The following is a 288,358-nucleotide window of genomic DNA, read 5'->3' as shown; positions in this document are numbered from 1 at the left end:
GGCTCTTTTCACTCCTTTCCCTACTTTCACTGTGCACAGTTCCTAAACACTGTGCAATTTTATTAGCTTTTATTGCCAGGTATCCTAGAAGATCTTGAAGAAAGAGTTGGCAGACTTTCTTTTGCCTTGGACTATAAAGGTGGGATGCAGGGGAGAGACCAGGGACCAAGCCAAAAGGATGGAGGGCGGGTTGCAGTACCTCTTTGCACCAGGTTCATCCTCAGCGATTGCAGCTCCCTCATGCAGTTACAGAGGTCTGCCATCCCTTCCCTTTCGGCCATGGCCAACATGATGTCAATGATGATGAAGTAGCCGTCCTTCCTGTGCCAGCACTTCATGAAAAGAGGGGTCCATCAATGGAGGTCAAAGGACCACTGCGCTGCTGATACTTTTAAATGTTTTTGTTAAGGTCAAATTCACATTTAAAAATTAACCATTAAACACATGCAGTTCAGGCATTTAGCACATTCACAATGTTGTCCAACTGTCACCTCTATCCAGCTCCAAAATATACCCACCATCTCCCAACCACAACCCAAGGTATACTTGTTTAAGAGGCTCTGGGAGCTCTGCTTACCTGCAGTGCACCACCAATGGGCCTGCATTGGGCAGGCTCTTGGATTTGACCTGACAAATCTCAGCAGCCCTTTGGCATGGTGGGGGACCCCATATTCCGGGCCAGCCAGTGAAGTGAAACTGTCTGATCTCTAGGATTTCATGGGTCAGCCACAATATAGAAGAGAACAAAAGGAAAATAATTGATAAACTTCAAGAGCAACCAAAGAACAAACTTCAGGAGCACAACCCACTCCTAAGTAGCCAGTCTAAAGGCAGATAACAATGAGTTGCTGGGGAAGAAGGTCATTCTTACATTTAACACAGGTTAATCACAGTTTTAAAGATGTCTGTGGGTGAGAAAGAGAGATGGTGTTTGGGGACATGCTAATTTACATGTGCAATTCCAGTAAATGAATGGGTCTCTGGTTCTTTGAAATTCCTTACTAAAATGTAGACTCTGTTAAAAGCTGTTCAATACTAGCTACAGAAATGCAAGACCTTTGTTCTGGATTTTCTGTATCCTGGTACTTCTTTGTACCAGGCGCTCAAGCTGTGCACACACACTGTGAATACTCAGAAAATGTTTTTTTCTGGCACAATGAATCTACTTTCCAACCAGAGGAGCTGGGGAACTCATTTTCATTTGCAACTCTGTTTTTCTCTTTTTAATTCAAGTCAACATTTAACTCAGTCCTCAAATCACTGACAATTTTGTGACTTCAGTGCTCTAAGTATTACTCAAGGTGTTAGGCTGCAGAGATATGAAGACATTGTCTCCTGTCTTCAGGTGATGGTCCCAGTCTGCAAGAAGCAGGCATGTCAGCAAATGTACCCATGGGAATCAAGAGGTGCTTTTGTATCAGTAAATTGGAGGGGGCACTGCCTGCTACTGAACTGAAGGGAACTGAAGGAAAGATACTTATTTTGCTTTTAAATTTGCTCTTGAGAGTAATTAAGTTGAATATCAGTTTTGTTTTCTAACTATGAGTCTACATTTTAAGCCTATATTTTTAAGAAAAAGGCTTATTTTGAAAATGAAAATTACTCCTGATACCAAGACTGCATATAAATCTGGTATCAAATTTAACTTTCTCTGTCTTCTCACTGGATAACCACTAAGAACCATCTCTGCATTAAGCCATGATTTTGGTTTGACTACATCTTAAAGGTAAACATATGCTGACCTTATCACAGTCTCCATCAAGCACTGTTTAGGAAACAAAGAATAAGTTCAAAATTTTATGTTCTTGGAAGACATGGAGAGGCAAACAAATACAGATTTTAAGATAAGACTTGTTTACTACCAAGATGTTAATATGTCTAACAATCCACAAATGCTGAAGCTTTATTTTTCTGTAAAGATATTCTTTAGTAAGAGTTTAAGCAGTAAGAAGTTAAACAGTCAGGGATTCACAATGCAAATCAACATTGTCATCTGCTAAATAGGTGCAGTAATCCCAGAGGAATATTACTAGGTGGTTAGGAGCCCATATTTCTTATCCTAGAAAAAGTGACATCATGTGACCAGCCCCAAAGTCTCCATCAGAGACATGCAGTTGAGCCTCTGTCACCTTCCAAGGTTCGTTAGCTTTATGACTTGGGTAGAGGTACTCCGAAATACAGAGTGAGCATCCCATAAACTGTGAAAGCTTACTAGCAATAAATATTTATTTATTCCAAAGGGGGAAAGGAGGCATTTCTAGATTTCGGCCTATGCATCACCAAGCTCTGAGCCCCATCAATCATGAGAAAAGCTCCCAACTGATCTAAGACTCATTCTATGAGCAAGGTAAATGTCAGTTTCTGAAATGCAGAAAAACTGCTCCCAGAATAAATCTCCACCTTCTAATATGTTCATTACTGCCAACATTAGCAAAGGAAATTGCTTCTGATCCAACTTTCATTCTTGTTCACGGACATAAGTTTCTCCTTTTGCTGTTTTGTAATACAATTGAGGAAGAGAATCATAGATGCAACCAGTGATCACAATCTAAATACTTCCAAGCTGGATGCTAATTACATTCTTCCTTTAGTCTTCATTATAAAAGCATGACTGCTATATAAAAAGTCATTTAAATTTTCCATGTAATATAATGGGAAGGGAGAACCCCTGACATACAACAGCACCTAGACCAAGGTGGGTGCTTAATAAACATTTGAAGAATGAGTCAATCACTGATTGCATGTTCTCTCTTTGAGATGGGGGATCATTATTCCCACTGCCTTCTGATTCCCTTTATATGAGAAAGAAAAAGCAGCCATCAGATGCAAAACAGGAAATCTTCAATTTCAAATTATAACTATCTGCTTGTTTTGCAGAGTGGAGTCCAAATCCATTTTACACCTTTAGGTCCCTTGTTGTAAACACTCTCAAAATAGAATGAGAAATGCAGGAAGCTCAAAGTACATCCCTAACCACTCTTTTTCTTTCCCTTTCAATGACAAAGTTTCAAACCTACAAGAAATGTTCTACAGAAGTCCAGTGATTTTTTTCCTCAAAGATTCCAATTGCCCAGTTAGAAAATCACTAACATGTCCTTTTGATTTTCCCAAATGCATTCACAAGCCCTGCTTCTGTACATCATGTTTTCTCTAGCTTTCTAATGACTAAATAACTGAGTTTTCAGAAAGATTTCTATGTGGCTGTGAATGCAGCAGAGTACAAGAAGAGGTTTAAAAAAAAGAGCAAAGAAACAAACAAACCCTTCCTTTGGCAACAGAAATCTATTTTCAGCTTATCAGAAAGCTGTCTATTGTTCAAAGAATTCCATGTTTAAGCAATGGCTTAAGAAAAAAAATATTGAGGGTCTTTTATCGCTATTTTAATGCAGTTATTCATGAGTGCTCTTGCCAAGAGCCATAAAAAAATCCTCCACTTCTTTTTTTTCCCCCCAATCCTGCCTAAGAAGGAAAAATTCGACATCAAAGTGTGAGGTTAAGAACCTGAAGAACTGAGTCAACCAGAGCTTCACATTCTTTGAAGTCTCCAAGCTCTTGCCTGCTTATTTAAAAAGACAGGCTAAGAAAGGAGCTGGGGCTGGGACTCAGCAGTAGAGCGCTTGCCTTGCACATGTGAGGCACTGAGTTGGATCCTCAGCACCACATAAAAATAAATAAACAAAATAAAGGTATTGTGTCCATTTACAACTAAACAAAATACTTTTCTTTTTAGAAAAAGACTAAGAAAAACATGCTAAATAGTATAAGAAACAGATTAAAATGAACTAGTCTTCTCAACATTGTGATTGTCTGGCAAATTTGGATTAGCAAATCAGGAATGATATTTCAAATTATCAGTGTAGATTATCCAATAAGCAGGTGCTGCTATTTCCTTGAACTTTCTAGAACTTGTCTTGTTAATCCAAAAATACAATGAAAATACAAAAATGCAATGAAAATACAGAGCAGAAAGGAAGGTCAAGAGCCAACTGCCCAGCAGTCTGCTTATAACCCTGTCCTTCAAGGGGACCTGCTACTATTAAATGAGTGTAAGCAGAACAAATTCACCACAAAGTTGCTGCATCTGGTGCAGCTGTGCATGGCTCGGTGATGGAGAAGGAGCTCTTGATCGAAGTCTGTGGGCCTCTGGAAGGCAGAGTGTTTCTCAGTCACATCACCTCCACCTTCCCCACAGCCTACCTGAGACACTTCTCTGGATGGACTGCAGTTTGCTTCACCTCCGGCCCCTCCCTATGTCAGCAAAAAGAGGGGGAATAAGGAAATTCCCTGTTACACCCTACAGTGCTTCCCAGAGAAGAAGCCCCATCCATGCACATGGGATGAGGCAGGGTAGAACCAAAGCACAACATTCACCAACACCAGCAACTACGAAAGGCTAGACTCAGTATGACAGTGAGCATGAATGAATGCACTGGTTCATGCAAGAGTGTCCTGGGTCCAAAGGGCATTGGTCACTTAGTTTTCCAGGTAGGTTGATTCTGCCTGAAAAATCATCAGCTCATGTGTGCTAGGAGCCACAGCCAAGTAATATGATGCATGGCACTTTTGGTTGTAAGGCGACGCCAGCTAGCCATTGAGATGATATGATTATGTTAAGATTTACATTCATATGGATATTGGACTCCTGCTGTTCACCTTGGCCTGCTACGGGACTCCTGGAGAGTTCCCATTGGTTGGGGAAGAACAGTAGGAGGGAATTCCGGGGGAGGTCCTAGTCCCCGGTTCCGGTAGAACCGACCGCGTGTGTGGACCGGCTTGCTTCCCGGACGCGTATGGGGTATTGGTGGCATTTTCAAAAATAAAGTTTTGTTCCTGCTTGAGTGGCTCGTGATTCTGTGCCCAGCCAGACTGCGGCACATGTGTAACCACGGGCCTGAAAGAGCCATATGGAATCCTGAGGGATTCCAGGAGGAGTTAGGACCTGTGTCTTAACACTGATACTAACTCACTACTGGGAAACTCAAGGGGACACTCAACATGCAGGAAATTCAATAAACCTGAAGGACATTCATCAAAATTTCACAAACTGCTCTGTTAACAAAGAGAGATGGGCAGAATAATATCAACCAGGCTAAAAAGAAAATAGACAAATATATGTTATCTTCTGGTTTAGATGCAATATATATTGTTATGAAATGAGAATAATTTAAGTTAAAGATGGAATTGAGCTATTACAGAATCAGAGGGGAAGATGCAACCTTGAGAAAAATGCCAGACAGAGCTTATCTTCGGTTAGGTGTGATCTTGTGTAAAAAAAAAAAAAAAAAAAATATATATATATATATATATATATATATATATATATATATATATATATATTAATGAGGCTAGTATAGCACCACCAGAGCTTTTGAACTTACCTTCTCAACAGCAAATGTTCTTATTTATTTATTTAATTCGTTTAAATACATGACAGCGGAATTTTTTACAATCCTTATTACACATATAGAGCACAATTTTTCATATAAAATAGGTTGATACCCAATTCGTGTCTTCATACATGTACTTTGATAATGATGTCCATCACATTCCGCCATCCTTGTTAAACCCCTGCCTCCTCCCTTTCCCTCCACCCCTCTTCCCTATCTAGAGTTCATCTATTCCTCCCATGCTCCCCCTCCCTACCCCACTATGAGTCAGCCTCCTTATATCAGAGAAAACATTCAACATTTGTTTTTTTGGGATTGGCTAACTTCACTTAGCATTATCTTCTCCAAAGCCATCCATTTACCTGAAAATGCCATGATTTTATTCTCTTTTAATGCTCAGTAAAATTCCATTGTGTATATATGCCACTTTTTTTTTTATCCATTCATCCACTGAAGGGCATCTAGGTTGGTTGGCTCCATAGTTTAGCTATTGTGAATTGTTCAACAGCAAATGTTTTCATCATATATTCTGCTGATAGTTCTGTTTCTATTAAGGTAATTTTAATGTCTTTATATATCTTTGTGTCATTTAGCCAGTATTTGCAGCATTTGATCTTCAGAAAACACAGAGGAAATTATGAGAATAATGGATTAGGCTGAATCACCAATAACATTATACAAAAGAGTAGGCTAAACGTAGGTATGTTTCTGTTCTACCAAATAGAACTGTAGTGAACTTCATTCAATTATAATGAATCTATTATGTGTACAGTTAAATACATTAAGTGTAAGTCTGTTTATCCCAGAAAGAAGAAATCAAGGGAAAGGGAGTAGCAAATGGAAATTTCCCTTTTATGAAATAAGTTGTATTAAACCAGCTCAACATGTTCCCTTGTGTTAAGGTCTATAAACAAGTCAAAATAACACTTGGTATTTTGCCAGGGGAATGTTAGAGTTCGTAAACAAGTCTGGATGGTGCCTGGCAAAATGCCAGAGGGAGTGGTTTGAGAAGTAACAAAAGCAAGCCATTAAGTGTGGAGATTCCTTATTGGTTGACTGATGTATCTAGTTTATGCTAATTAATATAAGCTGTGCAAAATGTATAAATAGCTCTGTTGTCCTACAATAAACCGCTCCTATTCCTGCTGTATCAACGTACACAAATTGTTTGTCACTCCTTGGCTATTCTGCCCAGTAGGACCCCGGCACCCTTGTAATTGTTTTTCCACTCCTTTTCAAGTACTCACTGAGTGTTTTTGATGTGTCCAGCCTTTTGGAATTCATGAAGGAACTCACCTGTCCCCTGCTCACAGAAGCCTGTGGACAGGCATGAGGGGGGGGGGCAAAGGTGTCTTGCTCCTTCCCAGATAAAACTGGTCCATAATCAGATTGTAAATGTCTTGAAAGTTCCTCTCTTCTATTTTCTGACCTAAAGCAGTTGACAGGTCACATAACAGAGCCATATGTTGCTTATGGGGATATATTCTGAGAAATGCATTAGAAGATTTCATCATTACGTGAACATCCTGGAGTGCACCAGCACACACTGGGATAGCAGAGGCTGCTGCATGCCTAGGCTCTATCATGGAGCCTATGCTCCTAGGCTACAAGTCTGTGACTGCTTTAGACAATAGTACCAAAATGATAACTACTTGTGTCTTTAAACACATCTGAATATAGAAAATAGATAGCAAAAATACTCTGGGATAGGAATTTTCCAGATCTATTATAATCTTATGGGAGGAATGTGGTTTCCTAGGTCTGAAATATTGTTGTTGAGGTACACAACTGCACCAGCATGTTAACTAGCTGCATGCATGCCAAGGAGAAGACCCAGAAGGAGAGATGAACAAAGACCCCATGGAGTTTGCGTTTCTAGCAAGGACAGCAGCAGAGGCTCAGGAGGTATGAGGAAAAGATATGAGACCAATCCTGTCTTCCCCACTGGAAATTTAATTCACTGTGACCACTCATACAGAATTCAGAAAGACAAATAGGAGTTGGTACTTGGAGCAGACAGCAGTTTGCTGTTCCCAAGGTGAAGAGCATTTATGAAGCTAAAGTAAGACTGTGTGAGGACAGGAGTGTGTGTGTGTGTGTGTGTGTGTGTGTGTGCTCTCACACACACAAGAACACACACATACATGCATTTGTGTGTATGTAGGTGTGTCTTATGCACACCTACATACAATAAAAAGAATCTTTTATTGGTACCTGGAAATGTGAAAGTTGCAAAAGAGATCTGTTCTGGTTTCCCCATAAACAAATGTGAGTGAGGGGAAGAGCCAGCTTCAAACAAAAATGTAAATGTGTAACTATATTTATGGATACATTTATTTGCAAGAATACCATCAGAAAAAAAGTTGACAGAAGTTGGCATAAACATTACAGTATGAAGTTTTAGACAGGAAACCTCATTACTCATTACTTTAAGTTGTAAAATGTAGTACTTAGTTTTAAAATACCTAAGCTTTCAAGGTTTTCTCCTTACTTTATTCTGGGATTACCTATTTCCCTTTAGTCTCACATTTTTCAAAACTACCACTCAATTTATTAGTCAAAGGAAAATTTCCCAGTTAGACAATTTGTTTTGCAATTGTATGGGTTTCTGAATTTCCTTTATAATATGGTTTGCCTATCAAAAGTAAGCAGATTTTCCCCTGAGAACTGTTCAACTGCATCTCCCAGATTTTGACATTTTGTGTTTTAATTCTCATTCATTTACAAATATATTTGAATTTTCTTTGTGATTTCTTCCTTCACTCATGAGTTATTTAAGAAAGCTTGTTGCTTCATTCTACGTATCTGAGGGTTTCCCAGACTTCTTTTTGTTATTGAATTTTGGTTCTATTTGATTGGTTCCAGAGAAACTTCTACTTATAGTTTCAATAATTTATTTGAGACTTATTTTATAACCCAACAAGAGTCTCTCATGGGGTCTGTGCTATGAACATTTGAAACAAACATATGTTTTTCTGGTTTGGAGTTGAGATTCATAAATGGCTATTAGGTTAAGCTGATTCATAGTGTCGTTTAAGTCTTCTGTATATTTATTGAAGATAAGAAAAATCAATAAATATACAGAGGGAGGAGTATTGTGCAGTCAATTTATTTGTCTGTGTCTTTTCAATTATTTTTCATATATTTTAACACTCTGTTATTTGATAATATACATTAGGATTCTTATGTTTTTCACCTTTATGGTGTTTGTCATTGTTTATCCTTGGTATATGGCTTGTTCTGGAGTTAGCTTTGTCTCATGTTAATATACCACACTAATTTCTGTAATGAGTGTTTGCATCGTATATATTTTTTTATTCTTTTACTTTGAAGTTATCCATAATTTTATATTTAAAGTGGACTTCTTGTATGTAGCAATAAAATCGAGTATTGATTTTCTTAAAAAAAAGTAAACATATGATAAACAAGTTGGATCAATGGACATGAAGTGAAAACTCTCTAAGGATTAAACCTTTTGGGAACAGGAACTATTTCTGGAAACAGAGAGATCTTCTCCTGGATGCAAAGCTCTCACTTGCTGATCCACAGAACACAACAAGATGCACACAGATATCTTTATTAAATGATTGCAAGAGTTCTCCAGAGGAGCCATGTTCTCTCCCAGGACTCCTTTCCTACACAAAGGAGTGGCAGGAAATCCACATGGTACTGCTGATTCTTAGGTAAAAGAATGGAAATGTGGTTGGGAGGTAAGGTTAATTTATTGTGTCAGTTGATAAATCAGTGGCTTGATATAAACAATATGGAGAACTACTGAAAAGAATGTATTCTCTCAAAATCAGAGTCTACTGTTGTCAGATTAGATTGTTTTCAAAAGAAGGTCTATAAATTCTTAAAGAAGGGATAAAACATCTTTTATGGTCTGAATAAATTAAAATATAGATCAATCACTGACAGAACTTGTCTCAATGGTACCTAATCTTACTGCAACATTCTTGTCCAGGTTTTCTACAAAATTCACTTTTAGCAGAAGCAGAAATGGATGGCCCTTCCCAGAGACAGTAACATTGCTTACATCTTCATACTGAATCATTCTCTTTAAAAAATACAGACTTCCAGGACTGCAGCTGTGGCTCAGTGGTAGAGCACTTGCCTACCACGTGTGAGGCACTGGGTTCAATCCTCAGCACCACATACAAATAGATAAATGAAATAAAGATATAAAAAATACAACAACATAATAATAATTTAAAAATCCAGACTCCCTATTTGTCTTCTATTGCTGGTGCTCAGACCAACACCTTGATTCCTGTAGCAGTCTGGAATCCATGTGGATTAATGCACATGTCAAGAGTCCTTTCTTGTCTTCCAAGAATGCTGTGCTTCTGTCAAGGTGGCTCTGGCTCTCACTGGGCTCTATAATCTTTCTTGGTCTGTTTCTTAGAATTATGCCTCAGTTATTTCATCTTGATATCCAGCCCCATCTTGTGCAAAGCCTAGCACAGAGCAGAAACTTGAACATAAAGGGGAATCTCCAGGTTCACAGTTTATTTTTATGCCTTCAGCTCACATTTCTCTCCTGAGCTTTCTGGAAAGCCCACATTTGTTCCTTACTCAGCACATGGCCACAATGAATCATGGCACCTTTTCCTTAAACCTGCTGTTCTTGGGCTGGGGTGGTAGCTCAGTGGTGGAGCTCTTGCCTTTTACGTGCAAGGCACTGGATTTGATCCTTAGCACTACATAAAAGATAAATAATCAAAATAAAGGTATTGTGTCCCTCTACGACTAAAACAAAAAAATACTAAAACAAACAAACAAACAAACAAAAAAACGCCTGCTGTTCTTTTCTGGGGGATGGGAAGAATCAGGAAATGTTTCTTCCTTAGAAAGAGCAGTATTTAAAATTAGGATTAAAGAAGGGTTACATTTAAATAGGCAGAGGAAAGAAGGCCAGATCTCTGCACTGACCAAGACAAAGCCACTAGTCACATGTGGCTATGGAAATCTAAATTAATATGCACTATATGAACCTAAGAATTGAATTTTGCAGTCACAGTAGCCACATTTCAAGTGCCCACTAGTCCCCTATGGCTGGGGGCTCTAGATAGGACAGCACCAACACACAGCATTCCCATTATTGTGGTAGGTTCTCTTGGTTAGCTCTGCTGTACACAAGCAGACTGCACTAAAGGCAGGAGAAACACAGTGTGGGGCACACAGTATGCCCCACCTCTTAAAGTTTCCATTACCTCCCAACATTGCCAATCTGGTGTTTAAGACTTAACACATGAACTTTTGGTGGACATTCTGCATTTAAACCACAGCACTTGGTCTGCATGACATCACTAATATGTGTAAAAGAATGGTAGGTAATAAGCTTTGGGTGTGTGAGACTGGCAAAGTACTGTGAAGGGCATAGACTAACCGGATTCTGACACATGGATTGTATTCTGAATTCAACAAGAATAACTGAGGGATTATGAAAAGATGCATGGCAAGTCAAAAGCCAATATTTATGAAAATGAATGTACTAATGATGTATAGAATGGACAGTAGATAGTAAGAAGCTTGGGTAACCATTAAGTATGTTGCTGCTGATGTAAAAAACTGAGTAAAATTGAGCTACCAAGGAGGAGCCTTGAAAGCAGGAGGTAGATGCACATTCAAATGGTATTTACAAGGCTTGACAGTGTATTGTGTTGAGTACAAATAAAATTCATTTTCCATCATAAATGATAATAAGAGGTAGTGGAGAGTAGGAGTCTAGGAAGGAACTACAAGTTCCATTTCTGAAGTACTTTATTTGTGCCATTCATGAAACGCAACTAGAGGTGGCCACTGAGCAGGGAAAAATTCAAGTGTGAAGCACAGGAGAGAGGAAAGGCTGAAACCAGCTTCATTCTTATGGTAGTTGAAATGGGTACAGTAGATAGACACAAAGAAGAGGGCTGCATGAGCATAAATGAATCAAGTCTTACTATAATTACTCAAGTTACAAAGTATCAATCTTAAATATCCAGCACATTTAAAAACTTCTATGAAAGGGACTAGTGGGAGTTCAAGAAAGGAAAATTTCAACAATGTCTACAGAAACAATTAGGCCCTTCCCTCTCATAGATAAGTGTGATGTCTTGGAATAAATGGAGATATTTTGTAGTAAAAAAAGTATTCATGCATTTTGTACTGGTAGGCATGACCTAAGTAATTATCATGGTTAAGTAATATTTCCACATTTTATAAGAGGGCAACCTTGCTCTCTCTTGCATCTCTCATTGGTTCTAGATTTGGAGGCTATTGCAGAAATCAGATGTTCTTTGTTGCATGTAATAGGGGCACCTGGAATCTTAGTATACCTTCCCTGTGTGTGATTTAGAAAGATGACTTTCATGTCTAGTGTTATGTCTAGCTTGTTTCTTTTGTTATTCTTTTAGTGAGAAATATTGTTAAAGCAATTTTAGGTTAGCTTCCTTGGGCAGATAATATTCTTTGAAGCAATTTTAGGTTAGATTCCTTGGGCAGATAGTATTCTTTAAAGCATCCACTCCCTCCTCAACTGTGACAGAGGTTAACATTTCTGGTCCCTGATTCTCTTAGCCACAAAATATTTTTATCATCTTTTATCGGAACTCTTCATGGTGACTCAACAATAATTTTCCTAAATGACTGTGAGATCTCATTTGCATTTTTAATAAACAGTTACATTTTAATGAGGTCTTCATAAAACTGACTAAAGATGTTTAGAAACCATTAGCTTAAATTACCAGTGCAAAAATCTCCTTTGGGAGTCCTGCAGATTTGGTTATGAGACGTCTGGCAATGTGATGGCAGAGTTTTTGAATCTTCATAAAAGCAGAGTAAATGGGGATGCCTGGGAACCAGGCTACTGGAGAAAAAGCGAAATGCCCCTCAGGTGGATTCATTAAAGAGGGAAAACAATCACAGCACATTCCAGTGCCATTTACATGCCAGGTGTACAGCTGTTGGCAGGTGCCAGGAAAACTGACAAGGGTCCTTTCCCAGAACACAGAGGCTGAAAGGGGATACACGGTGGTGACAAGGATATTTTAGATAATGATAAGTCCTGGCAGATGTATCGGGGACCCCGATGAAGGAAAGTGTAGCATCTTTGTCTCTTGTACCAGGTGCTGTGACAGAGAAGGCCTCCCAGTGGCTTGAACACTAGCAATTAAAGCCACCTAATGCAGAGTGCTTCAGGGCAAGAGTGGGGGGAAGCAGGTCCCCAGCTCTGACTTAATGAATCAGCAGCAAGTCTGTGTAAACAAACACACATCTGCCTGGCTCATGCTTAATTCATGAAGGACGCACCATGTGCAGAACACATGTTAAGTAGGTAGCAGTTGCCCTTAAAAACCATGTCATTTTGATTTCTTGGATGATTTGTTGTTGTTTTTATGCACAGAAAATAGGGACAATATTCCTAAACAAAAGTGCAATGGGAAACAGCATGGAATAAGGTGAGCCTCTTTTCCTGAAAGGAGTATGACCTCTTGTCAAAACCCCCAAATCATGCCAGACATTTCAAGAAGAGACACCATTAATGTCATTACTAATTGAAGACAAATCCATCCAAGGAGCTGAAGGCATTGAGGTGACGCCTCTTCAGAGCTTACCTACATCCTCACCAACCTGGTAAGAATCTGGAAGATTTTTTTTTTCTTTCTTTTCTCAATAAGCTTACCAGACCTATAATTATTGAGTAATATAAGGATATGGACATAGATTCATCAGTAAACCAGAAAACCTAGTTACCACCTTCCCTCTTTCAGCTACACCTTGTTGGCTGGAGTTTCCATGGTGATTTGCCAGAAGGAGTAGCTACCACCACCATAAATATCAACCATGACTGCCCTGGGTGGGGCGGTCCATGTACCTGAGTGAAGGAATGGTGCCTCCACTGCATAGTCTTTTTAGTTTTGATTTTTTCAAAGCCAGTTTATTTGAAATGAAACCTGGCTTCTTGTAAAATGTGTCCTGTCCAAAGACAGTGTGCTTCAGTATTGTTATTATTACTTTTTACTATAGTCATTTTATAGTGCAATCTTCTTTTGACTATTCAACCAAACACTACACTATCGCTTCCCTTAAAGTAAAAGGATTTATCCTATGAAAATAACTTAACCTCTTAAGCTACTGAGTCTGGATATAGAATCCAACAGAATTTTAATTAAGAAAAAAAAACACCTATGTGCTTTTAATTTTTAAAATTCAGTACTAGTTGTCATATTAATAATTATCTACTTTTCAAAATAATTTACCTTACGATTTTCTTGAAAGTGAGCTATGATGCAAATACTCAGAATTTGAGGTGGTGAATTACTTTGGGGAATTCAGTTACTGTGAAGTACAAGAAACACTGGGAGAGTCATCTCCAGCTACCTCCTCTCCCATCAGATGTGGGCAGCCAACAGATATGAAATGAATATAGGATTCAGAATTGAATGCACATTTTTGAAGAAAGAATATAAGCATGAAAAGACGGAGAAAATATTTTGCTTGGCTATATTAATAGCTAAACTAGCACATGGTAATTACAATGTCATAAGTATTCTCATGGATTCACTTTGTGGCCATTTGCTGAATGTCAGGATCACTGCTGGGAAAGAGAGGTCTTTGAGTAAGGCTGTCTCTTCCTTCAAAGGAGCTTGCCTTTGGGTGGCATCGATATGTTTTGATCCCAATAACCACTTATTGCTTTCATAGCAAAAGAAGGTAGATTTTTGTGCTGGGGAGGGGGGTAATTACTGCAGGTCTTAGGTTTGTTGGTAGAAATGTAAAGATTAAGCTAATTTACTAAGTCCTGATAATGTGCAGGAATTTTTACAACCACCTGACATGTACAAGTTCATTTAATATTTACAAGAACCACATGAAGCAGGTTGTTAGGAACTGAAGATTTGAATACTCCCAAATTCAATGTTGAAACCTTAATTCCCAGTGGGGCTTTATCTGGAGAAGGGGCCATTACGGAAGAAACTCAAATTAAATGAGGTCATAAAGGTGGTACCCTGATCCAATAGGACCAGTGTCATCATAAGAAAAGGCCCCAAAGAGCTGCTCTTTCCCTCAGGCCACATATAAAGTCACAGAGAGAAGGCAGCTACATGAGTCATAGCCAGGAAGGTAGCCTTTCCCAGACACCCACTCATGCCTGACCTTATCTGGACTTCCAGTCTCCATAAATGCAAGGAAAATAAACTCCTGGGGTTAAGCCTTCCAGCCTGTGGTACTTTGTTATGGCAACCTGAGCTGGCAGATTCTCAGGTACCATCATACCCCACTTCCTAGAAGTGGTAGGAGAGACCTCTTCTAGGCTGGTCACACAGCGAGCACCTGCTGCACTAGGCTGCAAGCCAGCTCACCTGCCCTCCCAACCAGGCTCCTAGCAGAAACAAAATCAAAAGAAAAGAAACAGTTTTATACTTTTGTAACTTAAAATATTGCTTAGTATCTTTTTATGATCTACATAATGGTATCTTCCCTCTTGTCTCTTTACTTAATTTAGCTTTTCTTGTACAGAAAATATTACCTGTTAATAATTGAGTCAAAATTTCCAATTCTTTTCTTAATGTATTGTGCTTTTGGTTTCTATGAAATATACTTGGAAAAAAAGGGGAAAGAAAGAGAGAAACCAAAGACCTTAAACAATTTCTTTTGAATTTTTCCCTACAAGTTTTAAAGCTTTATTTCCTATATTTTGGTCTTTATTTGCTATTCATTTGGGGACATTTTATGAAAGAGGGGCTTATTTTTTGTCTACATGGGTAACCAAAAGTCTCAGCTCACTTGATTGAAAAGTTTAGATTTCCCTATTAATTATATATCTTTCTACTTAGGCCTGCAGTTGACATCTAGGTTCTCTGTTTTGACACATTGGTCCATTTAGCTCTTCCTGTCAATTTATGATACCTATAATTTTCCCTAATCCTGTAGTCCTTGTCTGGTATTGATTTCAAAGTTGTCTGAGTCTCATAAAATAAAGCAGTGGAGCAATCTTTCTTCTTCCATTCCCATAGAATAATTTTTATAACATTTATAAGATGTACTTATATTTTATATATTTACATAATTTATGTAATTTCACATATCATATGATTTATAAAATTCAAGTGCACTATTTCTTGAATATTTAGGACCTATAAATACATTTGGGTATGGTACATTTCTCTTGGTTACTTTTAAATTGTACTGCAATTTTAAAATAATTATTGTTTAGTTACAACTTGGAAAATCATATTTTTTTTAGAAAAATACTTATTAAATTTGTTATTCATATTATCCTGATAGAAAGCACTAGTCTACTTCTTGAATTCGCTATATGTGGGTGTCTTCCTTTTATTTCTGATCTATTAGCAGAGGTTTGTATATTTCATTAGCTTTTTCACAAACCACGGTTATATTTTGTTGATACAGATTATTGCTTCTTTGCTTTTTTTCCCCTTAGTTTATGCTCTTAAATTCATTATCTTCTTTTTTCTCTTTTTATTCTGTTTTTCTATCTTCTTGAATTAAATGTTTGATATTTCTTCTTTTCTAATAACAGCATTTAAGGACTTTTAGGTACTGTTTAAAGATTAATACACTCATCTCTCAGTATCTGTGGGATATTTGTTTCAAGGCTCCCTGAAGATATGAAAATCCACAGATGTTCAAGTCCCTTATATAAAAAGTCACAGTATTTGCATATAACTTAGGCCCAACCCTCCTCCCATATACTTCAATTCATCTCTAGATGACTTATAATAACTCATACAATGTAAATATCTTAAGTGTACCTGTTGTAAATGCTGTATGAATAGCCGTTATACTATTTAGGGAATAAAGTCAAGAAAAAAATCTGCACCTGTTCAGAACAGATGCAATTTTCTCCAAGTATTTTCAATCTACAGTGGGTTGAATCCATGGTTTTGGAACAGTACGTGAGGCTGACTGTACATGATAGTTCATGGTCTGCAGCTCTAAGTATTTTCTGATTTGTATCAGTTGTTTTATTTTGATCCAAGAGTTAGAGGCAGCACTTATTCATCAGGATCCTAAATGAAATCTCAGGATTCACTTCCCTGTCATTTCCTGAGATGGCTGGTGTTCTCCTCCTTCCCCATCCTACCTTCCCATTGGCCTAGTCTTCCCTTTATCTGAGTTTCCACCTTTTGTGGGTTTTAGTGTTAAATTAGCATTAAACAGGTCCAAGATGATATTTTCTACTCTTGGGGGGTTTTAAAACTCAAGATCCAAAATCAGGCACACTGTAGCTACCCACCTCTCACCAGGGTGAACACTGCATCACTACCAGTCTCCCAAGGGCAGCTGCAATGTCCATTCTCCCTCTGATCACTAGTCCTCACTGTACTTCTGGGACCTGGTAGTTTTCTTTATTCTCTTGAATGTTAAGCCACACATTTTCAATATATCTGCTGATGAGTTTAGTCAAGTGAATGAATTTTTATCTAGAACTTCTAAATGTTTCTAGTAGAGTTCAGGCTATTTAGTCTGATTTTCCACTTACTGATTATCTTGTTATAGGAAAATTTCAATGTCTCTCTTCTTCCTGGTTTCTGCTTCCCAATGCCTTCTGAGAATCTTAAAAGGCAATACCTCTCTGTGTTTTGCTTAGTATTTCAACTCAGTAGTAGAACACTTTCCTAGCATGTAAGAGACCCTGGGTTCAATCCTCAGCACTGAAAAAAAAATCAACTCTAGGCTAACTTGTAGGCTGCATTTGTAAAGTGTAAATTATGCTATACTGCCTACTCTAAGAAGGCGGTAGGTAATAATTTGTATTTTAAAATTTCACTTTGCAAATAATCCAGTTGCAAATCACTGCTGAGATTACAGCCACTTAAGAGTTTCCTGGCTAAACAAAAATAGCACTCAGAAAGTGTTTCTAAAGAGAAATTAAAACAAGACCATTGGGGTGGATTACAATTTCCATTTTACATAGGAATGGAATAGGAAACTCAGGCATAGGAAAGTCAAATCTATGTAAGAGAAGATGCTAATCTAAAGAGCAAATTTGGATTCCATGCTGTTTTTAGAGACAATTTTCCTGAGTTAAGGAATGCAGTCATGTCTGATGCAACACCCATGGAGTTTTGACACCCAACAACCAGCATGCATGCGTAGAGGTATTTTTGTGTGCTCAATATAGCCAGATAACAATGGCTTTTAAATCTTGAGTGCTTTTCCTGTCTGTTGCTATCACAACAAATGAAAGCAATTTGAGCTGTTTACTGATAATTTATAAGCAAGTGCAGCAAGCAATAGGAGGAGGTGGAGTCGTTAATGTTTTTTGGAGTATACATAATACTTCAAGAGCTTGGCTCATACCTTACTTTCTATTACCAACTAAGCAAGGAACAAAAGGGCCATGTGTAGTGGACATTAGCTTACCCTTCCCACTCCCAACAAGGTTGGTCACCATGATTATGCTCGCTGTGTTTTCATGCCACACCATCCTCCAGAAGTCATAAATGGTCTCCTGCATTGGCCCTGAAGCAAAATGGAAGAGAGCTTTTTATTTTTCTTTGTTAGGTATTCAACTACAGAATTTCTGGACTTGCAAATAAATCTATCAATACCCAAACAGATCTCTCATTTTTATAGATGGACAGAACTCTCTAGTGTAGCTGAAAAAAGGTGATCTTTCTCAAACTGCACCCAAAGAAATATCAACTCCTTCATTCATGATACAAGTTTCTCATGTCATCAAATGTTATCTGCACTGAAGCTCTTTCTACCCCTGTTAAACTACTACTATGAAAGTTATTTCTCCATCATTCAGCTATTTATCTCCATAATATTCAAGAGTGAAATTTTTAAAAAAATGGATAACATTACTCTTTCTGCTAACAATTGGCAGATACTCCAGGGAAGTGGTAAAGAGAAAGAAATGAGCCTGTATAGGAAAAATGGCTTTTTCTTCTTTCTAATATTTTTCTTACTTGGTGTTATCTGTCAAATTAATCCATTATTTTCTGCCTGACTTTCTAAAGTGAGAGAGAAGTTAAGAGTTTTAAGCAGTTGTACTTCTCAGTGAACACAAAGATTCCTGGCAGAACACGGCCAGGCTTCAAATTTCTTAACTCTTGGCAGAGCATTGAAAACTCTTCCCTATGGCTTAAGGAAAAAAAGAGGTAGTATTTATGGGGGAGTTTGTGGGTTACAAAATTCCAGGAATAATGATGCCATCTGGTGCACAAAGCTGTAGTTTAAAATTTCTTTTAATCCAGATTTTTTTTAAAGCCCAAATTCTATTTGATGCCCATGCATACTTGAGGCTATAAATGTAACAGTATAAATCTTGAGACAACAAGTAGAAATGTGAGAAAATTCAAATTCAAAGGCTCAGAGAGTCACATGATGTATGAAGATTTTTGCAAATAATCAGGCACATTCAGATCCAAGACCCCCTTGTACTGCAGGATCTTGACATTACAGATTACTGGATCTGGAACTCAAATATTTGAATTTGAGATTGCTTCTGCCTTTTACCTTGCTATGTGATTTGGGGAAGGTTACTAAGCCACTGTGGGCCTCAGTGTCTTCTCAAGGCTATGTGAAGCAACTGCAGAATTAATACACATGTGAGCATTTTATGAATGGCAAAGCAACAGAAGGACAACAGGTACATTTAAGGTGTTTATTAATGATCATTTCTGTGCTGAGGTCTGAACACTGAGCAATAATGGCACACCCCAAGGCCCCTTCAATCACCCTCGCATTCCTCTGGAGCAACTAGCAATTGGTTCTTGTTCAATTCTTCTTCCCTCTCACCCCTGCCCAGGCCTCCTTCCCCATCCTCCAGAACATGCACTCTGAGTATTCCTTTCTGCTGCTTCTGAGTACACTCCTATCCTCCCTCAATGACTTGCTGAGTTTCCTGATGTCTCTGTATCTAATCCCTTTGGGGATGGGACCATGCACGCCACCTCCTGTGAAGCCACATCATCCATCTCAGCCCATTCCCTTGGTATGTGCGTGCCATTCTCCTGAAGTCTAGGCTGAAGATTTCAGTGACTTTAATCTAAGGTTACAGAGGGGACAAGTAAATATCGGATTCCATCAATCACCACATTTTTAGTTTGCACAGAGCTACGTTCACTGTATACTTAATAGGTTGTTACTTATTCATGAGAAAAAAAAAATGCACTGAGTCCATCTTTGTGCAGACACAGTCTTCCCAATGGGACCCCTGAAGCAAAGAGGTGGACTTCATTAGGTACACAGACCTGTGCCACCTTTATCAGAAATGGCTCTGATGGCTGTGGCTATAGTGAAAGAGTTAGATGGTCTTTTGTCATGGACAGCATGTAAATGCAGGGAAAAAAGCCACCTTTCTTCTCTTTTTCCAATGGGAAACATCCTTTTGTACCAAAGACCTTCTATGCTAGGAGCCCTGTTCTGTGATTCCAAAGTGCTGCTTTGCTTATCCTTTCTTGGTAGGCAACACCCTGTGATTACTGAGTTCAAGTCCCCCCTGGAGGGAAACAGGGCACCCTTGGCTTCCTTCTACTCCCTTGGTGTCCTTCTGGAAAACCTGGCACAAAGCAGAAGCTCCACAAATAGATGAATGAATGAATGAGTCTGCATGCATACGTACAAATCATCTGTATTTAAATGTTATATTCATCATATGCTAAGTATTGAATAACATTAAGATTATCTGCAGATGCTTGAAAATGCAGCCCCTTTATTCCTTTTCAGTTCATGGAAAGGAGGGCATCTTTTTTTTTTACTCTTTATTTATTTATTTTTGCATTACAATTCTTAATACACCATCATACCATAATTTATCATATCTCTGATTATATATAAGGTGTGTTGACATCAAATTCACATCTTCATACACGTGGAGGGCATCTTTTGCAATGGTTTCTTCAGAATGAGTGTGACTATCACTCTCTCCTCAGAGCATTGTCGGGGCGCAATGACATTGAACAACTGCAGGCAATCACTAAACAGATCTCTCTTCTAAGTCTCCCTGCCCAAGGCTTTGCTTGGAAACTTAGCTCAGTTGATTGCTTGGGTGGCCAGAGTTCAATCCTAGCTGCCCAGTCTCTGTTCACTATTGGAAGCACTGGTTCTTATCCATGAACCACAGATGAAAATTAATGGAACTTTAAAAAGATGCTGCTGTTCTATGAGCCTCAGATTTAATTGTCCTGGGTGTGTTTTCAAATCTCTCCTGCTCTACAGCATCAAGGGCATCTGCCTTCTAACCAGTGTCACCTGGTGTGCTATGGAGTTGTCATTGTGAAACACAATAAACACAATTTATTGTTTTGAATCTTTTGACTAGTCCAAACCTACCTATTCTGTGAATCAAAACAAATCCCATTTCTCTCTGATTGAGAAGGAAATACACTTGTAAAAATGTCATCCAATACGTGGCCAGGCCACCTCACCACTGAGCTGATGGTCATTTAATGCTGCTTGGGTTTTATATGAGTAACTTTGCATTTTGTTTGAAATAAAGTGTGCTTACAAGCATTAATGGCTCAGATGGCTGATAACATATATTTTAGTCTTCATGATTTTCTTACCCATTGACCTGGACTAGAAAAGAAGATTAAGATAGGAAAAAAAATAAATGAGATCAGGTTTTTTCCAAGGCTAAATTTAGGGTTCAGAATCCAGAAGAACTAAAATAATCTGGTGCAAAATTTAAAAACAAAACTGAACACAAAAACTATTCTAAGTTGATCCCAGAAAGAAAGAAAAAAGTGTAAGTAGAGGGTACCACCTTTCCTCTTGGTTCAGTTCTGCCTTCTCTTCTTTGTCTCTGCCTTCCTTTACTTCTGTGACAACAAATCAATCAACATTTTATGTGTAACCTTCTCTCTTGTCACATGGCAGCTCAACAGGTAAATTGCAGGAAGCGGAGCAGACGGACCCTGGGCAAGGCACAGAGGATGATACTGACTGAGCTGTGGCCCTCTTCATCTACCAATGCATGGCTCTCCCAGCTAGATTCCATCTAGAGACAATATCCAGGACCAGGAAGACCATCACCAAGGTCCACCCAGGCCTGTTTACACCATAAGTGAGGTATTAGTAACCTGCAGGATTATACAAGATTATAGAGTACAAACCTTAATACCTCAGATCCACACTGCCAGAGAGAAAGACACATGAACAACATGAAACAAACAGGGCAAGAAAATGCTCCAAACAAACCAAGATGCTACAATAATAGAATCTTTTGACAGCACAGTAGATAAAATGTCTGAGAAGGAGTCGAGAGTGTACAGAATCAAAATGATCTGAGAAGCACAAATAATATAAGCCAGAAATTATAGGCAATAATTAATTACTCCAACAAAGATATAAAATACAGGCAGTAAAAGATTACTTCAGGAAAGAACAACTCCAATACAACTTATCAAAATCTCTGGGACACTGTGAAGGCTGTGTTAAGAGTAAAGTTCATTACATTGAGCTCATTCATTAAAAGATAAAAAGTCAACAAATAAATGACCTGACATTACATTTCAAAGCCCTAGAAAAAGAACAAATCATCACCAAAAGTAGTAGAAAACAGGAAATAATTAAAATCAGGACTGAAATCAATGAAATTGAAACAAAAGAAACAATTGAAAAAAACATGACAAAACAAAAAACTAGTTATCTGAAAAAAATAAATGAAATTGATAAACCCTTAGCCACCCTAACGAAAAGGAGAGGGAAAACTCAAAATTCATGATGAAAAAGGAAATATCATGACAGACATTAGTGAAATACAGAAGATTGAAAAGTGTCTTGAAAATTTATACTCCAGTAAAACAGAAAATCCCAAAGACATGGACAAATTTCTAGGGGCATATGATCTGCCCAAACTCAATCAGGAGGACATACACAATTAAAACAGATCAATTGCAAGCAAGGAAATAGAAGATACCATCAAATGCTTACCAACCAGGCTGGGATTGTGGCTGGGTGGTAGAGTCCTTGTGTAGCTTGCGCAAGGTACTGGGTTCCATCCCCAGAACCACATAAAAAAACTAAATACACAAAATAAAACTATTGGGTTCATCTACAACTAAAAATATATTTTTTTAAAAACTTACCAACCAAGTAAAGCCTGGGACCAGACAGATTCTCAGCGGAGTTCTACAAGACCTTCAAAAAAGAATTAATACCAATACTCCTCAAATTATTCATGAAATAGAAAAGGAGGGACCCTCCCAAACTCATTCTATGAGGCTAGTATCATCTTGATTCCAAAACCAGACAAAAACACATCAAAGAAAGAAAACTTTAGCCCAATAGCCCTGATGAACTTAGATGCAAAAATTCTCAATAAAGTTCTGGCAAATCGCATAAAAAAACCATAGCAAAAAGATAGTGCACAATGATTAAGTGGGTTTCATCCCAGGGATGCAAGGTTCACTCAACATATGAAAATCAATAAACGTAATTCATCACACCAAAAGACTTAAAGACAAGAATCATATGATTATCTCAATAGATGCTGAGAAAGCATCTGACAAAATATAGTACCTCTTCATGTTCAAAGCACTTGAAAAACCAGGGATAGTGGCACATACCTCAACATTGTAAAAGGTATCTATGCTAAGCCCAAGGCCAACATCATTCTAAATGGAGAAAAATGGAAAGCATTCCCTCTAAAAAGTGGAACAAGAAGGGATGTCCTCTTTCACCATTTCTATTCAACATAGTTCCTGAAACTCTAGCTAGTGCAATCAGACAGATGAAAGAAATTAAAGGAATATTAATAGGAAGAGAAGAACTCAAACTATCACTATTTGCTGATGACATGACTCTATATTTAAAAGAGCCAAAAAATTCCACCAGAAAACTTCTAGAACCAATACACGAATTCAGCAAAGTAGCAGGATATAAAATCAATATCTATAAATAAAATGTATTTCTATACATAAGTGATGAATCCATTGAAAGAGAAATTAGAATAACCATCCCATTCACAACAGCCTAAAAAATACTTGGGAATCAATCTAAAAAATGAGGTAAAAGACCTCTGCAATGAAGACTACAGAACATTAAAGAAAGAAATCGAAGAAGACCTCAGAAGATGGAAAGATCTACCTTGCTCTTGGATAGACAGAATTAATATAGTCAAAATGGCCATACTACCAAAACTGTTATACAGATTTAATGCAATTCCTATTAAAAATCCCAATGAAATTTTTCATAGAACTAGAAAAAAGTGATCATGAAATTCATTTGGAAGAATAAGAAACTCAGAATAGCCAAGGCAGTCCTTAGCAAGAAGAATGAAACAGGAGGCATCACAATACCAGGCCTTAAAATATATTACACAGCAATAGTAATAAAAATGGCATGGTATTGGTATCAAAATACACATGTAAATCAATGGTACAAAATAGAAGTCAGTAAGACAAACCCACATAAATATGTTTATCTCATACTAGACAGAATGCCAAAAACCATATTAGAGAAAAGATAGCCTATTCAACAAATGGTGCTGGGAAAAAATGCAAATCCATAGGTAGCAAAATGAAATTGAACCTCTATCTCTCACCCTGCACAAAAATCAAGTCAAAGTGGATCAAAGGCTTAGACACTAGAACAGAGACCCTGTGCTTAATAGAAGAAAAAGTAGGCCCAAATCTTCATCATGTTGGTTAGGACCTGACTTCCTGAAAAAGACTTCTAAAGCACAAGAAGTAAATCAAGAATCAATAAATAGGATGGATTCAAACTAAAGAGCTTATTCTCAGCAAAGGAAACAATCAATAATGTGATGAGAGAGCCTAAGAATGGGAAAAAATCTTTACCACACCTCTGTTGGAGGTGTCTCCAACAGAGCACTAATATCCAGAATATATAAAGAACTCAAAGAACTTAACACCAAAAACCCCAAATAACCTAATTAATAAATGGGCTAAGGAACGAACAGACACTTTACAGAAGAAGAAAGCAAATGAAAAAATGTTCAACATCTCTAGCAATTAGAGAAATGCAAATCAAAACTACTCTTAGATTTCCTCTCACTTCAGTCAGAATGGCAATTATCAAGAATACAAGCAATAATAAGTGTTGACGAGGATGTGGGGAAAAAGGTACATCATACATTGTTGATGGGACTACAAGGTGGTACAAGATCTATAGAAAGCAGTATGGAGATTCCTTAGAAAAGTTGGAATGGATCCACCATTTGACCCAGCTATCCCACCATATATCCTACCCAGAATTTAAAATTAGTATATTACAGTGACACAGCCACATCAATGTTTATAGCTGCTCAATTCACAATAGCTAAACTATGGAACCAACTTAGATGCCCTTCAAAAGATGAATGGATAAAGAAAATGTGGTACACATACACAATGGGATATTACTCATCCTTAAATAAGCATGAAATTATGGCATTTTCAGGTAAACGGATGGAGTGAGAGAATATCATGCTAAGTGAAATAAACAATCCCAGAAAACCAAAAGCCAAATGTTTCCTCTGATAAGCCAATGCTGATCCCTAGTGGGATGAGGTAGGGAAGAATAAAGGAACTTTGGTTTGTGTAGAGGGGAGTGAGTGGAGGAGTGGGGTTGGGGGGATGGAAAGGATGGCAGAAAGAGGCAGACATTATTACTCCGTATTCATGGATGATTACACTACTGGAGTGACCCTGAACCATGTACAGTCAGAAGAATGAGAAGCTGTGCTCTATTTGTGTACTATATGTCAAAATATATTCAACTGTAAAATAAATAAGTTAATTAATTAAGAAAAAAGTAACAAGGGCACAGGGCCTCATCATCAGCGTGACCCATGCCAGTTCCCTTCTCAAGGCATTTCCCACTGTACCTTAAGTGTGAAATTACCTGAAAAAGATAAGATTTTTCCCAACTGGACTGCGATTATGAATGACTTCTCACACTTTACACAGTGATATAATAGGTTGCACTTTATGGTATGATTCACTATATTGGTTTTTAAGCAAATTGGAGTCTGAATGATGCAGAATATAAAATAACATTGAGAGGTGAACACAGTGAATATCAAAACATAATATTTCTAGTTAATTAAAATTGTTATAACGAAGATTCATCTGTCAAGGTTCAAGTTGGGTAACTTATGTTGCTCAGGTATTAAATATATTCACAAAATGTCATTTTAAATGTGTCTATTTTTGTATGACTATTAAATTATATTTCCCAGTGACAAAAAAATTGCTCAGAGGTGGGTATGAGAGATTCTTGTCTGAGGATTCAAGATATTTTCTTAAATTTTCATTCAAATTTTGTTTGTTTTAAAAATGTAGGGGGCGGGGGCTCGAGTTATAGCTCAGCAGTAGAGCAAGTGCCTTGTGTTTGATCCTCAGCACCACATAAAATATAAATAAGTAAAATAAATAATAATATTAGAAAAATCAAGGGGCCCTGGAATGGAAGAAGAAAGGCACCCAAGTTTAAAGTTTATAAACAAAACTCACCAATTTCATTTTTCTTTTCTTTTAGACATATTTAAAATTATTTCCTGAGATCTGAATAAATTATTACTCAAAGACACATGTCTCTTGACAAAAATCAAAAAGGGTACCAGTGGCCAGGGAGAGGCCAAACTGACTACCTCCAAAGCTCTTCCATGTGACTTTAGCAGCTCCTAGTGGAGTCTGAGGGAGGGCAAGCATCCTGCACCAATATTCTGTGTCTCTGGTGTGTATTGGGTACCCAGGTGCCCAAGCCCTCATGGAACTGAAATGCAGGGAGGAACAATAGGGGAAATCAGCATTCTCTGCCATGACCTTCATCTCTTAAGGTCACCTGGGGATTGCCCCCAGAGTAAGCAAAGAACTAAATTCCCAAGACAAGGAATCCAAAACAGCAGGTGAAGAACTAAAAATCCTCCTTTCTCGAGGTATGAGAAAGTGAAATTGATAGCCTTGCATTTGATTTCCATGGTTTGTGGCTGGGTGGGAACCACCTGTGGAGGTACATTTATAGATGTTTGTACAAGAGGCAAGGAGGTTATTCTCAGCAGTTGTCCCCACAAGGGACTCGACCATTTGAAAGCTCAGGTCTAGAAAATTCAACATCATCAGGCCAATACTACATTCCATTTCCTCCACTGTAATTGGCACAGGCAGTTCTCTGCCGAGGAGGAAATGTGTATAGGGGACATTCACCTCCACCAAGCACCAGAACAACAAAAGAAAAGCACAGAAAGAACTAGAAAATAAGAACAAAGATGAAACACAATCAAAGCAGAAGTAAAAGACATTCAAGCATGCGCTCTCTTGTACAGAGAGGTCCTCTAGTTCATGGGAAGAGAGAGAAATTAGACATTACAGTTTCAAACCTTGATAGATGACTTGTACCCCTTCTTTTCATTTTCAAATTTCTATAGAGTATTGTGTGTGTGTGTGTGTGTGTGTGTGTGTGTGTGCATGTGTTAACAAAAGCTGCAGAGAAGTCAAGGTCTTTAAAAGCTCACAGTGGCATATTAAAAAATATATTTTTTAAAGCAAAGCACAAATACCAACTGTTTTTTCATCAAAAACACAAAAATCTAACATCTTTTGAGTTAATTTCTACTGCCCAGGTGCTGTTTGAAATATTATCTATTAGCTATAAAAATCACCATCATGGGGCTAGGGCTGTAACTCAGTGGCAGAGTGCTTGCCTAGCATGCATGAGGCACTGGGTTCAATCCTCAGTTCCACATAAAAATAAACAAATAAAACAAAGGCATTCTGTCCATCTACAACTAGATTATTTTTAAAAAATCATCATTCTATGTAATGGGATCCAATTGTCTCGATTTTATCAAAGGACGTTAAGGCATAGAAAAGTCAAAGTTGCCCAAGGTCACACAGCTTGTGAGCTGTGAAGCTGTTTTAAATCCAGTGGTCTGCCTCTATTTTATACCAGGGCCTTCTTCTGAATGTCAAAAACAATTTAGAAGGGCTCAACAAGACAGGAGTGTACCCTGCAGTCATCACAATCCCCACAAGAGAAAGCCAGAAGATAAACCATGTCAACCACACAGAAACAACCTCTTTAAAAGTGGTTTTACATCAGGTCACTTCCCTCCTTTAACATCCTCAATGGCCTCCTGCTGCTACAGAATAAAATCCAACTTCATGAGCACAGCCAGCTCCCAAGCTTCTCTGCCTGCCCCAACCTCTCTGCAGGGAAAGGATTTCTAGAACATGGCCCTTCTGGCCTTACTCCTCTCCAATCCTGTTCCCCACTCTAGCTCTAGGGGTTTGTATTCAAAGACAGAAGCAGTATGGCTCAAGGTGATGTTTCAAAGTGGACAGCACCTGTACCTATGTTTCAAAATAGGTACAGGAAGATCAGCATAGGACAGGAAGGTATAGTCCTGGGGTCCAGTGAGACCCCAAGCAGGCGTTGCTCAGTTGGCATAGTCAGGGTGGGTCCTAGGGCTCCTTACAGCAGAGACAAAGTTCAGGCCCAGGCCACGCTGCCCTGGAAACTGGCAGGGCTTCCATCTGAATCAGAGTAGAGAAGACTGGAGCTTCTCTTGGGGGATAGTTTTGAAGTCCAGGTGGACTTCTGTTGTCCCTATTATTTTTTATGCAAATAAATAAACCAAGGGCCTTAGGACAGAATGAGGACACAGGGCCAGGATAGTGAAGACTGAGCAACCAAGAACAGGGCATTTTTTGGATATGTCAGTCCTGAAATGCTCTAATGGAGAGGTTGGGAGCAGAAGGAGAGAGTGGTGGGGTCACAGCAAGTAGAAAAAGTACAGAGGGAAGAGGAATGATCCCAAGAGGGCACAGCTACAGAGAGGCCAGGCACTAGGCTACACTGTCATGCTCTTTGGTTTCCAGTTCACTCCATCAGAACTGGAGACACTGGAGGTGCAACGTGAATGTGGAAAAAGACGAACCTCAGATTTATGCATTAATTTGAAAGCTCTTGCTACACACATAAAAGCGGCCCTAAATTTTTGATCCATTATTACTACTGTTGCTGCTGGCGATAATCTATAATAAGCATTATAACATCAGTTATTCAACAGTCAGAGAATTGGACATGTTACTGAGTAAGTTTTTATTACAAAACTTCATGTGATTTTTCAATATGATACTGCCATAACACTTATGTCCATAATTTCACAATTGGTATCTTTTCATTTTTGCAGAAGTGAAATGTAAAAGGTAAGATCTGCCACTACATTACGGACTGAAGCTATAATGGTGACACTGAAGACAGTTGGCTTCTGCATTAATAATCCTTAACATCACTTATGTGATAGATGCATTTGCTCTCTCCTGAGGCTACTTATGTTAGGATTGTAGAATTTTTATGAATAATTTTTGGTTTCAGCTGCAGAGAAAGAAAAATGCAATTGAAATGGCCAGGTACATGGGATGTGATCTGTTCATTTTTCTCAACTGGTAAGAATATCCCAAGAAAGTTACCATTTAAAAGAAACAATCAGAATCAACTAATGAATGAGAAGTAAATACAATAAGAATTGTTCTATAGTGGTGAAAACTTGGGAATATTTTATTTACCTTAAATTCAATAGTAGAACCAGCAGCCTGTTAAAACAGCATTTTCTAAAGATAGCTCTCAGGTGGAGCACTATGGCAGAATTACAGGGTTAGGAAATTTCCCCAGTCCACTGGAATTTTAATTGGTGACAGTAAAAAAAAAGAACATTGGCACCGGAGCTACAATAAAAGACAACTTTTTAGAATGAATGTCAAAAATGATGACCTAAATGATGACATTAAGTAGTGTTTTCCATTAATAAATTTCAGGGGCTCCCATATGATTACAAATCCCTTCTTAGGCTGGAATAGGTTTTCCTGTTGCACAGATCAGTGTCCTTTACCTGGATCACTCTGGTTGGTAGGTACTTGCCATTTGCCCTGTATCTTCTAGATTGACTTCACTCCTTCATAGTTTTTATTCCTCATTTTATACTAAAATTAGGCATAGCCTTCCTGCTGTCCCCCGGAGCCGCTTTTCCTCTAGACCACATGGTGATGTTCACATTTCATCTACACTCTCCCACAAAATCCTCCTTTTAGACAGAAATAAAGGGGATGTCAACATTTACTGTGCAAATGTTCCTGGCTTTCTCTCCATAATTAGTTTTATAGACTGTTTCTTTCTAGATGTATTCCTAAAATAATGAAACCCTTTTGGTCACCTAAAGGTTATGTTGGTATAAATTGGTATAAACCAAATATTAGTGGACAGGCTGCACATAAACACTAAACTAGCCTGGAAAAATCCCTGTCTGTAATTTCATTTAGAATCCTTCAATCATTCTCTCTTTTTTGGCTAATAATCTGACTTTCACTTTATTCACTTATTCAACTAAAAATAATTATGTTTAAAAATTAAAAAGGATAAGCAATTACATGGTATACATTATTTTGTCTTAAAGATAAATTTAGTCAATAGCCTTGTTTTCAATTTCAATCTTTAACTTCCCTTTTTTCAAATTATTTTTGTCTAGTATCTTAGTTCCAAAATGGGCTTATTCCACCTGGATTCATCATTATTTTAATTTCTTATTTTCTTCTTACTTTTGTTTTTTTGGTACCAGGAACTGAACTCAGGATACTCTATCACTAAGCCACATCCCCAGTCCTTTTTGTATTTTATTTAGAGACAAGATCTCATTGAGTTGCTTAGCACCTCACATTTGCAGAGGCTAGCTTTGAATTTGCAATCCTCCTGCCTCAGTCTCCGGAGCCAATGAGATTACAGGCATTTTATAAGCCTTCCTATTTTTTATTTTGGTTTCCCTGAATTTGAGTTTACTAGAATAAAGTTCATGCATTTCCACATTATGTGTCTCACATTGTAGCAAAATCAAATAAAGAAAAACTTTTTAAGAAATGAAATTGAAAATAAAATAACTCAAGCATTCTGAGTTCTTTCTTCCTTTCCTCTACCAAGAACTCCAACATCTTTAAACAAGAAAATAAATGAAAATAAAAATTTATAGGGTCACTCTTAAAGCATGAAAAGAAATTATTTGTTTTGTTTTGTTTTCGTAGGGGGGATGGAACTCAGGGGCACTTAACCACTGAGCGACACCCCCAGCCCTTTTTGTGTGTATTATTTAAAGATAAGGTCTCACTGAGTTGCATAGCACCTTGCTAAATTGCTGAGGCTAGCTTTGAACTTACTGTTCTTCTGTGTCAGCCTCCTGAACCGATGGGATTAAAGGCATGTGACATCACTCCTGGTTGACAAGAAATTACTTATGATACATGCACATATATCCTTCTAACCATTTAGACAGATATATGTGGTAATAAAATCCCAGATAAAGATTTTTAAAAAATAAAAGTCATTTGAAAAATAACTTTTATTGCTCTCATACCGCCCATAGCACATGATGATTTAAATCACAATCATGGTCTTATTAAAAAAATTTTATGTATAAAAATGACAGAGTGCAAATTCACAAAAGTTTAAAGTGATACAAGTATCAAAGAATGTTAGGAAAAAAATCTTTTCCATTTGTAAAATAGAAGCAGAATACAAGTGCTCTGATTGTGTTACTAGGATACTTGCTTTGGAAACTTATTAATAAATGGTTACTTAAAATGTTCAATGTCCATTTTGCTTTGTTACTCTGTAAATAATGAGACTCTGGGTATGAGTCAGGGTGGAGAGGCACCTGTAAGTACTCAAATCCATGATCATAATTATTTACCAGGGTACATCTACATTTCATTCCTGCCTGAATCAATCAATCAATCTATCTATCTATCTATCTATCTATCTATCTATCTATCTATCTATCTATCTATCTGTTTTTAAGAACACAACCATGATTCCATTATATCACTTTAGAAAAAGAATGGTAATTCCTTAGAAATCATCAAATACCAATCACTATGGACTGTGAAGCCCTTCCATAAACTGCAGATGTGTCTCCCATATGAAGTGCTCCTCAAAAGTGGCTTGGAGGAACACCTGCAGCTCAGTGCCCCATCCATCTCCTACCTCCTTGACACATATCAAGACTGGCCACTTCCAGACATCTGGTCAACCTCTAGCCAAGCAGAAGGTGGTGTCTGGTTATTCACCCACTCAACACACACAGGCTGCAGAACAGCCTAGGGGACACACCTTTTTTATATTTCACTCTTATTTCTCCCTCTGTTCCTCGTCCAGTATTTTATTCTCTTTCCCAAGAAAACATACCTTAGCCTTTTGGTGTTCTCCAGTGCTCTCTCAGGCTCCTCTCTAAAACATTCCCATGTAATTGCTATCCCAGAAATTGCTTTCAATAAAGCCTAGATAAAACCAGAATAAACTGTGCTGGTGCTTGAAACTATGCTCTCTTCACTTACATGTAGTCCACCTATCGTTTAGGATACCCAAGCATGAAGCAATATCCTTTGCTGCTATTAGAACTGGTCAATTTCTGACAGTCATCAAAAACTACAGAAAAATGTGCTTCTCTCAGCTTATGATAGAGCTTATTGTCTTTCCAACCCATATGTACCTTTTGTTTGGAAGTTTATGATGATAATAATCTGTACTTTGGAGGAGAACACAGGATGCTGGTAAAAACCCAAGTTTCCCCTTTGGTACATTAGCAGGTATAGAATGTATTGGCTTTTATGAAACCATATGAATATACACTACACTTGGGCTGCAGTTTGAACTCTCTCTCTGCTACCAAGCTTTGTGTCTTTTGGAATCTTTAGAATTTTAATGTGAACAATAAGAATTATAGGTAATATTGATTTATAAGCTACTTGCAGATTTGGTATCTGAGCCTGAGCAGCCCAACTCTAGAGTTGATAACCTAAATAACTATTCTTCTCTATTGTCTCTTGGGACAATCTTGGTCCAGGTATTGATATAGAACATATTTATTGATAGAAGGAATTTTAGGGCCAAAATTCAAAGATCTGACTGTGACTATGCTATACAAGCAGAGAATATTTGTGAGTAAAACCAATAGTGGGGTAACTCCTAATGTGAGTTGCATTTGGAACTGAAATATTCCAAAGCATTTCTGGAAACTCCATCTACCTAAATGAATCACTATATGGATTTTTTTCTTTTTGGACTACATTTAGCCCTATTGCAGAACCCCTACCCCCAGCAGTTACACAAACATTTTCACTTGTATTGGTACACTGTGACTGGGAATTCAAAGGCTTCTATTGTTCTTGACATAGAAGAAGGTACACAAACATATTTGAGTGGTGGGGGTAAAGATTAGGCCTCCAATAATAAACATGCACACAGGAAAGAATAAAAGAGGTGGGGGTAGTGAATGTTGACAATAATTTTTACAATAGAGACTCACTATTTCTACAGGAAACTTTGGTCCCTGATTCCTGGGACAGGCTGTATGGCAATGTGCAGGGGGAGCTGGGGGGAGGCACAGGAGCCTAGGAAGGGGGAATGGGACAGATGTCCACAGTACAAGAGCCTCCTTCTGGCTGAGGCAGAGTGTTCATCAGTGTTTGTCTCCAAAGAGAACTCTCAGAAGCTGAGCCTAGGTACTTGTGCATGCTGTAGCAGAGAAAGCAATCCAGAAATAAAAAAAAAAGGAATGGCAATTTTCAGAATGGAGGGGTTTGGTGACCCAAAGGACCTGGCTGCCTTCTGTCAAAGAGAAGTAAAATGGAGGGGAAAAACCTATATTCACATGCTTCCAGGGGGCTACTGCCAGAGAAATAAAGGCTTTCTTTAATCTCCACCTTCTTTAATTAGGCATTTTTCAGTATGCAAGTAGGATCCTCTTTTATTTAAGAAGGGAGACAATAAATCTAATAAATGAATAAAATAGAAATAAATTGGCTCCCTAGACATAGCTCAGTGCAGGTGATCTCAAATCTTCAATGGTAGTGCAGGGCAGAGCATCAGGAAACTTCTAGCAGCAAACTTCTGAGAGAGAAGGGAGAAAACAGAAGTAACCTGCCAGGGCCAGGCTACTAAACTGTTTCCTGCCTTGACAAGCTTTCCAAAACTGTGTCCATGGTAGAAAGAGAACAGAGTCAGAAAAAGTGGCTCAAGATCTGCATTGTGACTCATTTTTTTTATTTGCCAAATTGGGAAAAAAAATAGTCTAAAGTAGTCCCTGAATATGCTCCTACAACAAAATCAGAAACTAGTGATAGTGTGCTGACACTTTAGATATCTCTGCACTGTATAATTCTAAGGCCCTGGTGCATACCTGACCTTGTGCTGACCCTGCATGTGGTAGGAGCACAGAAATGGTTGTTTGGTTTTGGAGGAAAAAGGCTGTACAGGAATGGATTTACTTCGTGAGGGTTCAAGGCACTGAAGGCAACAGGAAGCTGGTGCTGTTAATACGCCATCATTTTGAAGGGCTGAATTTGGAAAATAGATGTGAAAGAAAAAAAAAATATATATATTTATATTTATATTTTATACACACATACATATATATTTAATTTGTAGATGCTTTTACATACAGGACTCACTTCAACTTATATGAATGAAGGACACTTAAATCAATTTCTGCTTCAGTTCTATTTGAACTACAAAACAAGGAATTGGGACTGTGAAATCGTTAGTTTCTACCAGCTGTAAAAGATTCTATAATTTTCTACTTTAAATGCGGTATATACCTAAACCTCTCTTAAAGATTTAAAAAGCACTTGTTCCACTTTTTTAGAAAATACTTATATAGTAAAAGCATATGATATTTGTCTGTGTCTGGCTTACTTCACTTAACATAATGTCCTCTAAGTATATAATGTCCTCCAAGTTCATCCATGCTGTTGTTAATTTTTGAAGGCTGAATAATATTCATTGGGTACAAATGCCACATTTTGAGAATCCTTTCGTCCATTAATGGACACTTGGCTATTGTGAAACATGCTATAATATACCTGTATTGTATATTCAAAATAACTAAAACATAGGATTTTAAATGTTTTAACCACAAAGACTTGATAAGCATTTGAGGTGACAGATCTTTTCACAATTCAATGTACATTGAATCACCTGAATCCCACAAACATAAAATGTAATATTTAATAAAATTTAAAAAGTTTTTTAAAAAAGCATTTGTTTTGAGACTAGCTAGAATAGGGCAACTGCTTAACAATAGGACATCATTTATCTTTAAATTATTCTTGGTCGATTTAGGTTTTATTATCAAAGGGATCTATTTCTGTTCATGGCATCCATAACAAGCTAGTGATTTAACAAGATTGATTTTTGGCTTCATCTTTTCATTTGCATCTTTTCATTACATTCTTTAAATGTTCTCACTGCTAAAGAGAAAGTTTATTAAGAGCACAGGGCTCAGACATCTATGAAACTGACCATTTGGTTAATTAGCCAGTATCTTTGGAAATTAATCTGATGAAGACAAACTAAAGGAAGTTTTAAGATAAGCTGTTGATTGCAATTGTTCATCTCTCTGGGAAAACCACAGATGGGTGTAAGATGCATGTGGGGTCCACACAAATGTGTCCCTGAGTGTTTGGAATCCTTATCCTCAATGGGGAAGAGTCACTATTTGCCTGTGTATAAATTACATTTTTTTCAAAGCCTCCTTATTTAATATTGGAAACCAGAGAATGCCACTTTTCACTAGATACTACTTTTAAATCAATCTCCAAAACACATAACAAATGAATTCAAAACATAATCTATAACCCACTGACAATGTAGGAACAACTTAGCCAATGTCAGCTCTCATAGAATTTGTGCTTCAAGTACACCCTGGTGCTTGAAAGAATAAAACAAAAGATTTTTACTGAAGGCTAAGCTCTGAATTTAAAAAATAAAGTTCTTTTGATTGCACTTATTTCAAGTGTTCATCTCTATTTGGAGGCCAGAATGTCAGAGATAAAGTCTTCTTTATAGAGCCCACAGAACTTGCATGGAAGCCCTGAGAACATTCTGTTTCAAGAATGACTTGCCCAGGAAAGCAAAGTGAACCAATAAGAACTGCTCCAAAAACCTGGAGGGGGATTTTGAGTTGGGAAAATATGAACCATATTTGTGTTTCTGAAAATCCTTATTAAAATTACATCCCAAGGAAGAAATGCATGAGAAACAGATGAAAAACAAACAGAAAGAAAGCACTAGAGCACCTTCCACTGTTGTGCAGGGGTTGAGGATCTGTAAATATGTCTACATAAACCTTTACTCTGCCTTTCTATTATTTTTCCCAGTAAAGCTTGATTTTAGCTCCAAGTGTCTAGAGGAATTTTTTTTCTTTTTTTCAAATTATGGACAAAGTAGAATCATGGACAAAACTGACTCTATAAGGTGTATGGGGGGTGTACCAACAAGATTAGTGCAAAGATAAGCAAAGTGAGTCTCACAGGATGGACTATCTCCAAAGAAAGTGCCTGGATTTACTCACACATGTGAAGAGAAAGTGTTTCTAAAAACAGAAGGTGACCAGCTCTTAACTGAAGAAACAAAGATGATGATGTCATCAGCCAGAGATGTCAGAGATAATGACATCAAGGTATTGCCTGGAAGCATTTGCTTGGTCAGACCAACATGAGACATGCTTCCTGCCTGGCTGAAATATTCCATCATCTGATTGGTGTATGCTAACTCCTTTATGCACTCATGCACCCATTCTCATAGTCTTACTGAGTATCTGTGTCAAGCTGGCTATCTTCCAGGTGGTTGTTACCACCCAATGAATGAATGAATGAAACCCCTTTTCTGATGTCCTGGTCCTGAAGCATCTTCCTCTTTAGCTGCAGACACAGAATGCCCCCACCAAGTTGTGAACAGTTCTGTCTGATAGACAGTTACATTTTTCACTGTAAACAAAGACATTTTATCTGTTTTTCTTTTCTTTTTTTTTTTGGTGCTAATAATTTAATTATTGTCTATAGATTTTCCATGTGATCCTTCATGAATTTTGAGCAGAAGCACTGTCTTTGCTTTACACTATCTTTTTTTTAATGCCTTTACACATGTACTTTATTTTTTGCATTACAATTCTTAATACATATATATATATATATACCACAATTTTCCATATCTCTGTTTGCTGGTATCTGTTTTTCTATCTTCATTCCTGTGGTGTCTGCCAGTCTGACTTGGCATCATGAAATATGACACTGAGCATCCGAGTCTCTGAGCATAAAAGGCAGATGGTGACAAGGCCAAGGTACATGACACAGGACCTGTCTGGATGGTTAATTCTGCACAGGTTACAGTATCTAGGAACAGTCCTAAAAACGTACAGCCCAGGGTTACTTGCGTGGGATAAATCAATATTATGTACTAGCTATTTAGGGATTTTATACAAGACTACTTACACTTGGAGATGTGAACATGTGTAATTAGTAAGACCTACTCTTTGTGGTTTTGGTACATTTTTAAGGCCATGAAGGAGAATGTTATTTTATCAATATTTGTGTAGCATCTAATGAGTATTGACACTGCTTTCAGTGCTTTAGAAATATTAATTCACTTCATCTGTATGACAAACCTGCAAGATCAACTATTATCATCTTCATTCACAGTGAGAATAGTGATGTTAAGTAACTGTCCAAGGTCATACAAGTTATAAAGGGGGAGTCAGGGTCTGAAGCTGGGCACCACGGCTCCAGAGGCCTTGTTCCTAATCATGAAGTTATACTGTCTCTCATTAACAAGAGCTTACATCTTCATGGCATTTATTCTGCATCAGGTACCTCTATGTAGTTGTATATGTGAGTACATTTAATCTCCACAGTGGCCTCTAGGAGGCAGGACAGTGAGGTAAGTATTAATGTTGATGCTAGCGTTCAATAGTCTGCATATGAACATGGGTCTTCTACTTCCTATGTCTGTGACTAAGCAAATTCAAATATCTCTGCTTTAGTTTACTCATCTATAAGTTGGGGACAACAATATTTCCTATCCTCAATATTCAGGGTGAAGATGAAATGAGTTACTTAACATATAAATGTGTAGAACATTGTCTGGCACATAAGAAATACTATCCTGGTCATTGTGAGTTTTCTAAGCACTCGGACTCTGCATTAAATAAATTTAGAAGGTTCAGTAACTTCTCTGTAGAACAAGAATCTGGGTCCAGGCCTTCTGACTGTGGTACTCCAAGTACATCTTGCTTTTAAGAAATAAAAGTAGGCCATGGGATCTGTCAGTTTCCTGTCACTAAGAGAGAGCGATTTCTAACAAAAATACTAAAATTGCATTTTTAATATTAATGCTGAACTTCTGGGGAAACAAATGTAAAAGAATGACACATAGGCAAAAAAGAAAAGAACAGCATCCTGAGACAAATATGTATAAAATATACATACAGACCTTGACTGATTATGGTTCAAAATACTAAAGATTATAACTCTATTCCATGGTCTTTCAATAAGGAATCAGGTTATTAAATATTTTAGTAACAACTTTTTAAATTTAGTAAAAATTTTGAAGCTCTTAGAAATGCATTTCACAGCTGTAGAGTTGTAAGAAACCTATGATCTTTTTATTTTTTGACCCCTGAGATGTATGCCATTTTTTTTAAGTTAATTAAGTTTGGGTTTCCTGTCCTACTCCAAAAACAGATTTAAGCTTTTGAATGAAGTGAAGTGATACCTGAGATAATTAATGAATAGGACTGTGGGGGTAGTGTCCATGAAGCATCTCAAATTAATTTGTCATGAACATGTATATGTATGAAATTTTCTTTCTGAGGAGAGGATATTAAATCACACCAGCTATTCAAAGAAGTTCTGTGTCTCCTAAAGGTGAGGAACCACTGGGCCAGAGCACTCAACACTGGCCAGTCCCATAGAAAGCATGAGGCTTGAGTATAGGGATTTCCGTGTTCTCAATGGGCATCATCTGAACACCTGTTTCCAGGGCTGCCTAAGGGTCCTGCACAGAGCAAACCCCTTGATGGAGACAAGAGACTCCACATAGCAAGAGCCAGGCTAAGATCCCTAACTGACTGACTAATGCTGTCAAATTGGCACAATTCAGAAAAAAAAAAAAGAAGTGATGAAGTGGGCATCATACTTGTACTCAGGAAGAGTCAAAGGTGGGGATATTAATGGTCTGTAGTTACAGTTAGGACTTGTAAAATGACTTTAATTAAAAGAGGCATTTTACCCTGGGTGTGGTGGCACACACCTGTAATCCCAGAAGCTGGAAAGGCTGAGGCAAGAGGATCACAAATTCAAAGCCAACCTCAGCAACTTAGTGAGGCCTGAAGCAACTTAGTAAGATCCTGTCCCAATGTAAAATATTTAAAAAGGGTTGGGCCAACAAACCTAAAACTGTCTCATATTGGACAAGAGCACTAAAATTCTATCTTGGAGAAAAGACAACCTTTTAAACAAATGGGGCTGGGAAAAGTGGAGAGCTATGAGTAGAAAAGTGAAATTAGAACCCTATCTTTCATCCTGAACAAAACTCAAGTCAAAATGGATCAAAGTCTTAGGTATTAGACCAGAAACTTTATAACTACTGGAAAAAAAACCATAGGATCAGTACTCTATCAAAAAGGTGCTGGCACAGACTTCCTTAACAAGACCTCAAAGCACAAGAAATAAAACCAACAATCAATAAGTGGGATGCCATCAAACTAAAACGATTCTGCAGAGCTAAGGAATTGATTAAGGGGGCAAAGAGAGAGCCTACAGAAGGGGAGAAATTCTTGGACAGCTATTCCTCCAGTAAGGGATGAATATCCATAATGTACAAAGAGCTCAAAAACTTGACACCAAAAATCCAAATAACCCAATCAATAAATGGAAAATTTGGAGCCAAAGGTGGGGATATTAATGATCTGTAGTTGCAGTTAGGACTTGTAAAATGATTTTAATTAAAGAAAACTAAAGAGAAACTTTGCAATAGAAAAAAACACAAAAGGCTAATAAATTAAAAAAAAATGTTCAACATCTCTAGCAATTAGGGACATGTAAATTAAAACTACACTAAGATTGCATCTCACTCTAGTTAGAATGGCAATGATCAAGAATATAAAGAACAATAAATGCTGGTGAGATTGTGGGGAGAAAGGAACACTTGTAGATTGTTGGTGGGATGAGAGACTAGTACAACCACTCTGGAAAGCAGTTTGGAGATTCCTCAAAAAACCAAGGATGGAATCACCATAAAATTGGTATACTATGGAGACACGGCCATATCAATATTTGCAGCAGTACAATTCATTAGCCAAATTATGGAATCAACCCAAATGTTTGTCAATAGATGAATGGATTAAGAAACTGTAGTACATGTGTACACACACACACACACACACACACACACACACACACACAAAAAGAATGAAATTATGGCATTTGCCAGTAAATAGATGGAAATAGAGAATATCCACCTAAATGAAACTAACCAAAGTCAGAAACACAAAGGTTGAATGTTTTTTTCTCATAGGCAGAAGCTAGAGTAAAATAAAGGAAAGGTGGAGTGAAGGATAAGGTTACATAAGGATCCAATCAAATAAAGTTAATAGACCAGTGAAAGGAAATCTAGTAGTGTAGAAGAAGAAGCAGGAGGGAGGAGATGGGAAGAAAAAGGGGGTTCATGAACTGAAATAGACTTCTAAGCCTGTATGAGTTTGTTGGGATGAACCCAACTACTATGTATAACCATAACACTCTAAAAATAAAGGGTGCTGCAGGGGAGGTGGCTTAGTGGCTAAAACACATTTTATAATAGGGCTATATGAAAGAAAATTTTCTACTTTAGTGTTGCAGTAAAAGGTATTATATCTGGGAAGGGGATGATCCTAGATCCATTTTATTAGAAACTAACCATGTGGTTTTGAGGGGTCAGCTTGTAGTAGACAGGACTGGGAGTGTTAGGCATGATACTCTTTTTAAGGGGATTTTTAGTGCATAAATGACTCTGGAAAAGCCTTGCTGACAAGGAAGAAGTATGGGGTGTGGCTGGATTAGAATAACCTTGGTTTTTTGTTGTTGTTTTTGTTTCTGTGGTGGTTGTGCTGGGGTGGAACCCAGGGTCTCATGCAAAAAGCATTCTAATACTGAGCTGTCCCAGTCCCAGAGGGATAACTTCTAATGTCCCATATCACAGTAGGATAACTATGGTTGACAACAATTGAGTATTTCAAAATAGCTAGTGGAAGGATTTTAAATGTTCCCAACATAAAGAAATGATACATGTCTGAGGTGACACATGTGCTATTTTACCCTGAACTGATCATTACACACTGTTTGCATATATTAAAGGGTCATACTGTACCTCCCATAAATGTTTACAATTATTTTGTGTCAATTAAAAATGATAACATTTAAAAAATTGAAGAGTAAAATAAATAAAAAATACTGATGCCAGGGAAAACATGTAAGTAGACATGAAGAAGGACTCCACATGTGTAACCCACACAGTCACATGTGCCAGAGACCTGCAACATCTTCTTTCACAACTGCCTTTCTGAGTTATCTAAAGCAAAACTCTATTAAGCTAGTTTAATAAATGAAATGAGACACTAAAAAGAACACTTCTCCAGGCCCACTTGGCTGCCCACCACGAGGCCAGCAGGTGCTCTCTGCAATCAGTGTGGAGAAGTGCTTCTTAATGTTCTTCATCCAGCTTGCATCCAACACAGTCTCTGTGGGTTGCATTTTGATTGTGAACTATGATCAGTTCTGGGCTAGAATACATACCTGCATACTCTTCTGGCCCTCGCTGTGAGCCCTGGTTTTGAAATTCTAACTCTGTCCTGGCTTTAAGAATATGGCAATAGATACTAATGCCTCTACTTTGATAACTTGTTTTGCTAATCCTAAATCTTGAATATTACAATTGCATTAATGTCCAGTCAATCATACGTGATGAAGTTCATATTAGACCATCAATATATTAGCTGCCACATGAAAATAATTAAACAGAAGACAGATAGGAAGAAAATACTGAAAAAGCACCATATCTTGCTTAAATAGGATCCCTGTAATTTGCAGGAACACTACCTTTATCATCAAAGGTCCAAATCAGGTACTGGTAGAAAAGTCAATGAATGTGAGGGAGCTGGGCAGAAGAGACTCAATACATAAATTTATAATGTGGCCTCTGTATGAAAGGGAAATCTGTGTATTACTATCTCTTGGGAATAAAACTGGTTGTGAGTAAATTGGACCATTCATGTAGTTTCACAGGTTCTGGCTGTGAATAGATTTTAAAGAACTATCTCAGAACAAAACAGAGGGATAAAAGAGTGAGGATAGTGTTTAAAATATCATCTTCCTTATGTGGATGCTAACACTCAAGGGGCAGGGAGAATAGAAGTTCAGTGGATTAGACAAAGGGAAATGGAGGGAAAGGAAGGGGACAGGTATGACAGTGGGAAGATTCTACCATAACTTTCCTTGTGTACATATGTGATCTCAACAACACAGTGATCTCAACATCATGTACAACCACAAGGTTGCGATCCTATTGGAATCAGACGTACTCCATGTATATATGTCAAAATACACTCTATTATCATGTATAACTAAAAAGAACACATAAAATAAAAATGGCATTTCCTATTAATCCTTATCATCTATTTAGTTGACTTCTTAGAATGAGATGTTTGTGGTTTTTTTTTTAAATGAAGGTGACTCATGAACAAATTTTACCTCTCCACACCAATCACTGTAGGTTATCGGCTATCCTTCTGGCTGGCCATCTGAGGCCATTGGTAGCATTATGCCTGCAGCATATACTAGACAAGAGAGGCTAGCTTTCTGATCTGAGCATGGTGGTCTGAATATGCAGCATACAGCTTTGAATGAATGTTAGGATAAAAATATTCATTTTTTGCCTTTCCTGAACCAACAACAGTGATGTTTGACAATTCTGATCTGTAGCCCAGTCTGCACAAAAGGGAGGCCATCATGGTCTGGTAAACAGGGCATTAGGCATGACCTACAAATGGATTGCATTTGCTGTTCCATAGTTGCCTAAAATGTGTTTGCTCATTAACACCTGACAGGTTGATACCACTGAAGAGGGCCACTGACCATTAAGTATCATTCAAATTAATTCTGCAGAAAGTGACTTCTCTAATGGTACTTTTTTTTCAAAGAATAATCTCCCTTATGGAGACACTCAACTAAGGGAAGCCTAGTGAGAGGCTATACATAGATTTGGGGGTTTCAAATCTAGCTGACTGTTTAGTTATATTAATCTACAAGTCCTTGGTTTTGAAAATTCAAAAGGAGTTTAATTTTTATTTTCATGCTACCTGTGAAAACATGAATTTTTAACCAAGACAAGCAGCTCAGAATTTTTTTGTGTATTTTACAATTGAATTTTCATTTGTATTTATAAAAACACTAATTTCAAATTATCATCCAATTTATTAAGTCAAGTGTTATGATGCCTATTTTAGAACACTCTGAAAGCCATGAGAATGAATTTCAAAGAACTAACAATGGGTTCCTCTAAAGGCACTCATTAATTTAGTTCAGGTCCAGAAAGCATCTAGGACTGAACTCAGAGGTCCTTGTTTAATCCCAGATTCAAGCACTTGAGCCTGAGCCAGGTGTGCACTTTCTAAGATCCTGGCAACTCCTATGTGGGGCCTGCCATGTGCTGGGGCACACTGGGCAGCCTACAGGAGAGCTTGCACTTGGCCAGCAAAGTCCCTTTGGCAGGAGCCATTATTGACTTCATGGCACAGGGAAAGAAAGACATTTGGAGGCTAAACAGATCATCTAGCACAGAAGTCACATGCTAAGTCTTCGGAAATGATTTGCATATACAAACACCAACAGCTGTTTCACTTGAAAGTTAAATTAGCCAGGCCAAGGACCACTGAGTTTCTCTTAATAAGTGAAGGTGCAGAAATATAACTGTTCTGATGCTTGCACAGGAGGTATGAGTGACTTAATTATATATTATCTATGAGATGATGAATGAGCAATAAACACTAACAATTAATGGATCCCTGGGGGGAAAAAATGACCACCACTCTTATTCAGATGCAAACAGACTGGGAGTGTGCAATAGAATTTCATTTGTGTTTGGGATGTTACTGGCAATGTGCCAAGGGCTTAACACATAGTCCATTATGGTAGAATAGACAGTTCCATCAATACTAATATTCAAAACCATTCTTAAACACTGTTAGTACCAGGACATGATGCTGTACAAAGGACCAGGAATTTCAAGAAACAGAAATTCTGCAAGACCTCTTCCTTTTATCGAGACCATGTAAGAAACAAGTAAGATGAAAGCTGGGGCCAAAGAAAGCAGGTAGCAAAGAAATTGTAGGATAGGTATCTGGGAAAGACAAAGCCAAGTCAGAGAACATTATACCCAGGAACATATTATATCATCATGGACTTAATGCTTTCCATTTCAGACCCCAAGTACTATGCCCAAAGTTAGCTGGAACACAGAAAAAAGAAACTTGGAGAGTATACGGATTTCTCAGACAACTTAAAGTTGTACCTGTAAAATTAGTGTTGTAAAAACAAAAAACACAACAATGAAAAACAAAAGCAAACATTTCTTTTATACATCTCACTGGCTGTATATTTCAAATTACAGAATCGTTACCTATATAGACACTCATTTCCCAGTAGCTGACAAAGTCCCACAAGGCAATTACTCCATCTGACTTATTCACTCTCTAGGTCCAATGCCTAGCAAGGTGTCTAGCAGATAGGAAAAACACATCTGATAAACTGTGGGCATGCACCATCCAGGAATGGACTATGTTCCTAAACATCATGGTCATTTCCCAATCCTCATTTACTTGAACCATCAGTTGCATAAATACTAAGGATCCACCTTAAAATACTTCCTTCACTTGCTTCCAGAACAGGACTCTGCTGGTTTTCCTCCATCCTTCCTCCTTGGCTACTTGTATTCTATTTTGCTGGAAGGTTCTTCCTTTCCCCTTGATGTTGGAATGTCTAGTTCTTGGATTTTCCTTTGTCTATCCTCACTCTCCTGGTCATCTGATCCTGTCTCATGGCCTTCAATACCATCCGCATCCTGATGAATTCTATATTCTTATTTCTAAACCAGAACTTTTCCTTGAAATCTGGATGTGGATCAGTTACCTGATGAACACTCCATGTCAATGTCTAATGTATATTACACCTTAACATGTGTAAAATTGAACTCATTTCTTCTCTAAGACCTACCCAAACCTGCTCCACCCAGAGACTTCTGAGAAAACAGCAATCCCATCTCTTATAGGAATTCCTGACCCCTTTCTACCTCCCACACCCTTGGCCAATCTGCCAGCAAATCCCATGGGCTCAGCCCTCAGTATAGACCCAGGATCCCATTTCTCCCTGTCCACTCCCTTTGGATTACTTCCACAGTCATCCAGCAGGTCTCCTTGCTCCGGCTCCTACCCACCTACAGTTTGTTCTCCTCTCTGCAGTCAGACCTCTGCTCAGATCCATCAAATCACTCCCATCTTGCACACTGAAAGCCAAAGGTCTTGCCATCATTTCTATTACTTGGCTCCATGGCCTCTCGCTTCATTTCCTCCTTATTCCCCAGTCGCCCCACACACCACTCCACCAACACCTGCTGCTCATTTTTCTTCAGATGAGTTAGGTAAGCTCTATAACAAGCCTTTTGCTCAGACTGATTTTCCCTGATATCTACATGGATCCACCCCTCATATGCTTTTGTCCAATGTCACCTTCACACTGACTGCAGTTCACCTCCAAGCCTAACACTCCTACGTCTCCTAATGGCTTTAGTTTCCCCCATAGTACACACTACCTTCTAACATACCACACAGAATTAACTTGTTTTACTTATTGTCATTTCTTCTAATTAGAACTTCAGCCCCATTAGATCAGAATGTTATTACTATTAGTGTTCTTGTTATTATTATTTTGGGGTGCTTTACCACTGAGCCACATTCCCAGCCCTTCTTGTTTTTTATTCTTTTATATTTAGACACAGGGTCTAAGTTTCTTAGGTCCTTGCTAAGTGGCTGAGGCTGGCTTTAATTTTTTGATCAGCCTCCTGAGCCACTATGATTACAAGTGTGCACCACTATGTCCAGCAGATTATATTTGTTGTTGTTTTTGCTTTTGTGGTACTGGGGATTGGACCCAGGAGCACTCTACCACTGAGTTACACACCCAGTCCTTTTTATTTTTTTATTTTGAGACAGGGTCTTGCAAAGTTGATGAAGCTGGCCTTGAACTTGTGATCCTCCAGACATAGCTTCCTGAATAACTGGGATTATAGATATGCACTATAGTGGTGTGAGCTGATAAATATAATCAATAAGAGTGTAAGTTATAGGTTATAGATTACTAGAAATATAGATTACAGATAGAAGACTTTGATAAGTGAGATAAGACAATTATAAAGCAAGAACTGTCATAGAAAGGCCTGAGAATCCATTTTGCTGCCTTCTATAGAAAAAAATATTACAAGAGCTGTTTCTGAGAAACTGAAATGAAAGCTGTTGTCTTATAAAAAAATTGTCTTTCTGTACTTTGTACCCCACCAATTGTACCCTACTTAGGATGCAACGATGGTCATTGGGTTTGAATGCCCTTGTGTATCTACATGACTTTGAAGTAGATTTTCACCCTGATGACCCCTGCCCAAATTCAGGATGCAACTGTCTATCACCTGCTTGAACCCAGGACTGTGGTCAACTGAACTGCAAAGCTAATGCTTAAAAAAGCTTCTGTTTATCGCTTGCTTGCTGACTGGAAAATTCCAGTCCTGCCTACAGCCCACAAGTCCCACTTATTATTGTTTTAATTTCTGTGATTGGCTAGCTTACATTACGATAAGCTTGAGTATCAGCAGTGGATGATAGTCCCTGACCAGGTAAATAAAACTCTCTTTTGAAATTTGACCTTGGAGTGCTTTCTAGAGGGACTCGGCATAACAGCACCACCTCTTTCAGCTGGTTTAAATGAGGTCATACACACACACCACCTCATTGAGCTAGTTGTTTTAAATCTGAATTGTTCACAGCTATAGCTCTAGTGCCCATTAAGTAACCAACACATCACAGGTGCTCAATGAGATTTGCATGACCAAGTGAATAAAGAGGTCCTTGAGTAATTACTCTCCTCTCTGTCAAAATAAAATTAACACTCATTCATCAGGTATTTTAATTATTTATATAGTCTTGCTCATATTATTTCCTTGAGCTAGAAGGTTTTCTCTTCTGTATCTCTACCCACCCACTGTTTCAAGCTCAATTCAAGTGACCTCTTCTAGATGCCTACTCTGATCCTATAGACTCCTTCAGTCAATGACTCATCAAACACTTAAGTGTTCAATATATTTCAGGCATATTTCAGGCATATTCCAGGCGACTAGGACAATGTGCTCTATGCTCGAGGACCCAACAGAGACCACAGTAGCTGGGACTAGAAGGTGAACAGTGTTCACTGGAAGCCCCAGGGGAAGGTATATTATAGTTAGTTGACCTGGTGGTGAGGGGAACTGGAGAAGACATTTCATTTTTCAGCTTCTACATTATGAGGCCGTGGGGAGAAGAGTGACAGGTTTTGGACATGAACAGAGTAATAAGTACAATTACGCTTATGAAGAAATTCTGATTTTAAAATAATCAAAACTGGAGTGAGTATTATTTTGGCCACTATCAAAATGGTGTAAGGTTGTTTGATGAATAAGATATGAATTACTCTTTCAATAATGACCCTCCAGCTCCACCCACAAATCTATACCTGAATTTGTCAAGCTATAACTAAAATGTCAACCTTTTCCAATTAGTGCTAAAAATAACATTCATATATTATTTTTAGATAACAACTAGAGGTTATGGTGCTAGTTACTTTTAGTAGCACCCAAGTCTTATTCATTCCCAGAATATAAAAGAATCCATATGAAGGTTAAGCATCCCTTACCAGGAATGTTGGGACCACAAGTGCTTCCAATTTTGGCATATTTATGTATACATAATAAGATATCTGGGGACAATAAAAGTCTAAACATGAAATTCATTTGATTCCTATATACATAATACATATAGCCTGAAGTATTTTATTCAGTATTTCAAACACTTTTGTTTTTGTTTTGTTTTGTTTTGTTTTTTTACATGAAGCGAAGTTCATGCATCACAGTTGAAGGGGACAGGAGAGTCTTTTTTTTTTTCCCCTTGGGGATACTGAACAAATTGGGTTCTGAGTGCTGATTTTTGGGTATTACCTGTCATATGAAGTCAAATATGAAATTTTCAACCTGTGGAGTTGTATAAGGGCTCAAAAGACAGCAGATTTTGGAATGTTTTGGATTTGAGGATTAGGGTTGCTGAGCCTGCATATGATGGGTAAAACCTGTTCCTGATGGACTTAAAAATAAGGTGATGGCTATGCACAGAGTACATCTTTGGAACCACAAAGAAGCTGAAATCTGTTTAATGTAGACTTGGGAATCCCAACCTTCCCTTGATTTTTTCAGGCTACTTTTGATTTCACTCATTTCAACTGAAAACAGGCTGTCTCCTAAAGAATTTATCCTACTGTAAAACATTGAGTTAACATAATGCAAAATTAACAAAGAAGCCATCTTCAATAATTAAACAGCCTACATATTTAATGACACGTCTTGCTTGCGCTGGAAGTCCTGGTGAACAGCTGCAGACTACTTTGAGGCAACTTTAAAAGTGCACAGATGATAAGAGATCGCAAATTACTGCATTAGGAATTAGAGAGATTTGTTCCATTAATATGCAAACAATTTTTTTTAAAAAATGTCAAATAATTACAAGTTGTTCACAAAAAAAATGAAAGAAAAAAAATTCTTAGTCTATGTAAGCATGGGACAGTATACAGAATGCCAGAGAAATTGACCAAGGAACAGGCTGATTTGAGAAAAGGAGTGACTGTGTAGTTACTGTGAAGTTGTATGGGGCATGGGGCAACATTAATACATTTGTTTTTAGTTTGTATCTGAGGTTTGTCTGCCCATGTCATAGCAAACACACAATCTGTATGTGTTAGGATGGCTGAGTTCACTGAGAGTTTCAAAATACATACTTTGATATAATTTCCATTGATATAGTCTGAGTTGAAGTCTTCTTCTATTGTCTCTAGCCCGGGAATGATCATCTGCCAAGGAAAAAGAAAACAACTATTAACTAAAGCAAATGGTTAGGATTCTCCAAGACTTGGAATATACCCCTATGACATCAAGATCATCCATGTATATGAATTTCCACAGTTTGTGTGTGATCTCTATTTTGCAGTACTGGGGGATCAAACCTAGTGCCTCATATATATTAGGTAAGTGATCTACCACTGAGCCACTTCCTAGTCACCAAAGTTCAGCAGTTTGTTCTACTGTATACCTTCCTCAATTATATGCTCATTTATGGACTAAAACCTCTTAAACTGGGCCAATATAAACTTTTCCTCTTCTTAAATAGATTTCTTTATTTTTTAGGTTTTAAAAAATATTTAATTGATTTTATTTTTTAAATACACGACAGTGGAATGCATTACAATTCTTATTACACTTATAGAACACAACTTTTCATATCTCTGTTTGTATATAAAGTATGTTCACACCAATTCATATCTTCATACATGTACTTTGGATAATGATGTCTATCACATTCCACCATCATTGCTAATGCCCTGCCCCCTCCCTTCCCCTCCTACCCCTCTGCCCTATCTAGCTTTCCTCTATTCCTCCCATGCTCTCCCTCCCATTATGGGTCAGCCTCCTTATATCAGAGAAAACATTTGGCATTTGCTTTTTGGGGATTGGCTAACTTCACTTAGCAATGCCATCCATTTATCTGCAAATGCCATGATTTTATTCTCTTTTATTGCTGAGTAATGTTCCATTGTGTATATATGCTATGTTTTTTTAATCCATTTATCTTCTGAGGGGCATCTAGGTTGGTTCCACAGCTTAGCTATTGTGAATTGTGATATTATTAACTTTGATGTGGCTATGTTCCTGTAGTATGCTGTTTTTAAGTCCTTTGAGTATAGACCGAGGACCCAGAAAACTACACCTTAAAACTTCTAGAACTAGTAAATGAATTCAGCAAAGTAGCAGGATATAAAATCAACACCCACAAGTCAAAGACATTCCTGTACATCAGTGACAAGTCTTCAGAAAGGGAACTGAGGAAAACTACCCTATTTACAATAGCCTCAAAAAAAAAATACTTGGGAATCAACTTAATGAAAGAGGTGAAAGATCTATATAATGAAAACTAAAGAACCCTAAAGAAAGAAGTCAAAGAAGACCTTAGAAGATGGAAAGATCTACCTTGCTCTTGGATAGGCAGAATTAATATTATCAAAATGACCATACTACCAAAAGCACTTTGCAGATTTAATGCAATTCTGATTAAAATCCCAATGGCATCCTCATAGAAATAGAAAAGGCAATTATGAAATTCATCTGGAAAAATAAGAGACCCAGAATAGCTAAAGCAATCCTTAGCAGGAAGAGTGAAGTAGGTGACATCACTATACCAGACCTTAAACTATACCACAGAGCAATAGTAACAAAAACAGCATGGTATTGGCACCAAAACAGACTGGTAGAACAATGGTACAGAATAGAGGACACAGAGCTAACCCACAAAATTACAATTATCTTGTATTAGACAAAGGCACCAAAAACATGCATTGGAGAAAAGATAGACTCCTCTACAAATGGTGTTGGGAAAACAGCAACAAAATGAAATTAAACCCCTATCTCTCACCATGCACAAAACTCAATTCAAAGTGAATCAAGGACTTAGGATTTAAACCAGAGACTCTGCATCTAATAGAAGAGAAAGTAGGCCCTAATCTTCATCATGTGGGAGTAGCCCCAACTTCCATAATAAGACTCCTATAGCGCAAGAATTAAAACCAAGAATCAATAAATGGGATGGAATCAAACTAAAAAGTTTCTTCTCAGCAAAAGAAACAATCTTTGAGTTGAATAGAGAGCCTATATTTTGGGAGCAAATTTTTACTCCTTACGCATCAGATAGAGCACTAATCTCTGGGGTATATAAAGAACACAAAAAGCTAAGCATTGAAAAAACAAATAACACAATTAATAAATGGGCCAGGGACATGAACAGACACTTCTCAGAAGAGGATATACAATCAATTAACAAATATATGAAAAAATGTTCATCATCTCTAGCAATTAGAGAAATGCAAATCAAAACTACTTTAAGATTTCATCTCACTCTAGTCAGAAAGGCAGTTATTATGAAGACAAACAACAATAAGTGTTGGTGAAGATGTGGGGATAAAGGTACACTCCATTGCTGGTTGGACTGCAAATTGTTGCAGCGAATATGTAAAGCAGTAGGGAGATTCCTTGGAAAACTGGGAATAGAACCACCATTTGACTCAGTTAAGTAGATTTATTTCAGGCATTTTGTTACAGGAATGAAAAAATGACTAGCAGAAAGACAAAGAAATATCACACACCTTCTAAATTTCCTCTTTTGCTATTGGTCACCTTATTTAGAGAAAGGATAGCAGAATTTACCTGAAATTTAGCTTTTTCAAGGATTAATGAAAACACAAATTGCCAAGAAAAATATCTGACACACAGATAGTACTGTATAAGTGCTGTAATTGTACAAATACTATCCAGGACAGTTATTTCATTGAAAGGGAAAGTATTAAAGCCTGTAAAGACATATATTTTCCTTTTCTGATCACTATATTAGGGCCTAGAACATAGTAGGTTCTCTCTTAAATATTTTTTGAATAAGTGAATAGTGATTTTTTTGAAAAACCAATCTTTTAAGAAGTATTATTGAATTATCATGTGTACCCCACAAATATGTACAATTATTATGTATCAATGACAAAGAAAAATGTTTCAGAAAACTCTTGGGTAATTAGGAAAATAAAAATTCTCTGTCCTAAGTCTCTGAAACATGGTATGCTAAGACTGGAGGATTGCTGGTTACAAAGCCAGCCTTGACAATAGCAAGGTGCTAAGCAACTCGGTGAGACCCTGTCTCTAAATAAAATACAAAACAAAACTGGGGATGTGGCTCAGTGGTTGAGTACTCCTGAGTTCAATCCTCAGTACTCCCCCCCCAAAAAAAATCCATAAAAATAAAAATAAAACATGGTACTTACACACTTTTTAATGTTACTTTTTTATAAGTAACATTATATTAAAAATATCCCTCAGCAGCTTCAAATATTTTCATACTTCCATATTAAACATAATAATATTGGTAATGGTCTTGCAATTTTAACTTTCGTGTAATTAGGTATACCCCCAGGGACAGAAATGGAGTACATCACTGATAATCTTTCGTCTCCAACCAATTCTCTCTTTCTGCTAAATACTGATGACATAGTTAAGGTAAAATGGAGTCACAGTGATCTAAGTAACATTGGCCTCTGAGAGAAGACTCAAAATTAGTCTTCACTGATGCTGCCAAGAATGGCTTTGCTCCTTTTGTAGTTACATATCGCCAAGGATGCTACTGCACTTGTTTCAAGGTACAAGATGCAGAAGAGCTAGGTGACCATGACCAGTAGGAAGTGCTTGGCATCCTACCCTTTGGCATTGAACCCTATTAGTTCCCAAATGAGCCTCAAGTCCAGCCACACAGATGTAGTGGCACCCCCTTTCTCCACAGAAAAGTCTTAACTGGGCTTCTCCAGAAATCTTCCTCCTGGCTGATTTTAGGACTATCAGCAAACGAGTCTCTACAAAAGAGTTCAATGTAGGTGAACTTCCTATTTTTGTGTTGACCTATCTTACTTGGCCACTGGCTGGGAAGAAATCAGCACTCCAGGCACTGGACACCCCCTTACTAGTTTTTTATAAATATGTATCCGGTATAGTACTTTATAGAAATGTGTAAACAAGGCCTCTGGCCTTGAGCTTCACAGGGATGTCTACATTTTTAAGATAAGAGAAATTACCAATTGGGCTCCATGGTAACAGCTGGCAGGGGGAGGAAAGAAAAGAGAGAAGAAGCTCTCCCCTTCTCAGGTGTTGTCCTTGAAGGGTTAACTTGCCCAGAACAGTGAAAGAAAAACCTGCCTTTATGTGAACTTCTGCAGACTGTGAACTTCTTTGCCCCTCCCCTTACATGCTAGGTATAAAATTCTGAAACTACCTGAACTTGGGGTTCAAAGGATTAACTGATTACAGCAAAAGCTGTGCCCTTTGAACCTGGCTGCAGTCAAATAAAACTGTTTCCTGCTATCTTTGGTATCTTTCCTCATTTGTCGCTACAACACAGGCTCTGAGCAAGGAGCAAAAATGGGACCCATGTTTAATGGTAGGGGGCTCTGCAGAAGAATCAGGGTCTGCTGGTTTTCTTGCTTTGTTTCTGGCTCCTTGTTTACCTAGTCTCTCTGTTAAGGGACTCTTACTCTTCACTGTTCAGAATCCTGGCAGTGATCCTTGACTCTTATTGCTCCTGATTTTTCTAGACTCTACTCTACATTCCTGAACGAATTGTGTCAAGCTATTTCTTCCTTGCCTTGTCTACCAGAATTTAATGCCAAAGCTCTCCCTGCCAATTCAATCTCGTCCAACTAAATTCTTGTTTCCTCCTTTCCCATAGCTCTGGTTTTTACAGCTAAGCCAGATCAGGACAATTGTAGATTCCAGAGGAGGGGTTTGGGGAAGAGAAGAGAGAAAGGAAGAGGGAGGGGGAGGAGAAGAGGAAGGAAAAGAAAGAAGAGGGCACTGTAGGAGTCACTTAATTAACAAAGAGAACTTTGATACAAAACAAAATCCAATACAAAAAACGTGAAGTCTTCAATGCAAGCCACCAAGATTGGTCTATTGATTAAAAGAAGCTGGAGGGACAGATTAGGTGGAAAGTTTTCAGAGCCCTCTTAGTTTCTCATTATTAGAAAATTACATGGGGATGCCTGGAGTTTCCCAGTGAAGATGACATCCAAACTCAGAAGGGGCCCTCTCCTCCCCTTCCTAGCTAATGCCACACTTGGTTCTGTCCTTGCCACTACCCCAGTCTCCACAATACTAGATATACCAACAGGACATCATTAACACCCCCATTTCTGCACAACACAATGTTCATGTTTACAGGCTGAGCAGTTTCATCTCCATATGTCTATTATTACAGCTCCTCTGGATTGGTCCTGGGCCCTCTATGCCTTTTATATTTTTCTTTGCAGACAATCTCATCATGCCAAAGTCTTCCCCAGCCACCTATCTGCCCCATGATTCACTTATATATCCAGGACAAGACCCTTCTCTTATAAATCCCAGGGCATTTTATGTAACCATCTATTGGCAATTCATTCAAAGGCTTCAAAATGTCCCCAACTTAAACCCCTAAGCTTTCCATACTACTGCTAACTGAAAGCTCACCCCTGAGATCCTCTTCAAATCTGGTTCCTTCCAGTGTTGCCCATCTAAGTAAATGGCCCATCCCTCCATCTGCTATCTGTCCAAATGTCCGTCCATCATCTTTCTGCAAATTGGAAGTCTGAGTCATCTCTGTCTCCTCTGTTTTACTCCATATCCTATCCATCTTTCAGTTTGGTCAATTACTTCTCTTGACTCTATAACATACCTTTTCTCTAGACACAGCACTATTGTTTCTCACCTGGATCCTGCTACCCAGGATCTCCTAACTAGTGTTCTTTTCTGATCCATTTTCTATTCCTTCGACCAAAAAATTTCAATGCAAATTTAATTAACAACCCACTCTCCTCCTCCCAAAAAATCCCTTAATGTGGTCTCCTTGTAATTATAATAAAGACTAAAATCCTTAATGTGTCTTAAACAGCTCTGTGGTCTGGATTCTCCTTTTCTCTTTCCTTCCTTTGCCTAACTTGTACCTCCAATCCCTCCAAGCTCTAGCTACCCGGGTTTCTGTCTAGTTCCTCAGATGTAAGAGGCTCCCTTATGTGACAGGTTCTTATCCTTTTTTCTTTTTTTTTTAACGTACCAGTGATTGAACCCTGAGGTGGTCAATCACTGAGCCACATCCCCAGGCCTTTTTTTTTTTTTTTTTGAGACAGGGTCTGGCTAAGTGGCTTAGGGCCTCACTAAGTTGCTAGGTATAAGGCTGGCTTTGAACTTGTGATCCTCCTGTGACCAAACTGCTGGGATTACTTTATCCTCTTAATTCAATTGTCTTCCATGTCACATCTTCAGGGTCACCTTTCCATACTGCCTGAATAAATCAGCCCCTACAATTTAAGTTCTCAAAATCCCATGTGCCTCTTTTGTGCCCTGAACCTCAGTTTCATTTAATTGTACAATCGTATGGGATCATTTACTTCATCTTACTAATTCTCCTAATCCCTGCACCGTGACTATCAAATTCATGAGGCTAGGGATTCTCTCAGCTGTTTGTAGTGTGCTCACCCCAGTGTCCACAAACCCTACAACTTTCCTGTTCATTCCCTCTGCTTTCCTAACACTGGCCTCCTTGCCATCCTGACCACACTTCTTCTGCCTCAAAGCCCATGTCTGGAATGGCCACTTGTTCCCCTGCTTCTAGTCCTGGCTGGCATTGTGTCCCCTTCCTCAGGGAGGTCCTCCTGACCACAACATGAGAAATGCAACTCACGCCCCAGACCACCTCCGTCCCCTGCTTTACTTTTGCTGTTGCGTGAGTCACTTTGTGATACACATATTTTACCATGCACTAAGTGATTACTTTTCTGTCCCCTCTGGAAGAACGTTAAGCACTATACCCACAAAGTAGTCTGTTCTTTTGTTCCCTGCTCTGTCTCTGACACGTAGGATTGTGTCTGGTCTGAAATAGGCACTCAATAAATATTAGTGTAAAGAATGATTTCATTTTGGCACAGCGCCTGACACATGGCAGATCAATATGTATCTGTTGAATGAATGACAGTAAAGAGGAGGCTGGAATCTGCCTGGAATGCTCCTGCAGATTCTGGCTCATTCTTTTCAGCAGTCAGCCCTCCAGAACTCAGAGCCAGCTGCAAGAAGGCTGCCTCGTTAGCTGGAGATTTGGTGTATGCCTTCAACTTGGAGTTAATTATAGCTAGGAACTGTGGAGAGTAATAGGGGCTGTGTCTGTGTGTGTGGTGGTAACAGCAGACAGAGTGTTAGTTTCTACTGGGAAAGGGCTAGCTCAGCAAAAATACAGTGTAAATAATGGAAAAGTTTAACTTACTTAGGAGCAAAAGCCAATAAACTGATTTTAAGTGCTATTAACACCATTTTATATGCAAACACTGCTGGAATGTGTTCAAACAATGAAGGAGATCATTACAAGCATGCTTTAATGTTCTTTGAAAAGCACTAACAAGCATCTTGAAGATAGGTTGATGGAATCCCCAATTCCTCACAGGAGGTAGTGGTGTGTCCCCAGGGCCTTGACTCTGTGAGGCAGACTTCCCAGTGAGTGACCCTGACCTTTAAGCAACTACATACATGTTTAGGGACAGGGAGATGATAATACTAATCTCTAAACCTATAAAGAAACAGCCATTAAGCATCTATGGGCATATACATAAGCATGGTTAGGGAAGTATCCTTGTTTTCTTTCATTCCTTAAATACTCCTTGCACAATACATATATATATGTATATGTATGTACATACACACACACACACACATATATAAAAGCATATATTTTTGTAAATAAGCAACTATTCATTGGGAACCTGAGACTTCAAAATTCTGATTTTCATTTTAAATGACCAGTTACTTAGTCTGCTTAGCAGAAGGAGGAATAGTGAAGACATGATTTTTTTTTTCAGGTGACAACAATCAATGCCATCTTCATTTGACATTTCAGTTCATTTCTATAAAAGGTGATGGTTCTTAGGAAATTATGATATTATTAAGGATAATGACTTACCCAAGGCCAACAGGCTAGCAGGTGATAGGACAAGGACTCCAAACTATACCTTTCAACTCCATATTATACTCTTTTCTTTTGCCCAATAGTTCTTTCCTGACTGCCTCCTCCTCGCTCATTCACCCTTGTCCTACTCAGTCCCCAACAGTGTCACCACAATAGTTTCCAGTTAATGGAGGACCTCAGATGGATTATTCCATGCATGTCTTGGCCTGGCTTGGGCTATAAATTCATGGGCGCAGCAGGTAGATTTAAATGTGTTCTATCCCTGCCTATATTGGCCTGTGGACCAAAGCTCACTGCCTGACTTTGTAATGAAGGTTTATAGGTCACAGGTCCAATGGGTTCAGTGATGTCTGGCTGCTTTTGCACCAAGACTAGCTGCTCTGTTGCAATGTTCCAAAATTAAGGTTGAAACTTAATCTCCAACAGAACAGTATTAAGGGGTGGGACCTGTAGAGAGTAATTAGACTATGAAGGTTCTATCTCCATCAATAGGATTAATGCTCTTATACAAGGCTGGAGGAACTAGTTAGCCCCTTTTATGCTTCTACTCTTCCATCATGGAATGACACAGAATTTATCTCCTGTGCTGGAGGACATCACAACAAGGTGACAACTATGAAGCAGAAAGCAGCCCTCACCAGGTACCTATCTTGCTAGCACCTCGATCTTGAGTTTGGAATTTCCAGTTTTTAAAACCATGAGAAGTATGTTTTTATTATTTACAAAATTACCCAGTGTGTGGTATTTTGTTATATCAGAGGATTGAACTAAGTTACCTGTAAAGGCTAAAATATTCACTATTAGACCATTTACAAGAAAACATCTGCCAAACCCTGCAACAGATTATAATTGCCAGGAGGGCAGTACTCATTTATTTTTCATCATCTTTTTATAGTGATGTCTATCAAATAGAAAATGATCAATAACACTTATTGAAAGAAGAAATGTATTCACATACTCTTTGTCCATCTGTGAGAACTAAGCAGAGGAGTGAGTAGGATATTTCTGTGACAATTGGGTGCACATCAGATATACAGAGGGTCAAGTCAAGACAAGGTGGGAGAACTTCCAGGTGGTGGGGAGAGAGGATGCTGAATAAGAACGACATAGGAGGACCGTACTTAGAATGGAGCCTGAAGCTTGGAAACTTTTTACAGGATACAGTACAGGGCCATCATCAGGCTGGTCTGGAGGGGCCATGCCTCTTCCCAAGTCTATAAAAATAAATTTTCCTAATAAATTTAACTAGACCTTCATTGTTTTATATCACAAAAGAACAACCACCTATGTGCTAGATCACAGACAAGTGACTTCCCTTCTCCCTACATCAACTTGAAAGTAAGGACTTCACTGAGTTACATGAAACTATTTTATATTTGTGCAGCATTTGTGGTTTTTAAATATCTTCATGAAAAAGTCAGTACATTTGTGTAATAATAAGCTGGGAAGTAGGTGGGGCCATGTATGATTTATCTTTGATATCCTGCCATCCTGGGATCAGGATGCTGCCCAGTGCCCTCCAGCTGGGCATCCTGCTTTCCCAGGCAGGACACAGGCAGGGCAGCCCTGCTGGCTACTGTTCTTCCTTACATCTGGCCCATTCCTAAAAAGTACTCTGACAGCCTGTCCTCTCTGTGCCCATTCAGAGCTAGGTGACAATGAGTAAAAATAGGTTATAATGAATAAATTGTGCCCACTGTCTTCCTTAGATGTCAGACATGAAGGAATCATACAGAACTTGTGCAGAAGGCAAAGGCAACTCTGGAGTTTCTTGACAGAGGGCCTCAAGGGTCAGCCTCAAGGACAGAGAACTTACCTTGAAACCTCTTTTAAGTATAGCTTTTAGTTCTTTTAATTTATTAGGGTTGGGGTGGCATGGAGAGTTGAGGATGGGAAAGGAGGGCCATGGTCTCCTTCAGCTGCCTTGTCACTGAGACTGGCCTGTGAAGAATGTGATGCTAAAGGCTAAACTATGCCAATGGGACCAACCCTCAAAGTGCACATCAGATAGGAGGGACAGCAGCTCCTAGGTTGAAGTCCTGCCTCCACATCTTATTAACTGTGTCATCCTTAATTTTGTCATTTATAAAATAGACAAAAGAATATTGCCTATTTCATAGTGTTGCACAGAAGAGTAAATTAGTTAATGCATGCAAAGGACACAGACCCGTCACTAGAAGTAAATGATCCATGAACACTAAATTTCTATGGTTGAAATCCTTCATCTGAAATGCATGGTACCAGAATTGATTTAGATTTGTTTTTGAATTTTGGAATATTGCATACATATAATGAAATATCTTGAGGATTGGACCCAAGTCTAAATCTAAACATGTCATATTTTTGTTTTATATACACCTTATAGGCACAGACCAAAGGGAATTTTGTATAACTTTTTTCAGTGATTTTGTATATGAAACAAAGTTTCATGGTATAGAATTTTTCACTTATAGAATCTGATCAGTGTTCAAAAAATATTAGATCATGGAGCATTTTAGATCTCAGATTTTCAGATTAGGGATGCTTAATCTCTATCATTTTTCCCATTAATCATTCAGAAATATTTCTCAAGAGTCTCCCAAGTGCAGGTATAAAATTATGTAACAGGAAGAAGTAGACTCCAAGTTACACTGCACAAAGATCAGATGACTCTCTCAGCATACCTAAAGTGACACCCCTTGACATGGCCTTCTGTATGCTTTATGCTCAGATGAGGCTCAGATGGGCAATATTATAGCAACTAAAGGACAATGACTCATCAATGTCCCCTTCCACATTGCATGTGAAGGGATGTGTCCATGTAGCTCTATTGCCGCAGTCTGGCTGGGCACAAAATCACGAGCCACTCAAGCAGGAACAAACTTCATTTCCCAAACTCCCGCGAATGCTAAGCACAAGGTCTTCTCCCGGGACACACTACACCAACAGGAAATCCTTCCTCCAGAATTCCCTCCGCACTTCCCCAACCAATGGGAACTCTCCAGGAGTCCTGCAAGAGCTCCAAGGTAGCAGGCCTAGGCAGACAGCAGGGCTCTAATCTCCAATTGAATGCACATCTTAACATAATCATTATCATCTCAATGGCTTGCTGGGGTCACCTTTCAACCAAAAATGCCATGCATCATTCCTACTTGGCTATGGCTCTCAGCACTCTATGAATCCCCTCAGAGTTTAGTGCAGAGGTGAAGCATCCTGTAAGCCACTGAAGAAATCTGGATTTTTCTGCTAGTGTAAGACCTCCCTGAGCTCCCAGAGCACATGAAAGAACTTGGAAGAGTCTGGATGGGCTAAGAAGTAATGTTTTCCTTCTCTGAATCAATATGGCACTGTGTACATAGCCATCAACTGCAAGACTACAGCCACGGGGATCTGTCCTCTGCCTGGTCTGCTCTGTCCCATGGGCAGTGACAATATCTCATCTTGATGACCTTCATGTCCCCAGTCTCTAACAAAGTCTCCCACAGGTGAATGAATTCACTGAGGGGCAATCAAACCCTGGACCTTGGGGCAGCATCTCCCATCTACAAAGGATCTTGACAAGGCCACTAAAGCACCAAATAAATATGGCATACTTTCACAAAACCCACAAAACAAAAGAAGCTAGCATCTGTAAACTGCAAAACTGGTGGTTTGGCTCTATTCATGGCCAAAAGGAAAGCAAAAAATGCTTGGTTCAAAAGTTTCATATTATATGGAAGCCCCAACACTTTGGATCTGCACTGATCAAGAGTCTGTGTACTGTTTAAATTCAAACAATAAAAATAAAATAAAAAGCTAAAAGTCAGTTTCTCAGTCATCCCAGTCACATGTCATGTGCTCAGCACCCTCCTGTGGCTTGAATAGAAATTTCTTTGGGGCAGCACTGCCAAAGACTCTGTGGCATCAACTCAAAAAATGTTAACTCAGGCAATTCAACTGCACTTTCACAATCAATAAAACTAACTGCTCCCCTGGAATATCCAAACCTTCCAAATTTGTTCTCTCACATGTAATAAGGCATGATGAGCTAGATGTTCTCTCTGCCTTCTTGCTTAGTTTACATGTCTTTATAAATACTGCTAGTTCTGTTAAGTTACTACAGTGAGTCTGTCACCACCATGATGCAGTTATGTGTGACTCAGAGCAGTTTAATGCAGGAGATGGGTTGTGTGAGCCTGGGGAGAAGGAGGTTCATCAATCTACCTTGAGTCTCACCATCTTTATGGAACTTTAATGATGTTGGGCTCAATTTAAAACCCGTCTGAGGTATTACAGATTGGCAACATTCAGTTTCACTAGCACTGGGAATTTCTGAGATATAATCCTAGATCTTTTGCTAATGAATATTGTGATATGGGGACTATCATTTAACTTCTGAGTTTCACTTTTCTGCCCTCAGAATGGGGCTATTTCTGACCTACCTAACCCAGAGTCCAGAGGATTCATGAGTTAATATTCGCAGGGAACGCCAAGCTCCTTGCATGAAGGCAGGCTGTGCATCATGATTTCTATTCATTCTCATGAAACAGCTGGGAAACATTAGGACAGGGGTGTTACTCCTAAAAATGCATATTCCTTTTACACATTTTAACATTACCTATGTTCCTAGAACCTTAAATCTAAAAGTAAAACTGGGCCCACAGGGAGAGCACACTGATGTAGTGGCAGTATTCAGATCATTTTTCCTTCCCTTAGTATGAACATAACACCAGCCCCTTGCAGCAGGATGAAAGCAGTAATTACACTGTAAATTCTCACTGCATGAGCCTGGTGGTCAATCTTATCAGATGTGGAAAGAAAGTTCTACAACAGCACAATTACACTGTCAGCACTCACATGCAATGATATTCCCATATCTGTTCTTCATTCTGTTCTCATCTTTCTTAGCAGAATCCCATGGTGCAGACTGCCCTTCAAAGAAACTCTGGAAGAAAGAGGAAGTGACACTAAGCATTACAATTTGGTGCAGTAAACAGAGGGGTCTTAAGCAGGGAGGGGTCCTTAGAAATGTGGATCAAGGGCCAAGCAGGAAAGAATGCCCATGGGGATGAGGTAAGGAATTGATTATTAAGCTGTATTATATTTGAAACACTTCATTTGTCTTTTCCTAAACATTTTTCCCTATAGTTAATATCTAACAAACACAGGGATGGAGGTTGAAGAGTGAGCCCACAATTTATTTGTATAATCCAGTAAAAATGGTCATGTGGTCATACCTATCCTACCTGAATGATACAGAAAACATTAATTTTTTTCTCAATTTCTTCATATTACCAGTTCTCAATACTCTTGTAGGAGACAGGAAAACATCTCTCTTTTTTTTCCCTCAATATTTGCTAACTGAAAGGAGGTTATTTTTGATTAAATAGTAAAAGTAGGTAAGCTAAGACTTTATGACTTTAAGACTAAAATCCAGTAATATACTCTGCTGGAGTTTTCACTTTTAATGGAGCTTAGATGTCCATTTATTTAAGGATTTGGCATTATTATGCCCTGGGTCTTTAATCTTCATGTTATTAGATTTTCTTTCAGTTCCAGTTATGATAAAAATGTCTTCTGCCATCAGCAGACAAAGGAAAAATAATGGGACTTTTATTTCCACTTTAGTCCATGTGACATCTTTTTTCGAAATCAGCTATACTGGAAATTACAGGAAGAATAGTAGCAAGAAAGATTTAGCAGAACTGGTTTCTTTGCCACAGTCACCCTTACACTTCTTCATCCATTTGGGAAACCAGAAGATTGGGAAGGAAGAAAAAATAAGTGCAGAGCAGGTGCATTATTCTGAAATGTTTGAGGGCCATAGAACATGACACCAGGATCATGTGCCCCCAGATGGCTTTCAACAAGTTCTGCAAAATGGAAACTCTTCCTTACTTGCTAATCTCCATTCCATCATCTTGGCTACTTCCCCCCCCTTGCCAATAGTTGATAATTAGTCTGTGGTTCAAGTAAGCAATATTTATTCCTTTTTCTTGGCTCCATTCTTTCTTACTAGATAATTTGCTCTCCAGTACTTGACAAGGCCACTAGAGCACCAAATAGGACACAACTACCCACAGACCCCAGGGATTCTCTGCTCCTACCACCTGCATGTCACATGGCACCCTGACCATGTATATAGGGGAGGGACAGTGTTTGGCATGTTCTGCAGTTTCTTTGTCTATTTTGGACACCAAGCTGTGGAGGCCCTGAGAGCAGGGACTACATACTTATCATTTTTATTTTCCCAGAACCCATGTCTAACCAACTTTAAAAGATGTTATTAGTGTTCACAACAAAGCAGTGACTTTAGAAAAATGATATTTGTTTAATAAGCTTATCTTAATCCTGCTGTGATATCTGAACACTTTCTTCCTTCTGATAATGCATATCTCATCCCGCCCCACTCAAAGCCCCCAGGGTCAGAACATCTACTGGAGGAACTTGGGAATGAATGCTACTACACACAAAGAAATCACAAATCTTCGCCTATCCAATGATTTTGCAAATGCCATTTATATGTGGATTACATTGTTTTGGGTGCCAAAGATTACTCCATGCCCCTCACTTATGAAAGAACAAAAATGAAGCCTTTTTCTCCTTACAATTGGTGTTAAAATGTGTATGTGGGGGAAAGGGGGTTGTGGGCATTATTAGCTCTCAAATGATACAAAACTAAAAAATTCTGTTTTATTCTAAAATATACCTTACTTCACTTTTTTCCTCCAGGCAACAAATTTTATTAAGCCCTGAGAACACCATAAGGAAAATAAAATTTCCCTCTATCCAGGAATCATAAAAACTAAGAAGAAAGGGAAACACAGGAGGAAATTATGTTGCAAAGATATAAAGAGAATTAGGAAGAGGGTTGCACAACTGAGGATGGAACTCTTTGTACAATAAATTGTCATATACCAGGAAGATATCTTTGTTGTGTTCCTGTTTGGTAAGGTTAGTAGTAAGGTAGTGTCATCCCCTCCTCCATGAAAAATCTTAACTAAGCTTCTCCAGAAATCTTCACCATAATTTATTTTAAGACTATAAGCAAAAGAGTTTCTACCAAAAAAAAAAAGTTTTCTATTTTCCTGTTGCTTTATTTTACTTGGCCACTGGCCAGAAAAAAATCAGCACTCTAGGTGCTGAACATCCCTTTACTTGTTTTCCACAAACATGTATCCAGTATAGTAGTTTATAGAAGTGTGTTTGCAAATGCAAAATGTGACAAAAAAGACAAATCCTGTAACAAGGCCTCTGGCCTTGAGCTGGGCTTCACAGAGACGTCTACATTTCTAAGATAAGATAGAAGTTACCAGTTGGGCTCCATGGTAACAGCTGGCAGGAGGAGGAAAGAAAGGGGAGAAGAAGCTCTCCCCTTCTCAGGTGTTGTCCTTGAAGGGTTAACTTGCTCAAAACAGTGAAAGAAAAAAAGCTGCTTTATGTGAACTTCTGCAGACTGTGAACTTCTGAGCCCCTCCCCTTATATGCTGGGTATAAAGTTCTAAAACTCAGTCAGGGTCAGGGGATTAATTGATTACAGCAAAAGTTGTGCCCTTTGAACCTGGCTGCAGTCAAATTAAACTGTTTCCTGCTATCATCAGTGCCTTACCTGTCTGTCCCTACAACAGTAGAAAGAGAACACAGTGGGGACACATTTGGATTATTTATGCATCTCAAAGGCAATAGCAGTCCTTGGATGTTTGTTTATCACAGCCAGGGAATGCCATTTCTCCTCACCCTTCTTACACTGTACAAACAGGACTTTTTTTCTGTAGCTCTCTGCTGGGAATATTTCATGTTTTAAATCCATTCTGCCCCACTGGGCTAATATTTGAGTTCATTTTTAGTGACATCTGATACATAATAAACCAGATGATTATAAAGTGACATCTTGTTATTTCCAAGTTCAGAACATTAGCTCCTTTGAAATTCCACTGTGCAACAACAGACACTTTGGGAAACTGGGGATGCCCTGGGAAGATGGGTAGGGGGCCACACTCTACTGTGATCATTGTTCTGCATACCACTGGGCATAATTAGAAAAATGCTATTTTTTGTAATTGACATTTTTAGTGCTGAGTGATAACTGAAAATAATGAGGAGCTATTTTCACTTTTATGATGACTATTGCATTGGACAGGATTCAGTTCTTGGAAGTACACAGCTGAGTGATGACACGTTGTTTTTTCCCCTGGGATCACAACTAAAGTTAAATTCTGAACACAGAAAGGGAACTGGGACTGTTCATTTAAACCTTTTGAAATCATCCCCAACACACATGCAGCAAACCCTCCTCATCAATGCAGACTGATTAGATCAAGTCTTTTTATCATCTAACCCACCCCCACCCCATCCTATATCCTTCTTCTAATCACTGCACCAAACAGAATTAAAACTTCAGTCTCCTCCAGAGTAGCCACTAACTTTCTCAATTACTCCTGCAATATACTGTGGTAAAGGGAAATATTCTCACCTAAAATTGCAGTTGGCACAAATGGGTCTGTCATACATCGTAAGCAGGTCAATGCAGAGAAAATAAAAAGAAAAAGAACAGTATATGATTGATGAAAAGTCCCCCATCTTCCCCCATGAAAGCCACAGAAAGCCTTGGGTACAGCACATCCAACAGAATGAGCTCCTACAGCACCGCATGGCCCATGGCACTGTGGGAGGCTGATGGGTTCTGGCTGCCAAGGGGCCATGAAGAGATGAGAGGATGGAAGGATCTGTTACCTGGGTAATAGGAAGTAGGCACCGATGTGCTCAGTGTGTTTGTTTTCATTGTAAAGGATGATGGTGATGACACAGCTGTTGATAAAGGAAAAACCAAAAAGCAAACAAAAAAAGGCTGGTCAAAAGCTGTAGAGTCCTGAGACTTCAAGCACCATGCTCTGAAATCACCTTGATTACTCCAAGCAGATGACAGAAAGAAACCTCCCAAATTCACTCAGGGACACATGGCAAATGGCATCATCCCCAGGTGTCTCTGGGTTGTTACTTGTCCTCTAAGAGAACAAACTTAAAGACTTTTCTTCCCTTCAGTGGATAAATGGATAAAGAAAATGTGGTATATATACACAATGGAATATTACTTAGCATTAAAAGAGAATAAAATTATAGCATTTGCAGGTAAAGGGATGGAGCTGGCAAATATAATGCTAAGTGAAATTAGGCAATCCCCAAAACTCAAATGCCGAATGACTTCTCCGATTTAAGGATGCTGATCCATAATATGCTGCTGGTGGTGGGGGGGATTAAATGAACTCTAGATAGGGCAAAGGGAAAAGGGGAGGGACAGAAAGAGAGGGGGCATAGGGGTAGGAAAGATGGTGGAATGCGATGGTCATCATTACCCTAAGTACACATATGAAGACACGAAGTATGTGACTCTACTTGTGCACAACCAGAGATATGAAAAATTGTGCTCTATAATGTGTATTATGGATTGTAATGCATTCTGTTCTCATATATAACATATCAAAATTTAAAGACAAAAAAAGGAAAAAGAAAGTTCAAAGCCAGGTTCAGCAAATCAGCAAGGCACTAAGCAACTCAGTGAGACCCTATCTCTAAATAAAATATTTAAAAAGCGCTGGAGAAGTGGCTCAGGGGTTAAGTGTATTGGGTTCAATCTTTGGTACAAAAAATAAAATAAAATAAAAAAATGAAAAAAAAGACTTACCCACAGCCCAGTAGATAAATGCAACATACTTCTAACTTTTAGCTTTTCTTGTAGTAAGTCTGCCATTGTATCATGCTGACATTCAAGGCTTCTGAAGAATACTGGGGATGCCAGTGTTTTGCAGATTACTAATTCCTGTCTTTCCTCACATTTTGGAAATGAGAGAACTTTCCATAATGACTTTATTGGATTTATAAAAACTAATAGCTGATATTTAAGGTGAAAGCTGCATGTCCCCACATTGTCTTATTAAATCCTTATAAAAATGCTTGCATCCCTTCAAAATATTACTCTAAAACATTCAATGCTATCACACCTCCTCCTTCTGTTTTTAAAAAGAAAGTCAATTCAATCCAATCTATCCAATTCCAGTAAAAATGGCCAGCTCCTAATTTTAAGGTAGTATGTCAACCGTCTTCAATATCTTCACTGATTTATAACAGCACATAAATTTCATAAACATATAACAACTTAAAAATGAGTAAGGTGGTTAAACATAACTAATATATATATATATATATATATATATGTATATATATGTATATATTCCTCTGACATACTTACATGATTTATTTGATGCCAAGTGCTGGACCAGGACACTAATACCCAATTACACCATTATATTTGTGGGAAGTATACCTGTGAACATTGTATGTTATAATTATTCTGATGACATGTTAACATATTTCAGCTCTCAGGGGCAGTTCCAGTATGACAGTGCCTTTACCTGTGTTTGTATTTTTAAGGGGATGAATGAGTAAGTGATGGGACAAAAACCAGAACCCAGGCTGTCTAAAGTACAGAAGAATAACATATATAAAGTATATTTCACCCAGAAAAAATAACTGATGAAAACAACAAAAATAACTAAGTACTTGTAAACTATATCAGAGTTAGTGAGAGTAATGCCTCTTTAATATCAGCAGACAACTTTACATGGTTGGCAAAAATGGACAAAACAGATATGAAATAACTGTTTATTTTTGCCTCATAATTGTTTATTTTTGCCTTTTAGTTAAAACAAGAGAACACAAATACATTTGTCTTTTGTTACACAAGTTAAACCTGTTCCCAAATATGTTCTCCTTTTGTAGTATATATTATGCTGTATTATATAAGCACACCTCAGACTTGCTTTGGGGGACAGATTATTCCATACTTTTTGTAAATGTGTTCATGCTTACTTTGAAATTTTCCAGTCACATTTTTCTCACTGATTCATTTCTAAAAGCAACTCAACTTAGCTTCTAGACTTTTTCCCAGCCTTAAAAGATATTGCACTTTGCAGATTTGTAATAGGGATAAGGTTGGCAGACAATGGTCTAATGAATGCCCTTCCTGAAAGTTCTTGCTCTGGTACTTTAGATCTAATTTTAAGGATGTTAATAGAATATGATGAAAAAGTTTACCATCAGGGACGAGACCCACTGACTGCTAAGAGTGAGAAACAAACAGGAAGACTCCTGTGGCATTTCTTGGCTGGCTTTGAGGCATCAAACAATGCCAAATGGATCACCAGAGGCAGAGGGATGCCAGCTTCTGGCTGCCTTCTTTCCCTGATTTTTGGATTTCCACAGATCCACTGCCTTCTTAAAAAGAAACTTCCAGATTACACTGCCTGTCCAGAGGCAAATCTCTCTGTGGTTCCAACCTCAAATAAAGGCCTTGAAGCTACTAATGTAGGTTCCTACTCTTGGGGCAGGTCATTTTTTTCTTTAAAGAGAGAGGGAGAGAGGGAGAGAGAGAAAGAGAGAATTTTTTAATATTTATTTTTTTTTAGTTATTGGTGGACACAACATCTTTGTTTGTATGTGGTGCTGAGAATCGAACTCGGGCCGCATGCCGCTGGAGCCACATCCCCAGCCCCAAGGGCAGGTCATTTTAAGCAAATGTATTCATGAGGAATTTTACTATGAAATAAAAACTTTGGAACTTTAATGGGTTGAAAGTGAAACCGTATATTACATCCACACAGTCCTTTTCTTCTCTCTCACTCTTTCTCTTTTGCGTGTGTGGTGCTAAGGATGGAACCAGGGCCTCACATATGTTAGGCAAATGTTCTACCACTGAGCAACACTCCTAGCTCCTGTGTTCCTTACCTTCTGATGCTCAAGAAATAACTGCTGCTACAAAAATACCAACCTTGTATGTAGCTCAAAGATCTTCTTCACCCCCAGCCCCCAACAAATACAACATAGGCCATATATGTTATAGCCATTAAATATATTACATATGTGCTTTTGAAAGAAAAATGTAACATCTGCTACAAGAAGCAGAGAGAATCCAATGACAAAATGGGATGCACTTTATGGTATAGTGAGAAACTACAGCTTCTATATCTATCAGTAAAATGACACTGAGGGTAAAGAAAGGCCACCAAAAATGAAAACCAAGCAGCACCTGCTCGATGTAAGGCCAGGTGCATGTGTAGAGCACATAAATGTAGCAGGAAAATGTGGGATGACTACAGTCACTATGTACAGAAAAAGTAAGAGACTAAATTCTATGAAGTCTCAAGGAGCAATGTGATGCTGGGAGCAGGCACAGGCATTGACCATGCTATGACCTGAGAGAGGAGTGGATGGAAAGCCACAGAACCTGAACAGGCTGCCCAGTGTGCACTCAGGACACCAGGACACCAGCTCGCACTGTCCATACTCTCCCAGACACTCTCTCTGCTCCTCTGCTCCACCAGCCTTTATGTGCATTACTTAGGCAACAGCAATGCTGCACTCTCCATCTCCATGCTCATCAATGACCTGATTATGCAGCCGGGGTCAGTAGCAGTCTGCAGGGATGGATTTCACACAAAAGGATAAAGAAACCTCTGACCTTGAACTTGATGAACTTGTGCTGTGGCCTACAATCCATGGCCATGTGATTTACCTCTGTTATCTGAGATCACAAGAGACAAAACAACTGTTCCTTTTTTATATCATATAATCAATCTAATTGTTAGTTTCCTGAAATAATGCCGTGTACCTGGATCACAGGTGGAAGCAAGGGAAGGTATTAGCCTAGCTCAGTTTACCCACCTGGTGTGAGGTTTAAGACTTGTGCAGTTGAAATGCGGTTTAATTTATTAATTACCACTCATAGCCCTATAATGAAGGCAGAACCTGTCAGCTAAACAAATAAACAATTAACTTGTTACTGCCACTTAGCAAACTGTTTTACAACAGGCTTCCCTTGTGCAGTTCCACACCTGGCTTGCTTACAAATGGGACCTAAACAAAGAAAAGCATGATGAGAAACAGGTGCCTCCTCCTCAACTGGAAGAAGCCTTCCTGTCACTGCTCTGGAACAATTTACAGACTGTGGTTTCCTATGGTCTCTGACCTGGTCCTATCACCTTTGGAACATCTTTGCTAAGCAAACCATGAGATATAGTATTTCCAGACCAGGTAAAGTGAGTGGAGAGAGCAATATGGCATAACAATTCTTAGAGGAAAAATAAAGTCTTGTTTCGGTTTGTTTTTTAATCCCTCAATGCTACCTGGAATCCCAGAAAGCCATCGGGTGCACTTACATCTCCTGTTTAGATTGTGTGTGTCCATGAAGAAGAAGACTTCATCGCAGCTTGTGCCTTGCTCTATGTAACTCTTGTCCATCGAGTTCACCATCACAGTCATCTCCTGCCGGGTGCTGCTCATAGGCTCCTTTCATTTCTTGGCTAGTTTCCTTAAGGACAAAGAATTGAATTATGTAGACATGCATGTGAATGGAAACTGGAGATCTGGAATAACCTCTACTGAAACAATTTTACACATTCATGATTCATTGACTTATGTGCCTTTAGTGAGTGTCACGCTGCACACATAGATATGAAAAATATCCACTGCCTGTCCAAAAAAAAAAAAAAAACCCAGCCTAAAACAAAATGACCAATGATACTTGTGCAATGCAATCATCATCTGCTTACTGACATTCACTCAAAGACATTGACTTATTGCTGAATTATTATCTATACTGCCATATACAGTTTTGAAGAGAAGATTCTAATAAATATTTGACAGACAAAGTTGAAATACAGGTATTTCTTGTCTTATGATGGGGTCACAACCCAGTAAATTAAAAAGGCTGTATGTTGAAAATGCACTGAATACACTCAACTAATGAACATCACAGCAGGAACATTTAGCATGGTAAGTCCTATTTCTCCCTCTGTCAGTGGAAGATCATGCAAAAAGGCCCAGGACAGTATTCCTTGCATCCTGCTCACTGACCACCTGAATCTCATAATCTAAAATTACAGCTACCTATACAAAAGCCACAAAAAACTAAGGGAAACTAACATAAATAAACAGATAAAGCCATTTTTTACAGGCCTTACCACCAGAGGTTGTTTTATGTTCCTAAGTCAGACAAGAATAGAATTTGAGATTGCTTAAGAAGGAGGGATTAACTGAGAAGGTTTTTTTTTTTTCTTTTCCTGATACCAGGGATTGAACTCAGGGGTACACGACATCTGAGCCACATGCCCAGCCCTATTTTGTATTTTATTTAGAGAAAGAGTCAAACTGAATTGCTTAGTGCCTCGCTTTTTGCTGAGGCTGGCTTTGAACTTGTGATTCTCCAGCCTCAGCCTCCCACGCAGCTGGGATACAGGCAAACCTCACCACACCTGGCAAGTGAGAAGGTTTATAGAAACACCATACCAAAACCCCTGGGAAAAATATATAAATTCTGCCCAAGCACCTAGCAGCATTTACAAAGAAAAAATGGAAGCTATTTCTTATTAGAAATAGTGTGATATCACTGGAATTAGTTCACACACATGCAAGACTAGAAAGGAGGAAAGAAACATCTTGACACTGGTTGGACCAGAACATAGCAGAATTTAAAATGGGCCATGTAATCAAAATTGTACTCACATTAGCTGATTGTGAATGGATTGGAAGAAGTCACAACATTAGACAATATAGATAACTTTATTATATTGACAAATGATACACAATCCAAATGCTTCCTTTCCTGTAGTTATAATCATCTTTTAATTTCATAATTTGAAGTCAAAGTGTTTTTTAAAATTTTATTTATTTATTATTTTAAGTTATAGATGGACACAGTACCTTTATTCATTTTTATGTGGTGCTGAGGATCAAACCCAGTGCCTCACACACTTAGTGGTAAGCAAGTGCTCTACCACTAAGCCACAACCCCAGCCCCAAGGCAAAAGTTTTTGATTAATAACTTGCCCTTTTAATTGCAAAGAGGTGATGGGAAAAGAGATACATTTTTAAGCACATAAAGGGAAATCACCTATAATGTCTCTGACAGTAAATTGAAACATCATATGTTCAAGGGTGAAGTTATAAAGATTTTGAAAGGTCAGATAGAACGACCCTCTAGGCACTGGTACACTTCTCTTGACACTGCAGATCACCTTCCCCATCGAAGATCATCTTCTCTTCCAGCCATGCTGGTGTGGAGCCAGAGTCTGCACCTGCTATTCTCATCAGGTGTTCTGGGCAGCACACTCCATCTCCACAGCTCTGCTCACAATACATTTTCTCTCCACTTCTGCATCTGCTAGCTTTTGGAAAAACATTCTTAGACCAGGTCTCCCAGGAATGCTGCAGTGAAGGACTGAAATAATAAACTCTATGATTCAGGCAAAAGGCTCACTTTTTGCTTGAACTTTTTTGATTTGCTTTGGACTGATTTACGTGGATAATTGCTTCAATTTTTTTGTTGTTGTTGCTGTTGTTATTCTGCCTGGAAAAAGCAGCACAGTCAACCAGACTCTACCGGCCTTGTCTTGCTTGAATTTGTCTAATTCTAAAGGTGAAAAAATGACAACAAATGTGCTTCTTGTATTGTTGGGGGGGGAGTTGGTAGACGGGGGTGGCATCATAAAAGGCCCTCATAAAAGCTAAGCTTGTAATGGAAAAGTTCTTTCTCCTTTCTAGTCTTGCATGTGTGTGAACTAATTTCAGTGATATCACACTAAACACTTCTTACTGATTTTTCTGTGAGTGCATAAGAATCCCATTAAGGACTCATGGGTTCATGTTCAAATCAGAGGTCAAGTCAGAGACCTGGACCTTTAAGTTAATATCCATTGAACACATACTTTCTGTCTGTAAACCTTCAGTTTCCAACTCAATGTTCTCAGCAGTCTTCTTGCATTCACTCTGTCCTTCAAACACAGTTTTGTTCCCCTCAGACGTCCCAAATACAAATGATGCACAAGGCAATAAGGAGTGGTGGAGAGGGGCTGGGGTTGCGGCTCAGTGGCAGAATGCTTGCCTTGCATGTGTGAGGCACTGGGTTAGAGCCTCAGCACCACATAAAAAAAGAAATAAATAAAATAAAGCTAATATGTTCATCTACAACAAAAAATAAAAAAAGAAATGGTGGAGACTGGAGAAATGGAGGGGAAACAGTGTCTCAACTCCTCTGGGAGGATGCTCTGTGGAAATCCTAGTCATTGAAAGTTTCTGGAGAAACCAGAAATCCAGATCTTATGTCAACTCAATTTTTAATTGTTGTTAAATAAATCAAATTTAAAAATAAAACATACTGGCTGGCCCTTCTGCATTCCACAAATAATAGCACTAAGCAGCTGAATACTTTTGAAATGGAAAGGAGTAGAAAGTAACATAGAACACACAACTACCATATGTCAATACTCTGCTTGCAACATCTTGTTAATTCCTCATGCACATGCACAAATTATTACTCCCTATTTTACCTTCTTATTCCCTATTTTACTTTCTTATTCCCTATTTTATAGATGAGGCAATTGAGTTTCAAGGACATTAAGCAACTTTCCTTAATGGAGCTGATATTGGAACCATGAACTCTGATCCCAAAATCTCTAATTTAGAAACAATATGATTTATCATGTAAAGTATTTCATCAATTTACATTTCCTTATAAGCAATACTGTAACTAAGTTAATTTTAAGTGTGGACACTCCATCATCCCAAACTATAATGCTTTGAAAAAGTTGGGTTATTAGCACCTAGCCAATGCTTTACATTCACAAGCTGGTGGCATCCAAAATGCTTGTGAACTGAATTAGTTATCATCACACCAAAGCATAAGTGAAGTGAGTTCACTAATAACGCATCTGTTAAAAGTAGCTTGCTTAGTCATGGAAGTCTTAAGTCATTGTTTGGGAATTTTATATGATCTTATCTGCAGTTCAAAGTTTTCATTCATAATTATAGATAGTTAAGGAAGTTAGATTTAGAACTGAGGCTCTGTTATAACTATGGATAAACTGGTGGTCCCCAACCCTCACTCCCAGCTTCTCGTTGAACCTTGTATTATTCTTTTAAGTTGAAAACCCTAAAACCTACTAGAAAAACTTTGAGAACTTAATGAAATATCTTATGGATGGAAATTCCTAAAGTTGAAGTTATTTTCTTTGTAATCATATCTAAACACTCAGTAAATTTATTTGTTTATATTTTTCAAAACATGGTTTATCTGAAATATTTTAATCTGCAATCTCCAAACTTGAACTCCATGAATCAGAAAGGGTATTAGTAATTAAAAAGAGAAGACGAAAACAAAAGAAAAAGAAAAGGTTCATATCAACATCTATAAATAGATCATAAAACCTCTTGAGAAAGGACTTGCAGCTTCCAGTCTGGCACAAAGAGAGCTAGAAGTCATCACCCCATTCTAACAAGTAAAAGCTGGATAAATTGAAAATCAGCAACTCTTCTTACATCTGTCAGAGACTTGAGGTCACAGAGCAAACAACTGCCTCCCAAATTGGAAAGATCCAAAGTAAATCCGATGACAACTGATGGGAGTCGAAGTCCATGAAGAAAAGCAAGAACCACTACAGGGTCATAACGTAAACCATCATCAACCAAGTGCTGGAGGTGCTCTGTGGCCCTGGCTTAGAGTGAGAAACGCCAGGGACTGGAGGGGAGGGTGGGGGGAGGGTGACTAAACTTAAGGGGTCTCCACACTTTTGAGAGTTAAACCTCCATGATCTTTTACCACGTACTCACAGTGATGATCAGAGGCAAATCCCCTCATGCTATCAGCAGGATGAAGTGAAAAGTGGCCATTTTGAAATATGCCAGAAAGTTCTGTTCTTTTATATATATAGTTGTAGATGGACACAATATCTTTATTTTTATGTATTTATGTTTATGTGGTGCTGAGGATCAAACCCAGTGCCTCACATGTGCCAGGCAAGTGCTCTACCACTGAGCTCCAACCCCAGCCCAGAACATTCCGGTCTTAACAAGATGCTATATGGTTTGGATCTGAGCTGTCCTCCCAAAGATCCTGTTAATTCAAGAGGTAAAAATGATTCAGATTATGAGACCTGTAACCTAATCAGCCAATCCTAATTTGAATGGACTAACTGGGTGGTAACTATAGGTAGGTGGGGCAAGTGGGGCAGGTGGGAGGAGATAAGTCATTGGATGTGCTCTGGAAGGGCTCACCTTTCCTGTGGCACCTGACTTCCCTATTTTGCTTCCAGGTTACCAAGAGGTAAGCAGTGCTTCTCCACCACACCCTTCCACCATGATGTTCTGCCTCACCTTGAGCCCAAAGCAATGGAGTCAGCTGATCATTAACTAAATCTCTGAAACCATGAGCCGAAAATAAATTTTTGCTCTCATAAGTTGTTCTTGTCAGGTATTTTGGTCATGAAGACAAAAAGTTGACTAACACATAAGACTTTCCCTCAAGAAACACTATTTTACTAGAGCTAACCTGCTGGAATTTTATTAGTATCTAACTAATATGGGGGAAAGGAAATATGGAACTTCACCTCACATTAACAATTGTGTCCCACCTAAGGGTGGAGGTTGGGAGAGCTGAGGAAACATCTGTGAGTTCATAGTCCAACTGCATGCTCACTAAAAGTTTGAGAAAAAATCATAGCATTACAGAACACCTCCCCTGTTCCCTTGTTACCACATTTAAAAGTCTATTTACTGAGGTCCTTTTTATCCAATATATCATGTTTAATTATCAAGGAAGAACTATAAGGTATACTAAAAGACAAAAACAGAGTTTGGAGACTCACAGAAAACATCACAATCAGACTATAATATGGAAGAGATTTTTGAGAATTTGAAACAACCATGATTAATATGTTAAGGGCTCTAATAGGTTAAGTAGACACCATGCAAGAACAGATTGGGCAACATGAGCAAAGAGATGAAAATTTTAAGAAAGAACAGAGAAGAAATGCTAATGATAAAAAAAACACTGTAATGGCAATGAAAAATGCCTCAGATATGCTTATTGGTTGATTTGGTACTGCCAGGAATGAATTTCTGAGCTTAAGGATATAACAATAGGAACTTGCAAAACTGAAAAGCAAGGAAAAATGACTGAAAAAACCAACCAAGCAAAACAACCACCAAATTAAAAAACAAGAACAAAAAACAAGCACAAAATATTATAAAACTTTGGGACAACTACAAAGGTGTAACATGTATGTATATTTGATGCCAGAAGAAGAAAGAAAAGAAGTGAACAAACATGTGAAGCAATGATGACTATTTCATAAAATTCATGTCAAATGCTCAGAGAACACCAAATAAAAGCCCAAAACATCTACACCTTGGTGTATCACATCAAAATGCAGAAAGTCAAAGAAAAAAAATTAAAAACCCTGACAGAAGCCAGATGGACAAAACACCTTACTTATAAGAAAAAAAGCTTTTATTACATTGAACTTTTCAGAAATCACACAAGCAAGAGAGTGAGCGAAATACTCAGTGTTGATGAAAAAAGCCACAAACCCAGAATGTTGTTTTGTTGTTGTTGTTGTTTTTGTTTGTTTTTTTGGGTACCAGTGATTGAACCCAAGGGTGCTTGACCACCAAGCCACATCACCAGTCCTTTTTATTTTGAGATAGGGTCTCATTAGGTTGCTCACCATCCTGCTAAATGCTGAGGCTGACTGAATCTGTGGTACTCCTGCTTCAGCTTCCTGGGCTGCTGGGATTACAGGTATGTGCCACTACACCTGGCCAGAATATTGCATTCTATGAAATTATCCTTCAAAAGTGAAGAAGAAACAAAGACTCTTTCAGACAAACAAAAATTAAGGGAGTTTATTGGTAGTTGAGAGCCAATCACCTATCATGCCTGGAACAAGAGAAATCATCACAAAATGCACACCTATGAAAAAAAAATGAGAGCCAGTGGGTGAAAGTTTAAGATCTCAAGGACCATAATGGACATATCACTCATAAGAGCAACTGCATAGTCACTTACAGGGCAGACCACACTGTCAGTAGCCAAAATGATGTTGTCTAAAGCTGACCATGGTGATCCTGAAGATTAAGGTGAAACTGGTTGAGCCTCCACATCCAACATTATAAACTGGCATCTCTGCCATTTCATGATGTTGGGGGCCAGTCCCAAGAAAACACTGCAAACCACAACATGCAAATACTATGTATTTTGTTTTAATGTAATTTATGACAGTGTTGGGTTTTTTAATATTTATTTTTTAGTTGTAGTTGAATACAATATTTCTACTTAATATTTTTATGTGGTGTTGGGGATGGAACTCAGGGCCTCACCTGTGCTAGGTGAGCGCTCTACCACTGAGGCACAACCCCAGCCCAGTGTTGGTTTTATAATAGCATTTCTTTTTATAATTCACTCTAGTCTTGACCAAAGCATCTCTTTGAATAGTTTATTATGGAGAACTGCCACACTAAATTACCCGGAATTGGTGAGGGATATATGTACTTTGTTCACTATAAAATTAAATAAAAATCTGAATATGAAAAAAGTTCTTTAGAAAGAAGAAAAATGATATAGACCAGAAACCTGGATATACATTAAAAAAGGAAGAGTTTTATAAAAGAAATAAGGAAGATATATATTTTTGTTCTTAATTGATCTATCAGATAAACATTTACTCAAAATAATAACAGCAACAAAGCGTTTGATGACTACAGATTATTAATAAGTAAAGTAAATACAGTAATGATATAAGGGAGGAAAAAAGAATACTTTGCTATTATAAGAACATGGACCACCTGTCAAGTAGTAGACTGTTATTTGAAGTTAGGCTTGCATTAATCATAAGTGACAACTGCAAACTCTAGGGCAACCAATGAAAAGTGAAAAGAATAAAGAAGCTAAGAATGTACAGAAAATGGATTAGTATTCAATGTTCAATTAAACTAAGGCAGAAAAGGTGGGGGAGACTAAAATAGGAACAAAGAATAGGGCAACAAACAGAAAACAAACAATATCTCCCCCCTAAAAACATGATAGGTTATTAATAGATCAATAATCACTTTAAATATCAAAAGTTTACACTATCAAGTAGAGGACAGAGACTGCCACAGTAGATCAGAAAAAAGACCCAACTATATAGTCTCTATGAGAAATTTCCCATAAATATAAAGACACACAGAGATTAAAAACAAAGGGATACAGACTGTAGCATAATGTAAAAAACAATCAAGCGAAAATAAGAATATGCTATATTAAAATTAGCAGAAAACTTCAGACCAAGGAAAATTATCAGGGATAAAAAGGCATTTCAGATGACAAAAGGGTCATCTTTCCAAAAATACTTAAAAATCCTTAATGTGTATGAACCTCTAACAATGCATCAGTATATACAAGAAAAAAGTGATAGAAGTACAAGGAGATACAGATGAATGCACTCTTAGAGTTGGAAACATCAACATCCCTCTGTCAGTAAAGGACAAATCCAGCAGGCAGAAAATCAGTAAGGACACAGCTGAACTCAACAGCACCATCAATCAATTGGATATAACTGACACCTTTAGATTATTTCATCCAACAACAGCAGAACACATTATTCTCAAGCTCACAGAGACTATTCATAAGAATAGAACACACTTTAAAAAATTTAGAAAATTAGAAATAATGTAATGTATGTTTTCAGATGAAAACAGAATTAAACAAAAATTCAGTAAAGATAGCTGAAAATTCCAAAATGTCTGATAAAAACAACAGACAAGTCAAAAAACAAATCTCAAGAGAGATTTAAATTTTTTTCAAAGAAATGAAAATGTAAATACAGCATCAAATTTTGTGGGATGCATCAAAAGTAGTGCTTAGAATGAAAATTATAACATTGAATACATATATTAATAAAGAAAAATATAAATAAGGAAAATAGAAAAAGAAAATTAAATCTGAAAGAAGCATAAAAAATAAAAATAAAAATTAGTGTAAAAAATCAGTGAAATGGAAAAGAGGAAATTAATAGGAAAAAAAACCTCACCAAAATGTGGTTCTTTGAAAAGATCAATAAAATTTATAAAAGTTTCTGGACAAACTAAGTGAAAAAGAAAGAAAACAAAATTAGTAATATTGGAAATGAAAAATGGAACATCATTACAGATCACACAGACACTGAAAGAACAATAAGGAATATTTTGAACACATCTGTGCCTACAAACTTGAGAACTTAGATTGAATAGGCTAACAACTTGAAAGGCATAATCTGTAAAAACTCAAAACAAAAAGAAACATACAATCTTGATGAGGTCTGTATCTATTGAAAACATTGGGTCAATAATTATCTCCACCATGCATGTGGGGGTGGAGAAATGCATGTCTGTAATCCTAGCAGCTTGGGAGACTGAGACAGAAGCATTGCAAGTTCAAGGCTAGCCTCAGCAACTGAGCGAGAACCTAAGAAAATTAATGAAAGCCTTTCTCAAAAACTAAAAAAATAAAAATAAAAAGGGTTGGGGTATATAGTTCAGTGGTAAATTACCCCTGGGTTAAATTCCCAGTACCCTTTCCCATTAATAATCTTCCAAATCAGAAAGCACTAGGTTCAGATGGGTTCACTTCCAGAAAATGGAAGCAGAAGGTATATTTTATAACTCATTCTGTAAGGACAGCATTACCTTAATATCAAAATCAGACATTACAAGAAAAGAAAATTGTAATCAATATCTGTCATAGACTTTTACAAGCCATTACAAGCAAAAATCTTCAACAAAATATTGGCATGCTGAATCTAAGGATTTTTTAAAATTATACATTATGACCAAGTGGGATTTATTTCAGGGATTCAAGGTTGGTTTAACATTTGAAACTAGTGAATGTAATCCATTACATCAAACAGGTACAAAGGAAAAACTATATGATCATATTAATAGATACAGAAAAAACATTGGACAAAATCCAATATTCATTTATTATAAAATCTTTCAGGAAACCTATAATAGAGGGGAACTTCTTCAACTTGATAAAGAATATCTACTAAGATCCTACAGTTGATACACTTAATTTTGAGAAACTAAAAGTTTTCCCAAAAAGATCAGAAGCAAGCAAGGACATTGCCTCTCTCTAACTCTTTTCAATATTTATTGGAAATTTTAGCTGACACAATAAGAAAAGAAAATAAAACAACAGGAGGGAAGGAATAAAATTACTTTTGTTTACTGCTAACACAATTGTCTAGAAAATGTAAGTCAACCCAAAAAGCTCCTAAAACTAATAAGCAATGTCATATGATACAAGGTTAATAGACAAAAGTCAACCTGTTTCCTCTCTCCCAATAATGAACAACTGGAATTTAAAATTAAACACAAAGTATCATTTACATTAGCACCCACAAAAGTGAAATGAGTAGGTAAAAAATCTAACAAGTATGTACAATATTTAGGAAAAAACTACAAAACTCTGATGAGAGAAATCAAAGAACTAAATAAATGGAAGATTCAGCGTTAAGATGTTAGTTTTTCCTAAATTGATCAATAGATTCAATGGAACCTCAATTAAAATCTTGGTAATTTATTTTGTTGACATGAAAAAATGGATTCTAAAGTACACATGGAGAGGCTCAGAATAGCTACCACAGTGTTGAAGAGGAACAAAGTCAGAGGATTAACAAACACTATACAACTTCCAAACTTACTATAAAGCTATGGTAATAAAAACCCTGTGGCATGAGAAAAATAATACATAAATCTCTGGGCAAAACAGAAAGTGAGAGAGAGACCTACATAAACATAGCCAGCCAACTGATCTTTAAGAAAGGAGCAAAATGGTCTTTTCAACAAATGGTGGTGAAACCTACAGCAAAAATACATATTTTGAGAGAGACCTTACACCCTTTACCAAAATTATCTCAAAATGGATCACAGACTAAAAGGTAAAATATAAAAATACAAAATTCATAGCTGAGAACATAGGAGAAAATTCAGATGACCTTCATGGCAATGACTTTTTAGATAAAACATCAAAGACATAATCCATGAATGAAATAACTAATCAGATGGACTTCATTAAAATTAAAAACTTCTGCTCTGTGAAAGACACTATCAAGACAAGATAAGCTACATGCTGGGAGAAAATATTTGCAAAAGACATCTTAGAAAGTACTGGTATTCATAATATACAAAGAACTTTTAGAGCTCAATAAGAAGAACACAAATAACATAATTTTAAAATTTGATCCAAGTCCTTAACAGATACATCACCAAGAAGGTATACAGCACCACATAAAAATAAATAAAATAAAGGTATTGTGTCCAACTACAACTAAAGAATAAATATTTTAAAAAAATTTCCTTGTATATGCAAATAAACATATAAAAGGAAACTCCACATCATGTACTAGGAGGGAAATGCATATTAAAACAATGAGATACGACTACACTTCTATCAGAATGGCCTAAATTCTCAACATTGACAACATAGGGAACTCTCATTGCTGGTGGGAATTCAAATGACAGTCACTTTGGAAGACAGATTAGCAGCTCCTTAGGAAAACAACATGTTTGTACCATAAGATCTAGCAACTGTCTAGTAAATACCAATCTTCTTGGTATCTACCTAAATGAACTGAAAACTTGAATCCACTCAAAAATCTGCACACAGATGTTTATAGCAACTTCAATCATGTTTTCTAAAATCTAAATGCAACCAAGATGTCCTTCTGTAGGATAGTAGATAAACAAATTGTGATCATTCAACCAGTGGAATGTTATTCAACATTAAAAAGAAATTAATTAAAGCTGGGTGTCACCCCAGAAACTCAGGGCAATTGAAGAAGGAAGATCCAAAGTTTGAGACCAGCCACAGCAACTTAGTGAGGACCTAAGCAATTTATCCAGACTATGTCTCAAATATTAGTAAAATAAAATAAAATAAAATGGGCTGGGTAACTGGTAAGGCACCCTGGATTCAAGCTCCTGCATTAAAAAAAAAGAATAAAAAGAAAAAAAGAAATGAACTATAGAGCTATGACTTGACATGGAAGAAACTTAAATGCATATTATTAAGTGAAAGAAGCCAATCTAAAAAGGCTATTCACACTGTATGACATTCTGGAAAAGGCAAGACTATGAAGACAGTATAAAGGTCAATGGTTGTCAGGGATCAGGAAAGGGAGGAATGTACAGGTAGAATGCAGAGGATTTTTAGGACAGGAAGCTACTCTATATGATATTATAATGGAGGATAGATGTCATTATGGAGTTATCAAATTAGAATGTGCAACCTGAAGAGTGAACCTTAGGGTGAACTATGGACTTTAGGTGACAATGATATATCAATATAGGTTTGCAAATTATAATAAATGTACTGCTCTGTGAAAGAATGTAGATATTGGGGGGGCTGGGGTAGTGGCTCGGCAGTAGAGCGCTTGCTTGCAATGTACCAGACCCTGGGTTTGATCCTCAGCACCACATAAAAATAAATAAGTGAAATAAAGGTATTGTGCCCAACTACAACTAAAAAGTAAACATTAAAAAAAAAGAACGTGGATAGTAGAGAAGGCTGTGTGTATGATAGGTGGTATGTGGGAACTCCATATTTTTTTTTAAAACTCTTTATAGTCTTTATTATTCCCACATTATTTGACATTTTATGTTTACTATAGAAACATTAATATGTTTGCTTATGGGTTACTGACCAGTATCTGCTAGGGTTGTTATGAAATGTGTGGCCTATGCATTTTATTATTTTCCAAGATCCAAATATTCTAATCTTGCACACCTCTCTCAGATCTTTTTTTTTTTTAATTGTTGGTCGTTCAAAACCTTACACAGTTCTTAATACATCATATTTCACAGTTTGATTCAAGCGGGTTATGAATTCCCAACTTTACCCCGTATACAGATTGCTGTATCACATCAGTTACCCTTCCATTGATTGACATATTGCCTTTCTAGTGTCTGATGTATTCTGCTGTCAGTCCTATTCTCTACTATCCCCCCTCCCCTCCCCTCCTCTCCCCTTTTCTCTCTCTACCCCTTCTACTGTAAATCATTTCTTCCATTTGTATTATCTTGTCTTACCCCTCCATTACATAGTTCTTGATATATCATATTTCACATTTTGATTCAAGTGGGTTATGCACTCCCATTTTACCCCTTATACAGCTTGCAGAATCACATCAGTTACACTTCCATTGCTTTACATATTGCCATCCTAGTGTCTGTTGTATTCTGCTGCCTTTCCTATCCTCTACTATCCCCCCTCCCCTCCCCTCCCCTCCCCTCTTCTCTCTCTACCCCCCCTACTGTAATTCATTCCTCCCCCTTGTATTATTTTTCCCTTTCCCCTCACTTCCTCTTGTATGTAATTTTGTATAACCCTGAGGGTCTCGTTCGTTCCATTTCCATGCAATTTCCCTTCTCTCTCCCTTTCCCTCCCACCTCTCAACCCTGTTTAATGATGGTCTTCTTCTCGTGCTCTTCTTCCCTAGTCTGTTCTTAATTACTCTCCTTATATCAAAGAAGACATTTGGCATTTGTTTTTTAGGGCTTGGCTAGCTTTGCTTAGCATAATCTGCTCTAATGCCATCCATTTCCCTCCAAATTCTATGATTTTGTCATTTCTTAATGCAGAGTAATACTCCATTGTGTATAAATGCCACATTTTTTTTATCCATTCGTCTATTGAAGGGCATCTAGGTTGGTTCCACAGTCTTGCTATTGTGAATTGTGCTGCTATGAACATCAATGTAGCAGTGTCCCTGTAGCATGCTCTTTTTAGGTCTTTAGGGAATAGACCGAGAAGGGGGATAGCTGGGTCAAATGGTGGTTCCATTCCCAGCTTTCCAAGAAATCTCCATACTGCTTTCCAAATTGGCTGCACCAATTTGCAGTCCCACCAACAATGTACAAGTGTACCCTTTTCCCCACATCCTCGCCAGCACTTATTGTTGTTTGACTTCGTAATGGCTGCCAATCTTACTGGAGTGAGATGGTATCTTAGGGTGGTTTTGATTTGCATTTCTCTGACTGCTAGAGATGGTGAGCATTTTTTCATGTACTTGTTGATTGATTGTATGTCCTCCTCTGAGAAGTGTCTGTTCAAGTCCTTGGCCCATTTGTTGATGGGATTATTTGTTATCTTATTGTCTAATTTTCTGAGTTCTTTATATACTCTGGATATTAGGGCTCTATCTGAAGTGTGAGGAGTAAAGATTTGTTCCCATGATGTAGGCTCCCTATTTACCTCTCTTATTGTTTCTTTTGCTGAGAAAAAACTTTTTAGTTTGAGTAAGTCCCATTTGTTGATTCTAGATATTAACTCTTGTGTTATGGGTGTCCTATTGAGGAATTTGGAGCCCGACCCCACAGCATGTAGGTCGTAGCCAACTTTCTCTTCTATCAGATGCCGTGTCTCTGATTTGATATCAAGCTCCTTGATCCATTTTGAGTTAACTTTTGTGCATGGCGAGAGAAAGGGATTCAGTTTCATTTTGTTGCATATGGATTTCCAGCTTTCCCAGCACCATTTGTTGAAGATGCTATCCTTCCTCCATTGCATGCTTTTAGCCCCTTTATCAAATATAAGATAGTTGTAACTTTGTGGATTAGTCTCTGTGTCCTCTATTCTGTACCATTGGTCCACCCGCCTGTTTTGGTACCAGTACCATGCTGTTTTTGTTACTATTGCTCTGTAGTATAGTTTGAAGTCTGGTATCGTTATCCCACCTGATTCACACTTCCTGCTTAGCATTGTTTTTGCTATTCTGGGTCTTTTATTCTTCCATATGAATTTCATGATTGCTTTCTCTATTTCTACAAAAAATGCCGTTGGGATTTTGATTGGCATTGCATTAAACCTATAGAGAACTTTTGGTAATATCGCCATTTTGATGATGTTAGTTCTGCCTATCCATGAACAGGGTATATTTTTCCATCTTCTAAGGTCTTCTTCAATTTCTCTCTTTAGGGTTCTGTAGTTTTCATTGTATAAGTCTTTCACCTCTTTTGTTAGGTTGATTCCCAAGTATTTTATTCTTTTTGAGGATATTGTGAATGGAGTGGTTGTCCTCATGTCCATTTCAGAGGATTTGTCGCTGATATACAGGAATGTCTTTGATTTATGCGTGTTGATTTTATAACCTGCCACTTTGCTGAATTCATTTATTAGCTCTAACAGTTTCTTTGTAGACCCTATTGGGTCTGCTAGGTATAGAATCATGTCATCTGCAAATAGTGATAATTTAAGTTCTTCTTTTCCTATTTTTATGCCTTTAATTTCTTTCGTCTGTCTAATTGCTCTGGCCAGTGTTTCGAGAACTAGGTTGAACAGAAGTGGTGAGAGAGGGCATCCCTGTCTTGTTCCAGATTTTAGAGGGAATGCCTTCAATTTTTCTCCATTCAGAATGATGCTAGCCTGAGGCTTAGCATAAATTGCTTTTACAATGTTGAGGTATGTTCCTGTTATCCCTAGTTTTTCGAGAGTTTTGAACATAAACGGATGCTGTACTTTGTCGAATGCTTTTTTCGCATCTATCGAGATGATCATATGGTTCTTATTTTTAAGTCTATTGATGTGGTGAATAACATTCATTGATTTCCGTATATTGAACCAGCCTTGCATAACAGGGATGAATCCTACTTGATCATGGTGCACAATTTTTTTGATATGTTTTTGTATCCGATTTGCCAGAATTTTATTGAGGATTTTTGCATCTAGGTTCATTAGAGATATTGGTCTGTAGTTTTCTTTCTTTGAAGTGTCTTTGTCTGGTTTCGGAATCAGGGTGATGTTGGCCTCGTAGAATGAATTTGGAAGTTCTCCCTCTTTTTCTATTTCCTGAAATAGCTTGAAAAGTATTGGTATTAGTTCCTCTTTAAAGGTTTTGTAAAACTCTGCTGTATACCCATCCGGTCCTGGGCTTTTCTTAGATGGTAATCTTTTGATGGTTTCTTCTATTTCCTCAATTGATATTGGTTTGTTTAGGTTGTCTATATCCTTCTGACTCAATCTGGGAAGATTATATGACTTAAGAAATTTATCGATGCCTTCACTATCTTCTATTTTATTGGAGTATAAGGATTCAAAATAATTTCTGATTATCTTCTGTATTTCTGAAGTGTCTGTCGTGATCTTGCCTTTTTCACCCCTTATGCTAGTAATTTGAGTTCTCTCTCTTCTTCTCCTCGCTAGCATGGCTAAGGGTCTGTCAATTTTATTTATGTTTTCAAAGAACCAACTTTTCGTTTTGTCAATTTTTTCAATTGTTTCTTTTGTTTCGATTTCATTAATTTCAGCTCTGATTTTAATTATTTCTTGCCTTCTACTTCTTTTCCTGTTGTTTTGCTCTTCTTTTTCTAGGATTTTGAGATGAAGTATGAGATCATTTATTAGTTGGTTTTTTCTTTTTTTAAGGAATGAACTCCAAGCAATGAATTTTCCTCTTAGAACTGCTTACAATGTGTCCCATAGATTCCAATATGTTGTGTCTGTGTTTTCATTAAACTCTAAGAATTTTTTAATTTCCTCCTTGATGTCTTCTAAAACCCTTTGATCATTCAGTAACCTATTGTTCATTCTCCAAGTGATGCATGGTTTTTCCTTGCTTCTTTTATCGTTGATTTTTAATTTCATTCCATTATGATCAGATAAGATGCATGGTATTATCTCCGCTCCTTTATATTGTCTAGGAGTTGCCCTGTGACATAATATATGATCTATTTTTGAGAAGGATCCATGTGCTGCTGAGAAAAAAGTGTAGCTGCTTGATGTTGGGTGATATATTCTATATATGTCAATTAAGTCTAGGTTGTTAATTGTGTTATTGAGTTCTATAGTTTCCTTATTCAACTTTTGTTTGGAAGATCTGTCCAGTGGTGAGAGAGGTGTGTTGAAGTCTCCCATGATTATTGTATGGTGGTCTATTAGACTCTTGAACTTGAGAAGAGTTTGCTTGATGAACACAGCAGCACCGTTGTTTGGGGCATATATATTTATGATTGTTATGTCTTGTTGGTGTATGGTTCCCTTGAGCAGTATGTAGTGTCCTTATTTATCCCTTTTGATTAACTTTGGTTTGAAATCTATTTTATTTGATATGAGTATGGACACTCCTGCTTGTTTCTGAAGTCCATATGAGTGATATGATTTTTCCCAACCTTTCACCTTCAGTCTATGTATATCCTTTCCTATCAAATGCGTCTCCTGTAGGCAGCATATTGTTGGGTCTTGTTTTGTGATCCATTCAACTAGCCTGTGTCTCTTAATTGGTGAGTTTAAGCCATTAACATTTAGGGTTATTATTGAGATATGGTTTGTTCTTCCAGCCATATTTGTTTATTAATGCTTCTAAACCTGATTTGTTTTCCTCTTCGATTATTTTCCCCCCTTTACTGTCCTACCTCCCACTGTTGGTTTTCATTGTTGTTTTCCATTTCCTCTTCCTGTAGTGTTTTGCCAAGGATTTTTTGAAGAGATGGTTTTCTAGCTGCAAATTCTTTTAACTTTTGTTTATCATGGAATGTTTTAATTTCATCTTCCATCCTGAAGCTTAATTTCGCCGGATACACGATTCTTGGTTGGAACCCATTTTCTTTTAGCGTTTGAAATATGTTATTCCAGGATCTTCTAGCTTTTAGAGTCTGTGTTGAGAGATCAGCTGTTATCCTGATTGGTTTACCCCTAAATGTAATCTGCTTCCTTTCTCTTGTAGCTTTTAAAATTCTCTCCTTATTCTGTATGTTGGACATCTTCATTATAATGTGTCTAGGTGTGGATCTCTTATGATTTTGCACATTCGGCGTCCTGTAGGCTTCTAGGATTTGGGGTTCTGTCTCATTCTTCAAGTCTGGGAAGTTTTCTCGAATTATTTCACTGAATAAATTGTCTATTCCTTTGGTTTGGAGCTCTGTGCCTTCCTGTATCCCAGTGACTCTTAAGTTTGGTCTTTTGATATTATCCCATATTTCTTGGATGTTCTGCTCATGATTTCTTAGCAGACTTGCTGAGCTGTCTATGTTCTTTTCAAGTTGAAATACTCTGTCTTCATTGTCTGATGTTCTATCTTCTAAGTGATCCACTCTGCTGGTAGTATTCTCAATTGCATTTTTAAGTTGGTTTATTGCTTCCTGCATTTCTAGGATATCTATTTGTTTGTTTTTTATTTCCTCTATCTCCCTGTGAAATTGATCTTTTACTTCCTGGATTTGTTTATGTAGTTCCTTGTCAATGTGATCTTTCATTGTCTGATTTTGCTGTCTCATGTCTTCCTTGAGACTCCAGATCATCTGAAGCATGTATATCCTGACCTCTCTGTCTGACATTCCATCTGTTGCAGCTATTACCTCTTCTAGAGTTGAGTTGACCTGCATTGCCTGTGGTCCTTTCTTTCCTTGTCTTTTCATACTGCTGGCGTTTCTTTGTGCTTGGTGAAACTGTTGTGTTTTTGAAATTTTCCCTCTATTTATTTATATTGCTCTTGTATAGTTGAAAAGTCTCCCTTGCAGGACAGGTGGTGGCTGTGATCCTCCACCAATTGGTGCGATCCGTCTACCATGCTGGCGGGCCCTAGGTCTGCTCTGCAGGCCTGTCAAAGGTCCGTCTACCCAGCAGGCGCGAGGGGCACCTCTGTCTCTCCGCAGATTGCTGGGCCTAACCTCCCAATGGGTCCCCGGTACGCCTACCTTGCAGGCACTGGAGGTGGGGCCGGCTCCGCCCGCAACAAGCTGCTGGGCCTGATCTGCAGGTGGTCACAGTCCCGCCTACCTTGCAGGCACTGGGGGAGGGGATGGTCCTGCCCCTCAGCAGGCCGCTAGGCCTGATCTGCCGGTGGTCACAGTCCCACCTACCTTGCAGGCACTGGGGGAGGGGACGGTCTTGCCCCTCAGCAGGCCGCTAGGCCTGATCTGCTGGTGGTCACAGTCCCGCCTACCTTGCAGGCACTGGGGGAGGGGACGGGCCTGCCCCACAGAAGGCCGCTGGTGGGTCACAGGATCGCGTTCCCTGCAGGCGCGTGTGTCAGCTCTGTCCCTCCGCAGATTGCTGGGCCTGACCTGCCCGTGGGTCGCCGGTTCTCCTACCTTGCAGGCACTCGGGAACTCCATATTTTGTTTGCTATAGTTTGGACCTTGAGTGTCCCCCAAAGGACCATGTGTTAAAGTAAGTCTCCAGCTGGGTGCTCTTGGGATGTGGTGGAATCTTTAAAAGATGAGTCCCACTAGGCCCTTGCTCTTTCTTTCTTTCCTTCCTGGCTGCCATAAGCTGAATGCTGTATGCTTGTCAACAATGTGTCTCATGGCACAATACTATATGCTCCCTGCCCATGATGTGCTGCCTCCAAAAGTGCAATGACTCTACCCAGACATGGACTGAAATCTGTAAATTATAAGCCAAAATAAAACTTTCTTCTTTTTAAGTTGATTATCTCAACTACTTTGTTACAGTTATAGAAAGTTGAGTAACACAATTTTTTAAATAAAGCCTATGAAACACATTGTAATGCTATATGATAAAAAAATTAGAGGGAAGGGTAGTCATAGCCCTAAAGTTAGAAATCAGGATAAAGGGGAGAAAGATGAGAAATGTGTAATAAATTCATTTTAAAGGTTATTATACTTCATGCTTATTATATCCTAATCTTTCTGTTGTGTTTCTTTTGTGAGGCTAAACAAAAAATAAAGTAAGGGCAAGAGAAATGAGAAAAATTCCCTGGCTTGTATTAGCTACATGACAGGTATGAATCACAACTTATAAAGAAAACCCACTGAAGAATGAACTTGTCAGCAATGTGTCTCGTGGCAGGGCTGGAGGACAAATGGCTGTGGATTAGGAGAACAAAGTATGGCATGGAGGAAGGAAACAACTCCTCTTCCAATTTTCCTCTCTCCAGCAGAAGTGGGTGGCCATGTAGGAGGAGCAGGGTGAGAAGGCACATCTGCCACCAGTACCAGTGGATTCCAGGGGAGAGATATCAAGGGTCATCCTCAGTGTGGATGCTGCTTGCACACCTGGTTCACTGCCACTCAAGGTTGAAGGACACAGTTCACCCCAGAGCATGACTATCCCTGTCCCTGTAGGCTCTGCTGCTAGGAGCTGTGCCTGAGCAGTGGCTTTGTAGCACTGACCTGAAGTTCAAGTGTTGCCTATAGAAAAGGCATTTTCATTTAAAAACAACCTTTCACTTAAATATTATAAAGATTTTTTATAGCAAAACTTATAGATATGGAAATTACATACAGTCCAAAGAATAAAAGACAAATGACTTTTTAGTCATGGCTTTTGTAATTAAGTGTGTACTTAGACATAATTAAGCTATGGGGTAGGAGCTGGAACCAAAAAGTATTTAACTTCTCTCACAGTAGGAATGAAACAGCTATTGGTTGAGTCAAACAATGCATACATTATACCCAGTTTGCCAAGATTCTTCTGAATAAACCTAAATGAATAAAGAGCTGTCACCTTAAAGAGAGATTTATGCAAATTACCAGATAATGTTTTTAAATGTTAGAATTTTAAGGAAAAAAAAACACAGCAGTTGGACTTCTAATTATTTCAACTTGAACATGCATTACAACAGGTGATAAAAATACAATATGAAAATAATTAGCAAAAAGTCACAGGCTTTTGGGTAAGACAGGTATTTTAAGTTCATTAACTCTTTTAATTCTTATTAACAGCCTAGTGAGGAAATTAATATTATTATCTCTACCTTAGAGAGAAGGAAACCAATGCAGTCATGTTAAGTTGTCCTAGACCCTAAGGCCTGAGACCTGTAAGCATCTGGCTTTGTTTTCCAATGTGGAGATGAAATCATCTTTCTGAAACCATCAATGGCATCCTGAGCTGAACTTCACTAGTTGCTTAAGTCTGGACACTGTAAATAAAGCCTGGTTTATTCTGTGGCTTGGAGTGCACAATAGTTGACTAAAGTAGAAGTGTTCTTCTGACCCTGCTGTTTTATGTTGGGTGACCCAGAGGTAACAATGCCTTAGAGTGCCTCCTTGGCTGGGGGGGTATCTGTAAAGGAACATGCACCAACGCGTCAAAGCAATGAAACACGTGGATCTCTCTGTCCAGTGGCTGACAGTATCTCTCTTGGTGCATTCACATATATATGAATTTGTGCCATGATTACTGCCAAATCATGGCACAAATACATGACTCTGAAATGGCCATTATTATCATGAGTTAAAATACAGAGTGAACCAATATTCTTATTAATTACAATAAAAATCATGAAATCCTTAATTAAGTTGACATGTGAGAATAAAAATAAGTCTAATACTTAAGTCTTATATAGGCCCTCACTTTCTTTACTTTTGGAACTAAATTAAGAAGAAAGCCCATTATATTGTGGAAAGAACAGGACTCCCTCAAATTTTCTAATAGTAGTAGACTTTTTAATAAATTAAAAAGAACATTTTTCTCACCCTTGAATTTCAAAGTGATCTCTGGTTACTAAGCATCCCTCTTTGTTGGGGAGCCACCCCTGGGCTATCTGGGAAGCCTTCACTCAGCCTTGAGCCAAGGAGATTTTGGTTTGGCTTTGCAAGCTATTCTGTGGCTCCTCCCACTTAATGGATTGTGCAATGCACATGACCTCTGTCTTCCGTGAGCTGGAAAGACTGGTCTCACAGCTCCAGTGTTGGTAGTGACCAATTGGGAAGTGGACAGCCCACCTCCTATCTTATTTGATGAAAAACATTCTGTAGAAAGTCTTTGAAGTTCCCCCAAATAAATAAAGCAAACATGGGCTTTCACTGTCTTTCCTGTGTGGAATAGACCCCTAAGGTCAAAGAGCGGTCAGGCCCTCACTTTCTAAAACTACTTTCTGTGTCCTGTGGTTTTTTCTGCTGCCTTCTTTGCTTAGATTTATTTCACAGCCAGCCTGCTTCACGCACAGGAACCCCAAATTCCATCGCCCTCTCTGGAAGTGGGTGAGACTCTTCTTGGGTTGGCAGACACTGTTTTGTTCTCAGTCAACAGGTATCTTACTAAGCCTGTAGGCACACATTAAATGCCAGCAGTGTGAAGACAGAACTTTTTGCTCCTTTTGCTTAGAGTTCATCCCCTGTCCTAGAACAGTACCTGGCACCTTATTGGTATTCACCAAATATTTGTTCTTATTATTTTGATTGCATGATTGATCATAATATCTTTATTTTATAAAAAAATATGTGATGAACATCATAGTGTGTGAGGGGGAGGCACAGCAGCAGTCAGAGGGAGAGATAATGACTGATGCATAGTCGATGGCTCTGGGGGATCCTGGCTCCAGGAGGCTGAGCTCCCATTCTATAACTCAAAGTCTAATAACCTTATATAGGCCCTCACTGTATTTACTTTTGGAACAAAATTTGAATGTAGGCTCTTCTGAACACATGCTGCAGGAGGACCTATAAACACATACACAGTCTGCCCTCCAAGATCCACCTGCACACAGATCCCTCCTGACAAAAACACCTTCCATTTGGGAGTCCCTCATGGCTCCTGTGAGCACCAAAATGTAATTTCCCAAACCAGCTGAAGATTTTAAACACTAAAGAAAGCCAGCCATAAAAATAATAGATGCAGTATCTGTCATCCTTAGTAACATTCTGTTTAGTTTTCTCTCTCACATCAGGGCAATATGAATCCAGAGGGACTGGAATCAATAATGGTAAAAGAAATATGAAACTGGTATAATCCACAGTAGAGCAGAATTGAGAATAAAGTGACATTAGTGATAGCAGGTCCCTGCTCACAGTCAGCTTATGCTGCTAAATTCCATGTGTGCACATTATCTTGAAATTTAATGGTTTCAAAAATGTCACTCTGCAGTAAGACTAAAATGGTATACTGTTTGTTGATTCTCCATCAGACTATAAATACGAGTGAGAAAAAGAGGGTCTTTTCATGCATGTCACATTGGAATAGAACTCCCATTTCCCTCTTGACGATGTCTGTTAAGCTTACTAGAAAACCTAGGAATGCCTCTGCCTCATAAAATTGGGGCAAGACACTGGTATCAGTAGGCAAATAGGGATTCAGTAAAACTGCATTTTCTGGACCCTAATTGAAGCACTGATGTTATTATAAAATCCAGGTAAAACCTTGGATTACAGGATTAAGTATATAAGAATCTCATAAACTTATAGGTTGAAACTTGCCACAGTCTGGCTGGGCACAGAATCACGAGCCACTCAAGCAGAAACAAACTTTATTTTTGAAAATGCCGCCAATACCCCGTACACATCCGGGAAGAAGCCGGTCCACACACGCGGTGGTGTTCTACCGGAACCCCAGAACAAGTTCCTCCCCCGGAATTCCCTCCTACTGTACTTCCCCAACCAATGGGAACTCTCCAGGAGTCCTGCAGCAGGTCGAGGTGAACAGCAGGAGTCCAATATCCATATGAAGGCAAATCTTAACATAATCATATCATCTCAATGGCTAGCTGGCGTCACCTTAAAACCCAAAGTGCCATGCATCATATTACTTGGCTGTGGCTCTTAGCATCTGCCCCCTTCTGTTTAATTAAGCAACAGGCAATGTGGCTAGGGACCGTGCCTGTTAGGTTTGTCCAATTCAACATATGGTTCTTACCCAGCATCGGAAAACTGACCTCTAGGGGTCAGCCTCCTGTCTTAGGTTGATACCACTGCAATTGAGTCATACCTGTCACTGACTACTGGTCCAGTATATAGCCATACCTGTGGATAGGCCTATGCACCAGTGGGGGGGTGAGGTTCTTTGCCTCACCTCTGTTGGCCCCCAAAATTAGACCATCACTAGTAGAAGGGAAGAGGATACAGAAATGCCACGACATCAAGTCAATTGATGGCTCCTTAGGAAAAATTGTAACACTGGTGACACATCAGCTAAGATATGCCAGCACTACCATAATTTGCTGTATCAACAAACAGAGCACAATGCGTACAAGTGATACATAGTCCAGGCAAGTTTTGTAAGCAGTTCAAAGTGGAGGAATCTATCAATATGTCCATTTCCTCCCAAAATAAATCGACTCAGTGATTGAGCATTACTTGTTGAGTTATTATTCATTGATGCATCAGTTCATACAGTTTGTTGTGATAATTATTGAAGAAGTTGTAGTTTAGTTTCATCTTTGTCTTCACTGGCACTGGGATGAAAATAGGGATTTTGACAATGATGTTAAAAAAAATATGTAACATTTCAACAGGTATTAGGAAAACAATTTTTAGAACAATTTACATTATCCTGAACAGAATTATTAAATATAATGAAAAGGAAAGGTGAAAATAAACAAACAGATCTGTTAACCTGCTTATTTGTACACATATTAAAACAGTCTTCAACAGCTGTTTACCCAAATTAAATTAAACCATTAAAATCACGTGAATAATACAAAAAATTTGGATCCATATATTTATGAGTGCTCCTCATATATGATATATGGACATACGCACATACAGACATACAACACAAAACAGAAATGTGTACACGTAACATACAACACATAAGACAACAGTAAAGGCCTTGTAGATTTACCTAGGTGAAATCTCCATTGCAATGTTTAAAAACTCCATGGTCAAAAAATAAAACTGATCAGGAAAACATTAATCAATGTCTGTATGAGCTCAAAAATAAAATGGAACTTTATGATGTGGGAAAAAGCAATCATAAAATAGATATTGAAAAAAGCATCCTGGTTAATCACTGTCGCAGATGTAAGAATAGCCAAGCTGGAGTTCTGGATATCAGCTGTTATGGATTTGAGTCAAATCATCTTCCTTTTGGTCTGTAGAAATTGTTTTGGTTAACCTCTCTGGAATCCAAATCAGCTGCTGTTCTTCCTATGGAAAAACACAGACAGAGCCCCGACTCCAGACTATCACTGGGTCAGGCCCTTTCCATTGTCCTGTTAGAATATTCTTCCAAAGTATCTTAGGCTTATGTACATTTTTTGGATACAAATGTCTTTCCGCAGCACTAAGCCCTGATGAATCCAAATTTTAAAAGTTTAGAGTAAAAAGGGTTACTTTAAATTTATCTTTGGGGGATATATACCCCTTTCCAATTCCCTCCTTTTGTTTTAATAAGTACATTTTAAAAGTTTGATGAGCTCTTTCAACTATGCCTTGTCCTTGTGGATTGTATGGAATTCCTGTTATGTGAGTAATGCCAAATGATGAGCAAAATTGTTTAAAAGAGGTAGAAGCATAACCAGGACCATTATCCGTTTTTAACTGTTTTGGAACGCCCACAGTGGCAAAATTTTGTAAGCAATGAGCTATAACGTCTTTAGTTTTTTCTCTGGCATAAAGGGAACCCATCAAAAATCCAGAAGAAGTATCAACTGTAACATGCAAATATTTTAATTTTCCAAATTCTGGCAAGTGTGTGACATCCATCTGCCAAATATGGTTAGGTATCAGTCCTCTAGGATTGACTCCAAGATTAACTTGTGGTAAAAATGTCACACAATTTTGGCATTGTTTTATTATATGTCTGGCTTGTTCTTTAGTTATTTTAAAATGCTTTTGTAAAGTATTAGCATTGACATGGAACCTTTTATGAAAATTTATAGCTTCTTCTATTGTGGAGAAAATATGTATGTCATGTGTAGATTTATCTGCTAGTTCATTGCCCAAACTAAGGGCTCCAGGCAATCCTGTATGTGCCCTGAGATGTCCTATAAAGAATGGATCTTTTCTGTCCCAGATTAGACTTTGTATAGTGGAAAACAAAGAGAAAACAGTAGAAGAAGAGGAAATCCTACCAGCATCTTCAAGGGATACTATAGCATTAACTACATACTGACTATCAGAAAATAAATTAAATACAGAATATTTAAACATCATAAAAGCTTGTAATACTGCATTAAGCTCTACCTTTTGAGCTGATTGTTTGGGTAATAAAAATGTAAAAGTTTGATCAGGAGTAACTACTGCTGCTGTACCATTGTTTGACCCATCAGTGAATATATTTGGAGCATTCATGATAGGGGTTTTTCTTGTCATTTTTGGAAAAACTACAGGATGCTTAGACCAAAAAGACAACAAAGGATTAGATGGTAAGTGATTATCAAATGAAACACCAGATTTACACATGATTATTGTCCAAGTATTTAACTCATTATCTAACTCATCAATTTGATCCATAGTATATGGAGTAATAATTTTATTGGGAGAAATCCCAAACACTCCCTTTGCTGCTTTTATTCCTTTGAGTATTAATTGTCCTACGGCCTCAGGATATCTAGTAAGAATAGTGTTAGGAGAATAAGATAAATGTATCCTCAATAATGGATCTTCTTGCCAAAATACTCCTGTAGGAATATTTTTTGTTGGTAGTACAATAAATAATAAAGGCAAACTTATATCAATTCTATCCAAATGCATATTTTCCATATATGTTTCAATGACTTTTTAATGTTTTTCTTGCTTCAGGCGTTAACATGCGGGGTGAATTTGGATCTGATGGACCTTTTAGAATATCAAATAAAGGTCCCAACAATAAAGGTATGCCTAGATAAGGCCTTATCCAATTTATGTCTCCCAATAACTTTTGAAAGTCATTAAGTGATTTGAGTTGATCTACTCGTATTTGAATTTTTGGTGGACGGACCATGGTTGAGGATAATAGAACTCCTAAATAATTAATTGGAAGATTTAATTGTACTTTATCTATTGCTATCTCTAGATTATAATTTTTTAATAAATTTGTAAGTGTGGCATAACATTCTAGCAATGTGTTTTTATCTTTATGTGCCAATAACACATCATCCATATAGGGAAATATTTGTAGTTCAGGATTTTGATTTCTAAGTGGCTGGATTGCTTTGTTAACATAAATTTGACACATAGTTGGACTATTAGCCATCCCTTGAGGGAGTACTTTCCATTCATATCTCTGATCAGGACCTTTATGATTTAGTGCAGGGATAGTAAATGCAAAATGTGGACTATCCTTGGGATGAATTGGAATTGAAAAAAAACAATCTTTAATATCTATAGCTAAAACATACCAGGTTTTTGGTAAAGCAGACAATTGGGGAATCCCTGATTGAGCAGGTCCCATAATAACCATCTCATTATTAATGGCTCTTAAATCTTGCAATAATCTCCATTTACCAGATTTCTTTTTAATGATAAAAATGGGAGTATTATGGGGAGATACGGAGGGTTGTATATGTCCCTCCGCTAATTGTTGTTTGACCAGGTCATGGGCTACTTGTATCTTTTCTTTAGTCAGGGGCCACTGAGGAACCCACACTGGTCTTTCTGATTTCCAAGTAATTTTGATTGTCTCAGTGGCCCTTTCTGAAAACCCAATCCATGTCTATTTATTTCTTGATCTATTTGAATTGGTGCTGTCATACCTTGTTCTTGTTCTCTTAATCATTTTTCTTTCCTAAAACCTTGTCTAGCCCTAGTAGTGGGAGCGTTAGGATTGATGTTATTTGTTAATGTCAATCCTAATTGATCTATGACATCTCATCCCCATGAATTTATAGGGAGATGGTCCAATACATAGGGCTGTATAGTTCCTTCACATCCTTCAGGATCCTTCCAATCTAATACCATTGCACTTCTATGGGGATTAGTTGCCACTCCTAGGCCTCGAAGCGTTTGAGTGGCTTGTTGTAATGGCCAATGTCTTGGCCATTCTTGACGAGATATGATGCTAAGGTCAGCACCTGTGTCCAGTAGCCTATTAAAGTCATGTCCTTGAATATTTAATTTTAGCATGGGGCGAGAATCTAAATTTAAAGACAGCATAGCCCAATCTACACCTGTGGAGCCTAATCCCTTGGAACCTCTTTCTACATTACAACTGGAAAATTTATCATGCAGGTTGGGTATTATTAATAATTGTGCTATTCTATCTCCTGGTGAAATTACTGATATACCTCTTGGAGAACTAGCTATAATTTTTATTTCACCCTCATAATCAGGATCAATTACCCCAGGACTTATCATAAGTCCTTTTAGTGTAGAAGAACTGCATCCCAATAATAAGCTTACTGTTCCCTGGGGAAGAGGTCCTTTTACTCCTGTGGGAATGATTTGAACTCCCATCTCTGGAGTTAGTACTGCTCTGGCAGAGGCGCAGATGTCCAACCCTGCGCTCCCTCTAGTTTGTCTGATGAGGGATTTAATGGATAATGCGTCCTGGGCACTACCTTGATGGTGCTGCTGGGTTCCTCCATTGCCCCGTATATTTATGGTTTTGGGCCCTGGGGCATTGGGCCCTCCAGTCCATTTTTTGGCAATGGAGCCTGATGCCTTTCTCCACAATATCGTGGGTAAACACTTGGTCCTTGTCTGTTTTTTGATAACGGAATACCTTCTATGGTGGTTTGGGAACGGCATTCATTAGCCCAATGTCTCCCTCTATGGCATTGTGGGCAAATATCTGGTATTCTATTCCTTTGATACCTAGCTTTGTTAAACCCTCCTCCTATGGGGCAACTCCTTTTAAAATGTCCTGTTTGATTACAATTATAGCATGTTTTTGGCCTGGCATCTAAAGCCTGTTGTACTGCTGCTAAGACTTGCCCTTGTTCATTAACATCTCTACATAATTTAATATATGTGTTTAAATCTTCATGTCTCCATGGTCTAATGACCTCTCTGCAGCAATGATTTGCTTGGTCATAAGCCAGTTGTTTTATAAATGGCATTGCCTGTTCTGTATCTCCAAATATTCTAGAAGCTGTCTGAATAAGCCTATCTACAAATTCAGCATAAGGTTCATTAGTTCCTTGTATTACCTTAAATAATTGACCTTGTAAATCTCCATGCCCCTGAAAGTTTTCCATGCCCTAACTGCATCTACAGCAATTTGTGTGTATACGCCAGGATCATATTCAATATGTTGTCTTTGACCCTCATAAGGTCCCTTTCCTAATAACATGTCTAGATTTCTTTGAGGGTAACTGGCTGCTGCATTTCGCCTAGGTGTCTCCATGCAAAATTCCTCATTGGCAACTTTCCATAACAAATATTGTCCTCCATTTAGCACAGATCGGCACACGTTAGCCCAATCTGCTGGTGTCATGTCCAAGTTGGTAATAGATTCGACCATACTTATGGTAAAGGGTGCTTGAGGACCATAGGTCGTTACAGCCTCCTTTAATTGCTTTACTGTTTTGAAATCTAAAGCACGGTGAATTCGTTGCCCTCCTGCCTGCTCAAGTACAGGGCATGCTAATCTTTGGGGTCCTGCCTCAGGATTCCGTCCATCAACTACGGGAGTTGAGGGCCACTCAGCTGTAGATAGAGCTGTTGATTGAATTACGCCCTCTGGTGATAGAATGGAGTTAGTAGCAGCCTCCTGTTGTAATTCTCCACCTGATGGCTGTTTTTCCTCTAAGCTTGCTTTCTTCAAATTTTCCTCTGTTTGACTAGCTCAAGAGAACTTCTCTTTTGCTTGACCTAACATGTTTTCTATCATAGTTGTTGCACCTCTAACAATTTACTTAACACTCTTTCAGTTTGTTTTTTACTAGATTCTAATCTACTATAAAGGTAATGCAACCCAATAAGATAGCATAAAACAAAGCCGAAATAGAATGAAACAAAAACGGAATAGAGAATAGTTGTATCAATTTTCTCTTTCTCAGGGCTGAACAACTTCAAACCTTGAGCCAACCATTTTTCCCAGTTTGCCTGAGAAAATTCTAGGGCTAGGGAGGTTGAAACAAAAACAAAATAAATCAAAATAAGAACACATTGTTTTTTGAAATGGTCACCCATTCTGTCACCTTCCCTCAGGGGCGAGTAATTTTACTCACCTTCAAGCTTCAGGCGTCCCCCGCACGGGCCACCAATTGCCACAGTCTGGCTGGGCACAGAATCACGAGCCACTCAAGCAGAAACAAACTTTATTTTTGAAAATGCCGCCAATACCCCCCGTACACGTCCGGGAAGAAGCCGGTTCACACACGCAGTGGTTTTCTACCGAAACCCCAGAACAAGTTCCTCCCCCGGAATTTCCTCCTACTGTACTTCCCAACCAATGAGAACTCTCCAGGAGTCCCGTAGCGGGTCGAGGTGAACAGCAGGAGTCCAATATCCATATGAATCCAAATCTTAACATAATCATATCATCTCAATGGCTAGCTGGCGTCACCTTACAACAAAAGTGCCATGCATCATATTACTTGGCTGTGGCTCTTAGCAGAAACTATATTATTAAAGACTCTATTCCAGGCTGCCACAGCATGGGCGTTGCCCAGTCAGCTGCAAACGGTGGCGGTGACTTCGCCTCTGGAGGCCAGGTCTCCACCTCCAGCTCCTGGCTGCCCTGTTCTGGTCGTCGGCAGCAGAGGCGTTCTTGCCTCTCGGCCATACCCAGCTCACCAGGCTGACCTAGGCGCTGGTGGAGAGGGCTATAGTTGTGGACGCCTGTCCGCCTACACATTTACTGACCAAAGACTGAACTTTTACAGATACTTTTTATAAAAAGCCTCTGTGGAATAATGCTTCAGATTGAATAATAATAAAAGAGTTTCTATTATGAGCTCCCAAAGATCTTGCATAGCCTCATTATGGAAGAAAGTTCATTCTGAAAATCTGAAGCAATTAAAGGGTAAATATGATCAGGAAGATCATATTTACCCTTTAAGATCCCCCAAGATCTCAGCCTGAGAAGAAGAATCATTTTTTGTCAACCTAATGAAGCATTTAAAGTCATATGATTCTTTTCAAGATGAACTTGAAGATTATATTAAAGTTCAGAAAGCCAGAGGCTTAGAGCCAAAGACTTGTTTCAGAAAGATGAGAGAGGACTATTGAGAAACCTGTGGGAACAAGAGAACAGGTTGACTCCAGACTCAGGTATAGAATGTTTGATAAAGACCCCCATCGGGAACTCTCGAGACCTATGCAAGGTCATGCAAAACTCCACAAACAGTGGAAAACCAGGTACCTCAGTGCTTACCAGCTCAGGACAGCAGGCTGAGATGAAACTCTCTGAGCTACTCTCAGCTCCCCAAGGACTGTTTCTTAGAGAAACCAGTGCTCACGGACCTTAGTCAGTGAGAATATAATTGTGGTTCATATGTCATAGAATCCGGAGTTCATAGGCACCTCTCCTTGAGAAACAGTCCCAGTGCCCATCAAACCAGCCATAATTAGGTACATCAGAAGGGGAAAAGGTACCCAGAGGATGGCAGAGGAAAAACAGAGGAGGAGCTGCCCAAGCACCAGAGGAAAAGAGGTTCTAAGGAACTGGATTTAGACAGACACAGGAGCTCCAAAGAAAGAAAGCAAAAGTGAAGGCAGAAGCTGCACAGATTAGTGTAGAAAAAACTTAAGAACTGAAGGAGAAAAAGAGCCAAGAGTTAGCTCTAAGAAAGAGGGCTGCAAGCACAGAAAAGCAAGGAAGGACCAAGGCAAGGAGAGGACAGAGGAGGAAATGTTTTGGGAACAGTCCATCTTGGGTTTTGAAGTGCTATAGCTGATTCTCCTGGGGTTAAGTTGAAAAAAGAGTTGCAGAGCTGGGTTGTATGGTGCCCATGTCCTTATTGCTTTCTTTTGTGAGCAAGCCACAGAACATGAAGCATTTCCTGTGCTTTTTCCCTAACAGGGAGTTACTGTTCCTCATTTTCTAAAAGCACTATTATGTTGTTCTTACACATGATGCAATTTCTTTTCAGAAGAGTGGCTCTGCCTTTATTCATAAACCATTATTATCAGATTATTTTCCCTTGGGAGATCATTTATTTTAAATTGGAGGATGAATATAGACTTTGCAGAATATATTTCTTGGTTGAGATTGTTTTAGTTTTGAGTGGGATTTTTTAAGTTCATTGGTTTTCTCTATCCAGCAATTCAGATTTTTTTTCCTTTGTTAGCTTTAACAATATTATATTTTCTAGGTTGGAAAGTGGAACATGGAATTATTATAAAAATTGTAAGCTCATATTTCATATAGTTTTAAAAGTTTTGAAGAGTCTCAATACAAAATCAGTTTATATTCTGGAAATGTTTATAATAAAGTGTTCTAATTTTAAATAAAAGACTATAGTCCAAATTTAAAAAAAACAACTCCTAGGGGCTGAGGTTGTGGCTCAGTGGTAGAGTGCTTGCCTAGAATGCATGAGGCACTGGGTTCGATCCTCAGAACCACATAAATGTAAAATAAAGATATTGTGTCCAGCTAAAACTAAAAAAAAATAAGTATTTTTTAAAAATTAAAATAACAACTCCTGGTTAATTTATGCAGGAACAAATATAATCTGCTTCTTAAGGGGCCCTAGCAACTGGCATGGAACGTGGAAACTAATGGACATGCAAACTTTAACCCTTCAGGAAGGGATGGCCTTTTGTGTTGGAGACAGATATCATTTGCTGGGCAGCATGGCTCCTTGAAAATGTCCACGTCCTAATCTTGGAACTTGTGACTGTATGTTATGTTACATGGCAACATGGAATCAAGGGTGCACTTGGAATGGAAGTTGAAATGAGCTAAGCTTAAGATAGGAAGTCCATCCTAAATTATCTCACTGGTACCACAGCATGACATTTTAAGAGGAAGAACAGCAGTAGGTTAGAGCAATGGGATGTGAAGCTCTCAGCCCAACTTTGCTGGCTCTGAAGATGTGGAAGGGGCCTCATGCTAAAGAATATGAGTGGTTTCTAGAAGTGGGAGAAGGCAAGGAAATGGATTCTCTTCTGCAGCTTCCAGAAAGGAATAGAGCCCTGCTGACACCTTGATTTTAGCCCAGTAAAACCCATGTCAGAACTCTGACCTCCACAACTATCAATGTGTTACTTGAAGCCATTATGTTGTGATAACTTGTTAAAGCATTAATGGCATAGCATGCATATTCAGATTTTAATATTTTATAACTTCTGGGCATTTCTATGGTCAATTGGCATTTCTAAAATGCATATTTATGTATCAATAGCTCCCAACACAGACATATGTTTTCTTGCTAACTTATCCTAAGTGATTGCTAGTTAATTGTCAAAAAATACCATTTCCCAATCCTAGAAAAACATAAAATGACACTTCAAAAATCTTTACTTCTATGATTCTGAAATTTTAATTTTACCTTCATTACAGAGAGAATCTAAATTTATTTTATGTGTGTATGTGGGGGTTGGGATGGGATAAAAATGATGGAGAAAAGAAGGGACTTCTTTTTCCAAAATTAAAATGAAGTTTCAAAACTATCACAAAAGTTGTTCTAAGCTAGCAGAATTGATGAGTCTGTGTTTGCCTACACATTCACAAAATATGTGAATTTATGTCACTCACAAAAATACTTGGTAATGTGATGGTGAAAAAATGGCATCCAATAATTTGTTGATTTGCATATAACTGATTTTGTGGGAGGCTGGACAACTTTTCAAAACTTTTCAAATGTTACTTATAGGATACATGTGCATCATTACAGAATATAATGCTATTTTATAGTTTCCTACTTACATTTTATATTCATTTTTCTATTGGATTATGTGTGTCTTATTTATATCCACATATTCTTTACATTTAGGTCATTAGTACTTTAAAATGGAGTATTATAAATATTTCCTTCTAATTTTTAAACCTTGTTTTAAACCTTACTGATAATGTCTTTACATATGCAAAAGTTTTTAATTTTGAAGTATTCAAATTTATCCATCCTGTTTTAGGGCTTCCCATTCCCAGAGGGCATAAAGATACTTTGATTCCACTACATATAATAATAGCCTTTCTCTTCCTAGTGAACAGACAAAGGGGATAAGTTAGAACACACAAAAGACATAAAAGATGCTTCAAGCAGACACCAGGGTTAAAGATGGTAGAAGTGGCTTGTGTAGGTATAAAAGCAATGGCCACTGGGCTCAGTGATCACCCCTTACTATCAGACTGTGGTTTCTAAACATCATTTTTCCCTTTAAAAAACCAGGGTTTCTTGGAGAAATGGCCAATTTCAGTTAGTAATAGCCAATGCACAAGATGAATTAAGGACATTCTGTTTTCTCAGAGCCTCTCACAAATTCAAAACACAGACAAGGAGCTCCTGTTTGCTGAAGAAGCAATACGCTAAGCATCCAAACACTAATTACTGTTAAATATTCAAACATATCACATATATTAGAATCCTTGAGTTCATAATGACACTATTGGAAATCTTATAAAGTCCTGTGGCTCTGATTCATTATGAAACTGGTAAATATGGGGAAAGAACTTCAAGTATTTATCCTATATGAACTGCATTTGAGGGGGACCAAACCGTTGAGTAGAGTACATAATAAATGCAGAGGGAAGATACAATTAAGATGAAAACCCCTAGTTTGAAACCCCTAATAAAATAATGGATTTAGGTAATCATCATTAGTAGATTAAAAATCTATTAAGTGAAAGGTTGATATGGAACTTCATAATAGATGGACGAAGTTGGCAAAAACCACAATCCACTAATCAATCTCGACATTATGTGCTTCCTGATGCAAGGTAATAGGAGTTCCAAAAACCACCTATGAAAGTTTCCACCAAAACAAAAACACTGGAATCTGATTAAGCCTCTAGTTCTAGCCCCAATTCAATGAAAATACAGATAAAACAAAAGGACATATTAAATGACACTACAAGAATATATCAGCCAAGATTAGAATGTAGAATTCTACAGCTTGAATGGTTTCTTCAACAAACAGGCCATGGATGGGCCATACTATTCCACACTATAAACATGAAATTATACATGAAATGTTAGGTGACTTGCCCTGAGTCACAACTACATCAGGCATGAATTCAAAGAGAAACGCAGTTTGCCACTATTTTCATTAATTTTTTGTAGCCCCCCGAGACGTGACAAGCTCACAGTCAGAAACAACTTTTAAATGGGCAATCTGAATTTTCTGAGTTTCATTGAAAATTCATAGAGAAATGAGTTGAGATTCATACCACAGGAAGCCACTGGTGAGATGTTTGAAATGCATAGCTTAAAAGGCAGACGTAAGGCTGATTTTTAAATATATTAATATCAATTTCCTTTTAATTATTTCATCCTGAATGAGGGTTCTCCTTTTCCCCTTTTCTGGTGATCACATGATTTAAATGAGAGAAACACTGAGCTCACCCAGGTGATAGGTACGTGATTCTTAGGAGCAAAGGACACAGACACAAAAGACATTTCCTGTGATGTATGGCAGACTTTCAAATTATCTTTCTCTAACTCATTAGCATTTTATAAAAATTAGGTTTCATCATTTAAAAGCCATCTGCTTATCTGGGAGCTGTCTGGAAACAGTGCTGGCACCTTTCAGGGGATGTGTGTCCCCAGCAGGTACTCTACTTGCTTTTGATTTCTGATGCAAAGAAAAAGCCACCCTGTTCCCAACCCAAGGAATTCAAACATAATGACCTCTTCTGTGTCATGTGATGGCGCTCTTCACTCACATCAGAGTTAAGCGAGAACAAATGCTAGGTAGAAGGAATCTGAAAGCTTTTCTTACATTTACTATATATACCAAGAGGAGATTTATGACTTTGCGAAAATGCCTGCCCTCCCCATGGTTAATGGCACAACAGCAGACAGACAGTGGTATTCAATATAAATCAGAATCCTTGGGTGATGTGAAGTGTTGTTTTAGCAGTTTGAGCAGGTAAGACTCCTGTGGGGACAGTACAGCAAAAATAAGCCCAAGTCATCTTTAGTCAGATGTAACCTTTTTTTTTTTTTTCTATCATGGAACTTTGGAATGAGCAGATGGCTGGGCAAAGGGCTGTTGTGCTGTGGAAGGGTCTGTCTGCCCAGCATGATGAAGAGAATTCTCAGCATTTCATTCTGCTTATGATGTCTGGAACAACAATGAGAGTTCTCTGAACAATACCTGAAATATGTGAGACTGATTTATACTAACAGAATGGAAAACCTTTTGATAAAATATCCAATTCTAGGCTATTGACTGGAGGCCTCCTTATATTTCATTTTGACAAGATAAAAGAACTAATTCTTGGGGGTGGGGTTGTGGCTCAGTGGTAGAGACTTGCTTAGCAAGCATGAGGCACTGGGTTCGATCCTCAGCACCATATAAAAATAAATAAATAAAATAAAGATATTGTGTTCATCTATAACTAAATTTTTTAAAAAGAACTAACTCTTAAAATTACTATCATATGCCTTTAGATTATATTCACAATTAGTCAACTACTTTATTAGAAAAACAAATAAGGTGTGAGCTGTCTACAGTGAAACTCTGGGGTCATTTTGTGGCTGGCCTTGGCAGTGAAGCTGAAATGTTTATATATTATTGTTGAACAAGAAAAGTCAAACTGAGCAGGAGAATGATATCACCAATATTTCATTTTCTGTAACATCCTCTGACCTCTCTTAGTACCTCCTTGTCCCCTCTCAGATGAAAACTTATTTCACTGAGCAAATAGCAGAACAATGGGAGAACTTATCCCATACTTGGCTGGTTCTGGCTTTCTGTATAAAAGACACTGCAACTTTTTAAGACTTGGTTTCCTCACATGAACAATGTGAATGACCTTTGTGATTATGAGGATTAATGGGAGACAGGCAAAGCACAGATATTTGATGGAGGCTCAATGGGAAGAAAGATGTTATGGAAGCCTTCTCAAACAGCTTAATGTCATTTGAAACAACACTGCTTCTGTTTCTTAGGTATCTGGATATCACAAAACATGTCCTTTCCTCTTTTCCAGTATTTGTTCATTCAGATATTGTCATTTTTCCAAAAGCAACCTCCATGAACCCAGCATTGCACCAAGTGCTTAGAACACAGGGCAAGGGATGCTAGTCCTCACCCCTGAGAAGCTCACAACCCTGGACCGAGAGGCAAGTGAAAATGACCACAGCAATGAGCATAGCAACAAGAAAGTGTGGTATGCTGTGTGAAGTACAGGCTCTGTGTAATGTGGCAGGGAACAGACCGAAAAAAAAAATGAATGAATAAACTGTGGACTATAATTAGGATAAACTTTTCCTGTCCATTCCTCACCTACTCTTCCATGGCAAACTCCTCCAATTGTAGTAGGCAAAATAAACACTTATTAATATCTACAGTTAGCTCAGTGGAGGAAAAGCAGAACAAGATTTCAAGTTTGAGCTATGCTAAATGCCTTGTTCTGAAAGGGCAATCACTGGACTCTTATTTCACCTGCTTATTCTCACTTTGCTCATTGGGATCTTACCTCCTGAGGGCTTCATCAGGTGGGCTGATGAAGAAATGAACTGCCCTCAATCTGATGGTTCTCACTGATGATTATAAAAGATATGCAGTATTTAATAACATCTATCAGCACAGAAATGCTTACATTTAGTCCAGTGAAACATTAGACAATGAACAAATTAATGATCTTGGGATAGGTAATTCAAGAGATGACCAAAGGAAAACCCTAATTAAAAAGTAGACCAGCAATTACAGACACATATGTCAAAACAGACATCTAACAGTTAGATCAAGACTTGGCTCTTTTCCTTAAAGGAGCCTTAATCAGGAGTTAACTATAGCTTTCAGAACTAAAAAGATCATAATGCTCATTTAGGAGACCAATCTGCTACATATGTTATTTTTCTCTTGATACTCTCTTGACAACTGGTTCTAAATGGACAGGTCCACATAAGGAATGCTACAACCTGCCAATAAGAGGATCAAGCCTAAATATCTTAGACTTTCAAAATATTAAAAGATGAATCATTCCCTTTGTGAGCTGTGTGTGTGTGTGTGGGTGCATGCATGCATTGAAAAGCAGGAGTTTCTTATAACTGCTCTGAGATACATAAAAGAATTCTGATGAATGCCTGGCATCACATCTTGTCTGCATGTTGGTGTACACGTTAAGGACATTAAAGTCAGAACCAGTAAAGACAGTAAAGTCATCATCATTCACAGTTTTTCTGCATTTTTTCTGCACTTATTTTTCATTCCCTCTCTTATCTTTATGTCCTTTGATCCCCTTTAATTCTCATTATGCTTCTTTAATATGTTTTCATACTAAATGTTGCTGTTCTTCCTGGTAATAATCAACTGGTCATACTATGTCACACTTTCTCAGTGGCTTCACAAGGTGAGCATTAGCAGATTAGAATTTGCTTAAATACTGAGAATAAAAACAATCTTTCATGGAAGTAAGAGCGACTGACTTCTACTTATGTCATGTGAAGCAAGAACTCCTCAGGGCTCTTCTATACTGTCAGTCCTCATTGGGAGGAAAACCCGGTCGGATCATTTAGGAAGAATTTTTCATCTTGAGTCCTAAAAACCAAGAGTCACTATTCTCAAGTATAGGTTCTGAAAAAAGCCTCAGCAATTGAAATTGGACTTATTCTTTGGAGAGCAGCAGGCACTGTTCCATGCAAGAACTCCTAGGAGCAATCGCTGGGCTTGTGCTACTCCTCATTCTTCTCCTTTAAACCTGAACAGGCTCCTTTTTTTCAGGTTTAAAGGAGAAGAATGAGGAACTCATCACCAATGTTTCACATACAAACCCAGCCAGCAAAGTAAAAGACAGAAAAATAAGAAACCAGAGTATTTTTCACTCAACTAAACACCACACCACCCCTTTCCCAGGACTCCCCATTTCCCCCACAAAAGTGCAAGAGTTAATCTGCTGCTTATTCAAAATGACCTACACAAGTTAATACATGGTTATAAACTAATTGAGCAAGTCTGCGGCCTTGTCTCCTCATCCATCTTGCTTATTCATTGAGTCTCTTAGTCTTCCATAAGGCACAGTGTTCCTGCTGCTCAAAACAGTCACTTGCTGTAAGAAAAGCCCTGGAACAACAGGAAGCTAATAGTTTAACTTTCCTCTAAATTTGTTTGACAAAACTGACCTTTAGAGCATTATGTCACCTTCTCAGTAATCTGCAATTTACCCCTTGACTTGTAGTGGATGCTCATAGTTAAAAGCATAATTAATATCTGCTCTGTAACAAATATTAGAGATTTGACAAACACTGTAATTTAAATTCTCCATTATAGCAGACATTAAAATCAAACATCTTCCACATGCCCGATTGCAAAAGGACATATGTAGCTGTAATTTTAGTTTTTAGTTTTTAATATCACCAACTAATTTCTACTGTCAATTTAATGAGGTGGAAAGCACAAATCTTGCTGCTCTCTGAGTGGGCATGGGGTAAGAGTGCTGAAGCGAAGACAGAGAGAAGAGTACACCAATTTCTTTCAAAATATTTCAAGATGCAGCAAACAAACTGTGCGTGCATGGTGCCATGTGATACTACAGATCCCTGAAACCCTTTTAAAGGTTACAGAAATAGGTGCAAAAATAAAACATATCAAGAGAGAAACAAAGAAATCACTCTGGTATTTCCTGACATAAAGGTGTAGATATATAAGTGATGTATGGAAACATATGAATACTGATCCCAAAGTGAAGCCACACTAGCATGTATTAAGACTCAGTAAAGAGCAAGGCTAGATAGTGTCAGGCAGAACTTCCCAGAGCACCACGGGTGGGACAAGGTGGTCAGCTTGCAGAAGGAGTTATCAAAGAAACTACCAGGACTCTAATTCATGTTAATTTTCACCCAGCTTCATAAATTTTATGTGACTGAGTAAAATTATTGTTATGTAGAATAACTTTAGGCAACTCAAATGGCTCATTAAACAAGGCAGCTGGCTGGGAATTATCAGTAATGTAACAAATTTGTATACTATGAATTTGATGCCCTTGGGAAGAATGTAGGAGGAATATTTGTGTTTGATCCCCTCTCCCAGTGGGGAAGAAGTAATGCCGGGATTTTAAGAGGCTCTGGTTCCTCCTCTTTCTCCTAATATGGAAAAACTCACTGAGTTGCCAACTTCTGCCCCAAACTTCATTAGTCACTGCCAATTTCAATCTGCTTCAGTTATTTTGCATTCAGATCCCAAGAGGAAGTGTACTCTGAAGCAATTTCAGCTAAACCAAAGACAAACTGACTCACTTTAGAAAATGACAAGCTGGCATGTCCCAAGTTATATTTACATCTCACAACATGGAAGAGAGTATGTATAAATATTATTAAATAAAAGAGATATGTATTTTTAAGGCAGAAAGTTTAAACATGGACAGAGTCTAACATTACACCACATTGTTTCCAAAAGCAACACAGTTTTGGAGGGAAATACATGTTTCCTTTCATCCAGTGTGTGGGCAAGAATCCTCCTGAGAGATTCTCCAGAGGGGACAGTCTTGTATTCCCGGAAAATCCTATCTCTGTTCCATTGGAGGAGTCACTGCATCACTCTTGATGAGTGTACATTGGTTAACAGTATTCACTATGAAAATCTTTGCCCCCCCTCAAAAAAAAGAAAAATCATCAATTTCTATGAAATGCCTGCAATTTCTCATAAAATGCTAAGACACACCCACGGGAAATAATACCTCACTTATTCCTTAGAGGTGGTTTGTAAACCATTTAGACAATTAAATCAAAACGTAGCTAGTATTTCAAAAACATAGAATTGTGGGGAGGCTGGGGTGGTGGCTCAGTGGTAAAGCACTTGCCTAGCATGTGAGAAGGCACTGGGTTCGATTCTCAGCACAAAGAAAAGTCCATCAATAGCAAATGAAAATATATTTTTTTAAAAAAACCAAGAAGTTCCAAATTGTGCTCTGTCAGTGTATAAATATATAACAATGAATCCCACTATTATGTATGATTAAAGTGAACCAATAAAGAATTTTTTCAAAAAAAAAAAACAACGAATTTAGGAAAAGAGGAAACAAATGAGAGATTTTGGCTTTTAGTGAAAAACAACAATAAAAACAGATTTAAAATACTGACAGAAACACTGAATAATTGTCTCTCACACTAAATATATGAGAAAATGACTCTCAATGGACCAGGCATGAGGGAAAATGCATTCCCCCTCACCCACCGTGGACTTGCAGCCCTCGCGGAAGGTGTTGTAGGTGAAACGCTCCACCAGGCTGGGCTTTCCCACCCGGTGAGAGCTGATGCTGATGACCAGCAGCTTGAAGTCCACTGGCCGGCTGGGGGCGGGGGTGTGCTGTTTTCCTCCTTACATCTGGCTGCAGGACAGAGCCAAGGAGCCCCAGCCCAGACAGCCACCTCTGCCCTGACCCTCCTCTACAGCGCTGCCCTCGGACCCATGCAAGCACATACCTCATGCTCCGCCAGCCGCCTCCCTGACCATGCGCGGGGCCTCAACCCTGACCGAGCTCCACTTCTGTCCACTCAAATGGCCGGTGGGCTCCGCGCTGCAGCTGCGCAGCTGGCCAGATCCCAGTGCCCAGCTCTTCGCCGCCGCCGCCACTGCCAGAGGAGGAATGAAAGACGCTATTCTGCAGTGGAGGCAACAGCATAAAGAATGTAGAAAATGAATAGTAGAGAATTGGTCAGTATGTCCTCACTCTTCTAAGAAGGTAAAGAGACACTCTGATTCTAAAGACTGCCACTGGGTAACTTTGAAAAAGTTCCAGGACCCAAAGCAAATTATCTTATTGCATATTTGAACAGGCTATAATTTCAACTGAATCTGCCTGTTCTTATCCTATGTTCCCTTATCAATCTTCTGATCTAACTGCTGTCCAAGCATCAGCCCCCTCTCTGAATGCCCCACTAAACATGAGCAGTGAAACTACTGTCAACCTGTTGGGTAAAATACCCAGAATAAATTAATGAATGGGTATAGTCATTTCCAGACCACCTTAGTGAGTTGGATCAAGTAATTGAGCCTCTAGAACCTGTTGGTATGTCACTAATAAAGTAATGCACATTCTCCTACTGGTCATATATATTCCAAGTGCTGCTCTCATCCAGGTGAAGGTATTTCAAGCCATGGGACATTCACAGTTAGTTTATCTTTCTTTCTTCCTTCCTCCCTCCCTCTCTCCTTTCCTTCCTGTTTTTCTTTCTTTCCTAATTCCCTCAAAGTCATTCATTCCCCATTACTTGGACTCAAAATCTATAAAACATTCCTTGTGTTAGGGTCCGTAGACAAGTCCAGATGGCGCCTAGCATTTTGCCAGAGGGAGTGGTTTCTGAGTAATGCCAGGGAGCTATTAAGATGATAAGGATTCCTTAATGACTGACTGCTCTATCTAGTTTATGTTAATTAAGTTAAGCTGTGTGTAATTAGTTGGGTATATGTACCTCTGGGGTGCCTGCTACCTAGGGTACCCGCTACTTTGAGTTCCCGCTCAGTTCCCGCTGAGTTCACTCTCAATAAAGTAGTTCCCGCTTCAACCTTCAAGTTGCTTGTCATCTCCCAGTTATTTCGCCCAGCCAGACAAGAGCACCTTGAACACTTTATCTACATCATATACTAATCCTCTGCTGTGGTTTGGAAACTTAATGTACATGTGTTGGAAACTTAATCCCAATGCAACAGTGTTGAGTGGTGGGCTCTTCAGGAGGTAATTAGGTAATGAGGGCTCTGCCCTCACCAGTGGATTAATGCCATTATTGTGGGTGTGTTCAGTTAGAAAGGGATGAGTTCTGCATCCCCTCTCTCACCCAAATGTTCTCTCTTGCTGTTCCATCTTATTCCATGGGATATGCATCAAGAAGGCCCTCACCAGATGCTGGCCTCTCCAACTTGGACTTCCCAGCCTCCAGAACTGTGAGAAATAAATTTATTTTCATTATAATTCACCCAATCTCAGGTTTTCTGTGATAGCAGCACAAAATGGACCAAGACATACTCTAATCAAGTTCAATAGATGTTCCCTTCTTATCCCTTTCTACCTAAGCCAATGCCCTGAGGACACCCCAATTATGTGATGACAAACTATTTCAGGGTACTAATTCATATGATTACCCATGCCAATGCCTATGCTCACTTAAATCATTTCCTAAGGTTCCTTGTTTCCAGAGAGTAAGTCAGGAAACACAGAGGAACTATGTAGAACCGGGAAACAATAAAACTCTACAAAATCAAGAAATTAATTCTTAATTTAAAATTCCCCTGATCTTGGGAATATACTGAAAGATTCAGATCTATGAGCAAGACTCCCCAACTATTCTAGAATAAAATAATCCCCACGCTGGAAATAAGGGAAATTAGGAGAGTGGTTGTCAGAGAAAAAGAAATAGATTTAAGTGTCAGTGTGCCCTGCCATCTGTCCCCTCAGAATGAACCCAGGAGGAAGACATAATAGATCCCTTTATTTAAATTTAGGGACTCATGAAAAGGAAGGTCTTCTGATGGGGCAAGGCTGGAAGATATCTGACAGCAAAACCTGGAGACACACACACATTCACACACACACACACACACCAACCACCATCATTCAGAAGAAGCTGCAGGTGAAACTGGCGGGTGGCTCACATTCAAGTGGCAGCTAGAAACTATTCACCTAGGGTCCTGTGGGCTGGAGAGGTGAGAGGTGTGGGGAGTATCTGAAGGCTTCCATGGTCCTCCACTTGGGGACCAGCATTGTCTAAGAGAAGGGCCTTCCAGGACAGTCACCACAGGGAACATCTCATACGAGGGTTTCAAGTGGACAGCCTTGGCTCCTGGTGACCACTATCCCACAGGTACGTAAATGACAAACATGAGGAGTATTCCTGGGAACAGTCTCCACCATGTGCAGAGAAAGGTAAAGCCAAAGTAGCCACCCTTCACCTTTCTTCTCCTCCACCCCATCTGAACTGATGGAATTCAAGACCCCAAGAAAACATAAAATTGGACTTATTTTACCTAGAAGTGAGTAGAGCACATTTTCTGTAGGAAACAGAATGGAAACTTAGTACCAGAAATTTAAATCAATTCTAGGACAGTTATGGGTTCTGTCTGTGTGGTGGTGGTACACTTGAGTAGGGTCTTTAAAATTTTTACCTGCTGCCCTCCTCTGACCAAAATATCTTTTTAATAAGCTCCCTGTGTCCATCTTACATATTGCTGCCAAATTAATCTTACTAAATGCCCACTTTAACAGGGCATTCAATGGTTCCCTGTTGCTCTCACAATGCAGTCCAAACTCCTCATCCCTGAGGCATCATGGAAAGTCCTGCACCATCTGCTCCCCAACTAGTTTTGAACATTTTACCTTCTGTCGTCTTCAATATGAGTCATCTATTTCCAGAAAGCCATCGCTCTGACTTCTAGTCTATGCCTTTGTTTATCTTTTCCAATCATCTTTACTATATCTAAAATGTTCTTCTGCTTCTTTCTTTTATATAAATCTTAGCTCATCTGTCATTCAACAACTGTGTTTTAAGTACATCCTTGCTGTTTTCTACAAATACCTGTCCATTTCCCTACTTCTGCATCATATATTACAAGTAGCAGAGAATTGCCAAGAGAGATGAGCAGAAAGGCAGATTATCTCAAGATAGGACTGTCTGACAGGCACAGAGGCAGAGGCCTATAATCCCAGAGACACAGGAGGCTGAGGATTGCAAATTCAAGGCCACCCTCTGCAACTTTGTGAGGCCCTGTCTCAGAGTAAAGAATAAAAATGTCTGGTAATGTGGCTTAATGGTATAGCACCCCTGGGTTCAATCCCTAGTACCACTGCCTAAGCTCCAAAAGAGAAGGGTTCTAAGAGACCTCCCCGAAAAGTATATAAATGTTGCTAGGCCATAAAGGTGGACAAGATTTAAGCATACAAAGATGAGAAGGAAGGAGAGAAGGAGTCTACAAGGAAGAGATAAAATTATGAGCAAAGGAATCACCCACATGTTTGGGATTGCTGAATGGTTGAAGAAGGCAGAAGCTAAATCCCCATTTTCTGAACTCCTAAATATTTTGAATTTTTATTGTCTGACTTCTAACTTTTCTATGTGATTGACACCTGTATCTATTCCATATCATCTCTCCATGTGCACCACTTTACCTAAATTATCTATCAGCCTACCTATTGAAATGATTCACATACATGACTTAATTGTCCATGGAGAAAAAATCTAATTTGAGTGAGCGTGGCATGTCTTATATATCACAGACTACTCCTGACTTCACAGAAATACGTTTATTAACCATAATATATGCTAAGTTGGATTCTGGAGATGGGCACTGACTTCTCTGTGAAGCTAAGTGACATTTATTTCTCATTAGAGTTGTTAAGGAATTAAATATATAAGGCAACAGATGTATAGATGTCAAGAATCAACAATGACAATTACAGAATCACAATATAATGGAAGCAACAAGAGAAAAGTTAATAAACATGGAAGAGAGAACAAGAGGATCCAACATGGAGACAACTGGTATACCTGCTACAGAAAACTAAAACAAAACCAAGAGAGGGTTGAACCATATTCTGTTGAACAAAGACCTCCATACATGTTAGGCAAGCATTCTACCATTGAGCTATCCCCCCAACCTTAAGATTTTTTTCTTTTCTTTTTGGTACTGGGGATTTAACCCACGACACTTAACCACTGAGCAACATGCCCAGTCCTTTTTTTAAAATTATTTTTTTAAATTTATATTTGATAGTGGAATGCATTACAATTCTTATTACATATATGGAGCACAATTTTTCATATCTCTAGTTGTACACAAAGTATATTCATACCAATTCGTGTCTTCATACATGTACTTTGTATAATAATGATCGTTACATTCCACCATCATTTATAACCCCATGCCCCCTCCCTTTCCTTCCTAACCCTCTGCCCTATCTAAAGTTCATCTATTCCTCCTATGCTCCCCCTCCCTATCCCACTATGAATCAGCCTCCTTATATCAAAGAAAACATTTTGTTTTGGGGGGATTAGCTAACTCCACTTAGCATTATTATCTCTAATTCCATCCATTTACCTGCAAATGCCATTTTTTATTCTCTTTTATTGCTGAGTTATATTCTATTGTGTATATATGCCACATTTTTTTAGCCATTCATCTACTGAAGGGCATCTGGGTTGGTTCCACAGTTTAGCTATTGTGAGTTGTGCTGCTGTAAACATTGACGTGGCTGTGTCGCTGTAGTATGCTGTTTTTAAGTCCTTTGGATATAGACCGAGGAGAGGGATAGCTGGGTCAAACAGTGGTTCCATTCCCAGATTTCCAAGAAATCTCCATACTGCTTTCCATATTGGCTGCACCAATTTGCAGTCCCACCAGCACTGTATGAGTGTACCTTTTCCCCCACATCCTCACCAACACTTATTGTTGTTTGTCTTCATAATAGCTGCCATTCTGACTGGAGTGAGAAAAAAATCTTAGAGTAGTTTTGATTTGCATTTCTCTAATTACCCAGTCCTTTTAACACACACACACACACACACACACACACACATTTTATTTAGAGACAGGGTCTTGCTGAATTGCTTAGGCCTTGCTTAGGCCTTGCTTAGGCCTAGCTTAGACTGGCTTTGATCCCTCAATTTTCCTGCCTCAGCCTCTTGAGCAATTGAGATTCCAGGCTTGTACCATCATACCTGGCAACCCTCAGATACTTTAAATACAGTTATTCAATTAAGTGATATTCTTTTTAAAATATATATATATATATATATATATATATATATATGTGTGTGTGTATATATATATATATATAGATGTAGATGGACATAATATATATATAAGTATATTATTAAATATATTTAATATAATATATTTATATATAAATATATTATATTAAATATATATATGTAGATGACACAACATTTTTATTTATTTATTTATTTATTTAATATGGTACTGAAGATCAAAACCAGTACCTTATACATGCTAGGCAAGCACTCCACCAATGAGCTATAACCCCAGCTCCCTGAGTGACATTCTTAATGTCATTGCTTCTAGGTAGGACACTGAGTTTCTAATCTCATAATTTGGGAAACTTGAATACATTTAAATACACTTAAATTCTTTTAAGATTAGTTCAAGTAAATTTTGAGTTACATGAGACATCATGGGTGGGATTAGGTACAGAGTCAAGGTTTTTAATATTGATTCTATGTGGGAATATGCTCTGAGTGACAAACTCTAACTTGGAAGTAAACTTCTAGAACAAATATCAGCTTTTAATTCAGGAACTATTTGTATTTCTTTTGTAATAACTTCAGAGCAGAGCAGAAAACTATACTCAGAGCAGGAGTTAATAAATAAGTGATGGGGGAAAATAAATGCATGCAGGTGTTTATTTCTGAGCTTGCTGGGTAAGAAAGTAATAGTTTGTGTGCTGGACAGGAAATGCTCATATTCTACAAGTGTTAATCGCAAGCATAAAACAGTTACTGCCCATTAAAACTGATAATAAATATTATCACCAAAAGGCAGAGAGGATGGTTACATCATGTAATTGTCTTATCTTGGAAGTCACTGATGGGACAAAACTGGAACAAAGTAAAACAAAATATTCAAGGGACCTTAGTGATAAAATAGATTTATGATTCCATGTCTCTTTTTGGAAAAGTGTATCACACTTTCTGCTCTGAAATTATATTTTATTTATTCATTTATTTATTTACTTAAATTTAAGGGCTTATTTATTTATTTATTCAGCCAATGAATTAGTTTCCTACCACTACAGTAATTGATACCACAAATGTATCAGTTTAAATAATACAAATGCGGACTGGGGATGTGGCTCAAGCGGTAGCGCGCTCGCCTGGCATGCGTGCGCCCCGGGTTCGATCCTCAGCACCACATACAAACAAAGATGCTATACCCGCCAATAACTAAATAATAAATATTTTAAAAAATTCTCTCTACCTCTCTCTCTTTCAAAAAAATAAATAATACAAATGCATTGTCTCCTTTATGTTGTTCTAGCAACAGGTAAACATCAACATGGCAGCTCTTTTCTGGAGCTCTTGAAAGAATCCACTTGGAAGTCCATTCAAGCTGTTAGTAGAATATGACTGATGTCCTCATTTCCTTTCTGGCTACCTGCTGGGGTCTGTCCTGAGCTCCTAGGTGCTAGTGCTTGTCTATGGGTTTCTACATAGAGGAGCCAAAAAAAGAGCATGAATCATTTTTGCATTGGGACTCTCTCTGACTTCCTGCTAATCAGATAATTCTTAGGTTAGATAATATCTTAACCTAACCTATAATTAAGGTACCTAAATTTAATTATAACTATATATTCTAATTTGCTATTTGATATAACATATTCACAGGATCCAGTTACCAGTACATGAATTTCATTGGGGAGTCCTCTGCCTAACAGTTAGTAGTAGTTATTATTATTACAGAAGTTCTTTTAAAAAATTCTGTACTCAATTCATAGTATTAAAAAAAGCTGATCATTGACCTTGTTGAATGATCACCTGATAAGAGGTGAACTTAGTAATATTTTTCATGAATCATCTCATTTTTAAACTTAAAAAATCATTACAACTCTTAAACTATATTTTTGGTTCTCCATCAATTATTTACAAATGTTCAAGCATATTTTTATTATGGAATCATCAGTAATGTATGCAAATTCACATCAAGGATGTCACCTCTGTATGTAATTTATCACTAAATCTTCTAAGTCCAAGTAAATGAGAATTCTCATGCACTTCTGGAGAGATGTTAATTGTTACATTATGATTTAGCAACACGTAGAAAAGCCTTAAAATATGCTTATTGTTTGACATTAAAATTGCTCTTCTATGAATTTCTCTTAAATATAGATCAGCATGAAGTTTTCATAACAAAGATATTCAAGATAGTATGACATAAAATAGTAAAAGATTAATGCCATTTAAATATACAAAAGAATAGTTAAATAAATTATGTTTCCTTCAGCCAAAAAAAAAAATAGTTCTGTGAGGTCTGACCTCAAAGGGGAACCCCTGGCCCCCAAACAGAACCAAGCCTGGAGGAGCTGGAAAGGTCTCAGATTGTCTCCATGCAAGAAAAGGAAACAACAACAACAAAACATCTGCATGGAAAATGCAGCCACAATCCCAGTGGCCCAGCCGCCATGGGGGAGGCTCCTGAGAGAGATAGCAAAGACTGTGTGGTCAGAATTCTCATGGTTCAAAACTGGGAACCTGGCAGATAGGAAAGAAAATCCACTTAAGCTCCCTGGAACTTTTAGATGCCAGACAAGAGTAGAGGAAAATCATGCATTGAGAGATTTGTTTTTGCTACCAAGAGAAATTAAAATTAAGCTGAATGATGGAAAATAAAATACATTTCTTGCATATCTGATATTTCTACATATAACATATGAATAGAGATTGAAATGGATAATAGTGACGCTCTCCGTAGAAGTTACCATTACAAATGATAATAACTCTGAAATTTCCTCTAATTCCCATTTGTTAAAATAATGGAGTAGTCATAAGTCTCCTATGTGGGCAAAATCTTGGAAATTTGTATTTTCTCCTACTTACCTTAGCAGAGACTCTAAGCATCTGCCTTGTCCAGCATTAAGGTGTGTGTGTGTGTGTGTGTGTGTGTGTGTGTGTGTGTGTGTGTGTATGCAGAGGTCAATTAAAAGGATAGTTCCTGTTTTCAGTAATTATCAATCTGTTCACATCCATTGTCACTCACTCCATGGTCCCTTTGGCATATAGTTCTTCATGTTATTCTCTTGTAACATTTTTTATTTCTGCAAGTTACAGTACCAATAAATCCTATTTTATCCCTAATTTTTGTGATTTGAAACTTCTCTTTCTCTTTAGACAAAGTTTTACCAATTTTGTTAAACTTTTCAAAAAACAAATTTCTCATTTTGTTTTTTTCTCTTGTTACAATTTTCTGCTTTATTTGATTTCTGTTCTAATATTTGTTATTTTCTTCTTCAGATTGCTTTGGGTTTCTTTTTTCTTTCTTTTTCTAGTTTCTCAGGGTGAACACTTAGGTTATTGATTTTAAATCATTGTTTTGTTTAAAATATACTTGTTTATAGAATATTTTTCTCTTTAAGCACTGTCTTACCTGCACATCATGAGTTTTGAATGTTATGATTTCCTTCAACTAAAAATATTTTCTGGTTTGCTCAGGATCACTAGGCAATGCTGAGCTGACGTGGATCTGGGGCGAACAGTCAGGGCCTCTCAGAACACACACTGAGCCCGGATTGGCTGAATTCAAGCTCCCGTTCGCCTGCTTCCCGCAGACAAACAGCTGTGACTCAGCACTAATCCATCCGGCTGAAACAACTGGTCAGCCCTTCTGATCCTACGGAGGTAAATGCCAACCGAGCCTTCATAGGTAGTGGCCACAGGTTTGAAACGGGGCTTGGGAGAGACAGTAAGGACCCACCCATTGCATTGGTCACCCGGCAAAGGGAAACGAACTGTCGCCATTTGCAAGAGATACCACCATGGCAGAGAACTGACGTCATGAGACTGCGGCGGAGGAGATAACTTCATTGAAACCTGCGGCTACAGGTGTGTAATTCCCTAGCCTTCTCCCTCCACACATCGGGGAAACCTTAAGGGCCCCTCCCAACTTTCCCATGAGCGCGGTAGCCAGACTGAGGGAATTAGAGGTGGCGTGGGACTCGCAGCACGGAACTACCGCTCCCACCAGTGCTGACAGCTGAGGTCTCTTGCACCAGCTACCGGGGGCATGGCTACTGGAGGGGCAGTAAAATTCGCTGAGGATTCTCAGCCCCAAGCTCTACAAACTTAGGGTCTGAGGGAATGGCAAACTGGAAGAGTGTGCCCAGTCGTTCATGACAACAGGGCTCCCGGGAGCAGCAGACCTGGCGTGTACCCAGTATTGTGGTGAGCGGCACCCGTGAGAGGGGCCTGACTAGAGGAAAAGTGGGGAAGTGACTAGACACAAGTGGAGTCCCTAGGAACTCAGGATTGGAGACTCGCCCAGTCTGGGAGGAGGAGCTGCTACACAGTGATGGGTTCCAACGTACTGACAGAAGAAACTTGGCCTGGTGGGCACAGCGCCACCTACTGGAAGAGAAGTTAATCAAACTCTAAGACTGCATTTATTGTTTTTTTTTTTTCTTTTTTTTTTAATTTGGGTTTTTCTTTCATTTTCATTTTTCTTTCTTGTTTTTTAAATTTTTTTTTACAAATTTTGTTAAAATTTTTTTTCTTCCAATTTTAATTTAAAAATTTTTTTATTATTTTTAAAAATTTTTTTTCTTTTTTTATTTGCTATTTTTTTCTTCTTTTGTCTTTTCATTTATTTTCAATTATCTTATCCCCCCTTCCTTGAATTCTACCTGCTTACTCTCATTCTCTTTAGTGACTTCTTCCCTTCCCTTCTAATACCTTTCCTCCCAAGCATCAAATAAATTTATAGGAGGAAACAGAAACTCAGCAGTCAAACAGAACAAGAAGTAACATGAGCAGCTTCAAAAAGCAAGGAAGAAAAGGAGGACAAACAATGCAGGACAGCCTAAATATTCAGGAGGACCCAGAGTCATCAGAAAAATGGTCATATAAAGAACTCATGGAACACCTTAGACAGATGGAATGGAACCTTAAAGAGGATACGAGACAGCAAATTCAAGCAGCGAAAGAACACATTGAGAATGAATTACATAAACAGATAAAAGAAGAAGTTAAGCATCTTTATCAGGAGATAGAGATTATACAAAATAGTCAAACAATAATTTTAGAAATGAAGGAAACGATAAACCAAATTAAAAACTCAATTGAGAGTATCACTAACAGAGTGGAGCAAGTAGAAGCCAGAACTTCAGATAATGAAGACAAAATATATCATCTTGAAAAGAGTCTAGCCAACTCAGAAAGGCTGGTAAAAAATCACGAGAAAAACATCCAAGAGTTATGGGATAACATAAAAAAACCAAACTTACGAGTCATCGGGATAGAAGAAGGTACAGAGATTCAAACCAAGGGAATGAGTAACCTGCTGAATGAAATAATTACAGAAGACTTTCCAGAAATAAAAAAGGAAACAGATATACAAATTGAAGATGCATACAGGACAACGAGCACACAAAATCACACTAGACCAACGCCAAGACACATTGTTATGAAGATATACAATATACAGAACAAAGAGAAAATATTAAAAGCTACAAGAGAAAGGAGGAAGATTACATTCAGGGGTAAACCAATAAGGTGAAAAACGGATTTTTCATCACAGACACTGAAAGCAAGAAGGTCATGGAACAATGTATTTCAAACACTGAAAGACAATGGATGCCAACCAAGAATTCTGTATCCAGCAAAATTAAGCTTCAGGTATGACAACGAAATAAAAACCTTTCATGATAAACAAAAGTTAAAAGAATTTGCAGCCAGAAAACCCGCATTGCAAAGCATTTTGAGCAAAACACTACACGAGGAAGAAATGAAAAACAATAACCAAAACCATCAGAAGGAAGTGTCTCGGTAAAGACAGAGGGTGAGGGGAAAGATAATCATGGAGAAACAAACTAAATTTTTTTAAAAAAGGATAAATAATCAAACATGGATGGAAGTACAAACCATATATCAATAGTAACTCTGAATGTTAATGGCTTAAACTCTCCAATAAAGCGACATAGGCTGGTATCATGGATTAAAAAAACAAATCCAACAATATGCTGCCTCCAGGAGACACATCTGATTGGAAAAGACATACACAGGCTGAAGGTGAAAGGATGGGAAAAATATACCACGAACACGGGCCTCGTAAGCAAGCAGAGGTGGCGATCCTCATATCAAATAAAATCGACTTCAACACTAAGTTAATCAAAAGAGATAAGGAAGGACATTATATACTGTTAAAAGGAACCATTCACCAACAAGACATAACAATTATCAATATTTATGCACCAAATAATGGCGCTGCGACATTCATAAAACAAATTCTCCTCAAGTTCAAGAATCAAATAGACCACAACACAGTAATTATGGGTGACTTCAACACACCTCTCTCACCATTGGACAGATCCTCCAAACAAAAGTTGAATAAGGAAACTATAGAACTCAATACCACAATCAATAACCTAGACTTAACTGACATATATAGAATATATCAACCATCATCAAATGGATATACTTTTTTCTCAGCAGCACATGGATCCTTCTCAAAAATAGACCATATATTATGCCATAGGGCAACCCTCAGTAAATATAAAGGGGTGGAGATAATACCATGCATTTTATCTGATCATAATGGAATGAAACTGGAAATCAATGATAAAAGAAGGAAGGAAAAATCCTACATCACATGGAAAATGAACAATATGTTACTGAATGATCAATGGGTTACAAAAGACATAAAGGAAGAAATCAAAAAATTCTTAGAGATAAATGAAAATACAGACACAACATATCGGAATCTATGGGACACAATGAAAGCAGTTTTAAGAGGAAAATTCATCGCCTGGTGGTCATTCCTCAAAAAAAGAAAAAACCAACAAATAAATGAGCTCACACTTCATCTCAAAGCTTTAGAAAAGGAAGAGCAAAACAACAGCAAATGTAGCAGAAGGCAAGAAATAATTAAAATCAGAGTGGAAATCAACAAGATTGAAACAAAAGAAACTATTGAAAAAATTAACAAAATTAAAAGTTGGTTCTTTGAAAAAATAAATAAGATCCACAGACCTTTAGCCATGCTAACGAAGAGAAGAAGAGAGAGAACTCAAATTACTAACATATGGGATGAAAAAGGCAATATCACAACAGATGCTACAGAAATACAGAAGACAATTAGAAATTATTTTGAAAACTTATATTCCAATAAAATAGAAGATAGTAAAGACATCGATAAATTTCTTAAGTCATATGGTTTTCCCAGACTGAGTCAGGAGGATACACACAATTTGAAGAGACCAATAACAATGGATGAAATAGAAGAAGCCATCAAAAGACTACCAACCAAGAAAAGCCCAGGACCGGATGGGTATACAGCGGACTTTTACAAAACCTTTAAAGAAGAATTAATACCAATACTTTTCAAGTTATTTCAGGAAATAGAAAAAGAGGGAGCTCTTCCAAATTCATTCTATGAGGCCAACATCAACCTGATTCCGAAACCAGACAAAGACACTTCAAAGAAAGAAAACTACAGACCAATATCTCTAATGAACCTAGATGCAAAAATCCTCAATAAAATTCTGGCGAATCGGATACAAAGACACATCAAAAAAATTGTGCACCATGATCAAGTAGGATTCATCCCTGGGGTGCAAGGATGGTTCAATATACGGAAATCAATAAATGTTATTCACCACATCAATAGACTTAAAGATAAGAACCATATGATCATCTCGATAGACGCAGAGAAAGCATTTGACAAAGTACAGCATCCCTTTATGTTCAAAACATTAGAAAAACTAGGGATAACAGGAACTTACCTTGACATTTTAAAAGCTATCTATGCTAAGCCTCAGGCTAGCATCATTCTGAATGGACAAAAGTTAAAGACATTCCCTCTAAAATCTGGATCTAGACAGGGATGCCCTCTATCACCACTTCTATTCAATATAGTTCTGGAAACACTGGCCAGAGCAATTAGACAGACGAAAGAAATTAAAGGCATAAAAATAGGAAAAGAAGAACTTAAATTATCACTATTTGCAGATGACATGATTCTATACCTAGAAGACCCAAAAGGGTCTACAAAGAAACTACTAGAACTAATAAATGAATTCAGCAAAGTGGCAGGATATAAAATCAACACGCATAAATCAAAGGCATTTCTGTATATCAGCGACCAAACTTCTGAAACGGAAATGAGGAAAAACACTCCATTCACAATATCCTCAAAAAAAATAAAATACTTGGGAATCAACCTAACAAAAGAAGTAAAAGATTTATACAATGAAAACTACAGAACCCTAAAGAGAGAAGTAGAAGAAGATCTTAGAAGATGGAAAAATATACCCTGTTTATGGATAGGCAGAACTAACATTATCAAAATGGCGATATTACCAAAAGTTCTCTATAGGTTTAATGCAATGCCAATCAAAATCCCAATGGCATTTCTTGTAGAAATAGATAAAGCAATCATGAAATTCATATGGAAAAATAAAAGACCCAGAATAGCAAAAGCAATTCTAAGCAGGAAGTGTGAATCCGGTGGTATAGCGATACCAGATTTCAAACTATATTACACAGCAATAGTGACAAAACCAGCATGGTACTGGTATCAAAACAGGCAGGTGGACCAATGGTATAGAATAGAGGACACAGAGACTAATCCACAAAGTTACAACTATCTTATATTTGACAAAGTGGCTAAAAGCATGCAATGGAGGAAGGATAGCATCTTCAACAAATGGTGTTGGGAAAACTGGAAATCCATATGCAAAAAAATGAAACTGAATCCCTTTCTCTCGCCATGCACAAAAGTTAACTCAAAATGGATCAAGGACCTTGATATCAAATCAGAGACTCTGCGTCTGATAGAAGAAAAAGTTGGCTCTGATCTACATATTGTGGGGTCGGGCTCCAAATTCCTTAATAGGACGCCCATAGCCCAAGAGTTAATAACAAGAATCAACAAATGGGACTTACTTAAACTAAAAAGTTTTTTCTCAGCAAGAGAAACAATAAGAGAGATGAACAGGGAGCCTACATCCTAGGAACAAATTTTTACTCCTCACACTTCAGATAGAGCCCTAATATCCAGAGTATACAAAGAACTCAAAAAATTAGACAGTAAGATAACAAATAACCCAATCAACAAATGGGCCAAGGACCTGAACAGACACTTCTCAGAGGAGGATATACAATCAATCAACAAGTACATGAAAAAATGCTCACCATCTCTAGCAGTCAGAGAAATGCAAATCAAAACCACCCTAAGATACCATCTCACTCCAGTAAGATTGGCAGCCATTATGAAGTCAAACAACAACAAGTGCTGGTGAGGATGTGGAGAAAAGGGTACTCTTGTACATTGCTGGTGGGACTGCAAATTGGTGCAGCCAATTTGGAAAGCAGTTTGGAGATTCCTGGGAAAGCTGGGAATGGAACCACCGTTTGACCCTGCTATTGCCCTTCTCGGACTATTCCCTGAAGACCTTAAAAGAGCATGCTACAGGGATGCTGCCACATCGATGTTCATAGCAGCACAATTCACAATAGTTAGACTGTGGAACCAACCCAGATGCCCTTCAATAGATGAATGGATAAAAAAATGTGGCATCTATACACAATGGAGTACTATGCAGCAATAAAAAATGACAAAAATCATAGAATTTGCAGGGAAATGGATGACACTAGAGCAGATTATGCTTAGTGAAGCTAGCCAATCCCTAAAAAACAAATACCAAATGTCTTCTTTGATATAATGAGAAGAAGTATGAACAGAGCAGGGAGGAAGAGCAGGAAGAAAAGATTAACATTAAACAGAGACATGAGATGGGAGGGAAAGGGAGAGAAAAGGGAAATTGCATGGAAATGAAGGGAGACCCTCATTGCTATACAAAATTACATATAAGAGGTTGTGAGGGGAATGGGAAAATAAACAAGGAGAGAAATGAATTACAGTAGATGGGGTAGAGAGAGAAGATGGGAGGGGAGGGGAGGGGGGATAGTAGGGGATAGGAAAGGTAGCAGAATACAACAATTACTAATAGGGCATTTTGTAAAATTGTGGATGTGTAACTGACGTGATTCTGCAATCTGCATTTGGGGTAAAATTGGGAGTTCATAACCCACTTCAATCTAATGTATGAAATATGATATGTCAAGAGCTTTGTAATGTTGTGAACAACCAATAAAAAAAAGAAAAAAATAAAGAAATCTCATGTAGAAAATGGGACTTTAGGTCTTGAAGGATTCCCCATTTATTAAGTACTTATTACTTGTGAGGCATTTTCACATGTGGATTCTTTGTTGTTGTTGTTGTAGATGGACACAATATCTTTATTTATTTATTTTATGTGGTATTGAGGATTGAACCCAGTGCCTCACATGTGCGAGGCAGGCGATCTACCACTGAGCTATGAACATCTCTATGAAACTTGTATTCAAAAGGTAGCAGAATACAACAGTTACTAATAGGGCATTATATAAAATTGTGGATGTGTAACTGACGTGATTCTGCAATCTGCATTTAGGGTAAAAATTGGGAGTTCATAATTCACTTGAATCTAATGTATGAAATATGATATGTCAAGAGCTTTGTAATGTTGTGAACAACCAATAAAAAAATAAATTAAAAAAAGAAAAAAAATATTTTCTAATTTCTCATGTGATTTCTTCCTTGACACATTGATTATTTAGGAATATATTCTTTAATTTTCAAGTATTTATGAATTTCCCAGATTTCCTTCTACTATTGAATTTGGATATAATTTCATTGCGTGCGCAAGCTCTCTTTCATCTAGTGAGGAGGTCCATGAAACAGGGTAGAGGAGAGTGTGGCTGCAGAGTCGCTAATTAAGACCTCCAGAGACCAAGCAGGAAGCAGGTCTGATTTTACTGTGCAGTTACCATGTATGCATACTCAGGCAGTAGCTAGGCAAATTACAGGCTGCCATGAATACAATTTCTTGCTAACTGTCCTTGTGGTGACCAATCAAGGAGCTGGCTGTGAACCAAGTACAGGGACTATAACACATGGCTTCATGCCCATGGCTGTGCATACAGGGTAAGCAGTCTGCCACTCATGTGCCTAGCACGAGGGGTGTGGCCTGCCACTCAGACACCCTTAACATATGCCACGTATGCAGTACTCCATGCATGCACTTGTCCCCACAATTGTAATTGATGAATATATCCTGTATGATTTCAATCCTCTTAAATGTATTGAAACTTGTTTTATGGCCTAATGTACCATCTATCCTGGAGAAAGTTCTGTGTATATTTAAAAAAAAATGTATACCCTACTATCGATGTCTTTTAAGTCTAGTTTAGAGGGAAAGCACTCTATAACTGAGTGCTAGCCCAAATATTTTTTTTCTCTTTTTTTGGTGGTGGTGGATATTAGAACCTAGGGCCTTGCATGTGAGAGGCAAGCACTCTACCAACTAAGCTACACCCCCAGCCCAAGTCTAGTTGATTTATAATATTGCTCAAGTCTTGTATTTCCTTGCTATTCTTCAGTCTAATTTTTCTATTGTTATAAGTGAATTATTAAAATGTGCAATCCTTATTATTGCATCATCTGCTTCACTCTTCAATTATGCCAGTTTTGCTTGAGGTATTTTAGGTCTCTGTTTTAGGTACATATATACTTATCATTGTTATTATTCCTCATCTTCCACATATGGTAATCATCTTATCATTATAAAGCAAGCTGTTTTCACTCAAATAGTTTTTATCTGAAAGTCACTCTGTGAAATATTAATATAAACAGACACTTTAACAATTATTCATTCCTGTTTGCCTGGGTTTTTATTCTTTAGCATTCAGCTTATTTATGACTTTGAACTCTGGATTGGTTGGTTTGCATATATAATTTGCATATTGTATCACAGGTGAGTTGTTCACCATCTCCAGGAATTGGTAGTCCTGGGTGTCAGAAAGGTATCAAAATATCAATAATGTAGAATTAAAAAAGCAGGGTCAATATACACTTTCAGCCATTTCCAAGTCACTTCTGAGAAGCAGAAGTTTGTGGCCACCCCTCACTATATGAATCATATGGATTCTCTGGAATCCTATTACCTTCCCAAGAAATCTCCAGGGCATAGGAAGTGGGTCCTCTTTGCCCTAGGACCCTTCAGCCTGTTTCCTCCCCTAGTTAGAGGATGCTCAGCCCTTTTCCCAGAACACAGGCTTTCCCCAGCCCTTCCTGGTCAGCTTTGGCAGCATATTTGATGGCTCATTATATCCAGAGCATGAGTCATTACAGTCCCTGAAACCAGCTACCCTTTCCTCAAGAGGCAAGGATTTAATTTGCCGTGAGAGGAAGGGGAATTTTTCCATTTCATTTTTATAATGCAGGAAAAAAAGGAAGAAAGAAACAGTTCAATTTTTATATTTAAAATCTTGCCATTTATATTCTGTTACATATATACACATACGCTGTGTATGTATTTAATGTTAACATTAGATTGACACAAAGATATGTAGTAATTTAAATTTACTTGTCCATTTTAAGACCTGCCTCATTTACCAACTTTTGGTTTTTTTTTTTTTTATTAATTCTGTCCTACCTCCACCAATTTTAATTTCTCCTTCTTTTTGATTAATTGTGTTCATCATGTTTCCTTCAAATCACTTTATATTCTGAATTACTGTTATTTGTAAAAGCATTATCCTTATGTCTTGTGCTAGAATGTTTATCTATATTCAAAAACTCAATTATTTGCACTTTTTAGTAAAACTAAAAAGAAGGGATCAGGGCTGGGGTTGTAGCTCACTGGCGGAGCACTTGCCTAGCCTGTGTGAGGTACTGGGTTCAATCCTTAGCACCACATAAAAATAAATAGGTAAATAATGGCATTGTGTTCATCTACAACTAAAAATATGAAAAAAAGAAAGGTTCAAATGGATGTTATCATCTCAAAACAGTCAAACATTCCATAATATGATAAAAAGAAACCCTTCTGGGGCTGGTATTGTGGCTCAGCAGTAGAGTACTTGCCTAGCACGTGGGAGGCCCTGGGTTCAATCCTAAGCACCACATAAAATAAATAAATAAAATAAAGGCATTGTGCCCAACTACAACTAAAAAATAAATATTAAAAAAATAATGGGGCTGGGGATGTGGCTCAAGTGGTAGTGTGCTCGCCTAGCATGCGTCACGCACTGGGTTCGATTCTCAGCACCATGTAAAAATAAAGATATTAGTCCACCTAAAACTAAAAAATAAAAAATATTTTTTAAAAAAATAAACCCTTCTGATTTAGTCTTTTGGTTTGTCTGAGGGTTTTTAAGTTTTATTAAAAATAAAAATTCTGTCCCTTGGAAGCAATCACATGATTAATAAAAGAGGAGGAGGGCTAGGGCTGGGGCTCAGTGGTAGAGTGCTTGCCTAGCACAGGTGAGGCACTGGGTTCAATTCTCAGCACCACATAAAAACAAATAAATTTTTAAAAGGAAAAAAGAAAGTAATCACTTAGAAGGAGACAATCAGAAACACTCCTGGAAATGAGGTCTAAATCTAGTTAGGCTTACTGTGTAAAAGTTTATTCAGATCTAGTAGAAGAGGGGAGAAAGGAAAGGAAGTAAAGAATTGTGAATATCAAACTTGAGAAAAATTACAGGTAGGAAGAAGCTGACATATGAAGTGGCAGACTCTTCCCTGTTACCCACACCTGACACAGGCCTCGGAGATGTAGGTCCCTGTCCTTAAGGAGACATCAGCCCGTAGCTGGACATACCCATAAGAGTTCTCAAATCTGTTCTCAGTAAGAGAAAAAGATCCTCTGGAAAGGCCAATTCTATAAACTTGAGCCTATTTCAGTAACAAAAAAAAGACTTAAAATCACAAAAGATAGCTTAAAACAGAAGTGTGTCTTTTATAGACATTGTAGCTACGGAAGCTCAGTTTAATCTCTTTTAATATTTAAACTGAATAGAAGTTTCTTTTGGAACCATGGCCACACTCGGGAATTTTTCTTTACAGTGCAATGAACTTGTGTCACATACGAAGTCTCCTGGTTTGTAGCTCTGATGGAGTGGTAAGGAATAGATTCCGAGTTAGTGGGTAAAGGCTACAAGAACAATGTAAAGAACAACTGGAGTGAGTTAAAATTCCTGTGCCATTCTCTTCAAGCCTGGGCTTTTTAGTTTTGTTTAAAAAGATCACAGAGAATGAATTACTTAGATCCCTTCCTAAGGGGCTTGCTGGCTTAGAGACTGTGCTGATAAAACAAGAAAGATTAACTACACTCTGTTTCTGATATGTGGCCCTGACTCATTCTGGGTGAATGATGAGGCTTGGCTTTGGAAACACAGATCACTGATTAGATTTTTCCAGTGGAGACAACTAGAGAAAGACAAGAATACACTATTGATGTATCTTATTTTGATCTTTCTTTATGCATATTATTCTATGAAAATAATGACATAAATATTTATATCTATCTTGAATTTCTTTGTGTAAAATGGAATAAAATATAGGAAGCATTTTAAAAATACTTATTAATAAATCAAAGTAAAGTTTATAAACTGTGACTTCCATCCACACATTTAAAATAACTTTAATTTTACATCAGGGTGAAGTAGGAAATAAACATTCTGCTAAGTATGAGCACCCATTATGCTTGGTAACTTTTTGGTTCTGTTAGTTCAGTGTGCATAGTGTTTGAAGACTTCAGGAGATAGGATATAAACATTTGACACTTGGGTCTATTCTGCTGGCTTTAATTACCTTGGGTAGGTTCTTATCTGTGCCCTGCAACTGGAAGATCCAGTCCCTCCAGTTACACTCCTGGATTCCCAGGGCACAGATTTCTTTCCAAGATCCTGATAATCCTCTACCCACTAAAAGGACAACAACCCAAGGAAACCTCTCCATGGATCAGCCACACAAGTGTATCATCCATTCAGGAGACCTGGACTTGACCATGGAAGATGCTTTGTTAAATCCTGAGGTCTCATATTTTGCAATATTTGCAACACTTCATACAATCGTTTTCTACCCAAAGGAAGTTTTGCCTTTTCAAAAAATATACTATTAGAACCATAATATTATTATCAAAACTCAGAGATAAAATACTTCTGAATATTCTACCCTCTTATATTCACGTGAGATTTGAATTCCAAACACTTCTACCTATATTTTGAATATTTTGACCTCTACAATAGTATTCCACGTCATTTAAAGGACCCTTGTGTCTAGGTCTCAAGGTGATCATTAGCAATGTCAGTCTCTGAGTATAGCCAAGTGAATATGTAAATGGTTTTTTTTTTTAAAAAAATAAACATCATTGTTGTTCTCATTACATCCCTCCTGTCTCAGCACTGGAATGCAATAATTTTTAGTGAAGACTGAAAATTGAGTTAAAATAATAGATTGTTAGCCAAATAATGGGGAAAAAATTAGATTATTGGAAAAATTGGCATCAATTTTTAAAGTATTATTTCCACAACTCCCCCACCACCAAATGCAAATGCCTATTAAATAAGGGGAAGTTGCATTATACTATATAGATCTGAAACTTTAATTAAAGAATTTTGTTATTAGATATATTCCCAGGTTTAACTTGTTAAAAATAATACTATGATTTATATTCACAATTATTGCTTCTTAAAAGTTATTTCTTTTTAAAAGAAATTAATCAAAATATTTCATATTATATATATTATATTTGTTAAACATTGAGTTTTTAGGAGATTTGCCTAAGAAAAAAGAAGAAAGAAAGATCGTTCATAATCCCGTCACTTTTGAAATTTGGGGTTTTGGCACACAGAATGTTTGTGTAGGATGGGTGAGAACTCGTGATATTTGATACGGTGTAAATTATGGATATAATATGGAAAAAAAGTCTTCATTAAATAATAAACTTTCTTTATTTAAATGTTAGCAAACATGTAAATTACATCTATAAAAGTCATCTCTCTGTATTTCATCTCCCTACGTCCCTGGGGCCTAGTTAATGTTTATTTTAGATAGGGTTTATGATGTTTGAGATGATGACTGCCTTGAATAGAAGCAGATTTTCCTTAAATAACAAAGGCTGGGAATCAAATGGTCATGAAGGTCCTGCAACTGAGTCCTAGAATTTTCTGGGTAAAGATGGAGTAATATAAACTCCCAAACCTGTCTAACCTGGTCATGGATTTCTCAAACATTTCTGGGGGACCCAGAGTTGTTGTGGTTTTTCCAAGAGATCCAAGGATTGCTCAGTGACAGAGATGGCTCACAGGAACTCCAGGCTCTGCCCACCATGAGGGACTATTCCCTATAGAAAAAATGATGCTTGCTTTCCCCCTCCTTTCAGCAAAATGCCTATTAAGGAAAATTATGATTAACTTATCTATTAGGGTTTTTTTTAGAGTAAATAATGAAAATACTAAAGGAAAACTAAAACATCTAATTAATTTGAAACTTTAAAATAAAATCTGCCAGTTTTTCAACCAAGGAAAAGGAGTCATCTCAGGTAGGGGAGGTGGGCGGCACTATTTGGTCATATCAAAGATGCTTATCTTATAAGCATCAAAATTAGTTTTGGAATAAACGAGCAGGCCTAGCCCTGCATTACAGACACTGATCTTATTTTAAATCAGACAAAGATTCAAGAAGAGGGAGAACATGTTAAAACATCCCATGTGCACTTGACCTCAGGCTCCTCAGCAAACCAACATGGTAAGCCAATTGGAAACGATATGTGGATCTTTTGAAGCCAAAACACGTCATTGGAAGAGCTTCCGTGTGGAAAAGAATACAAATGAAGGAATAGTGAGGTAAACTGTGCCTATTAGCTTATGGGTTCATAATGGAACATAATCAGCATCTTTATGCTGTGCATTCCTGATAAATGCTTTCACGCCTTTTTGTTGTTGTTGTTGCTATGGATTGAACCCAGGGCCTTGTGCATGGGAGACAAGCACTTTACTAACTTAGCTATATCCTTAGCCCGCTTTCACACCTTTTTTTAGATAATCCTCAGATGGTGTGAAATTATGTGTCCTCATTTAACACATGAAGAAACTGACATTTGGAAGGTATAACTTATTCAAGGTCAGAAAGCCCATAAAAGGCAGAGGCATCCTTTAAAATAATCATCATAAGCTCCCCAGTATAATCCAAGAACAGATGTCAAAAATACTATAAAATTCACTCTGGCCTAGTTCTTACTGCAGCAAGCATTGTTAATACAAGTATTTTAGACATAATTAGAAATATTAGGAAGTATACATCAACTATTATCCTCTCCTAAGATCTTTGTACATTTATACTTGGATTGTTATGTGTGATTGTAATATTTCGCTCTCCCCAACCCCATATGTGAGAGATGCATTTGTGACAGCAAAACTAGCACAAACTTCTTTTTCCTTCTTCACAATCTCAAGGATAGAAGATGGATTTTTACCAAAGATCTTAGAGATCTCAGCATGTTATTTTTTTCTTTTATTGTTATTATTATTTTTATAAGTTTTTATTTATTTATTTATTATATGGTTCTGAGGATTGAACTCAGTACCTCACATGTGCTAGGCAAGCACTCTATCACTGAGCCACAATCCCAACCCTCTTTTATTATTAAGTAGCAAACTTTCGCCTTTTTACTTAAAGCCTGCACTTTATAGCTTCTCTCTCACAAATCCACATTGCCAGCATCACTACTCTGGCATGTTGGGTCCATTTTAAAATAAATAATGGTTACTTGAACTCAAGTACTGCAATACCATGACAGTATAACTGATAACTAAGATGGCTATTAGGTGACTAATGTGTGGGTAGCATATACTGTGTGGATACCTAGACATCCCAGGCAGGTTAGAGCCAGGTGACCAAATTTCATCACACTACTCAAAATGGCATGCATTTTAAAACCTATGACTTGTTTATTTCCAGAATCTTCCATTTAATATTTTTGGACCATGATTGCCTGTGGGAAACTAAAATCCTAGAAAATGAAACCTCTGTTAAGTTGGGAAGGGGACTGCCATGTACAATATTCTGCCTAAAAACCTATCTGCTCTTACCAAATGGTCTTTGTTTATCCCAGTGTATTCTGATAATATGCTGCTTAACACCACCAACAGAGCTACAAATAAAAGCTCAAGTGCACTAATATTACAATATACTTGCATAAACTGTTAACTTTACATCTCTCTTCTTTGTTCTTTCAAATAGAAAATGAATATATGTAGGTGCTTTGCCCCTTCATCTTACCAGTTACTATTTCCAGTTATTCTTCCCTTTTTGGGGTCTTTCTCCTCCTACTCTAACCCAAGTCTAGCTACTCAGTGTGCAGTGATTGGTTCAGAGTTAACCATGTGACTCAGATTTTGTCAAATCAGTGATCCACATTACTACTGTATTCATTTCCTGTGACTACTGTAACAAATTGCCAGGAACCTGAAGGCATAAAACAACTGAAACTTATTCTCTTACAGTTCTGGAGGACAGAAGTCTCACTGAGCCAAAATCAAGGTGTCAGCAGGACCATGTTCCCTCCAGAGGCTCTAGGGGAGAATGCATTCCTTGCCTCTTCCAGATTCTGGTGGTTTATGGCTTTCTTTGTCTTGCGGCTGCATCACTCTTGTCTCTGCCTCAGTGTGAAGTCTTTCTCTGCCTCTCTTTTGTGAGGACACTTGTGATTGTATTTGCTGCAACCTTCAATATCCAGGATAATCTCCCACATCAAGATTCTTAAAGTAATTACAGCTTCCAACAACTTTTGTTCCTTAGAAAGCATTTGCTGCTTCCAGAGATTAGGACAATATCTTGCCTTAACCAATTCTTCAATTTTCCACACCTGGGCAGAATGAATAAAAGGAAACATTGTTTCATTTATTCTGGACTCCAGCTCTGAACGTGGGCAAACATCTTGCCATGAATAGAATACCTGGCTGAGAATGGGACCCCACAGAAGAAGAAAGTGATTCAGAATGACAGAAAGAGGGTTCCTATGACATCATTTTAGGATACAGCCAGACCCAAAGTTAGGCCACCTTCTGGATTATAAATTGTTTGTTAATAAATTCCCTTTTTCCTTAAGCCAATTTTTCACTTTTTTTTTCCAGCAGAAAGACTAGTATAAATTACTCTTCCTTCATTAGAAAATAACTTCTAGAAAAGCCTCTCATACTGGGTCCACACATGTTAGGGACTTTGGAAACTTTTTACTTAAATTCAATGCTCTGGAATACTCCTGTGTACATTCTGTGATCATTTACTTTGAGTGGAAGGTAAAGTCAAGTTGTTCCTGGGAATTCTTGTTCAGATTGTTTCCTTTTTCTATTATCCAGAGATGTTTCTTCGCCTGGCCTTTCATGTTGTTTTTCTTTCAGTGTCACCTGACTCCCACTCTATTTCTTTTTCTTTCTCACCTCAAAGGTCTCCTAATTGAAATGTGCCAAAGCAATTGAAATGTGGTGCCTCCGTGAGTTACTGTCAGACACTTCTGCCTCCGGATCAGCAAAAATATTCTCATGAAGGCGATGGTGTATGTTGGTGGAACTTTTGACAAAAGAATTATAAGAAATTTCACGTTGGTAAAGATGTTTCTTGAGAAAATTTGAAAAAAGTTTTAAAATGGGGAATCCATCTATTTATAACTAATGTTTGATATAGAATATTTTGAGCATGTAAAATACATGTTACAGTTACAGAGATTTGGGATGATGTGAAACAATGTAGGCTTTAAGATTTAATTTCAAGAAATCAGCTTTTAAATTTTTTTTTCTGGGGTTTCAATTAATGATCTGGGTTGAGAGTTGGACACATATGTGACCAGAAAAAAAGAATTTGAAGGGGATGATAACCAATGTACATTCAGAAGGAGGTCTTGAGGAGATCTGCCCAGGGCTCTCTTTCATGTAACAAGTTTATTAATAACTTCAATAAGGCCGGAAGTAGCTTGCTTATCACATGCAAGTACGACATGAGCTGGGGGAGACAGATTAATACATTGATTGATAAAATCCAAAATGAACTTGACAGCTTGGATCTTGAACTGAATCTAACAAGACCAGCCTTAAATAGCTTCTGTGCTGGGTCAGCATTCAATTTGACAACCAAGAAGGGAAAACTATGGCTTATTAGTGCCTTTGTGTGTGTGTGTGGGGGTGTTATATCAATATGAGCAAAAATGTGAAAAAGAGTTGTCAAAAGAGTTCCCTGGATCTTGGCTCTCTGACTGACCAGCAGAGGCCAGAACCAGGGGAAGGGGAGGCCCCCATTCAGCTCCAGACACACCTCTGTGCTTTCAGCAATAACCAGGAAAACAGTCTGCTCAGAGGACAAGGGCCAGCTGATGAGTGGCCAGAAATCATGTCCTCTGAGGATGTCCTGGAAGAACAAATTCATTTAGGATGAAAAATGAGAATTCCCACAAGAGATCAAAGATGTGTTTTCAAATTTTTAAACCATGCTGAGTCCCAGGCCTGATCTCAGAAGTTTAGACCCCATAATTAAGGAGGAGAATTTAGTAATCTACCCCTTTTCAGACATCCCCAGGTGAGAATGATGATCAGACATATTATTTTTTAAAGCCTAGATTATATGACTTCCAGAGTAGCTTCCAATTCACTTTATACTCTTAAAATGTTTCACTTTTCAAAGTGTGTATGCCTGTGTCTCTGTGTGTGTCTATATGTGTGTGTACAGTCATGCTCTGCCTAAAGACCTTTTGCTCACTAAAGGGTCACATATATGACAGTGGTTCCATCAGATCATCTCATGATCTGATGACATGGTAGCCATCTTACTTTGCATAAATAAATACGCTACAATGTCCAGAGTGGGCAACAAAATTGTTAAGGATGCATGTCTTAGATTATCCTTAAGTGACAAATGATTTATATTCATGTGTGTGCGCGCACACACTCGCACACACACACACACACACACACACGCTTTTTAAAAATACTCTTTAAATTGATCTATCCTCCAGTATGTAGTCAAATCCTGAGTTAGATATTTCAGTGACTGCTACTGCTTCCCCACCCCTGCCCAGCGCCAGCCTCCAATTGCATAAGGAACTCTAGGCAACCCAGGCTGCCCTCCCAGGCTCAGAGGCTCAGTAAGCTCAGGGTGAGGCCTGGGAATCTGGCATTTGTAAACAGCTTCCATGGTAAAATGCTTCCCAAGTTTGACAACCACTCTGACATAAGGAACAGTCTAGGGAGAGAAGAGGGATTCGATCCTATCCTGCCACCAAGAAAAGCTTTGCTCATCACTGAGTTTGAGATAACTGCATTTATAAATTGACAGGCTTCACTGCAGGGACTAAGAGGGAAGAAAAGCTGCAGGTGGAAACAAAGGCTGGAAAGGGGAATCAAAGTTAATTGGCTACTGAGATACAATTCTCCCTCTCCAGGTGTGGTGGGTGTCAGCTGACCCTCCACACATCTGTGTGTGACTCCGGAGACTCTGACCCATTATTTATGCCCCTTAATTAGTTCTTGGACTTCACATGTGCCACCTCCATTAGTGCTAATGGGAGTTTTGTGCAGTCAGCTGGGGAAGAGAACCCCGATAATTGTGGGGTTCTGCATTTACGAAGTGAAATTCACATTTAATGCTCCACACTTTGGGGAAGGCTTCCTGGCAGTCTTGTTAATTTGCTATTATTTTGGTAATCATTGTTCTTTCTTCTGAGTGGTTATTTTAAAGTGAGAAAGGAACCTAAATTAGTATTGTACATTTTAAGGCATACATTTGCATCCTTCATAGACTTTAATTTATATTTTGGCCAAATAATTTTAAAAGTTTCTATAAAACCAGTTATTTAATAATAGTTTTTATGACCATATTGAATGCAGCAGGAGACAGACTTAATAGCCTCGTGTCCACAACAAATCTCCAGCTATTATTCAAACATCCCACATGCCTTTGACAATTCCACAGACCAATCAAATTCCTACTGATTGCATTATTTGAATCTTGCTAACAACTAGTTCACTATATGCACACGGTAGCTTTTTATTGAATACATCTGTTTTTCCAACTGTAATTTCTATTGCTTTCTCAGATTTACATCATTACAAAAACTACTGTTATTTTCAGTAGAATAATCTTCATACTCATATATGTGCCCTTTCATAGGACATCTGCAATTCAGTTCTAGTACAAAGAGGAAAATGTACAAAAATGAATACTTTAAACATTTATATTTGTAGTAGTAAACATAAGAGAAGATTTCACAGGGAGGGGGAGATAACTTAGACATATACCATGATAGCTAAATAAAAAAATTTAAATTGGGCAATTTGAGAGACAATGGCAAACAAAAACATATAAAAGGATAACTTACTCTCATTTTATGGCAACTTGCTTTTTAAATTTATGTTCATTTTCTTAAAACTATGAACACAGCTTTGAGTTATTGAAATTTGAATAATCTTGATTATCTAAATTTCAAAAACTCAAAACTTATTAAATCAAATTGTGTTGCTTATTTTTGTGTCTTCTGTAACATCCAATGCAGCACTTTGCACATGGAAATACAGTGCAATATGTGAGTAAATAAAAGGATTTCTTTCTTTTTTCAGTGCTGGAAACGGAGCCCAGGGTTTAGTGAATGCTAGGCAAGCACTCTACCTCTGAGCTACATCACCAGCCCTTAAGAAATTATTAAGTCTTCTTGAACTTGGATTATTCGTTTAGCAGGCATTATTTCTTAACCAATAGAGTGGCCTTCAACTTCAAAATTTTTCTTTGCCTCAACTACCATTACTACTATTTGGGTCACAGGGGACATCAGGTCTGTTCTGATTGGTGGCTTGTTACCATGGAGAAGCTGTAGGCAGGCTAATTAGAAGAAGGGCATCCTATGTGCTTGGTGAAGGGTTATATCTGGCTTTCTCTGCTTGGTCCTAAGATGAAAGCCCAGACAAAGATTAGGAAAACTGTCATTTATTATTCAAGTTCTAACTTTTTAATGCCAAATGTTGCAGGGCTTATTGTTTGATTTCTTGGACTGGTTGCTGGAAAAGTTGTCTCTTTTCCAACAAGCATGACTTATAGCAGGCTGGCTTCCTGGGCTGGTTTCTATTGATGGTGGTTTGGTTTCTTTGGATGGTTACCAAGATCATGGATCATACTTCTATTTTTATATGTGTTCTTGTCTGTTTATTTAGTATCTCGAGTACTTAGAAATGATGCAAGTTGTATAATCGAATCAAAGAGGAAAACAAAATCAAGGTGAGAAACTATAATTTTATCCTTGTGCCAAAAATATAGTTTGGCAATTTAGTTGACATTTAAGAAACTTAGTTTAGAGTTGTATTTAAGTTACATATGTACAAAATCTCTGCTAGTGAATGCCCTATCCATAACCTGAACACACACACACACACACACACACACACACACACACACACACACACACATTTCCTATTCCTAACTTCAATTCTCTTGGCCATTTATTATGAAAGACCTTTGCTTCCTATCATGTTTATTCTAGTAATCTAAGATTTACCACTGACTTCCACTTTGGAAGACCAGGACTCAGCTCTTTCTCTTACCACCCTGTGGTACCTGCTCCCACCCCACATAGCACAGACCCCACATTTGTGTCTTCTTGGCCTCTTCATATAGTTCTATCACACTTTGGGGCAGATAACTACTGTCGATGTTATTATGACAATCAAATGCTCTTCACAGCTGATACATGATGTAAACTATGATCATATTTCCTTTGCTTCATGTATTTTCATAATTCCTTTACTTTCATGTATTTTCATAATTCCTTTCCTTTCACGTATTTTCTAATAATAGACTTGTGTTCTGTCAGGTTAATTTTCTAATCATTTCTTTATCAATTTCTTCTAAATTCTATTTACAAATATCTAATTCTCCTTTTGTATTGTTGAGAGCCACAGCCAAAGGGGCCCCAGCAAACTTCCAACTGCCAGCTGATGATTGGCTCACAGCGGCCCCAGCAACATCTAGCTGATTGGCTCCTCTGCTGTGATGTTCATTGGGCTGTTTCCCTGCCCTTCAGACTGCCAGCTGATGATTGGCTCACAGCGGCCCCAGCAACATCTAGCTGATTGGCTCCTCCACGGAGCTGCTCATTGGGGGACATATTTGGCTCCGCCCTCACAACCCAGCCAATTGGCCTCAAGAGCAGGAGGATTGTGGGAGGTGGAGAGGCTGGTGTGTGGGTGAGAGGCTTGTGGAAGCCGGTGGTGGCAGTTGGGCTCTGAGGGTTTTTTCCTGAGGAGCTGTTTTGTTTGGCGTTTGTAGTTCTAAAAATAAAGTTAGTTTCTTTTGACAAGTGGCTCCTAAATTGTGCCCAGACAGACTGCAGCCATGTATGTTTGAGCATATTAATTATTCAATCAACTTTGTCTTTGTGGAGACATCTCTCATGGATTCTGCTTTCTCCTGGTCTTCTGTGCACCTGGCATCCTGGAATCTCTCCCTACTACAATTCTAGTATTTCTCTTTGTCTCTATTGTGTCAAATCCTTTACATTCCAAATTCTATGCCTTTTTAATTATTTGGTTTACTTACCCCTTTGGGTGGAGAATGTCTGTCAGCAGTTTCCTTAGAAGGGGTTTATTTTCCTAAAATTATGCATATTGAAACATTATTATATTACCCTCACACTTTATTGTTAACATGGCTGAGGATAAAATTCCAGATATAAATGCATTTTCTTTCAGAATTTTAAAGGCTTTACTTTATTGTTTTCCAGACTCATGATGCTATTGAGAAGTTTGAAATCATTGTGCTTCATGATACATTGTATGGAACCTTTATTTTTTTTCCCCCTATCCAGAAGTCTCCAGTATCTTCTCTTTGTCCCATTGTTCTGAAATGTCACCATGATGAGCTATGGTCTGGGGCTAGTCTCACATATTATGAGGGGCACTCTCATTTCCAGGGTGGTTTCTTGGTTTATGTTCTTGACAATTCCTTTCCCACTGTTTTTTTCTTTTCTTTTCTGCTGGAATGACATTTTCTGGCTGATAAATAATCCTAGCCTAATCTTCTAAATTTCTCATCTTTTCATCTCTATTTTTATCTGTTTATTTTTCTCATTCTCCTTTGAGGAAAATTTATCAGTTTATTTTCCATCTTTTCTATTGAATCATAAATTTTTGCTATTGCAAGTTTAATTTTTTTAGAACTCACTTTCTTTCCCCTAAGACTCTTCCTTTTCTACAGTATCCTGTCCTTATTTAAAGATGTTCAATGTCATTGCTCAGAGGATGTTACTGGTGGATTTTTTTGAAGTTTAATGTCTCTTTTCCATAGCTGATGCTGTTGTTTGTAAATTATGCCTTAGTAGAATTCTAGACGAATAAAAGGGAAAGTAGAGCATTGTAAAATGGATGGGAAGTTTTGAGGCTGTAAGCAGGTTTGTCAACTCTAGTCAGCTCCTGGATGGCTTTATTGGGGCAAGGGCAATGTCAAAATTGAAGGCTTTTCTCTTGGGCTGGAGAGTCCTCTGAGATCAATCTTCCCATCTCCTGCCTGGAGAGAAAGAAAAAAAAAAAACTTGTTGACAGCCTACTGGGAGCTGAGGGGGAAAGGGGGTAATTGTTTGAACATTCATTGTTTACACATTATTTACACTGTCATTTCAGCTCATTATCAAGAAGATATGCTCAATCTCTTGTTGCCTGGGTTCCCAAAAGCGGAGACACATCTTTTACAACTGTATCACTTTGCCAGGAATTAATTTCTAATCTCCAGTCAGAGTGGGTGGGAGACTTCAGCTCATTTTAGCAAAGTAGAGAGAAGATGGTTTGGGGAGGGGTCAGTTCACTGCATTTTTTTTTTCTTTTTTCCAGTACTGGGCCACAACCCAGCCCTTTTTATTTTTATTTTGAGAGAGGGTCTCACTAAGTTCCTCAGGTCCTTGCTAAGTTGCTGAAGCTGGTTTTGAACTTGATCCTCATGCCTCAGCCTCCAAAGCCCTTAGGATTACAAGCATGCTCCACTGTGATGAGACAGCTCACCACATTTTAAATAAACTTTTAACCAATCTTCCTGTCTGCAGCCCACTTTGATCCCCAATTCCTGAGCTTTGAAGACTTCCATGGCACAGATTGGGTGCTTGTGAGTCTCTCAAACACCAGTTAAAGATTCATTCTTCCTTGTTCTGCTGAGCAATTTGCCATGCTTTTTTCCCTCTGCTTTGACTCTCAAACTTTTTTTTTTTTTTTTTTGGTATTGGGGATTGAACTCGGGGACACTCAGCCACTGAGCCATATCCTCAGCCCTATTTTGTTGTTTGTTTAGGGTCTCACTAAGTTGCTTAGCACCTCACTATTGCTGAGGCTGGCTTTGATCTCATGATCCTCCAGTCTCAGCCTCCAGAGCCACTGGGATTACAGGTGTGTGCACTGCACCTTGCTCTCTTTCAAACTTTTGCTACTGATGGGGCTCAAAAATTGGATATCTATATGTAGAAATGTAAATTAGATCCCTATCTCTAACCTTGAATAAAAGTCTACTCAAAACAGATAAAAAATTGGGCATGATGGCTCATGCCTGTAATTCTAGTAACTTGGGAGGCTGAGGTGGGAAGATCACAAGTCAAGGCCAGCCTTAGCGACTTAGTGAGACCCTGAGACCGTGTCTCAAAAAGAAAAAAAAAAGTTCTGCATGTGGAGATTAGTGGTATGATGCACAGAGTTCAATTCTCAGTGCTAAAAAAAGAAAAGAAAAAAAAAATAAAGGCCCAGTACTTAAACCAGAAACTATGCGACTTCTAGAAGAAAACATCATCAATGCACCAAGACATAAGTGAAGGAAATGACTTCCTCGATAAGATTACTAAGCCTCAGGAAATAATACCAACAATCAATATGTGAGCTGTTATCAAATTAAAAAGCTTCCACACAGCAAAGAAAACAATTAAGAACATGACTAAGAGAAAGGGGAGAAAATCTATGCCAGTTACTCTTTCAACAGGAGGTTAGTATCCATAATATATAAAGAACTAAAAAAAACTTAACACCAACAAAATTATTAAACAATAAATGGGCAAATGAACTAAACAGAAACTACCAAAAATAAGAAATATCAAAAAAAAAACTACCAAAAATAAGGTATAGTTTAGTTATGAGGTTCCCCCAAAAGCATATGTGAGAATGCGAAAATATTTAGAGGTGAAATGATTAGATTATGAGTTTTAACCTGATTTGTGGATTAATCCACTGCTATGGATTAACTAGGTGGTAACTGTAGGCAGGTAGGGTGTGACTGGAGACAGTAGGTCACTTGGGTGACGTGTCTTTGGGATTTATATTTTGTCCTTGCTGGGCTATCAAGTCCGTTCTGAAGAAAAATACAGGTTACCTTGGGTCTTATAATCCTTTCCTTCTTCCTAATTGTGTCATTTTTATCTTCATCCCCTTTTTTAATCAATTAACAAGTACCCATGGAGTGTCTCAGTAGGAAGCTGTTGAGGGGATTCAAAGGATGGAAAGGGCAGTCTCTGCACTGGAGAAATCATCGTCCTCAGAGACGAGCAAAATGCCAGGTGTTAGCCATGTTGTAGTGAGGTCCACATCCCTTATCCCATCAAAATACAGGGCATTCAAGTCCCATCACGGATGGTATATTCATGTTCCATTCAAACATAGTATTTGCTCGTTTGTTTAATAAAATCTAGCTAGCTATTTTTCTGTGCAGCACTCCACTTATTCTGGTTGACCTAGTCAGAACTTGGGGTTTCTGTGAGAGGCGTTCCCTTTTTACAGATTATTCTCTAGAAGTAAGCTCTTAACTCCAATATTTTTGGGCATCTCCTCCTTATCATATGACCCTTTCTCTCTACTTTTATTTCCTTTTTGCTTCCAATGTTCCATTGCAGCATAAAGAGGATGATCTTCCACTTATTCTCTTTGATGTGAACTTCCTTAGAAATTCATATTCCTTTGGTGAAAGAAGGACATCTTGCTCTCTTACCAGGGGCCAGAGTGGTATGCCACAGGCAAGGAGAAAGCCCAGTTTCTTGGAAATACAAAAAGTCCTATCCCTCTAATCTTCCCAATCGACCCAAGTATCTTGGAGAAATCCACAGGGTGCTAAGAGAGAGAACCAGTAAGGACATGCATTCAGGGGAGTGATTGGAGAATTCCTTTCTGAAATGATATTTGCTGATCCTGAAGGATGACAATAAGCCAACTTTTATGGTTTAGATATGAGGTGTCCCTCAAATGCTCATGTGAGAGACTATGCAGAGGGCTGGGGTACAGCTCAGTTGGTAGAGTGTTTAGAGTGCTTGCCTTGCATGCACAAGGCCCTGGGTTCAATCCCCATTATATATATATGGAGAGAGAGAGAGAGAGAGAGAGAGAGAGAGAGAGAGAGAGAGAGAGAGAGAGAGAAGAGACAAAGTTTAGAGGTGGCAAAATTGAATTATGAGAGAACCTAATCACTGTATTGATATATTTGATGGATCTAATAGATCTAAGACTACTGTACTGGGTGATAACTGTATCAGGTAAGGTGCTTCTGGGGGAAGTGGGTCAGTGAGATCATGCCCTTGGGGATTAAAACTTGTCCCTGACTCCTTGTGTGCATTTTCTCTCTCTTCCTCCCTCTCCCCCCACCTCCCCTCTCTCTCTCCTCCCCACGTGCCATGAGCTGAGAAGCTTTCCTCTGCAGGCCCTTCTGCCATGATGTTCTGCTCCACCTCAGGTCCAGACCAATGGAGTTGACCAACCAGGGACCCAATCTCTGAAACTGTGAGCCAAAATAAACTTTTCCTCCTCTAAGTTGTCCTTGTTGAATATTTTGGTCACAGCAACACAAAGCTTGCACACTGACCATGTAAAATGATGAGATTTACAGGTAGATAGAACCATATATGAGTGTCAAAAGCAGCACAGGTGATGTTGTCCATTAGAGAAAACGCATAGGTGGGATTTGGGTCCATTGGGCAATACTAGAGGTCAGTTTACTCAACACCCAGTCATAACCACGTTCTCCCTAGCTTTCCTCCACTGAAGAGCCTGGAAAATGAAGAACTGAAATTCTCAACATCCACTGAAGTGAAGCCTGGTCATATGGCATCATTTTGGCTAAAGAGCTGTAGAAGAAATCATTTAGGAAGACTTCAATTACAAAATAAAAGCCAAAGTCCTCAAGAAGTCATCTTGTCCCTTGCTGTGCTTAGTCAGCATTCAGTTGCTGTGACAAAATAACTGAGAAAAATCAATTATTTTTTGAGAAAAATAAATTTCATGGAGGAAACGTTTATTCTGGCTTACAGTTTCAGAGGTATCAGGCCATAGTCACTTTGCCTAACTGCCTTTAGGTTTGTAGAGAGGCAGAAACCATGAAAGTGTGTGGTGGAGGAGAGCTGCTTGCCTCAGGATGATGAAGAAGCAAAGAGAGAAAGAGAAAGAGAAGAGGGTCAGGGTCCTAATATCCCCTTCAAAGGCACATTCCCAATAATGTTCTTCCTTCCACTGGGCCCCACCTCCTGATGTACCCACCACTAGCACCACAGGCTGGCTACCAAGCCTTGAGCACATGAGACTGTAGGGGACACTCCAGATCCAAATTGTCACACTGGTCTTTCCTCTTTCTGCCTGGGATGAAGAAGGAGGCACAGTCTGCAAACCCTGAGAATGAAGTGGACATGTAGGAAATGACAGAGTGGAAGATGGAAGGAACCTGGCTCCTCAGTGGCATCCTGATAGAGCTGTACCACCTGCACAATTTTGTTTTAAACAGGAGAAACTAAAATCCATTTATTTACTTAAATAATGGCAGCAAATGGTTTAAATACTTTCTGAGCAGTCTACATGCATTCATAGTTAATCTACACAGGAACTTGGAGAAGTGAGTACCATGTGGTCCTGCTGTGGTTATCCTAATGTTTGAAAAGAAGTTGAGGCATGAAAAGGTTGAATAGTTTATTCAGGTCCCTCACTGGTAAGTGGAGAAGCTGAACTTTAAACACTGGTAGGTACTAGCAGATCCTATGGCCTTAATCTTGGTTCTCCATGCCAGTGTTGGCTGGGTTCTGTTACCTGCCTGTGTAAGTCAGACTTTTCACCACTGTAACCAAAATACCTGACAAGAACAATTTTGTAGGAGGAAACGTTTATTGGGGGCTCACAGTTTTAGAGGTCTCAGTCCTAGATGTCTGACTCCATTGCTCTGCGCCCAAGATGAGGTAGAACATCATGGTGGAAAGGTGTGGGGGACGAAAGCGGCTCAGATCGGGGCCACTAGAAAACAAAGAGAGAGAGAGACAGGGCTCTGCTCACCTGGGACAAAACATATACCCGAAAGGCACACACCCAGTGACATACCTCTTCCAGCCACACCCTACCTGACGACAGTTGCCACCAGTTAATCCTTTCAAGAGGATTAGGTTAAGGTTATCATAACTGGATCATTTCACCTCAAAATTTTCTTACATTGTCATATACATGAGCTTTTGGGGGATACTTCATATCTAAACGACAACACTGCCATTGCTCACAATCCTAACATATCCTTGATGGGTGGATACGAATTATACGAGAGCTTTGGGGTCACTACATGAAGATCAGTGTAGTATTCGGCCAGAGGATGGCAACTTAGGCAACAATTTGAGGAATAATTTATGGTAGGAAAAGAGACCAAGGTGAAGATGGAAAGTACAGCAGAGGGGGTTAAGAAAGGGAGCTCAGGAGAAAGAATATTTGCCTACCAATCACAGCCCTACCAGTTATTGCTCGCTTAGTGACTGTGGCCTAATAACACTGCATTATCTCTGTGGCTCTAGGGTTAAACATGTTTTCTCAACTCTAAAATGAGCAAAATCACCACACATGTCCTTTAGAGTTTCAATGCCCTAGAAAAATCTTCTGTTCATAACAAGAATTCAGTAAATGATAGCTTAAAAAACATTTTACATAAGTTTGATCGTTTTCCTCTGTGCCTGTCTCATATTGAAAATAATGCCTCTCTAGAAATGGTTAATTCAAACTGCAACATTGAGGAACTTTAAAATATCAAAAAAGAAGAGAAAATGAAGATGATTTTGACTTTGATGTTAGCATTTTTAACTTTTTTTTTCATATTCTACTAGAAATCCAGACTTATTATAGATCACTAGATTTAGGACACATTGTTGCAATAATTTGATCTGAATAAGAATGACATTATTAGCACAACTTTCTTAATAGTATTAGTCAAACCGAGCTTAAGGAACATACCTATCAACTTCAAAGGATTTGTTTTAAAAGAAAGTGAAATCAAAGGAAATAAGGTTGTAGCTCAGTGGTGGAGCGCTTGCCCAGCATGTGTGAGGCACTGGGTTCAATTCTCAGCACCACATATAAATAAAAATATAGTTATATCAACAACTAAAAAAAAATTTTAAAAAAAGAATCCATGGGAGCATGATAGAGAACCACAATTTCCATCCTGAATTCTGAAAAATCTGACTAACCTCCAAACTGGATTCTGGGAAAAACAGTTGTCTCATGCAAAAGCACAAGAACTAATATAAAATCTTAGTTCAAAGCCTCTGGGCAAAACGAGGGACACAAAGACAGACACTCTCTCCTTTAATGAGCCCCCATGTGGAAAGTCACTGCTGCATGGTGAGCTGGTGTCTGTGCCTTTGAACTTCCTGTGATTAAACAGTGAAGGGTCATTTCTCACTCTTGGAATGCACCAGCAGTTCTTGAAAAACTTCCCAGCTCCAAAAAGTTTGCAGAAATCGTTTTCTTCTAGGACTTCTGGGTGTTTTAACAAAAGATATAGAGTGACTGTACAATGATAGCTCGAGGGCTCTAATCAAATCTTTGTAAACCAGATTTTTTTCCAGATTTTTCATTATCTATTTCCATATATGATTAACTAGACTGAAAACTACTGTCGCTATGACTGTGTGCAGGTGGGTACAGTGTTCATGTTGTTGCCTCTGCTGCTGGTTGGTCATGTAGATGTGACCTGCTTCTGGGCAGGAAACAGCCTGGCCTGGCCTCTCCTGCTCCAGGGGGACAGGCAGACAGGCTATTCTGGTCACAAGTGTGCTTTTGTGCAGGCAGTTGTTTCCCCTAGTCCAGGATGCAGGAGCAACAGGAAGGAAAGGGTACAGTGTGACCTGTTTTCACATAAGGACATAAGGCCCCTGGGCATCAGAGTACCCAATGTTTTGCCTGCACACAGAGCAGGAAGTCACTCGGGGACCCCAGTCATTCTCTCAAGAGCACACAGACCAGCCTTCAGAGGGAGTCAGGTGGGGCCAGCAACTCTCCAGTTCTTCTGTAAAGTACTGTTCCTAGGAACACAGGCTTGGACAGAGCGGCAACCATGTAGGATTCTCCTGCTGCTGACTCTATGACTACGTAGGACATTTTTAAAGAATATCAACCTACCCAACTATTATACCTAAAAATGCAAAGAGAGGAAAGTTCCAATCAGAAAAAAAAGATTTTTATTAAAATATGACCCACTTGCAAATTGTGAATTTTTCAGTGTCATCTGGTAAAATTAAATAGAAGAGCTTGTGTAGTCTGTTCTGTGTTATAACAAATATCTGAGATCAGGTACTTTAAAAAGATAATGGGTTCATTTAGTTTGTAATTTCAGAGGTCCAAGAGCATGGCGCTGCCATTGGCTTCTCATGAGGGCCTCATGGAGAATATCACATGGAAGGAGTGTGAGAATGAGAGATCACGTGGTAAACAGAGGAAGCAAGAGCCTGGGGCAGCCCAGTTCACTCTCTCATAATAATATACTCTGGCAGAAACTAATCCACTCCTGGAGACCAGCATGAATCCTTTCTTGTGAATAGACATAATCCAAGTTCCTCCCATGAGGCCCCACCTCTTAAAGGTGTCACTACCTTTTCATACTGTTAAATTGGGGACCAAACTTCCAGCACATGCTGAGCTACATCATATATCCTGTCATATAATGATCTATAATAAACAATGTATATATCACTAATGATGAGCCAGGAACTGTTCTAAGCACTTTATGTTATTATGTCATTCAATCCTCATGGATCTGTGAAACAGGTACAATTATTATCTTCATTTGACAGATAAGGAAACCGAAACACCTAGAAGTGAATTGCTCAAGGCTACGCAGTCTAACAGTATGAGGGTTAACATTTCTAAAAAGTATAGCAAGGTGCAGTGATGCACACTTGTGATCCCAGCTACTCAGGAGACTGAGGGAGGAGCATTGTTAAGTTTGAGGTAGGTCTGGGAGAGACCATGTCTCAAAATAAAAGTAAAAATAGGAATGGGGATTGTAGCTCAGTAATAGAGCACTTGAGTGTGAAGTTTTGAGTCCAATCTCCACTATTACAAAAAGAAAAAAACAAAAAAAAACTATGCAAATACTGTGTTGTGCTAGTACCAGCTTTCTAGGAAATTAATTATATTCTGACCATAATGAGGGCAAAAAAAAAAAAAACTAGCTAAAATCTATTAATCAGGTCACGAGAAGGAATTCCTGGAACATCTAAGACTGCAACCTGGTGATTTAAGCCTTTATACAACTGTGGCTTTGAACTGTGCTTGGATGAGCTTTGCCTTTGTCAGTGACAGGTTCTGACCTTAGGCAGGATACACACAGTCACAAAAAAGGGCACCTGCCCCCATTCTTTCTTCTGTTCAGGTAAAGCCGGGGCTTCACTGGTGGAAGGTTAGGTGACCTGCTTTCTTCTGGCCCCTGTGACAAACCAGTCCTGTGCTTTCATCTTCATCCCACCCTCCCTGGTTCCATGTACACACATTTGCTGTGGTTTGAATATGATTTGTCTCTGACACTGGGTTGATCCCCAGTGTGATGTTAAGAGGTAAGGAACTTAATTGGACTTGGTGCTTATAGGTGGGGCCTTTGGCAAGGGATTGAGTTTAGGCAAGGTCATGAGGGTGGTGGTTTACAAGGGGACACCAGAGGAGACACACATGTACACATACACTTTGTCTCTTGCCATATGATGCCCTGTTTACCTCAGGGCTCTGCCAGCAAGACCATCACCAGATGCAGCCTTGTGAACTTGAATCCAGAAGCATGAACCAAAATAAATTCCTTTTCAACTTGACCAGTCGTGGTAGAGTGGTGCCAGGAAGAGGACCAAGACAACATTCAAAGGAGAGTGAAGCTGAGAAATGAAGTCCTGGATGGAAAGTTCTGTTTGCTCCTCTTCTATCTGATGTTAGGTGTTGGGGGTGGAGCTGAGTGCTAAAGCTGAGCGTTCATGAGACCCTGGGTCCACCCAGCACCACAAAAATATATAAATACCCCCAAATGTGTAAGGTGTGTGTTTGAGTCCGGGGATATGCATGTCACCCAGTGAAGGATCCCTCTGCTGTCCCACAGCTCACAAAGGTCTCTAAAATATAGAAAATTGGAAGCAGAGCAGGTGGGAGTGAGGAGCACTGCTCAGTTTAAGCTTTGCTTAATCAGAGATCAACATAATAAATAATCAAATTTGCTTATTGCCTGAGTTTACACAGAGCTTTCACATCTAATACCATTTATACAAGCAAGGAAGCCAAAATGAACTAATTTTACCCACACAGTTGGGATTCATATTGAATTGGACTTTGAATTCAAGTCCATTCATCCTCCCTTCCTCCCTCCCTCCCTCCAAACGTACTTTCCTTGATCAATAGAAGGGAATGCCTCATTGTGGAAACCTATACAGGGGTGTTCATTTCCATTTTCCATTTATTATCTCAGAGTATATTTTCATAATCCCAACACACATCTAAAAACAGTAAGTCATCATCTCAGCAAGGCCTAGATGAGAATTCATAGGTAATGAAAACAATCACAATCTTTTCCTTGTCCACTGGATCCCCACAATGCCCATTAAGTGGTCTTGGAGATATTTAAATAATTCTTTCCTTCTATGCTCTCTGGCAGGTTTTTCCATGGCTTAAGGAACTTTTTGCATGTGGTTAACCTCCAGATTCCACATTGACATCGGATAAGAGGGATGGATTTTGTCAGATCAGTTTTCATTTTGTAATTTACTTACTTTATTGGGTTTGGGATCAAAGTCAGAAACAACTACTGTTGCCAAAGACTTTATCACTACATAGGTACAGACAAAAGTTCTGCACACAAACTGGGCAAAAGGGGCTCCTACTCTGGCCTGAGACTTGGAAAACCCAAGTACCACAAACCTGTAAAAATATTTACTTAGGAACAAATGGTCACCTCAGTCACTCAGATAGCAAGCAGATCTTATAGTTTTAGGTCATGGGTGTTGTTTCCCAGTAATGCCTTCTGGAGGAAGTCACACATTAGTATATATTTGTGTTTAGTTGAATGTGGTCATTGAGTATTTTATAAAGTTAAATAGTGAACTCCACTGTTAAAATGGTAGCTGTGTAGTAATAACACATACTGATACTGACTCTTTACATTGGCAGCTGGGTGGACTCAGTGCTAGAATTGCTGATAGGCTTATGTTTTATTTGGACATTAATAAGGTACAATTAAAATTTCAAATATGGGATAGTTTAAGGTTTAAAACTTTTTATTTAAGCTGAGCATGGTGGCACATGCCGGTAATCCCAGTGACTCCAGATGCTGAGGCAGGAGGACTGCAAATTCAAGACCAGCCTTAGCCACTTAGCAAGGAATTAAGCAAATCAGTGAGAAGCTGCCTCAAAATAAAAAATAAAAAAAAAATTCAAAAAGGGCTACAGATATGGGTTACGTGCCCTTGGGTTCAAATCCCAGTACAATATATATATTTAAATACTGAAATTCAGTCATAATTTGTATTTTGAATGTGAATTCTAACAGATCACTTTGAATCATTTGAAAGATAAATTTCAAATGTACAAAGTAATTTTAATTTTCTAAATTTAAAAAAAATTGACATTTTTGATGAAAATATATGTTCAGATTTTGTATAATTTGAATACACTAATCTTTTACATCACAGTTATGGTAATAAAAATGTTCTCTATCTGGGCTGTCCAGCAGCCATTGGCCATATGTTCTTCCTGAAAATTGGAAGTGTAGTTAGTGCCACTAGGTGACAAAACTGAAAGTGGCTAAGTACTGCCATGCAGAGACGCATAGCTTTAGATCCTGCTATTAATAGAACACACATATGTGAAAATCTTGATTATAACAAATTGGTTATTTTATTAAAATAAAGGAATACACCAATTTTCTGGAATATATATACCATAATATACAATTATACATTATTTCTACATATATATACAGACTGTTTCTTAACAGAAAATATAGCTATGCATAATAAAATATTTTGTTGTCTGATGTTTTGTTTACTTTCTGTGACATAAAATCTATAGTAGGGGCCAAGGGTACAGCTTCATGCTAGTCAGTACTGAGCATGCTCAAGGCTCTGAGTTCAATTCCTAGCAACCCTCCCCCTCAAACAAAAACAAAAAACCTCCAAAACTGTTTGCTTAATCTTTTAATTTGATGCATATTAACATACAATAAGAAGATACACAGTAGTCTGCAAACTTGATAAAAATTAGACATATGGTAAGTCTTCCTTCCCTAACTGTTCCCCAAGCCCCCCAATATTAGGGACTTACTTGACAGCATCCCTAACTCTGACCAACTGCAATGCAAATATCACTATTTCCCCCAGATGTCCTGGAGTGACATGTAGTTAGACTGAAATAAGAAATCTCCACTGCTGAAAATACAAGCCAAAGCAAATGCCCAGTTGGGAGCACCCTACAGTGGCCCTTCCATTAGTTTTCTTTTTATTTATTTATTTATTATTCTAATGTGTTATACGTGACAGAAGAAAGCATTACAATTCATATTACACATATAAGCACAATTTTTCATATCTCTGGTTGTATACCAAGTATATTCACATCATTTCTGTCTTCTTACATGTACTTATAGTAATGATGTCCATCTCATTTCACCACCTTTCCTAACCATGTGCCCTCTCCATTCCCCTCCTATCCCTTTGCCCTATCTAGATTTCCTCCATTCCTCCCATATTCCCCTCCCAACCCCACTGTGAATCAGCCTTCTTATATCAGAGAAAACATTTGACATTTAATTTTGGGGGATTGATTAACTTCACTTAGCATTATATTCTCCAACTCCATCCATTTACCTGCAAATGCCATGATTTTATTCTTTTATTGCTAATATTCCATTTATATATATATATATATATATATATATATATATATATATATATATATATATATATATCTCACATTTTCTTTATCCATTCATCTACTGAAGGGGATGAATGGATAAAGAAAATTATCTTTGGTTGGTTCCACACTTTAGCTTTTATAAACACTGATGTGGCTATGTCCCTATAGTATGCTGTCTTTTAAGTCTTTTGTGTATAGACTGAAGAGTGATATAGCTGGGTCAAATGGTGGTTCCATCCCCAGTTTTTCTAAGGAATCTCCATTCTGCTTTCCATATTAGCTGCACCACTTTGCAGTCTTACCAGCAATGTATAAGTGTGCCTTTTCTCCCACATCCTCACCAACACTTATTGTTTTATGTTTTCTTAATAGCTGCCATTCTGACTGGAGTGAGATAAAAATCTTAGTTTTTATTTGCGTTTCTCTAATTGCTAGAGATGTTGAACATTTTTTTTTTATATATATTTGTTGATTGATTGTATATCACCTTTTGAAAAGCGCCTGTTCAGTTCCTTGGCCTAGGTGTTGATTGGGTTATTTGTTTTTTTTTTTTTTTTTTTGGTGTTTGGCTTTTTGAGTTCTTTATATACCCTAGAAATTAGTGCTCTACCTGATGTGCAAGTAATAAAAATTTGCTCCCAATTAGTAGGCTCTCTATTCACCTCACTGATTGTTTCTTTTGCTGAGAAGAAACTTTTTAGTTTGAATCCATCCATTTACTGATTATTGATTTTAATTCTTGCACTATAGGAGTCTTATTAAGGAAGGCAGGGGCGGGGGTGGGGGCCTAATCTGACATGATGGAGATTGGAGATTTGGGCCTACTTTTTCTTCTATGAGATACAGTGTCTCTGGCTTAATTCCTAGGTCCTTGATCCACTCTGATTTGAGTTTTGTGCATGTTTTTGTGTGATTCCAATCAAAAATCCCAATGGCATTCCTCATAGAAATAGAAAAAGCAATCATAAAATTCATCTGGAAAAATAGCTAAAGAAGGAATAGCTAAAGGAGGAATAGCTAAATCCTGATAAGGAAGAGTAAAGCAGGTGGTATCACTATACCAGACTTTAAACTATACTACAGAGCAATAGTAACAAAAACAGCATGGAATTGGCTCCAAAACAGACTGGTAGACCAATCATACAGAATAGAGGACACAGATACAAACCCATATAATTACAGTTATCTTATATTAGACAAAGGTGCCAAAAACATACATTGGAGAAAGACAGCCTCTTCAAAAACTGGTGCTAGGAAAATTGGAAATCCACATGTAACAAAATGAAATTAAACCCCTATTTCTCACCATTAGTTTCCAATAGAGCCCTTCTCTTTGGACTCAAAGGCTGTTTTGATCAGTTACCCGTAAGAGGGATTTAAAAAAAATAATAGTAGTCCCAAATTGTAAGGGAAGTTGGGGCAGGGTAAACCCCCCTTACCCTTTGAAATGTTAATGGAAGGCTCTTAAGGGCAGTCAGCCTACCATTGTCATGAAGAGCAGAGAAGTAGGACAATTGACATTCAGACCCTCCCCTGAGCTTTAAGAAACTGTGGGAAGGAACAGGATTTTCCAGGGATTTCTAGGGAAGTCCAGTGGTAGCAGCAATGGAATTTCCAAATCCTGAAGACACCCAGGGGATCAAGCCCAGTTGCCCTCAGCAGTAACCCACTCATTAACACCCCCTATATTGATTTTTTTAAATTTCCTAGTTAAAAAAAATCACTCCTCCAATTAAAAAAATCATTTGTACTGAAATTCTAACCTTAAGGTTGGCTTCTGTGGGAGCTCAGGCTAGGACAACCTGGGCACTTAGCACTGTTCCTGGCAAAAGTTATTGCTTTAATAGTTATTTACTGAAAGAATTAACTTTGCAAATGAAATCCTAACCTATCATTAACCTCTTTGCCCTGTTTAAAGAAGTTACTTGAAAGCAGTGTGACTAGACTTTTACTTTCTGTTGGGAAAACATATAACAGCAGCAACACCCCAGAAAAAAAACCCAACATGGCGTCTAAGGACCCTCTTTCTCCTCTTTGTTTCTTTCACTGGCGCAAAACGTTCTGGCGCCAATGTTCAAACCCTGCTGGTGGGAAGCCTTAGCCCCAATTAGAAGTTAGAGAAATTCTGGTATTCAGTTATTTTGATTTCCAATTTAACATCTTTCCAAGCCTCCTTGGCTGCAGTAGTTAGGCCAGGAGCCTACAGCTGTCTTGAGTTGGTTCAATGTGCTTATTTTGAGGGGGATGGATCATGAAAAATAAATAAAGGACAAATAAATAATATGTTAAAAGTTACACGTTACTGCAGCTGTTGGGAGTCTCCCTGAAAACTCCCTGGGCCTTTCAAACATGGCGGCAGGCAAATTGCCAGTGGGCAGCTAGAACTCCCTGGGCCTTTCAGATAAGGAGCCCCTAATGCAACATGGCAATGGCAAGTTGCCAGTGGGCGGATAACAAGTTGTTTTGAAAGCCTTCTAATTGGCCCTCCAGTCTTCCATACGCGTGGACAGTTCCGTGCCCTCCATGAATCTTATGCAGGGTGGACATGGTGCACAGTAGGTGATGATCTGACCTTTACTAAGATTTGCCCCACTATGATTTGCCCCGGGAGCTTCCTGGTTTAAGATAACTGATTCCCATTTTCTATATAAGCTAGAACCAGCTTGCAGTAAAGTGATTCATCTTTGTCACTGCTATCTATGTGTGTGCATTTTTTAAAAAATTCTCAGTAAGAGTCATCTCAGACTCAAACCAGCAAATTAAAATATTTCGAGACATTTCTTGATTCATTCTCCATCTTTCTTTCTCCGCCCTTGCCCAGCACTTCGCACTAGCCAGATACAGAAATCACGGTTTATGTTCAAACCCTAGTTTCCGTGTGACCGCCGCCTTCTACGACGACAGCCCACGGCTGGCACATGGGACGCCGAGACACCGTGCAGCATAAAAGCGAGCCCTGCTACACCCGGTGCTGGGGGCTCAGGGCACACGGGGCCACCGGAGCGCAGGCTGGAGCGCGGCGGCTCCAGCTCCTTTCCCTGGCCTCCGCCAACTTCTCCGCCGGCGGCATGGAGCAGCACGCAGCCCTCCCAAACCTCCGCGATCATCTCGCTCGCCTTTCCCGCAGACGCGGAGGAGCGGGGGCCCTGCAACTGCGGTTAAAACTGGCCCTGCTTGGCGACACTGCTTAGGGGCGCCAGGGACCAAATCGCCTTGGCCGCGCCCGCTGAGCTGCAGGCCGCTGGTCCCGCCCCGCTGCTCTCATACTACTCACGGGTTTTGACTCAGAACAAACTTCTGATGAGGCGCGGCCCTTTCCACAGCCACCCTCCCGAAGCCAGCCACCGAAATGGAAGATGCGGTCGGGGCGAGGAGGGGCAGAGGGTAGCAACCCTGCAGCGCTCCTCCCCGCGCAGGTGAGGTCCGCGCCGGCGGTGGTGGACGCCAGGCCACCCGCTGCGGAGCTCCGGGAGGCGCCCACGCCCTCTAGCGGGCCTCAGCGGTGCGGAGTGGCCTTGAAGCTGGGCTCTCCTCATCCGGCTTGCGGGGCCTCGCCAGTCAGGGAGCAAGAGCCAGGTGCGCAGCGGGCGCGGGCTCTGCTATTGGCGAGCCGCCGCTAGGGGTGGCTTGGGGCTGACAGCAGAGAGGCGGCAGGCAGGATGCGCGCGGCCGCAACCATGGCCTGCGCTGGCGGCTTGGGTCCTGAGTAGTGGCAGGCGAGCGGCGGGGGGGCGCAGCTGCAGGAACCCAGGGAGGATTTTAGCTCTGCAGGTGCGCCCTCCGTTACCTCTCAGCAGGGCAAGACGCGGAGCGGAGCCAGGAGCAGGGCAAGAAGACCCAGGAAGCTGGCGTTCGACTTCTTTAACTACTGGCATCTGGGGGGTTTGGCTCAGGCTTTGCTATTTTCGCGTCTCTCCTCGCTGTGTGGAAGCCCCAGCTCCCGTCCCGCCTCCGCCTTTGCGCGCCACGCTCGGCCGCCTCTGCTGGAAAGCAGCCGGGCGCGCACTCAGCATGAGGAGAGGACTTGGGACTTCCCTGGCGACTTTGGCGGGACTTGTGCTAACTGCTACAGGGTAGGCGTTTTCAGGTAATCACAGCTGCTCTTGGGGCGAAGGGGTCAGAACGAGGTGTCCGGGACCCCGGAACCTCCCAGGTAGGAGAACTGGAGGAGGCCGTTGGGGCCCGCCAGGGGCGCGGCAGGTCAGGCACCGTGTCTGCGGGTCAGCGGAGCACAAGGCGAGGGGCCTGAAGGGAGGGCTGGCGCCGAGCACCCGGGCGGGTGGAGCAGGCCCGCCTCTAGGACTAGTCCTGGACCCCAGACCCCCAGCTTGGCCCTCTCTCTTTCAGCGCCCTGGTCTACTGCTCCGGTTTGGACGCCCGCCACTTCAATTCTCCGGCCAGTTCCTAAAGAACAAATGAAAACTTTGCCTGAAGTTCTTAGCAGCCGCCGCCGGGAATTGGCGCTGCGCTGTCCCCTCAGACCTGGAGCAGAGCCAGGCGAGGGGGATGCCGGTGTCCAGGTGTGCCTGCGTTGAACACCCTGACCTAACCGCAGCTTGGGGGAGATTTGGCCTCTCTGGCGACCTTAGTAGATCCCCGCGGTCGCTCAGCGTCTTGGGAGAGCCTGGACGAGCTTTCCTTGTGGGTTCTAGAGAGGTCTCCGCGATGGTAGAGGAAGCGACAGCTGCCCATGCCTCAGAGGTGTTGCGCCACACTGGACACACGCTCCTAGTCCTCAGCCCCCTGATGGAGCACAGCGTCCAACGTCAACTTGTTAATCCTGCCAGGCTGCATCTGTGGTCCCAAATGGAGGCGGGGCTGTTCTGGCAGTGTGCACAAGAGCAAGCATGTGCTAGCGGGCGCGCTTGGGCGTTGAAAGCCCTTGTGGAAACAGGATCTTCAATCAGAGATGGGGGTTAGGGGCGAGGCCAAACCTCACATGGTGTTCCAGGGTTTACCTCCAGGATCACCTTTTTGTACCTGGAGGACCCACGTGGATGGGCAAATGCTGGCAACATCTTTACACTTTCCCATGCTTATTAAATGAGCTTCATTAAAGTCTATGCGCAGTGGTGGTGGTGGGCTTTCTTCTTTTTCTTTTAATAACCAGCCCCTCTCCCCGCTATTTGGCCTTACACTTGGTTTGCAGAATAGGTTTCTGTGTTTACTCTGGAGGAATGAGTTGGTTGGACACTTTTTTTTTTTTGGATGGAGACTTTAATTCAAAGCGAAAAGGCACGTTTTAAACGTTAAAGACGTTTGGCATTCTGGCGCATGGAAATATCAATTTTTACTTTCTTGGAGTCTAAGACCATTCATTGGCTGTTGGTCCTCTGTGTGCATACGCATAGAAGCTTGTGTCCTGCAGTTGCTGTGCGACAGGACCCCTGACTAGGGGACAGAGATGGAGAGGAGCTTGTAGATAGCTGATAGTCCTCAGCTTTGAAAGAAACCCAATCAATCAACTTGAAGAGAAATACCCTTCCCCAAGTTTAATTTTTCCTTAGCTAATAATTGAATGTGCTGCAGAGATTTTAACATAATGATGCAGGGCTGTCTGATTGGATGCAGATTTTGGCCTGCATTTTTACTAGTGAATATTGGATAGCACTTGCCATTTTGGTAGCCTAAATGTTAGTGTTAAAAGCCAAGTTTGAAGGCCTTAATGATGTTATTTTCTGTATTAAAATCTGTAACTCTCTGCCTGGATTTGTTTAATGTAAGCTGTGTCATATCATTAGGATGAATTTTTAAATTGTATACAAGGAGGTGGAAACAAACTTTATAAAACTGATATAAATCATGGGCACCTTATCACTATAAAGGATTTCAGACTTCGTGGTACTGACCTATGTCTTTGGTAAGGCTAATTTAAATGATTAGTCAAACTCAAATAGGCTTTTACTAAAATTTAGCCTGTTTTTTTTTTTGAGTAAATGTATATTTTGTTTGTTTGAATTATACCATTAACTAAAGTGTTTCTTCTTTTATTTGAAAAGTCAGTGTTATCTTGGTTAGTGCATAAAACAGAAATGAAGGGGTATATCCAAGTGATGGCTTAGCAATGTTGAGATTTAAAAAATTTGAGGGGCTGGGGTGGTGGCTCAGCGATAGAGTGCTTGCCTAGCGCTGGGTTCCAGCCTCAGCACCACATAAAAATAAATAAATAAATAAATAAAGATTTTTAAAAAATAAATTAAAAAAAATTGAATTTGGCAGATTTCATGCATGTGTGCAAGGATCAAAGATATTGCAGTTCATTATACTTTTTCCCTTCACTTTGTATTTTAGTTCATACAGGTTCAAGGCACCTCATGCTTTGCAAAAGTCAAGTTTTATTATTTTGTATGTTTGTTTGGAAAAGTTAATTCTGATGCTGTGAGTGACAGAATTTTTAGGATTCTTCTGGAAAGGGCAATATTCGGCTGTTTTTTGTCCGATGTAGGAATAGATTTTAGAGACAGAGGAGCCAGATTATAAGCTCCTTAAGGGCAAAATCAAATTCTTTCTTCCTTTAAATGTCTTTATTTTACTTATTTATTCAATATGGTGCTGAGAATCAAACCCAGAACCTAACACCTGCTCAGCAGGTGCTCTACCACTAAGCCACAACTCCAGCCCCGCCTTTTTTTTCTTTCTTGGTTAACACAGAGCCTTAGCTCTCACAGGCAGTCACTATTTAATACATTATTAATGTGAATCTGGATCATTTGTAAATTTTCGGAAGGTATGTGAATTGATTGACATAAGGAAGGAGAGAAGTGATTGTTAAAAGCTAGATTTAGGGAATGGAACCACCATTTGACCCAGCTATCCCACTCCTATGTCTACATCCAAAGGACTTTAAAACAGCATACTCATGGGGATACAGCCACATCAATGTTTATAACAGCACAATTCACAATTGCTAAACTGTGGAACCAACCTAGATGCCATTCAGTAGATGAATTGATAAAGAAAATGTAGAATATATACACAATGGAATATTACTCAGCACTAAAAGAGAATAAAATCATGGCATTTGCAGGTAAATGGATGGAGCTCAAGAATATAATGCTAAGTGAAATTAGCCAATTCCAAAAAACACAAATGCTGAATGAGTTCTGTGATTTAAGGATGCTAATTCATAATATGCTGCAGGGGTTGGAGTAGGGATGGGAGGATTTAATGAACTCTAGACAGGGGAAAGGGGAAAGGGGACGGAGGGAAAGAGAGGGGGAATGGGGGTAGGAAAGACGGTGGAATGCAATGGTCATCATTACCCTAAGTACAGGTATAAAGACATGAAGGGTGTGACTCTACTTTGTGTATACCAGAGATATGAAAAATTGGGTTCTATATGTGTAATATGAATTGTAATGCATTCTGTTGTCATATATAACAAAATTTAAAATTTTTTTAAAAATTTATCATCTAAGTAACAAAGAGATTTAATAATTTGGGATGGACAGGAAAATACTGATATGATCTGTATCTGGAATTGTCTGTATCTATACACACTTTCTTATTCTCTGTTGGGGAGGCTGGGAGATTGAGGCCAGATTCCAGTGGGGCAATGCATCCCATATAAGTATGGAGTCTGCTTCTACAACAAAATTTTAAAAATTTACCTGGACTTTGTAAAGGCATGTTTTATGTAAGCTCAGATTTAGACATGAAAAGCACAGTATTTGTGTGAGAGACATACACACAAAAGTTAGATTTGGCTTACATTTTCCCTGTGGGGCTTCTCTTGAGATCACCTAATAGACTAAACCATGAAGTTAATGTATTCTGGGAGTTTCTTTGTGTAATAACTGAGATTTATGCCTAAGACACTTTACTGTGCCCCTTCAGCAGTGCTGTCCTGGCCTCCTCTGGGATGGGTTTGAAATTAAGAATGTTAGTGAATCATTTCAAGAGGTGGACTAGACATCTTTTGGATACCAGACATCAGAAACAGAGTGCTACATTCATTGAAAGAGAAAAGAATTAAGATTTTGATCCAGGAGGACTTTATGAACTATAAATATTTCACTTGAAAATCCTTATGAAGATTAAGTAGAATAGCCCAAGTTCACTTTGTTTTCAAGGCTTTTAATATTAATTAACAATAACTTATATTAAAGCACATAAAACCTGAGGAATAAAGTTAAGTCATTTTACTTTTGCTTAAATTTCTCATTTCAGGGTAAGAGCTGAGAGTTGGCAAATTATTTATTTTGACCTGTTTCTTAAAAATCAAGTTGGAATATATATTATATGATGAAATGTTTAGTTCTACCTTGTAATGGGACTGATGTGTTACGTTCTGTTAACTTTAGTTTGCAGAAATAGAAATGCAGACTTGGAGGCTGAGGTTGGGGCTCAGTGGTGGAGCATTTGCCTTGCATGTATGAGGCACTGGCTTCAATCCTTAGCACCACATGAAAATAAACAAAATAAAGGTATTTATTTTAAAAAGAAGTGAAATGTTAAAAAAGAAAAAGAAAAAGAAATACAGACTTGGCCCTTTGTTTCAACTACAATATTTGGAAAACCTTAAACTTTAGCATAACCTTGTAAATTTGGGTCTAGTGATTTTAAACTCTACTGGAGAAATTTATTTATTTATTTATTTAGATAAATTTATTTTTTGAAGTACTCTTTCAAGGATGTTTGTGGGAAGCGGCCGAAATCTGAATAAAGTCTGCATAGTTTTTTTTTTTTTTCTCCCCCTTCAGTGCTGAGGATGGAACCCAGGACCTCTTTTTTGCTAGGCAAGTGCTCTACCACTGATCTATATCCCCAGAGTCTGAATCAAGTTTATAGCTCAGTTAGCTTTGTATCAGTGTTCTCTGCTCTCCATATGTAAGATATTAACCCTGGAGAAGCTGTGCAAATGGTGTATTTGAACTCTTTGAGTTGCTTTTGCAACTCTTTTTATAAGCCTAAAATTTATTTCAAAACAGACTTTATAAAGAATCCATTAAAATAGTGAAGATAAATTTGTTTAGCATTCTGATTTAATTTTTCTTTTTCAGATAATTAGAATCATGACATTTTACACTTTTGTGGTTCATTCATTAGATAATTGATAGGAAGAAAATATAACATAAAACATTCCATTTTATAAGTCAGGAATAGTTTAATTATGAATGTCTAACTCACTAAAGAAATACTTTTAAAAGATACAAAATACTATAACCTTCCTTTAGAAGAGGATGCAGCTTCTCGAGTTCCTAAAATATTATGGTGATCATCAGAAAGTCTTAGTTTATGTTGTAGCTATGAAAAACCCAGCAGAGGGGGAAAAAAAAAAAACAGAGCTGTGTTGGGTAGGGAGGAGGAAAGATTTAGTTACCAGCTTCCTAGTCCATAATCCACCTCCCCACCTTTGGCGGGGTGAGAGCGGGCAGCTAGCAAGGGCAGGACATAATTAAGGGGATGGGTGTGTAAGAGAGAAAAAAGAAGAAAACAAGATGAGTAGAATTGTATACTTCAGTGGGACAAGCTTTGCAGACAGCAGCAGGCAAGGGACTCTGCTCTTAATCCCTCTTTGGTGACAATTATGTAGGCAGATCCTGCACCTCTGCTCTTAATCCCTCTTTTGTGACAATTATGTAGGCAGATCCTACACCTTAGCAGCTTTCAGTGGCTCTGAGGAAGGCCTGGGGTACTAGGCTAGTGTTGATGGGAAACTGGGTTTGCACAAGGATCACTTGGAGTCCTCCTTCCAGATACTGCTGCCCAGGGCCAGGCATGGTGATTATGATGTCCTATTATCATAGAGCAGGGTCCAGTAGCATTCCCTTAGTTTGTGACCCTGCTTTGAAGAAATTTTGTTCTAAAAGTGGAGTTCCTAAATGGGATTGCTTGGGCCAGCAACAGCAGTATTAGTCAGGAGTCTGTGAAACCTGCAGATTCCATGGTCTTGAGTTAGGAACTACAGGTTAAGTTCTTAGCAATCTGTTGAAACTGTCCCTCCATGGGATGCTGACGGGCCTGGAAATTTGAGAAGTCAGGGATAGTTTACACTGTTGTAAAGTTGAACCCTTTATTATCAGACTCCCTTCATAAGAGCTGAAAGAGGACTAGGGTAAAAGAGAATGTGCATTCATTCACTTATTGCTTTTTTGACAAGCACTGCCGAAATTCTGGCAATGGCCATGTGATTGTGCTGTGACTGTTAGATGAGACCACTAGTGTGGTACTCCAAACAGTAGTCTTCCCTGAGGAAGATACTGATCCAACTAGTTGTGAAACTATAATACAAAAAGTCTCTGGGGCCAGGATTGTGGCTCAGTGGTAGAGCACTTGCCTAGCATGTGAGAGACAGTGTGTTCAATCCCCAGCACCACATAACAATAAACAAATAAAATAAAAGTATTTAGAAAGTTTCCTATAAATGAGTATAAAATTCTAATTAAACATTGATGTAATATTTATTGGAAATTTCTCCAGGTTGATACGAGGAATAGAAGACTTTTTTCTTGGTACCAGGGAGTGAATCCAGGGGTATTTAATGACTGAGCCACATCCCCGCTCTTCTTATTTTTTTATTTTGAGACAGGGTCTTGCTAAGTTGCTGAAGCTGTCTTTGAACTTGAAATCCTCCTGCCTCAGCCTCCAGAGCCTCTGCGATTCCAGGTGTGTGCCACTGTACCCAGCTAGAAGATATTTTTTGGCTTTTTTAATAAAGATATAACCCAATATGCTTATTAAAAAATGCCTTTAGGGGCTGGGGATGTGGCTCAAGCGGTAGCGCGCTCACCTGGCATGCGTGCGGCCCGGGTTCGATCCTCAGCACCACATACAAACAAAGATGTTGAGTCCGCCGATAACTAAAAAATAAATATTAAAATTCTCTCTCTCTCTCTCTCCCTCTCTCCTTCTCTCTTTAAAAAAAAATGCCTTTAGTTCAAATTAACATTTCTTTCACAATTACTGTTTGTAAGTCCCATTAGTGGTGTGGAAATAGGCAAAGATAAGAAAGATACAGTTAACACACTTTGAAAAGGTGTCCATCTATTAAGAATTTCTAGATCTTAACTGTAAAGAAACAGGGACTTTCTTAGGAAAAAATGGAAAAGTTAATTTATGTAAGAATTGGAGTTTTAACATGGAAATGTGAAACTTTGGAAAATACACTCTCAACTTCCAGATGGGAAATAAAAAAAAAGGATTTCCACTGTATGTCTGAGGTATTGACAATGTGCAGCCTTAATTAGAGCCCAGTTTTTCTCTTAGCCCCAAAAGACAGTTACGGCATCTGTGTCACTTAACACTCTGGGTAAATAAAAATGATTGTGTTGTTTGTTTAATGGATTTACCTGAAATGCATTCAGTGAGATTAAGACTTTGAGAAGTACTTTCAGAGTGCTTGACACAGGCCGGCTAGCCTCCTGTCATCCAAAGCTGATCCCTAGGAATAGTTGCATCCCTAAACCCACCTGCCTGAACCAGGAAAGGTCTGGCCTTTTCCATAGAAGGCATTCTGGACTTGATTCATTTATAGCTAAAGAAGGGAATGACAGTGGACCTCAACTGTTTGTATGTGTACCTCTAAATCTTCATTGTAAAAATTAGTTTTTTTAGTGAAAGCTGTAGTTCTTTTAGTACTAACTATGGTATAGTTTGTTGTAATTCAGCACTCACCCAAATACAACTTTATACTCCTCTGCAATAATCTTACTCATTTTTTCTTTTCTTTTTTTTTTTGGCTGTTAGTCTACAAGACAGAGGTAGAATTAGAATAGGCAGTCTTTATTTGCCGACCAAGTAGGAGTTCATATTCACCTCTGGATTCTTCTTGTGGTAGACCAGCAAAAGCAGTGGAGTGAATGGCTTTGTGTAGGTGTGGACAATCTTTAGGAAGCAGCTTATATATACTGTGTTGACAACTGTAAGAGATTACTTCTCTGACACTGAGGATTTAAGTATATAATTCAAGAAATCATTAGAATTTGCATGGAAATCTGATTCAATCATTTGTTTCCCTGCTTTAAGCTTAGAAGACTAATGAGACATTAACCTTTTTTTTTTTTTTTTTTTTTTTTTGTGGAGCACAAATATTGGGCCCCTGGCTTGGAAACAAGGTTAGGTGGAGAACCCCATGGAAGCAGGCTGTGGTTTACCAGGACTGGGGCTCTGGGGAGGGAAATGGCATCCAAGGCTAAAAGACTGAAGATTCAGGACACATAGGAGCAATTGAAGAGAGTGGAGAATCTAGAGACTTGTCACAACTGCTGAGGTTTTAGAATCTCCCGAGAAGGAACAGGCTACTGTTTAACAATGATTTATCTCAACGTGCAACTGCCTAAGCTGAAGCAAAGCATTTACTTTTTATGGGCTGCAAAGCATAAAATCTTATAGAGCATCAGTTTGTTTTCAGATGAGTGAATATTCATTTTAATCTTTTGCTCCTATTCAATATGCAGAAAGCAGATTTATTGCATACAATGAAAAGAAATGTTTTAGTCTGGGTTCCCCTGGAAGTCAGAGGCCTCCTGCATCTCCCTGCTTCCTGCTGTGGGATCACAGTGGGTTCACAGATGGGCCTGGGATAGAGGGAAAAAGGAATTAGATCACACCCTCTGGAAAATCTGTTCTATTGGAGCCTCATATTTGAACTTTCTTTTTGGTTTTGAATAACTTGAGGAACTTTGCCTCATGTAATAATCACATACTTGAAATTGAAACCTCGTATTCTGTCTAGATATATGATTATAGAGATTTAAAGTATTCCTTTAAAATAAGTACTGATGATGTACAAAGTCAAATTATTGAACAGTGTCTGGCATGTAGTACTCAGTAAATATATGTTGAATGAATAAGTATGATTTAATGAAGATCCCTTGGAGAAGAAAAATACAAAATTACTTAAGCTTACTACTGTTTTTTGTTTTTTCCTTTCTATCCATTTTTGAAAGCATTTCCAAGAACTTTAAGAATAGAACCAGATGTGGGCTTAGTGCAATTCCCAATTTATGGGGGTATAGAGATTCAGTGACTCAATTTAAAGGCAAAAGTGTTAATTAAATATGTAAGCTTGCAATTTTATCTGATAAGAAAATTATAAGTCAGTTATTAAAGTAGAATTTCGATACAATACTAATCACTAAAAGTGAATTTTTAGTGTGCAGTAGATTTATTATGATTCTACTCTAGGAGGATTTGATTAAGTCATCGAGGTATTAAAGGAACTGTGATATCACCATAAGGGGTTCCATCACAGAGAATAATATATACTGTTTGCAGTCTTTTGTTTCAGATATAGAGTGAAATTAATTACACCTAACACGGAGCTCAGATGGCAGCCTGGTAACACGGGGCTCAACTTTATTGTAGCAGGCATGCTCTCCTTGCTTTTTATTCAGTGGGCACCTCCCACATAATAAAACTTAATAAAAAAGGCGACTTTGATAACAATTTCATAAACTGTGTTTCCTACTTCTTTGACATTTTTTTTTCCTCCAAAGGTGACCTCTATCCTAATCTCGGGTAACATCATAGGTGAGTTTTGCCCAGTTTTTGAATTTTGCGTAAGTGGGCTTGCATAATATATATTCACTCATATTTCAAAAGATAAATTAAAGCAAAATTTTCAGTCTTAAGAAATTTGTCTGACATACAATTTTTGGATTCTAAGTGGCAAAAACTGAACTAATAAAAGAGAGAATTGCAGTCCCTATTTTCTCTCTTTTTAATTTTAATTTTTAAATTTGTTTTAATTAGTTAGATTGAGGCACTTCCTTGACTTTTGAAACTTGACTGCTGAGTAGGGTGTGAAATTTCCCAAGTGAGTCAGGGCACCAGCATCCATTGGCGGGGCGGAAAGGTGTGGCACCTTTCTGTGCCCGCCCACCACTGGAGCCATGTTACTTCCATAACTAAAGACATGTTAACAGGAAAAGAGCATCACACATTCACTGACTTATAGTTTGAGGGGAAAAGAAAGCCTTTGACAATGAAGACCCAGGGAAAACTTCCTGTTTGTCGCTTAGGAATGGTCGTCATGTAGAAATGCATTTGGATGGAAGTTCTGATATAATGGTGATGGATAGTGAGGAGAAATGCAGCAGGGCTGTCTGTTCAGATTCTTGAGTTGGCCTGTGTGGCATTCCTTCCTACAGGCACGGGGCACGACCCCTCTGGAATGACAGTGGAGAAGGGGGAGTTTCCAGTTTCTATGTCCCACCCTGGTGAAGAGGAATTCTGGTTTCTCTCACTCACTTTGAGGGAGAAAGGCAGAAGGCAGGAGAAGGTCAGAGAGAGACCCCATTTCTGAAGTCTAGGCCTTCCATTGTCTTTTAGTTAAAGTACTCAGCAGACCAAAGCACCAGATTTTGAGAGTATCCTGTTCTGAGCACAGACAATATGTTATGGATGGGAGTTTTCCCCCTAGTTTCACTCTCAGTTGCCATTTGCATCTTGTGTGGTTTTTAAAGACCTCTCCCTTTCTTTCAAGCAATGCTCAGGGGGCAGGGAGCCCTGAGAGGCTGACTGCTGGGGATCCTTTGTTACTGACCCTTGTGAGATTGTGAGTGTGGCCTCTCCAGGGAGAGACAGGAAGCTGTGGTGTCCAGGCCATGATGTCAGCCATGGGGACCCTGGGGCACAGACAGAAAGACAGAATCTCCTGGTCTGATCACTTCTTGGTTTTTAGAATTGTTTCCACCTGTGAGTAACTCTGTGGCCTTGTGTTATTTCATTTCACTGAGCTTCAGTCATCTTTTCTGGAAAAACACCTTGCAGATATAATGTAAATACTGAGGCAGAGAACCAGTGGGTGGCATCGGGGGCTTCTTGAGGTGACTGGCTCTGTGTGTTTAATGGTCAGAGTAAGAGGGGATCCACCTGTTCTTCCATCTTCCATGCAGGTTGTGGGTTTAACCACATGAACTCAGTTTCTATGAATCCAAAAGGATTGAATATTGACAGTATTTCACGTGGTTCACATTCCTGGATCCCCTTCTCTAGGTCCAAGACGTTGATGGTTGGGGCACTGGGAGGTTGTAGAAGTGACATTTATGCATGCACGTGTAGTTACACACATATGTAAGTTATAAGCATATGTAGGACCTACTGAGTGGGGACGTCTGGAGAGACCACAGAACCCACTAGAGAAGCACCCCAGGTGATGTTGCTGCTCATTCAAATTGAGGAGCTACAGGGACCCTGCCCTTCTGCAGGATTAACTAGTCTTCTCTGACTGGTGTTAAGAAAGCATGAATGTCACTCATGAATTTTTACATACTGTTTGATTGACCTGTGAGTTTGAAGCAGAGACTTTCTGGTGTCAGAGGAAATTAATTATGAAAGAAAGCATTTTATGGTTTATTTTCCAACTCGGTGACCATTAGTAAATATAAAATTCCATATTACCTGGAATTTGGGGGGATATAATGATAGGATAAGGACAATTTAGGATAATCAGAACACCAATGACCTTAGATCTCTAAATTTGCAGATCTGAGCTGCATTTTGAGATAACTCATTCAGGGAAGATCATGAGACAAGATATTCTGCAAAGTATTGGGGGGAAGATTATTTTATAGCATTTATTCCTTTATTTCATGTTCTGTGAAACATATGGACACTGTGGAGTCATTTGCCTTAGGGGACCTGTAAGCAGAGATGTTTTGAGTTCCTAAAAGTCTCATAGATCTCAAAATGAATGTACCAGTCTGTAAGCACTTGAAATTTCCATTTCCTTATCATTTTGGTCAAGGAAGAATGGTGCTTGTCAAAATGTAGTCTCTGGGAAAGGTGGCTCATTAAGTATTCTTTTATATGACATCTCTAACAGGATGTCACTTTGATACATTGACTTCTTTGGATTCAGATTTCTCACTTGTAAAATGAAGACATTTGATTCAAGGATCTATAGGGTCTCTCCAGCCACTTAAAGAGCATGAGAATTGCCAGGTACTTATATCTTAATTCAGATTAGTTTGTCAGAAAATCATGGTTCAAGAGAATGGTACCTGGATTTATGGGTACCATTTTTTTTGCTAGGTGACGATGGGAGAACTGTCTAGAAATGGGCAACCATCTGAGAGTTTACCTGACAGCATAAGGTGGCTTGCTAAGAGGAAGTGGGTGCTGAAAGGCTGTTACTAGGACTTTTGATGCTTGGCACATTTACCATAGATTAGTTCTGCAAAGATGCCTGCAAGAAAAGTTTACTCTACCTATGCTTGATAATGTAGTCATCATTCACAGAGCCACCAAAGGTTTTGCAGTAGCAGTAGTAGAAGGTTTTGGTTCTCTATGTAAATTTTGACAGCATAAGTAAGCCATGTTTCAGGGGCCTATAATTGATATTAATAATTTTTTCATCAGATATTGAATACTAATTAGGTGCTAGGTCCCATGCTATGAGGATATGATATTCTCAAATTTATTGCTGCTCTGTAGCAAATAAAAAGTTGGTAGAGTATCCACAGAAACTTTGAGAGGTCAGGTATTCTGCACTTTTAACCAGTTCAGGTCATCTGAGTACTATTGTGATTTCTCCCTCCCAGAACAGACTTGCCTTTGCCCAACTTATGCTTTGTTGTGATACTATCTGCTTATATTAAGTGTGCTTTAAGGAAGAGCATTAAAATGTAGTATCATTAGCATGTTGTTGAGTGATGTTGTATTGCATAATTTGAAAAAAAAATCTGTCTGATGTCCTTCTGGGAAGGTTTCTTTCCGGGCCTTAGTTCCAGGAAAAGATGTCATTCTCTTGGATAGTTAGTTTCTTCTCAGGAACACAGTGAATGATACAACCCACCAATTCTTCCCCTTTTAGTGGGCTTGTAGAAAGACAGTTTTAAATGTGTATTGTCATAAGTAGAACTTTTAAATTGAGCAACAAAATTAGCACAGACAGGGAAACATCAGACAGGGAATGTGTTGGCTTTTGTAAGAGAGAAGGTCGTGGGCTAGCAGGGCTGGTCCCAAGGGTTCAACACTGCCATCAGATTGCATCATCAGATTCTAAGTCTTCTTCTCTAAGCATCTCTCCTGTCTTTGTGATATTTCTGAGGAGTTCCAGGCCAACTCATCCAAATCTAAGCCCAGTGAGAAGAGAGATTCCCTTCCCCAGTGGAACACATTGCTCCTGTGAATGAGCTCCAAGAAAAACTGGCTGCTCCCCCTGAAAGTGGGTGGGTATAGGCAAAAGGGCAACGAACCATTCCAGGCAGTCATCACTCCATAGATTATAGATCCTGGGTCTTTTTCCCTGGTTTCTGGGTCCTTTTCCCTGCCTGATTCTTAGTCTCCTCTTCACTTCTCTCACCTCATTCTAATATATCTGCTCTATTTTATGCATCATTATAAATGCATTACATATTTTTAGAACTGGATGGAGATGGCAGAAAATAATTGAGTTCCATCTCTTGCGTTTGAGTCAGAGTTCCCCCAGTAGGACTTGTGTGTGTGTATGTTTCTTTTACTACTTTTTTTAAAAAAAATTTTGGTTGTAGATGAACACCATACCTTAATTTAACTTATTTATTTATCATTATGTGGTGCTAAGCATCAAACCCAGTGCCTCATACATGGCAGGCAAACACTCTACCACTGAGCCACAACCCCAGCCCTCTTCTCCTTTTTTTTTAGTTTTAGGTGGATACAATATTTTATCTTTATGTGGTGTTGAGGATCGAACCCAGTGCCTTGTGCATGCCAGGCTAGTGCACTACCACTTGAGCCACATCCCCAGTCCCCTCTTCTCCTTCTTAACAACACCATGTAACATATTCATCACTTGTTAAAGATTAGAACACTTGAGTGGGTACAGAGATTCTTATAGCCTACTTGAATAGTTCCCCAATTTATTGCTTAAAGTATCAAAACCTTTGGGTTATGCCAAATTTTACATAGTTTGAAAAACATAATTTGTTTAAGCAGCATTTTATGTGAACAGATTGAAAAAAGAAAAGACTCTCCAAGTCTTTGTAACTTTATAATCAGTATAACTATGAACATGTTATATTAGCTATTGCTATGTAATAGACCATCCCTGAATCTATAGACTTAAAGCAATTTACTGCTTTTCATGTTCCATGGTGGTTCTGCTGATGTAAGTTGGGCTTGGTGTACTTTGTGTAGTGTCTGCTCAGCTGATCTTGGCTGGGCTGTCATGAAGTTTTGGGATTAGTAGGCTGGGATGGCCTTGGTGGAGCCATCTGGGTGCCCCTCCATGTGCTCTATAATTTTCTACCTGGTAGAATTTCCAAAGAGAAGAGTAGCAGTGCACCAGGGCTTCCTAGCTCATGCTTGGGTATAGATACCTCCTTCTGGCCAGAGCCAGTCCCAAGGCTAGCCTAGAATCAAGGGTGGAGACAGACCTCATACCTTGGTGTGTGGGATTGCAGGACCACATGGTAAAGAATGTAGGTGCAAGGAGAGGTGGAGACTTTGGTCCTACACAAGGATCTGTTTGATCTAGTGCATATGATCTGAGATGCTTCTGCCTAATAGAATATGGTTCAGAAATTGCTGGCAGGATGAAAAACAGGAATTTGGGGTCCAAAGATTTGCAGTGAGGGTTCAACATTGCCACTTACTATCATCTGAAGGGGGAAGTTGTTGACCCCCAGTGAACCTGGTTGCTTATCTACAGATAGGGTCATCCAATGCCATGTGGTTCATGGGTGTGCTCCAGTGACTCTTACAAACATTGTATCTCTGGGGCTAGATGAAGGGGTGATAATAGCCCAATTATATCTAGTTCTCCTCCTGGATGTGCCCATTTCCAGTTGGGAGTCACATGGCCCTGCTAGACTCTAGGCACAGTTGTGCACCTGTGAAATGGGAGCAGTGCTTTCCTGGCCATCCTGTGAAAAACACAGTGCCTGCTGTAGCACAGCTGCTGTAACCACTACCAGAGCCCTGTGACTACAGGATAACCTGGAATCATTGCCTTATACTTTTCCTTTCTGCTGCAAGCCCCAGAGGGTATGGTTTTCCCCAGTCACAATATTCTTCTATTTGTAATTCTGATTCATAAACTTGCTACTATTTTTCCTCATATCTCTAGAGCAAGGGAAAAGAAAATATGACAGTTGCATGCCACCTAGATGCTAGGTCCTTCATGTGTCATTTCCTTACTCCCCCCAAACTATCCTATAATAGGACAGTAGCATTGCAGGGTTTTATTGGCACTGTAGGGTTTATGGAACTGAAGCTCCAGCACATTTCAGGGTGTTTTCAGACAGTGGGCACAGTTGATTTCAGATCCCAAAGCATGGTTTTCTTTCTGGCTTTTGATCTTGTCCCCACTTGTTGAGCCCTAATGCACATGTTGTAATTTTGAACCATGGCTTTATATTTAGTACAATTTCTCATGTTGATGTTAAAAACAATTATAACATTGTCATAGCCCAGTATTGCAATGTACTTACTGCTATTTTACAGCCCTCTGAGATAGTAAATTTGAAGGAATAGTACTTAGTTTCTTAAGAACTTGAATAAAATTAATTGAATTGAGATTTATTCATATTTTTTATGTGCAGAGGAGCGCAGAATGTTATCTTCCCTTTTTATCTAGATAAAATTGGATTTTTAAATTTCATGTGTTTTGCATCTGAATCTCTGATTAAGGTGAAAGGTATAAAATCTTGCATTAGTGGTTGTGGGGGCACAATGCTTCTAAGGTCAGTGATAATTTATTTAAGACCTTTCAAGTGGGAGTGAGCAGGGTTAGGAGCCTGAAGTTAACATCACCTTCTCTAGTACAAGAACACATAATCTTTTGAGGTTTGACAAAAATAAAGAAGCATGTAGATCCCTCTTTGAAGGATTTAAAAATAATCCATTATCTAGTGTCTAGCTGTATTCACCAGGGGAAAGGACTATCTGAGATATATATATACTCGTCCGCAAAACTTATTTACTTTGTCCATTTAGATCATTTTGTTTTGGCAGCATCATTGGGAGAATTATATCAAGATAGACTGTGCATTAACAAAACTGCAGGGCTAAGCCTCTGGCTCAGTGGTGGAGTGCTTGCTTTTACCATCTATGTCGGCTTGAGTTTAACCACCAGTATTAAAATCAAACAAACTAACAAACAAACAACAACAACAACAAAAAAACCCCAAAAAGTAGAATAAGTGACTATGAAGAGCATATTGGCATTTTTTTCAGAGTGAGTTTTAAAAAATATGGATTTACACTCTTTAAGTTTGATCATATTCAACAAATGCAGATGTATATATAAGTACTTAGATTTGTGTCAAGACTCTTAATTGTGTTCTCTGTTTTCCTTCTCTATTGTTTTTCTGCAGGGCTAGGGATGGAAACTAGGACCTCACACATGCTAGGCAAGTGCTCTCCCGCTGGCTGAGCTATACCCCAGACCCAAGTTTCTTAACTGTGATTTTTGTCTTAGAAGAGCAAAGTAGATGGATATTATGATTTTAAGCACATGAAAAGTTTATGCAGATCATGTGAAGTAATTTGAAAAGTTGCTTTCTCAGCTCTCAAACACTTGCAAGGTGTGACCCACAGAGGCCACTGCACACGGTCCTGGGCCTGGCTGCTTAGGGTTTCAGCTTTGAGCCAGCACATGTGCCCCTCATTCTGCCCTTCCCACCCTCTTCCTAAGCCTGTGTTAGTTCAGATACATAAACCAGGAGCCACCAGGTGCTTGTTCTCCATTTCTTTATAAATGGGAAATTGCTATTAAGTTGACATTTTTTTCTTTTATTCGTTCTATCCTAGGCCATGCCTCCTACCTTGAGGTTGTTCTTCCATACCTCAGTTTAATAATCCAAACTGAACACAGTGGGAAGAAATCTTCAGTGATGGGAAGAATATTCAAGATTTGTGGGCTAAGGGTGTGGCTCAGTGGCAGAGTGCTTGCTTGGCATGTGTGAGGCACTGGGTTTGATTCTCAGTACCACATATAAATAAATGAATGAAGCTTCATTGACAACTAAAAAAAATTAAAAAAAAAACAATTTGTTTGCAAGGTATATTTTCTTAAAAAAATAATACTTATCTAAGTCTAAGTGTGAAATGAGTTAGGACCACATCCTCCTACCCTGAGAGGTGCCTGTGCCTTTTGCAGGCAAAGACTGGTTTATGAATCCTTTGTTGAGGTCCCTACTCTCAGCCTTTGCTAAGTATTGAGGATGTAAGGCTGTCCCAAGATGACCCTGTAAGGAGCTCATGGAAAAACATATGTCAGGGTTGGTGTTGAAGCTCAGTGGTAGTAGCATGTGTGGTATACTGGCTTAGATCCTCAGCGCCACATAAAAATAAATAAATAAAAATATTGTGCCCATCTACAACTAAAAATATTTAAAGGAAAAAATTGCCTAATTACATTTAAAGAAAAAAGGTCAGCTGAACCTTCAATTTTAAAATAAAAATAGTATGGAAACTAAAGAGGGAGGGGGTGGCATCACCCTTTCCAAGGTTGGCTTGTCTAGGGAGCTTGAAGTCAAGTCTGGAGGAAGGAAGCCTCTAGAAAACTGGAAGGAGGGCCTTCTGTAACCTCTATCTCTCAACATGCAAAAAATTAAACTCAAAGTGGATCAAGGACCTAGGAATTAAACCAGAGACCTTGTACCTCATGGAAGAAAAAGTAGGCCCAAATCTGTGTCATGTGGGATTAGGCCCCAACTTTCTTAATAAGACTCCTATAGTGCAAGCTTTAAAACTAAGAATCAATAAATGGGATGGATTCAAACTATAAAGCTTTTCTCAGCAAAAGAAACAATCAGTGAGGTGAATAGAGAGCCTATAGAATGGGAGCAAATCTTTACCCCTTACACACCAGTTAGAGCACTAATCTCTAGGAAATATAAAGCACTCAAGAACCCTAACACTGAAAAACCCCCAAAACAAAACAAAACAAACAAACAAAAACAAATAACCCAATTCATAAATGGGCCAGGGTACTGGACACTTCTCAGAAGAGGATATACAGTCAATCAACAAACTGTGAAAAAATGTTCAACATCTCTAGCTACTAGAGAAATGCAAATCAAAAATACACTAAGATTTCATCTCACTCCAGTCAGAATGGGAGCTCTCAAGAATACAAACAACAATAAGTGTTGGCAAGGATGTGGGGAAAAAAGGCACACTTATACATTGCTGATGGGACTGCAAATTGGTGCAGCCAATCTGGAAAGTAGTATGGAGATTCCTTGGAAAACTTGGAATGGAACCACCATTTGACCCAGCTATCCCACTCCTCAGTCTATACCCAAAGGACTTAAAAAACAGCATACAGGGACACAGCCAAATCAATTTTTATAGCAGCTCAATTCACAATAGCTAAATTATGGAACCAACCTGGTTGATGAATCAACTTGGTTGATGAATGGATAGGGAAATTTTGGTATTTATACACAATGGGACATTACTCAGCATTAAAAGAGAATAAAATCATGGCATTTGCAGGTAAATGGATGAAGTTGTAGAATATAATGCTAAGTGAAGTAAGCCAATCCCACAAAACCAAAGGCTGAATGTTTTCTTTGGTACTAAGATGCCGACTCATAACAGGGATAAACGGGGTGGAGCATGGGAGGAATGGAGGAACTTTAGATAGGGCAAAGGGGAGGGAGGGGGAAAGGGGGGAGGAATGATGGTGGATTGAGTTAGACATCATTTCCCTAAGTACATGTATGAAGACACAAATGGTGTGAAAATTCTTTGTGTACAATCAGTTACTTGAAAAATTGTGCTCTATATGTGTAATATGAAATGAATTGCATTCTGCCATCATGTATAACAAATTAGAATAAATAGTTTATTTTAAAAAATGAGATACTTCTGAAGTGGGTGAGTTTTTGAGGGTAACAATCATTTACTTAGATAAAATATAGAATGGGAAGGCCTAGGAAACTGGAGGAAGGGGAAAATTTTAAAGAGCTTTCACTTAATTTTTAAACTAGAAGATGGCATTGTTGGTGCCTTGGCTCCCTTCCCTTCTGTCACATATTTTCTGCTATACTAAAAGATGGCTGTTCACAGGATTGGAATTTGGCCAGAAGTTGGAAAACTGTGCATGGTTTTGTGAGGGGTTCCTGAGTTAAAAACTTGACTGCTCTTTTATTTCTATGCCTGATATGAAGCTCCTGGGCTTTCATTTTCTCCTTTCTTTTCCTTCCTCCTTCTCTGTGTTCTGTTAATAGTTGAGCTTTAAACAGGTGTGTTCCTCCCACTGAACCATTGCTGCTCCTCTTGTAGTGGAATTACCAGAAAACCAAACGCTTGGGATCACCTTTCTCCTCTGCAGGATGTGGACGGCGCAGGGAGTGCTGGTACAGATGGAGTGAGCTAGAAATGGGAGACCTGCTCATGCTCTGCTTTTTTTTTTTTTTTTAATTTTTACATGCCAGTAGTGGAATGCATTACAATCGTGATTATCCATTCACAGCACAATTTTTTCATAACTCTGTATATAAAGTATGTTCATGCCAAATTATGCCATTATACATGAGCTCTCTTATTATTATTATTTGCATTACAATTCTTACTACACCTTTATACCACAATTTATCATATCTCTGTTTGTATATAAGGTATGTTGACACCAAATTCACATCTTCTTACATGTATTTTGTATAATGATGGTGTTCTCCTCTGCTTTGTTTTTAGTCAGCACGGCAGTCCTTAAACATAGCAGTGTGACTTGACAGAAGAGCAACCGATGTTCTGAACATTTCAACATTTCACATTTTCAGGCACTGTCTGAAGTGCCTTTCAAATACATATTGCCCGACTTAGTACTCGTGACAACCTAAGGTACCCCCATTTTACAGGCCTGTAAAATAAGCTCAGAGGCTATGCAAAGTGACCAACATCAGGTACATGGTAGGAGGCAAAGCTGAGTGTGGAACTTAATTAACATGATTCAGAAGCCATTAAATTGTGCAGCTCGTTGAGCATCCCAAATGCCAAAACCTGAAAACTAAAATGCTCCCAGATCCAAAACTTTTTGAGCACTGACATAATGCTACAGTGCAAGATTTTACACCTGATCTCATGAGGTGGTTTGCAGTCAAGGTGTAGGCATGTGAAAAGTAGTGTAAAAAAGCTATCTTCAGGCAGCATTTTCAAGATGCTCATGAAACAGAAGTGAACTTTGTGTTTACACTTTATTTCCATCCCCAAGACCTCTCATCACATATATGCAGATATTCCAAAATCTAAAAAAATAATCAAAATTAGCATGCTTCAGGTTTAAGCACTTTGGGTACAGGCTACTCACCCTGAACATAGTACTTTGTATCAGAATTAGCATTATGATGCATACCCCGGGAGCTTAACCTGATCCTGTTTTGAGATCCTAGACCTTTTTGCATGCTTCCCTTTTGATTGGTTAGGCAGGATTCCAGTAAGGGTGGATGGATGACTCAGCTGCAAGCAGCATTGTCACCCCAATAGCAGGACTAAAGACTGAGGGACACCAGCTCTCAGGATACTTATAAAGTTGGTCTCTCATTTTGGAGGATGACTTTCAAACAGAGTCAGTGGGTAGGTTTGCTCATTCTGGAGACTGTGGTGCATCCTAACAACATCAACAGAAATAACTGTGATTGTCAGCAGCAAAATGGAATAGCTACTGCTGATAGAACCTTGCTGTATGGCATCTTGAAGGGAGCTGATGGCCAAGGCTAAGATCTGAGGTTTTTGGGCAGTGGTACTGGGTAGACATCTGACATTCATGCTTCTGTATTCTATAAAAGAATTTTTAAAAACTAGGTACTTTCTTGCCCTTTGATAAGTTCACATCTGAAATTTTTATTCAGTTCAGAAGCAGAGAATATATGCTCTATAGTAAATATTGCATCTTAAAATAAAACTTTTACAAAGATATTTTAAAGATATCAGAAAAGCTGGGTACCCATGGACTTGATACCATCCCATTGTCCATTTAAAAATACATGAAAAAGCTTTTATTTTTATTTTACCTCCTGAATTTTCTCCTTGAACAGGTATTTTCTTATAATTTTTCCATAGAATTATATCATATTATAACATTTTTAAGCTTGAAATCTTCTACTTATTATTTACCAAACATTTCTGTAGCAAAAGTATATATAAAATGGAAATTTCAATTTCATCAGAGTATGAAGCTCTAAGTGCTAAATTTTATCTAGTTGGATGATCACTCCAATTATTGGTATACAATTGAATCATTGTTAAAATGTATTGGAGAAGTACTTCAGAAATCAATTGGGCTTTGAAGAAATTAGTTCATGTGTCTGTGGATTGGTGTTATTTACTGCTAGAATTAAACTGAATGAAGTGCCGATTCTGTTTCCATTTTTCATTTTTATGAATATGTGCCAAGAAACTTTGTTTATATAAATAGATAGAACTGTAAGGATTTTTTGCTATGGCAGTGCTACTTCTTAGAGTACTGTTCAATTTGCTTGCCAAAATTCACACTTGATTTGGCATCAAAATTATTTTTTTAATGATTGTAAGTTGATATTTTATTAGGTTAATTCTCAAAGTTATTGAAAACAAGATGTGGGAAACTGACTCGTCTCTAAAGGATTCCTTGTCCAGTCATGCACCTTCTCATTTGCTGGGAAGGTGTCCAAGAGCTTTGCCAAGTTTCCTCAATTACTGTTAATCATACCTGTTATTATCTAACTTAAAGACACTTTGTTTACAAACACAGGAATGTCTAGAAATGATTATGAAAACAAAAATAATGTTAATTTCTTTTTATGTTAGTCAATGCATGTTTTAAATATGCATATAAAATGTGTATATTTATAATGCTATTATTTATATTGTTATAATAAATCATATATATAAACAATTCAGGCTAATCGGTGAGTGAAAAATATCTATCATATCTATCGTATGATCTGTTTAGCAAAGTGGTCTTCATCAAAGCTGTCATTCAAATCAGCCTCACTTGCTATCAGAAAATGTTGTTTTAAATGTCAAGTTTAAGTTTGCATTTTGAGGAAAAAATTTTAAAATGCTAAAAAGAAGTTACAGATTACTTAAAGTGGTTAAGCCAATTTTAAAATGATGTAGATTTAAAAGAATTATATTTGTAATAAGTTATAAAACCATGAAAAATCTATTCTGATTCTCATTAATTTATCTAAATACAATAAAACGAACAACTAAACTTACGAGTTACTGTAAAGTGAGGATTAAATTAAAAAACATACTAGCTGGGTGTGATGGTGCACACCTGTAATATCAGTGGCTCAGAAGCTGAGGCAGGAGGATCACGAGTTTCAAGCCAACTTCAGCAATTTAGCAAAGCCCTAAGCTTCTTGGATGGAAACATGGAAGAGGTGAGAGCTTTTGAGAAAGGACACATGGGAATGGAGAAACACTGATGTACCTTGACCTTCATTATTGTGTACTCCTGAATTTTCCTGCACCCACACCAGTATGGCCCTGTGGGGACTTTGACACTTAAGTTGCATATAACTCTATTCACATCCTCCCATATACTTGAAATCATCTCTAGATGACTTATAATTTCTAATACAATGTATTATGGTATAAATGTGGTATTTATAGGGAATAATGACAGGAAAAAAGAATCTGTGCATATTTTCTTTCCTGAATATTTTCCACCTGAGGTTGATTGTACCCATGGATGCAGAACCTGGAGGTACCAGTACTGACTGTAATTAGATGAACTCTCATTAATGGTGTAAACTCTTCATTGGACAGGAAAGAATTCTGCAACACATTAAGTTTCTCATTGTGTAACTAAATATGGACAGTTGACAGGTTCATGTTGAATTCTCATCCTGTTCCAGGAAGCAGCATTCTGAGAGAACAAGACGTACACAGAGCTCTACAGATACTTACAATGTCCCCCGTGTCCTTGTGCCACCTATTATTTGGGATTCAGCTCTTTGTTTGTTTTTTTTTTAATTTTTTTTTAAAGAGAGAGTGAGAGAGGGGGACAGAGAGAGAGAGAGAGAGAATTTTAACATTTATTTATTTTTTCTTAGTTCTCGGCGGACACAACATCTTTGTTGGTATGTGGTGCTGCTGAGGATCGAACCCGGGCCGCACGCATGCCAGGCGAGCGCGCCACCGCTTGAGCCACATCCCAGCCCCTCAGCTCTTTGTTTTGTGTGGTCTTTCTGCTGTTTCTCTCTGGGAACTGGTGGTGGTGGTGTCTCATTTCTTGGACCTTGAACACTGGTTAAGTGGTTTCTGCAGGCCCTGGGGAAAGCCAGAGCTCAGGTTGCTGAGAGTTGTGAAGAGCAGTGGCAGAGCTTCTGTGGCACTGAGGGAGATGGGGAAGCACTGGGAAGGGTCTGACCCTTCCTGCTAGTGTCAAGTCCAGTTAGTCAAGTTCAGTTGTCTTTCAGGAAATGTAAAGGTAGCATCTGGTGAGTATTTTAGTAATTTTTGTATGTAAGGATATTTTGATGTATTTTATAAACTGGTAGCTCATGGAGGGCAATCCAGTGATCAGTGGCTGTTTCCTGGGCAATGGGTCATATCAAACAGAGATCCTGAGAGCACACACACACCTGGAGAGTGGAAAGATGCTCCATTAAGATGCATAAAGAACATAGTGGAGCCAGGCCTGGTGCTACAGGCCTGTAATCCCAGTGGCTCAGGGAGCTGAGGCAGGAGGACTGAGTTCAAAGCCAGTCTCAGCAACATAGCAAGGCCCTAAGAAGCTTAGTGGAATTTTATCCAAATATGATAAATTTATCTCAGGGAAATAAAAGTGAACAGTGTATGAAGAATAACATGGAGGCATCTTCATGAAGGCATTATTTGAAGAAGTGAAAAAAAAAATTGGAAGCAACCTAAATATCCAACAATAGGAAGGGATGAAATCAGGGCATGTTCATGTAAGACTGCCACATGGCCATTAAGAATGGTGACAAAGCAAATGTGTAAGGATGTGAGGTAATCACAGTACAGTGGCGCAGGGTAGAACTCGTGATGGAAGCCATGGGCATAGGGCAATGCCAGTCTTACTGAAATGTTTATTGACAGATCTGTGGCAATGCCTAGAAAACAAACCAAAATACTAACAGTGCTTATTTCTAGACAGTGCATTTGTTGGTGTTTTTGCTTTCTTTTTACTTTTCTGTATTTACTAGAGTTCTTCAATGTGTTCATATATCCACCTTATGATGAAAGTTATTTAAAACAGTTAAGCATTGAATCTGTGAGTTTTTAAACTCAATAAAGAACTGTGAATGATTTTGCAAAATGAGCTGGCAGAGTGACACTCAGTTCCTACTTTCTGAAGCCGAACAGTAGCAGAGGGAGATTTCCTGATGTCACAATTTACCTCCATTTCTCTTTGCTCTGAAAGGTATAAAACACACAAAGGTGGGCGTGAAAGTGCGTCCCAGCGTGTGATTCTAAGCAGATTGTTCCCTTTGTGGGTTGTCTTCTCATCCTCCTCTGGCTGGCTCTTCCTCTGGAATTGTTTCTTTGCTGGAGTGTTAATGGATTGGTTAATTTGCGAGCAACACTCCTAATTGTATTAAATCTCTACAACCTTATTAAGCCTTGGTGCAGAATTAGATCCCAGAGCTCTGGGAAGCCGCGTGCCAGGGCACAGAGGGAGGGAGGATCTCAAGGCCAACAAGTGAGGTGGGCAGTAATTAAGACCCCTGCTCCCTGCCCCCAAAAATTAGATAGCATGGATTGAAAACCCCAAGACCAGAAGCTCAGAAGTATCCTAAAGCACACACAAAGGCTTCCTTGTTGTATATCTGAGTGCTGTTGAAGAACATGCAAGCCAGCCTGTGCTTTTTATTTAAATCTGTTAGGATTTACTTTTTTTTAGTTGTAGATGGACACAACATCTTTATTTTATTTATTTTTATGTGGTGCTGAGAATTAAACCCAGTAGTGCCTCCCACATGTGAGGCAAGTGCTTTATACTGAGCTACAACCCCAGCCCAGGATTTACTGTTATTTGGGGAAAAGAAATAAGCAAGAATTACCAAAATCACAAGAGTGTTAGTTTTTTTTTTTTTTTTTTTTTTTTTTTTTTTTTTTAAATATCCGGCTGCTTGTCGTTATATTTAGGAACTAGACTGGATGTATTCTGTGCATAAAGAAAAAAAGAGAAACAATTTCAAAAAATGCAACTGGACCGTGTCTATTTTGAAAACTACAGATAATGGCCCAAAATATACTGATTTTTAAAAACCGTGGCTGACAGCTGCTTTCTTCCACAAGTAAGGAAGATGAACTCAGCATCTGAAAATCTTCACTGTGCCTTTGAGCAGAGGAGGCAGTGAGAATGGGGGAGGAGACATGAACACCACCCTGTGGGTGCTGTGCCTCTGTGTCCTGGTGCTCCTGTGTACGTCCCTCTGCCTGCTCTTCCCACCCCTGTTTTTAAATTTTATTCTTAGCAGCATCACAAGCAGTGGAACCCCAAGCTGAATGCTTAGCACCCTGCTTCTTGATGTGAACTTATTCGTTGTATTATGTATGTGTGCGTTTTTGAAGAAACACTGACATACTGTTAAGGATGAAAACCTATTTGTACCCAGAAGGAGTCAGACTTTTTACCTTCTCAGTAGATCCTACTGTGCCTCACTGGGAGCGTTTCCCTTGTCATTGTTGTTTTAAATTGGATGGTCCCAGAGGTTTTCAGAGTCACCTGGAAAATAGAAAAATAAAGACTGTAATTAATTTTTGAAGGTGATGTGGGCTTTGGGTATGGTGTGGGTGTCCCCTGAAGGCTCCTGTCCTGGAAGCTTGGTCCCCAATGCGGCCATATTGAGAGGTGGGGCCTAGTCGAAGGTGATCATGTCATTGGGAGCAACTTCCTTGGAAGGGGTTAATGTAGTTCTCAAGGGACTTTGTAGTTCCTGTGAGAATGGGTACAAATAATAATAATAATAATAATAATAATAATAATAATAATAATAATAATAAAAAACCTGGCTTCAGAGTCTTTCTGGATTCCTGTCCTTCTATGTGACCATCCTGCTGTAAGCACTGCTGTTTTCCTTCCAACTTCTCTCTGCCATGTTGTGAGGCAGACAGGGCCCCTGATTTTTGATCTTGACCCTTCCAAACTGTGAGTTAAATAAACCTCTTTTCTTTATAAAGTATCCAGCCTGAGGTATTTTGTTATAGATATACAAAATGGACTAATACAGTGGGTAAAAACAGGGAAAATGGAACAAAAAAGAAAGAGAAGAATAAATGATATTGCCTTCTCAGTTCTCTGGTCAGTTGGATAGGGATGCCCTTACAGGTAATGATGTTTTCAAATGTGTTCCTTTCATTCACAATTCTGATGTTTCTTCTTCAAATACTTCTGCCCATTATTGCCACAAAGGTTGGCCCAGAAACTGTGTGCCACTCTTATCTGGACTTTTCCTGTTCTTGAGCTGTCAAACTCTTGCCTGCCTGCAGTTCCATGGTGCAGAACTTTTTTTTTTTTTTTTTTGATAGTGGGAATTGAATTCAGGGGCAGTCAACTTTGGGAGGCCATCCTCGAGTGTGATTTGAGTTACCTCCCTGGCTGGGTGAGAGGTGCTTAGACACAGCTGTGTTAGAGCTTTCCCCACCCTTTCCCAGGTCCGAGGACTTGTCCATGCAGAGGCGTGCCTGGCCACTGCCCTGAAGACCCAATCGTCGCCCCTGACCTTGGGATGCTGCCCCCCTTAACCTTCATTGGATGGGATTTTCCCTTGAATTTTTGGTCCCAAATAAAAGCCCACTCCCTGGCATGTTCTCGATCTCTCTCTCTAGTCTCTTCTATAAACCTCCCACCTCATTAGGAGGCTGGAGGCGGGAGCTAGGAGAATCCTCTTGGAGCTGGTATTAAACATAATGAGAGTCTTGTCTCTTTAATTTAAAATTCCCTAGCAATTACTTATGAACCAAACCTTCTTTCATGAAGCCAGCGCTGGTCACATGGAAGACTCAACCACTGAGCCATACCCCCAGCCCTATTTTGGATTTTATTTAGAGACAGGGTCTCACTGAGTTTGCTTAGTGCCTCACTTTTGCTGAGGTGAACTTGAATGATCCTTCTGCCTCAGCCTCCCGAGTTGCTGGGATTACAGGCATCCTCCACCACACCCAGCTGGTGCAGAGCTTCTTGATGCTGCCTCAGAGACAGTGGAGGAAGAGACACTTCACTGTTCCTTTGGTTTGGGGTTATTACTAGATTGATGTGACTTTAACAATCCCCAGGGTCCTAGGATTGGGGAGTTAAGACTAGAATATATATTATTTAAAAAATGGGTTGATATAACATGTTTAAGTAAGAGCAACATTGTGAAGGTTTAATTGATCAATACAAAAATGGAAGTGTATGCATATTAGTCAGCCTTCTATTATCATCACAGAATACTTGAGATAATCTACTTAAAAAGAGGAAAAGTTATTTATTTTGGCCCACAGTTGCAAAGGTGTCAGTCCATGGTCAATTGGTCCTGTGGAGAGGCAGCACACCATGGTGGAATGCATGGCAAAACATCTTCACCTAAGGGCCTGGATGTAGAAGAGAGGTGGGAAGGGCCTGGATTCCCACAGTCCCCTTCAAGGGTAGACCCTCAGTGACCTAAGACCTCCTGCTGTGCTCCACCTCTTAATGTTTTCCCCACCTCCCTGGAGTGCCATGGGCTGGGGAGCAGGCCTTCAACAAGTGGACCTTTGGGGACCACTACCCAAAAACGTAGCAGTGGGAGTCCAAATGAGAAGATAAAGTGCCCTTTCTTGGGGGTCTTCTATAATGGGTTGGAGAAAGCCTCTGACGGCCTTGTTCTGTTGGTGAGAGGTGAGAAAGGTATTCCTGTGGCTTCCACCATAACCTGGACTTGAGAATTGTCTGGACCTGGACGGCAGTTTGCTTCTGTTCCTTTGAGCTTTTCGAGGTCCCTGGGATGCTGTAAACACATTTCACATTGTTTCCCAGTCAGTCCAACCTATAGGATGTGTCCTCAAATAAAATCTGTGGCCAGGCCGGCTGCTTGGTTCATAATTGCTGGTGTGGAGCACTCTCTGCCTTTGCTTTTTTCTCTTAATTGGTTGAGTATTAATAAACTCATGGTTTGTTTCAAGGGCACAGCTAGTTTTTTATGGTCTTACAGAAATTTCAGGAAGAAAGCTGAAGAATTAACATAATAAATAATTATTGTTTGCAGGGTTTTTTGTTGTTCAGATAATAAAATGTTAAGAAGCAGCCACTTGAGCAGAAAGTAATTGCCCTGACAAGCGCCACACAGGCAGCATTCACAGTACGGCAGCCCTTCCCTCCGCGTCAGTTAGATTTGCACTTCCTCACCTTATGGAAATGTATTTTTTCCTATCAACAGAGTTTAAACAAAACTTCTAATTAATCTTGGCTGATGTTTGATTTCTAACCCAAGTTAAAGGCAAGAGGCGGTGGAGCGTCCCCTTCCCCATGTCCATGACCAGGGGCAAATCTCTCCATTAATGTCATATTGCATCTGTGTGTCTCATGGTGGCTGCCACATGTCAGTCATTAATGTATTAACAATCACTTACGTCCACTTTCTACCCGATGTTTCCCTGCTTGAGAAAACGGCATTGCAGGAATTTTACTTTGCAAGCCTTTAACCTTGAACCTCTGCATTAATGACATAAAGAGCTTATTTAGATATAATGCTTTACAGATTTTTAACTGGTCTCTCTCCACTCTGCCTATTGTGGGTCTCAACAGCTTGGTGAGAAAGGCCACAAACCCAGTTTATCAAGGTGGAGACTAAGATGCAGAAAACCTCTGTGGCTTTGCAGGGAGTAAGTGAAGTAGCTAGGATTTGAACTCAGAATTTCTTAAAGATTTGAATCCAGAAAATTTCCTAAGTGGATTAGAGTCTCTGAGGATAGAATTAAGTAACTGTTTCTCTCTACTCTCCTCATCTTTTCCCCCAGTCTCATTCCTACAGATGTTAGGGAAGCTGTAGATACAATTGATTGGCCAAAGGGAAAAAATCGAATTTATACAAAAATAATGTTTTAAGTTCCATTTAGCTTATTTGAAGTGGGTGATAAGACTATAAAAACATTACTAAAATCAGGGAAAAAAAGAAAGGTGTATATACCAATAATGTTTGTTTTTAGCTCCCTGGCAATCCTGCAAAGAGGTAAATGCAGGAAATCTTTGCATGGGAAAATTTTCTCTTTGCTGCTCTGAGGTTTCACCCAGTGTTTTATGGAATGAATGATGTTCTTCTGGTTAGCAGTTTTGTGGTAGCAAAATGTGTGCAGCTTTTTTTTTTTTTTTTTTTTTTTTTTTTGTAACCTGGCCTTTAGATTGAAGGAATAACTTGAAACAGTTTAGTCAAAGCAATATTGTGGAAGCCAGAGATGATCTATAGCTATTTTGATTTAGGGATCAAAATAGGCACACCAGCAGGGCAAAAAATAGCTTCTTTCTTAAATGATCACCCTCCTAGTCCACTTCTCCACACTGAATCTTGACAGTTGAGAGTGGTGGTAAGAACTTGGGCTCTGTAGAGTTCTAGGGTCTTTGCAGCTAAGGGTGACTCGGAAGCACCATGATGCTCAATTTTTTTCTCTGAGTGGCTCGTTCAGTGGCATCTGCTGGGCTGGATGTAGGTAGAAGCCAGGCTGTTCTAGGCTCGGTCAGGGCTTGGTTTTGATCCCAGAGCTCCCCGCTGTTGATGATGATAGGCATGGTTTTTGCCTGGAGTGTTTCAGAGCAGGTATTGCCCAGGGAGCTACCACACTTGTAGGAAAACCTTGGGAAGGCACAAAATCTAAGCCACCTTTTTATGTGCCTCTGAGGAGGAATAAGTTGCAAAATGCACCACTAATTAATGAAACAGATTGACCCAAGGATGGAATGCCTTTTTCTAATTGGCTATTTAAGTGTAGAGGAATGTCCATCAGACTGTGATTTTGTTCTGGTATAACTTTCATCTATTTTGGGAGGGAGCAATAATGAGGTGAGCTGTTTGGAAACATCTTGTGATAATGCTGTCCTAGGAGGCTTGGCATTGCAAGACAGCCCCCGCATGTCGAATGCAAGCTGTCCTGTGGTGAAGTCTCAGGTGGCTTCATTAAACAAAGAGTAGTGGCAGGAGACGTCAATAGCAATGTTATTACTCTATTTGCATTTTAATGTTTCCTGTCAGTAATAGATAAGATCTTCATATCGATTACATAATGAATACTTGGGGTCTCATTTTGGGGTCTTTGCTCTTCCATGCTCATCTGTGAATATATGAATTTGTTCATGCTTTTTACGCTGAAGCCATGGAGGCCTCACTCATCAAGATAATAATAAAACTTAACATGCAGGTGGCTTTTTCTCTTCTTGTCTCAAAACATTTTTTCCTCAAAAAACGATCCCTTGAAGTTGGTAATGGCTTGCATATTTAATAGACAGAGACATGGACTGGGGCCTGGAGTGGCTGGTCAGTAGCAGAATTCAGGATGTGAACGCTGACCAGCCTTCAGGGACCAGGCCCAGTGTTCTTCCCGTGACACTGCAGTTCGTCTCCATCTGGAACAGAATATACACCTTTGAATGTCATTTGCCCAGCTGGGGTGGAGCAAAAGAGCAGTGTGTTTCATTGAATGAAGCTAATTAACTCATGAGAGAATTTGGGGACTGTAGGTTTTAATAAGCTGTATCCGGGTCTTCTCACTCTGAGAACATCATGGCTTTTACTTCCCTGATATTTTTAGTTTGGGAGTACTACACATTGGGGGTACAGGAGTGAGCCAAACAGGTCAGGTTGCTGGATTCAAGAGTTTGCATTTCAGTGGAAGAGACACACAAAAATATATACGTTATGACACACCCAGAGTGGTGCTACTAAGAGAGTAACATCATGCCCTGAGAACAGGTATAATTGGAAAACCTGAGCTAATGATGGCAGGCTTCCCAGCAGAAGTGGCTTTGGGGGCTAATATTTCTTGGTGCACAGCAGAATGTGTCAAAGAAAATTGAAGGAAAAGTTCCCCCATATGTCTGTTTGATAAAGACTAGGAGAATAAATGTTGAAGCATTAAATGTCAAACATGACCTTTTATTTTTATTTATTTATTTTAAATATTTATTTTCTAGTTATAAACGGACACAAATCTTTATTTTTTTATTTTTATGTGATGCTGGAGATCGAACCCCGTGCCTCACACATGCCAAATGAGTGCTATACCTCTGAGCCACAACCCCAGCCTGACTTTTTATTTTATTTTATTTTATTATTTTTTTTTATTGTTGGTCGTTCAAAACATTACATAGTTCTTAATACATCATATTTCACAGTTTGATTCAAGCCGGTTATGAACTCCCAACTTTACCCCGTATACAGATTGCTGTATCACATCAGTTACCCTTCCATTGATTGACATATTGCCTTTCTAGTGTCTGATGTATTCTGCTGTCAGTTCTATTCTCTACTATCCCCCTTCCCCTCCCCTCCCCTCCCCTTTTCTCTCTCTACCCCTTCTACTGTAAATCATTTCTTCCATTTATATTATCTTGTCTTACCCCTCCTTTCCTCTTATATATCATTTTGTATAACCCTGAGGATCGCCTTCCATTTCCATGCGATTTCCCTTCTCACTCCCTTTCCCTCCCATCTCTCATCCCTGTTTAATGTAAATCTTCTTCTCAAGCTCTTCGTCCCTACCCTGTCCTTGTTTACTCCCCTTATATCAAAGGGGTCATTTGGTATTTGTTTTTTAAAGATTGACTAGCTTCACTTAGCATAATCTGCTCTAATGCCATCCATTTCCCTCCAAATTCTATGATTTTGTCATTTTTTAATGCAGAGTAATACTCCATTGTGTATAAATGCCACATTTTTTTTATCCATTCATCTATTGAAGGGCATCTAGGCTGATTCCATAATCTTGCTATAGTGAATTGTGCTGCTATGAACATCAATGTAGCAGTGTCCCTGTAGCATGCTCTTATTAGGTCTTTAGGGAATAGACCGAGAAGGGGAATAGCTGGGTCAAATGGTGGTTCCATTCCCAGCTTTCCAAGAAATCTCCATACTGCTTTCCAAATTGGCTGCACCAATTTGCAGTCCCACCAGCAATGAACAAGAGTGCCCTTTTCCCCGCATCCTCTCCAGCACTTATTGTTGTTTGACTTCCTAATGGCTGCCAATCTTACTGGAGTGAGATAGTATCTTAGGGTAGTTTTGATTTGCATTTCTCTGACTGCTAGCGATAGTGAGCATTTTTTCATGTACTTATTGATTGATTGTATGTCCTCCTCTGAGAAGTGTCTGTTCAGGTCCTTGGCCCATTTATTGATTGGGTTATTTGTTATCTTATTGTCTAATTTTTTGAGTTCTTTGTATATTCTGGTTATTAGGGCTCTATCTGAAGTGTGTGGCTTAAAGATTTGTTCCCAGGATGTAGGCTCTCTGTTTATCTCTCTTATTGTTTCTTTTGCTGAGAAAAAACTTTTTAGTTTGAGTAAGTCCCATTTGTTGATTCTAGTTGTTAACTCTTGCGCTATGGGTGTCCTGTTGAGGAATTTGGGGCCCGATCCCACAGTATGTAGATCATAACCAACTTTTTCTTCTATCAGATGCCGTGTCTCTGATTTAATATCAAGCTCCTTGATCCATTTTGAGTTAACTTTTGTGCTTGGCGAGAGATAGGGATTCAGATTCATTTTGATGCAAATGGATTTCCAGTTTTCCCAGCACCATCTGTTGAAGATGCTATCCTTCCTCCATTGCATGCTTTTAGCCCCTTTATCAAATATAAGATAGTTGTAGTTTTGTGGATTGGTTACTGTATCCTCTATTCTGTACCATTGGTCCACCCGCCTGTTTTGGTACCAGTACCATGCTGTTTTTGTTACTATTACTCTGTAGTATAGTTTGAAGTCTGGTATCGCTATACCGCCTGATTCACACTTCCTGCTTAGCATTGTTTTTGCTATTCTGGGTCTTTTATTATTCCATATGAATTTCATGATTCTTTTATCTATTTCTACAAGAAGTGCCGTTGGGATTTTGATTGGTATTGCATTGAACTTATAGAGAACTTTTGGTAATATCGCCATTTTGATGATGTTAGTTCTGCCTATCCATGAGAAGGGTATATTTTTCCATCTTCTAAGGTCTTCTTCTATATCTTTCTTTAGGGTTCTGTAATTTTCATTATATAAATATTTCACCTCTTTTGTTAGGTTGATTCCCAAGTATTTTATTTTCTTGGGGGATATTGTGAATGGAGTAGTTGTCCTCATGTCCATTTCAGAGGATTTGTCGCTGATATACAGGAATGCCTTTGATTTATGCGTGTTGATCTTAAATCCTGCCACTTTGATGAATTCATTTATTAGCTCTAATAGCTTCTTTGTAGACCCTTTTGGGTCTGCTAGGTATAGAATCATATTATCTGCAAATAGTGATAATTTAAGTTCTTCTTTTCCTATTTTTATGCCTTTAATTTCTTTCGTCTGTCTAATTGCTCTGGCCAGTGTTTTGAAGACTATGTTGAACAGAAGTGGTGAGAGAGGGCATCCCTGTCTTGTACCAGATCTTAGAGGGAATGCCTTCAATTTTTCTCCATTCAGAATGATGCTGGCCTGTTGCTTATCGTAGATTTCTTTTACAATGTTGAGGTATGTTCCAGTTATCCCTAATTTTTCTAGAGTTTTGAACATAAAGGGATGCTGTACTTTGTCGAAAGCTTTTTCTGCATCTATCGAGATGATCATATGGTTCTTATTTTTAAGTCTATTGATGTAGTGAATAACATTTATTGATTTCCGTATATTGAACCAGCCTTGCATCCCAGGGATGAATCCTACTTGATCATGGTGTATAATTTTTTTGATATGTATTTGAATCCGATTCGCCAGAATTTTATTGAGGATTTTTGCATCAAGGTTCATTAGAGATATTGGTCTGTAGTTTTCTTTCTTTGAAGTGTCTTTGTCTGGTTTTGGAATCAGGGTGATGTTGGCCTCGTAGAATGAATTTGGAAGTTCTCCCTCTTTTTCTATTTCCTGAAATAGCTTGAAGAGTATTGGTGTTAGTTCCTCTTTAAAGGTTTTGTAAAACTCTGCTGTATACCCATCCGGTCCTGGGCTTTTCTTAGTTGGTAATCTTTTGATGGTTTCTTCTATTTCCTCTATTGTTATTGGGCTGTTTAGGTTGTCTATATCCTCCTGACTCAATATGGGCAGATCATAAGACTTAAGGAATTTATCTATGCCTTCCCTATCTTCTATTTTATTGGAGTATAAGGATTCAAAATAATTTCTGATTATCTTCTGTATTTCTGAAGTGTCTGTTGTGATATTACCTTTTTCATCCCGTATGTTAGTAACTTGAGTTCTCTCTCTTCTTCTCTTCGTTAGCATGGCTAAGGGTCTGTCAATTTTATTTATTTTTTCAAAGAACCAACTTTTAGTTTTGTCAATTTTTTCAATTGTTTCTTTTGTTTCAATTTCATTTATTTCAGCTCTGATTTTAATTATTTCTTGCCTTCTACTTCTTTTGCTGTTGTTTTGCTCTTCTTTTTCTAGGATTTTGAGATGAAGTATGAGATCATTTATTTGTTGGTTTTTTCTTTTTTTGAGGAATGAACTCCAAGCAATGAATTTTCCTCTTAGAACTGCTTTCAATGTGTCCCATAGATTCCGATATGTTGTGTCTGTGTTTTCATTTAACTCTAGGAAGTTTTTAATTTCCTCCTTGATGTCTTCTAAAACCCATTGATCATTCAGCAACCTATTGTTCATTCTCCAAGTGATGCTTGATGTTTCCTTCCTTCTTTTATCATTGATTTTCAGTTTTATTCCATTATGATCAGATAAGATGCATGGTATTATCTCTACGCCTTTATATTGTCTAAGAGTTGCCCTGTGACATAATATATGGTCTATTTTTGAGAAGGTTCCATGTGCTGCTGAGAAAAAAGTGTAACTATTTGATTTTGGGTGGTATAGTCTATATATGTCAATTAAGTCTAGGTTGTTAATTGTGTTATTGAGTTCTATAGTTTCCTTTTTTAACTTTTGTTTGTAAGATCTGTCCAGTGGTGAGAGAGGTGTGTTGAAGTCTCCCATGATTATTGTATGGTGGTCTATTAGACTCTTGAACTTGAGAAGAGTTTGCTTGATGAACACACCTGCACCATTATTTGGGGCATATATATTTATGATTGTTATGTCTTGTTGGTGTATGGTTCCCTTGAGCAGTATGAAGTGTCCTTCTTTATCCCTTTTGATTAACTTTGGCTTGAAATCTATTTTATTAGATATGAGTATGGACACTCCTGCTTGTTTCCGCAGTCCATATGAGTGGTATGATTTTTCCCAACCTTTCACCTTCAGTCTATGAATATCTTTTCCTCTCAGATGCGTCTCCTGTAGGCAGCATATTGTTGGGTCTTGTTTTGTGATCCATTCTACTAGCCTGTGTCTCTTAATTGGTGAGTTTAAGCCATTAACATTTAGGGTTATTATTGAGATATGATTTGTTCTTCTAGCCATATTTGTTTATTGATGTTACTAAACCTGATTTGTTATCCTCTTTGACTACTTTCCCCCCTTTACTGTCCTACCTCCCATTGTTGGTTTTCAATGTTATTTTCCATTTCCTCTTCCTGTAATGTTTTGCCAAGGATTTTTTGAAGAGATGGTTTTCTAGCTGCGAATTCTTTTAACTTGTTTATCGTGGAAGGTTTTAATTTCATCTTCTATCCTGAAGCTTAATTTCGCCGGATACACGATTCTTGGTTGGAACCCATTTTCTTTCAGTGTTTGAAATATGTTATTCCAGGATCTTCTAACTTTCAGAGTCTATGTTGAGAGATCAGCTGTTATCCTGATTGGTTTGCCCCTAAATGTAATCTGCTTTCTTTCTCTTGCAGCTTTTAAAATTCTCTCCTTATTCTGTATGTTGGACATCTTCATTATAATGTGTCTAGGTGTGGATCTCTTATAATTTTGCACATTCGGCGTCCTGTAGGCTTCTAGGATTTGTGATTCTGTCTCATTCTTCAAGTCTGGGAAGTTTTCTCGTATAATTTCACTGAATAGTCTGTTTATTCCTTTGGTTTGGAACTCTGTGCCTTCCTGTATCCCAATGACTCTTAAATTTGGTCTTTTGATATTGTCCCATAATTCTTGGATGTTCTGCTCATGGTTTCTTAGCAGACTTGCTGAGCTGTCTATGTTCTTTTCCAGTTGAAATACTTTGTCTTCATTGTCTGATGTTCTCTCTTCTAAGTGATCTACTCTGCTGGTAGTATTCTCAATTGAGTTTTTAAGTTGGTTTATTGTTTCCTGCATTTCTAGGATTTCTATTTGTTTGTTTTTTATTACCTCTATTTCCCTGTGAAATTGATCTTTTACTTCCTGGATTTGTTTGTCAATGTGATCTTTCATTGTCTGATTTTGCTGTCTCATGTCTTCCTTGAGACTCCAGATCATCTGAAGCATATATATCCTGTACTCTTTATCTGACATTCCATCTGTTGCAGCTATTACCCCTTCTAAAGTTGAGTTGACCTGCATTGCTTGTGGTCCTTTCTTTCCTTGTCTTTTCATACTGCTCGCGTTTCTTTCTGCTTGGTGCAACTGTTGTGTTTTTTAAATTTACCCTGTATTTATTTATATTGCTCTTGTATAGTTGGGAAGTCTCCCTTGCAGGGCGGGTAGTGGCTGTGCTTCTCCTCTAATTAGGGTGGTCTGTCTACCACGCTGATCTGTCGCAGGTCTGCCCCCACTGCGGACACGGGTGGCTGTTCAGCTCTGACCCCACTCCAATTGTGGTAACGTAACTACCACGCCCTAGGGTCGTTGGTCCTGATCTGGATGTGGGTGGCGGCTCTGCTGGGTCCCCACTCCAATTGGTGTGACGTGTCTACCACGCTGGCAGGCCTCTAGGCCGGTGGGTCGCAGTTCTGCACAGCCCCCACTCCCAATGGGGGTACCTGACTACCTCTCCAACGGGTCGCTGAGCCCCCTCCGGACCCGGGCGGCGACCCTGCTCCACCCCCACTCCAACCAGTGTGACTCGACTGCCTCGGTGTTACGTGTCCACCACGTTGGCAAGCTACCTGGCCTGTCTTGCCAGTGGGCCACTGGTCTGCCTGCCCTGCTTGCTCAGATGGCAGCTCTGCACAGCCCCTACTCCAAATGAGGTTACTTGGCTACCGAGCCGCGGGGTCGCTGGTCCTATTCTAGGCGTGGGCGGCTTCTCTCTTCAGCCCCAGCTGCATTTGGGGTGTCATGATACCACGCTGGCGGGTCACTTGGCCTGCTCTGGGCGCAGGTGGAAGCTCCATTCTGCCCCCACAGCACCCAGCAGGACCCTGGCTGAGAAGCAGTCACCGCCGGTTCCCTAGCCTTGGGCCAAAGCAGCTTAGGTAGCCAGAACCCCGCCATTCCGATCCCGATACACTCTCCGCTGGGAGCTGGCTCTAGCGAGCAACCCTCACGGATTCCCCAGCCCCAGGCCAAAACTGTTCCGGGAGTCAGAACCCAGTTGCCCCAAGCTCAGCGCACGCTCCACTTGGAGCTGGCCTCCACCGGTAGTCTCCACAGATTCCTCAGACCTGAGCCAGGTTAGCCCCGGGAACCCGAGTCCCGCTGCTCAGTGCCCGGCGCACGCCTTGCTAGGCACGAGCCTCTAAGAGTATTCTCCAGAAGATCCCCAGTCCCGATCCTGAGCAAGAAATCTGTCTGCTAGACGCAGGCAAATACCAGCCTGAAATCACCTGTTCCATAGCTGAATGAGCTGAGATCAGTAGAACAATGGGATGATTACATCATCTCTCCGAAATGGCAGCTGCTGTCCTCCTCTGTGGTCCAACCGGTGACTGGAACCACCGCTTCTCTCCTTTGTCTCAAAGCCGGAACTCAGCACTAAGCGCTGCCAATGTACCACTGGTGGGAGCCCCCCGAATCTATCGCTGGTCCCCCGCTCTGGCACCTTGCCGATCCCCAGTGCGCGCCACAGACTCCAACCGCAGGGCGATCGCCTATCAGGCTATGCGACCCTCCATGCGGAGAAATGGAGCTCCCACAGCCGAACCTCGCACGATGGAAATCTGTCCACTAGATTCTGGAGCACCTCAATTTCACTGGCAATTCCCAACAAGATATCCTTCAGCCGTTTCATATCGTCTTTCTCCGGCTCAGTGTCGCGGCGCACTGGGGTGATGCACTCCCTTCGCCGCCATCTTCTCTCCCCCCTCGACTTTTTATTTTTTTAAAAAAGAATTAAAGATATTGGAATGAAGATTCAAAAAATGAATCAAGCATATTAAAATGCAATAAATTATTTTTTAGTCACTTTTTTTACCCAATTATATTTCCTTTTTACATTTCTGTGTTGAGAACTTTTCCACTAAATATGTAGCTGAATTGGCAGTAAGAATAAATATAAGTTCTATAAATGAGGTCAGCATGTTTGTAAAAAAAAGAAGAAATAAATGATAAAGTTTGCTCAGTAAAACTCATTTGTCATATATGCCATTTTTAGAAGGCAACCTAACTTCTCTCTTATTTGGGGGTAAAAACTGCTGTGTTTTCTTTTTCCATCCATAGACTTATTCTACAGTGTTTCATCTCCTCTGCAAATAGGCGCTCCTTGACCAACCATGTGGAGATTTCACACCATTCAGATATCTAGATTATAATTAATTTTTTAAAAAGTAAATCTGATGACTTTGTGCCTAGCTTTTTGAGAATCGAGTGTGTACATATCGTGTATTCGTTTCTTCAATAAGAGACTGAAATTCACAAATGAGAGCATTAAAGTAGTTTGCCCTTACCCTGAAGAATCAGTAGCAAAAATTTCATTATGTGCATAACTATTTTAAAAGGATTTTGAACATATATTTTTATTTTACATCTTTTGGAAATGTTTTAGTAGAAACATTGCTTTATAGTTCATTTTTTATATTATACAATTTCCCTTTAGCTCTCTTTGGATAAAAATAATGTTTATTTTTTTTGGTAGAGTAAATTGGGAAAAGGTAAAAATATAAAGAAGAAAGAAGATCTTGCCACCCAATGCTATTACTAGTAATTCAATATATTTCCTTCCAGTTTTTTTTAAGAGAGAGGTGAGAGAAAGAGAGAGAGACAGAGAGAATTTTTTATATTTATTTTTTAGTTTTCGGCGGACACAACATCTTTGTTTGTATGTGGTGCTGAGGATCGAACTCCGACCGCACGCATGCCAGGCTAGTGCGCTACCAGTTGAGCCACATCCCCAGCCCTCCGTGTTTGTTTTTAATTTGTGAATTTTAAAAAATGAGAGGACTGGGGATATAGCTGGTGGCAGAGCTCTTGCCTAGCATGTGCAGGACCCTGAGTTTGATCTCTGGTGTGCACACACACAAGAAGCATACAGTTATCAATTTTTCTTTTCTTATCCTTAAATTGTGACCTTAACCTTTGATAATTCTAAATTATACTTTTGCATGTCCTTAATATATAGAAAGCCATTTGAGAATGTGATTTCTGTGGCCACAGAAATACTTTTTGCATGGAAGTGCATGTTTCTTTCATGCTTCTTTCTCTTTGGAAACATTTTTTTTTTTTTAACTCAACATGTTCATGACAGAGAGAAGCTTAACTCTGTCTTGGGGAGGGGTGTTGGGGGGATGAAAGGGGATGAGGAACTGCTTCTGTGATCAGCAGCGGAGGCCTTGAGAGCGGCTGAGGGAGAGGTCTAGTATGGGCTGGAAGGCGCCTGCAGCTCTCTCCCTGCTCATTTTGCCTGTCTCAGACCTGGGTGCTCATCATTTCTTTATCCATCCTATTAATGTTACAGAAGTAGAAGAAATTCTTTCCTGCTCTCATTTGCATGGACATTTCCGTATTTTAAAGGGAAAATGTGGGTGGGGTGGAATTAAATACAGGTAACTTAGCGACGTGGCAACCTGAGCCAGCAATCCTTTTTTTTTCCAAAGTCATTTTTTTTTACTAAAGTCTGTCCTCCTTCCCTAATGTGTCCCCTCAGCTGCATTGAGCTGGTTAGACAGGAAGGGGAGGAGAACCACAGGGTTGGGTATGGTGCCTCCAAAAGGCCAGCGTTGACTTCAAGCACCCACTGATAGCCTGTTGTTTTAGGCAGCTTTGTTGCCGCCATGACTAAAAGACCTGACCAGAACAATTGTAGAGGAGGAAAAGTTTATTTGGAGGCTTAGGGTTTCAGAGGTCTGAGTCCATAGAAGGCTGGCTCCATTCCTCAGGGCTCCAGGTGAGGCCTAACTTTATGGCGGAGGAGTATGGCAGAGGGAAGCAGCTCATGTGGTTATCAGAAAGCAGATAGAGATCTCCACTTGCCAAATACAACTATATACCCCAAAGCCACGCCTTAATGCCCTCCTCTTCCAGCCACACCATATCATTTCAGTTAATCCCTATCAGGGGATTAATTCACTGTTTGGGTTAAGACTCTAACTACCCAATCATTTCTCACCTCCATTTTCTTGCATTGTCTCACTTTTGAGCTTTTGGGGGATACCTCTCATCCAAACTATAACACCTGTATTCCAGTTTTTATGTAAGGTGCGAGTTTAGATGTTTGTAAGCATTAAACTTTCTATAAAGATTTGAGAAGCCATACTATTTAAAAGACAATGGGCTGGGCATGGTGGTGCACCCCTATAATCCCTATAATCCCAGAGGCTGAGGCAGAGGATTGAAAGTTTAAAGCCAGCCTCAGCAACTTAGTAAGGCCCTAAACAACTTAACGAGACCCTCTCTCAATCAACCAACCAACCAATCAATCAATCAATATGTTGGGGATATGGCCCAGAGGTTAAGTGCCCTGGGTTCAATCCCTAATATACCTCCTAGTCCTTAAAAATAGAAAACTGGTTGTAATGTCCAAATGACCATTTTCCCAGACTGCACAGTTTAGCAACAATTTCATGGATGTTAAGTCCAAGCTCAAGTTACGTTTTCCTCCCCTGTAGGAGTTCCTGCAAGAAATATAAGTGCTAGCTGTGGAAATATGTCATCCCCCTTTTATTTTTTGCTCCATGAGTCACCACTACTCTTGCCTGGTGTGTTAGTTTCCTAGTGTTGCTGTAACAAATGATCATAAACTTACTGGCTTAAAGTAACAAATTTCATAGCTAAAGTCATGTGGGTCAACTTTGGTAATCTGACTGCTGCCAGAATATAGGCAGAATAACAACTAAAGAAACAATTTTTGAGCCTTTATTATGCTGAATATTGTTGACATCCAGCAGCTTGGCTCAGGAGAAAGGTGTCACCATTGTCCCATTTTTACTGATGAGGTGACTGAGGTTTGGAGCTATTTAGTCACCTGTGAAGGTCTGTTTAGGTAGTTGGAAACAGCTTTGAACTCCTGGTTGCCTGTGCTCCTCAAGATGGTAAGACTCAGAGTGGTGACCTTGGGTCAGGGCTGGGCTGGGGACTTTGCAGCATTATTCTACTTCTGTGAATTTGATCCCATCTAGCACAGTAAAAGGATAATGGAGAGGGAATTAATAGGGAAAAATCAAAAGGCCAGTGAGAAGGTTTGAACAAAGATTCCGTTGGCTTTGATTGAATTTAACATTGATGTTTGGGTTATCTGGGAAATTCGATTGTGGCAATGCTTTTACAAATGCCAATAGATAGTACAGTATACAAGTGTTAACTATACCATTATTCCCCTAGTTCCATTTCCCCTAACACTGTAACCACGGAACTTTAAAAATAAACTTGTTAAAATTAAAAAAAAAAAACTTGCTAGTGTTTCATTGAGTTTATATTTTAATACTTAGCATTGAAAGTATTGTGAGAAAAAGAGAAGGTATCGTGAAATATCTAAGAAATATTTCTTTGGAATCATTTTTATAATCTGGCCAAGAATGCCTACTTTCAACTCCATTTTAAGTCATTCTGAAGTGTGTTTGATTTGGATGTTACCTGCATGTTGGCTTAGGGCTTCAGTCCGATAACCTCTACCAGGTCTTGGCTTTCTTGCTTCTGCTCTTCTCCTGACCTGGGATATCACCTGCAGAATCTGGGTGAGACCAGTTGCTCTCCACAGGAGGGCCTCCCCCTTTTTTTCCTTCCCTTTCTGCTTTACTGTTAGGAGGATCTGTGTATGTTTTTTTTTTTCTTTTTCCTGAGGCCCACTGATACTCCCTGTTCCTCCAACTTTATTTCTATAACTGTTGGTTAGCTCTGGCTTTCAAATGGTCAAACCTGCTTTCTGCCTCAGAATTAGTGGTTTTTAATCCTTTCAGGGCTCCTGGTGTGACATACACAGTGGCCTGTAGAGTCTGCTTAGCTCAGGACTCACAATGGAGCATTGATGCCTGCTGCCATGTGGCACCCCAGCTTCTGCAGCAAACACGTGCTCCAGCCACCATGTATTTCAGTGCATTTTTAGATCTGACTCGCTGCCTTTAGCTTGTAGTTCTGGGGGTTTTCATCCTCCTAACCTCATTCTTCATAAAGGTGTGTTCAGGCACCTTATAGACTTATGATGCCAACATAATCATCATCCCTCCTACCAGGAATGATTTTCAACTGATATCTTGATCAGTCTAATTGCCAGGAATTATGCCTGATCCATTTATTCTTTTATTTGAGATTTACTAGAATCACCTCTCTTTTTGTTGATGGAGAAATGCTCCAGGTTGTGAATGAGTAGTTCTAATTCTTTTCTTGCCAAAGCAAGGCATCAGGCTAAATTTGGGACCTCAGGAGACAGATTTAGGATCTGGAGGGTTAGGAGTGAGTCACAAGGCTGCTTGGCCACATGCCAGATGCAGAAGGTAAGACCTGAAGGTTTCTGATGGGGTTTGGACATGGCTGCTGCTCTGTTAAAAAAAAAAAAAAAAGCAACAAAAACTTGATTTGTGTGGAATGTGCCCAAATGTAGAAAAAGAAAAAAAGAAAGGTTCTCTGGTGTGGAAAATCTGGGGAGTTTCAGCATTTGTAATAGCTCCTTGAAATACTTATTTCAATTCCAGTGAATCTGAAGGGGGCCTTGTAGGGGCTGCATGGAGGAATTTGCAAGTGGTACTTGTTTTGGGGAATGTGAAGTGTGGTGATGCCAGTGTTATGAGCACAGAAGGAATGTGTGCGCTCTGGAGGAGGAAGCAGACGGACTTGACCTTTTATTTCGACATTACCATCCTGTGAGATGCACAATTGGCAGAAACTGTACACAGAGGCCATAGAGGATTTGGTTCCTGAAGGACATACAGGAGCACCCTGTTCACCTGGTGCCACCGTCACTTCTGTGGGAATTCAGAGAGGGTGTGGCAGGAAGCCAACAGGGACTTCAGCTGGTGGGACCAGACCATTTCTTCTAATCTATTTGGATGGCCTAGGACAATAATTCTGATGCTCACATTTTTCTCTTTTAGGACACAGTGATTTTCAATTTACATTAAAGTGTAATAATCTTCCAAAATAGAATTTGGGCTTTTATCTTTTGGTGGTGACACTTTGGCACCATTTGGAATGCTGAGGAAAAGTTCCAGTGAACAGATAATTTGGGGAGTGGGGGTTACTGGAGATCGAATTTAGGGACACCCAACCACTGAGCCACATCCCCAGCCCTATTTTGTATTTTTATTTAGAAACAGCGTCGCACTGAGTTGCTTAGCTCCACCTTGATGTTGCTGAGGCTGCCTTTGAACCTGTGATCCTCCTGTCTCAACCTCCTGAGCTGCTGGGATTACAGGTGTGCACCACTGCTCCCAGCCAGATAAATTTCTTTTTAAATATTTATTTTTTTTAGTTGTAGTTGGACACAACACCTTTATTTCACTTGTTTATTTTTGTATGTGGTGCTGAGGATCAAACCCAGGGTCTCGCACCTGTGAGGCAAGCGCTCTACCGCTGAGCCACAATCCCAGCCTCAGATAAATTTTTAATGTGATCTACTAAGTAAGTCAGTTTTACTCACTAGAATCTTAATACATATTGCATAGTAGAAAGCTATATTTATGTGAAATTTTGATAATAAAGTCTTGGAAGTTAACTATATTATAATCTTGTTATTTTTTATTTTAGACATCAGCAAGAATGTCACACCCCTTCCCTCCTTTTCTATAGCATGCTCCCTAGCAAAAAGTTTTCAGAACTAAAAAGATATACATAATGAACTGACATTCTTTTTTTTTTCTTTTTAGTAGATATATGAGGGAAGGCCAGGTGAAAATCAGTGGGTCTTTTCCCACCCTTAATGGATCAAGCTGAATCTCCTCATTTTAAGGATTAGTTCCTCAGTTACTCTGTAATTTCAATTGAATGGAGTGAGTTGACGTGAACCATACACAGTTCACATGTGAAGTTACCCATTCAAGATAGCTTCAGTTCTGTCCAGGTGTGAGTCACGGGCCCTCTGACTGCAGAGCTGAGGCCGTGGTGCTGATTTGGGGAAGGGTCTCCTGTGTTGCTGTCTGGCTCTCCAAGGCAGATCTTCCTCCCCTACTTGGACACAGACTGTGAGATGACATGGGGGTAGGTGGTGTGTGTGTGGGTCTGGTTCTCATGCTGGGACAGGTCTTTGCAGAGCAGATCAGACAGGAAGAGGCTGTGGTTTGGAACCAGGGAAGCATTTCTGGCTATGAGCTGGGCCTGGGAAAGGGGAGGCAGGAGGTTCTGGAGACCCCTCAAGAAGCCATTCCCTTTACCTGTTCTCCTGACCCACAGGGAGGGGAGGGGGAGTGGTCCTGAGCCTCTTCCCACAACTGAAGTGGGGGTTGGCTTCTATGCTCTTTGCCCCTGTCTTTATGGATTGATGACTGAGACCATCTCTAAAACTCCAGCAGATCAGGGCTGAGTGTGCAGCGTGCTTAGCATTCTTGAATCCCTGGGTTCATTTCCAGTGCCTAAATAACCAAATCAAACCAAAACAAAAAACAATAAACAAAAAGTCCTGGGGATCCAGTGGCCTATGTTTGAAGTTTGTGGGGAAGATGACTCTGGCTGATGGTTTCAAGCTGGTGATTCAGGCGGTCACCACCACTCATTTCCTGGACACTGGTGGTTTAGGGGACATTTAGGGGTCTGGAAGGAAGAGGCTATGGTTGCTTCTGAGGGCTGTTGCCCTGGGAGGAGGGACTGATGCTTACTCAGTACTCTGTGTGTGCCAGGCTGTGGGCACATTGCTGCCAGTGTTACTTCATTAAACGTTCACACCAGCTCTTCAAGGGAGATGCTGGTGTCAGCAGTGTTTTGATGGTGCAGAAACTGAGATGTGGAGCTCTAAGGAATGGAAAGATTGTAAGCATCTTTACTACAGAAATTCTCACTGCAGACTGTTATTATCCCCCTTCACTCATTGCATTTGAAAAAGACTGTTCATAAGTGGTGTAAAGAGCAACTGGCTGCTCTGTGTGCTGAACTGTCTTCTGCACACATCTTGAGGAGGGAGCCTGCCTCGATTCAGACCTGAGCTTACACCTAGGAGCCAGCTTTCTGGGTTCCAATCTTTTCTTTCTTTCCTTCTTTCCCAGACAATTTTCAACTCCTGGCTCAGGCAGTCCTCCTGCCCCAGCCTCCAAAGTAGTACTTGGGATTGTAGCCAGGTCCCACTGCACCTGGATCTTTGACTATTCCCCTTCTGTGTCACCCCAGTGAAATTACTTAACCTCTCTGTGCCTCACTGTTTATGATATTTATTAAATAAATTAAGCATTGAATACAATTCTAATCACCACTTACCCCCAAAGGAGTAAGACCTTTACCCTTGCCTGTGCCAGCCTGATCCGGTAGAGGCCAGGGTGGGTTGTCCCAACCTTCTCTAGGATAGCTCTAGGCTACTCAGTTTCAAGTTACAGTTGCCTGCTGAGTGCTAAGATGTCAGTTTCCTAAAATAAGAATCCTGGATGCCTTAGGTAAGCTGCTCTTGCCTTGCTCTGCCTTCCTCAGAGCTCTGATCATCCTCAGCATCTACCACAGCCCCTGGCACTGGACTCGATTTCGTTTCTGCCATGCATCTGCTATTTAAATCTCAGTGGTGAGGGGGTGAGGTTGAGGCCACTCAGTAGCTACTTATTACAGTTCTCGCCTCACAGCTGCCCAGGGGATGGCCATTTAGGGACATGGAGCCCTTGTGCTGGACAGGGTCTTTCTCTCACCTGTTGCAGTAATGAGTGAGACCTTGACAGCTTCCACTCCCTAGTTACAGAAGACACTGGACAGGCAAGAGCTGCAGGGAGAGGCATTCCTTGACTGATGGTCATGTGTTTTTAGAAACTGCAGGCTGAAGCACCATGAGAAGATGGAGGCAGCTTGGCAAGGGGAGGCACGGATAATCTGAAGACACAAAGAACAAAAGTTTCATGTCAGGTGGACATGCTCCTGCATACTCCTGACTTTACACTGATCGAAACCTAGCTTGTCCAGGACTAGAAGGTCCCTACTGCTTTTTTAACATTACATCTTTAGGAAACATTCAGCAGAGTTCCACGGAAAGGACAGTCTTGTTTCTCTGTGAGATTACAGTAAGAAACTCCTCTGTGGGTTACCTGATTTTAACTGTCTTGGAGCTTTCCACTGATCTCCGGAATTAGTGTTAGTGAGCTTCTGAGATCTCTGAAATGAGACTGGGAAGGACCTGGTTCTCTTTGAACCCTGAGAAGTTGAGTGATGTTGGTGCGTGGGTGTCATTTAGCTCTTGAGCTTTGGAATAAAGTGCTCATTTTTTTTTTCCGGGTAGTGGCTCTTCCTGTTCTTGGGTCCCATGTTGGTACATGCTCATTGACGATGGACTGGCCCACTCACCTGCACCTGCCTGCAGGTGCCCTGGGAGAGCTGAAGAACAGGAGTCCTACTGCTCTGAAACAGCTTGAAGAACTTTAAAAGAGCTCTGGGGAGCAGGGGTGGACATGCAGTGGGGGAAGATCTGATGAAAGGGCAGTTTCTCCCAGTTGGAACAGATGTAAGAAGGAGGAAAGTAACCTCAAAAACATCTGGAAAATACTTTTTGTTAAAAAGAGAGAGAGAGAGAGAGAGAGAGAGAGAGAGAGAGAGAATTTTTTAATATTTATTTTTCAGTTCTTGGCGGACACAACATCTTTGTTTGTATGTGGTGCTGAGGATCGAACCCTGGCCACATGCATGCCAGGCGAGCTCGATACCGCTTGAGCCACATCCCCAGCCCTGGAAAATCCTTCAAGTGCAGACTAGTCCCTGTGTGCCCCAAGGTCAGCTGATCAGAGGCGATGGAGCAGATGTCATGGCTAGAATCTGGGATACCCTCATGACTCCTGTTTACTTCCCCAGGGCACACTCATGCTATTATTAAATGATTACACACACTTGTTCGTTCCTTCCTAGTGTACAGTTTTCAGCTAATGTCATTTAAAGCTAAAAATAATTATCTTGTTCTTAATTAATGTTTCTGAGATTTTTCTGCCCAGCCCTCTTCTGAGATCTTGGTGTCCTGGGATCATAGTGAAATTTGCTCTCAAGTTCTTTCTTTGTGTTGCTGTACTTGATGGGAGGTTCTTGCTGCTGTCACAGAGTTCTCAGTGCACCAAACACCTGCCACCAGTGGTGATGGTCACATTGGTAACTCCTTGGATGTGCTGACCTGGGGATAAGCTCTAGATATTCTGCTCCAGCTGCTGCCACTGGCTGCCTGGTGCCTTGAATTGTCACTTCCCCTTTCATATTATCAGAATTCTCTTAGATGGAATTGAATCATAGAATAGCAGTACATCCAAAAACTGTCCCTTCTCATTTTTAAAGGTAAACCCTATCTTCAACCAATTTTATATGGAGCCTCAGTTTTAAAAATGTGCACACATGCTACTGCCAGTCATTCCACATAATGTCCCTGTTGTGCCCTCCTGTTGTGCCCCACAACCCAGGAATCATCTTCAGTTGAGGGAAAAACATCATTTGTGATCAACTTGAATCAGTGGACCCCCTGTACCCTGGCAGCTCTTGGATTTCTGATTACTTATGATTACTCATTAGGCTTAAGTTATGGAGAACATTTCCACACAGGTGAAACAGTAGTTGCAGGGGATTTTGGATATTTTAGTAAGAATTCTCACCAAGTGGTAAGAATTTTATTAGTGACTATTGCTAAGGATGCCTGACTTCCCACATTGACGGTGGTGAGAGTCAGGGCAATTTTGTTTTGAGAAAGTTGTAAGCAAATGACTTACATTTGTTAATACTGAGGATTGAGAGGCATTTTTATGAAACTGATAATTATATTAAAAATATTAACAGGGCTTAACCTGATTTAAATATTATGCAGTGTGTATACATGTATCAAAACACAACATTATACTCCATTATCATGTACAATTTTATGTATCAGTTAATAATTTGAAACATTTTTAAAAAATGGAAAAACATCAAAACAATAACAACAACAAATATCAACAGGGAAACTCACTAGATGTGGGATAGGAAAAATAGAATACAGATTCTATTGGGCAGTTTGAAAGCCCCATAAGATGAATGATTCTTTTAGAAAAGATTTCTTCTTGTACTAAAAGTTTTCTTACACTCACCTTGGAATTAGGGCAAACTGACAGCAGCATCTTGTTTGATAGAAAGTGCTGGGTTTTGCACAGTAGTTCTAGATGAGGTTCTCAAATGTGGGTTCCTATGATTATTTTCAGTCAACACCAGTTTTCTGTAATTTTTAAATGTTTTCCATCTGGATTCTTAAATATGTATGTGTGTATAAATTATTTATAAAGTCTTTTTATTTATTTTTTCTTCACAGTTTTCCTTTAGTCAGTGTTTCTCAAACCCCCAAGAATCCTTTAGTGAAACTTCCTTTGGATTTGTTTGTTTGTTTGTTTGTTTTGGTACCAGGGATTGAATCCAGGGGTGCCAAATCCCAGTCACATCCCCAGCCATTTTTATTTTTTATTTTGAGAAAGTGTCTCACTAAGTAGCCCAGGCCTTGCTAAATTGCAGGGGCTGGCCTTGGATTCATGATCTGCCTGCCTCAGCTTCCTGAGCTGCTGGAATTATAGACATGTGCCACCACACCTGGCCTCTTTGGATCTTTGATAATTATTTTTTTTTTCACAAGATTCCTGAACTTCATTCAAGTTTGAGAAATATAATATTAGAGGTAAAGTTAAATAAGATCATATGTTGTAGGAATTTCTCTCATGTGTTAGGAATAGCGTGTTTCTTTACTTTGATCTCACTTTTCAAGAAGAGAAGAAAGTCAAGTGAACTAATGTGACTATGTGGGTGTACGTGCATGTGCCTGGGTGACATGTTATCATGCTTCAGTTGACTTTTGATCTCTGTTCTGTGTAAAAATCCAAAAGGTATAGGAAACCTATTGCTAAGGTGCTGGTTGGGTCTTCAGGAGTACTTTTAAGGAAAAATGATTCTTGCTGTTCTTGGAAACTCTTCACTGACTCCCTTTGAGCTGCATCAGATAATTTGTGTCTTGGTCCTGGGATTTCCTTAGGCTGATTTCTTCTTAGGCATTCATTCCACTATTCTCTCAGTCTTTTCTAACTACCTTGGTCAGACCTGTCTCTCAACTGCTCCTCAGATTCACTCTTGAGTCTAACTACCTGGGAACTTGGTTCATGTTAAACCCCATATTTCAAATGTCTTTATCTCCATTTATCTGAATTCCAACTTATTGTTTGTACCAGGTGAATATGGGAGAAACTAGAATGAAATCTTGAATTCTAGCAAGGTGTGAACTACTGTACACAATTTTACACCTGATTCTATTTTGTCTTAGTCATTTTTTCCTACAGTAGACACCTGATGAATAATGCTTACATCGATGTAGACCTAACTCCCTTGTTTCTTTAAAGAAATTGAAAACCCTAACCCTAACCCTAACCCTAACCCTTAGAGCTGGGACCATGTTGTCCCATGGTCCCAGCTAATGATCAGAAGATCAATGTTTGGTTGATTCCAATGCTATGAAGAAGTGACCCTATTGGATTAATCTCTCAGGATTAGCAGATTACAGCTCCAATAGATCTAATTTATAATTTTAAAAATTTGAACAGGTAGATAAATTGTAATGTTGCATAGATGGAAAAGACCCAGTTAAATGAAAATTTGTATTTCCTATGGTAACATTTATTGCTTTTATTTGGGCTGCAAGATGGTTATTGGAGAAGACGTTCATGATTCAGTGGGTGATTGCTGATTTGGCTCATTTAGGCAGTGGGGTCTGCAGATGGTGAATACATCGTAGATAGGAAAATACTATTTCCTCTACCCTCTCTTGAATAGTTGAGAGTAGAAAGCAGAACCAGAAAACACGTGTTAAATAGAATCCAATCAATCCTACTATTTGTGCAAATGATTTAAGGGATATTGGGAAACTGATGTAAACCACCAGCTCAGCATGAAACAGTACAGCCATGGGCCAAACTGGTATTGCCACAGGAGTAAAGTGCACACAGGGTGACGTGCCTGTGGTCCATGGGAGGCAGTAGTTAGGGGACTTCTGGAATACCAGCTCAGAGGCAGAAGATGCTGGGAGTTTGATTCTATGTGATCAAAAGTCATTTAAAAGCTCAGGAACTGGAGGAATATTAACAAACCCAGGAATGTTTGTGTCTGAGGAGATTAGAGTTTCCTGTAAATTTAGAAGTAGGGAGTGAATGATAAATGATCATAAAAAGAACAAAATGGCTTTTTGTTACTGAGGGGATATCTTTTTCTTTAGAGAAAATTCGATACTTTTAGGCAATTGATCTAGTTAATAATTTGAGTGTTATCGGGCCCAGCCAAATCATCTGGATGAATTTTGTTGACTTCTCCTGCCTAATGTGAAATACTAGTTCACTGTGCCTCTCATTTTTCATTAGGACATTGTCAGCTACTGTTGACAGACAGTTAATGAGTTTGATGTGGGACCAATTGCCATCAGTATTTGCATGGCTGTTACATTTACCTGAAATGCTTTTTCTTAAGGCAGGAATTTAGTGTAAAAACTACCCCCCCAACTTATAAACAAACTTCATTCAAAGGACTATTTTTTATAGGTTTCACCCAATTTTAAAGAAGGGTGATCAGTGTGTAACTGTTTCATCTTCTGGGTGAGACTGGAGTTGAGAATTTACTACCCCTGACCTTCAGGTTTGTTTGAAGTGATCAGCAACAGGATGTGGAGTGAAGAGAGGTGCATTCCTGCCCCTGTGGATTATCTGGTGGTGCAGGGGTGATGGCTTGGTGGTCAGGATCAGGGGCTGGCCCAGGTGGAGATCATCATTCTGCATGGTGGATACCCTGGAAGATTACATATCCCAGAGCAATGATTTACAGAAATTTTTGCTCTCATAAAATAATCTTGACATAAAAATTCTCACTATGTGTCTAAAATATTATCTGCCCATTGATAATTGTTTTAAGTTTATTTTTTTTTCATCACCTTGTAGCTGCAGGACCTAATTGGCAAAACTAGTCCTCATGATTCAACCAAGTAGCCAAATCAAACTTAGTCTCTTTCAGTAGAGGTCTGCTGCCATGTTACAAACCTAAGATACATGTTAATAGGTGTCTCTTTGGCAGCACCCTCATGTATGAATTTTAATTCTTTTTTTTCTTTATTTATTTAGGTTTTTTTTAATGTGATGCTGGGGAATGCACCCCATTGCCTCACGAGTACTAGGCAAGTGCTCTACAATTGAGCTACAACCCCGGCTCTCTGCATTTTACTTCTGAAGAAGAAAATGAGGTGTGAAACTGGTTAGGAGTTTTCTGGCCCTTTTCTGGTGTCTCTCTCAAGCTCTCTTCCCTTTGCACTCTACTAAGGGTCCTGCAGAAGGAAGGGATGCACTTCCAGATTTTCACATGGGGTGGAAGTTGATGGGGACTGACAGGATTGTGATACTAGGGACAGAAGGGAGGCTGTGTGGAGTAGGGGTTGGGGAGATGGTGAGAGAAGGTGTGACCAGGTGGCAGGGAGGGCTGAATGCAAGCCTCAGATGGCTATATTCATGTAAGTTTTATTAAATATATTGTTATAATAGTTTTCATCATCATCATCATCATTATTGCTAATTTTCTTACTCTGCTAATTTATAATATAAATTTTATTATAGGTAATGTTTAGGAAGAACTTAGTATGTACAGGATTCTGTACTATCTGACATCCACAGGGGTCTTGGAATCTCTCCCCTGTGGATAGAGGCCGGGGTGCTTGCACTTCGAGATGACTTGATCTTCCTGGAGTTGATCTTTATTCATGAAGCCTCATCCTTTATTTCACTAGCATAATACAAATTCTGTTTATTAAAGAAAGACATAGACCAGCAAAATCACTGTCATGGAGGTGCATGACAAAGTTCAGTTACAGATAGCATAGCACAAATTAAAAGCTGCCACCACCACCTCCATCAAAATGAAGAGGGACGTGATGGTCCCCCAGAATTTTAAAAACAGCCATTCTAGAGGAGACATCTTCATGTTTGGTGTATCTTTTATAGGAACAATTGGCTTCTGACACCCAGCTTAGGTGCTTTCTTAGAGCAGCAGAAAACAGACCAATACAGCTGCCTCTTGTTCTAGTTCTCAAGAATCCTTTTCATGATTCTGCAGAGGCTAGGTCCATCCACTGGGTACCAGCCTGACTATACCTTATTCCATGGGCCCTGTTCCTATTTGTGTTCTCTCCAAGGCAGGATTCCTGGAGAAATGCCTCAAGAGAGGCAACAACTGATTTGTGCTTCTGAGGGAAGCATGGCCCTCAGAGTGTGTTCTCTGTGCCTGGAACTCCTGCCTTCCCCCCACAAGAGCAGAGCTGATACTGGCTTCTAGGGGAGACTTCACTGGTGGGAGGCCTGGAGAGATCCGCCTGTTCTCACTCTCAAGGCCAAGTTGATCCTCCTGTGTTTCATTTGTCTGGTCTGCTTTCCTGGCCCATGCTCAAGACAGAATTTCTTAGTGTTTCCCCATGTTTCCACATGTGGCTGGGCTATTTGACACTGTTCTCACCGTCAGTGCCTTTGATCAAACAAAGTCAGAAAGGGAGGTTTGTATTCACAAAAAACAGGAGGGCATTAAAAATATTATAGTTGATTAAATACCTTAGAAATAGACTTCACAGCATAATGACCCCTTCAGTACAAAACATTTAGGGTTGTCTTGCATTGTGGGGTTGCATGTTGGAAGGTACCCAACCTCAGTGTCCTTGGAAGTGCCAACTTCACTATTCAGACCACAAGATCTTTTTCTCAGGGGATTGGGTTTGGAAAAAGAGACTTGGGAAGTCGAAGTGATGGGACAGATATTTCTATTTCAGTAATCAAAGTCCTCCTTGACCTGGAAGTCCCAGGGACTTAAGTGTCCTCCCTTCTCTAAGCATCCCTGCTTCATTCCAACGGCAGCTAGTATTGCTCTGCTTGAACATTTTGTGGTGTCCAGAGTATATGACCAGTATATGTTGCAAACACATTTGTTTAAATGACTTTCTCATTTTATTTCCCTGGAGCAAATATTGAATAGTCAATAAAGATTAATTGAATTGAATCAGAATATATCAGACAAGGCCTTTTTTTCCTCTCTCTGTTTTTGAGAAAAGTGCTGGTTTCCTAAGTAAAATTACAAGTTATTTGCCTAACTGGAAAAAAAAATAATCAAAAAGCTTAATTTTAATTATAGATTTTTAAAATTAATTAGTTAATTAGTTAATTTTGCAGTGCTGGGAATTGAACCCAGGGCTTTGCACCAGTGAGCCACACCTCCAGCCCCTAAAGCTTAATTTTTTTGGGGGGGGGTGCTGGGGACTGAACTCGGAGGCCCTTGACCACTGAACCACATCTGCAGCCCTATTTTGTATTTTATTTAGAGACAGGGACACAGGGAGTTGCTTAGTGTCTCACTGTTGCTGAGGCTGGCTTTGAACTCATGATCCTCCTGCCTCAGTCTCCCTAGCCACTGGGATTACAGGTGTGTGCCACTGTGCCTGGCTCGAAGCTTAATTTTACAGAGGTTCTGCATCCATCTTGAACACCAAGGGTATGAGATACTTCTGTATATCTGTATCTGTTTCTCCACACCCAGTGTCAGCCTTTCATGAGAATGGAGTCATTGTTAGCCACTGGAGTGTGACAGAGCATCTGGGAATCGGGAAGTAGCAGAATGCCTCATCCTTTAATTATCTGTGAGCATTTCTGGTTTCCATTTGGTTTATCTTCCCTTGGTCTGGGAGATCTGGAAGACTGCCCTGGACTTTCAGTTCTGTGTGAATTGGCTCTGAGGAGGAAGAGGAAGAATGCTCCAAATGGCTCTGGGAGTTAGGAGATTCAGCGTAGGGGCTCATGAAAACTAAGTGCTCTGGAATCCCTTCTCTAAGATGTTGCCTTGAGTCTCAGCCAGTCATAACAGTGCACGTTGGGAAATAGTCTTCCACTGCTGGGAAAGATGTTCTTCTTTTACATGCAGCCTCTTAAATATGTAGCCCAAAACCCTGAACCAAAATCAAACCTTCCCTTCTCAGAAAAGAAGAAAACAAAAACCAACAACAACAACAAAACCCTCCTCTGAGTGATCCCTTAATGGTGCACATTTCATCATTTCATAGACATTTGAATAAAACTACAATAAAGAAAATGTCATCTTTCCTTCCTCAAAGGAAATGACACAGGTTAAACCATTTACACATAAAAAGATGTCACGTGTAGTTCTGTAGGTAAGTAGGTCTCTGTCTTCCCCTTCCCTCATTACTTTTCCTTCCCTTATTCTGTACTGATTATTTATTATTCTTAAATAATACATCTATAAAGAGTATTTTCCTTACCTTAACTTTTATTTATCAATTTTAGAATGTGTGTTTAATGTATCAATAAAATTACCTTCAGCAGGAGTAGTAAATTGGAGATGTGACAGGTATATAAGTCAAAATAAAACAGAAAACTTGAAAGATAAAAAACCTAAATAAGAACCCAAGCCCTGTGCCTCATAGCTACTATCTTTCAATAACAAATAAGAAGAATTTCCGTTCTGTAATATCTTCTCTCATTCTTTTTATTGTTTGCTGCAACCTTTGATTTGGGATGGTTTTTCCCAAATCACCCTTACCCCGGTGACATTTAAGGTGTATACCACATAAGACATGGTCCTTGGCTAACCAGCTCCGTCACCCTAGTTAAGCTTTTTCCATTCTGTAGAGGCAGTAGCTCTGAAATACAGAAATGATTGCATAAATTCTCGGCTGGCAATTTTGTGTGGGATTGGGTATTGAAATGCAGCAAAGCAAATAATGAAGGCATACTTTACCTACAATTCTTTTTACCTTGGGAGAAGGATTAAATAGGAACAGTTTGGTTGTTGTCAAATTCTTAACAGTTGCTTTCAAGCATGAAGCAGTCCCCGGGCTCTCGGAGGATTTACTTTGCAGTTTGAATAGAGAGGTCTTTACTGCTAATGGAACCGAGATGGCAGGCTTCAGCAATGGGGTGCTTTATAGCCTCTTTAGCCACTTGAGAAGATGTAACATCAAATCGCTGCAACCGTCCCGGCCTCCATCGGCGTTGGGGAAATCGTGAAAGGATTGGTGAATAAATAATTCAGGGTTGTACGAATGTCTGGATGCCACGAGTGTTGAGAGTATCTGAAAGCTGGCTTCACAGAGGGCTTCATTCTGGGAGGAGCTCTGGAAGCCTCCGTGAGGTTGGCCCCAGGGAACATTTACAGAGGACGACATTTTCAAAGAGAGAAAGAACCCACACTTGGGACTGGCTGTAAAGACATGATCCTCTCAGGAGTCCAGTCCTGCAAAAGCGTGATTCATAAAACAAAGAGTATTTTACTCTCAATACGGATAGTTGGCAGTTGCCACTTGTGTAGGTATACCTGTGTGTGTGTGTGTGTGTGTGTGTGTGTATGTGGTTATACTACAGGATGGTGATGACTACTTAGAGTCTTAGGTAACCATTTAAGCCTATACTATATTTAATGATTAAGCTTTAAGAAAATACTTAAAAACTTCAGAGGGATGCAGTCACAGTTTTCTAACAGTAACCAGCTGAAACTTCTGTTACCTTCTCTTGTCATCTGTTTCTGACTTTATTTGGTAAATATGTTTCTTGAAAGCTTTCTCTAAAAAGCAGGTAGGTAATCAGGTCTTAGAGACCTTCCTGTTGGGTGCATGGATATTCACAAATATTCTGACTATCCTTCTGGGCAAGGAGAAATATTGTACTTCCCTATTCATTTGGATATAGGCTGTGTGACTTGCTTTGGTCAATTAAATGTCCCACTTGGAGCCAGTGTTTGCTTTATGATATCTTGGGATGATTTGGAAAAGAGCCCCAGCTGACAGAGGCAGTGGGCATGAGGCATGAGTAAGAAGTGGTTTGTTTTTTTGATATTTAGTGCCTGTTACTGCAGCATATCTCAGCCTACCCTGACTGATGTAACCCACAAAGGGCTAGATTTCTTTTGGGGAGCAGAAATGTGTTCAGGAGACCCACTGGCATCTCCTCTCCTTGGGCTGAGTGGAGGAATTCCTGTGGCAATATGAGGAGTGGGAAGTGAGAAACACACTCTGTAGGCTGCTGAATAAGAACACTGGACTGGGGGATTGGCCTTTGTCTTAATTTCTTCTTTTCTCTCTCGTAGGTAACTTCAACATTTTTTATTTTATTCCTTTTACCAATGAAGTCTGTTTTGTTCCTTTGGATGATTTCTTGGTAGGAATCTCAATTTCACATAACCCGAAGTGGAAAGCAACTTATCTCCCTCACATACATGTCCCCGAGTGACCTGGCCCCGAGCACCCTCCCTCTTCTCTGTGTCCCAGAGTCTTCCTGGTCCCTGTCTGCCAAGCAAGGGAGAGTCATTGACACTCCCAGAGCCAGAGCGCCAGGTGGGTCACTGCCAGGCCTGTTTCTATTTGCTACATCTCAGAGCTTTGTAAGTCTACTTCTCATATGTTCTTCACTCCCTGCAGGACTCTAGGAGGTTGGTAGTCAAACAAGTGTCTTGTTCATGGGAACTGGAGGCTCAGAGAGGTTAGGTAATGTGTCAGATTATCCTTGTGGCCATCAAATGGCTTACCCAACCCCACAGCTCCTCTTCTTTCATGAAGGACATATTTGTACCGAACTATCACATGGTTTTGAGTACAGTTAAATAGACTTTGTTGAAAAAGGCAGAAATTTCAAACTATAAAAGGCAGGTTCAATAATGACAATAAGACAATAATAATAAACAATACTAGCAGCTAAAACAAGATATATAGTGATTACTGTATGCTGGCTGTACTGTTCTAAGAGCTTTTAAGTTTATTAATGCAATTTATCTTCATAACACTGCAAGTAGGTGTCTCCTAGGATGAGGTAGTAGAGACACAGAAGGTTTAATTTTCTCAAGGTGGCACGGATAATCAGTGAATTGGGATTTGAACCAAGGTCCTAGAGAATCAATGTTTTTTTAAAAAAACATTGTTTGAAACTCTTAAATGAAGGCAAGGTGATTATTGCTTTGTGTTTTGTTTTGTAACAATTATTATTTTTTATTTTAAAAATTTGTACTAATTAATTGTACAGGATGGTAGAATGCATTTGGACACATTGTAACCCGAATGGAACACAACTTCTCATTCCTGTGAAAGTACACGGTGCTGTAACAATTATTTTTTAAGAGCAATTTCAGGTTCTCAGCAGAAGTGAGAAGAAGGCACAGAGATTTCCCACATGTCCCCTGCTCCCACACAATCTCAGCCTTCCTCATTAGCATCCCCCACAGTGTAAAAGAAATGACCCTACATTGTTGCATTATCATCTCCCAGAGTCCTCAGCTCATGTTAGGGTTCCTGCTCAGTGGTGTGTGTTTTCTGTAGGTTTGGATAAATGTCCAGTGACATGGCTCCACCATTTACAGTGTCATGTGGGATAGTTTCACAGACCTAAAAATCCTTGGACCTCCTGCATCCAACATTCCTTCTTCCCAGCCCTTTGACAACTGCTTATTGTTTTACTGTCTCCACAAGTGTGCCTTTTCCAGAATGTTGGATAGTTGTAATCCCTTTCAGATGGGCTTCTCTGACTTAGTAATATACATTTAAATTTCCTCCATGTCTTCTCTTGGCTTGACAGCTCATTTCTTTTAGCCTTGACTGATATTCCATTGTCTGGGTGTGCCACGGTTTGTTGATCTGGTCACTTGCTGAAGGACACCTTGCCTGATTTCAAGTTCTAGAAATTTTGAATAAAGTTGCTATAAGTTTCTGTGTGCAGGTTTTTGTGCACACAAAAGTTTTCAGCTGCTTTAGATAAACACCAAGGACTGTGATTGCTGGATCACTGGTAACAGGATATCTAGGTTTGCAGCGAACTTCTGAAGTGGCTGTGCAATTTTTGCATTCCCACCAGCTGTGAGGGAGAGTTCCGATGTTCTCCATCCTCACCAGCATTTGCTGTTGTCCATTCATGGATTTTGGTTTTTTCTAATAGGTGTGTGAGAAGAGTATTCTGAGTTAAATTTTTATAAATAGTACGTAGCCTGCATTTTTTATAAATGGTCTATTTTGGATATGTGTTATGTTTCAAGCTTTATGTTTCAAGCTTCTGGCTCTACCTCCCTCTTCCCTCGCCTCCCTAGTCATTGTGGCCTGGGGCTCATGGTGTCATGAGCTGTCCATGGGCTATGTGTGTTAACTATATGCATAGTAGCCATGTGAGGGGATAAGTCTGACATTGCATACTGATTGGGCTGTGTGATGCAAGTGCACCTTCCCTTTGCTCTGCCTGTGATCCCACACGGCACCTGAGATGGGTGTGATTTGCCAAGATGTCAATCTGCTGACCACAAGACATCAGGAAGCAAGACTCCACCCTTGAAACCTTATCCCCTGCCTCATGGAAACTCCTTTGTGTGTCCCCCTATAAAAAAAAAAGAGAGATTTCAGGTGCATGCTGTCTTTTTCAGTGCTCTTTCCAGCGTGGAAGCTGACCCTTAAGGTCGCAGAGCCATTCTACCCTGGATATGAAAATTACTTCTGTGCCCTGTGCTATTTCACCATTTTCTTAGTTTAATGTTGCAGACAGCTCTTCTGATCCCAGCTCATATTGTCTGCATGGGTCCTTGGAGAGATCATGGTAGGTGTCGGGCTTCTTATCTGTTATGGGAGGAACTGATACTGGGCTCCTATGGGTCTGTCCTGGGCTGCCAGTGATCAATACTGAGTTCCCTATGGTTTGTGCCAGGCTCCCTAGTTGATCTCTTTTGTTCTTTCAAAATGACTGTTAGCTGAGGCTATTTTTTATAGGAAGAGAATAGAGGGAAGATATACTGATAAACTACCTGAGACTTGCCAGTCACTGAGGGTGCTGTCACCTGGAACCTGATGGGCATACATGCAGTTGTCGAAGGCTTGAATGCCACTTTGGCTGTGGGTGGTGGTGTGGCTTGGCATCAGGGGCATAGGTTGGTTAGGAAGAGGCAAGCCCCAAGACAGACTGGTCAGTCCCTATTAGAATGGGAGCAGGGGCAGTGAGTGAAGGGGACACAAGAGAAGTGGCCTCACTGCCAGGTCCCTATCAGTATTAGGAGGCAGGAACATGAGGCCTTGGGGAAGCTAGACTGTTTTTTCTTTACTTTTTAAATCTGAGAGTCAAGGGTGAAGTTGTCGTTGGGCCTGGCACTGTGTGCCTGTGTGTCTGTGTTGAGGAGATGGAGAGAACAAAAATACTGGGCTGTTGAGCAAGCGAGGTCCAGCCAAGTTCTCATCTAAACCCCTGATCCCTCCAGGACTTTTTTTCCCCCAGGTGATTCTGGGCAGTCAAACTTTTGTAATTTTTATGATACTCTTTAAAAAAATTTATAAATCCTCAGTCTGTTAAACTCACATATTTTAATGCCATTTGAATTTTTAGAAATTCTCATATTTCTATTTTTCTTCTTGGTGTAAGGTAATCTACTGTTGGGTGATTTTTTACAAGTTAATTACTAAAAATGATTTTGCTCTTAGTGTAAATCTTACTTTTATTTGAAAAAAATGTGTATTTGTCCTTTGTTGAATCACTTTGTTTTCGACCCTTAGACTCCTATGTTGTTATTGAAGGAAAACGTTGAAAATACAGAATAGTATCAAAAGGAAATTAGAACATAATCCAATTGCTCAAAGATGATTAACAATCTGTTTTGTTTTTCCAGATTTCCATGCATGTATATATGTGTTACACATGAGTCTTACATTGGTGTATAATAGTAAATATGGTGTGTATGCAATTTTTACAGCCTAATTTTTTCACTGTTCAAGATCATCCTTATTTTTCCAGGCTGGAAAGTAATCTTGGAAAATGTGATTTTTTAAAAAGCTGCATATGACTTTCATTCTATTCCATAATTTATACATTCTGACTTTCTACATTTGGGCCATTTAGGTTGCTAGTCATCTTTCACTATTTTTTTAATTTTTTATTTGTTCTAATTACTTATACATGGCAGCATAAGGCATTTTCATTCACTGTACAGAAATGGAGCACCACTTTTAATCTCTCTGGTTGTATATGATGTAGAGTCACACCACTCATGTAATCATATGTGTACCTAGGGTAGTGATGTCTGTCTCATTCCACATCTTTCCTACCCCCATTCCCAATCCAAAGTTCCTTCCCATGCCTCCATCCCCCTAAACTATTTTGATTCAGCATCCACATATCAGAGAAAAACATATGCCCTTTGCTTTTTTTGGTATTGGCTTATTTTACTTAACATGATATTCTGTAGCTCCATCCATTTACTGGCAAATACTATAATTTTATTGTCTTTTAATGTTGAGTAATATTCCATTGTGTATATATACCTCAGTTTCTTTATCCATTCATCTATTGAAGGACATCTAGGTGGTTCCACAGTTTAGCTATTATGAATTGAGCTGCTATAAATATTGATGTGGCTGCATCACAGTAGTATGCTGATTTTATGTCCTTTGGGTAAAAACCGAGGAGTGGGATAGCTGGGTCAAATGGTGGTTCCATTCCAAGTTTTCTAAGGAGTCTCCATACTGCTTTCCATACTGCACACCAATTTGCAGTCCCAGTTTGAAAACCCCTCTCCACACACACACCATCCTTACCAATTCTTATTGTTGTTTATATTCTTCACAACTGCCATTCTGACTGGAGTGCGATGAAATCTTAGTTTTGATTTTCATTTCTTTAATTACTACAGAAGTTGAACATTTTTTTTCATATATTTGTTGATTGATTGTATATCTCCTTCTGAGAAGTGTCTGTTCAGTTCCGTGGCCCATTTATTGACGGGGTTATTTGTTTTTTTGGTGTTGAGTTTTTGAGTTCTTTATGTATCCTGGAGATTAGTGCCCTCTCTGATGTATGTGTGTGGTAAAGATTTTACAAGATTAATAAACGTTGTATTGAGCATCTCTACTGCCAAGTCTTCATAAGGTTTAAGAGTTTAGGTGAGATGTATTAGATTTTAGTGTCTTTGTTTTGTGCTACTGTAAGAGAATACCATATACTGGCTAATTTATAAACTGTAGAAGTTTATTTAGCTCATGGTTTTGGAGCCTCTGAAGGCCGAGATCAGGGGGCTACATTTGGTAAGACCCATCTTGCTGTGTTATAACATGGCAGAGGGCATCAAATGTTAAGAGAGCAAGGGTGTGCCAAACTTACTTTCATTACAAATCTTCTCTTGATAATGATTCTACCCTAGCAATAATGACATTAATCCATTCATGAGGGCAGAACCCTCATGACCTAACATTTTAAAGGTCACACTTGCCGACACTATTACATTTGAGATAAAATTTCCAATACATGAACTTTGGGGGACATATTCAAACCATAGTATTTAGAGTAGTAAAAATGACTTCTATTTACAAGCCTCCCCTACCCATGTGACATTTAGGAGAAACTTCACTTGGACCCCAAATAGCCATGTGAGGTAGCAATGATCCTCTACAGCAAGTCTAACAAACCAAAGAGTTGCCTGTCTCTGGGGGGCCATGGAGGTGGCCATAAGATCTGTAAACTGCACCCCAGCTCTTCACCCCCTCTCCCTGTCTCCAGCACATGTAGAAACCACATGGTGAGAGAAGGGCTGTTGCAAATCTTGTGGGAAAAGCATGAGAACCTGCCAATTCTGGTGGATCTGAAACCAGGTAAGGCAGGCATGGACTGGCATATGATCCTATAGATTCTTTTTACCCAGCTTCTGGTATTTTAGATTTTTAAAAATACAGTCTCCAGCAGTAAATTGATTTGCCCAAGACTACCTGACTATTTATACCTGAGAGTGGAGCCCTAACCCTAGCAATTGGTCTTCCGTGTTCTTTCCACTATACTTCCAGCTTCCTGAAGGATGAAGACTCCTTACTTTCCCATTACATCTTTAAAAAATTTTTTTATAGTTGTAGATGGTCAGAGTGCCTTTATTTTATTTGTTTCTTTTATGTGATGCTAAGGATCAAACCCAGTGCCTCACACATGCTAGGCAAATGCTCTGCCACTGAGCTGAAACCCCAGCCCCTGATGACATCTTTGAAAGGACTTCTCCCAGTGATCTATTTTGAAATCACTGGATATCTCCTGAACTGGGGATTGGCTGGATTTGACTCTTAGAGCTCCCTTTTCCTATGTGTATAGCCTGGGCAAGTTGCTCTGTGCCTCAGTTTCCTCTTCTATAAGGAGACAACAGTAGTACCTACCACCTGGGGTTGTTGTGAGAACCCCAGGAGCAAGCTCCTGCAGAGCCCTGCAACAGTGCAGGGCCTGTCCCCAGCACTGTGTACCCTGAGCTGCTGCTGTTTGAAGAACCAGGAAGGATTCCTTCTCTAGCTCCCTCCATTAGCAACCATTTTCAAAGACCTTGAAGGATTCATTTTTACCTCTAACAAAATGTACCAGAACTCTACAAGAGCTTGAAATGCACCTATAGCTGTCATTTGAGAGTATATATTTAGGGAGAGTAATAAGATAAAAGCTTTTGTGAAGAAAAAAAAAAGAAAGAAAAGAAAAGCTTTTAGAAGTCTAAGAAAACTCCACATTCAAAGTAGGCACTAAAATGTTGCCTCAAATGTTTTCTTTGTTTCCTGATAATGAAGTGATTAAAACAAAATGGCCTACTAGCTTATCAGCAAGTCAGAGGTTTCTAGATTTCCTGATTTGGTTTCACTTTATTTGTAATCTCTGTTATTATCATATTAAATACAAATGAATATTTATAAAAGGAATTTCCCACACTATTTGATTCAATTTGCTATTTTGGGCCTAAGAATGAAAAAGGAATATGGCCTAATCCTTGCCCTATGGTGAAATTATATTGCAAGGTAAAAGAATAGAAAATAAAGCCTTTCATTGTAATCCCTCTAGGGCTTCTTGAAGGAAGAGATTGGGAGGTAGCAGGGGTTTGGGAATCAAGATGCACTTACTCCATGTTTATCAGGCACCAGCAAGGTTACACCTAAACCACTGATTGTAGTCAGTGCTTGACAGTCACAGCCAGGAGCCTGGGTTTGAAACCCTGGTACCCAGCATGCAGATGAAACGGTCACTCACTTTCCAGCTTGTTTTTTTCCCTAAAATAGAGACAACATTTCTTACTGTGAGGATTGAATGAGTTAACATTTGTGAAAATCTCCAATTCAAGGCTTTTATAATTTTCACGTCTTTTCATCTGATGTTTTCAGGAAAAAGGCTGCATTCACTAATGCTCAGCATTTAGTGCTCTAGAGCAACATTTTATTCTGGGGTTGTTTTTACGTCATCATACTGTCCAGTCAGTAATATGATTCAGGAAGTGCCCTGTCCTTTGTGAGACATATACTTGGTTGTTCCCAATTTAATTTAAAAGAACTCATCAGGGGTGATGCGGTCTCCCAGCACCAGAGACCAGGACTCCCTGCTCCTTCCTCCTCCTTCAGGCTCCTGACAAGGAAGCTTCTGCGGTTTGAGGTGGCCACGAGGGTGCTGGAGGCCAAGTCTGGGAGGGAGCCTGACTTGGGGCCTGCCCTGCCCACTGCACCAGCCTGGGTTCCCCTCCTCCTTGGCGCTCCAGTTAGTTAGACCTTAGTCTGTTGGGGGCGGGAGCATCCCCCAGACCCAGGCGCCTTCCAAGCCTCATCCGGGAGCTACTCTGACTGACCTCGGCGCGGCCTGGAACCCGGCCTTCGCTGAGCCTGGGGCCCGGCGCCTCGAAGGCTCCTTTGACCTCAGCCTGGGAGGCTCCGACCTCCAGGCGTCCGCCGCCCTCGCCGCTGCTTTCTGCGGAGCGCTCCCGCGGATGCCGGCTCCTCAGGAGCAGCGTCGGGATGGCGGGTCAGAGCCGCATTCCTGCCGGGGCGCCCAATGGCCGCCCCCTCGTTGTCCAGGGAGTTGCTTCTGGGGCGTGGAGTTGGCGTCCTCCTGGCCCGCATGCGGCGCGGCTGACGAGGCCCCTTGCAGGAGCTGACCATGGGCCCTGGCACCAGCTTGTTGGCCGCCCGCAGGCAGGGTTCCTGAGCCGGCCACTAGCCGCGCGGCAGCCTGGAGTCCCCCATGAGGACCGCCGCGTGGGGACGTCCGCACCCGTGTGGCTGTCCGGGCTGGGCTCCCGGGTTAGCCTTGGTGTAGTTGGACACTTTGTAAGAAGTTGTGACAGAAGGAGGAGGGAGGCCAGCGTAGGGGGACTGTTAGTCGCGGTCAAGCAGGGCGCCTGCCCAGACTTCCATAGACAGGTAGTAGCATGGCTTTTTACAACAGGCCCCACTCTCAGACTCCCTGGAGCCCGAGTCCTGGTAGACTTGGAGCTGCAGAGCTGCACTTTTCTTGAGTCACATGCCTGCTCCTAAAGGTGGTAGGTTCACCTGCATTTCCTGTGGGCATTATGCTGTGCAGAGGCTTTGATAGTGAGGGTGTTTGGGCTTGCTAGGTTGTCCTGCAACCTGATTTTTCTTTCCTGGAGACCAGTTTCTCAGAAGTACTGTGAATTAATGACAAGGATTGTCATTCACAGTGAGTATGTTCTTTTAAAGACAAACTGATTGTGGCTGGGGATGTAGCTCAGTTGGTAGAGTGCTTGCCTTGCATGCACAAGGTTGTGGGATCAATTGGGATCAATCCCCAGTACCACAAAACAAAAACAAAAACAAAAAACTGATTGTTTAAAGTGTTTTTAAGATTGCAGTAAATAATTTAATAAAATCCAACACATGTTCCTACTTTAGAAACTTGAACTTTTGAGGAATTGAAGAACATAGTAATGACTTAATAAAAGTATGAATCAATATTACAATTGGGCAACATGCATTTCCATTCCTTTGCAGGAACATTGCAAAGGATATGTTGTCTGATACCCTGGAAGTTCTAGCTAGTGCAATAAGACATGAAACAAACATCAATGAAGTTTTTTGAAAAGGAAAGATAATTCTCATTTCTGTGGATGACATGACAGGACTACTATTTTGGAAAAAAAACACTAAATTCAGTAAAGGGGCTAATTACAAAATTAGCATACATAAGTTAATCTTTCTGTTTTATCAATAACCAATTTGAAACTAGCATGGTATTATGGTTTGGATGTATGGTATCCCTAGAAACTCACGTGTGAGACAAATAAGAAGGTTCAGAGGAGAAATGTTTGGATTGTGAGAATCTTAACCCAATCAGGGATTTAATCCCCTGACAGGGATTGATCCAGTGGTCATTAAAGTGGTAGGGTGTGGCTGGAGGAGGTGGGAATTAGGGCGTGGCTTTGGTATATATATTTGTATCTGGAAAGTGGAGTCTGTTTCCTGATCACTTTGATCTGAGCTGCTTGGTTCTCTCTGCCACCCTCTCCCCACCTTGATGTTCAGCTTCACCTCCAGCCCTGAGTAATGGAGCTGGCCTTCTATGGACTAAGACCTCTGAAACCATGAGCCCTCAAATAAATTCTTCCTTCTCTACAATTGTGCTAGTTGGGTCTTTAAGTTACAGCAGCAAAAAAGTTGGCTAAAACAATAGCAAATATATATATATCTTTCCTAGGAATAGCCTAAGATATAAAGGAGACTGGCATTTTTTTTTTGCATAATCAGTTGAAGTCTTTTAAGAGGAATGATTTTGTGTATAGAATACAAAGAATAATTTTCAATTCATTAAAGTTGAATATTTTAAAAGAGCTATTTTTAAGACTGTTTTACTTACAAATGTTGGTTTGTTTTATTTATAAGTCTGAGGGATGTGTATGTAAAAACAAAAATACTTGATTTTTTAGTAAAGTTCAAATAAGGCATCAGTTTAACATTAAATTCCTTGAAGCAATTAAATATTTTTACCAGGTTATAAATTTGCTTATTTTTATTTTATTTATTTTTTATTCTTTTGGTGGTACCGAGGATTGAATCCAGGGCACTATACTGGTAAAGTACATCCCCAGTCCTTTTTATTTTTTATTTTGAGGCAGAGTCTTGCTAACCTGCCTCCACTGGCCTTAAATTTATCATCCTCCTGCCTTAGCCTCCTGAGTTGCTGGAATTACAGTCACGAACCACTGTTCCCAGATTCCCTTAAGTGTTATAAACAGCACTTAATATTTTTTATTCTTTTAAATTTCTAAGGAGGTGACCTGGTAAATCTAATAGTACAGTCTTTCTAAGAACTTAACATTTGTTAAGTGTAATAGACATGTCAATGTAAGTCAGGTTCTTTCAAACATGTAAATACTTAAACAGTTCAAATTAAGATTGTAAGTCTAACATGTCATTCTTTAATATATCTGACCTTTGCCTGGTGCAATAGTGCATGACTGTAATCCCAGTGATTTAGGAGGCCGAGGCAGGAGAATTGCATGTTTGGAACCTTAGAGAGATTCAAAATAAAAGAGTTGGGGATGTACTCAGTGGTAAAGCACCCCTAGGGGTTAGGGATTGGATTCCCAGTACTGAGGGAGTGGGATATATATATATTTCAAATATGAATATATATGAATCAGATATATCTATACACATATATATCTGTATAGATTTATATATATATGTAGAATATATATATATCTAATGGATCTCTCTATATATAGATATATCTATTTCTCTTAAATGTTTCAAATGGCTTAGAATAAAAGATAGCATGTTGTGATGATTATAAAACAATCCTGAATCTAACTTGTGTTACTATACCATAAGTTGATTTACTTTGTCCTCTAGTTCTGTTAATTTTCTAGTTTCTTTTCTTTGCAGGGCTATGGATCAAACTGAGGGCCTTGTGCATGCTAGGCAAGCACTTTACCACTGAGCTCCATCCCAGCCTGTCCTCCAGTAAGTCCTGCTTTTATACTGTCTTATGCTTGCACAGTTGCTTTTGCAACTAAGAGGAGCAGGTTTACCATCTAGGTAGATTGAAATTGAAGTCTCTAAAACTTGGACTGAGATGAGATTATATTTTTAAATTATCAGCTGATCAGCTGTATAAGGACATTAGGATTGGATTGCCACCTCCAGGATGGCATCTTTTTTTTTTTTTTTTTGTACTGAGGACTGAACCCAGAGCCACTTAATCACTGAGCCACAGTCATAGCCCTCTTTATATTTTATTTTGAGACAGGATCTAAATTGCTTAGGGCCTTGCTAAATTGCTGAGGCTGGCTTTGAGCTCCTGAGCTGCTGGGCCCCTGTGCTCTGCTAAGGATGGCCTTTCTTCATCCCATTGAACATCCTGCTGACTCTCTTCTTAAGTGGGACTGTGCCTACTCATTCAGTGAGAGACCTATAAGCCTTCAGCTCTCAGCTGGGGCTTATTTTCCCAGTTCAGGATGTCATACAAGAGCCACTATGCTTTTTCTAAAGGATTTAGAAACATGAAGGATTTTCAGGCAGCCACATAACAAATATACTAGTTAATTAGGAATATAAAATATATATGTCAGGATTCATTTTATATGGGCCACTAATTTTTGTGTACCAGACTGGATTTTTAGAGGTATCTGAAGCATTTGCTATTTTTTCACTTTAATATCTAAGCACTAACATAATTCAGAAACAAAAAATGATAAGTAGTTTAATGATTCTACTTCAAATTAATGCAACTAATTTAATATATTTCTATTATTCCCCAGGATACTATTATTGCACAGAAGTTATTGTCTTTGAAATGAGAGCTTAGAAAGATAATATAACTGTCTGAAAATTGCAGTTATGGTACAAAAAATTCATTCTAAATTATACATGTCTCATGCTATTTTATTTAAAAGAATAGGATATTTAAATCACTGTGTTATCTGTCAAAAGCATTAGCTGACATTTTAAGAGTCACTTAGAGAATATGCTTTAATTTGAAATAAAAGGAAAGCCAAACTCAAGTTCCTTCCCATCTGTCTTTTTTAAAAAACTGAATTCAAAATTTTAAAATTTCTTAAATGCAATTTTTTCCTGAGTCACTTAATTATTCAATCATTCAACAGATGATTGGGTGCCCACTATATCAGATGATGTTCTATCATGAAACAAAAGAGACAAGAAGCCCTGTCTTCAGGGAACTCACATTGTCTTTAAAAGTGCTTCTGTGGGCCAGGCACGGTGGCACACACTTGTAATTCCAGTGGCTGGGGTGGCTGAGGCAGGAGGATTATTCCCTTTATTAAGTTTATTTAGCTTCTGCCTCAACTTGTAATGATCCAGGTCTTCAGTAGTAAGGCAGCTCATTCTTATTATTGAATACATAAAATGATGGGCTGTTATGCTACCCATTTCTACTACCTAACCTAAGTCCTTGGTGATACTAATTGACTCAATCTGTGTATTTGCTTATTCTGCAAATAAACCTTCCCTAAAGATGGAATCATATAACACATGGTCTTTTCTGATTGACTTCTTTCAGTTACCATCATTTTTTAAGGTTTGTCCATGTCTTAGCATGTATCAGTCTGTACTGCATTCCTTATTATGACATAATATTCCATTAAGTGATTGTACATTTTATTTATTAATTTATCAGTTGATTGACATCTATATTGTGTTGTTTTTGAATAGTGCTACTACAAACATTTGTATGGAAGATTTCGGATAAATGTTTTAATTTCTTTTGGTCATGTGAATAGGAGCAGAATTCCCAAGCTATGTGGTAACTCTTGTTTATTTTTCTGAAGAAATGCCAGAATTTTCCAAAGAAGCCAACAGTGTATAAGGGTTCCAGTGTTTCTGCATGCCTGCCAATGTTTGTTATCATCCATCAATTTAATTCTAGCCATCCTCTTAGGTGTGAAGTGGTACTTGCAGATTTGAGTTACACCCCCCTCCCCCACTGATGCTGCAGAGCATGAGCATCTTTTCATGTGCTTGTCTGTGTTTTGTATGTCTTCCTTTAGGAAATGCATTTTCAAATCTTTGTTTCATTCTTATCAAGTTTAGGAGTTATCAGACATGATTTACAAATATTTACCCTTATTCTACAGATTTTTGATTGTATCATTTAATTTTTTATCTCTTACCACATGTTTAATATAAAGATTATTAATCTGTGACCTGCATAGTGCTGGACCCTAGATATTTAGTAGAAGTTTATGAGTGAAGGGATTATGTATCTTTATTTTGCTTATCAATGTACTAAACAACTTAAATATATTTAGGCCCTCATTGAATCTCATCTTTTGTCATCACTTTTTTTTTGGTACCACAGATTGAATGCAGGGGTGCTCTACTATTGAGCCATATCCCCAGCATCTTTTATTTTTTATTCTGGAGACAAGGTTTTGCTAAGTTGCCGAGGCTGGCTTTAAACTCCTGATCCTCCTGCCTCAGCCTCCTGAGTCACTGGGATTACAGATGTGTGCTACCAAACCCAGCTGCCATCTCTTAAGAGTAGGAATGAATATTTTTGGAAGTCAGCTGATTTTTCTATTGTGTTTTCTTGAAGAGTAGTGCTCCAAATTGAATTCTTATGTGGTATTCTATTTTGGGTACATTGGCACTAGGATTTCCTTTGAATGCAACACTATTTTTTATTCATTCAGCTTAAGGTCTCATGACTTTTGAAGCAATTTATATTTATTTGTTTATTGCAAGTAAAAGAGTTATTATGTTATGTTGAATAATAGGTCAAAGTCATACAATGCTTTACATTTAGTTTTAGAATAAGTGTGTTAGTGAAGAATAGAGGATATTGGCTTTGACAGTGCTTTGTATAAAAAGACCTTCATTTTTTAGTCAATTGCTCATTCATAATTCAATGGTAGGACAACCTTTTTTTTTCAATTGATGACTGGAGTTTCTTGGTGGTTTCATTTGTTAGGGAAGAGCTTCCTTTTAAAACAGGGATGTAGGTTGCCTTTGCTAAAAGCAGTGACCCTTAGGCCTGCAGACATGTACATGCTGGATAAAACTGGGCATCTCTGCCTACGTTTTTTATTTTTCTCATGTATTAACTTAAATTTGGGGAAAGGTCCCTGCTCAGCTCTGCACATAGGCATGCTAATAATTTAGGAATGTTCATCTAAAAACGAGTAATGCAAGGTTTATTAGCCCTAAAGTTAGCTAGCCTATCTCTTCCCTCTTCAAGGCTGAGGCAAGTTTTGCAGCATCCTGTTCCAGATCCCTTGAGTGGTGCCTAGAGTCTCCAGTCCCTCATCCAGGATCACAGGTCTGGTAGACAGACATCCTGAGCAGCAAATGAAAATTGCCCCCTCAAGTGATAGGAATACTTTAGAAGGAACTCTTTATAGAATCAGAACTGAAATCATGGTCAACCAGACAACACTGTGAAGAAGACTGCTTGATTATGCAGGCCTCTTACCCCTGCCCCAATTCTTCCTTTTTTTTTTAAAAAAAATTTTTGTTCTAATTAGTTATACATGACAATAGAACACATTTTGACACATGATACATAAATGGAGTATAAATTCTCATTCTTCTGGTTGTACTTGATGTAAGTTTACACTAGTTATATAATCATATATACACATAGCATCATAACACCTGATTCATTCGATTAATCTCTCCTCCCTTCACTCCCCTCTGTCTAATTCAGAGTACCTCTATTCTTCCATAGCACCCCCTCCACTCTTATTGTGAATTAGCATCTGCATATCAGAGAAAACATTGGGCCTTTGGTTCTTTGGGATTGGCTTACCTTGATATTCTTTAGCTCCATCCATTTACCAGCAAATACCGTAATTTCATTCTTCTTTCAGGCTGAGTAATATTCCACTGTGTATATATAGCACATTTTATTTATCAATTCATCTATTGAAGGGTACCCAGGTTGGTTCCACAGTTTAGCAATTGTGAATTGAGCTGCTATAAACATTGATGTGGCTGCCTCACTGTAGTATGCTGATTTTAAATCCTTTGGGTATAGTCTGAGGAGTGGAGTCAAATGGTGGTTCCATTCCAAGTATTCTAAGGAATCTCCATGCTGCCTTCCAGAGTAGTTGCACCAATTTATAGTCTTATCAGCATTGTATGAGTGTACCTTTCCCCCCAGTCCTCACCAACATTTATTGTTGCTTGTATTCTTGATAATTGTCATTCTGACTGGAGTGAGATGAAATCTTAGCATAGTTTTGATTTGCATTTCTCTAGTTGTTAGAGATGTTGAACATTTTTTCATATATTTGTTAATCCATTGTTTTTCTTATTCTGTGAAATGTCTGTTCAGTTCCTTTGCTCATTTATTGATTGGGTTATTTGGTTTTTTGGTGTTGAGTTTTTGAGTTCTTTATATACTCTGGAGACTAATCCTTTGAGATGTTCATGCAATGAAGATTTTCTCCCATTTTGTAGGATCTCTCTTCACATTATTGTTCCCTTTGCTGAGAAGAAGTTTATACTAAAGAGACATAGTAACAAAAACAGCATTGTATTGGCACCAAAACAGACATGTAGACCAGTGGTACAGAATTGAAGACACAGAGATAAACCCACATAAATACAGTTATCTCATACTAGACAAAGATGCCAAAAACATACATTGGAAAAAAAGATAACCTCTTCAACAAGTGGTGCTGGGAAAACTGGAAATCCTTATGTAGAAAAATGAAATTAAACCCCCGTTTCTCACCCTGCACAAAACTCAAAGTGGATCAAAGACTTAGGCACTAGAACAGAAACCCTGTACCTAACAGAAGAAAAAGTAGGCCCAAATCTTCACCATATCAGCTTAGGAATAAACTTCCTGAACAAGACTCCTAATGAGCAAGAAGAAAAATCAAGAATCAATAAATGGGATGGATTCAAACTAAAAACCTTCTTTCTCTATTTATACCTACGACTCCTATCAGTACCCAGATAACAAGGCTGAGGTGCTGAATCTCACTTTGCCTTCCTAATATGACCATATTTATTAGAGTTATTTTCCTGCTTTTAGTATTACCTTTTCTGTTGGTGTTTGGGGTGAATGGCTGGTACATGCTGGTTAGTTGGGACTCTTTCCCCACCCTGCAGTCAGGCCTCTGACCTAGGATGCTGGTAACACTTCCAGAGCTATGAAACAATGGAATGGGTGATTTGAAGAGTAGTGACTTCCCTGTCATTGACAGGATGTAAGTAGATGCTGGGAGAACCATCAGAGGTATGGTCGAAGGACCTGGTGACTACAAGAGACCATAACCAAGTAACTTAAGAATAGCTGAATTTTCTTTTTAACCTCTAACCCTATTATATGCCACCATACTTCAGAGAAAAGGCCAGTATTTTGCGTATATGTGCAATGAGATTATATTTTCAATTTATTTTTTAATCAAGTGGATACTTGTAACCCTGAAAGATTGCATTTATTCTTCACTAAATTATTTTGGCTTGTAAAGAATATACCCCATCTTTAGTATTAATCACTTACGATTTTTTCTTTTTTTGTGATACTACAGATTGAACCCAGGGTGTCAGGCATGCTAAACAATCACTTACCACTGAGTTACATCTCGACCCCTCATTTTCACGTAGTTATATATGCTTATTTTTGTTGTTGTTGTGAAGTTTCACAGCTGAAGAGTCTTTTGAGAGACAGCAAGTAACTGACTTTTTTGTGGCAAGCCAATGGCATGTCAAAGTTGAATCTATGTTGGAAACCTGTTTTGCAGACACAGAAGGCCAAACAAACAGCCAAATGATCATTTTCCCCCAATTTGGATGTGGGAAAGTGAGTATGTGCTTGACTTTTATTTTTAGAATAACTTGAAGATGGATAAATAGGTTTTCCTCTATGTTAAGTGTTGGCAATTTTGTAGCAAGTCCAAAAGGGAGAAATTTAACTCCAAGGAATTATGCTAAGTGTTTGAAAAATATCTACTACTTAGGATCATTTACTGTGTGCCAGACATGAGGCCAGTTATTTTGTTAACAGGACAGATTATATAGTATGCTCCAGGCTAGTACTTGAGTTGCATATTACTTCTATCTCATTTAATTTCCCAAGTAACACTATGGTATTTTTATCATTTCTATGTTAGAGGCACTAAAATTGAGGGTATCACAGTTTAAGGAAATTTGCTCAAGTTCATAAAATCAGTAAGTGTGAATAACAAATTTGGGATTAGAACCCAGATCTTCTTGTCTCCAGTCTCAAGCTTGTTCTTTAAAGTTTTCCTAAGTTCTTCCAGTCTTATTTTATACCATAATACAAGAAGTTAAAAAACATTCAGATCTTTTGATATTTAAGACTATCTTTTGATTCATATTGATAGTATTTCTGTGTGTTCAATTATTCTGATTTTTTGTGTATGTGGACAGAGACTGAACCCAGGCCCTGTTGCATGCTAAACATGGATTTTTTTATAACTCTCTAAAACCTAAAATAGCACTATTACTCTATTATAGTTGATAGAAACAGGATTAGTCAATTTATGTCTTAGGCTATTTGTGAAACCCACCCCAATGTAAATGTATTTACATAAATGAAGTACTGAAGTAGTGTCAAGAATCTAGCTATTAATATTACTGGGTTTTTTTTTTTTTGACAGTGCTGGGAATTGAACCCTGAGCTAGGAAAGTACTCTACAACTGAACTACATTCCCAATCCTAGGTATTCATCTTTTTGAAAGTTATTTCCTCTCAAAATTTCTATATGAGATGTTCCTGATGAACAACCTTTGTCTTCCTTGTACATCAGAGTTAATAGAGAAAAAAATGCTCCTCACTTAACAGCTTCTATTTTTTTTTTTGAAACTGAGAAATTTGCACAGATGACTGTGTGTCCCTGATACAGCACACACAAATTCCTCTATCATGGTCTCAGGACAGATTATATAGTATGCTCCAGGCTAGTACTTGAGTTGCATATTACTTCTATCCCTGATTTTGAAATTTTCTGTTATAGGCAAAACTGTTGCACTTAAATTTGCATTTATTTTGTAGTAAGGCTGAAGAAAAACAAACAGTACAAAACACTAAATATAGACAAAGTAGACTTCAGGTCAGAAGGAAATTTTAATATCCAGTTAAGCTGGACAATTGAAAATTGTGTTGGGACTTTTAGTTTTATTTACCATATTGCCAGTTCTAGAGGCACTGTAAGTGGTTGTTTTAAATCATTGTAAAACACACATTTGAGTTTATCGCTTCAGCTATTATCCTCATTAACTACTTTCTTTTTAAAATATCTCTAATTTGAAGAATTAAAAAAATAAAATCATATAGAACCATCTAAAGCTAACCTAAACTTAAGTCTTAGTTTCATTTTTATTGTAGTGATAAAATAATGAATTAAGATCAATCTTTGTTGAACATTTCTGTGTTGTTGAAGTTGTCTCAACTGTATTTCATGAATGAAAAATATATTCTACATCAATGCTTATATGAAATTCCTTTCAAGTATAAAATATTATAGAAAAATTCTGCTTTCACCCTAAGTTTTTGTCAGACCTGGAGCCTATATCATCATTCTTGGGTTGTGTATATGTAGAAGGTCCAATTATTTCACATATTTTGTGCTTAAGTAATAAAAGTTTGTAAGGACCAGAATGGACTCTGGGAAATGAAAGTGGACTCTTACCATTATGAGAAAACACATGGTAACTTGAAAGATTCATCATTCCTTAGTTTTCAAAAAGATGTCACCAGAGGATGTGTGATTCAGAAAATGAGATGTCATTTTTTTTAAAATTGATTTTTTTAAAAAAATGAATGACATTGGATTGCATTACAATTCTTATTACACATATACAGCACACTTTTTCATATTTCTGATTGTATATAAAATATGTTGACACCAATTCGTGTCTTCATACATGTACTTTGGATAATGATGTCTATCACATTCCACCATCCTTGCCAATCATCTGCCCTCTTTCTTCTCCTCCCACCCCTCTGCCCTATCTAGTATTTATCTATTCCTCCCATTCTTCCCCTCCCTACCCCACAATGAGTCAGCCTCCTTCATTTTTTTCTCCGTTGAGCAAATTTGTCTATGAATTTGCTTTCAAATTTGATATATAAATTGTTGCTTAGTGTTTAATAGCCTGGCATTTCTATGTTAAAAGGATGTCTTTCTGTGCTTTTAGGGTTCCTATCTTCCCTCCCCACCAAGTTATAAAGCAACTTTATAATGTGGCAGCAGAGAATGTCTACATTATCATAAGCTCAAAATATTGGAAACCTGAATGTGCTCAGTGTGGGTAGCACTCAACTAACCTGGATTGTTACCTAAAGCACAGCCTTTCTCCTGGACTATGCAGTTTAGCTGGTGTGTATCACTCTTCACTCAATTTGAAATGACTAATTAAAAGTCATTTATCTGTGGCTATTGTATTACTCAGGAAATGTGGAACCTGAAGTGTGAAATTTCTGTTTATCAGTGCCTCATAGTAAATCCCTTCCCTAAAGGCAAGTAATTATGGAGCCAGACATATTTTTTCCTCTGCTGGAGAGAAGGTCATGTAAGAAGCTTCCTTCAGCATCCAAAATACTGTAAATTTGTTGAGACAATCTCGCCTCCCTGACATGTTGATTACACTTCACATCACACTGAATACCAATGACTTATTTTGTAAGGTTTCTGGAATTCTCCTTCATCACAATTGCAGAGTGTCAGTTTGGTCTGATGGAGATGGATGTGGAACAACTGTTGATTGGAAGCTCTTGATACAGACAAAGAATTCAAACACAGCCTCTGCCTGGAGATTCATCAGTGAGCATCACTTATCAATCATAATTTTTCCAATGGAAAAGATCAAGACTATTTGCCATCCATCATATCTATTTAACTATACTCCAGAGTGAATTAAATGGTATTTAACAACTTTTATCTTGCAAAATTTACTCACTCTAAAAGGGAATAGCAATTCTCCATCAAGCTGTTGTTTTGTTTATGGGTTTAAGATTATGACACTGGTTTGAAAACATTCAATATCTAATAAATTCTTTTCAGAGTCTTCATGGCCCCTTGATACATACCCCCAAGTTTTTTTTTTATTCATGATAAAAATAAATTTCAAATTTAGTAGTAGAACAATAGAAATAATATTGTGAAGATACCAGGGTATAAGATTAGTAGCTTATTCCTACATATGGATGTTCTGAATTGAAACAATCTTGATTGTTATTGCAAGTATCCATAAATACTAGAGCCCTTCAGACACTTTAAGAAGTATTATTGTAGGACCATAGAATCCTTGAGTTAATATATAAAGATCTCATCCAGTGCTGTTCATTCACAGCTAAGAAATCTGGGCTCTAACATGGGTGTATGAGTGTCACAACAAGGCCATCCAAATGATCTGCAGAAAAACAAGAATAAAAAATACAGGTCTCCTAACTCAGGAATAGCTTTCATTTGATTTCACTATTTACCTTCATTTAGAGGTTCTATGTGGAATCTGTGAACCTCTAGTATCTTGGGGGATTTAAGGAGAAGAGAAAGACTACATGGTGAGAAGTTTAATTGTATGTAAAAGTTGATCCATTGATTTTGAGTGATGAGAAGTGATATGAGGAAAACAAGGAAAAGGAGACCACACTTTACTCATGCTTCTCTCCAGCTCATGTAATGTCTGGCGGTTGCCAAAAAATTGATTCAAGAACTGTCCCGATAGAGTTGCTGTGTGTTGCCATCCTGGTTAATTTATATATCTGTAGAGGCAAAGCACGCTTTTTGTTCCTTTTGTTTTGGAAACTAGAAAATCCAATAAGAAGACATATTGTAATGTCTTGATGGAAATCATTGGTTTAAAACTTTATGTATTAATCAGGATTAGATGCAGCCCAAGATGATGGAGAATACAAAGTGAGAATGGTGTAGGCAAGTAGAATATATTTTTCATTCAAGTAAAGAGAGTGCAGAGGTAAGTAGTCTGAACATTCCTTCTCTCTTACTCTCCCTATAGTCTTATGTTAATCAGCTTTCTGTCACTGTGATAGAATACCTGAGACAAATGACTTTTAAGGTGGAAAGATTCAGTTTGGCTTAGTTTCAGAGGTTTAGTCCATAGTCTCTTGGTCCTATTGCTTTGGGCCTGTGGTGGCACAGTAGTACATCATGGCAGGAATATGGGAAGAAGTCCTGTTCATTTCATGGTGGCTGGGAAGCCAAGAAAGAGGAAAGGGGGTGGTGGGACAAATCTTCCCTTTAAGGGCACCCCCACACACACTGACATAACTTCCTCCCACTAGGTCCCACCTCCTATATAATCTACCATCTCTCAGTAGGACCACAGTCTTTTCAGATCCAAATCCCAATAAATCCCAGAGTGGCAGCTGAGGGCCAAGATGCCTGCTCAAGACCCAGCCATCATGTCTTTCTTTTAGCTGGCTTGGAGAAGTATGTGATGAAGGACAGAAGTGGGGAGAAGAGTATGGGGCAGTATGAACTGGAGTGTGATGTGGAGTCAGGAAGCAATCACATAATACTTCATTGCCATTGGCCAGAACTTAATTATGGGAGCACTTCTTGCTTGAAGGAAGACTGAGAAATTTAGTCTATACTCTAGGTAGCCAGGAGTCTAGCTAAAATTGGGAGAACATCACTATATTTGATTTTAATAAATGATAATATTTGAACTTAAAGATTTAGTGTGCATTTTTTTCTTGGCATGTGTTATAGTGCCCCATGAAGACTTTGTCATTTGTGTTGTATAGTCCATTAAAGACTTGATGGCTGACCAATCTTCACCTCACATTCTCTCTGAAAAAATCCATTTTTTTAAAATGTATTTTTTAGTTGTAGTTGGACACAATACCCTTATTTTATTTTTACATGGTGCTGAGGATTGAACCCAGGGCCTCACACGTGCTAGACAAGTGTGCTCTACTGCTGAGCCATAACCCTAGCCCCTGAAAAATCCATTTTTTTTCATCAGTGAATTCTCTTTACCAGTTATTTTTCCTATCATGAGCTGAAAGACTTAAAAGTATAAATGCCCTAGAACCTTCTATCATGGCATTTCTTTTTAGTACCTATATTTATTTCTCTGTTGCCTTTGATGTCTATTACTTGAAATGAAAAGTCAAGTGAGAAGTTTAATTGGCTGTAAAAGTTGATCTGAAGGATTTCTGGGGTCACACTCTTCTTTCAGAGAGCCACTGGGACTCTGTCAGAAGTGTCCCTGGCCAGAAAAAAAAAGATAGATAAAATGAAATTCTTTGTTTTGGATTAGGACTTAGTGTGTTTTCTGAGCAGTGGCCCCATAACACAAAGACATTGAAGTACACTTTAATCTTAACCAGCTAGTAGTATGAGAGATTTGCAAAGATTGATTGTGGAAAGAGTAAATTTAAAAAAAAATGTTAATGATCTCCTAAATGTAAACATATAACTTTAAAATAGGAAATTAAATTGATTTACATAGAAGATATTTGCCTTTGGGCACTATATATGCTTTATCTAATTTAATTCCCAGCCAGGTGCACACTTAAAGTCTCAACATCTTGGGAAGCTAAGGCAGGAGGATCACTTAGTCCAGGAGTTCAAGACCATTTGGGGCCCAATGGATGAGAAAAGAGAGGGCCAAAGATGTTAGGAAACATGTATATTTGTCACATAACCATTAAAGATTGGACTGTTGGTCTGAATTGAGTAGAGTCCAGTGCTTAATTAAGCTTCAAGCTGTTCTGAACAGCCTAAGGGAAAAGGAAAAGGATCTAAGCATCCAATTGCTACCTATGCCACTTGCTACCTGTGTGGTCACCAATTGTCATTAAACTTTTCTTTGCCTGGTTTTTCTCAAGTACAACAATTGCAGTGCCTATCTTACCAAATTTAATACACTGTTTTGAGGATGTAATAAGATAATCTGTGTGAAAATATTTGGTGTACTGTATCATGCTACATAAATGAAAGTTCATATATTCCACTGCATTTTTAAATGAAATTTTTACAACGGTCTAAAAACCTAATGTCTAAGAGTTGTCTGTTAACCAGTTGGTAATTGTGAAATACCAAAACATCGGATATAGAGAGACAGTTGCATAACAAAATTTGAATAATACTACTTTTAAAAAGGGAGACTGGCTAAAACCTGATATTTTAACAAATCAGAAAAATGGAACTCTCACTTCATTTAATAAATTGACTACATGATATAAGTATGTAATTGATTTAATGTCAGTGTATTGGCCCTTAAATATTTTGGACATAAAACCAAAAAGAAGAAATGTATATATAGTGTAATTATTTCTTGCCTGCTTTGGTTTGTGGACTGATTTTATAGAGAAACCTATGCTCTTTTAAATTACAGACTAAGAGCCTCCAAACAAACTATCAAAATTAATAATATGTGTATTTACATAAAACTAGAACGAATTATTTAGCAGCTTTTATTATGGGCTTAGTGTGCTCTTATCTAAAAGGGTTTATGAGTATTCTGAAATAACTCAAAATTCATCAAACAAATGGGAATGATTACCATGAAATCAGGCTTCTCACTTAGGTTTTTCTGCAGTTATGGGAAAGCATCACACTTGGGTTTATGTTGTTTAGACTGACTGAGGGAAATCCTTTTTAAAGCCTAAAGGAGACTGTACATTTAAAGAATTGCTCAGTAGAGCTTCTTAAAAAGGTCTTGTGAAAAATAAATAAAATCAAGTTAAGAAAAAAAGTCAGATTATATATGCCTACAGATTTGAAGATCAAAAAGCCCAAAATCTGTTGGAGAATGCTGGCTTCTGTTATAAAAGAATTAGTGTATTTGTTTGCCTGTAAGTCTTAAAGGCAAGATAGGTACTCAGAATGAATATTGAGTGCTAAAGGTTTTGTCCTAAGGCATTAAAATATGATAAAATTTAGGAAACTGAATTTGCAGGGGGAAAAAGTCTTTTATTCTGTAGAGAAGCATTTCTTCAAGAAGCACAGTGTGGGAGTGAGGTGGAGTAATTATCTGCCATATTTCAGAAAATATTACGTAAAAATAAAGTAGTGCAACTGCCCCACACTCCCAATACCTATGAGAGGGCTCTGTCATCCCTTGGCTCCCAGCAGAATTTAAGAACCATATAATTAGCTTATTTGTTATGCTTATTATTTATTTTGTCTCACCTATTAAAATATATTCTAAATATCCAGAACAAACAGTGCTTGGCACATGGTAGGAAATAAGTAAATAGTCATTAAATGAATAAATGAATCAAAAACTAGGGTTTTTCTTGTTGTTGTTGTTCCTGTGGTCCTCTGTTTATTTCTCTAAAATTGAGAACTGAATTGGATACTCCTTCCCCAGCAATTACGAGATGACTGAGTAACTAGAGCTACTATTAAAATAATTTTGTTCAAAGACATTATCTTTTTTCTATCCTCACCCATTCCTGCCCCATTTCATAGCTGGTGATTGAACCTGGGCCTTGCACATGCTAAACTTGTGCTCTGTCACTAAGCTACATCTCTGTGCCTCTAAGCCCATTTTCAGCTGAGCCTGATGTACTCTCCAAAGGTTATTTGTTTGAAGTTCAAATGTATGTGTTCCCTGCTCCCCAGGAAATAAAAGCTAAATCCATTTAGATCTCAAACTTCAGTTGAAAGACCATCAAGGTAGTGGGATTTTGAAGTCAGAGTAGTGCTGAAACCCAGAATGCCAATTTCTTTATTCCTTAGATTGTGTAAAAGATCAAATCAGAGTTTAATCTCTAGGGGTTAAAAGAAATTAAGCACTGGAATTTTATTAACCTGGGCTCAAATCCTTTGTCTTTTGGTACTGAGAAACTTGGGTTAGTTTACCAAGTTCTTCTATACTATGAAAAATTTAATAATAAGTAGGAATTTTGGGGTTGTTGCAAGGATTACATAAATAACAGAAATAAAACTGATCAGCCTATCAGTCAGTGACAATAAGACTAAGTTATTTTAGGCCAACCATATGGCTGAGAACAATTAACTCTTGTTTGTTCCCATGATATTTTGTCTTCCTCCAGAATCCCAGGCTAGTGGCTTTTTTTTTCTGACTTTTTAAAATCCTAGAACAAACTCTGAATCCTTTGAAAGTTTTGCTTTGTTCTTTAAATCTATCAATTATTTTACTGGAAACATGTAAAGGGTCAAAACACTCCTCCTAAACATGCATTGATTGAAAGTATAGGGGTGTCCAGGATACTGATGTAGAATCATTCACCTGCATTCTAGAGTGAATGCCAAGTGTGCATTGTGTAGGCACTGGAGGAGGTATGGTGCCTCTGAGCCTCCAGAAGAAGAAGAGGGGAGGAAGCCAGGAATTCTTTTACAGAAAAATGGATTTTACATACCGTCTTCTGTGGCATGAGTGAATTAGGCCTCCTGTGACAAAATGCTTAAAAACTAGAAATTGATTGCCTGTTTTGAAGCCTAGAAACCCAAGATCAAGATTAATTAATCCTGAAGGCTATAAGGGAGGATCTTCTATCTTGGTTTCTGTTAGTTTCCTGGCCATCTTTGCTGCCCCTTGACTTGTAGGTGCCTCTCTGCCTTCATGTTCATTTGACATTCTTTTTGTGTGTGGCCTCTGTGTCAGTCTCCCCTTCGTATGAGAACATAAGCCACATTGGATTAAGAGTCCACCCAACTCCAGAGTGACTTCCTCTGAACTGCTTATATCTGCAATAATCATCTTTCTAAATAGGACATGGATCTTGTGGGGACACATTTGACCCATAACAATTGGCATTTCTGTGTCCTATTTTTATGTAAGGATTACTTGAAAGATTAAAAGTCCATCTGAAGATGGTCTTTTTGTATGTAACACCTTGAAGCTTCCAGGACAGACTGAAGTTCCTGCTGTTTTCTTCTCTTCTTCTATAGGACGGGATTATCTGATGTTATTTGGGTACATGGTTCCCCACCATCATGACTGCACTTCAGAGCCCCTCTTGCAGTGGATGTAGCAATGTGATACTTAGGCTCCAGAACCAGAACTGTCCAGTTGAGCCCCTGTGGTGATGGAATTGTCTAGTATAATAGCAAATCCGCATATGGGTTTGCTGAGCACTTGGAATATGGTTACTGTCTTTAAGGAATAAATGTTTAACTTTAGGTAAATTTAATGAGTTTCAATTTAGATTTAAATATTGAATGTAGCTTATAACCCTGTATTGAACAGTGAATCTGTGACTGGGGTACACGTGGACGTGCTATGCAGAACACCCACCACTGGCCAGTTGAGGATGGAATGTACCTTTCTTTCCCTTCTGCCTCCATCCTTCTGCATGGAATGGGAGTGTGCTGACCAGAGCCCCAGCCTGACAGGATGAGGGCTGTACAATTATGGACTGGAGGTATGGGCTTGGGGTCTCTGGGGACATTGTGAAGTAGAGCTGCCATATCATTCCTACCAATGCCCACATACTGTAGCTGGGAGAATAAGATTCGGATAAGGTATCTTGTTTAACTAAGGTACATTTGAGTTCTCTGCCCATTTTGGCTAATATAATCCAAAGTAATTCCAGAAACAAAACTAGGTGTAAATCCCAGCATCATTCATGAGAGTGCTGGATTAATATTTAACAGCACCCAAAATCCTCATTGCCACCCTTTAAATGAATGACTTGAAAAACAGGAGGTAGAGTCATTGACATAGGAACCCACACCTCTCATTGCCATCCCTGGAGAGGGGCTCTTGAGAAACCTCCCTGAGAGGCTAACCACCAACTTCTTCTGGAAAAAGTTAAGACCAGTTTGCTGGTGTTTAGGATGATTTTAGAATTCCTCTGTTGATCTTCTTGATTACAACTTAAAAAGTCTAAATTTACTTAGGATGAGACAGTCACATCTGAGAAACATTTTCACTTACAAGTGACATGGTTTTAGGCCTCCTACCTGCTTTACCAGTGGCCTTTGGCGTTCCTAGCCTAGAAAAGCACCCCTGCTCCCCGTGCAATGGCCTTATGAAGAACTGGTGGGCTGTGCAGCCACAGGATGGGATGTGGGCTAGCTGTAGCTGCTGGAGAGGGAGTTGGGAGGGACAGTCGTTCTTGCCCTTACCCCCATACAGCACCATTTTAGCTGGCAGAATTACCACCCACTGTTTTTGTTGGCAGCGCTACTGCAAGCTGTGTGTGTTAAAAACCACCATTTTTTTGTCAAGCAGTTTTGATAGGGATTTGGTCTTTAAATAGAAATAGCTCATTAATTGCCTTTCTCTCTACGATCCAAAACCTTCTTGGTCTCCTTGTATAATTTGGAATATTAAAAGATATGAGCTAGTGATATTTTTATTTTAAGTGGGATTATGATGTGTGTGTGTTTTAATTTCTTAGGCCCATGAAGGAAGTACGTGTCTTGACTGCAGTAGGATTTGGAGCCCTACTTAAGTGTAATTATGATCTGAACCCATATGCTCTTCATAGTTTGAGCTCTTTTGAGGAGGTGATGGACAGGTTGTGTTTATAGGGGTCATGTGCAGAAAGGTGGGGCTTGCTGGCAGATTTGCTTACTTTAACAATAATTTTCCTGAAACTAGTGCTTTGTGGCTTATAAAGCATATATATGCCTAAAACAAAACAATCTTTGCTGAAATTCCTAAACAATTCTGCTTTTAAGTGAAATTGTGTGCCTCCCAAGGCCAAACCTGTCTCTGCTTTGTCAAGCATTTAAAAAATTCATAGCGAGTCTGATAAAAACCTGTGTTTGCAGATGACTTAAGAAATCTGCTGTCTGCCACTATAATGGCAGTTGATATTGGTAACTTACTTTTTGACTTCTTACCCAAAGTCCTTTTTCACTTTAGGCCTTAAGACCTGGTATCCTACTTGATAAGGATTTCTGTATAAATCCCCAAATCATGATGTTTTTCTAGGTTTTGCTGGGGAAATTAGAATTACAGGATAACTTTAACTTTTAACTAAAGCTTATTTTTCTTTGTGATAACAAAGAAGTCTTTGCTTAATTAATTACTTAATTAATTATTACTCTGATAATAGTAGAAGGAAATATGGTGGGGATAAGTTTAAGTTCTGATAAGATAAATTTAAATACAAGGTCTGTTGTTCATCTTTAAGTGTTTGTTGTTTTTATGTTTTAAGAAAATATTCAAATGATTTCTAAACCTCTTAGTAAAACAAGCTATTTTGTAACATCTTTTAAATCGCCAAATCTCCCTCCAAAGTGCTTTGTGGAATTAACCTTTTTTCCTAATTGTGAAACCACCTATGTGCTCAGTGGCTGTCCCTGGCCTCTTTATTGTGATAGATGCTATTTAGCTTCAAATAGGATAATATTCCTTGTATCACCAGTCTCTGTTCAGGGGTTCAGAATAGCTCTTTATTGGTCATTATAACATGGAAGACTTTCTGTTTTATATTTTAGACCTTCTAACTCCTGACTTTCTTATCTTCCTTTTGCTGTGTCCCCAATTTATCCTCCTCTCCTGTTGGTCAACTTCAGCACAAATGTGTACAAAATATCTGCCATCTCATGACTGCAGTTGATTTCATCTAATTTCTTTTGAGTGAGCACATGCCTACCTAGAATTGCTGCCTTCTCACCTTTGACTGGAACAAAATTGAACTGTGCTTTCAAACATTCATAGTCCAGTATCCAAGGCCTGAAAAGATAAGATGAAGCAAGTTCCCTGGTGGCAGGAATGATGATTGCATGTTCTTAGTGCTATGGCAGAGCCTGGCAGCAAGCAAGGCTGATACGCCCCAAATGGGTACCGTGAAACTGTCCCTCCAGAAGGATAGACTCTTGACTTCACACCCACTGACCCCAGGGAGATGTGCAGATTTGGGTTCTGTGTACATGTGTTATGGCATGAGGAAGGCTGGGGAGCCCTGGCTTAGAGGAAGACTAAGAAGTCTTTGCTTAATTAACAACCAAAGCCAATATCACTTTGTTCCCAGCTTACCTTTCCAACATGATCTACTGACTCCGCAAATGTGGGGCTGTACAACTTGGCTCATAGCTTTCCTTCCGCACCTTCAAGATAAATCTGACATTTCTAATCATATGCCTGATTTGTCTCCTGTCATTTTCACCTGTGTTATCTCCTTATGTCTCTCACCATTGTCAGTTGTCTAAGTTGTTAGCATATCATTGGGCTTTTCTTTATCCCACCACCCCTGTATTTACCTTGGTTGGGTTTTCATTCCAATGGATCTTCAGTTCTGATTTCTCAATATTGTTGTCAGTGCCACAGTTTGCCTTTATTGACCATGCATGCCACTCTAGGAAAGCAATTTCATGTCCTAGGTTCTTGATTCCCTCATCTGAAAATGAAGGGAGTTGAAATCACATTTGTTTACATGGAATTTTGTAATTGAACTTGTATCTGGAAATCTAATTACTTCATGTACATGTCGTGTGACTTTAGGGAGAAATTATATTATCTCTAAAACCCAGATGCTTCATTTGGGAAGTGAATACAGCTTGTTCCTATGGAGTTACTGTGAGAATTAAGTGGATTAATTGAGACTTGTCTTTGTAGTGTGACCCACACAGTGACGGACACCTAGTAGCCATCTGGGGAGACCTCCATGCTTCACATCCTAGAGCTTGGTTCTTCCTCTGTGAACACTTTTCGACAGCTTTCTCTGCAGGTAACAGTAATCTCTTTCTTGATTTTTGGTGCTTCCTTGACATGGAATATATAATGACAAATGTATTGAGTGTAGCCATTGTGAGGTGCAACTGCTATGGGGACAGGGAGGGACCTTATTTGGTTGGGGTGGGATGGGATGGTCACAGAAGCCTTTGCTTAGGAAGTGATGCACGAGTGAGACATGAGAGTCTCAGGAGCTTGCTCTATGGTAAGAGGTTTCAAGGTTATTCCAGGAGGATGGATTAGAGAGAAAAGTTTGAGGCTCCAAAGTAACAACGATGACATAGTCTAAGGAAGTGAAGGGACAGTATGGCTCCCTCCAGAGAGGGTGAGCCAAAGCAAGTGACAGTTTTCTGTCCCTTCTTCTGTCCCTTCTTGAATTTGGTACCTTTCTTTATCCTTTGGCCAGAACACAAGCTCTCTGCTGTATGTTTCTCCCCTTCCCTGAGATTGTACACTTCTCAAACACAGAGCCATATGTGTGCTTAGTTTTCTGACCTTTTGAGAGTAGGCCAGTCTTGTCCACCAGGTGTCAGATTCTTGCAGTTAACCCTTCACCTCTTTGGGAGAAGATGTATCCTTGGTTAGCACACAGCCTGGCACACATACATTATTTATTATAATTATATATTTTATTATATTTGTTGACCAAATGACTTTTCTGTCTGGTATTTTCTAAATTTAATAGCACTTAGAATTTTTTTCCCTCCCTCTTGTTCCTCCCACCAATTTTCACACACATTTATAACTAATTTAATATATTTTGGTTTCAACACTTATTGAAAACTTCATAAAGATTACCCAAATTTCCTGTCTGAGTCAATAAACCAAAGTGAGTTTTATTGAAATTTTTTTAAAAATTTCAGGATCTTATAAATCTTGCATTATGATTTCAAACATCTCTTCTGTTGTCCCTTATGAAATTTTTTCTTTTTATAAAAACATATTTCTGTGATTTCTAGAAGTAGGAAATGCAGTAGTGCCTGGCTTTCGGTTTTATGAATGTTTGATATGAACTTGTGAATCATGAAAATAATACTCACAAAACTACCTACTCAGCTTAGATGTCCTTTGGCTTCTTAGATATAGTCACTTGGTAAAGAATATGTTTTCCATGCTTTTGATAACTTGGATGGATACCCTTGGTTTAAAATCTATTGTGTCCATTTTTTATTAATCTTCATTAATTCTTAATTTTATAACCCTTCTTTGAAGGAAAAAGTAATGCAGGAGTTTGGCAGATTCCAGAAACATGGTGATGAGTAAGATATTGTGGAGTAGTCTTATAGATCTTTGGCTTAGTAGAATACCAGACCTAGCTAGTTTGGAAGAGGTTATAGATGTTTGTTTAGCCATATGCATTTAATTGAAAATGTTTGGAAAAATTTAATAGTTGTAGAGTGATAGTGTAACACACCCATTGTTAGCCAGTGATCTCTAACTTTATCCAATACGTATAAAAGAAAAGTTGAGGTGGATAAGAGTTGTCTTTTCTATGTGAGTCTATATTATTTTGAAGGTATACAGGCAGATATTTTCCTTTATATGCTTTGCTTTTATACATTTTAAGAAGCAATATAGGTGTAAAATAAGCTTTGAAAACAGACACATCCTGATTTGATTAGTGCTTTCTGTCATTAACTAAAATAATCCTGAGAAACTTCTGTTATCTCTCAAAGTTTTCATGTGTTCATCAATTAGATGAATGAAGTACTTCCTGTATAAAAGAGTGGTTGAGCAAGAGTGTTGAGAGAGGTTTGGTACAGGCTACGTAAGGACATGATCAGTAAGCTTCAAACTTTGTTCTCATTCTGTCTCCATAACATACACAAGGTTGAAATCCACAGGATTAATTCTTATGTATCTGCAGACTAACCGCAGTACTTTCCTCAACAAGTTTTATTTATCTATCTATCTATCTATCTATCTATCTATCTATATTTATTTATTTTATTGATTGTTCAAAACATTACAGAGCTCATGATATATCATCTTTCATAAATTGACTCAATTGGGTTTTGAACTCCCATTTCTACCCCAAATACAGATTGCAGAATCACATCTGTTACATACTCACATTTTTACATAATGGCATATTAGTGACTGTTGTATTCTGCTACCTTTCCTATCCCCTACTATCCCCCCTCAACAAGTTTTAAATGGTTAAATTTGCTTCTCTTTAAAATGCCCTTTTAAAAACAATCTCAGCATATAATTTTGCTTTGGCTGTAGGTGCTAAAGTTTGTGGTGGAATAATACCATTCTCTGTGTCTTCATTTATAATTCTGTTTTCTTGTTGGCTGCATATATACTCTTTCATTTTGGGACCCATTGCACAGTTGGATTTTTGGCTTCACTTACCTTTCCCTGCTCCTATTTTGGCCCATCTCCTTCTATTTTATTTTGGCAACACTGACACATATGCTATGGGTCTGCCCTGTGCAGCTTTCCTGTTGCAGTATTTCTTTACTCTTTTTGATTTTCAAAATGATAAGTTTATATTTTAGGTATGTGAAAATGCTTTAGAAATTCTGGTAAAATATAGATTAGTTGACATTTTAGTTCTTAGCCTCTGTTGTGCAGTTCTGTTTGGTTTTCTGTTTCTTCTTTACCCTGTTGAATATACCTCAAAGTTTTTGTCCTCAATAAATAATTATTAAGAATTTTAATATGCTCATCTCTGTGCTGAATCTTGTACCAGGCAGTTTAAAGAGACCCTTACAGTACTCAATATTTCCTGTGCTTATTACAGGCCATGTTTCAAAGAATATAAGTTTTCTTCTTCTAGGTACTTAAATGTAAAACACATGTGGACACAGAGTCCAAGCACATGATTGAATAGTGTGTGAGTGTGTGAAACAGGCATGAGCAAGGTACACCAGAGACTAGTCTAGACTAGGCTCCCCAGATGTGACCTTCTGTCCTGTCTGCATTGTCACTGAAGATTGAGATGTCAGCCTTCTTTCCACATTGCCTAGAATAATTGCCAGGTGGTTGTGCCACTTGCAAAGCAGATAGGTTTCACACTCCCTGTGATGACCTCTTTGCAGCTGTGTGGCTTTGTTCTTTCAGTCTGTTCTCTTCAGCAATAAGAAAAACAAACAAACAAAAATGACAACAACAACAAAACAAACTAACAGGAATAGTTTGGGGGATCCCAGGCCATGCACTTCCCTTTGTGGAGGCCAAAGGGAGATAAACCTCTCCTTGGCAGTTGGGATGTGTATCTATGACTTCTTGCAGGCACTGTGAAGCTTAATGCAGGTAATATGGGGTGACCACACTGCACAAGTGACTGAAGGAATCCAGTGATCCTGAACAGACTACTTCAGTGGCGTAGTCCTGTCTGTGTTCCCTTCTCCAGGCCTCTACCAGAGCATGTTTCTGCAGTCTACCACTTACTAATTTCCTGTTTGATGAAGTGCTCTTCTATATAAATATACCAAGGCATACTTTGTGATATTTGGAACCAATAGTCTGAGGATAATAAACAGACAAATCAGCCTTGGGATGCAGTTAAGTGGTAGAGCACTTATCTAGTATGCAGGAGGCCCTGGGTTCCATCCCCAGAACTGGGGGTTGTGGGGGGGGAGAGGAGTGAAAACCAGACAAGTCAATATACTAGTAGTTGTGGGTGGATACAGCTCTACAGGAAGAGGGAAGATTATTAGTGAAAACACAGACAAATCAGAAATTTCCCTACAAAATGCCTAGCCAGAAAGATCCAATATAGGCATTATTAGAGGGGATTATGAGAGATTAGGGTTGAATGGAGAAGTTACAGTGAATTTATTTTAATGGTAAATAAAACACAAAAATTGTACATGTAAATGGGGTACCCTGTGATATTTTGATACATGAATAGATTGTGTAAGTAGGTTAAATATATCTACATTCTCAAACATCTAGTATTTCTTTATGGTGAAAACATTTAGAATCCTTTCTTGGGATTGTATCAAACTAAATACACAGTAAAGAAAATCATCTCAGTGAAGAGACAACCCACAGAACGAGAGAAAATATTTGCAAACTATTTATTTGAAAAGGGGTTGACATCTAGAATATAGCCAAGTGTGGTGGCGCATGCCTGTAATTCCAGTGACTCCGGAAGCTGAGGAAGAAATACTGCAAATTCAAAGCTGCTTTAGCAACTCAGTGAGACCTTGTCTCAAAATAAAAAATAAAAAGGGCTCGGTATCTTAAAAATGATCTAAACACTCATTTCTTAAAAGAAGACATAGAAATGGCCAACAGGTATATGAGGAAAAAAACGCTAAATATCATAATGGTTAAATGCCCCTGGGTTAATCCTTGGTGCAAAAAAAAAAAAAAAAAAAAAAAGGAAAAATCCAGAATATATAAAGAATTCCAAAAACTCAATGGCAAGAAAATCCCTTAAAAGTCCTATTAAAATGGGAGTTGAGATATAGCTGGGATGGGGCTCAGTGGCAGAATACTAGCCTTGCATGCTCAACACCCTGGGTTTGTTCCTTAGTGTGTGTGCATGCATCTGAGTTCATACACACACACACACACACACACACACACACACACACACACACACACGCAAAGCAAGAAAAACTAGATTGTAGATCTAAACACTCATTTCTCAAAAGAAGACATAGAAATGGCCAAGAGGTATATGAGGGAAAAAAAGCTAAGTATCATTGATCAGTACAAATCAAATCCATATTGAGATAGCATCTAACTCTAGTAAGAATGACCATTATCAAAAAGATAAAAGGTAACAAGTGCTGGCAGGCGATAGAGAAAAGGGAACCCTTGTACACTTTCGGCGGGACTGTAAATTAGTATAGCCATATGGAAAATAGTATGAAGGCTCTTTAAAAATTAAAAATATAACTGCCCTATGATCCAGCAGCGCCACCAGTAGATATATAACCAGTGGAAATGAAATCAGTAAATAAAAGAGGCATCTGGAATCCCATTTCATGTCAGTAATAACCAAGAAATGGAAATAACATATGTTCATCAACTCATAAATAGATACAGATATGGCACATACATTCCATTGAATACTATTCAGCCACGAGAATGTGTGAAGTTCTATCATTTGCAGCAACATGGATGAAACAGGAGGTCATTATGTGAAGTGAAATAAGCCAGTCCAGACAAATACCACCACCATTGGAATCTAAGAGTTGATCTCATAGAAGTTGAGAACATCCTTAGCAAAGGTTGAAGAAAGCAGAGGGGAGGGAGATTGATTAATGGGTACAAGTTACAATTAGATAAGACCAAGAAGTTCTGGAGTGCTGTTGTGAGTAGTTCTGGATAGGACCAAGAAGTTCTGAAGTGCAGTGTGAGTATCGATAGCAGGTATGTGCTGTGTATCTCAAAAAAGTAGAAGAAAGGACTTAGAATATTTTTGCCTTAATGCAGTGATAAATGTTCGAGGTTTCTCATTTTGAAGGTCCTTGAGGAGTTGGATATTTTGATTTGTTGACTCAGCATGGCTTTGTCTACATGAGAAGAGGAATGAGGAAGTGGTGGCCCAGCCTCTTGGGGTGTGGACAGGGAAGGCCTTCCTGCTCCAGTAGAGGACAAGGACATGCATATGACCCACATGGAGGAGTAGGCACAGGCTTCATAGCTCATTGAATGTGGGTTCAAAGTAAAAACAGAATTTGAATACAGGTACAAGAATTTAAATTCTACTAACTGTGCCATTTGGCTTTTGAACTGATTGAAAACACAATCTGCCTCATCTCCATGTAGCATTTCATACATATCATTGGCCCAAAGTGTGACCAAGTCTTCACAGAGTGGTAGGTTACTACCATATTTGTGTCTTCTTCAGACTTTTGATTTGTGCTGGTTCCTCCATGTGTACAATTTCCTCGCTGTGCAGGAGCCTGGGGTAGAGGTTTGAATAATATGGAATTGTAAGCTGAGGAGCTCCTGTGGTCATTCCCTTTTCTTTTTTTTTTTTTTTTTTTTGTTTTGTTCTAAGCTCTATAATTTTATTTGAAAAACCTATACTTATAATATAAATAAGAAATTTGGAATACATACTGAGGGAAAAAATGTAAATGACTTTTTTTATTATTATTAACTAAGAGTATATCTTCTTTTCCTGAAATCAAACAGTATCTGCTTTTTTGGATATATTTTCTTCTCTTTAAAGCCAGAAACCACAAAAGAAATTTAGGCAAGATCCTTGAACTGCCAATTTATACAGGATATATCTAAGTGTGCATTAATCATAAAAATTCAACATCTTTAGAAATTAGAGAAGCATAAAATCAACTCCCATCATAAATAAATATAAGTAGTATCAATGTAAATATATAAACTCAATCAGAGCTTAAATTATCTATTTGTGAATACTATTTGGGTCATACACTTTTCAATACAAAACTTCTTCTCTCCCTAATCTTTCCCTTGCCCAGGGATAATTTGAACAACTTTGTTCTACTTTGAATTCTTTGTAAGATTTATCTTCATTTCCTCTGTTCTATGAGACTCCTATATTTCCTTGTACTGTTGGGCCAAACACCATTTTCTCCATCATACTGTGTGGGACTGAAGCTGCTGTTCCAGCTTTGATATTAATTTCCTTTCTAGCACAGCAGTTCTGAGCTGGGGTGCATTAGCATTTCTTTTCAATTTTGAAGAGATTTTGATCTCTGAGCACCCTTGCCATGTATCTGTGCTTTCTTCTTTCTTTTTTTTTTTTTCTACTTGGAATGAAACCCTGGGCCTTGCTCATGCTAAGCAGGTGCTCCACCCCTGAGCTACTTCCTGCCCCTGAGAGCTTTTTTGATGGTTCATGGTGATTGCATTCAATGTTAAGTTAGGTTTCTCTAGTTATGCTTCTGATTCGAATTGAAAAAGCAAACAAGCAGTTAGTCTGAGGCATCTGTAAACTTGCCTGGTGTAATCCATTGCCTCTCCAAGAGCTGTTGCTTAGCATGCTCAGTTTGTCCAGGATTGATTCATTCAGTAGCATTATTGATAGTTATTCCTAGGACTGAGTTTTCTGCGGTATCTATTTGAGGAAATTAATCTCAATTTTCCATGCCTCTCTTTCTTTATCTCCTTTCTGTTATTATAAATATTCACTTAAATAAATTTATAAAGGCTCTTTAATGGTGTTGAGATGTCAGTGCTCTTTGGCTATAAAATTCAAAGATGACAGGCTGGGGTTGTAGCTCAGTGGTAGAGCGCTTTCCTTGCATGCGTGAAGCACTGGGTTTGATCCTCAGCACCACATAAAAATAAATAAAGATACTGTGTCCATCTACAACTAAAAAAAATTAAAAATTCAAAGATGACATCTAATGTGCCTATTTTAATAAAAATGCAATTGCCTTATGTAGTAGATACATAAGGAGCATTTGTGAAATAGTCATCCTAGTGAGGTTTTATACAAATTATACCAAGAGGAAAACATGCTTCTTTGGGGTTAATATGCCAAGAGTCATGTTCCACTTCTGCCTTATCTACCTCTGGGACTACAGGCCAGATTCTTCATTCCAAGTCCTGTTCTTGTCTGTAAGAGAAAATAATGATTCTGCCCTCATTGATACCAGGTGTTATGATGGCCATGTTGAATTATGTACATAGCAGTGTAAAAATTCCATTTCTGCCAGGGTGGACCCCAGTCTAGTACAGCACACTCCCAGCTACCTGTAGTCTCATCTACAGCCACTCTTTGATATTATTTGTGCTGAGATAAACATTTATTTCATGCCAGCATAGTGGCTTCTCACAACACTCTGTGCTTTCTAGAATGTTATATCTGTGCCTCAAAAGTCGACCTCGCTTGCCAGACACACCTTAAATACCTAATCGCCTGTGCATTCTCCCTACTCTCTCCTCATTTGAAATAGCCTCAGCATGTTCTTGTCAGTGTTGAATTCTATTTGGTCATGTATCTGTCCTGTATTCCTAACTAAAGTTGAGGGTCAGGATCCTGGGCTTCAGTATCTCTTCCCACATTAACAATGCCCTGGTATGCATCACGAGAGACTGGATATTGAATCTCTTGCTTTGATAAGTCAGGTAAATGCCCAGGCCTTATTTTCCATATTTGTTTAACACTTTGGGCAGTACCTAAGGTCCCTTTGAGCTTTGGCATTTGGGATGTTCCCGTGTAAATATCCTTCAGTCTCAGTACAGACAGGTAAGGTTTGAAACCTATGCACCCAGTAGCAGGTGCTGCTTCTATTGTGAGCCTTGTTGGGAAGCCAAATGCTGTAAACAATGGTGAGAAGGACAGTCTCCTCTATATGAGAATTGTGGGAATTCAGTGAAGAGCTAATGACCTGGGAAGAGAGAGAGAGTTAGTACCTTCTATGGCAGTGGTCTCAGTTTTCTGGGAAGTGCCTCCAGGTAAATGAACAGGAGAGTCCAAGATCCTGATGTGCATGGAGTGGGGTTGCATGTGCAGGGTGTGGGTGTGAGGAGAGTTGGTGGGCTGTACAGTATACCAGTGGAGATGCCCACCAGTCATGCAGAGATGGCAGAGTTAGGGCTCCTCAGAGAGTGGAGAGGGTACTGGGCACTAATCTGGGTACCAGATGATGGCTGGAGAGAATAGGAAAACAGCCACAGCAGAGGATCATCCTCCCTTCAGCCAGCTGCAGCATCACTGGGGAAGTATCCTAAATTCAGAACCTCAGCCCCACTCCCAGTAATTTTGGTTCTCTAAATCTATACTGGGGCTCAATATCTGTGTAGTAATAAATGGTCCCAGCAATTCTGATGCAGGTGGCCAGTGAACTTCCCTTTGAGTAAATGCCACGTTGTCCCTGAGAATGTTGTAAACCGAGGAATTGTAAGGTTTGCATAGATACACATCTGTGCTGGGGAGACAGATCATGGCCAGTTCATTTTAGTTTCTCCAGGAGGTCCATTAGCTCCCCAAAGTCTCAGAATCACTGAGCTCAGAGAAAAGCATGCAACACAGAATGAGAGCAAGACCATGGCAGGACTACTGAGGTCACTAATCTTTAAGGAAACATGGTGAGAATAGGAAAGGTATTTTCAGGGACTCTCCTGTAAACACATGAGGGAGGCAAGGGCTTACCACTCAATTTGTACATCAGGATTATGTTTGGGTTAATATTTCACTGTTTAGAGTTTATACTGTTTAGTGGATTTACTGATTTAACAGTTTATTTATAATAGATTTTTTTCCTCCTCAAGAAACAACTCAAGTCCACATTTTGTTTTCTGACCTAATTAAATTTTCTGATTTCCCTCTGGGTTTTATTTTTTTTTTAAATTCTGAAGTTAGCAATATCTAGAAGCAAAGTAGAATGAAGGTATTTATTGAGAATTATTAGTAATGGAGCCACATTTTTCTCTCCTGTGGTTAAGGTCATCTCTGCAATTCTGTGATAAACATCTCTGTGAAATCTATAGAGCATGTGGGAAGAAGCTGTGATGGATGCAACTTAGTTTTTACTCCTAACCCATGAATTTTATATCAGTTAAGGGTACCGCTGAAAAGTGGTACATGTTCCCTCATTTCTCCTGAACCCAGGGTAAAATGAGTGTGCTGTTGATAGTGGAAGATTCACTCCTATAATGGGATGCAGTGCCTCTAGCAAAGGGACTCTGTGGTGGAACATGTGTCTCCCAGCAGTAGCTGTGATGGAGTTCTCTGCTGGTTACACCAGCTGGGAATTGTGGCTTCCAAAGTACTACATTTCATTATTGGTTTGAACATTTCAGAGCTTGAGCTGGTCTATGAAGCTTCCTCTAGACAAATTTATGGCCCCATGAAAGGTCACTGTTCTATAAGACTGATCAATATTATATTGATCTACAGAGATCTGTATATACAATGTGCCTGCACTAGGTTAGATACCGTTAAAGATGAAAATCCAATGTGGCCAAGGCCAAACACAAGCTTAAGGAGCATTTCATAAGAAAGAAAGATCCAGGCCATGTATAATCAACTATAAAATTATATTGCGACTGGCTGAGAAGTAGCTCAGGGGTAGAGTGCTTACCCACCATGCACAAGGCCCTGGGTTCAATCCCTAGCAGTGCAGCAACAGCAACAAAAACTAAACTCAGACTGTTAAACTAATGGTGTAGTGGCCCTGTGAGTCACTTATCCCAGGGACTACAGCTTCTCATAGGTCAGCTATATGAAAACAAAGGAAGTTTCATGATAAATGGAACTCACCACACACCAGGCTATATGTTAATTATATCCCAGTGAATCATTTCTGGAAGCATATAGGACTCAGACCCAGTGGGTCTCTTTCCAACAAGCTTATTATGAAGACACTGAATAAGTTTTTCTTCCTCTTCCTCTACTTCCCTCTTCCCCTGCCTCTCTTTTTTTTTGTGGGGGTGGGACCTATTCCCCACCCAGCTTTCATATGTCAAATGAACTTAAGTAGCTTTTGTCAAAAGTACAAAATACTTAACATCTAGTTATTTATACTTGTGGGTTGTTTGTGTGGACCTGTGCACTATAGCCCTAAATAAATACTTTCTGGAGTGGATATAGTTAGAGGACTGACAGTATGAATCCATTTATATGCAGCCTTTGAGTTTTAGGTATTTAGCCTCTGTGCTGTAGACTGAATGGTATTTGTTGTTGTTTTTGCTAACCAAGTGCTCTACAGCTGAGTCATACCCCAGTCCCCTCAAATAACTTTAGATGTTAGTACTAAGCTAAGAAGAATGCTGTTGAAGTCATATTAGGTGGGTTTGGTTTCTCTCTCTCTCTCTCTCTCTCTCTCTCTCTCTCTCTCTCTCTATCTATCTATCTCTCTCTCTCCCTCTCTATCTATCTATCTTTGTAATGGGGATTGAACCAAGAGGTGCTTTACCACTGAGCTGTATTTCCAGCCTTTTTTATTTTTAAGAAAAGAGCCTCAATAGGTTGTACAGGGCCTTACAAAGTTGCTGAGGCTGGCCTTGAACTTGTGATCCTCCTATCTCAGCCTCCTGAGGGATTACACAGGTGTGCCACCACACCCTCCTGTGTTAAGTGATCCTTTCAGCATATGTGATTTCATCATTTCAGATTGGAACAGTCACCCCAACTAGGTCCCAGACCACACAGGATTGAAAGTACTGGATACTTTGTCCTGTGACCTTGTAATCTTTGCTTTTTCATAGATCAGGAGGCTGGCCGGTCCTTGGCTAATGTTTCTGTCAGTGGAATGCCTTCTGTCTCCTCCTAATCACTGTCTTCATGGTTGAACATTGAGCTCAGCCATCTTTTTTGCTTATATTATTTATTAACTTTATTCATTTTGTTTTTATATCATAATCATTCCCCCAGAAGTATACTTAATACACAACAACACATTTTAACCTCCATTGTATTATTAATAAAGAATCAATAAGAGAAGAGAGAAAGAAATGACTGTGAGGTCTTAGGATAGAATTTTGAGATAATCTAGACATGAAGTTGTCAGATATTGACAAATACTAACTTTTTTGTAGCCCAGTTGTTTTGTAGCCAATGGAATCTTCTGCCAGGCTCAGTGAGGATGTTGTAGTCCCAGCTACTCAGGAATCTGAGACAGAAGGATCACTTAAGCCCAGGAGTTTGAGGCCAACCTGGGCAACATAGCAACACTCTGACTTAAAGAAAGGTAAATGAAAGTTGAATATATCTATAGAAGTAGGGTTTTTGAAGGGCTTGCAGTGGACAGATATTCCAAAAGTAGTCAGAGGGTTCTGACAATCACATTTTGGAAAAACAATGATATAATACATCCATGCTATTTCATAGACAGGGCACTGGACTGTAAAGAAAAGAAAACCTTTACTAGCTAGGTAGGTAAGTGGATTGGTAGGTAGGTAGGTACAGTATAAAATATATGTATACATAAACACTTGCATATATGTAAAATCATTCAATCCTTATTGTTTGTTTCTAAATATTTTTTAGTTGTAGATGGACACAATAACTTTTATTCATTTATTTATTGTTATGTGATGCTGGAGGATTGAACCTAGGGCCTCACATGTGCTAGGCAAGCACTCTACCACTGAGCTACAACCCCAGCCCTTAATCCTTATTCTTGAAGGTAGTTCATTCTATAGATGAAAAGATGAGGAAAGCTTTTAAGTAAACGGGGTTGGGACTTACTTTGATCCTTTCTGGTGACAGGTTCTATTCTTTCCATCACATTTCCTCCCTGGTGCCTGGTTGCCTACTTGAAGCCACATGCAGGCATGGGCAGGTCTGGGGCCCAGACTCCTCCTTCCTGGTCCAGGGCCATTTTCTCAGATGGCTTGCTGTCTTTAGTCAGTGGTAAAATGTCCACTAAAAGGTAAACAGAATATCAAATAACCACTCAATTAGAACAAGAAATACACTCCAGCTACATTGATCTTGAGAAGGGTTAATGTCCTTAGTTTCCTATATTTTAGCAACTGTTTGGTCAGCTAGCGAAATAACTGCTAGGAAAGCTGATTCATGACAATTTTTATGCCTTGTGAGTATTTCTCTAAGCTTGGAGAATTTTGCATGGAATCAGCTTCCTAATTTTAAAAATTATATAACAAATTATTTTTCTTTAAAGTGTTCTTTCTTTATGGTGAGTGGAGACATTTGATATTGGGTAAGCATTAACTGCTTTTATGTTTCATAACCTTGAAAGATGCATAGTATGTAATCATTAACATTTTTTTTATGTTTAAAACCTATAACCAAACACAACTGACTGAGGCATTAAACCAGGGCTCCAGTATGATACACATAAAATCTCTGTGTTTTCGTTGACTTATGCTGAGGTCTGTCAAATGGCAGCCTCATTCTTAGAATAGCAGGCCATGGGTATCTAGGAGAATTCTTATATCTAGTTGCTAACTCTGGTTTTCTGTTTATCTTTTTATCTTATTTAGGAAAAGGAGACCTTCAGAATGAGTTTTTGTTCTTTCCCTTGGCTCCTATAGTAGTTTGAATCCCCTCCTTTTAACTCCATGTGTTCCCAGAGTTAACTTCCTTGAGGACAAGGACTTCTTTTACATCCTCTGTCTCTCTAGTCCACTCCCCTTTCATCCCCAGTGCCTGACCTAATGCCTGGCACCAAATCCTTAGGAGCCTTGGGGCTGAGAGAGGGAGAGGGATGCCATAATCAAATCAAAGAAGAGACTGAACAATAGAATCAAGATTTCTTCTTCCATTGGTGCAACCTGAGTATTTGTTAAATAGAATAATTTGTCAAATTAGATGCTTTTTTCTTCAGTGTTTCTAACAAAGAGATCAGTAAGCAGTGTTTGTCCTTACCTGTATTACAAAAAAACTTCACACAATTTTGTTTAGTCCAGCAGGTATTTAATGATTTGCAAGTATTTTTCTAGGATTGGGGATAGGGATATGGAGATGAACAAAAAAACCTGTGCTGATCTGTGGAGCTCACAATGCAGTAGAGAAGACAAAATGTCTTAAGGACTTAATATACCCCACACAGTACTATTCTAAGAACATCAAGAAGACTTATATATTTTGCAGTGGTGGTCCACAGAAGGAGAATTGATTTTATCTGTTAAAAGATATCAGGTTCCTATGTGAGGTGGCCTATGAGCTGGGATTTGATTAGTACTTGAGAGTTTTCAAGGTAAACTCTGGGCTCAGGGTGGGGAAAACCTGAGTAGGTGCAGGAACTGCATAAGCATATGGCAGCACGGTCATTGGAGATGAAGAGATAGATGGGAATTACTAGAGTGTAAAATTAAGTGGAAACAGTAGGAAGAATAGAAAAGGTAGAAGGGGTCAAATCAGAAAAAAAAAACATATGTCACATGATAAAATTTGAGTCTTATCCCATTGGAAGTAAGAAACTGATGAATAGATTTAAGTAGAGTACTTAAAGCTATGTATTTATAAAATTCAGCTTGCAGGAAATGTGTGGGATTACTAGAGGGGGCAGATATGAGGGAATGGTTCAAATCAAGTGGATAGCTGAGCTGAAACTCAAATTGTGGGGGAGGATGGGAAACTGATAGGAGACACAATGAAGGGCATAAGATGTTGGGCAGAGAGTTAGGTTACCCAACCAATGCAGTGTGGATAAAGACACGACTATTACTCTTTCTTCCTGTTTCATACCTTATGAAACAGGAACTTAGCTGTGACTTTCTTTGATGCTTATCATCTTCTATCAATGACTACACTTTCACAGAAATCGCCAAGTCCAACCTTCCCACTTTCCCAGGCAATAAGTGATAGATGTTATGAAGGACCCATATATTCTGTAGAGCATAAATCCTCAGAGATTTTCCCATGGTCAAAATTATCTCTGAAAACCCATTAGGGAAATTCTGCATTGATGATTAGCATACTGTTTCTCAGTAATTTCAACAGGGCCACCCTAAGGTCCCTTTGGCATTGGAATATATTTTCCTGTTTGAACACAGAATTAGGTGATTTAGAGTTTGGACCCATGTTTTAGTAAAACATTCAAAATTTAACACTGAGAATTACACTGACCCCAACAGGATGCCATGCTAAGAAAAGCATGAAGGAACGGAGACCAACTGGATGAGGTGGAGGGAGCGCTCTTCTTCTTTCTCATTTTTCAGTTCCAGCTCTTTGGATCATTTGATTATTGTACTCCTGGACTAAATGCAATGACTTTTCTCTATCTCACACTCCTCCCTTTTCTTCACTGAAATCATCTAGGTAAAGTGCACCTCCACTGTGAGGACTGCTCATCTCCTTTTTATTCAGGGAGCAAGACACATATAACTAGTATATCCAGAACTTAATGTACCCCAGGTCCCTGATTCCCTTCAGTACAGGTCAGCTGTACAAGTTACCTGATGTTAGATGAGTAATTCTCCTAATGATAGCAAATTGGAATGAATGTTTTGCCAAGAAGTTATATGAAATTATATTTATTTTTCCTTATATGTTGATTCTACTCAGTGATTGTAAATGAGTAAAAAAAAAAGTTTATTGAGTCATTGAAGCTTTTTATTTAGGTGAGCTTAGGTTAATCAGCACCTAAGAAACACACACAATTGGCTGGCTGTTTTAAATTTTGGACATAAATAATTGACTTGATTGTACCGCCCATTGGTGAATTCAGGACTTTATCAGCTGTTCCAAATAATGATTTATGCTAATAAATCATCAAGTGATGGATTTGTAAATCATATTAAACTGGCAGGAGTGTATTAAATGAAATTCTGTTTTTCGTTAATTTCCTGGGTACTTCTGACAAGTACCTGGGACCATTTTCCATGTAGGATATTGAATAATCCACTTAGAAAAATGACAGATTAGGGCTTTCTTAGCAGGAAATTAGAGCAACACTTTGATCCAGCTCTGCTATTTTGTTTTCCTTATTTACCTGAGAGATATTTATGACTTAAGTTATTAAATTAGCTCAAGCACCAACCTCTAAAAGACTTTCTACTTCTTGCCCCTTTTGAGGAATATAATAAAATCCATTGGTGAATGAAAGAAAATATCTGAATCTCCTATGTATATTTTGTAGTAATTCTTTAAAAAGTCAATTACAAGCACACTTGTCATAATCAGTGTATGCAGAGTACTACAGGTATACAATTTATAAATAAATATAGAGTAGTCATTCTTTCGGGGGGGGGTACTTTAGCACTATTTTTTGATCTGTGTTCTCTATGAAGAGAGCCATTTAATAGTTTGTGCTTGATAAAAGCTGCCTTAAGTAGGGTCATTCTGTATTTAGAACAAATGAAAAAAAGTTCCAGAAAACTTCTCAAAGAGTCTTATAGTCTTTTTACAAAATAACTTTAAATGGACTATAATTACAATGGGAATGATTGCCTAGGGTATATAAGTCACTTTAACCTATAAAAGAACAATTCAAAATGTGTGTTTATCTTACAACTTTATGAAATTTACTTTTGTTTGTCCTCCACTGCATCTTAGAAGCAGCACTTTCAGGAGCTTATTTACAATGCATTTCATTTAACAGTGTGTTGTTTACTTATTTCATGGATGTAGGTGAATAATAGACTGGAAAAAGTATGGACTTCACATGCAGACCTTGGTTGAACTTGAGAGGCCGAAGCAGAAGGATCACAAGTTTGAGACCAGCCTAATCAACTTAATGAGACCCTGTGTCACTAAATATAAAGGACTGGGAATGTAGCTCAGTGGTAAGGTACCCATGAGTTCAATCCCAAGTACCACCATCACCATAAAAATAGATAGATAGATAGATAGATAGATAGATAGATAGATAGATAGATAGATAATGAACTATAATGAGGGACTGGAATAGGAGAGATTGGGTAGTACAGACAGATGAGTGCTCTGAAAAGTAAAGGAATAGTAGATATATAGGACAGTCTCTGTCTGGACATCTTGGCAAACATAGAGCCAAGCAGGAGACCCAGGACAGGATGTAGCCTTCTGGATGGCAGAGTAGTCACTACAAGGCTATATCTGCAAAGCTTGGAAGGAATGTGCCTTCTGGAGGGAAGGCAGGGGGCAGAGAAAACTGTGAATGGGATGCATTCCAAAACCTCAGGAGAGGTGCAGGGCAGGTTGCAGTTGCTGGAAGAGTCAGTCTCTGAGAAGGCTCCTGCATGGTGTGCTGAGGATCCTGCCAGGGAGTTGAGTGAGGCCATCCCTCCTTCGTGCAGAGTCTCTCCCACACCCTCTACTGATAATCTTAGCTTCTTGCCCATTAGGACAGGTGATTTAGATAAAGGGCCCGGGCACATTTTTGCAGAGTGAGTGATGAAAAGTGTATATAGACCTGAGAGGTATAATATATGCTGATAACTGGTACACACATAGATCTTTAAGAAAATTCAATGAGATGATATATATAAATTTTTGCATGGTTTTGTGATGCAGTGAGTTCTTTGAATCAGACATCTTGAGACAGGAGTCTTCTACTGGTTGTGAAAAATAAATAATAATCATATTATCCCTTAGATAGCATTTAGATAAAAGGCCTGGATACATCCTGTAGATGACATTAGGTCCATATGGAGGCAATAGTAGCTGTCAGTACCAGAGAACTTTGTAGATCAGGAGTTTTTCTCTGAGTATCTTAGTTGTGTACTCATATATTGAGGGCTGATTAATAACTTTGAGCTAAATAAACATTCTTAAGTAGTATCTCTCACTCCCAAATGTTAGATAATGCAAGAAGCAACTTTTGAAGAAACCCTGAAGTCAGTTTAGTGAATCTAGAGCTCCCTTTTGCAAAACCAGGTGGAACACAGTACAAAATATTCACACTCTCAGTCGAGATACATTGGGTTAGTGAAGAGTGCACGTAGGAGGGCTGGGTCAGGGTGGCATGACTGGCTCACAATCAAAAACACGTTTTAAAACATCTTTCAATGGTTGGCCCTAATCTTTGTCAATTTGTCTTCCTTTGTCTTTTCCCAGGCCTGGAGTTTCAGTAGGATATAGAATGATGATGTGAAAGATCTTGGAGGATTCCATTTTGGGTAAAAGCAGGCCAGTTCTTCACATCTTATATCGTAAAGATTTCATACTATTGTTGTAGTCATTTATGGTCCTCCAAAGAAAGAAGAAAGGCAAATTCCTTTTAGGATGCAAATGACAATAAAATATTGTCATTTCATTTTAATAAAATATTTTATTTTAATAAATTAAAAGTGACCCTTATAGGCAACTCACCTTGCTACCTAATTATTGCCAGGACAAAAAAAAGTTTGAAAGCCATAATTTGTGGAAACTTCATTAACATTTTACTGGCTTATAGTTTCAAACAAAATAAAAAGTAAACATACTCAGTGATTAGTCACCTTTTGCAACTCTTTTACCTTGGGATACCCAGAAGATTCAGGTGAGGTATTTTGGGGGGCTATATAAAGATTGTTTTCATTATTTAGGTGGATGTTATATTACACTTCCTTTAAAAATTTTCAGGCAAAAATTATTGCAGCCAGATCCTACATAGAATTTGGGGGAATTCATTGCCTCTTCTTTTAAGAAGTGTTCACTCGGTGCTTAGCAGGTAACAGGTCTAGGGAATACCGAGGCAATAATAATACAGTTTGAATCAGTATTGCTTTTGAGCAGAATTCCTACCCTGTTCATGGCCTTTCAGATAACTGTTCTTACAGCCTGCAGTTTTCATGAGAAGATATCTGGGGGTTTGACTCCAGAAAGTGTACACTATGCTATTACACCAATTTCCATGAAAATCAAAACCAAAACATTAACTTTGTTCTCTCTTTAATTGGTTGTTTCAATTCTTTTGACACTTCCTTTAATATTATTTTAGCTCAAAAAAATCACCTTTGCTATCTTCATAGTTCCACCAATAAAGGTTGTTGTGCATGGGGGTATATGTATTCTAGGGCTATTGGAAATTCTATGGTTGATTCTATTTTCAAGGGGCTCAGTAATCAGACATGGGCCTAGAAAGAACCATAATATACTTTTATATTTCCTTTCAAGTGATAAAAACAGCTTTGTATCCCCTCACAGGCTTTGTATTGGTCTTCTGGGTTTGCTCTCAGCCACATGTGCTACCCTTGGTATTTGGGTCCATCTTCAGTGCCAACAACTGACTTGTAAACCAGATTTTTAACCATTCTTTGCTGTTCAATGGATATTTATCATTATTTCTGTTTTAAGATTGCACAATAGAACTTTCACAATTGTGCTGTTTCCACTGAGGTCTCTTTTATATAAAAATTTATGATTATTTCATTCTTGTGGACTATTATTCATGCCGCTCCAGTTGGGGTTATCCCTTCAGTACTGAAGCTATTCTCTATATCAAAATTAGGGATTGCAACTAAGGTAGGGGGAAATACCATAAGGATTTGTGTAATCTTCTAACATTTCTTAACCCAAATTGGAAAATTGTTAGCACTAGGCATTCAATGAATCCATTTTGCATTTAAACTTATTAAAACCTAGTAAGAGGGAAATACAAATGATTGATGGTTGAGTTTAATTCTCTATCTTTTATAATGAATTTTCCGTTTCCACAAGAAAGTTTAGTTGAAACTAAAAGTGTTAGAGATGTTACTAAAGTCAGTGAATGGATTTCAGCCTCATACCTGGAACTAAGGACTAAGAAAAGACTAGAAAACTGGTAGAGACTATTTAAAACAATTCAAAGTTCCTGGACTCTGCCCTATGTAACATTTAATAGCATATCAGAAGCAAACACTGAGAGCATGCTTACTTTACTTTCAGATACAGACTGAGTATCCTTTTCAGAAGTGCTTGGGACAAAAAATGCTTTAGATTTTGGATTTTTTTAAAATTTGAAGTATTCACATACATATAGTAAGACGCTATGGGGATGGGACCCAAGTCTGAACACAGAGTTCATTTATGTTTTACATACACTTTATATACATACCCTGAAAGTAATTTTATGCAATATTTTTAGTGTACCTACTTTTTGAATGTGACCCATCATCACATGAAGTCAAGTGTGAAATTTTCCACTTGTGGTATCATATTGCTACTCAAAAATTTTCAGATTTTGGTAGATTTTGGATTTTCTGGTTAGGCATGCTCAAACTGTAATGTAAATTTAGGTAGGATGACTAGTACCTGAGCAACAGGGCAGTATGTTGAAAGCTCTCCACAGATGACAGTGATGCAATGATAGTCCTGTGTTTGAATTCAGAAATATCACCTCATTACATAAAAGGAAAAACAACTCAGTGGCAGAGGTATGGAAAGGATGGATGATTATGAAGGCTCCCAGCAATTCAGAAAGGACCAGCACCTTGCACAGACTGTTGAAAGAGCAGAGGTCAAGGGAATGAGCTGGTTGAATTCTGGTCTTTTGGACCAGTATTCAAAAAGCAGCTGTCATGCTACTGACTAGTCTGAAACCCATCTAGTAGGAGGAATTTTAGGGGAGCAAAGCATGTTTTGTTTGGAGACGTAAAGACTTAGAACATGACAACTCTTTTCAGATGATTGAATTTCCCATGCAAGAACTGAGATTTTTACCATTTCTTCATGGGTGGAGCTAAGATAAATGGGTTTCCATCTCAAGAAGCAATTTTGGGTCTTTTTAAGGGGATTGTTGTTGTTGTTATTATTGTTGTTGTTTTGCTGGGGCAGAACCCAGGTCCTTGTGCATGAGAGGCAAGCACTCTACAAACTGAGCTATGTCCCCAGCCCTTAAGGGGAATTTTCTGTGTGATAAGTATATGTTACAAAATTCTGAGTGTCTCACCTCTTCAAAGACTGTCTGAATGTTCAGGAGATTTGACTTGAGCATTTGTATGGAAGTTAGATCTGGTGATCCCCAACACCTGTTTTCTTTTTAATTTATCTTCTTGAGATCAGGAATACATTACATACATAATGTAATAATATTCTTAAATTTGTGTTTTCTTGACTCAGATCTTAATTCTCATTGGCAAACACTTATAATTAATATTTTTGAATTCATGTAATTAGTATATTAATTATTGTTAAGTAATGGGTTTCATAATAATATTAATTATCCATTTTATAATGATTAGAATTTTCAGAGTCATTAATATGGTTGATATAATTACGTGTGTTACCCAGAAAACATGTGGATAAAGATCTGATGGTATAATAATTCAGAGTAACAGACATTTAAGAGGATGTGGGGTGAAATCTACAATCATCAATGTGCTGAATGCTTTTGATGCTGAAACAGATGAACTGCTCTGCATACACTGCATTTTCTGTTGTTTTTGTTTCCTTATTTAAATAGCTTCATTCCTAATAGCAAAATTAAGCAAATATTTAACATATGTTTAATCTTGAAATTCTTTTTGCCTTTAAAACTTATATGGACTATAAAGTAAGTTTATAATCTCTTTTAATTTTGAGACCCTCCAAATCTCTGAAATATTAAAATGAAAGAGGTTCCTGTGTTAGATTTTAGAATGATCCTTTGAAGAATATTTTGTATTTTATCCATAATTTGTATTGCATCTTGTCTTCTACCATTGTGCCAATGTTGTGGTGAAAATATTTCTCTGGTTTTTTGGACAAATGATATAATTTTTAAAAATTGAAAACATATTGAATGCTTAGGGAAGTTTTATTAAAGTTTTACATGTACAATTAATTTTTAAAATTCCTATGTATCTGAAAAATGTGAATTTTAAAATTTCTTAGATCTTCCTTTCAGTTGTCTTCTATGGATATTAGATTCTTTTGGAGAGCAACATGATATAGTGGTATGGGCAAGGCATGGTTAATACTCAGCCATACTTAGCAAATTTATGATAATGGTGAAATCCACAGATCCTAAGTAATAAAGGCTAAATCAAATCAGATCCAGTTTGGCATCAAGTAGGTGTAATTATCACAGCTCATTGAAGAGGTCTGGTGGTCATTACTTTTCATTCTTTGACATCTTAGGTGGTTGCCTCTTTGAGGAACCATAAAGCACATGTGGATATATTCAGGCTGAAGATGATGACTTCCATTGGTGGCAAGTGAACACCTTGACCAAACCAACTTCTGATCCATGAAAGCCATCAGGTTAGTTGTTAGTGTTAAGTTTCCTTTTTAAAGTAAAAGGAGCCCAAGGGTCTTAATCATCATCATCTTCAATGTTCACTGGATAGTGTTGAATGATGGAGGGTGTTTTCTTTGAGTGTGGCCATCAATGGCTGATTAGCCAGCAAGGGTGGTATAATTAAGAGGACTGATTACAAGAGTTTTGACTTTATATCTCCCTCCTTATGGTTTACTTACAGTTTATTTCCCTTATCTTTGGGTATACCTTAGCTAGATTAATTGGCCTCACCCAATTGATCATTTCCCAAAAAGCAGATATAGGGGGTGGATGTCTTTTCTGGAAAATGTGACTCATGGATGGAATTTTACTTGGAGAATCCAAATAACAAAGTCTCTGTCACAGGTAGGAGACCTTGGAAGTGACTAAACATTTCTCAGCCTCAGGGGTTCAGTTTATACCTGGGAAATCTCAGAGGATGGCAAGCGGTCTTGAAAGCATTCAGAAAATATATGGCAATACATAGATATGTGCATAATTTTCCCAGTGTGGAGGTATTTAGTGAATTTTCTGCTGAAATAAAAGACATTTATTTCACTGAACACCAGCAAGAATTTGACTTGTTTTTTTGGAAAAAAGAGTAGGAAGATGGTGATTGATAAACTCTATTCATACTGCAGCCTGACCATTTTATTGTATCCCTTTTTCAGGCTATGACCTTGAACATACCTTTAAAAGTTCATATTTGCAGATTAATTCTTCAGGTGGAATGATGGGCATATCACATTCAGGAATCAAACCAGTAAAACATGTTATTCTGATTTGTATTTCAGATACAACACAATTTCAATCCTTTTAATGAATTTAAGCTTTTCATTAATGCACCTACATGTAAAGGTAGTTGAAACATGCGGTAGAGTTTAATGCTGTTCTGTAGTATCTACCACATTCCTGCCTGCCTTTCCTTTAACTTCTTAAAGAGGAGCACTGAGTTCTTTAGCACTGTGGCTGTTCTCTTCTCACTAGATCAAAATTTGTAATTATTTTTCTCTGGGAGAACCCAACAGCCTGCATGGGCTAGGGAAGGGCTTACCATTGAGGTACCCTCCCAGTCCCCAGATTTGTAATTTTTCATGTTAGGTAGTTGATTTCATTATTTTGCCCCTTTAGATTGACATCTTATTTGGAAAAAATTAACTTTAAAAAGAAGCCCAATCATTTGAGTCTTCTTTAGCAGCTGCTGATTCTGTTTTTATCACAAGATCACAGACCTCCATTGATGAAAACACCAAGAAGAATCTTTTCTTGTTCTCTAATCTTGAATTTTTCTGCTTTGTCAGACCAAATCATGCACTCTTTACATTTAAAAAGGATTTAAAATCCCAGCAGTGGCCATATAAATGCTAAAACAGACTACAATAATTAGGGGAGAGTAGAAGAACAATGGGCAAGCAACTTTGCAGATATTTGATGTTAGATGGGTTTTGTGCCTTGGAACAATGAAGTAGGGGCATTTAAATGTTCAGTTTTAATTTATTTCTATTGACTAATAGAATAACTTGTGGTTAAATCAGGCCTTTGCATCGTGAGGTCTTTGAGTGTTAACATTGAACACTTTCATCAAGTCACCTGATTCTTGTTTTAATCCAATCTGCCAAGCTATGTTTTTTGATTGATGAGCTTAAACCATTAACATTCAGGGTTATTATTGAGATATGATTTGTATTCCTGGTAATTTTGATTTATTTTTGGTTTTTAATTTGACAGTTTCTCCTTTGATTGACTTTTCCTTTAGTTTTGTTCCTCCCTTTGCTGGTTTTTATTATTTTTTTTTTCATTTTATCCTCATGGAATATTTTGCTGAGACTGCTCTGTAACACAGGCTTTATAGTTGCAAAGTCTTTGAACTTTTGTTTATCATAAAAGGTTTTTATTTCATCTTCAAATCTGAAGCTTAGTTTTGCTGGATATAAAATTCTTGGTTGGCATCTATTTTTTTTTTCAGAGCTTGAGCTTGATATATATTATTTCAGGATCTCCTGGTGTTGAGGAGTCTAGGTTGAGAAATCAGGTGAGATCCAAATTGGTTTCCTTCTATATGTAATATAGATATTTTTCTCTCACAGCCTTTAAAATTCTATCCTTTTTCTGTATGTTATTCATTCTTATTATAATGTGCCTTGGTGTGAGTCTGCTGTAATTTTGTACATTTGGGGTCCTATAAGCCTCTTAGGGTAGAAAAGAATATACACAGATTTTTTTTTTAAAAAAAGGTGAAAATGTAAGAATACACAAAAAAAATGTAAAATACTATTTAGACATCCCATTCCTTAATAAATTAACGCATAAAAATATTTGGTTTCAAAGATGGTAGAGATGTGAGAGAGGGCAAAAAAAAAAGGGGAAAATCTCAATGGAAAATTGAAAAATTATTTCTATTAGCTTTGAAAAATTTTCTTAGCTTCCCTCTTCCACTAGTAGGTGCACTTGTATGAAATCTGATGGTAGATCCAGTCCAGTGGGTAATAGATAACTTGGCTGGGCTGAGAGAGCCAATAGAAGATGCCCTCCTACCCTCTTCCAGTCTTCCCACCCATTGTAGTCCCCATGCACTTCAGGACTCACTGAGCTGGAGAGAGCCTGGTTCTCTCCAGTTTCTCCAACATGTGCTCCCCCCCTGGGAAATTTCCCCAGTCTCTGGCTTTCCATAGGCTTGCCAGGCCCAGACTGACCCACAAAGACCCAGCTGCAATGTGAAAGATCTGGGCTTCAGATTCCCCAGCCTCTGCTTTGCTGTAATCCCAAGATCTCCATGCCTTTCCAACTTGCAGAGAGACCACCAGGGATGCCCTAACACAAAGGGGCAACTATGCAAAGAGGCAGCCTGATGGCAATCTCTAGCATACCCAACAGGATGACTTTGGGTGCAGCCAGAACTGCAGGTATCCCAACAATAGATTTCCAGGCCCTGGCCCATGTTCCCATTGTGAAGCCCTGGTCTGTATCCCAAGATGGCAGTGGCTGCATGTAACGAAAACTGCAGATACCCTGACAATGGACTTGTAGGCAGCAATAGGCAACAGGCCATATGAAGGAAAATAGCATGTGGTCTGTGGGAAAATGACGGGACATGGGCAGGCAAAAGATGGGAAAATGGGCAAATAGTGGGCAATATTTAGAACAAAATATTTTTTGTATTAGTTATGAGAAATAGTTTAAAGTAAAGATGAAATGATTCCTCAGGTCACACCACATACCCCACATTCTGAGGAAGCATTTCCTGGCTTTCAGGGTGCCCAGAGTCTCTCCAAGGTTCTTTCAGCTCCTGTATAGCACAGAAACATAGGGCTCCTGAGCATAGGAGAGAGAGTCTAGAAACTAATCCAAAGAATGGCTTATTCCAGAAACAAACCTTGCACCAGCCCATAATTGGTAATGATATTGACTTTTTTTTGTATTTCTTGGTCATTTGTATTTCTTTTTTTGAGAAGTCTCTGTTTAATTCATTTGTCCATTTATTAATTGGGTTATTTGGTGTTTTGATGTAAATTTTTTCAATTATTTACATACTTTATGAGAGGAAAAGCTAACAAAGACTTTCTTCCATTCTGTAGATTCTCTCTTCACATTCCTAATTATTTCCTTTGTTGTGCAGAAGCTTTTTAATTTGATGCTATCCCATTTATTAACTCTTAGAATTATTACCTGAGCTTTATGGGTCCTATTGAGAAAGTCATTGCCTGTGCCTCCATGAGTCTCGACCCTGTATTTTCTTTCAGGAGTTGCACAATTTCTGTTCTTTGATTCATTTTGAGTTGAGTTTTGTGCAAGGTGAGAGATAAGGGTCTAATTTCATTCTTCTACATATGTATAACCAGTTGTCCCAGCATCATTTGTTGAGAAGATTATCTTTTCTCCAGTGTATGTTTTTGGTGATTTTGTGAAGGATCAGATGACTGTAGATGTGTGGTTTGTCTTTTATTCTGTACCATTGGTCTTTGCATCTGTTGTTATGCCAGTACATGCAATTTGTGTTACTATATCCCTGTAGAATAACTTGAAGTCAGGTATTGTGATGCTGCCAGCATTATGTTTTTGGATTAGGATTGTTTCATTATTCTAGGTCTTTTATTCTTCCAAATGAATTTTAGGACTCTGTTCTCTAGTTTTGTCAATATTGTCATTGGTATTTTGATGGGATTATACTTGATCTGTATATTGCTTTTGGTAATATGATCACTTTAACAATATTAATTCCTATCCATGAACATGGAAGGTTTTTCCATCTTTTGAGGTTTTCTTCAATTTATTTCTGTAATGTTTTATATTTTTCATTGTAGAGGACTTTTACCTCCTTTTTAGATTTCTTCCTAAGTATTTTTTTAGGCTATTATGAATGGAATTGTTTTCCTGATTTTTTTTCTCAGCAGATTCATTTTTGTTACATAGGAAAGCCATTCATTTTTTAATGTCGATTTTGTGACCATCCACTTTATCAAACTTGTTTATTGTTTATAGCTTGAGCAGTTTTTTGGTGGAAAAAAACTGGTGGAATTCTTTGGCTCTTCTAGGTATTAGGATATCATCTGCAAACAGTGATAATTTGACTTGTTGCTTTCCCATTTTTATCCCTTTTATCGTCTTCCTTTGTGTAATTGCTCTGGCTAGAATTCCCAACACTACATTAATTAAGAGTGGTAAGACTTCTGAGATCCAGACTCCTGACAGATTGGCAACTATAGTGACATGGCCACATCAAAGTATGTATTATGCTGATTTTAAGTCCTTTGGCTATAAACCAAGGAGTGAGATAACTGGGTCAAATGGTTGTTCCATTCCAAGTTTTCTGAGAAATCTTTGTCCTGCTTTTGATAGTGGTTCCACCAATTTGCAATCCCACCAGCAGTGTATGAGTGCACATTTTCCTCACATCCTCACCAAAATTTATTGTTATGTGTATTCTTTATAATTGTTTGGACTACTTTTCTGATCTCAATTTTTCTGAAGCAAATCTGCCCATTGTGCTTGTCTGTATTCTCCCTCCCTCTGTGGTGAATCAGCATTGTCACTGTCACAACCAGTTTGGCTCCACTAAATTCTTTTTTTTTTCAATGCACCCAAATTTCCAAGTCTCTAAGATACTCCAACTGTCCAATATTGAATTTTAGTGAAAACCCTCTTTTACCCCTCACCGGGAAGCTATACTACTACTGCCTGAATCCTGAGCCACAGGGCAACTAGGAATGCACCGTTCCTCTAACCCACCGTCTTGAATCTCCTAAATGTAGATCTTAATGTCTGACCACATATACACAGGAAAGGTAGCTATGTGAAGAGATTGATGTTTCAATCAGATAGACTGAGTTATGAGTCCACTATGTGTAATATATAAAAAACATCACATTGTACACTTTAAATATATACAATTTTTAATAAATATATAAAAGATAAAGTTATAAAAATCAAACAAATGAGCATAAAATAGTATACAATTCAAATCGTCAGCATCAATAATTAGTTGTTAGTGTTGGTTGAAAGTTTCTGCAGCAGATCCAATGCATAATGTTCCAGAACACCATTTTCTACAAAAATGGACATTAGACTTTCCAGTGACATTGTAGCTCTTGTGTAAATCTTTTAAAAATTTAATTTTAAGAAGTATGGCTGTAAATGCAAAGTTAAATATAGCTTGAGGACTACAAAAAATATTAAAAAATGCATCTGGTAAATTGTTGTTGCAAATATATTAGAGTTTTCCATAGGGGTTATATTAGTGTTTAAAAGTCACCCAAGTTCATTACTTCTTCATGTTGCTATCCCATTAATTTCTCATAACACACCATGTTTAACAACCAACTTCAACTCTGAAGTTAACTTAGTTGCAGGAACAAGTGTTTATTATGATCATTAAATTATGATGCTTTATAACAGATAAAAGGGTATGATTATTTTTCAATATTAAAAACTTTTTAAAAGGATATTATAATCTAAAAAGGGTAAAAGAAATATTAATTTTGAAATTTGGTGTTTGGTCATACATTCTGAGATGTGTAATTGAAATGAGTCTTCTGCCTTCTTTTTCTAGTATTTTCTACGTTTGAGAAGTTGGTTTCAGTGTCAGTAAACTGCAATTTGTTTTGCCCTATATAGTATATTAATAATATCATTGTTTCATTTTTCTTCAAAGAATTTCTTAATCCCTTTGGTGCATTCATGTGCACATTCAATTTTCATTATTGATTACATATAATCACAGCCTGTAATCCCAGCGGTTTAGGAAGCTGAGACAGGAGGATTGCAAGTTCAAAGCCAGCATCAGCAGCTTAGTGAGGTCCTCAGCAGCTTATCGAGACCCTATCTAAAAATGAAAAATAAAAGGGTTAGGGATGGCTCAGTGTTTGAGCACGCTTGAGTTTGATCCCCAGTACCAAAAAAAAAAAAAAAAAGAAAGGAAGAAAGAAAGAAAAGAAAAGAAAAATTTGTTAGTGCATCATTTTCTATTTAAAACATGATTCCAAATTATTACTGAGCAAATACAGTTGAAAGTAGATATCTCAAAACAATGTCTTTGGCTTCATTCCAGAACGCAACTTCGCTTATATTTTCCAAATGGGTTAATCTGAGATTTGATGGCACTAACTGTACCTTCCCAATGAGATTCAACAATAGTTACAATTAAATGCTTGGAATATATGTTCCTTTTTACGATTTATTTATTTATTTATTTTGCATTACGATTCTTAATACACCATTATACAATAATTTATCATATCTCTGATTATATATAAGGTATGTTGACACCAAATTCACATCTTCATACATATATTTTGTATAATGATGAGAGTCTCCTTTCACCATCCATGCTAGTCCCCTTCTCCCTCCCTTTCCCTCCTACCCCTATTTCCTATCTAGAGGTAATCTTCCTCCCTTTCTCTCCTTCCCAACCCCATTTTGAGTCACCCCCCCCCACTTATATCAGAGAAGTCATTCAGCATTTGTTCTTTTGGGGATTGGCTAACTTCACTTAGCATAATCGGCTCTAATGCCATCCATTTCCCTGCAAATGCCATGATCTTATTATTTTTTATTTCTGGGTAATATATGTTCTTAATACACTTTAATATTTACTGAAGCAACAAAATAGCTGTATCATTCTAGGATATGAATAAAAAGTTCAGTGTCATCAAAAATGTTTTCAGGGCCAAGGGGCTGGGGTTATGGCTCAGTGGTAGAGTGCTGGCCTCACATGTCCAAGGCCCTGGGTTTGATCCTCAGCACCACATATAAGTAAATAAAATAAAGTTATAATTTTTTAAAGTGTTTTCTCTGCAGTGTTCACTTAGTATGCTTGAAAGTATGCAAAAAAAAAAAAAGGGAAGATAGGATGCCTTAGACATTTTTTTCTCTCTCTGCTCTTGCAGCCTATTCTGTTTTCTAGGCATATTTAATGGCTTGTTAGATCTCTTTTGGTGTTATTCTGTTAAAAATGGGCATAGATTCTCTTTATTCACATTGCCTTCTGGGCCAAATCCTACGAAATACTCATATAGAGAGTATTTGAATCTTGAAAATCTAGAAATCCAACAATAATTATCTGCTTCATGTGGCTCCATTTGGAATTTTATCTAAAACAGATACATAATATTCTGCATTTCTTACTTTATTCAAAGTTATTTTATTCATCATTTTTTATTACACCTTTACATGGTTTTGCATTTCATTCCTTAGATAATGTTAACATTTCACATTGATACTTGTCTTCTGTGAAAGTGTTCCATTATGATGTTATTACATTTTATTGTTGTTTCTGACAAATGGAGAAAGTCCTACCATTTTTATATTTTTTTAGCTATCCCTCTGTACACTAGACATCACAGATAGAAAAGAACTGTACCATGCATATTATGAATCCAGTGTGCCAAGACAGTTTCATGCAGTGTCTGCCCTATTGCCCCTCACATCTTTTTCATATTTTTACTTTTACATATTTACTATTGTTGAAAACACGCATTTCACTAACTTCATGCTGACCAAGCACATGTGACAACTGCTGACAATCTTTGTGTCCCCCTCTCATTTTCAATGTTTACATTTATTCCTAGAGAACCTACAATGTGGACAGATAAGTCTTTGAGGTCAAATAAATTAATTAATAACGATTTTTTTCTCCATTTGAAAAGAAATTGTGTGTAGCAAGTTTCTAAATCTTTTCAGCTGAGATACTTATAGAATGTTTCCAGCAAGAGTTTTCAATGAAAGATTCTGGCTTTTAATGTTCAGGTCATTGGCTGGACAGAAAATGTATTTGGTTCAGTGCATTCTTGAAAAAAAGTCTTCCAGTTTTCCCAGAAATCCATCAGTTATAGTTGACATAGAATCCAAGCATTTGAACACATGCTGCTTGTCGGTGAGACAGCTGCATCTTCTCTGTTGTGGCTTCATTTTACTCTCATGTCTTATTTTCTTCAAAGATTTACTTAATGATCAAAATAATTTTAATTATCTGTGATTTTGTTTTCTGATACTGATAAATAAAATTTTTTTCCCTACCATCTGAGGAGAAACCATCTATAGATGGTCCCTGAGTTACAATAGTATGATTTACAATAGAATTGGACTTTTGATTGTACAAAAGTGGTATGTATTCAGAAGCTGTACTTCAAATTTTCAGTTTTGATCTCTTCCTGGACTAGTCATATGTGGTCTGATCCTCTCATGATCTCTTTGTCTAATAACGGTAGAAGTAATGGTAGGGGGTGGCTAGGGAAGAATAGAGCTACTTTAGATTAGGTAGAGGGCAGTAAAAGGAGGGGAGGGGGTGAGGTGAAGGAAGGATAGTAGAATGATCTAGGCATTACTACCTATCTACCTTGAGGCTGTGAGTCCCAAGGGTCCCAGGCAGCCCTGTGATCATCAGGGAAAACCACCAATGTTCGACAGTGTACTGTGTGGCTAAACTAGAATATTAAGTGGGGTGTTTTAAATGTATTTTCAGTTTATGATATTTCCAATTTATACTGGTTTATGGGGATATTACCCAATGATAAGTCATGGAATATCTGCCATGTTTAGTGTTTTTCTTGGAAATTTTAACATTCAAATATAACATATATCTAACAAACTTCTTGATTTTAATACTGCTTACTTTTTACTGATAAAATTTTTATAACAGCAAATTAAACAATTGCAGTACTACAAGACAGACTATTTGTGGATTATTAACTGCAAATGAAAGTTTTTTCTTAGAGATTTGATTTGTATCTTTAAAAATTGTTTTGTTTTAATTATACTACTTAGTTATATATGATATATCAAAGTGCATAAATGTATTCTACTGCCATGTATAACTTGCATCTTAATAAAAGTTATTTAATTGGAAGCTCAGTTACTCTATTCTGGCATAGTAAACAATCTGGATGACTGAAACTTCAATATAAAGTATAAACTTTTGTCAGTGCTCTAGTATCAATGGTGGATTTTTTCTAAGATGCATACTGATTAGTATATCAGATAAAAAATTGAACCTTTATTAAAAGCACAGATTTATTTAGATGGGTAGGATGAAGGATCAGTGATTATTTTCCTTTTTCATAAGTTAATGAAGAATCATATTCTGCACTATTGGAATAAGTCATTTTTCTGTCTGTTGAAAATTGTCAGTTTATACTGACTCTGATAAAGTAAGATATATTACTGCCTTCTCCTGGAAAGTTGTCATAATAATTATACAATTGCCCATCTTTAAAGTGGACAAAGACCCTCAAATCCACAATAATTAATGTGTCTCTCATGTGAACAATTTCCCCTTATAGGTGATGATCTTGTTCAGGGCAGAGCCTGAGTAAGTGTATATCCTGCTCTTAGTTACCTTTTGGGTCCAGTCATAGAGATTTTCAAGGACGTTTTCTTTGTTTTGGGAAACTCTGGGAAGAAACTTGAGTTTCCCTTTGTCTAATAATAGTAGAAGGAATGGGGGTGGTGCTAGAGAAGAATAGAGCTACTTTAGGTAGAGGGGAGTGAAGGAGGGATGTGGGGTAGGAAGGATAGTAGAATAAATCAGACATTATTACACTATCTACACATATAACTGTATGACTGGTGGGATTCTATATCACCTACAACCAGAAGAATGAGAAATTATACTCCATCTATGTGTGATATATCAAAGTGCATTCTACTGTCATGTGTAACTAATTGGAACAATTAAAAAAATGATTTAGTGATTTTAAAGACAATCTGGGGCTTTTTAAAAATAATACTCAGGAATAAAACATTAAAAAAAAGAAAAGAAGAAGGAATGATCAGATTGCTGCCTGAAGAACCATTTTGTTACAGTAATGGGAAACTGCTTAACATTAGGGCCACTCTAATTTGTTCACCAGAAAACCATGGGAACTCTTGAACCACAGGGTGGTCATCAATTTGGAAACATGGATACCATTATTTTATTATGTAGCATATGATAATAATAAACCATTTTATACATTTGACTATTGTATTAGTTTTCTACTGTGACTATAAACAAATTACCATGAACTTAGTGACTTAAGACAACACAAATTTATTATCACACTGTTATGAAAGTGATAAGTCCAAAATGGTTCTTATGGGGCTAAAAGTGTTGGCAGAGTTGTGTTCTCTCTGGAGTCTCTAGGGGGGATCCATTTTGACATTTTTCAATTTCTAGAGGCTTCCTCCTTCCTTGGTCTCTTTCCTTGGCCTATGGCTCCTGCTTCCACCTTTATATCACATCACCTTAACCTCTGTGTCTGTCATTACATCTCTTCTAACGTTGACTTTTTGAAAAAAAAATATATATATATAAAATAATCTCTGTGATAATGACATCCACTCAGATCTTCTAGGGACAATCTCGGTCTCAAGATCCTTGAAGGGGAGTGCCTTGGGCACAGGCCTCCCAGGCTCTTCACATCCCACTGGGATGTACAGCTCCTAGGGTCCTTCTCCTTGCAACCTTCCCATTCCCAATGGATTTCCTGTTCAGGTGTGCCCCAGGAGAGGCTGAGAGGCTGGCCTACTCATCACAGATCCAGGTATAGGTCCCTGCCACTATTTCCATGATAGTGAATAAACACCATTTTGGTTTTGTATATCAGCTTCACTTTTTAAATTTAAAAGTTAGTAAATTGATGACTAATTATATATTTATGGGGTTTAATGTAATTTCTTGATTAATGTTTTACAATATGGAATGATTAAATGAGACCAACAAATACGCCACCTCTTGTACTTTTTTGTGGTGAAAGTATTTAAAATATACTCTTAGCAATTTTGACATATGTACTACATTATTGTTCATTATAGTCATCAAGCCATGCAATAGATCACTTAAGCTTATTCCTCTGGACTAAAACTTTGTCCCCTTTTATCAGTATCTCCCCTTCCCTTTCCTCCCCCAGCCTCTGGTAAGCACCAAGGATTTGGTTTTATGCATGGTTCATCTGAGCCTTCCCTTAAGAGTGTATCCATGCTTCATGTTCAGACAACGTCAGGCTTCTGATGCTGTTTGGAATCAGAATTAGCACAGAGATAAGCTAATCTAAATTCATAAGTGTCTTTTTCCAATAATAGAAATAAAACAAAAGCCCAGTCAGCTCTTTCTTTCTGTAGGCTCTGCAGCCAGCACCTCTCCTACAGGGAAGGTCTGTGCAGGGCTGCGGAACTTGCCCCTGTGCTAACATGGCTGCTCAACCAGACTTGGGTCCTGGCCTGCTCTGCTTGTACATTGGCTTATTTAACCTCTGCTGTGGCTTTGCAGGCTTGTGTCCTGCCTGTCCTTGTCTCTTCTGGATCTGGTCCCTCTTTGGTTCTCCAGGTTTGTCTTTCTTCCTCTCATTTTTTACTTTTGGCCTTTGCACATGCTAATCCCTTCTTCCAGAAAACTATTCTCCCTTTGTCCTGCCCCAGGAATCCAAGCATTTTATTTTGTAAGCATTGACATAAAATTATATAAATTCTTAAGTGTTTTTTCCCATTATTATAAATAGAATAAAAGTATAGTTAGCTCTTCATATCAGCAGGTTCTCAGCCATGGATTCAGCCAACCATGGATCCACCTTAAATACCCAGAAAAATATCTCATCCATACTGAACCTGGACTGTTTCCTTCTCTTTATTCATTAAACAATGCTGTATAACAACTATTTACACAGCATTTGTGTTGTCCTAGAGATCATAATGAGACCCAAGCAAAATCTAAACACTTGCTTTGTTACTTGCTTTTAGTTGACTTTGGAAACATCACTACTTCTGGAGGTCACACACTGAGCTATACACTATGGGTCTCCCACTAGCTTTGCTGTAAGTAATATGTGCGTTATGATTCTAGCAGTTGCCTAGGTTATTTTTCAAGGACTTGAAGGCCACCTTTGTTGACATTACTTTCTCTTCACTTGAACCTGTCCAGGTGTTCTATTCTTACTGTCTTGGAAGGTTCTAATCTCTATCAGAAGAATAAGATAAAGGCACAACTGTGAGAGAAATAATATTTTTATTGGTATATCTTGCTTGGGCAAGATACATCATTGACCAGAAGAGTGTCAGGCTGGCTAAAAAAAAAGAAGACGACGACAAGGGTGTACAGCTTTTACGACATCTTTGGGGTTGGCAGGGACATGGTCTCTTAATGTCATCACTGTGGAGGTGAGGAGGTATTAGTTGTTCCTAAACTATTCTCCATCATGCTGTTTCCTGTGTTCTGTGGCTCATTATCATCTTAAGTCCCCACCTAGGACTGTGCATTTCATTATGTTAATAAGGTAAAGGCAACTGTGGATTACACCAGTGGCTATTCTACCTGGGCCTTTGCCCCTCACCACCTGAAATTTGCTTCTTACCATTGGGGAAAGTTCCTAATTGGGCTTTGGAGCAAAGCAAGTCATTGTCCTGCCTCAGTAGGTGTGAATTAATGATTTTGGTTTTCTTGACTCTGGTCTCTTGGGATCTCTGCTGACAGTCTTTGAAGGATGCACTAACTACCCAGCATCCTGTCTCCTGGCATGTAATGTTAGTTTAGAGCCTGGAAGACTGGTGCTCCATATGAGGTATGTTTTTTATGAGGGTCTCTAACTGTATTACTGTGGGTGACCTTTGGATGCCATATATCCAAAATCTCCTCTCTCAGATCATGCCACCACTGCTATTATCTGAACAGGTGTTCCATGAAGAACCATGAAGACTGATTGTGCATGCACAGACCACTGATTTCTTCACCTCCAATTATATTTCCCCAAGCTTCAGACTACTCTGCTTCATTACACCATAAATATATCCAAACTTTTTCCTCAATGAGGTGATTTTAGGACTTGAGTCTTCTCCTCCATGCTTGGCCACATTTTAAATAAACTTCTACAAAATTCATCTCAGTGATTGGCATGCCATGTGGAGGGCACAACAGACCTATCTGGTTTGGTAACAATAATTAATTTAGAGATGTTTTAAAGTATACAGAATGATGTTCACTGTGTTCTGTGCAAATATTGCACAATTTTATATTATATGAGTCCTGAACATGCATGGATTTTGGTATCTTGGCATTCCTGTGGATACTGACAGACAACTACAGTTTTATCATCTTACAGTTTGTGAACAAAAGCTTCCAGCTTCCAACAGTTTCTGGAGTGAAAGGATTCTTGGTATCCCAAAGCAGGTTTTGAGAATATAATGATGAGAACTTGTGGAAGTATCTTGTTAATTCTGAAATATAGAAAAATCCGTTAGCTGTTTTAACTAGTTTGAAGACCAAAACATGAAACAGCAGACTACAATACACATTCAAACACTGACATCAAAAGGCCTTTCCATGGCCAAACTAATTAGCAGAGGGCAATGGGCTGGAGGCCCAGAAGAAATTAGGCCAGGGGAAGCCACTCTCTGGGAAAGCAAAAGCAATGACTACAAACTAATTACAGCCCCCTGCCTGAGCCATAATTAAGCTGTAACTAACCCCCTTTGGAGTAAGCTTCCCCATCATCCTGGCAGAGATCTGCACAGTGTAGGGGAAAATTTTGCAACAAGCTACAGTGTGACCTGAAAGTTTCCCGTTTTAAACACTTATTTAAAGGCCAGAATAAAGAAATGAGGTCTCATATTTCCAGAACTAAAAGGGTGATTCTGTTTCAAAAATTAGGTATCTCTGTCTCTACCTATCTATCTACCCATTTATTATTTATCTAATAAGGTGGTTCATACTGGCTGATTTAGAGGTATTCCTATCCTACTATTTCTGCAGAAGTTTTGAAGCAGCCTGATACTTTGGCTAAAGAAGCTTCCTAAGATTTTGAAGGGGGAACTCGAGGTCCTCCTAGATTATAGGTATGTGGGGTTGGGGCTGGGATCATAACTCAGTGGTAGAGAGCTAACTCACATGTGCAAAGCCCTGGGTTCAATTCCCATGTCTCTCTCTCTCTCTCTCTCTCTCTCTCTCTCTCTCTCTCTCTCACACACACACACACACACACACACACACACACACACACACACAGACTTGGTTGCATAGGCAATTTGCAGAGGTATTGTCTCATGACAGTCTAAGGAAGAAGGAAGTCAATGAAAACAGAAACCCTACAAACCCCTACAAACCCTGCACTGTGCCTGAATACCCAGGACTGCAGTGAACAGGTGCTGAATAAATTAGAAAAAGAGAGATGAAAGGAGACAGAGACGTATTTTCTCTAGAGAGCATAATTTCAGGCTACATCAACTAGCAAACAAGTAGGAAAATGAGCCAGCAGAACCCTTGGGAAGGGGAGGGAAATTTACTGCTCCAATGGGCTCAAGGGTCCATCAACCTCCAAGACCTCAGGCGGCTTCATCCGTAGGTGGGGCTGTGCAGGTGGATGGTTTCTGCTCCCCGCCTCATTTCCTTTCTCCTTTAGGTATATATATTCTTGTTAATCAGTGTAAACATCTTTTTGTAACATACACTTGAAGTTACAAATACTCAAAATATAGTTTTATATTTTTGATTAATGTAACAAATACTTGAAGAGAACATGCTCACTATAAGAAGAAAGGAGGATTTGGGATATATATATATATATATATATATATATATATATATATATATATATAAGATATATCGACATTCATAGAGTGAGGAGGGAGAGACAGAGGGGAAAATACAGAGAGGAACCAGGAAAATATAGAGAGGGAGAAAGGGAGGGGTTGATTTATCATTTAGAACTTCTGAATTCATTGACTATACACAAATCAATATGGACAGACATGTGGGCATCCTGAGCCCTCTGAGGGTCTTGTGCTTGCATTTCTCTGCTGCTGGTTATTTGTCATTGTTATTAAGTTCGTGAATGGAAGGGAGTTATCCATGGGAAGAAAGGTAAAATCAGAGAAAGATGTGAAAGGCAGAAGGTTGGTGGGAAGTGAGAAGGGATATGAAATATGGGAGTCCGTAGGGACTGGGAATTTGGGGATAAGATAGAAAGATGGCTCTGGCATTTGCCTTGAAGTTTGGGACCTCAGGGATATGGATGGGTAAAAGGGTTTCTAGGAAATGTTCCTGCTGTTTTGTAGTTTAAAGTCTTTCTTTGGAGGTTAGGCTTATGTTTCTTTTGGATGTGGCATTGTGCTGAGATAGGCACTTTGGTAGATTGTAAACTTTGTAGCAGATTCTTCCCATTCAGGTTGAAACTTCCACTCAACATAAGTTTTGCAAGAAATGAAGTCTATGCTTTTTCTTGTTAATGCTTTTTCTCTTGAATCTGGGCATGCTGATGTGACTTGGCCAGTGTGGTGTTAGTAAATGTGAGGCAAGCAGAGGCTTGGGAGGTAGGTGGACATTGGCACTTGCCCTCTTGTTGCTCATAAAATCTCTGGAACCATCACTGTGAAGGAGCCTGCCTACCCTACTAGATGACAGTGACATGACCTGGTTTTCCCAACTGGCTCGGCCAACAGCCAGCCACCTATAAAACATGAACAAGGCCACAAACTGCTGATTGCAAATGCATGTGCAAGTGCTCTTTCCATCACATGGAATAGAGACCAGCTGCTTCTATGAGCTTAGCTCAAAACAGGAATCCATGGACTAATAAATAATTTTTTTTTGTACTGGGGGTTGAACCCAGAAGCATTTAACTACTGAGCCCATCCCTAGCTCCGTTTACATTTAATTTTGAGACAGTCTCACTAAGTTGCTTAGGGCCTCACTAAGTTGCTGAGTCTGGTTTTGAACTTGTGTCCACCTGCCTCCGTCTCCTAAACTGCTGATATTACAGGAATGTGCCACTGGTGGTGCCCATGGTTGTTTTTTTAAGCTACTAAATGCTGGGATAGTTAGTTGTGTGCCAAAAGCTAAGCGATACAGGTAAGCTAAGCGATACAGGTAGGAAAGAGTTTCTTACTGTGTGATAATGATGGGTCTTTGTTAGTGCTCAACAATTAGTAGAATATAAAATAGCAGCTGCAGCCAGTTCCCCTTCCCCAGAGAGCTAACTCTGGTGCCTTTTAGCAACATGAGTGCCCCTGGAGCTCACGCTTTGCAACCTGACTGATGAAGGAATCCCTTGACACCACTCTGCCTCATGGCTTCCTGGGGCAGAGAATCCCCCAGTTCCCCTTGGAAGTCCATCTCACTCAGAGAGTTTGGATTGGGGATATGCTCTTCCTTATATTTGGCCAAAGGCACCAGCTTTGCAAGTGAGAAAGGCATTTTATTTTTAGAGAAATCTTGGGTCCAGGGGAGATGAGAGGTGAAGGAGAGAGACCAATACTCCTTTGCGCTCCTCTCTCTGCTTCCCCTGTACTTCTCCCTGAAGACATCTCCTAGGTTCTGAAATGGGACAACCTGTTCCTATGGGATAACCCAGTTAGCTGGTTGGGGTGATTCATTTAGCACCTTTCCAAGGGTGTAAAGCCTGGGAATCTGGGTTGTTGATAGTCCAGGGTGCTAAGGAAGAAAGGACCAAGACATGGCACAGGACAAGGAAGGGATCAGGCATTGTGCTGTGTGTACAGATGGGATGTATGTGGTAGGTATATGGGATTGTGTGGTATACAGTGTTGTGTGCAGAGGAGGGATGCTGTTCTCAGTGAACCTGTTATGACATGGTTTTTCTATGCTCAAGGGACAATTTGCACAAGTTTCATGGTAACAAGGAGTTGACCTGGTGGAGTCAATTACTGTTCTTGAAATCAAATCAAGAGATTTATCATTTATTCATTCATTAAATATTTTCTGAATACTCAGTCTAGGGATGCAGTGACTAAAATATGAAGATTATATAAATTCATTGAGCTCTTCTTCAGAGAGGGAAATACCCAGTGAGCAATTTGTTATATAACATAAATTTGGATGCATGAAGATGGTGAAATGTGATGTGTTGAGATAAAGTGGTCAGCAAAGGCCTTGCTGAAGAGGTGGTGTTTGAACAGAATCATGAATGAGTGAAGGAAGGGGACTGTGACTTCTGGAGGAAGCCACTCCAGGCAGAGTGCATAGGAAGTGCACAGGTCCTGAGGTCCCAGTGCTGGGTGGAGGATGCAGTCAGTATGTGATGAGGTCATTTGAGGGCTGCAGCTGGGGAGGAGGTTGGAAACTTGCATATCATAAGCTGAGCCTCGTAGGTCATCAAAAGAACTTTAATTTGAGTTCTGTTAAGGTGCCTGGGAAGCTTTTAAAGATGGAGGGCAAGGGAGTAACTTCTGATTTTCATCCTTAAGGGATCTTCTGCCTGTTGCATAGGAACAGAAGACTTCGAGGGAGCCCTGGAAAGACAGCTAGATCTAGAAGCTAGAACAGTGGCTCTGTCACTGGCTGACCTTGGCTTATATCTTAACCTTTCTGAGTCTCAGTGTTCTTGTATGCAAATTGGTGACAATAACAATACATACATATGTACATAATTCATCACATTGTGGAATAACTTAACTACTTTTTGAGGATCTGTTCTGGGCCAGATACTCTATGAGGTGCTGAACTGTAGGGAGGACTAAGCAATGCCCATGGGGACCCAGCTGCCCCTAACCACAGTGAAGTTTGAGAAATGGTGACCATGCTGTTGCCTTTATTATTAGGCAGTTGGTGTCTTGGCCTGAGGGAGGAAGCAGCTGTGGACCTTATTTCAAGGGCCACAAACAAACCTGCTCCCAAGGCAGGAACCCATCTGGGAGGTCTCTACCACCCCTGGAGACTGAGGCCTAGTGCTATAGAAACCTAGGAGAACCCGGAGCCTGCTTTATCCTCTTCTAGCTCCCTGCCACTTAGCCTTTTCATTGTGTGATTCTTAAGTGTCTTGACTTTATTTGCTTTGTTTTGACATATCTTGTCCTTTGTTCCATTAATCTTTGTATGTTGATTTTGACTTTGTTTTTGGTATATTAATGATTCCATTGAGTCAAAATCTGCCTCCCTGTAGCTTCAAATGTATAAACATATAAAAATAAGAGTTGTTCTGCCTTAGTCTCCTCAATCCAAGGCTTACAGAGGCAGCATTGGGTGTCATGTTACTGTTAATTAGTTTTGTTATTCACACCAACCTCCAATAAAATCATGTTAAGGAAAGCTAGATTAAAAGGAATATAATTTTATTTTAATTTTTAGTGTGATCAAATACAAAACATGAAATTTACCATTTTAATCATTTTATGTGTATATTTCAGTGGCATTAAGTATGTTCACATCGTGCAACCATAATATCTGTTCAATTCTAGAACTTTTTCATCATCTCAAACTCAACATGTGTTCATTAAACAAAACTTTCCTTTCCCCACTTTCTGTCTGTATGAATTCAACTATTCTAGATATCTTATAGAGAACCATCTAGTACTTATCCATTTGAATCTGGCTTTTTTATCGTAATGTCCTCAAGGCCTAACCATATTGCAGTGTATCCGAATTTCCTTTCTTTAGAAGACTGAATAATGTTCCACTGCATGCATATGTCACACTTTGCTTGTCCAAACACTTGTGTTGCTTCTACATTTTACCTATTGTAAATAATGCTGTTATGCACATGGGGATTTAAGTTTCTGTTTGAGACCCTAGTTTCAATTATATTGGGTATTTATCCATAGGTAGAATTTCTATATCATGTGGTAATTATAATTTTAATTTATTAAGTAATCACCATATTGTTTACCATAGGGACTGTGCCATTTTACATTCCCATCCACAGTGCTAAGTGTCACAATTTCTCTACATGTTGACCAGCACTGGTTATTTTTTGTTCTTTTTTTTTTAATAGTAATCATCCTAATTTTATTTGAGGTAGAATCTCATTTTGGTTTTGGATTTGTATGTTTGTAATGATTAGAGATATTGAGAATCTCAGTGTGAACTTGTTGTTGATTCATGTATATTCCTTGAAATGTTTACTCAAGTCCTTTGCCTATTTCCTAATTGGGTTAGTTTTTGTTGTTGTTGTTGTTGTTCTTTGAATACTCTGGATATTAATCCCTTATCAGACCTATGATATACAAATATTTTCTCTCATTATGTTAACTGCCTTTTCATTCTTCTGATTGTGTTCTTTTGGTGCACAGAAGTTTTATCTTTCTTTCTTTCTTCTTTCTTTCTTTCTTCTTCTTTCTTTCCTTTCTTTCTTTCCTTCCTTCTTTCCTTCCTTCTTTCTTTCCTTCTTTCCTTCTTCCTTCCTTCCTTCCTTCTTTCCTTCCTTTCCTTCCTTCCTTTTTTCCTTCCTTCTTTCCTTCCTTTCCTTCCTTCCTTCCTTCCTTCCTTCCTTCTTTTCTTCTTTCTTTCTTTCTTTCCTTTCTTTCTTTTCTTTCTTTCTTTCTTTCTTTCTTTCTTTCTTCTTTCTTCCTTTCTTCCTTCCTTCCTTCCTTCCTTCCTTTCTTCCTTTCCTTCCTTTCCTTCTTTCTTTCCTTTCCTTCCTTCCTTCCTTTCCTTCTTTCTCTCTTTCTCTCTTTCTCTCTTTCTTTCTTTCTTTCTTGAACTTAGGGGCACTCAACCACTGAGCCACATCCCCAGCCCTATTTTGTATTTTCTTTAGAGACAGGGTCTCACTGAGTTGCTAAGCACCTTGCTTTTGATGAGGCTGGCTGTGAACTTGTGATCCTCCTACCTTGGCCTTCAGAGCTCTTGGGATTACAGGCATGAGCTGCTGCACTGAGGAAAAATTTCAAATTTTGATGTAAGACAATATACCTATTTTTTTCTGTATTGCCTGTTTTTTTTTCACCATCATATTCAAAGAAGAGTTGTTAAATTGTTCAACAATGCTATGGAGGCAAATTGTAAAATTCAGTGCAATGAAGTTTATGTCCTTGATCAATTTGAGTTAATTTTACTTATTAATTTATTGTTAATTAATTATAGTATAAGGTCAAGGTCCAATTTCATTCCTTTGCAAGTGGACATTTGTTGAAAATAATGTCTTTGCCCCATTGAAACATCTTAGCACCTTTGTAGAAAATTATTTGACGGTATGTGTGAATTTATTTCTGGATTCTTTATTTTATTACATTTGTCTATATGTCTTTTTCTAAGTCAGTAAAACTATTTTGTTCTGATTACTATAACTTTAGAGGTTTTGAAGTCAGGAAGTATGAAACCTCTTACTTCAGCCTTCTTTTTCAAGACTGTTTTGGTAATTTTCAGGGTTCTTTGATATTTCATCTAAATTTGGGGATGAATTTATCTTTTTTCCTACAAAAAATGTCATTGGGATTTTGGTAGAGATAAAATATGTCTGTAGGCAACTTAGGGCTGTATTGATATTATAAGAATATTAATCTTCCAGACCATCAGCATTGCTGTCTTTCCACTTAGTAGTGCCTTCTTTAATTTTTTTCAGCAACATTTTATAGTGTTCTGTGTACAAGTTTTTCATGTCCTTGAATAAGCATTTAATTTTTCTCAATGCTATTGTAAATGGGATTGTTTTCTTAATTTTGGCAGGTCATTATTAATATATATAGACATAACTGATTTTTGCATGTTGATGTTGTATACTGCAATTTTGCTGAATTCATTTATTAGTTTCAACCAGTAAATGTGTGCATGTGTGTGTGTGTGTGTGTATTTGTAAAATGGAATATAAATTTTTAAATTCTTTCAAAACCATCTTTTCTCTATCTATTAGGAGGCTGTGCATGAATACTCTTTGCAGCTAACAAATACCGAATGAGATGTGTGAAGAATCCTCACCATTCTATGCTGATGCCGGTACAGATAGAAAAAGCAGATCACGATTGCCAGTGTGCTTTGAACTTGTCAGTTACACAAAATCAAGTGTAAGTGACTAATATTCCAGGTCAAAAATGTTGGCAGAAGAGGGAAACATTTGAAAGATCTTTGCATATGTTTTAAATTTTCTTAGTATTAAATTGGGACCTCTGAATAAATTTGTGTTTATCTCAGCATGTCAGAATTTTCACAGAAAATGGTAGATATTTAGTAGAAAACTGCTTTGCTTTATGGGATCTCTTTCCACACCATAAATGAGGTGTAAATAGTTTTCTAATTTAGCAAAAACAGGAGATTTTCCTGCTTGAGAAAGACAGCTTTACTTATTCTGGTGGTAATGAGATGCCATACTGAAAACATTAGCACAGGAGAATACAGAAGTCTGAGAACTTCTTGAAGGTCAGATAAAAGCTACAAAGAGATGCTGTTCACATCAAGATTGTACATGCAACTGTAAAGAACAGGGTGTGCTAAAAAGGTGAAGTAGCTCATCTACTTCCACCAAGAGCAGCATGTCCACGGGTCAGTTCTCTCCTCTGTTGATCCTGCACTCTGGGTTTAGGAGGGAGGAAAGCCACCTAAGCAGTGGCTTCCTTCATTGCTCAGAACTCAAGACAACCTCACTTGGGTCCTAGGAGCACCCTATCTTGGCTTCCATAGGTGAGGCCAGGAATTAGAACAGATAGGATCATCTGCATTGGCAACTCCATGGCTCATCAGTCTCTGAAGAGCACAGGTAGAACCCTGTAGCTCTCTGATGCACATGGGATCAATAAGCCAAAGCCTTCCTCTTTCCTCCTTCACCTAATGGACAAATTGCCATTGAGTGTCTCCCAGGATCCCATGTGGTCCTGCCTATAATTACAGTTTGCTTCCATTTCTGGTGGTTCACCTCATGACAGTCCATTGACATAATGAGACCATCTCACAGACTGGCAACCAGGGGTGGAACATGTTCCAATAAGACTCTGACTCACTCATTTGATTGGGTCAAACTTCAGTTGCATCTGCCCTTGGCTCATCTCAGTTGTGTGGGCACAAGAGAGCAAACCATCCCTCTGTTCTGCCGGGTTATACCCCCTGCCTGTACTCCCCCATCCAAACACTGGTGGAGTTTCTTTTGTGTACTGGATGAGCTCTTTTTATTTCTACTCCTAATCCTGAGGACCTTTCTTTCCTTTATGCTATAGATTCCTCCTCCAGTGCATCCTGCCCACTTAACATCTATTTCACATATATCATCCTCTGCCTCTTGCTTGCTTTTCCCTAAGAGAATAAAATGATTAATTATTTTCCCTGCCTGTTCACCTGGGTTCACTTCTTGTATATTATAATTTTATTTCCCCCTTTCAAAAGAATATTATTATTGCCCCCTGCTATTATAACTCCCTACTTAAAGCTATGTTAAAACATGAACTCTCCGCTCCCTATCGCTTTTCCCAAAAGGAGACCTCACTTGGGTCCCAGGAGCAGCCTATCTTGGCTTCCATAGGTGAGGCCAGAGGAGAGAACTGACCCCTGAACATGCTGCTCTTGGTGGAAGCAGCTGAGCTACTTCACCTTTTTAGTCACACCCTGTTCTTTACAGTTGCATGTACAATCTTGATGTGCACAGCATATTTTTGTAGCCTTAATATGACCTTCCAGAAGTTCCTTGACTTCTGCATTCTCCTGTGCTAATGTTTTCAGTATGACATCACATTATCACGAGAATAAGTAAAGCTGTCTTTAAAGTTTAATCCACTTATTTTTTCCTGTTTTCTAAGTGTGCTGCATTCCTATTGCTATTTTGTAATATTTGTTTTATTTTGGTTTAAAAATGTGAAACAATTTTAAACTTGAAGGCAAACTGTAATTACAGTACACAACTATTTTTTCCTCACTCATTTGCAAGTAATTTGCCCACATGATATCCCATTATTACCATCTCATTCTCAAACCCCTTTACCTTTTGCTATTTGTCTTAAAGGCATCCTTTAGCAAAACAAGTCAGCCTAAAGTCTTGCATTGCAAGCAGCTGTTCATCTCTTAAGGTTTCTTCAGTCTTGAATAATTTCACAGTTTTTCCTAGACTCAACCTTGACTTTGGAGATTATGGGCTATTTTAGTAGAATGTCCTCCAGTTTGGGTTGGTCTGATGTTTCCTCATGGCTTAACTTCAACTGTGACTCTTTGCAGGAACATGATAGTGATGCTGTATTTCTTTACATTTTTTTAATGGGGTACATTTCAGTTAGTCTCATTACTGCTTATGTTTCCTTTATTACTTGATTAAGGTGGTATCTGCCAACTTCCCTGTTCTAAAGATATTCTTTTTCTCCCGTAGTAAATAACAAGTACTATGGGAGGAAAGTCTTGCATACTATGCAAATGAAACTTTGAAGTTACTCTCTTATTTTCTTATTTGTAGCAACATGTTTCTGTGGATTGCAATTTTACACTATGCCTTATATATTCTGTCACTATCATTATGTATCTGAATGTACAAAAATGTCTTAGGTCTGGTCAGTAGGAGCCCCTTCAAGCTGGCTCCATCCCTTTGGCAGTTCTTATTCTTTGAGCACTGTCCTACCTCTGGCACAAGAAGAGGTTCTTCCAGGATCATTCTGTACATGCCCTGCTCCAGCTCTGAAATTAGCCACTGTTCCAAGTTGTCCTGCTTCTTCATAATGGAAAATGGGATTTAGAAATCAGAATGTGGGCACCACATATGCTCATTGCTATTGGGCTGTTTGATGTCCCCAGGCCTCTTAACACAGAGAACATCTGTACACGTCTATACATATCCACATTTACATCTTTATGTCTATACCTCTCTCTCTGTGTTGAAAATCTTGTTGTCTCCAATTCCAAATAAATGGCATTGTTTATGCAGGCTTTTTTTCACCCTCTCCACTTCTCCAGTGGTGAGAAATCTGTTCCCATTGTCCTTAGCATACTGACACACTTGTCAATTCCCAAGCTGTACCCAGCCTTCCATTGCTGCCACTGCCCTGCCCCCTCCCCATGCAGAGTCCCTCCTTGCTCACTCAGGCCCTGATGCCCAAGCCAGGCCAGCTCCCTGTGGAAACATTTTCTCACCCTCCCCAGGACTCTGGCCCCAGACACCACAGTTTACTCCCTTCCTCACTCAGGCAGACTTTGCTTACTTCACTTGACTTTACCTAAAGTGAATTGGACTTTATTGTTCAGAAAGGGAAAGAAGAGGAAGAGCTTCAAAAGGTCCATTCAATGCAAAATGTCAAGTTTATTGCCACTTATTTTCCCATGGTCTAGAAGACAGAATCCATCACTTACTGTGGTATTCTAGGTCACTCTGGAGTATTAAGGTAAAATTTGGACCAATTAATATGGCTTGTATTATCTGGAAGAAACAGAAACCACCTGTGGTTGAAGCTACTAAGGTAGATTGGCTGATCTTATCATAGCTTTACCTGGTCTGTCCCTGCAAGCATCACCCACCACCCAATAGGGATACTTCCCTGCCTGGGGCTTTACAACCCCCCACCCCCACATTCCACCCCTCCTCCAGCCATGCCTCCCATATGGGGGGAGTAATGGGGTCAGGGAAAGTACCCACTTGGGGTCCATACTTCCCTTCTCTAAGCCATGCTCTGAATATGGACATTTCTCCACCTAAACATTTCCCAGTTCTTCATCTAGGGCCTGTACCAGTCTCCCCAGGTCAGGGTCAATGACATCCTTACAACATGTATTCCTGAGCTGGAGGCAGGGAGACAGCGAAGAGGCTGGGTATGCAGACTGGGGCATTTAGACTGAGCACCCAGAAGGTGACTTTTGGTGCAGAGTAGAGCTTAGAGTAGAAAGAAAAGGTGGTCAGGAATTCCAAGGTGCTTGAGCAATCTACATGTGAAACTGGCCTTA

The 288,358-nt window shown here is 38.8% G+C and overlaps 1 protein-coding gene, 2 long non-coding RNA genes and 1 pseudogene across 7 annotated transcripts; 2 read left to right on the top strand and 2 right to left on the bottom strand.

Moving 5' to 3' along the window:
• Window positions 1-17,759: 17,759 nt before the first annotated feature.
• Window positions 17,760-111,706, bottom strand: LOC120886364 (uncharacterized). Its single transcript, XR_013429705.1, has 6 exons — window positions 111,288-111,706; window positions 109,935-110,113; window positions 69,231-69,382; window positions 60,877-60,964; window positions 48,272-48,343; window positions 17,760-17,858 (listed from the first exon to the last, which is right to left on the bottom strand). It is a non-coding gene; the product is annotated as an uncharacterized LOC120886364 (long non-coding RNA).
• Window positions 99,514-100,306, top strand: LOC101964897 (lysine-rich coiled-coil protein 1-like; annotated as a pseudogene).
• Window positions 111,707-140,494: 28,788 nt separating the features above from the next.
• Window positions 140,495-155,691, bottom strand: LOC120886371 (uncharacterized). Its single transcript, XR_005729343.2, has 3 exons — window positions 155,500-155,691; window positions 145,205-145,316; window positions 140,495-140,595 (listed from the first exon to the last, which is right to left on the bottom strand). It is a non-coding gene; the product is annotated as an uncharacterized LOC120886371 (long non-coding RNA).
• On the top strand, window positions 155,048-285,766 carry LOC144369871 (uncharacterized). 5 transcript variants are annotated; one of them, XR_013429701.1, is made up of 5 exons: window positions 155,048-155,641; window positions 223,199-223,276; window positions 241,766-241,877; window positions 263,190-263,312; window positions 284,370-285,766. XR_013429701.1 is itself a non-coding variant. In XM_078030375.1 (2 exons), the coding sequence occupies exons 1-2, from the start codon at window positions 155,582-155,584 to the stop codon at window positions 156,758-156,760; spliced, it is 408 nt and encodes a 135-aa protein (XP_077886501.1). In that variant the 5' UTR covers window positions 155,048-155,581; the 3' UTR covers window positions 156,761-157,926. The 5 variants fall into 5 exon arrangements, 1 of the variants encoding a protein (XP_077886501.1); XR_013429703.1 differs by lacking the exons at window positions 223,199-223,276; window positions 241,766-241,877; window positions 263,190-263,312; window positions 284,370-285,766 and adding an exon at window positions 156,573-157,926; XM_078030375.1 differs by lacking the exons at window positions 223,199-223,276; window positions 241,766-241,877; window positions 263,190-263,312; window positions 284,370-285,766 and adding an exon at window positions 156,573-157,926 and having other exon boundaries at window positions 155,048-155,801.
• The last annotated feature ends 2,592 nt before the right edge of the window (window positions 285,767-288,358 follow it).

Source organism: Ictidomys tridecemlineatus, chromosome 13, assembly GCF_052094955.1.
Source record: "Ictidomys tridecemlineatus isolate mIctTri1 chromosome 13, mIctTri1.hap1, whole genome shotgun sequence".
NCBI lineage: Eukaryota > Metazoa > Chordata > Mammalia > Rodentia > Sciuridae > Ictidomys > Ictidomys tridecemlineatus.
The sequence above is the reverse complement of the archived record's forward strand: the minus strand, read 5'-3'. Positions and strand labels throughout refer to the sequence as shown.

Coding starts and splice junctions, on each gene's coding strand:
- LOC144369871 (XM_078030375.1), top strand. CDS start 155,582: ATGCGGTCGGGGCGAGGAGGGGCAGAGGGTAGCAACCCTGCAGCGCTC. Junction 155,802..156,572: donor AGTCAGGGAGCAAGAGCCAG/GTGCGCAGCGGG, acceptor TCTCTCTTTCAG/CGCCCTGGTCTACTGCTCCG.